The sequence below is a fragment of the Sarcophilus harrisii genome, chromosome 2 (assembly GCF_902635505.1).
Source record: "Sarcophilus harrisii chromosome 2, mSarHar1.11, whole genome shotgun sequence".
NCBI classification, from domain to species: Eukaryota; Metazoa; Chordata; class Mammalia; order Dasyuromorphia; family Dasyuridae; genus Sarcophilus; species Sarcophilus harrisii.
In genome coordinates, this window is record NC_045427.1 from 54,408,442 (window position 1) to 54,636,860 (window position 228,419).

The 228,419-nt window shown below is 40.2% G+C and overlaps 6 protein-coding genes across 16 annotated transcripts; 4 read left to right on the forward strand and 2 right to left on the reverse strand.

The window, feature by feature from the left end:
• Window positions 1-3,543: 3,543 nt before the first annotated feature.
• Window positions 3,544-10,418, reverse strand: ADAD2 (adenosine deaminase domain containing 2). 7 transcript variants are annotated; one of them, XM_031950203.1, is made up of 12 exons: window positions 10,330-10,418; window positions 9,535-9,716; window positions 7,646-7,789; window positions 6,744-6,884; window positions 6,330-6,377; window positions 5,878-6,003; window positions 5,508-5,658; window positions 5,258-5,425; window positions 4,882-5,105; window positions 4,424-4,661; window positions 4,211-4,331; window positions 3,544-4,080 (listed from the first exon to the last, which is right to left on the reverse strand). In XM_031950203.1, exons 2-12 carry the CDS (start codon window positions 9,701-9,703, stop codon window positions 3,976-3,978), a joined length of 1,635 nt encoding a protein of 544 aa, XP_031806063.1. In that variant the 5' UTR covers window positions 9,704-9,716; window positions 10,330-10,418; the 3' UTR covers window positions 3,544-3,975. The 7 variants fall into 7 exon arrangements, with proteins under 7 accessions (XP_031806063.1, XP_031806065.1, XP_003758502.1 ...); XM_031950205.1 differs by having other exon boundaries at window positions 9,535-9,719; window positions 10,330-10,407; XM_003758454.4 differs by having other exon boundaries at window positions 10,317-10,398.
• Window positions 10,419-25,204: 14,786 nt separating this feature from the next.
• TAF1C (TATA-box binding protein associated factor, RNA polymerase I subunit C) lies at window positions 25,205-37,909 on the forward strand. 3 transcript variants are annotated; one of them, XM_031950209.1, is made up of 15 exons: window positions 25,205-25,273; window positions 30,145-30,314; window positions 31,017-31,110; window positions 32,898-32,995; window positions 33,089-33,178; window positions 33,283-33,356; window positions 33,718-33,956; window positions 34,186-34,302; window positions 34,429-34,546; window positions 34,633-34,704; window positions 34,842-34,977; window positions 35,076-35,219; window positions 35,337-35,511; window positions 35,598-35,735; window positions 35,829-37,909. In XM_031950209.1, the coding sequence occupies exons 2-15, from the start codon at window positions 30,174-30,176 to the stop codon at window positions 36,983-36,985; spliced, it is 2,793 nt and encodes a 930-aa protein (XP_031806069.1). In that variant the 5' UTR covers window positions 25,205-25,273; window positions 30,145-30,173; the 3' UTR covers window positions 36,986-37,909. The 3 variants fall into 3 exon arrangements, with proteins under 3 accessions (XP_031806069.1, XP_031806070.1, XP_031806068.1); XM_031950210.1 differs by having other exon boundaries at window positions 35,601-35,735; XM_031950208.1 differs by having other exon boundaries at window positions 34,186-34,546; window positions 35,601-35,735.
• A 5,338-nt stretch (window positions 37,910-43,247) lies between these two features.
• DNAAF1 (dynein axonemal assembly factor 1) lies at window positions 43,248-80,503 on the reverse strand. The gene is made up of 13 exons (XM_031950211.1): window positions 80,423-80,503; window positions 79,977-80,087; window positions 57,135-57,270; window positions 55,989-56,080; window positions 52,911-53,132; window positions 52,628-52,794; window positions 50,847-50,968; window positions 49,826-49,992; window positions 48,058-48,387; window positions 46,825-46,925; window positions 46,267-46,329; window positions 44,909-45,269; window positions 43,248-43,815 (listed from the first exon to the last, which is right to left on the reverse strand). Exons 2-13 carry the CDS (start codon window positions 80,077-80,079, stop codon window positions 43,709-43,711), a joined length of 1,971 nt encoding a protein of 656 aa, XP_031806071.1. The 5' UTR covers window positions 80,080-80,087; window positions 80,423-80,503; the 3' UTR covers window positions 43,248-43,708.
• Window positions 80,504-80,555: 52 nt separating this feature from the next.
• HSDL1 (hydroxysteroid dehydrogenase like 1) lies at window positions 80,556-104,754 on the forward strand. 2 transcript variants are annotated; one of them, XM_031950212.1, is made up of 5 exons: window positions 80,556-80,648; window positions 98,836-99,070; window positions 100,385-100,830; window positions 101,013-101,240; window positions 103,236-104,754. In XM_031950212.1, exons 2-5 carry the CDS (start codon window positions 98,851-98,853, stop codon window positions 103,332-103,334), a joined length of 993 nt encoding a protein of 330 aa, XP_031806072.1. In that variant the 5' UTR covers window positions 80,556-80,648; window positions 98,836-98,850; the 3' UTR covers window positions 103,335-104,754. The 2 variants fall into 2 exon arrangements, with proteins under 2 accessions (XP_031806072.1, XP_031806073.1); XM_031950213.1 differs by having other exon boundaries at window positions 80,561-80,648; window positions 98,886-99,070.
• A 7,115-nt stretch (window positions 104,755-111,869) lies between these two features.
• On the forward strand, window positions 111,870-176,532 carry MBTPS1 (membrane bound transcription factor peptidase, site 1). Its single transcript, XM_003758445.4, has 23 exons — window positions 111,870-111,985; window positions 129,037-129,518; window positions 130,839-131,096; window positions 135,032-135,235; window positions 138,552-138,662; window positions 139,340-139,449; window positions 140,099-140,215; window positions 140,997-141,064; window positions 144,343-144,445; window positions 146,923-147,074; window positions 147,936-148,097; window positions 149,228-149,372; window positions 151,808-151,996; window positions 152,479-152,651; window positions 155,526-155,641; window positions 157,467-157,623; window positions 158,397-158,521; window positions 162,700-162,777; window positions 165,829-165,969; window positions 167,960-168,091; window positions 168,945-169,071; window positions 175,403-175,533; window positions 176,279-176,532. The coding sequence occupies exons 2-23, from the start codon at window positions 129,359-129,361 to the stop codon at window positions 176,473-176,475; spliced, it is 3,156 nt and encodes a 1,051-aa protein (XP_003758493.1). The 5' UTR covers window positions 111,870-111,985; window positions 129,037-129,358; the 3' UTR covers window positions 176,476-176,532.
• A 17,996-nt stretch (window positions 176,533-194,528) lies between these two features.
• SLC38A8 (solute carrier family 38 member 8) lies at window positions 194,529-223,109 on the forward strand. 2 transcript variants are annotated; one of them, XM_012540333.3, is made up of 10 exons: window positions 194,529-194,902; window positions 201,230-201,428; window positions 203,823-203,982; window positions 205,470-205,571; window positions 207,747-207,804; window positions 214,799-214,913; window positions 215,677-215,824; window positions 217,492-217,697; window positions 219,082-219,133; window positions 221,906-223,109. In XM_012540333.3, the coding sequence occupies exons 1-10, from the start codon at window positions 194,714-194,716 to the stop codon at window positions 221,997-221,999; spliced, it is 1,323 nt and encodes a 440-aa protein (XP_012395787.1). In that variant the 5' UTR covers window positions 194,529-194,713; the 3' UTR covers window positions 222,000-223,109. The 2 variants fall into 2 exon arrangements, with proteins under 2 accessions (XP_012395787.1, XP_023350840.1); XM_023495072.2 differs by lacking the exon at window positions 205,470-205,571.
• Window positions 223,110-228,419: the final 5,310 nt, after the last annotated feature.

Consider the following 228,419-nt stretch of genomic DNA (forward strand, 5'->3'; position numbering starts at 1 on the left):
TTCAGAAATCAAAGGAACATAATGTTAAGGTTGGAAAGGAATTTAAAGACGTGATCCACTGAGTGCATTTTGCAGTCCTTAAGAGTTGTAAAAGTCTTCATTCCTACATTTCTTAATTTTTGTCATGTCAGGCTTAATCACTTAGTCTAACCATCTCATTTTGTATCAGCTGAAACAAACAAGATATCTGCATCACTCATGAAGTGCTAGGAGAGGTTCGAGGATGTTTTTGATATCTAGCAGATGAATTCATTTGCTGGGAGATATGACTTGCTCTTCCATGTCTTTGTAAATACTAATCCCCCCAAAAGCAGCAGCATCACCTAAAACAAAACTTCTTGAACTGCAGTCACAAGCCCATATGGGCTCATGTAACTTATCAGTAAGTGTATGATTCCTATACCTATTTCCTATACCTTTATATCTATAAAAATTTTTTGGAAGAAAAGGTATTACAAGTGGAAAAAAAGTTTAAGAAGTTCTGACTTAGAACACCTTGTTCTTGCCTGGTGCAGAGGAAGCATAAGCTGCCCTACCTCCAGTTTCAACTGTTTCTCAAAATTAGACTTTTAGAAACTGAGGTAATAATCTCAAGCTATCATCACCTCTTTTCCCCAGGAGTGTCACACATCACAAGAGATGCCTGAAAAAAAAATAAGTATATCTTTGTAATAGGAAGGAAAGGAGGAAGGAAAGCAATTAATAGTCCCCTGGTGTTTCCTTCTTTACTGATCTCTAATTGAAATCTATTCTGTTTCACAACTAAATGGAGCCTCATCCTGAGAGCCCATGTCACTAGAGACCCAGATTTTGCCCCCAGGCGAAAATGAGGACAGAACAGAGATAATCAGGGCATTTGTTTTAAAATCTGGACTAAAAAATAGCCTGAAAACCTGTTTTGTTTGTGAGACAGTCATCAGAGTGTAAAAACAAATGGAATCAGAAGAACTTTCTCTCCCATCTGTGTCCATCCATGACAAAATGCAGTCAATGGATAGAAAACATTTTTAGCAACATTAACCCAGACCTTGGCCCCAGTGATGGCAATGTGAAATAGGGGGAAAGGTTGGTAAAAGTAGACCTATTTTCATTCCTGACACATCATGGAACCTTAAGAAATTCAACTTCCTTATTTTCTACGTGGGGAAACAAAAGCCAAAGCAAAGAAACAATTTATCCGAGGTTCCAAAGCTAAAAAGCCTCACGGCAGGATTTGAATCCAGCCCATTTTACAGATGAGAGGCTTTGGCCTCTCAATCCATCATGCTCCCATCTTATCCTACTGCCATCTTTGAGTCCAGCATACTAATTGTTGAATGGAGCCTGACTAAAACTTGCTAGCTGTGGAATCATAGGTAAATCACTTAACTGAGACAGGATTTGAACTCAGGTCTTCCTGACTCCAGGCCTAGTGTTCTACCCTCTGAGCCATCTAACTGCCCTCAGATGAAGGGATGTTGGAAGATCATGAAATCCAAACCCCTTTTCTCACAGAGGAGGAGAAATTCAGTCTAAAGAATAAGAGCGACTTGACTAGGGTCACACATTTCAATAAATTTTTGGCAGGATTCAAACTCAAACCATCAATAAGCATTCAAAGTATTTATTAAGAGCCAGGTGCTGTGCTAAGGTCTGAGAATACAAAGAGAAAGTGAAAAACAGCTCTTGGTTTCTGGGAGCTCATGCTCTAAAGGGAAATATGATTTATATAAATATCAGTACATGCAAGACATATGAACAGTGAATGCCTGCTATGTGCCAGCACTGGTTATAGAACCAAGATGGTCCCTGCCCTCAAGAAGCTTTTAGTTTAATGGAGGAAGCTGAAAAGTGAGGGGAGGAAGAAGGTGGCTAGTCCTTAGCCTACCCCAACATACAACAGTGCCCAGGAGGCAGCAATGATTATCCAAATCAGGATCAATCTCCATGATGAGATTTCAGGTGAGAGCTTATCCTGGGGGAAGCACCAGGGTCAAGGAGGCAGTGGAGCAGAGCAGCTGGCAGAAAATGGCTTAAGTAGAAGATACCTTTGAGCTGACCTCAAAAGCAGCACTGCACCACCCCCCATTTCTCCCCACCTCCAAACCCCCCACTTCCTCACTCCATTCCCCAACCCAAGGCCTAGGTGAAGAGGCCAGAAAGGTGAAGTGATCAGGAATGCCCTTTGGTTTGGGTTGAGCTGTGGAAGACTATTGCAACAGCCTCATTTTTCTTGCCTAAAGTCTGGACCAGACTTTAGGCAAGAAAAATGAGGCTGTTGCAATAGTAAGGTGAGGAGGCCTGCCCATGTGACAGCCGTGTGGGGTGAGAAGGGGAAGCTTGTGACAGATTATGTCCAGAGAAGCCTGGACTGGGCCCTAGGTTGAGTGTGTGGGTAAGTGACACAAGCTACAGAGGAGAGAGTGCCTAGCCTGAAGCCCAGAAGCCTTGTCTTTGTGAGCTTCAATCTGTCCCGAGACATTTAGTAACTGTGTGACCCTGTATGAGTCAATTAATCCTTTTTGTCTCAATTTTCTCATCTGTAAAATGGGCTGGAGAAGGAAATTGTGAACCACTCCTGAATCTCTGCCAAGAAAACCCCAAATGGGATCACCAAGAATCAGACATGAATAAAATGAGATCAGAAGCCAGATCACAGGATTACGAGAGGAAAGTACAAACCCCCAATGTAGAGTTCACAAAATTGGCTGGTGGACAAGGCAAGATGGTGCAGACTAGAACTTCCTTCATTGGTCTCCACAATCCATGATCCCCTCTGCCCCCACTTCACTGATCCAGTCCCCTGTCTGAAAGCCTGGGCAGCCAGAGCTAAGTGAAGGCAACTAGCCAGGAGCTGTCCAGAGCTCTGGATGGAGGCTCTAGGGCCCTAGGGCTCTACTTTCTAAAGGCTGTTTTCCAATGCCTAAGAATTGGAAAAGGGAGTGGGGAATCTGACGGGTCAGAGAATCAGTATCTAGGGAAAGTGGTAGGGGAGAGGGAGTCCTGCCCTGGAAAGGCAGGGACTGGACTTAGGTTCCTGAGATGTCTGTAAAATGTAAAGAAGACTGCAACTGGAGCCAGGAAGCCTGACTGAATTCCTGCTTTACATCATTCCCAAGCCCTATGATATGTGAATAATCTATGGCGGTTAGAAAGTACTTCTTTGGATACAAGGTTTACAGAAAGCTGCACTTGATGAAAAGTCAGACAGAAAGAGACCAATCACACTGCATTGTTTATTATGGTGGGTGATCTGTGATCCCAGCCCCTGCACAGAATCCTCCTCATGACATTTCTGAATGGTCTTGGGGATGACACTGCACAAAGCCACTCCCTTACTCTGGCAGCCCTGACAATCCAAGATGCCCCAGATCTGCCTTGGGTTTGCTAATATTTTCCATTTAAAATCCAGGAATACAAAGCTTCCCTTGGAAGGCAATATAAGCCATTTAACTTCTGAACTTACACTCCCTCATCCAAGATAATACCACCTCTACTAGCTCCTCAATCTCACAAGGGTATTGTGAGAATTAAAAAAGAGATAACATCATTTCTAACCACAACTGCACAGAGCAAAGAATTTATTCAGAACAAATCATAAAGCACATGGCTTCCAAGCAGGGGTCTCAAGTGATCCTACCTCACTACCACAATTTAGACCCTCTTTCTTAAATCATGCCCAGCCCAGTCCCTTAATGTCAGGGCACTTTATAATCCTTGCCATAACCCCCACCTGTTTCTCACACACACATTTTATAACACCCTACCTGTCACATATACATACATACTTTATAACTCCCCATCTGTGTCTCAGATACACACACTTTATAACCCCCACTTGTGTCACACACACTTTATAACCTCCCATCTGTCACATACAATTACACACACTTTATAACCCCCATACTTTATAATCCCTGCCATAACCCCCCACCTGGGACACACACACACACACACACACACACCCCTAAAGAACAACCCCCCATATGCCCGTGTTCAGTGACAGAACCCACCCACCAGAGGCTTGGAGGGCCAAGAACCCAAATCCTGCTGTTCCAGGTAAGTGGTCAACTCCTGACGAGCAGCTCGGTATGTCCCTGCCTGGAAAGAGCATCAGAGTAGCCCTCAGTCTCAAGGCAGAGCAAGGGTGAAGAAAAAAAAATGGGGCTTAAGGCAAGACCTCCTGCTGGAAGCACTACATGATCTGGCTAAATGAGGAGTGACCACTGACCTTGGCCACCTCATACGTGTCCAGTGCCAAGAGGTCAAATCTTCCCAGGGCTTGGGCCGCCTGGCGGAAAGCACGCAGGAGGGCAGCTTTACAGAGGCGGGAGGGAGGACCCAGGGAGTTTCTGGGTGGGAAAGAAGAGGCTCCAGGTCACCTCTGTCCATCTTGGGGCTCCACTCCCATACCCCCCCCCTCCCCAACAACACCAGGCCTTACTCTGCCCACACACGTCCTGTGGTGGTGTCCACAACTTCCAAGCTGCTATCTCCCAGGCTCCAGTTGAGGCTGAGGCCCTGGCAGTTGGAAGGTACAGAGTCCTGGGGAGCCACAGGTGGTCCCAGAAACAGGTGCAGGGGGTTACGTGCATAGGGAGGTGGCAGGCCCGGGCCTCCCTCCAGGCAGGGCCGGTCATGGATGACTCGACTCAGAGTTGAAGGGTCATGGCAGGAGTCAGCTGTGAGGAAACACAATTCTGAGGGGAAGAGGATCAGCTCTCCTCCCCACACACAATCTGCCCCCCAAAAGAGTTAAGAGTTAGAAGGGACCTTGTCATTATACACATGGGGAAATTGAGGTTTCAGGAGGGCCAGACCCCTGCCCCAAATCCAGGGCTGCCTTCCAGGACCCTCCCCCTCTCCAGCCTCCTCTTCTCTCTCCCCTCCTGGGCCTCTCACCAAGGACAAGGCTGGTTGCATAAAGTGGAGGCAGGAAATGGGCCAGCAGGCCCCCTCCCAGCCCCAGCACTGCCCATCGAGCCACTTTGTCACTGGCCGACAGCGAGCAGACCCGTGCTGCCCGGAATCCCGGGGCGAGGTAGCAGACGGGTCGCAGTTCTCCCCGGGCGTGGGCTTGAAGACGAAGGGAGGGACTGTGGAGAGAGCCCCCTGGGGAAGGGAGACTGGAGGGGGAGAAAAGGAGGAGAGATCAGGGAGAGGAACTGGCACAGACACAGCACGTCTCCAGATCTCTCCTTTCTGTCCTCCCTCTCCCACCTCGATCACAACCTTCCCATTCCATTCAGAGACCCCTAAAACCAAATGTCCAGCGTACTAGATGTCATGTGCAGCTCCTGAAGGTGTGTCACTGAGGTACAAGTGTAAGAAGATTTTGGGCTTCAAGGCAAGGGGGGGACCAGGGCCTGGTCGGGGGGTCAGCACTGAACGTTCTGCCCCTTCTGGGCCCCCACTAGCCACCAGAAGGAGCTGCCGGAAGAGGAACCTAAGAAAGATGGAGAACATGACTGAGGGTAGGGATCCCACGATCAGTGGTCTTCCCCGCAGGTCCTTTCTTTATGTCTCACCTGACCAAGGCACGGCGGGCAATGACCAAGCTGTGAGTGTCGTGGAGTCTCCGGCCCATGAATTCAATCCAGCCCCTGTAGCCGCCTGAGCCCGTACCCAAAGCAACCAGCTCATAGGTCTCCCTACAGCTGCCCCTGTCATCAGGGACCTCTGCAGGAAGAACAGGGAGAGGAGCAGCTGGGGGAGAAGGGAAGGGAGGGAGCACTGGACAGAAAAATGGGAAAGGGAGACTTGGGGGGAGATCATAAAATGAAACCCAAGGGGAAGAAGGAAAAGAAAGGCTAGAAGGAAAGAGGATTCTAGGGCTCCCTGCCTCCCCCTAAGGATGGGGTTGGTGGGCTTGAGGAACAAAGTCTCAGGCTTCCATACCCCTTTCAAGGATGACAGCTGCTATGGTCCGCTTGCAGCCCCGGTATGGGGAGTTTTCACCTATTAGGCGGTCAAAGCCTGAGCTCACCACAGCTGCACAACGCTGCTCGTGGGTCAGAATGTTTTCTAGAGGAAGGGCAGGAATATCAGTGGGACCAGAGAAAGGAGAGGAAGAACACTCAATCTTCTACCCATCCCCAATGCTGATTCTACTCCCCTTTCTTCATCCAGTATATTTTGGGGTACAGGAGCCAGGGAATTGGGACTGGCTTCTGGGACCAAGCAGAACGAGAAGGCTGGGCACAAGTCCTAACTCTCCCAAGGATGGGTTGTCTGGTAAGGGAAGCTGTGCCCCTCATTAGAGAAGCGTCCCCTGCAGACACATGGCCACTCTGACTCAAAGCCTATAAGGTAGGGTGGAATGGAAGGGAGAGTTACCAAGGAAGGCTCACCTGCAGTTAAAGAACAGAGCGGGAAGTTGTTAGGAGTTTTGAAGGGGGCTGCAAAAGAAAAAAGGGAACTGCAGAGTCTTTCTTTTGGATTACCTGGGATGCAAGTCTCTGCTCTTCCCCCCAACCATGAAAGGGGACAAGGCTGTGATGGTCCTGTAACCCAGGAAGTCTACAGCCCAGTCTCCTAATGGGCTGATGATCACCTTTCCTCCCATCTCCAGCATCTGGATCAGAGGATACCTTGTGGTGGCAACCTAGCTTCAAGATGATTGAGGTAAAAGACATCATTTACTATACATCCCTCTCATTTTACAAATCAGAAAACAGACCTCGAGAGGAGCTTTGTCCAAGGTCACAAGAGCAGGTTCAGTCTTCCTTCTCCTGTAGGAACCTTTTCCTTCTGAGGGAGATTACCTGGGTTTTCCAGCTGGGTCCTGACACAATTGAGAGCCAGGATGGCTGCTTGTCCCTTTGCTTCCTTTTTGCTGCTCCCAGTACCCTCAGGACAGGACACCTCATCCAGCACAGCACAGACAGAGAAGTGTCGGAAGGGAACTTAAGGAAGGAAAAAGTATTTTAGAAACAGAAAAGAGTCTCCAAAGCCCCACCTGTTCAGAAGGCCAATCCCCAGCTGCCTCCCTAGGCCTCTCAAACCCTTCCTTAAAATAGTTTCTACTTAAAAAAAATTAAAAATATATTTTAGCATTTATAGTTTCTATAGAAGGATCTTAAGAAACATTCCAGTCTAGTTTTCCCCCTTCCCCTTATTTGACAAAAGAGAAAATAGGTGGGCTTCCCTTAGTTTTCAGTTCTTTGCCACCACATACAAAAAAAAAAAAAGAGTTGCTATAAATATTTTTAATTTATTGGTCCATTTCCCCTTTTTGGGTGATGACCTATTAATGATATCACCAGAAAAAAAAAAGAAAAAAAATGATATCACCAGGTTTAAGGTTAAACCCACTTTAGGAATTTGGGGGCATGGCTTCAAAAATAGTTCCAGAATAGCTCAAGAAATTATGGCATAGGAATATAAAACAACAGTGCCGTAAAAGTAAAATTTAATTTTAAAAAGAGTAAACTATGTAGAGTAGTGGGATAATTTGCCTAATCTCACACATGTGCCAGAGCTGAAATTTTACAGAAGAGAATCTCCAACAAGAGAGTGATAGGAAAGAGAGGAGCATTCGTTCCCATCTTCCCAGTCAGACCTCAGGATCCCCAGGGTCAGAGGCCTGCTTCTATAACTCTTTGCCAGTCTTCTTTCATCCCATCCCAACGTTCAGCACACAATGACCTGTATCCAGTTCACTTACTTTGGACCTCACTCTCCACAAAGCGCAGAGTAAGGCCCATGCCTGTTGCATAGCGAGTCAGGAGGCTCAGGGCCTGGCCTGGAGGGGGGTCTTTGTGGCCAAGGATCAGCTCCCTCACCACCGCTGGAGGATCTGGAAGTGGCCCTAAGTGAGGACAGTACATGGAGTTATGACTATGGACTGTTAAAACCGAAATTTCGAGTGGCCTGAGAATCAGTTAGTCCAAATTCCTGCTTGATCAGAATAAGAAACTGAGGCCCAGGGGGACTGAGAGCCAGGTCACATGGCTATCAAGCAGGACTGCAGCCCAATGCTCTTTCCCCATGCATTACCTCCCTCCTAGCAAGGGAATTCCCTGACCCCTCTAACCAGTCTCCCTAAATAGGCCTTTCTTCTACTTCATTCCAACCAGTAATCATCTACCCCTCAGAGAGAGCCCCACCCCCTCCATGGCAGCCCCTTCCACCTTTGAACAGTGAAAGTCATTCATTTTCACATCAAAACAAAACCTCCTTCTCTGCCAACTATCACCAATTTCTCCCACAAAACATATGCCAATCTACTTCTCTGTGATTCCACTGTAACTTTCCAAACAAAAATGACCCTCCAAGAACAAGTTGTTTGGATGGTCACAGACACCCAATAAACACACAAATACACACACACAAATAATGCACAGGAACATTAAGTGATAAAAGAACAAAAAAATATAATTAAACAAGAGAAATATTAAGGTTCAGCTTGAGAAAACATTAAGTATTATACATGGAGGAAACAAATTGAAAATTCACCAGTGATTAGTTACAAGAATGGTAACAATACAGAAGGTAACTATTATATATGGGGGAAACAAGTTGAAAATTCTCCAGTCAGTAACTAGTTACAAGAATGGTAACAATACAGAAGGTCCATTGTGCCTATGTGTTTGCTCCTCCTAATGGAGATCAAAATCCATGGAGATAAGGAGGACTGCCTTCTAGTATCTGTAATCCTAGTCCTCAATCCAGCCACTTGATACATAATAAGGGCTTATTAATAAGATGCTTTCTACTTATTCAGAAGATATACCAAGATATGTCTACTTCTTCCATAGGACTACCATTCAAATACTTAAGAATTGCATTTATGTTTATATATAAATATGTGTGTATATACATATATACACATTATATAGGTATATACATACCTACATACACATACGCCTATATACATACCTGCCGATACACACGCCTATACATACCTGCCTATACATACATACATGCCTATACATACATGCCTATACATACACACATACCTCTATACCCATATATATACACATACCTCTATACCCATATATACACACATACCTATATACCCATATATACACACATACCTATATACCCATATATACACACATACCTATATACCCATACATACATACATACCTATATACCCATACATACATACATATACCTATACATACACATACCTATATATACATACATATACATACACACATACACACATACACAGACATACATACACAGACATACACACACAGACATATATATATATAAAGCATCTTAAGGCTTGCAAAACTTTTTACAAATATTATCTCATTAGAACCTCCCAATAGCCCTGGGAAGGTGGTGCTACTATAATCCCCATTATCATACATGAGGAAAATGAGACAGGCCGAGCTTTAAGTGGCTTCCCCAGAACTCACGTTTTCATATCTCCGAGTCCACTGCTCTAACCACAGTGCCACACAGCTGGCTGAAAACTAGTATCCCTATTCCCCTTAAATCTTTTCTTCTCCACTCTCCCTCCCCCCTCCCCCTTCCCCCATTCTTTCAAGGAGATTACTGCCCCTACTCCCATCCCCAGGGGTCCAAGGCCTCCTTCCCTACCATCCCCAGCAGCCTCGTTCCCAAGCTTCTTCTTCTTCTCTTCTCCCCTAAGGGGCTCCGCTTTGGAAGGCTGAGTCTCCGAGGACACCTGGGCAGAGCCTTCCGAGGGCCTCCAGGGAATCTGCAGAGAGGCTGCCAGGCGGGGTTTCCTGCGGGTTGCCTCATCCATGCTGGGAAAGCAGCTGCTGGGGAGCGGGGAGAAGGGGAAGGAAATGGAGAGAGGGGGTGAGGAAGGGGAGGGAGGGGAGAGACAAGCACAGGATGAGCTCAGCTCGCCCCTGCCCCTGACCTTCCCCCCGTAAGGCTTGCCTAGCGCCTCTGCACACCTAGTCCCTTTGATCCTTACACAACCACTCTGGGAAGCAGCAGGGCGCTCTGACTGCTGCTAGCTTACAGAAGAGAAATGGGGGCAGGCAGAGGTAGGTGAGGATACCTGCCCGGGGGGCAAGTGGCCCAAACCCCTTATTTTCCATCTAAGAAAACTAAGGCATCCAGAGGGAGGTGGAAGGGACTCTCAGGGACCCCGCGGGCTAATCACTGGGCGGGAAAGGGAGGCCCGGGCCAGGTCGGGCGCGGGGCCAGCGGCTAGGCCACAGTCTCGGCTAGTTCCCGCCTCCAAACTCGGGGTCCCCGCCGTCGCCAGGCGTTGGGGGAATGCCGAGCCCGCCAGCTTTACAAGGGAGAGGGATCTCCCCGCGGGGAGGGGCGGCGGCGAAGCCGTGGCTTAGGAGGAGAGGCCTCGAGGCTCGGCGATTCTCCCGCACCCCACTTCTCCTCCTCACCCCATCCCTTCACCTCACAGCCAGCGGCCTCTGCACGTGGCGCCCGTTACCCACGTGAGGCGCCCGTTACCCACGTGACGGCTCCCTGGGTTTCGGACCCCGCCTTTTTCCACGCGCTTAGGCCAATGAGAATGCAGTCAGTGGGGCCGCTTCCCGCCAATCAGAGGAACCGCTGCTTGAGGTAGTAGCCCAGGTGCTCAGCGGAGCCTGGAAAAACCTGTTAGGGGAAGTTTTTCTCTTGCTCTGGTTTGTTTGAGTCATAGACTCCCTTTGGCAATCTGGTGAAACTCACAGGCCCTTTGATTGCATTAAATAAAAGGAAACATTGTGTTGAAACCACTTGTCTCATTTTCCTCGTAGACACCAGGCTAAGAAGTCCTGGTTAGTGCGCCCTGCACTCAAGCTTGTGCAACATGGGACATCCGGGACGCGGAGAAGAGTGTTGCTGCTGTTGTTAAAGGCAACAGTTTCTCCCTTTCCACCTTCCCCTCCCCCCGCGTGAGAGTGAAACATCCTTTAAGGCCGCCTTGTAAGTGTTCTTTGGAGGACTGAGGTCTCTGCCCACCTGTGCTATGATGCAGAGAGGAAAACAGGACCTAGATTCAGATCTTAGTCTGACATGCAGTTACTAAGCTCCTATTGTGTGCTAAGCAGCAGGGATAACGTACAAAACACGGGAAAAAGCCCTGATCACCAGAATCTTGTATGTTTTAATACCACTTTATAACTCTTGTATTCTGATGGAAGTGACAACATACAAACATCTGTATGCAACAAGATAAAAAATGGGATGAGTTCACGTCTTCTCTGGTTCTAAAACTAAAATGGCACAGACCCCATCTTCAGCTGCTGAATTAAGCCCAACTTGAATGCCATTTACTTCAGAAAACTTCTTCTGCCTCATTGCAACTGAAGCTTCACTAGAACTCTGTACCTTTCTAATAATGCACTTGTCATCCAAAGCAGATTCTTATACTATAGTTGCCTTTGTTAAGATCTTATCTTCTTAATAGTAATTGCTAAGCCTCAACCCCAAAGTAACCTGCCTGTCACCTTATCCTAGGACCTTTAATAGAAATGACAGTCCTGCTCTTCTCTGTCCTAATCAGACTACATCAGACTATCATCTGTGCCTAGCACATTAACACACTAGAGAGTGTTCATCATGAGTTAGGGTATACAGAAACATACCAGATGAGGAATTAGTCCTACTTCAATGAAAATCTGCCAAGTTCAGTCAGACAAAAATTATCCCTCCATCCACAAGTATCTCTTTTTAATTTATTATATATTTTGCATTTTAATAAATTTAATATAACATAATTATAATATTTAACAAATATATATAATAAATTGAATAAAATGCAAACCTTTTCACATTTAAATTGTTAGTTTTTTTTGCACACAAACTATTAGTGATATACAAAGTAAGTACTTAATAAATGTTTTCTGAGTAAGTCATTTGATAGTTGGCAAAACTGGGATGATAAGAAAAGAGAGAAAAGATGGAGTGCTTTTTGTTCAGTTATTTCAGTCTGACTCATGATCTCATTTGGGGTTTTCTTGGCAAAAATATTAGAGTGGTTTGCCATTTCCTTCCCCACTTAAGGAAACTGAGGCAAACAGGGTAAACCTTGTTTACACAGAGAGTAAGTCTTTAAGACCAGATTTTAATTCAGGAAGATGAGTCTTCATGACTCCAAGTTGGGTACACTATTCATTAGGTCACCTATCTAGCTGAGGAGAAGTAAAAGTTGTGGAATACACGGGAGAGTTGCTGAAATATACAGGAGCCACCTGACAAGTGGCTGCTGGAGATCCAACACAGAATGGATCTCCTCTTGTGAGAGGATGATACAAGGAGATTGAGAGGCAGTTGCTGCTCTCTGACCTCTCTGAGAGGCCATTTCATTGTCTGACCTCTCTCCTCTTTCCTCTACCTCCAATTTATCTCATTCCTAGTCTGCAACACCTATGTCAGCAAAGGCTGCCTTGCAGCTCCTGCGATCTTATAATCCAACTGTGGAGGCTCTTGGAGAATTGACCTGAACAAAAAGTTATCCTAAGTAATATTCAAAGGAGGAAAGCTCAATATAAGGGAACATTTTGTAACGGTCAGAACTGACAAAAATGGAATTAACTTCATGGTTAGGTATCGAGGTCTCTATCACTGAAAATATTCAAGTAGAGGAATGGTGATCTGGAACAGATAGTTCTCAAGGGAGAAAATGAGGCTACCTAAATAACTATATTAAATAATGCTCAAAATTAGAAAAATGCAAATCAAAGTAATTCTGAGTTTCTATTCACATCCATCAGAGTGACAAATATGATTTAAAAAAAATGATAAGTATTAGAGAAGCTCTGGGCAAACAAATATGTTAATTTCAGTGTGATTGAATCACATGCCAGTGGGGTCTATGTCCATTTGAAAAATTATCATGCAACAGATAACATAAAAGAAGCCAAGTATATATATTTTGGTGATGCCATAGCTATGCCCACCCTGTGTTCTACACTCTAGAGAGCTACAAGAGTAATAAACAATTTCAGTCATCAAATGGGGTTATCTTCACACCATCAACCCAATGGCTCATGGATAGAGTTAGAACTCTGGACAGAGAGAGGAGGAACAGCTTTTCCTCAAGAGCTTTAGTAAACTTCTCTTCCAGATAGAGATTAATTAATCAGTCTACCAGTATTTATTAAGTCTTTACTATGTTCTAGACATTGTGCTAGGGCCCTAAGGACACACACATAATGAACAAACATTTATTAAACATCTACTAAGTGTAAGGCAGGCATCACACTATGCATAGAGGATACAAAAAGAGGCAAAAGACAGTTCCTGCTCTCAAGAAGTTAACAATCTAATGGAGGTTAGCATATGGAACAAGCAAATGGGAACAAGTCTAAAAAATAAAACACTCTGTGCTCTCAAGAAACTTGGAATTTCTTTTTTTCTTTATTAATTGTTTTATTTTTTCTGGTTATACATGCATGTTAACTTTTTAAATACACATTTCTTTATGAATCATATTTGGAGAGAAAAATCAGAACAAAAAGGAAAAATCAAGGCAGAGGGAAAAAAAAAACAGAAAAAAGAAGTGAACATAGCACGTGTTGATTTACAATCAATCTCCATAGTTCTTTTTCTGGATGCAGATGGAGTTTTCTATCCAAAATTTAATAGTATTGCCTTGGATCACTGAACCATTGAGAAGAACCAAGTCTCTTTCATAGTTGATCATCACACATTCTTGCTGTTATTGTGTACAATGTTTTCCTGGTGCTTCTTGTTTTGATCAATATGAGTTCATATAAATCTTTCCAGACCTTTCTAAAATTAGTCTGCTTATTGTTTCTTATAAAACAATAATAATTCCATTACATTCATATACCATAATTTATTCAGCCATTCCCCAACTGATGGGCATCCACTCAGTTTCCAGTTCCTTGCCATTACAAAAAGGGCTGCTAAATTTTTGCACATGTCAGTCCTTTTCCTCCTTTTATGATCTCTTTGGGACACAGATCCAGTAGAGATACAGCCGAATCAAAGGGTATACACAGTTTGATAGCCTTTTTGACATAGTTCAAAACTGCTCTCCAGAATGGTTGGGATCATTGCATAAATCTACCAACAATGCATTAGTGTCCCAGTTTTCCCACCTCCCCTCCAGTATTTATCATTACTTTTTCCTGTCATCTTAACCAATCCAAAAGGTATTTTGTACTTCAGAGTTATTTTAATTTGCATTTTTCTAATCAATAGTGATTTAGAGCATTTTTTCATATGATTATACATGGCTTTAATTTCATCTGAAAATTATCTGTTCATATCCTTTGACCATTTATGAATTGAGGAATGACTTTTATTTTTATACATTCAACATAGTTCTTTATATATTTTAGAAATAAGACTTTTATAAGAAACACTGGCTATAAACAATTTCCCCCAGCTTTGTATTTCCTTTTTAATCTTGTTTGTATTGGTTTTGTTTGTACAAAACCTTTTAAATTTAATATAATCAAAGCTGTCCATTTTGCAGCTCATAATATTCTCTAGTTCTTTGAACATTAATTCCTCCCTTCTCCAAAGATCTCCTAATTTCCTTATGGTATAACTTTTTATGCCCAAATCATGTATCCATTTTGACCTTATTTTGGTATGGGATATAAGATGTAGCTATACTGAGTTTCTAACATATGATTTTCCAGTTTTTCCCAGCAATTTTTGTGAAATAGTGAGTTCTTATCTCAGAAACTGGAGTTCGGGGGATTTATCAAATACTAGATTGCTAGAGTCATGAAAAGTGTTTTATAATTACAGTTCCTGAGCTTGTCTTGGCAAGTAGATACTCAAATATTTTATTTTAAATGGAATTTCTCTTTATTTCTCTTGCTGCTTTGTCAATAATACATAGAAATGCTGATAATTTGTGTAGATTTATTTTATATCCTGCAACTATACTAAAGTTGTTTCAAGAAAGTTTTTGAATGATTTTCTAGGATTCTTTAAGTATGTCATCATCTCATCTGCAAAGAGTGATGGTTTTATCTCCTCATTGTCTATTCTAATTCCTTTAATTTCTTTTTCTTTTCTTATTGCTAAAACCAACATTTCTAGTACAATATTGAATAATAGTGATAATGGGCAATATTACTGGGAATGTGTCCAGCTTCTTTCCATTACAAATAATGCTTGCTCTTGATTTTAGATAGATACTGCATGGTATTTTAAGGAAAACTCTCTTTATCTCTATGCTCTTCAATGTTTTTAATAGGATGGGTTATGTATTTTGTCAAAAGCTTTTTCTGAATCTATTGAGATTATTATATAATTTCTGTATGTTTTGTTATGGATATGGTCAATTATGGCAATAGTTTTCCTGAACCAGGCCTACATTCCTGGTATAAATCCCACTTGGTCATAGTATATTATCCTGCTGATAAGTCATCATCTCTTTGACAATATTTTATTTAAAATTTTGAATATTAGGGAGATTGGTCTATAGTTTCCTTTTTCTGTTTGGCTCTTCTTGATTTAGGTATCAGTACCATATTTGTGTCATAAAATAATTGGTAGGATTCTTTACGTATTTTTCCAAATAATCTTCATAGTATTAGAATTAATTATTCTTTAAATGTTTGGTAGAACTCACTTGTAAATCCATTTGACACTGAAGAAAGATTTTTTTCTGAGGGAGTTCATTAATGGCTTGTTCAATTTATTTTTATGGGACTGTTTAATTTACTTCTTCTGTTAATCTGGGAAATTTATATTTTTGTAAATATTCATCCATTTTGATTAGATTGTCAAATTTGCTCCCATATAATTGGGCATAATATCTCCTAACTATTGCTTTCATTTCTTTTTCATTGGTGTTAAATTCACCTGTTTCATTTTTGATGCTGGTAATTTGTTTTTTTTTTTTTTTTCTTTCCTTTTTCTAATCAAATTAACCAAAAGTTTATCTGTTTTTTTTCCCCCATAAAACCAACTCTTAGTTTTATTAATTAGTTCAATAGTTCTGCAAGTTTTGTCATATCAGTGGTCAAATTGGAATAGTACTCAAGGTAAATAATTTCATCACCATGATTCAACTATGGAATAGTATTTTAGATATTTAAAAGTATTCAGCAATATATTTGTCTTCCGTTTTGATTAGGAGCTGAACAGTGTTTAGCTAGTGCAATAGCCTCAGTTATGGATGAGTTAAACATTTTGTACTTTATTCTAATATTGGGAGGGGAGGAGGGTCGGATCATTTGCTGCTGTATCTGCTTAATTAAAAGGGGAAATGTTACACACATTAATTTGCTTTGACATCTATGGTCAACCTCAGTTCTCAAGAAGCCAATCTTGAAATATTCTTTACCTTCAAACACAAAAGAATCATGACTAAACACAACCTCTATACAGCATCAACATATTTCATACAGTACTTCATTTAATTAGATCTTCACATTACTTATCATGGCAAAGGCATGGCAAGTTAAGATCCCCCTTGTAAGCAATAACATTTAGTCCAAGTTCAAAAAACAAACAAACAAAAAATTTGTCCTCATCTAAGTTTTGGTCTTTCCTGTCACCAAGTTTTCTATGATCAAGATCTTTTCTGTTTCTTGTGCATTTTCTTTCCTTTTCTTTTTGTATTTCCTTTTTTTTTTTTTTAAACTTTTATAGTCTAACTCTGTTCTTGGAGTAAAGGGGACACTGTCCCAAACTTTCTGTGTAGCTCTGAGCCTTGGCTTTGAGCACAGGGGCCCCTTGTGTTTGAAGGGGATAGTTTTGCCTGTTTTTCCAGGAAACAGCCTAGTTTCCAAGAATTTGCTTTCTAAGTTGGGACTAGAGGCTGCCTCAATGGTCTGTTTTGCTACTGAGCTAGGACCAAGGATCTCAGTTTCTGATCTGCTATGATTAAGATACTCTCACTGGGTTTTCCAGACTCTGCCTGAGCTGGGCAGAACACTCTTTTCACCTCAGTGAGACTGACCTTTCTTGAAGTTTTTCCAGTCTATCTTGAGATGGAGAGTGATTTCATTCCATCAGATTCTGTTCCGAGGCTTGGCTTCATGAAGTTTTCAAAGGAAACTGGGAGAGCTCAAGGAGATTCCTGGATTCACTCCACTATCGTGGCTCCTCCCCCAGGGGCTTAAAGTTTCTAAAGAGGAGCTTAGAATCTAATGGACACTTTACAGATGTCTGCTAGAGCTTTGTTAAATTTTTAGGGTAAGCATTTGCAACTCCCTTATCTGCAGATGATACAAAAACAGAGCTTGATTCATTGCTTTGTTGATCATGCAGGCTTAATGAAAGTGATGGAGAAAAATGTTAATAATGAACATTAAATGCCATGAGTACATCCATTCCACTCCCACTCCACCCCCACAATACATCCCAGCTAGTTGTTAAACACCAGCACACCCCTGGGAGCTTAAATTCTAATTGGGAGGAATTTGTTCCTCTTTTGGCTCCAAGGCTCTTTATGGATCTAGAGCGATTGCCTAGAAAATACACACAACTGCCGTAAATAGTAAATCTTCAAGTTTCCCTTCTCATCTTCCCACATTTGGAATTTCCCTTTCTCATTCATGACCAACTTCATTTATTGACAATCTCCCTTTGAAATATTGTTATTTATTGAAATCTAATATAAAGGATAACTTAGCAAAAATTTTGGGAGAAATTGTCATAGGATTAACTCTTTTCCCCTTCCTAGACCCTATACTTCTTTAGGGTCAGTAAAAATAGCAAAGGAGAAATAAGGGAAGATCTGCCAGGGAGGGTCTGCTCAATCATCTGAGGAAACAAGACTGGGGCAAAAAGGCTGGAATTGGCAGTTTCTGATTTTCTGCATAATGCCTTCCTGAGTATGAGTCTGGGGCTGAGTCTGATCCCAAAGCTGGTCCTGCCTCCTTGTAGCATTATGAGTCTCCATCCTTATTTATCCGGACAGTTTCTACAGTGGTCTAAGGTCTTTAGGCTTTGCTCTGCCCCATTTAGCTGCAGTGACAGTGCTAGTACCTTATCCATGCTTCAGAGGGAAAATGTAGTCTTGATACAAAAATGTATATTTGCATTTACTTCCCTAGTCTTAGTAGTTCTTTATCCCATTCACTACCTGGAGATCTTGAAGATGCCTGTTACAGTAATATAAGTATAGAGGAGAAATTGTTTATTCAGTTTACAGAAAGTATGAGACATTGTTTATTCAATTTATAGAAAGTATGCTTGCTTGCTTATTATACTGAGTTACACATTTAATTGAAAAGGCAGCCTGGTGTAGTGATTAAAATGCTAAACATAAAAGTCCGGAGCACCTGGTTTGAACTCCTACATCGACACTAAATAACCATACGGAAGTAATTTAAGCTCTCTATTCTCTCTTCTTCGGTAAAATGTGGATTCAACAACAATTACTTAAGTAACTACTGTCTCCCTCCCTTCCCTCCCCTCCCCTCAGGTACTGTACTAGGCTCTGGGAATACAAAGATGAAACAATCCCTACCCTAAAGGGGCTTATATTCTATTGGGGGAAACAACGTGTACATAAAAACTATATACAAAGTAATTTTGTGTGGAGAGGTTGGCACAAAATCTAAAATGAAGATTAGTTGTTTACATTAGAACAGGGGTTTTAGAGAGTACAATGGACAGAGAGTGTAGACTGGGACCCAGGCACTGAAAGGATGGGACTGACATGAATGGGTACCAGTAGACAGAGTAAATAATACAAAAGGTAGATTCTGGTTAGGTAGTCCACAATTCAAAATCACAGATTTTGATACTACAATGGCCTCTGCTAAAGACTAATCAATTTGTTTCAAAGCAGCAATGGTAATATTTATTTTTTGATCAATTACAGAACAAGGAAATGAGCGAATATTAATTATGGTGAGTCCCTGGTCCTGCCTGATGGATATTGAATGAATGAATGAATGAAGAATCACTTAAGTACTTAGTAGTATCCAAGCCTTGTGCTAAGTATTAAAAATACAGACAGAAAAGTGAGACAGTCTCTGATCTAATGGAAGAGAAATAGATATGGGATAGATGAAAAGGTCCAGGGATCCTTAGGCTAAGAAGATGACAATACATTTTCTTCTGTTTCTGATATTGCAAAGGATGGAGACTATAGTGCCTGGAGAGACAGTTCATTATTCTGTGGCTCCCTTTGTATCTTCAGCACTTAGCACAGTGTCTCCAACTTAATAGGTGCTTAATAAAGACTAATGCTTGATTGTCTGACAAAGGGGTTTCTACAGAGATTGTAATTCTGAAATATTGCTACTTAGTGAGCCTAGAAGCAAAGTTGATGACCTGGAATGGAGTACTGTGATGACAAGGGCTCCTGGACACAGGGCTATGGGCTGAGGGGAAGGACTGGTGGTGGTCTGATAAAACAGACCAAATCTTCCTGGGAAGTGACTTGTTTTCACAAGTGAAATTAAGGTTAAACTGAGGTAACAAATTTCCAAGCACATTTAATACTGGAGTGAATGGCTGTTACCAATAAAAAAAGATTCTTTAGCTACTCAGTAAGCCAAAATATCCTGAATGAGGCCTGACAGATTATTTTCATGGACAAAAGGAGGAACATTCAAAAACTAGAAAGCAGCATCATAGATGGGAAAAACAATATAATCGTTACAAAATCAGAAGTATCTAGATGTGGGGGACAATATAATTGGCTGTAAATTTGGAACATAGAGCAACCACTCTTCCTTCAATCTTGTCACTATGGAAAGCTCAGTGGTGGTGTCTAATTGCATGGCTAGCTATGACACAGTGGTAACAGACCATACTTTTTTGAAGGACGGTCAGTGTTCCAAAGATAACAGACCAGACCACCTGCATCCTTCAAGGATGACAGATTTCCTTGACACAAGAATAGAATAGCGATTAGCAAGAAAACTGAAATTCTAAGCTTAAGTCAGAAAGAAAGAATATTGAACTTCCAAACTTAATTCAAAGAGAATGAAACAGGACTTGGAATTATATAAGATGTCAGTAGTGATGTAGAATTAATTCAATGACAGAAATGGAGACAATTTTAATTTGAGTTTCTCATAGTGCAATACGGGGAAGTGGCTGCTTATAGATGGGTGAGATGTGCTGAAATATTCCCCCTCTTATTCTCTTTTTTTTGTTTGTTGTTGTTGTTTTAGGCAACTGGGGTTTAGAGACTTGTCCAGGGTCACACAGATAACAAGTGGAGTATCTAAGGCCGGATTTGAATTCAGGTTCTCTGACTCCAGGATCAGGTACTCTATCCACTGCACCATTTAGTTGCCCCCTCTCCTTTTATTCTCATCCAAGTAAGCTGTGTTTCATTCTAATGTGCAGTATAGATTATTTCCTGAGGGTGCATTAAGGCAAGTCATGAGTGTCTTTGGTTAGGGATCAGTGACCAGTGTGAGTTAAGGTAGGAAGGATAGACAGATTGCAAATCCTTGACCCTGTCAAAGTGGCCAAAGTAGGAGAAATAATATTGAGAATATATACCTTTTAGAGGCAGAGAGTTGTGAAGCTACTCAGATAATATTTTGGAAAGTGTTTTTGCAAATTTAAAAGTTTCATATAAATAACAGTGTTACTGTTAAATCAATAAATCAACAAGCCTCTATTATGATTAGGCACCTGTGACCCAGTTCATTCTGTAAAGAGTTTCCATTCTATGAGGAGGAAACAGTATATACATATATAACAGAATGGGTTTTACTATTGGATGCTATTTCAATGTTCATGGGGTGGGGCACTATCCCAGCTTTTCATGTTCATGTCTAAACAATTCCTTCCTGTTTCACATCTTCTAGAAAGCCAGGTCAGGGGCTCTGCTGGTGGTCATCCTTTGCAAGGCGGAAGCTCCTCCTGATACTCTACACATTCAGCCTCATTCTCTCTCTTGAGGCTACAATCCTATATCATCATTGTCCATTGGATATGTCCCACAGATATCTCCAACATAAAATCCCAATGTGAGTTCATTATTGTCCCCCTCAAGCCATTTCTATTCCAAACTTTCCGATTTCTATTGAAGGTACCACTATTCTTTTTTACTTACCCAAGTTCTTAAGTTCTTCATATTTTTGGATTTTTCACCCTCCTTCATCCCATATATTCAATAATCACCAAAACTTGTAGTTACTACCCCAACAACACTGTCGGGATCTGTTCCAATTACTCTAAACACAGAGGTGTCACTTTAGGACTTATCATCTTTCACCTAAATGAATGCAACAGCCTCCCAACTGATCTTCCTGATTCAAATCTCTCCATATCTTATGTGAAAAGATCAAAGCTAATATTAACTCATTTCTTCTATATTGATTCTACAATGTATCTGGCTTTATGCTGTATTAAATATATAATTGGATCTGCATCCACCTGGCTTGAATTAAGATCAGGTATGGGGGAAGGGAGTGTTTTGTAGCCACTAGGCTTGAATTGAACTCAGGAATTCAGCTGAACTAGCTTAAAGTTAGTTTAGTTTAAAACATAGGTCATTATCTCTCATATCAGTATCCCCTATGATACTTTATGGATATCTGATTTTTTTTAGCTCCTCAAAAGGGCAATCCCCAAAAGATAGATCATCTGTCCTTAATGTTTTTGGTGTAGTTTAAGGGAGTTTTTCATCTTTTTGGAGGAAACAACAAATCTGTGGTTGTGGTGGCCTAGTAAACATTTCAAGATTCAAATGGGTCTCATAAAACAATTAACATTCCTTAACTATTAGAGAGATTCATGATTAGTTTATTTTACCTAAATGCTAGCCCACCTTTCTCTGTATAATCAACCAAAACTTTTCTGCCCTTCCTACTCTGACGTTACTGACTTTATTAACTTTATACACTTTATTAACAATTATGCAGGTCACTGTTAATACCAGCTTGGAGTCTATGTTTCAATCTAACTTTATTACATTTACTCACTATATCAACAAATATTGCAAATCTGATCATGTGATTCCATTATTCGATAAACGCTTTTGCCTGTCCATTACTTTAACATCAAATCATAAACTTATAAATTCCCTTTTATTTTAGCTTTTAAAATCCTGTATAAAAGTTTGGTTTTTTTTTTCACTTGTCGAAATCATTTGTCCTTTCTAAATATGACCATATAAAAATGCTGAATGTTGGAAAGAATATGGCAAAATTGGAACATTAATGCATTGTTGGTATTGTGAACTGATCTAGCCATTCTGGAGAGCAATTTGGAGCTATGCCCAAAGGGTAACCAAACTGCACATACCCTTTGATCCAGTGGTACCACCATTAGATCTGTATTCTACAAAGATCATTAAAAAGGGGAAAGAATCTACATGTGCAAAAGCAGCAGCTTTTTGAAGTGGTAAAATATTGAAAATTGAGGAGATACCTATCAACTGGGGAATGGCTGAACAAATTGTGGTATGTGAATGTAATGGAATACTATTTTTCTATAAGAAATGATGATCAGGCAGATTTCAGAAAAATCTGCACTTACCTGAACTGATGCTGAGTAAAGTGAGCTTAACAGGGAGAACATTGTATATAGTAACAAGAACTCTGTGCAATGATTCACCATGATAAACTGAGCTATTTTCAGCAATACAATGACCCAAAACAATCCCAGTGTTAAAAAAATATATAATAATTAAAATGTTGCTTATAGTCACCATTTAAAAAAAATCTTTGTAAATTAAGATGCATGCTCTCATGATATGAAAGTTCCTAATATTTAGTTCTCTTTCTTGTGCCGGAAAAGAATGAAAGCTAAGCAAAAAAAAGAGCTAAGCAAAGCGACGAGCCGCTCCTTTCTAAGGGAGGAATTTCCTGAGAGCTGGAAGGCCCAAGAGTTTGGCATCAGTCACATAATGTCCGAGATGTCTGGAACGTTAGCAATAGCTAGCCAAACCTCTTCCCATTCTACAGATGGAGAAACTGTGATATAAGGGATTAAACTATTGATCCAAGATCATTCAGGTCTTAAGTAAAAAATCAGGGATCTTTAAGAACGTTGCCCTCTGGCAACATTCAGAAAATTTCTCTTCATTTATTCTCCCTGATGAACTAGCTGAACTAAAAGGGCCATTTCAGATTACTTAGTCTAAATTTCTCCATTTTTTTTTTTTTGGTTCTATGGACTCTGGGGACAGTTTGATGTAATCTAGGAAACCTGTCTGGGAATTGTGTTTTTAATTGCATTAAATATGAAAGACACTATATAATTAAATGTTATAATTAATATAATAATATAATCACATATAAAAACCCATTATATTGAAATAAAGATATATATAATATATTATATATATTCAGGCAAATTCATGAACCTCCTGTAATCTATCCATGGACCTTTTAATAACAAATGTTGATTTATTTATATGGGGCATGAGACTCAGGTTAAGAACCCCTGATCTAATCCAATCCCTTCATTTTACAGATGAGGAAACTTAAGTCCGATGACAAAGTGATTTGTCCAAGACACTACTAACGTGAACTGTGGTATTCTTTTTCTTTAAAATAATAATATGATGGTTTTCTCTGGGAGCAGGTTTCTTGGGGAGGTTTTCTGGAGGCAGCCTTAGTTTCAGTTACAAGTAAATAATCACCAAAATGCAGCCAGGTGCTAAAAGTTCAGATCTTTTATTGCTTCCTCCAAAATAGCCCGGTTAGTTTTTCTTGGAGGCCTATCTTTCTGCTTGGTTCCAAGAGCTCCCTCCAAATGTCTCCAAATCTAAAGGTTTGTCCTTCAGCCCCCAGCCATCCAAGTGGAAAATGGAATGAATCTCTCTTGCCTCCGAGAGAGGGTTTGTGAGCTTCCTCCCAGAGCGCTCCTCTCTGACTCCTGGGAATGTTCCGAAGTAAAACTCTTGAGTGGCTCACTGAAGCTCTACTTATGCTGAGTGTAAAAGGTTGACTCTGCCTTCTGGAGGCAGGGATTAAAGGAGGTGTGAATTCACAAAGTTAAAAAGTTAACTTTTGTGCATCTCCCAAAAGTGTGAACTCCAATGAGTACTTAAATACTTCTTCTAATATGAGCTCTCTACAGGTGTGAACACAAGCATCGTTTCTATCAGTTGTACTTAGTACCGTGTTTCACTTCTGGCCCATAACATCTCCTCGTAGGATCAGATCAATCATACTGAACCAGGCTAAATTAGATCAACTCTAATGACTTAACACTGTGTAAAGACTACACAGTGAACAGAGATAGGAATCGTGAAACCTGGTTTCTGGTCAGTCGAGTAGCATTGTCAAGTGCTAACTGTTAAGAGTGCTGGGCATTGTGCCGAGCTGCCTTTACAAGAAAGGCTTTAAAAAACCCCTACTTTCGGGAGTTCACAATCTGTCCGAGTTTCCGTGTGTAGCTTCGCGAATGAATGAAGAGCGTTACTAACTGTTGGGGTTACTAAAGAGACCCTTCTCTCAAGAGGCTCATTTAGGAAAAGAGGCGGTATGAAGGTAGGGCTTTGGATTAAAGCAGTCAATAAATTAAGACCTTCTGTGTGTCGGGCTCTGTGCTAAAACCCTGGGCTTTCAATGGCAAAAAAAAAAAAAAAAGTCCCTGTCTTCAAGGGCTCACAATCTCCTGGCCGCCGCTCCCTCCCGTCCCCGCCACCTCCAGATCTAGCCTGGTCTTAGCGACTTTGGACAAATCTCTCCTCTCGAGCCGGTTTTCCCATTTGCAAAACGGGCACAATTTCTGCACAGGATGAGATAATGACTTGATGATTCTAAAGGCGCTTTGCAACAGCAAAGCGAGCAGGAACAGAAGGTGACGGAACGCTGTCGGTACAGTTTAAAAGAGTCAGAGCATCCTGCCCCGCCCACAAGGAAGCTCCTCCTCTCCAGCTCCGCGTTTCTCCCGGGGCCTCGGAATGGCCCTCGCGGGCCACCGTCCACGCGGCTGATTAAGGGGGCGGGACCAACCCTAAATTTCCTCGAGGATAATGGCGGCTCCTATTTAAGACATGGGACCAAGGAGGCCGCCATCTTTCGTAAGGCCGCCATCTTTCCCGGCGCAGGACTTCCGGTGCTTGAGTTTGAGGCTCGGACTCTGGGAGTCTTCCCGCACATGCGCAGTGAGTGACGCGTCATTCCCCCGGTTCCGCCTGGGTTCCGGTTTCGGCCCCCACGTGTCCGCTCTCGGGTGTCTTGTGAGCCCGCCGTGGGCGCCGATGGGACGGGCTGCCCTCGCGGTTCGGACTCGCGGCCGCCGTTTCCAACTTGCAGATGGAGAGGGCTGGGTGGCTCCCTTGTCTTCAGGGCCGGGGCCATTGATCCCCCCTTTACGGACCGGGAGAAAGTAGGCGAGAGGCGGAAGCGGGAGGGGCGCGGCTCAGGCCCCGCGCCCAGCTCCGAAGCCTCCCCACGATGGGGCAGTGTTCTCCAGCCGCTTCGCGGGGCAGCCTGGGCCGGGGTCTGAGCCCCGGAGCTGCCGCCGAGCCGCGGGGCGGCGGGTAAGTGCCTTCCTCCCCGCTCGGGCTTGTGTCCGGAGAGACGTGGGAGGCGCAGGGCGTCCTGGGCATCCTCCCGCGCCGCCCCCACACTGCCGCGCTCGGGCCCCTCGCCTGGCTGTAGCCCTCGCTTGGAGTTCGTTCCTTCCCCCGGGCTCCCCTGGGGAGGGACAAACCCCCTCTGGCCGCCTTTCAAAAGGGCCCTGCCTGGGAAAACTTTTTCGGGCCTTTTCCCCAGCTTGGGAGCGGGAACAAACGGTGGTTTTCCCAGTAACCTCCCCGAGGGGGTTTTTCCCCCGCTTTTCGGGGCGCCCTCCTTCCCGCCCCCCCCGGGGGGCCCCCCCTCTTTCTCAGCTGGGCCTTTGGCGCCGGCCTCCTCTTCGACCGCCTTTCCCGGCCGGCTTCTCGGTTTCTCGCTCTGGCTTCCCTCAGCAGTGTCGCCTTCCCCGTTCCGCCTGGCCCGGTTTCGGCCCACTGTTCCTCCTCAACTCCTCTCGTCCGTCTCACTCAGCTGCCTCTTGGCTTTGGCTCCAGCCTTTTCCTCTGCAATACTGTGGCTCCTCTTTTTCAGGCGGCGTCATCTTTCTCTCTTTCCCGCGTAGGCTCGGTCTTTTAGTGAGTCGCTCTCTCTCTCCGCCCCTCTTTAGCGTCTCTCCTCCTCCTGTCGGTTTGGCCCGCGTTCCCGCTCTCTCTGTCTCTCGCCTTTAGGGCGTGGGTCTACCTCCTCGGTTGGCGTCTTTTAAGCTGGGCTCGGGTGTGCTCTCTCTCTCTCTGCCGCTCTCTTTCGGGAGTCGTGGGCGAGGCTCGGCTCCTGGGCTTCTCAGGCCGCTCTCCCGTCTCGCCTCCCTCGTGGCCCTTCTCCGGCTGTCCCTCTGTCCTTGGGCTTCTCTCGTCTCCCTCCCTCTGCCTCCTGCTGCGGCATTGCCTCTCTCTCCTCTGCTGGGCTGTCTCCTCTGATCTCAGCTCGCCTCTCTTCTCTGTCTCCTCCTGTCGCGCGCTCACCCTGTCTCTCTATGTCTTCTGCGTTTCTTTCTCTCTGTTTCTACTCTCTCTCTTTCGGCGCTGTCTCTCTCTCTCTCTTCTCTTCCTCTCTCTCTGCTCTTCTCTGCGTCTCTCTCTCATCTATTCTCTCTTCTCTCTGCTCTCTCTCTCTCTCTTTTCGGCGCTGTCTCTCTCTCTCTGTCTCTCTCTGTCTTTTCGGCGCTCTCTCTCTCTCTCTCTCTCTCTCTCTCTCTCTTTCTTCTTCTCTTCCGCTGTCTCTCTCTCTTCTGTCTCTCTCTCTCTTTCTGCTCTCTCTCTCTTTTCAGGCTTCTCTCTCTCTCTGTCTCTCTCTTCTCGGCTTCTCTCTCTCTCTCTCTCTCTCTCTTTGGCTGTCTCTTCTCTTCTTCTTTCTCTCTCTCTCTCTCTCTCTCTTTTTTCGCCTCTCTCTCTCTCTTCTCTCTGTTCGTTTAGCGCTTTCTCTCTCTCTCTCTGTCTCTCTCTCTTTTCGGCGCTGTCTCTCTCTCTCTGTCTTTTCGGCGCTTTCTCTCTCTCTCTCTCTCTCTCTCTCTCTTTTCGGCGCTGTCTCTCTCTCTCTGTCTTTTCGGCGCTTTCTCTCTCTCTCTCTCTCTCTCTGTCTCTCTCTGTCTTAGGCTCTCTCTCTCTCTCTCTCTCTCTCTCTCTCTCTCTGTCTTCGCTCTCTCTCTCTGTCTCTCTCTCTTTTGTCTCTCTCTCTCTCTCTCTCTCTCTCTCTATCTATCTATCTCATTCTCTCCCTCTCTATCTCATTCTCTCTCTCTGTCTTTTCGGCGCTGTCTCCCTGTCTCTCTCTGTCTTTTCGGCGCTTTCTCTCTCTCTTTCTCTCTCTCTCTCTTTTCGGCGCTGTCTCTCTCTCTCTCTCTCTATCTCATTCTCTCTCTCTCTCTCTCTCTTCTCTCTCTCTCTATCTCATTCTCTCTCTCTCTCTTTCTCTCTCTCTCTCTTTTCGGCGCTGTCTCTCTCTCTGTCTCTCTGTCTTTTCGGCGCTTTCTCTCTCTCTCTCTCTCTCTCTCTCTCTCTCTTTTCCGCTGTCTCTCTCTGTCTTTCTCTTTTCGGCGCTGTCTCTCTCTCTCTCTCTGTCTCTCTCTCTTTTCGGCGCTGTCTCTCTCTCTCTCTGTCTCTATCTCTCTCTCTGTCTCTCTGTCTTTTCGGCGCTGTCTCTCTCTCTCTGTCTTTTCGGCGCTTTCTCTCTCTCTCTCTTTCTCTCTCTCTCTCTCTCTCTCTCTCTCTCTCTCTCTCTCTCTCTTTTCGGCGCTGTCTCTCTCTCTCTCTCTCTCTCTCTCTCTCTCTCTCTATCTCATTCTCTCTCTCTCTCTCTCTGTCTCTCTCTATCTCATTTTCTCTCTCTCTCTCTCTCTCTCTCTCTCTCTTTCTCTCTTTCTCATTTGGCAAGTCGCCTCACCCATTAACTTTATATTGGTTTTCTCTGTCTCTGTCTTTCTCTTAGAGCCGGCAAATTGTCTTCCCCGTTAGTCTCTGAGATCCTTACAAGCAGGGACTTTTACCTTGTTTTTTTTTAGGACCCCCAGTTCTTAGCCCAGTGCTTGCTTGACGTTTCATAGACACATAATAAATGCATACTTGATTCCACTTGTTTCCCCATCTCACCGATTTCTTCCGCATTAGCAGTCTCGATCACACTTGTTCTGGATAGAATGTAACCCAGGTTCTATTTAGCCCCAATCTCCCTGGATATGTCAAGAGTCTTCCCTTCTTCAGGCATGCTCCAGCCTGATTCATCTCTTAAATTGGTTGGTTCCTCCAACTTGGTCATTTATTCTCACTTCCTGACCTCTCAATTCTTCGCTGTTATTGACTTTCACCATTCCACTTCAGCTGTGCAGGGATTGGGTCACATAATATTATCATCATTCTGTGCTTCCCCCAGACTGGATCACTTAATTCCATAAACAACTTTCCATTCCACAAGAAGTTCCACTATTCAGTCATCTAACTCCTTGTGAGTGGACCACAGTTCTTTAGGTTTTCTTGGCAAAAATACTGGAGTGGTTTGCGAATTCCTTCTCCAGTGGATTATAGCAAATAGAGGAAAATGACTTGCCCAGGATTACATGGTTAGTACCTGTTTAAAAGTATATTTGAACTCGGGTTTCACTAGTTACCGAGCCATCTTCCATTCTAGGAATATAATGCTTAAGACATTGGTCTTTAAACCCATGGGAATTGGGAGCACCAAATTAGAAAGAAAAGAAACTCAAACATAGAGCCTTGGGGAACACTGCAGTTAGTGGTTATTTGATGGGTGATCCTTCAGCAAAGGATACCGAAAAGAAATGGTTAGAAAAGTAGGAGAAGAAGCAAAGGGAATAGAAGGAACGAATCTCTAGAAGATGGTAAATAGTGCCAAAGGCTGCAGAGAGGCCAAAGTGGATGAGGACTGAGAAAAAGCTGTTAAATCTGGCATTGAAGAAATTTTCAGTAATTTTGGTAAATTATTTTAGTGAAATGATGAGGCCTTAGAACTACATGGTAGAGTTAAGAAGTGAGAGGAGAGGAAATAATCCCTGAGGGTAGACGGCTCTCCAGAAGATTAGCTGAGGAGATAGGGTGATTGCAAGGATAGTAGGACCCCTAAGAATAGGTAGAGTTTTATAAGACTGAGGGAGACTCGGGAGAGTTTGTTGACAGTAGGGAAGAAGCAGAGAAATAGGCAGCAATTTAAAATTAGCTAGAATGGACTGGTAGTGGGGATCACTAAGCTGGAGAAGACAGAAGAGGATGGGATTAAAAAAAAAGAGTTGCCTTGACAAGAAGGGTTTCTTCTTCATCCAAGACTGGAGTGAAGGAGCATAGAATGAGGATAGTTGTTGAAAGAATGTGAGATGGGGAGAAGAGCTTGGGAGTATGGGAATAGCCTCAGTTTTTTCAGCCTCAATTGAAAGGGATTGGAAAAGGGCTGAGAAGCTGGAGAAAAGAAGAAAAGGTTTGGAACAGTCAACCAGGAATGGGATAGACAATCAGGAATGATTTTAAAGGATTGTCTTGCTGCATTGGGACAGCTGGTTGGCACAGTGGACAGAGTGCCAGGCCTGGAGTCTCAAGAAGACTCATCTTGCTGAATTCAAATCTGACCACAGACACTTATTAGCTATGTGATCCTGAGCAAATCATTTAACCTAGTTTGCCTCAGTTTACTCATCTGTCAAATGACCCATGACCTGGAGAAGGAAATAGCAAACTGGTTATCTTTGCCAAGAAAATCCCAAATTGGGTACATTGGACACAACTGAACTATAGTAACAAAAACGGGTCTTAAAAACCCGTTTGAGTTTAGCTGCAAAAATCTGAAGTAGACCCTGTCTGCAGAGTTTTCTAACCACTTCCTATTCTATTCAGCAGCAGGAGGAAAGCAGGCAGATGATGAGGCAGGGTTGTTGTTAATCTCCCAAGTAGAGGATGACTTTCCCCCTTGGAATATAGATAACACTTTGCACCTCTTAATGCACTTATTCAATATTTTGCATTTTAATTACCTTTATGTCATATCCTAGACTGAATTTCATGAGAGCAACAACCAGATCTTATTTAATCATTTCTCCCTCTAAGAATGGCATGGTGCACTGCCTGTGTTAGATGCTTAAGAGATAGCTGCTGAATGAATGAATATATGAATTAACTGCTTCAGGGGGTTAACAAAAATCTTCAGCATATAAGCCCAACCAGTGGACTCTTGGGACCAAGAATATTGCCAAGGACAGATTTGCCTTTGAATTTTTTTTTTATTCCCAGTAGATTACATTGTTGCCCCTTCTTCTGGAGATTTGTGGCTCCAAAAAGTTCTTTGCCAGTTCCCATTGATCAGAGAAAGAAAATGTGTCCTTATCTTTGTTTCACAGAAACTGAGATTGAAGAATTGGGCATACAGATGGATTTCCCTGACAATCTCTTTCCCACGTTCTTTCTGCCTGGTCCCCCTGGCCTGAGTGATTCCCCTGCCTCTTATCTGGCCCCTGCTTGGAGTGACTACATGCAGTTGCTGAAGCCCCCCCAGACCCAGGATCCATCGGTAGGAGCAGCCTTGGTGTCTTTTCTGGGGAACTGTTGCCTGGCCAGTTATTAGATGGCACAAACCAATTTATTCACTGCTGCTCAGATTGAGGGATGTCTCTTGACTTGGGGACACTTGAAGTCCCAGACACTTAACTTGAGGAGCCTTCCCTGTATCCCCTGGGATTATAGATTTGGTCCAGAACCTCTGAGATCTAATTTCTTTTACAAATGAGGACTCTGACTGTGAGAGGAAGTGATTAATCCAAAGTCACACAGTCAGGAAGTGGCCCACTAAGTGTCAAAGCTGACTCCAAACTCATCACTGGCTTATACCTTCCCTAGAGGAACAGGGAGGATTTAGATTTAAAAGAGCTAAAAAAGCTGTCCTTTAAGAGCTAAGTCCTGGCTTAGCCAGGAAGAGCCCGTTTTAATTCACAAGAACTGAATGGATCCCAGGTCTCTCGATTTAGAAGTACGAAGGACCTCAGAAGCCATTGAGTGCAGCCATCTCATTTTACAGATGAGGAAACTGAGACCCAGAAAGATAAGATAGTTTCTTCCAGGTCACACATGGAATAAGCATCAAAGATGGTATGGGAATCCAGGTGCTCTGATCCCAAAACCTGTGGTCTCATCACCATATCATACTCCCTCACAAAATGGAGATTAACCTTAATAATATGGGAGTGGACTAAAGGACCCTTTCCTTGTCTCTCAGATTAACCCCCAGCATGAAGCATCCTATGTGACAAAGTGGGGAAGATGGAAATCTGACACTCCTGGACCCCTGCCCTTCCTGCTCCCTGGTGCTGGTGAGGAGGCCCATTTTGCTGTTTCTTACCCAAACCTACTTGCTATTTTCTGACAACATTTCCTTAGGTTCTCTCTTCCGGGACCCCCTTTTAAAAAAAATTTATTTAGTATTTGATTTTTCTCCAATTACATTTAAAAACAATTTTTAACATTCATTTTAAAACTTTTGAGTTCCAACTTCTTTCCCTTCTTCCCTCCCCATTGAGAATGCAAGCAATTTGATATAGATTAAACATGTGTAATCATGCAAAATATTTCCATGTTATAAAAGAAAACAGACTAATCTTCCCCCCCCCCAAAAAAAAGCAAAAAACCAACACACCTCAAGGAAAAAAAATTAAAAAAAAAAAGTATGCTAGTATGCTTCAATCGCCTTTCTGACACCATCAGTTCTTTCTCTGGGTATGGATAGCATTTTTCATAAGTCCTTCAGAGTTGTCTTTGATCATTGTATTGCTGAGAATAGTTATGCTGATCCATTACAATATTGATGTTACTTTGTATACACAGTACATTTCACTTTGTATTAGTTTATGGAAGTCTTTCCATGTTTTTCTGAGAGCATCCTGCTCTTCATTTTTTTTTTTTTTTTCCATTATAGCTTTTTTATTAACAGAGCCCATGCCTGGGTAATTTTTTACAACATTATCCCTTGCACTCACTTCTGTTCTGACTTTTCCCCCTCCCTCCCTCCACCCCCTCCCCTAGATGACAGGCAGTCTCATACATGTTAAACATGTTATAGTATGTCCTAGATACAATGTATGTGTGCAGAACCGAACAGTTCTCTTGTTGCACAAGAATTGGATTCAGAAGATAAAAATAACCCGGGAAGAAAAACAAAAATACAGTTTACATTCATTTCCCAGTGTTCCTTCTCTGGGTGTAGCTGCTTCTGTCCATCATTGATCAATTGGAACTGAGTTAGATCTTCTCTTTGTCGAAGAAATTCACTTCCTTCAGAATACATCCTCATACAGTATCGTTGAAGTATATAAAGATCTTCTGGTTCTGCTCATTTCACTTAGCATGAGTTCTTGTAAGTCTCTCCAGGCCTCTCTGTATTCTTCCTGTTGGTCATTTCTTATAGAACAATAATATTTCATAACATTCATATACCACAATTTACCCAACTATTCTCCAATTGATGGGCATCCACTCAGTTTCCAGCTTCTGGCCACTACAAACAGAGCTGCCATAAACATTTTGGCACATACAGCTCCCTTTCCCTTCTTTAGTATTTCTTGGGGATATAAGCCCAGTAGTAGCACTGCTGGATCAAAGGGTATGTACCTGCTCTTCATTTCTTAAAGCACAATAGTATTCCATGATAATTACATACAGTATTTTATTCAGTCATTTCCCAGTTGACGGACATTCCCTCAATTTCTAATTTTTGCTCTTAGAAAAGAGCTGGTATTAGTATTTTTTGTAATTAGTATTTTTTAGGTCCTTTTTTGTTTATCTCTTTGGGGATATACATTTGTAGCCTGCCACCCCTACCTATTAGGACCCAGGAACCCAGCCTAAAGTTCCCTCTATGGAAACTTCATTTATCAGCAGCTGTTTGGACTGCAAGCTCTTACCTCAAAACTCAGCGTTATCAGACATACACATTTCATGGACAAGGAATTAGAAGGATTCTCCTCCAAGGTTCTTAAGATTGCCTTCTGGACATTTATCTATTTTTTTACTTCCTCTTAAACTTAATTCTCAAACTTCCCACCCAACCCAAGTCCCTTCACCAAGAACCTTGGGCTCCTTCTTTCCCTAATTTTCCTTTCAGATCCTTGGGATCCTGAACTAATGTCCCAAGATCTGCTCTTTCGGGGGAGAGTGAAGCAACCAGCTAGGGCCAAAGCCACAATAGATGTTATAGAGCAGGTAAGTGGGCAGTGGGTCTTTGAAGGATTACTCTGTGTGCTGATCTTGGTCTGTGATTAGTGATCACTGCCCTTATCTCTATCCCCTTGTCAGCTTAACCATTTCTTGTGGGATCATGGAGACATTGCCTTTGGGCCCTTAGGAATGCTGCTGCAGGAGAATTTTAACCTGGGAGAAAAAAAGGTAAGTTTGATCACTGGACAGCTGATAAAATTGGTCACTTGATGACATGGGGAGGTGACAGCCCGTTAACCAGAAGTAGGAAGTAACTAAAGCTTTCTCTTTAGAAATCCCGCAAGAACAAAATGGTGATGAATACAGAATGGTTGCTCCGGGACCTCAATGGATACCAACCCAAGGGGCAAGTGACCCATGGAAAAGAAAAGGGGAGGGGTATTAAGTGATTTTAAGATTAGGAAGAAGGGAAAGTTGGGAAGTGGGACCAAAATTTTCCCTCCACCATTAACTCCTGGTCACCTTCCAGTGCTATCTCAGTAAGTACAATGGAAGTCCTGGATTTGGAGTCAGAGGACCTGGGTTTGAGTCCCAACTCTGACATAAGTTGTATAACTCTGAGCCTCAGTTTTGTCATTTATAAAATGGGGGTAAAAATCTTTATACAACCAACTTTAAAAGATTGATGTAAGAAATGTGCTTTGATCCTTTCTGTGTCTTGGAATGGTGATCAGATATTGTTTTCAATAGACTGTTTCCTCTCCCAGGTGCCCCTGGGCCCACCTGAGTACCCGTCAGCGAAGGTTCTCTCTGCTGGGGGGCACGGTGCTGGGAGAGGAAGTAGAAAATCTGCTTGGGGGGCTGCTGCATGAGGAGCTGGAGACACGCTGGAAGAGGCTGCTCCTGGATGAAGCTTCTACAGGCGGGGCTCTTGGTTGGGTTCCAGGGGCCAAACCCCACCATGGCCAGCTGGTCTACCCTACTGGCCGAGCCCACGACCAGCTGAGTATCCTTCTGCTGGGAGGAAACTGGCTGAGGGGGAAGGGTAGGGATAAAGGAGAACTGGGAAGGAGCAACTCTGGGGCTAATGAGCTTGAAGGGAGCTGGCTAGATGTGTGGGCTGAATCTGCTCCAAATACCTAGGCTGGGGCTCCATTAAAGTAGTTTAGACGAGATGGTTTCAAAGAGCCCTTCTCGACCTTGACCCTTTAAGACTTCCTTAGCTGGCTGCTCAGACTTCCAGAAGGTAAAACTGTCTCCCACCAACGAGCCCCAGGCCCTTGGGGACCCAAGCCACATCTTGCTCCGAGGACCAGTCCGGCAGGTGGTGACTCGCACAATCCAGGGAGAAGGTGAGACCCATAAAGCCGCCTGTTTTCCACTCCTTGGCTTTCCTGATGTGGCTTCTGGTGCTCCTTGCCCCCATCCCAGCCATGAGAGTATTGCCTGCTTTCGGCTGACCCTTATCCTCTCCTCAGCTCTGGTGGCTGTCCGCTCTGACCATCACTGTGCTTTATGGAAGCTTGAACACCGAGGGCCTCCGGAGCCCCTGCAAGTGCTGGAGATGGAAAAGGAAGCTACCGGGATCAGCCTCAGGTGAGCCTGGGATACAGAGGCTCCAGTACAGGTGGAAGGGGAGGACAGGGCTCCCCACGCTGATCTCCTTCCTCCGTTCCCTGCAGCCCTCACCTCCCCGGAGAGCTGGCAGTCTGCACTCGCTCGGGAGCTGTGTGTCTGTGGAGCCCCCAGCATGGGTAATGTTTACCCCCCAGGCCAGAGCTGACCGACCTCCTCGGCCTGGCTGCCATTATCCTCAATGGGCCCGGGCATCTTGTGTGTGCTTGTCCTCCCGTTGGCCACGAAGAGTGAGATGCAGTCTCCTTTCCCCAAGGCTACAGCAAATACACAAAGACCCCGAGACCTTCGTCTTCAAGGACCCCTCTTCGTGGCGCTGGGCAGACTTCACAGCTCACCCGCGGGTGCTGACTGTCGCCGACCGCACTGGCCTCAGATTCGCGGACGCCCGGGTATTGGGGGTGTCCCCGTGAGAGGAGGCATTGGGGCATCCATTGGGGGGTGGGCTCCTGGGCACAGGGATGTGACTTGTCCGTGGCTCTGCCCTCAGGCTCCCTCTGATTGCGGTGAGCTCCTTTTCCGCGTGGGGGCTGAAGCCTCCTGTCAGCGAGGAGAGCGCGTCTTGTTGGCTCAGTACTTGGGGACACCCGATCCTCTCCCCCTGAGTCCCACCCTTCATCTCGTCTGTACCCAGGTAAGTGAAACTCCTCCCCTTCTCCCCCCCGTCGCCGACCCCCCCCCCCCCCCCCCGGGGCAGACATTGGGGGACGCCTGCAGCGTGCCCAGCTGATCCGAGTCTCGTTACCCTCAGTTCTCCCTCTACCTGCTGGATGAGCGTTTACCTCTCGTGCCATTGCTGAAGTGGAACCACGGGCTCCTGTCTCCCCCGCTGCTGGCTCAGCTCCTGCCCCCGCCCTACCCTGAAGCGCCCCTGCCCCTGCTGCTCGGAGGCCTCGGGGGCCACCTGCGGATGCTGCATCTTTCAGGTGAGATCCGGGCCAAGACCAGTGGGAGCAAGCGGCGCTGCTGGGGTGGGAGCTCGGGCTGACTCCCTGCTCTCCCCTCTGCATAGTAGGGTCCGGTCGCACCCCCCAGCTGGCGGCACCGCCGCAGTCTCTGCCTTCGCTCATTGACTCCCTCCCTGGCTTTCCAGTCCTGGAGCCCCACGGTCAGCAGCTGCTGCAGGAACGCCTCAGGGCTCCCCTTACAGGTGCGCCGCGGGGCCCGCTGTGGGAGCGGGGAGGGGCAAAGGTGTCCCGGGCAAGTGGCTCAGGCTTGGGGTCCTCTGCCCGTCTTTCCCCAGGCTTGGCTGCTGTTGTACCGCCAGGTTGCCCCAGCCCCACCATGCTGCTGTTCCAGCTCTCCGCTGCTGGAGATGTTTTTTACCAGCGCCTCTGGCTGCAGCCAGACACCAGTTCAGAAAGTGCTGGCTCTCCTTCCACTGACCACGCTGAGGACTTAGGCCTCAATTCCCACAGCCAGACCTCTGCTACCTCATCCTTGGGCACAGTTTCTGAGCCCAGCGCTGTTTCCTGGAAGCCCCGGGCTGTTGCTTGTTGCCGCCGTTGGCTGAAAACCCTGTTACAGGTTCCCCCAACCCTCCCTTCTTGGACACCCCCTACTTTCTCCCAACACCATCTCCGATGGTTGAAGGAAGAAAACAAAGGGAAGGTCCAAGAGGGCCTGCGGGCCGCCATGGCCGAAGGTCGGCTCCTGCTTCAAGGGGACCTGGCCCCACTCCCTCCCTCTGATCCACCCCCTGCACACGAGCCCTTTGGTACGGAAGACAAGTTGAGTGAACGTTTGGAAGCGTCCTGGGAAAGGAAGGGAGCCATTTGGTGGGATGGCCAACGAGATGGCAGCCGGCTGCCTAGAAAGCGGCAGTCGAGGGAGAAGAGGCGGACTCAGCTCTCTAGTTCTTTCTCTTCCGTCAGATCTACTTCTGACTTCTCTGACGTCAACAGTCCCCTTCCTCATCCTCCAAAGACTCCCAGCCCTCTCCACAGGATGTCTGAAACTTCTCAGTCTCTGGAGCTGTCTCAGGAGCTCTGGGTCAAAAATATACCCCGAGAACGGCGGCAGACACTTCGAGACTACCTTGCAGTCCTCCCTTCTCCAGACTCAGGAAACTGCTCTATCCCCCAATTCCAGAATCCTAGCAGCCAGAGCCTCTCCACTTCTGAGCCAGGGAAATGTTCAGTACCATGCTCCCAGAATCCAAGGACACAGACCCTCTTTTCTCCTCTCCCAGAGAGCTACTCTGCCTTCTACTCTCAAAATCCAAACAGTCAGAGCCTCTACTCTCAAAATCCAAACAGTCAGAGCCTCTACTCCCCTGAACCAGCGTTCAACTCTGTGTTCCACTCCCAGAATTCAAGCATCCAGAAACTGCCCTCCCGACACACTCCTTCCCTTGCAGGCTCACAGCCCCTCAGGAAGAAGCCCCGCATGGGCTTCTAAGGACTTTTTTGTGGATCTTAGGATCCTCAGAAATCCCTGAATCTCATAGGATTGTAATTTGGGACTAGAAGGGATCTAGTCCAACCTCATTTTACAGATGAGGAAACTGGGGCCCAAAAGAATTTACACAGGTGTCAAAGATCATTACCCTATTCTACCTCAATTATCAAAGTTCGTTCTATGAGCTTTTGGGGGGAATTTTCAGAAAAAGTTCAAATCTAGTCTGTTTAATGGAAAATCACCAGAAGGGACCCTACCCTTTCTATGCCCTGGTGCTGACATTTTCTACTAATTACTGAAACTATTTTACAATGGCCAGCACCAAATGGGAACTCTCTCCCTGGGGGAGACGGACCATTATATTGAGCATCCTGGTGCCCATGAACCAGTGTGTGAAGTACTTAAAAAGGGTGACCCTTAGCCTCGAGCAGAGTCTCAATTTCATCAGGGAAAATATTTGAAATAGAGACTTTGAAGACTTGAGTGTGAACGAGCCATCTTTTGCCTGCTGTCTCAGGTTTCTGCATTGGTAGCAACTTAACTTTCTAACTCAGCCTTTAAAATTGTTAGCTAACGCGCTTTTTCAAAATAATCTATGACCTTCAGACTAATGGACTCCAACTCCCCATAGTACAATTTTCAGATTTGGGCAGCTAACCAGTCCATCAATCTCTTGATGTTTAATCTGCCCATATGTACTCATCGGACCTCACCATAAACTAACAGGGAAGAGGTGAGGTATATGCAAGGAGCTATATAGAATTTAAAGAAATCACTTTGTCATGTGGAATAATTTTGTAGGGAAGTCGGTGAAGAGCCAAAAGATAAAACACAATTTTCTGGAACCCTTAAATCCAGAGGCCTTATACCTATTTATATTTTTCAGTGTCTTCCAATAAAGAGTACCAAATACTTGCTGATTAATCTCGTGTTGCAGAACTTTTTTTTTTTATAAGTGATCTGATGAAAAATTCTCAAGTAAATGCAAAATGCATAAAAATGCTTGGTACTATATAACATACAGCTAAGTGAAAATGTCAAGAGTTAAGATTAATTGCAGGAAACTGGAAAGGGCTCATCTTTGGTGATGTGTGCAACAACCAGCCTTGGTCCTGATGGACTATCTCATCGAGAAGTTGAGGATTTTGGGCTTTGAATGTTGCCTATGTATTCTATTGCTTGTTTTTTTGGTTTATGTCTTCACTGCTCTTGCTGTTCTCCTGCCATGGAGAAGGGAAGGGGAAATGTGAGAGCCCAGAACAGGGGGGAGAGCAAAGGAGATGGAATTAAATACTGACCTGATATAGGCAACTTGAAGGAGCAGCAAACTCCAAGAGTAGTAGTAATGGGAAAGGGGAGATGATTTGGGGGAATATTGGGAAATAATGTATAAAAAAGGAACCGATAAAAATTAGAAATGAAACCTAGGAACACATAAATGCAACTACATTAATATGAACTGAGATGTTTTGGTAGGAAGAGGCCCCAATAAAATCTCAAAGCTAGTAAACATTTTAGCTAGTGAAATGCCAAACCCATGTGGAAAATTACAGAATCTGAGATAACTGTGTGTAAACCGAGAAGTGGCAAATGAGATTCAAGGCAGCAAGAATAAGGTAACTCATCTTGATGTGTATTTGAGCAAGTTAAACATTTTATTTTAGGTCATGTTTCTTGAATAATAGAATTCTAGATATAGCTTAACATTTATTACAATAGATCCAAGTTCAGATCCAGCCCTGTTTGCCTCTGTTCCTCATCTGTAAACTGGTGACACATTGGAGAAAGAAATGACGAATCGGTCCATTATCTTTGTCAAGAAAATCCCATGGAGGTCATCCTAGAGCCAGACACAACTGAACAATCTAAGCATTTACTAATGCTTAATATGCCACATGTATTATTTGATCCCCACAACTATTCTGGGAGGCTCCTATCTTCACTGTGACAAAGGCTTTTAGCTGATGGAGGTGATATAGTTTAGTGTGACCCCGATGTTGGAGGAATGTTTTGTAACTTCTTGATACATCTTTTTTAGTAAAGATACCTTTATAAAAGCTTTAAAAAAAATGGTTAGTCTCTCTTTCCCAATAGAATATAAGCGCCTTTTAGAGCAGCAATTTTTTCCATTTTTGTCTTTGTATCCCCAGTGCCTAGTACTTTGCTGAGCACATGGAAGATGTTTTAATATGTACTTTTTGATTGATTTGGTAATTTCTGGCTTCTGATCAACCTATACATTCTCAATTTTTTTTTCTTATAGCAATAGTGGGTAATTGATTCTTCAACCTAATGAAGTTATTCAATCTTTAAAGAAATAAAACTTCTAAAGGGAAGAGAATCATTCAATAAAAAGTCAAGAAAATTGGCAAAATAGTTTATAGCCATTCTTTATACTATATAATACAATAAATTCTGGTTGGATGTATTCTATAATTTTATCAGTCGTAAAGTTGGGGAAAAAAATAATAAAGAGACATTGAAAAAATTTAATAAAAAAGAGAGACATTGCCAGAACTGAGTAGCAATAAACATGAGGGAGTGTTGTCCTTAGTTCCATCCTAGATTTAAGAAGCAGAGTTGGGAGAAAAGTGGTTGCAATAATCATAGTACCTCCATTTCAGGGTGTGAACATCAAAAGATTGTTTCTCTATCCTCTCCTCTCTTTTTGTGAATGGTCCAAAGAGAAGCATTTAGGGTAAGCTAGTGTAAAAAGTTCTAATAAAGGGCATGTAGATCTGCCATCTCAGTGGACTGGAACTGAGCAAAGAAAAATTTGCACAGACACCAAGAATGGCCAATATAGGACAATAAATTCTCATTAGACAAAATAGGTTATTACCAAAAATAAAATAATTCTATAAATTATAATTTACATATACGTAACATACATATAACTTACAATAGGAAAAGCAATGCTTCCAAAGAAAGAAAGAAAATAAGATGGGAAAAATAACTGCATTAAATGTATCAGAGTTTGAAGTGGCGGAGACCTGAATTGTCATTTAATCCAACCACATTAAAGATGAGGCTCATAGAAGTTAAATGACTTGCCTACAAAGTCATAGTACTAGTAGGTGGTGGTGGTGAGATTTGAACCTAGTTCCAAATCTAGTGCTCCATTCTACTCTGCCATACTACCCCTCCTGAATTTTGATATCCAGAATCTAAAAAGTACCTGATTGGAAATGCTGAATCATCATCCATCTTTGCATATTGAATTTCAATGTGTCCTTTTAAATCCAATTTCATGAAGCACAATTATAGGATCTATAAATTGAGTGTCTCAGAGGCCACGTGTGAAAAAGAATCCAATCTGCTATAGAAGTGAACAGTGTTTACCCAGCCTTCCTCTGGAGATCCCTAATGGAAAGCAATTTGCTGTCTCCTAGGGCAGTCCATTCTACTTTTGGATAACTCATCAGGAAGATTTTCCTACATATAACCCACAGAGTTCCTAGCTCTGCCCTCTGGGATCAAGCAGAGAAAGTCTGAATACAGACATGATTATCCCCCCTATTAATATCTTCCTCCTTCCCCCCACCAAAAGTCTTTTCTTTTCCAGGAGGAACATCCTCAACTTCTCCAACCAAAGCTTTTATTGTATACATCAATGTTCTTTATCCTTCTATTTATCCTCCTTTGCATGATGAATAAAAGAGGACCAAAAGGAAAAAGGCCCTCCTCTATAAAGAACATGGTATTATTCTATGGGCAGGGAGATACATTTATACATATACATAAATGCAAAATATATACAAGGTAATTTTTCTTTTTTTTGGAAGCAATTTCAATTGTCACTTGCCTAGGGTCACATATCTAGTAAGTGTCTTGAGGCTGGATTTGAACTCAGGTCTTCCTGACTCCAGTGTTCATTTCACTACACCACCTGGATGTCCTCAAATATAGTGTAATTTCAAGAAATACTATTAATGTGATCAGGAAGGGCCTCGTGTAGGAGGCTAAACTAAGCTGTTCTTTGAAGGAAACTTGGGATTTTACTAGACTAGTATAGTAGACAGTAGGGAGCCATTGGAGATTTTTTGAGTAGGAGAGAGATACCAGAATTATGTCCTAGAAGTATCAATAATGCAGCCAGTAAGTTAGTGGTATCAAATTCAAATAAAAATGGGATCCCCAAAACCCCACGTAAGGATCCCTGTGGCTGCATTATTGACTTAGAAGACCACACACACAGTTTTTCCCATCAGTTACCCAGGAACTACATTTGCTCTGATTCTAGCTGCACTCTGGAACGTGGGAGGCCCCATGTGGGGGCCCCATGTAGATGACAGTTTGAAGAACAGAAAGGACTGAAGCTGAAAGACCAGTGGTGAGGTTTTTGCGCTGGTTCAGTTGAGAAGCAATTAAGGTCTGACCTGGAAGTTGGGCGAGTGGAGAGATGGGGACTAAGTTTGGTAACTGATTGGCTGTGGAGGGGAAGAGTCAGCTGCCCTGGCACCCAGTGCTACACATTTGTTAAGTATGCCATCTATGCCAATCATTTATATAGGCGGAAGTAGGTAGAAATTGACATGAAATAGCACAGGGCCAATCAGATCCCTGGAACACTTTCCTAGGGAGTTCGAAGCTGACACAAAACCAGTGATACTGACTCTGACCATTCAACCAGTTTTTAATTCATCTAATTATTACCATTCTCTGTATTTCTTTTTTTCCACAAGATTATCAAGAGAGACTTTGTCAACTGCTTTGCTAAGCAGACCAACTTTCTATAGCATGGTCTACTCATCTAGAAATCCTATCAAAAAGGAAGTTTTAATATGACATGTCTTACAAAGTTCCTGCTGACTCTGTGATCCCAACACTCTTATGGAGGTAAATATCTCCTATCCCTCTAATTATGTCTTCTGAAACCATTGTCAGAAGCACTAGTTGAGTTCACTGATGTTTGGTTTGGAGATTTTTTTTTTTAAATTAGGACATTTGGTCTTTTCCAGTTCTGCGTTGCCTTTTTCATTTGTTATCTTCAAAAAAAAAAAAAAAAAAGTTTATTTTTACTAAGGCAATTGAAATTAAGTGACTTGCCCGGGGGTCACACAGCTAGGAAGAATTAAGTGTCTAAGTCCTCCTGACTCAGGTCCTCCTGACTCAAGTCTGTCTTATAATCTGTCTCTCCAACTACTGCTCCCACCTCCGCTGAACAAAAAAGGGAAGCCCTCATTCCTAAGTATGAATCATCTACCAGGATGTAACTCCGGTACTGAAGTTTCTTCTACTTCTACTAGCACTTTTTCCTGCTCTTTACCTGCTTAGGTTGGTAAATATTCTACTTCCCTTACCCCAGTAGAATATAAACTCCCCGAGGAAAGGGATTGTTTTTATTTTGTCTTTGTAGTCCCAGAATCTTGTATGTAGTACCCACACTTAAGGTTTGTGAAATGATTACTTCTAGGGAATAAAGTCAAATTGTTCCCATAGATTGCTGAAAAATTATTCCAACTCTCTAATCTGAGAAATGTAAATTAAAAAAAAAACTTTTAGTGTTAAATTTTTCTTCATAAAATTGATTTAGAATAGTTTAGAAAGCAATAAAATTCAGTGTTAGTGGAGAAAACAGACACACAAATGGAAGGGATAATAATCTGGTACAACTTGGCAATGTACAATGTTACAAAATGTACAGATGTCATTACATAAGCTGATCCATTGGATGTTAGAAAAATAAAGATCTAACTTTATAAAAGCATTCATAGCAGCTTTGTTTGTAATAGCAAAAAAGTTTAAACTATTGGGTCCAAAGATTAAGAAATAACTAAAAGTGACATTTATATAGACAAACACCATTTGTACCATTTAAAATGACAAATATGAAAAGTATAAAGAAATATGGAAAACTTATATAAAATGATACAAAAGTTAGCAGAATTAGAACATAATCATTTTTTCAATTATGTAAAAAATCAAAAATTAGCAGTATTTCATATATGTTCAGACAAGGAAGTGATAGTTATTTATAGTATTTGGTTAAGTTTGCATTCTCTTATTTTCCTTCCTTTTTCTTTATTTTTGTCAAAAAGATAAAAGATTTTATGATTTAGGAGATTTATTCATAATATCTTAAACACATTAGGAGCTTAATAAATATTTGTTGAATAGTGTTTTGTACAAAAGAAGTGTTAAGTTTATATCATTAATAGTTTGTTCCAAATTTATAAACAAATATTTACAGGATAAATTCGCCCTCAATGTTTGTTTAAAGGATAAACTTATATGCGAAAATAAACACAAATTCTCCAAATTGATGTTGAAATTTTTATAAAGCTCAAAAGGAAAATATAGTTATATAATATAGTAAACCTAAGTTAACCAGCAAAAAGGCACATATGAATTTCAGGATACTATAAATTTCAGGAATACTGGTTTACATACTTTACAAAAGCTTAAGTCAACATTCTAAATGTAGATCAATTCAACTTTAGCTATTACTTACAAGTACTTGTCAGAGCACAAATCCTGGTACTCTTACTTAACTAAGACTCATATCTTTTTTCCCCCACCCTCATGCTATCTATGTGGAAATAGGACTCTGTGGTGGGACAAAACCAAATAATCAGCATTATTTTTTTTTACTGGGCAATAAAGACAACTCTTAAGAGCCACAACCTCAGTGTCCTTTAGATAACTAACCTTAAAACTAGTGTACATATATACCTGTGGGAAAATAAATGCTAACTGTCCCACACTGTCCATCTTTGATATTTAATCTAGCCCAAATTCAATGTCTTCATTGCCTTCCTTCATCCCATGCACAATGAAATCTTCAGTCTCTGTCAAAAGCTGTACATTATTTTCTGAAGTATTATTTCCTGTTGAAACAAATGCAAAATGTCAGTCTTATTCCTGAACAATATGACACAATATAGCTACTGATATCTGTTTCTTCTGTTAAAAGACAAGTTAATTGTAATCCTTTAAATGTGCTGGCACAGCACAACAGGTTTGAGTGGCCTGGAAGTAAATTTCTGGAATTAGGGACTGCCCCATGGGCAGGGCTCTTGTCATATCGAGATAGCTTCATAACGGGAGATGGCTCCCTCTCTGATTGCCTATGTGTGTGACCTCACAGACCCTTTTTAAACCCACCACAGCAATAGGTCACTCTCTTCATCCTAGGGTAGCCGAGCCAAGTGGATGGTTAGCCAAGAGGGGTAAGGAGCTTAATAGTGAACACATGGGTCTCCTACAGACCATGTGTCCACTCGGGAGTTAACAGGTCAAGGCAATATGTGAGCAAGTATTATAAAGACTAAGTTTTCAGATGGATGTTCTTGAGCACGTTATTGATTATTAAACTGCAGTTCAAGAAATCGTAACCAGAGATCTCTGAAGGCCTCAGAGGAGGCAGCTGGGTAGAGTTGACACTGCAAAGGTCAGTGACCAGAGATTTTCTGATGCCTTGGGAATTAGGAGAGACTGGCAATGTAAAATATGACATATGAAGTGACAGTTTAGGATTAAGTAATAAAGTGATATTTTACAGTTTATATAAAAATTGTCCATAATTCAATAATATACATGGCATCTTTACGCATATATTTGCTGTTTAACAAAAACTTATTTAATATAAATATGATCTTGAGTAATTTATGAATGGTCACATTTATTCTTTGGAAAATATCCCATGCTGACTACTTAATCCCTCTTACCACAACACGTTGATATAATCAAGCCTCTATACTTTAAATATATTAAAAGCTTAATATATTAAGGCTACAATCCAAACCATAAGTCCAATAATATTCAACAATTTGCCAGACTTAACAGATGTCACATTGATATGCTAACAGTTTTTAATGCCAATTTAAAAAATAGTGTGGAAGTCAAACAGGAATCATTTATCATCCCTCATCATTCAGCAAGGATTAATCATGAATTTTTGATGAAACCGTCCCATGTTACCTGACAGAGAAGCTGAAGCTGAAGGGTCCTTCCCGCTCACGCTGAGAAGACTTGGTTGGTTTTCTCCACTGCAGCCTGGAGACATCGGTGACATCTCTACTGGATTTGGACAGATCTCTTGTATCAATGGCTTTGACAGCTTCGGGTGGTTACTTTTGGTTTCCGAGTCCCTGTTTGATTCTGTTTCGAATATTTCTGTAAGTGGCGTGATGGTTTTCTTGGAGGTATCTTTGGATATTTTAAATATATTACAAAGTGAATCTTGGGATGTTTTGTCCTGAATTGTGCAGCCTTCCTCCAGTTCAGGATCACTGTCATCATTTGCTTCAGAAATTATTTCAATTTTTGGAAAAGAGGTTTTCTATTAAAAGGAAAAAAATATATACAATTTGAAAGTCTATGCATATCAGGCACTAAAAATGGATGACATAATTTGGCTGTTCTCCACAATCTGTGTTTTCTATGCTACTACTAGAGCTCCAGGAAGTGTGTATGTTTTATGGGTGAAATATGGACTGAAAGCACAGCCTGAGCTCCCTTCCATATGCTCCAGGGTACTCACCTGTCAAAAACTTGCTCTGGTTCCTCACAACAACTCACCACTCCTGTCCCCCCTTCATACCTCTGCACACTTCCAGGCTGGAATGCTCTCTCCTTATGTCTCTTAGAATTCAAAGATCAGTTCAAGCATCACCTACAGGAAATCTGCCATTTTAAATTACCACTGGATATTACAGTCATTCAGGATTAGTCAGAGGCAGGATAATGGGTCTTCTGGAGTCTTAACTTTCTTCCTTTTTTTAGTGAAGGCCTCCAAAGTCTCACCTCTTCAGTTTTAAATTTAAGTAAGTTCCTTGAGGACAAAGTTTCATTTTTGTTTCTATTATTTCCTGGTGTAGCTTAGTGCTTGACAAGTACTTAACAGATGAATGGTGATTGTTTCTTTCCTTTCACAAGTGCATACATGGGTGTAAAATGTTTCTGATGGTATAATGGACTGACGATTTTGACTAATCATTATATCCCATGTGTTTCATATCACTCTCTTTACTCTTTCCACACACATGATCTTATACACATATAAGGGACTGATGGCACGTCAATTTTCTCTCAGCTTTCAGTTAAGTGGCTAATTTGAAAATATAATACATATCAAGTACAAATAGATAATTTCTCATTTTACATTATCAATACATGGTTCACAGAGCAAATATTATGAAGAAAATGTTAAATCGTTTTTAAAGATTTCACTGTTTCTACATTTGTTTTATAAAGTTTTTACTTTGTAGACTTCAAGAATTAACATATGACTCAGAACTATGGTAATAAACCAAATTCCTATCACTGATGACACTTACGTTTTCATCTGAATTTTCAGACAAGATGTCATTAATTTCTATGTCTTCTAAATCAGGCAGATCCTAAAGAATTAAATTACAAAATATGTCACTGGGGATGGGAGAAATGTAGGACAAAAAGTCCCAAGAATTTGTTAAGAGAAACCCATTCCTGAGATACCCACTATGCAAAGTGAAGTGGAAAGGCGGGTGATTAATATATGGCTTCCCTACCTTCCCCTCTCTGTTATCTGGACATTTTAAACAAAACTGTGGAATAGTCACAGATCAGAGATGGAAAAGGCTATCTTAAAAATAGAGGAAAGGAAAGGAAGCTAGAAGATGTTACATCGCTAGCTCAAATTCATCTGATGTTAGAACTGAGAACAGAATTTGCTCTTCTGATTTTTTTTTTTAATACTCCACCAACCAGCACCCTCTGATGCAGTGACACAGTCCATGGACATTTACAAAAATGGTTGGCCATTAGGGAAAGACAGACTTGGGAGCTGGGCCTTATTTGAGATAGCCGAGTAATCATAAAACAAACATTAGTCATCATAGACAACCATTACATACATCAATGTAGAGCTTGTCCTTTGCCTCCAAGTCAATGGTTTCTAATTTCTTAGATCCATCCAGTTCTGCCTTCTCTGCAGTCGGAGCTTTTAATAGCGATTCTAAGGAACAGTAAATATTGCATATATCCTGGAATTAACTTTCTAAATCGTTTTCTAGTTAATAAACAGAGGAAAACAGTTCCAAGAGTAACATGGATAAAGGAAAATGGGCCCAAGATCTGGATGAAGTGACAAAGACAAGACATTGAAGTTAGAAAGGACTACCCACATCAGAAAAAGAAACCTGAAAAAAGCTATACAAAATAGTGCAGAGAGAAAGATTCAAGAGTAGAGAATAAGACATACATCTCTCTACTTTGTATATAATCACATAGTGGGAGCCATGAGCATGGATGAACAAAGAATCTGGAAGAAAAGCTGAAGTGAACTAAATTTGCCCTGCTGCTTTGTGCAATGAACTGAAAGGTAATAATCACTAAACATGTTCAGCTGATTGTGCTGATGATCAATGTCAACCTCTTAATAAAACCTAATAAAAAAGAAAAAAGAGAAGAGGAAGAAAGGAAAGAGCTCCTCCAGGAAAGAGGCTAATAATTTATGTCCTCTGACGAGTGTATACAGTGTAATTTGCAAGTCTGGTACTGAGGCATCAAGTCTTCCTTGTGAGACCCTGTGAAGCAAACAATCTAAAATGTGACCAAAGATTTAAATTTAAATTTTAAAAGTGACTACAGACTATATGCCTTAACCTTGGAACCTGATGGATTACACAAGGCTGGTACCAAGGGCAGAGGCGATGCTGTAGTGGCAGGAAGGCCATCCTCCACCTTGGCCGATTCTGCATCGGGCCGCAGCCTTGGGGTAGGGCCCGGGCAGGCCTGGGGCAGACCTTTGTGGCAGGCTAGTCTATGGGTCCTCCAAGATCAATACTGATAGAGGGGGTGAGGAACAAGAGGACAGAGAAGGAAGAGATGAGAGGAGCGCAGCCTGGGTGGGAGCTGTCCAGCACCGTCCAGACCTGCAGGGGGGCAGGGCATGCCCACCAGGACAACTCTGGGTGAGCCCCGGTTTTGGGCCCAGAGAGGGACAAGGCCGGCTGACTGTGTACCTGGAGACAGACTCCCGCCCTGGCCCTGAATGATAACTCCAACAAGTCTTCCCTTGACTCTCAGGCCTGATGCGTTTATTATTGACATCTCTGAGCAGATATTCCATTCTCTAAATTACTCACTGGGAGTAAGGCCTAGCTCTGGCTGGTGCTCGTGGCCGCCTCTGGGCTGGCGGTCGCCGTCCTGGGCCACTCGGGGCTCCGGATGCTTTGGCTCTTTGGCTTCTGGATCTGGGCCTGGGCCGTCTTCCTGGCCGTCACCTTCCCCTTTTGTTTCCCCGGGTGCCTGAGCTCTCACTTGGGGGTCTCCAGGGAAGGCCTCATCCAGGGCCTCAAAACTCTCTCGGACAAACTTCTCCATCTTCTGCTGCACGCCATCCATGGCAGGGGACTGCGGCCCTCCTGCTGCGCTGGGATCCTCACCCATGCTGCTGTCTGACAGGGCAACCTCTCCTACACCAAACGAGAAAGGGAAGAGGAGCAGCACTTCAGGCTTATGTCCAGGGACCGTCAAGGGTGCATGCCCTCTGAAAATAGGCACCTGCCCCCCCTCCTCTCCCTACACGCCGAGGGCTGCAAAGGGCAAAGTGGGCACTGGGTTGGACGCGAGCTGTGTGACCCTGGGCAGGTGGCTGCCTCCCACTGCCTCACGTGCCTCATCGGTACCAGGCAGGACACCATGGCAGCTCCCCTCCGAGGTTGCCATGGAGTTCAAAAGGGAGAATGTGTCTGCACAAATATTTTGCAATGATGGTGACCAGCACCACCCTATTTTGCCACCTCAGCCTCCACCTAGGCCCAAGCCCTGGGGAGGAGCAGCTGGGGTGTGTGCACAGAACTCTGAGACCCAATGGAGGCAGACCCCAAGAGGGGCCCTGCTCACCGGGGAGCTGACATCCTCATCCTCCAAGGAGAGAACAGCACCAAGTAATGTGGAGTAAGTGCCCAGTTTGTGATTCAGAGTTGTCCTTGGGCACTGACTCCCACTGCAGGGGAAGGGGTCGGGGCCCAGTGGGACGTGAAGTAGGGAGCCGTGAGTGCGGACGCTGCTGGTGGTGTGGGGCCTGCTTCTCCTGAGGCCAGCCACAAGCGGCTCGGATCCAGCCAAGACCAACACCAGCTGCAGCCCAAAAATCCAGCACCCCCATGCCGAGCCGGCCAGGACCCTCTGGCCAATGACCAGGCTCAGGACTGTCTGAGGATTTTCCTCCTAACCTTGTTACTGAGTAGAACCTTTGCTGACCCAGACTTCTACTCTCATGATGAAGCATCTGACAGAAGAGGGTGTAAATGAGGAAACCATAATAGGAATGATAAAATTAATTTTTAAAAAATTGATTAGAAATATTCAGTGAGGTAATAAGTATAAATTATGAATTTAAGACCTCAAATGAATACGATTTAATTATATGATGAGTCACTTTCTAGCTCAACAAGGATGATTTTAAAAATTAATTCTTTTTTGGAGTCTCAATCAAATTTTTCTCTGCATTGGACCAAGTACTGTCTGCCAATCTGAAAATGAGCTGAGCTGAAGCAATTACAGATGGCCTACCTTAAAACAGGGCATATTAGGTTAAGGTTACCAGCCAGAGAAAAGAGGATGATTCCATTGATCTAAGGAAGTCCCAGGGTATTCCTGAGCAGTTCCTCTGTTGATGTTCATCAGTGATTTATCCAACCAATTTATCCAGGGCAATGAATAATTCAGTGACATGTCCAGGATCACACAGCCACAAGATGTTCGTGCCTGTATCAGCTCAGGTCTTTCAGAGGGGGGGGTTGTCAGACCAAGCTGCCTCTCAAGTTAAATGTCCAGAGGGGTTAAAGCAAAGCTTCCTTATCCCAATGGACCCTATTGGTGACTTTTCACCTTCTCGACCCACAATACCTTTCTCCTCCATTTCTTTCCGTTTCTTTTTCTCCATTGCTCTTCGCCTAATTGTGGCCAACGCTTCAATGCTCTCTTCAATCTTCTTCCTTTCTTTGGTCTCCCATTTCCCCCTTTCTTCCTTTTCAGCTTCACTTCCTCCCTTAACCCAGGCTTCTGCACATGCTCTGTTTGGAAAAGAAAAGGACAGAATTCCTCAGAAAAACTTAGGGGTGGGGTATTTGTGAGATTTAAAAATCTGTAATTTGAAAGAAAATTAAGATCATGTGTTTGGGGGACCAAAAGGTTGTTTTCTCATAATGAACCTACCTATAAACACTCTGCATATAGGAAAGGCAATGGGTCAAGTCCTGATATATTGATGTGGGTTCTGGAGATTCTGCCAGGGAGTGCCAGCCCAGTAAAGTATGGTGTGTATCTTAATGCTCTAAACTAAAGGAGATCCATTTAGTGAATCTGTGGTTCAAGTGAATATGTATTTGAAAACATGGAATAAAACTCTCTTTCAAAATATTCTGTATTTTGGGGCAGCTAGGTGGCACAATTGTTAGAGCACCAGCCCTGAAGTCAGGAGGACCTCAGTTGAAATCTGGCCTGACACTTGACACTTCCTAGCTGTGTGACCCTGGGCAAGTCACTTAAACCCAATTGCCTCAGGGGAAAATGTTCTATATTTCAAACTCTCCAATTCTTTGTAACAGTTTTGTCCTCAAAAAAAAAAATCTAAATTATTGAAGCTTGATGTCTGACAGTTCAAAAAATTAAAATTTACCCAAAGGGTACTGCACTTGTGATGGGGTTTGATTCCTAGTTCTAATGACTTAACAATCCATATGACTACAAGAGAGCTAGGTAACCTCACTGAGCCTCTGTTTCCTCATCTGTAAGACAGGGATAAAGCAGTCAAGCTTTTCTTCATAGGGTTGTTTAGAAGATCAAATTATATGTTTGTGAAAAATGATGTGAACTGTCAAGTGAGAGGCAAATATGGCAACATAGGAAATGCATCAATTATTTTTACCTCTCCTTTGGAAAAACGGGCCTATCATCCAGGTAGGTTAAGACTTTCAGTCGAACAATAACAGTCCTTCTGTAGTGCAGAATTTTCTTAATCACCATATTTCCCATCAAATTCAGTACTCGCTATGAGCAAAGAAGCACAATAAAATTAAGTGCTGGAAATAAAATTGATATGGAAGATAGCTCTATAGTATATGCATTCAGAAGCTGTGAATTTATGAAATTTGCACAAAAAAGTAATGTCTTCTCAAATAATTTCGGAATTGCTTTTTTTTATTGCAATTCTTCTAGTAACTGAATGGCTCTTTTCTTTGTATAGTTGTGGGCAGAAATTTTATTCATGTGCCTGTAAGTTGGAGATAATAATAGTACACCTCTGTGGGTTATTTGATAATTGTCTTTTTAGCACAGTGCCTGGCACATAGTAGGTGCTTTGTAAATGCTTATTCCCTTTCCTTTCCCTACTCTGTATGACTTTGGATATGTTAATTCCTTTCTGAAGGTCTTAGTTTTCCTGTAAAATTCATACTAGAATCTAGGTGAAGGGTTATGATTAACATAGAGTCCACTGACCCCAGTTTTTTTGTGGGAGGGAAATCTGTGAACTTTAATGGAAATGAAATGATACCTTTATTTCAATGATTGTTTTTCTTTATAATTCTATGTATTTTATGAATTTAAAAACACGTTTCATAGGTTTTAGCAAATTGCCACAAGAGGGCCAGGACTCAAAAATGGTTAAAAGCCACCCTGAATGATCTCTGAGACAAATTTATTCATGGCACTGTCCATCTCTGATAATTTAATTATTTTTGCTACTTCAATTTATTTAACTAGACTCAATCTATGTCTGATTTACTCAGTGTTTCCCTTTCCAACCAGAACCAACTTTTAAAGTCAAAAGCATTGCTTGTCAGATATAGGGGTCCTTGTCTTAGGCAAGAAAATATGTCTATCTTCTGTGAATGTCCCTGGGGAAAAAGACCCTTTCCACACCTGCTGACCAGCCTATTAGCCCTACAGAATATCTTCCTGCATTCTTCGGATTTTCACCAATATCTCTTCTATTTATAGGAGTTCTAGGCAGGTCATCAGTTATGATATAAGAAAATCCCTGTGCCTGCAATTAATTACTTAGTCATAGAGAGCACCAGTTCCAGGAATTCTCTCCAAGGGTACATCCAGCCTCTCTTTAGAGAGCTCCAATGCCCTCTGAGGCAGAGACAATTTCCTCATCAGGATGTTTTCCTTTACCTGGAGCTGAAATCTGCCTCTCCAGTCTCCTATCTCTTTTGTCTCTCTTGGTTCTCTCTCTCCTTAAATATCTCCCCAGAGGGTGGTCTACAATGGCCTCACCATCCGGGTAGCCCTCCTTTGGATATAATCCATTTTGTTACAACTCCCAGTCATAAAGCATTTTCTTCACAACAAGCCTTGAAGGTGGGTCGTGTAAAAACATCATTCCCATTTTATAGATGAGCAAATTGAGACTCAGAGGAGTTAAATGATTTGCCCAAAGTCATACAACTAATGATGTGAGATTCAATTCCTCAATGTTCTTCCTCAAATGTGGTACTTGGAACTGAACATACAGAAAAACTGCAGAAGATTTAGACTCCATTTCTAGATTCTTAGCTACTTTAAAAAGAAAAATGATTTCATTCCTTGGGTTTCCATCTCAGCACCTCAAGAGAGCCCCTAAAATTTAGAAGGGACTTAATAAATCTTGATGACTGGCTAATACATACAATGAAGGAAAACTCATTTACTAGGTTTTGTTACCAAATCAGGCATGGCTTCCAAAACAGAGAGGATATCGGGATCACTCAGCTTGTTATTGGAAAGGTCCAGCACACAAATACTTATGCAGTCCTTCAGATGCTGAATGTCTTCCACCGTTTCTAAGTGATTGTTAGCAATCTGCAGTGTGTTTAGAACCGGAAGACAAGCTGAAAGATAATTACAGCCAGATTAAATAAACTCCAAAGATTATGGAAAATTTTTACAAACAGGGAAAACAATGGACATGCTGGTAAAAATACACTTAGCACATGATGCTTCTTACACAAGTTCTCGATGGTCTTGATAAAGTTGTTACTGAGATTGAGGGAATCCAGTTTTTTCAAGGCTTCAAGATTCTCAATTTTATGAATTAAATTTAATTGCAAGTAAAGGCAACGCAATTCTGTCTGTGCCTGTAGGTTCTCAATTTTCTGTATCCCATTACATTCTAGCCAAAGACACCGTAATCCTGTATATTCTTCCAGGTTCTCAATGCAGTCAAAACCTAGAACAAATGAACATGCAGTGGAGTCAGAGCCTGGACCTTTCTTGAAATCCTATATGTAACTTGCTTTACATATATTTCCTCTCCCACTCTTAGATTGTAAACAATCCTTGAGGGAGCTTAGCACTGTGCTGATCACATGGTAGGCATTTAATGTTTACTGACTGATCAGTACACTTCAGTTCTTTATCCTGTTGTGTTCCAGCTCCTTTTCCACCATCTTGATCTTTACCCTTAAGTATCCACTGCCCCCTGGCCTCTCTCTTTTACCTGCTTGTCAATCTTAGCTCCAGATGACCAGGATTCCCAGCTATTTGATGCTCTAGGCCTGTTCTCTTACTTTTTCAACTAGAGTTGAGGGATGCAATAGTGTCCAAGAAAATTTGGGGGTGGGAATGGAATTGTAAAAGAGAGGAAAAAATGAAGGGAAAAGAGGGAAAGGATTTATAAAGTTTTTACTATGTGCCAGGCACTTTGTAAATATATTTCCCCTTCTGATCTTCCCAACATTTTTATAAGTACAATTATTATACCCATTTTACAGTCAAGGAAACTGAGGCTTAGATGGCTTGCTCAAGGTCTCCCAAGGTCAAATCCATATTTGTGTGTTTCTCACTCACAACCCAGTGCTCTGTGGTACTGTGCCACCCAGCTCTCTTTAAGGCAAAGGTCAGTCTGGTTTTGCCTAAAGCTGTAATGACTGCGCTAGCACCTAGGACATCCCAGAATCAGCCGGAGTCAGGATAAGCAAAAGTCCTCAATCTTTATTCTCGGTCCCCAAACGCAGGATTGAACAGGATGGAAGCAGATTCTCTGTGACTGCCTTCTCCCTCGTCTACCACAAAGAGAGACTCTGGCTTGTCTTACTCTACCCCCCAGTCCCTCCTACAATCCTCTGTATACACCAATCATTGAGCCAGCACAGATAGTGGAAAGGTCCATTTTCCAAGCATATGCCCATAGAGTAAGTATTATCCAATCAGAAGTTAGCCTCAAGCGCTCAGTAGTCCCGACCTCAGTGCATTCCAATACTTTCAGCCCTCTACATCAAGCTGGTCATAATAGAATGGCAAAAAATAGACATGACCACTGTGGTTCTAAGTCTATGGTTTTTGGAGCAGTCTCCAACTGCCAGAGTAAGGCTGCTGGGGTAGGGGTCTAGCTTGGGCGGCTTTTGCTCCCCTGGCTCCAGCCTCTCTGCCTGGAAGCTGGGGGCTGCTGAGGCTGGTAAGGAGAAAAGTACAGGGGACGCATGCAGGAGAGGGTCTTCAACTGGAAACTGAACTACATTCAACAAAGTGTCAGCTGAGGATTTACTACGTAGTCAGCATTGTGCTGAACAACACCATGGTGGCTCCACAAGCACAGGGTGACATTGGCTTCTAGGAAGACCTTACTTCCTGTCTTTTAAGGACAGAGGTGGATTAAATTAGTAATTTAATTTAATTAAATGATTACAGAATTAAACGATTATCAAAAATTAAATTAAATAATTGCATTAAATAATTACTGAAAATCATCAAAAACCATTTTTAGTGTTTCACTGTATAGATTTAGGAGCCAGAATATATGGTCCAGATAGTAATATAATGAAAAAAATTAGAGTGGAAAAAGCCAGAAAATGAAGAAGTCCTTAATAGACTTATTAAAGAGGGCTTCCTGAAGGAGACAGATGTCCCATGTGACTTGAACAATCAATGGGAGAAGGTTCTGATAGATTCCTGAGCTGTAGCTCATGTACATGTAAAATGTACATCGTTTTAGGAAGCTGTGTTAGTCTGGCTCTCTATGTGGGATGGACTCTGGAAGGGAGAGAAAAGGTCGAAAGAGAAATTCAGCAAATTTTCACAATAATCTTTCCTCAAGTTACTGAGTCTCTTAGAATTTGGGGTACCCTGGGCTTCCAGCTTCCAGAGAGAAGATGGCTGAAGTGTTAAACTGCATATCTCTGAGGCTCATGAGAACATGGCACGTCCCTGTCCCTAGATTATAATACCAGGGATTTGGGGAACTCTTCCTTGAATGAGACTGATACAGCTAAACTGAACTATCTCACTCCTAAAGGGAGAAAGCTCCTTTACCTTATATCATCTGTAAGGACGTGTGTGTGTGTGTGTGTGTGTGTGTGTGTGTGTGTGAGAGAAAGAGAGAGAGTGTGTGTGTCTGTGTCTGTATGTGTATGTGTGTGCGTGTGTGAGTATGTGTGTGTGTGTGCACACATTCTCCTTTGTGTATCGTCTCTGATTTCTATTAAATAAACCACTTTCTTTGCTAATTTCTATCTGTTTTCCTTGTGGAATTTGTATGTAGTGTAAAGGGGGTCAAAGCTGTGGATATGAATGAAGCTCACAGGCCTGTTTCCCGTTTCTCTCTCTCTTGATGAAACAGCCATCAAACTACAATGAATCAGATGATTGGCAATAGTCAAGAAAGCAGAGAGGTACTGTTCCAGACCGGGATTCTGCCTCTTGGGAGAGCAGAGTGGGCAAACTTCTGGCCCCAATCCTTAAGTGCTTCATTAAAAAAAAATCAGGGCTATTGTGAAAATGGAATGAGAGATCTGTAAAATGCCTCCTCCATATTAGGTACTTCATGTTTATTTTCTTCCTTCTACAAACCACTTTACAGATATTATCTCACGGACAATAATCCTGTGAAGGGGCAGAGCAGACAGTAAGAGGTTCCGTTTTTAGAGAAGCTGAGGTCCAGTGAGTATTCCATATATGAGGTCACCCAGCCAGCAAGGGACAAGCTAAGACTAGGACTCCAGGCCCGCCCCTCTCCCTAGTCCACTCCCAACTACCTTCTAGGCCCACAGGTGAACTTGTGACATCCCTCTGAAAAGAAAAGCCTTACCTTTGAAGTGTAAATAAAGCGTGTCATTCAATGCTGGAGTTATATATAATTTTTGGTCTTTGCAAAGTTTTCTAAGGAAACTTTTTGTCATTCTGAAATCATAACAAAGTAAATTAAGCTATTTTTAAAAGTCAGTTATAAAATTTATGTTAAACAATTTACAACTATCCAAAAAAGTTAAATTAAATTGTTCCTAACTCTTTTGACTCAGAAATCTTACTATTGGGGACTACATCTTAAGTATACTTTATTGACAGGAAGACTCATATATACATAAACATTCATCGCTGTGTTATTTATGACAATAAAGAGCTAGAAACAAAAAACATGGCCAAACCAAAAATAAACAAATATATGTTGAAATGAAATATGACTATACCCTAAGGGATGACAAAATAAGGAAGGACTTTGAGGAATCTGAGAAAATTTAAATGAAGATTACTAGAGGGTGAAGAAAGCAGAGCCAAAAGAATGGTCTGTTCTATGACTACAACAGTGTGAACAAGATCAATATGGAATGGTAATAGAACTCTATTCAGTTCCAATAGTCATGTACTGTACAAATTAAAGGATACATCTACTCCTTTCCTTGCTTTTTTTTTTTAAAGGTTTGGGGTTTGGGGGGCATTGTTGGGAAGTGATTGCTGCAGCAAAAGAAAATGCGACAAATTTTTAAAAAGAAAAAGGAATTCAAAATGAACAAAAGAAAGAAAAAGTCAGTGATGACACATAGACTTCAATTATTTATATGAAAGTTAGGATGCTTAATGCATAAAAAAATTGTAAAATAACTGTTTACTCTTTGCTTTTGAATGTATCCAGCAAAGATATCAAACACTTCACCAGTAACACTTTGACCAGTAACTCCTGAGTACCCCCTGAACCAGATTAAAATTAATTGGGGTATATTTAACAAAAGAAATGAAAGAAATAATAGCATATAATGTTATGTGGAACCCCAGAGATTTGAATTTGTTACCACTGCTATCTAGGATCAGTACTTGAAAAACATTTTTATTTAACACTTTTTACATAGTATTTATGATAGTTTTTAGGATAGTTCTGTCCTATGTAAGGAAATATGAACTTCTTCCACACTACATTCTTTTGTCCTAGTCTTCCACAAAAAATACCAAGAGTCATTACCTATGACAATTATCCTTTTCATTAGCTTTTTGGTTTGGGGAATGTGTTTTTGAGTTTTGATCACCACTTTGTTTCTGCTCACTTTGGTACCACTTTTCTGAAGAAGGGTCTGTCAATTTCTCCTTAGGTTTGATCTCTGAAAGAGAGAGATTTTTTTTTTTGTAAGATAAGTAAAAGTTGCATGCAATAATTTCCCCCAAAAAAGACTCCAATCATTAGCTAAAGTTAATGTTAGCATTTTAAAGTCTATTTGCAGTTAATATCAGCATTCTAACAGAAAAACAAGGAAATGTAAATATTTTCAAAGTCCAATTAATAGCATGTAAATATTGGCAAATGTTTGTGGGCTCCTCAGAAGAAAATACACACATAAACACTTTTAAGTTTTCATCATTGTTTAGGTTATCAACAAAACAAATCAAGCCTTGGGAAAAAATTAAAAATATTTTAAAAACCACAACAAATCAAATGTTGGTTTGGAGCTTTCCTGAGGTGTAAAATGTTCATACTCAACATTTAACATCAGCTCTCAGGAACTCTTATACACACCACAGAATCTGAGATTCATAATGGTGTACAGCCAAATTCACCCAGGGCTTTTGAAAGCTACTTTAGCACAACATAAACTCTAGTGGATCCCACAACCAAGCTGGGAAGACTGCTAGCAGGGAATTGGTGATGACCTTTTTATTCTATATTCCAAGAACAAAGCCAGCTATTTTTGGAGAGATTGGCCTCTGGGTGAATGTATTGACCACAAATATGCATAAAGATGGTCTGCTGAGCAGCAGCATGGTGATATAAGGAGGGCTGGGATCAGAATTGGACTAGATTAAAATCCCAGCTCTGACTCTTGCCACCTAGATGACCTTGGGCTGGCCACTTAAATGTCTCTCCTGTTAATACCTCTCAGGTCCAGCAAGCCATCTAACATTCTACAATGCCATTCAGATGGAGGAAGTTTTTGAGCTGCTTCTTAGAAGGGAAGGTTCCCAGAACAAACCATTGGTAAAACTCTGAACCCCTAAAGCAACAGCCTGGCCACTTGATTGTCATAAAGTAATAAACATTTATTGTGTTGAGCACCGGAGGATCTAAAAATAGGCAAAAACAGTAGTTCCTTGCTCTCAATGAGTGCACAGTCTAAGGTGAGAGAGAAAATATGCAAACAACTATGTACAACACTTTTCTTTCTTTTCAACACATTTATACATACATATATATATATATATGTATGTGTGTGTATGAATGTGTATAAAAGAAAGTGTATATATATATATATGTATGTGTGTGTATGAATGTGTATAAAAGAAAGTGTATATATATATATATATATATATATATATATGTATGTGTGTGTATGAATGTGTATAAAAGAAAGTGTATATATATATATATATATATGTATGTATGTTCAGAGAGAGAGAGAGACAGAGAGAGAGAGAGAGGACTTGAAGGAAGCCAGGAACCAGGATGAGGGGGGACAATGCTCAGGGATGGGGCCCCTGCTAGGAGCTGGACTGGTTTGTATGATGGTCAGGAGGCCAGTATCACCATACCACACTGGGTGGGTAAGATGACATAGTTATCAGGAAATAGTAGAGCAAGCTCTACTGCAAAGCTCTATAAACAGACCCAGAAAAAATGTACTAGATCAAATCCTGATGGAGAAATAAAAAAAAAGTCACAGAGTCACTTTCCCAGATCACGTCTGCACTGGAAAACAGAAAGAAGTCTCTGGACACTGTGCCCAGGCAATACCAGTATAAGGAAAGATTATGCACTAGGGCAAGAGGGGGTTCCAGATCCTCATAGGGCAATGAACTAATGTAAACAGCTTTGTTGCCCATAGATCCACAGGTTTGAGAAGGGGAAAGTGAGCTTTCTATTCCCTGCTCCTCCAACTCTCCACAATGTCCCTAATTCTCCAAGTAGGCAACAGGTTCAAAAACCAGCAGCAGTGATGTGGCTCAGATTCCAGGAGAAAAGTAGGGCCTCATTTCTCTTTCTAGCTCAAATTGAAACCTGAAGACAAATAATTAAGGCAAGAATCCCAGACCAAAGGAGAGCCTACAGTTTGGTCAATCTGAACCTGCAGAGGGTGATGTGGTTCTTTTCAACAATAAAGGTGATTCAGGCCAGTTCCAATGGACTTGTTTTGGAAAGAGCCATCTACGGGGTGGGAAGTAACCAACTTCCATTTCAAAGAGAAGTTTTTCCCTTTGGGGGAGGGGGGGGGGGGGGGGGGGACTGAGGATGGATCACAACATGGTATTTTCACTTTTTTGTTGTTTGCTTGCTTTTTGTTTTCTTTCTTATTCTTTTTACTTTTTAATCATTTTCTTGTGCAGCATGATATTTGTGGAAATATATATCAAAGAAGTGCACATTTTTAACATATATTGGATTACTAGTCATCTAGGGGAGGGGGAAAGGAGAAGAGAGGGAGGAAAAAATTTGAAATACAAAGTTTTGCAAGGATGAATGTTGAAAACTATGCATATGTTTTGAAAATAAAAGGGTTTAAAAAAAAAAGAAAAAAGAGAAAGTAGGGGAAGGAGGAGCCATAGGAAGTTTGAGGAGGTTTGAAAAAGTTTAGATAAGTCACTGTAGAGAGTGGGATGGTATGTAAGATTGCCTAATAGCAGTAGGGCCCAGTTGAAGTTTTGTAACATAAATTTGTAGTGGACCCAATTAAGAGTTATGTGATTTTTCTCTACCTTTGTTCAATAACATAGATATAAGACTAACGCTATTGGAATTGAATTGGTTCACCAAATAGGTGAACCTATTTTGTCAAGATAGGGAAAAAGGAGAGGGCAGCTAGTTTGAGTGGCATTAGAGTGAGTTGGGATCTCCAAGGGATTGGAGATCGTGGTGTGGACAAAAAATAGGGTTTGATAAAAGAAATCAGAGGGACATATGGGAAGAATGATTATAGTCACATGAGGGATCTGAGAATTCTCGGACATGGAGGTGATTTGTTTGAAAGTGACAAGCCCTATGTCTTAAAGAAGGGAAAGGGACCTGTATGTGCAAGAATGTTTGTGGCTGGTCTCTTTGTAGTGGCCAGAAACTGGAAACTGAATGGATGCCCATCAGTTGGGGAATGGCTGAATAAATTGTGGCATATGAATGTTGTGGAATATTCTTGTTCGGTAAAAAACGACCAGTAGGATGATTTCAGAAAGGCCTGGAGAGATTTACATTAACTGATGCTGAGTGAAATGCAGGACCAGGAGATCATTACATACATTCAACAACAATACTATATGATGATCAATTCTGATGGACGTGACCATCTCCAGCAATGAGATGAACCAAATCAGTTCCAATGGAGCAGCAATGAACTGAACCAGTTACACCCAGCGAAAGGACTCTGGGAGATGACTAAGAACCATTATATAGAATTCCCAATCCTTCTATTTTTGTCCACCTGAATTTTTTATTTCCTTCACAGGCTAATAGCACATTATTTCAAAGTCTGATTCTTTTTGTACAGCAAAATAACTGTTTAGACACATATACTTATATTGTATTTAATTTATACTTTAACATATTTAACATGTATTGGTCATCCTGCCATCTGGGGGAGGGGATGGGGGGAAGGAGGGGAAAAATTGGAACAAAAGGTTTGGCAATTGTCAATGCTGTAAAATTACCCATGCATACAACTTGTGAATAAAACGGTATAATAAAAAAAAAAAAAAAGAAAAGTAATAAGCCCGAGGTACGACCATATGTGTGAGGCTGAGGCAGAGCAGGATGAGGAGTGCTGAGGGTGTGTGAAGGGGAGCCAGGATGGATGCTGACGTTCCCTAGTATGAGGAAGGAGTTGGAAGGAGAGAAAATTATGAGAGAATATAAGACACTGAACTCACTGAGGAAGGAAGGGGAGTGGTGGATTCTGACTGGGTGGAAGATGTGGATTGGACAGACTGCCAAAGAGAGGTTATGGGTAATGAGCTCTCTCTGCCCCCCCCCCCCCGGGGTGACTGTATCAGGGAGAGAAGGAGCCCCTGCAAGATGCTGAGATATAGAAATGACAGGTGTGGATTCAGAGGGATCTGAGGCTGGGAACCTGGCTGACTAGAGTAAGGTGCTATTCTCCCTGACAATAGGGCCTTGGAAATGAAGAGCTTCCAAGTGGAGAGCCGTGAGTAACTCAGCGTGACTTGGAGAACTATGAGCTGTGTGAGGGGTGCATGGAGGGAGAGCATGTGACAGTGATGAGAAGAGTGGCAAAGAGCCACTGGAGGACTCAGGGCAAGCGCTTCCCGGAGAGGGAGAACTGTGAGTCAACATTGGTGGGACAGGGCCAAGGAGCATCCTGAGGAGGAGCTGCCTCAGAGTCTGTCCATCCTTAATCTCATCACTTTTCAAGGAGCTTTTTTAAGAGAAATGGGCCAGATTCTCAAGTATCCAGAGAGACCACGAACAGACAGGGTGAAGGGGAGGAAGGAGAAATGGAACTGGACCAGAGAGATCAGAGCCTGAACTGCTTCCATTTGTCAGAAATCACGATCTAACACTCATACATTTCAGATTGCCATTAAGGCTAAAATCAGGACATCTGCATTATGTACACCAAAACAAGGCCTTCTAGGATCCCCATTCTTTTTCTAATCTTCAATCACTCCTCTCTGCTGGCTCCTTCTTTGCTGCCTACAATCATCCTTAAAAAAAAAAAATCCTCACTTAAAAAATCATCCCTGAAAGCTCTCATTCTATGCCTATTCACCCTCCATTTCCAAGGCTAAAATCCTTGAGAAGTTAATCTTTTTTTTTATTATCAAGATGCCTCCACTTTCTTTCCCCTCACTCCTAGATCCCCTTTGATTTGACTTCCAACCACCCCAAGAACCGAAATTGCTCTTTCTGCAGTTACCAGGGCCTTTAATCACCAAACCAAATGCCTTTTCTCTCAGTCCCCATCCTTCTTGACCGCTCTGCAGCCTGTGATGCTGTTGATCATACTCCTCCTCCTTCATACCCTGCTCTCTCCTGGTTCTCCTGCTGTCTGATCGAGCTTTCTCGGTTTCCTTTGCTGCATCTACATTTGGCTTGTGCCTCCAGAGATCTGTCTCAGGTCCCCCCTTTTCCTTCTATACTATTTTACTTAGTGATCTCACCTCCCATGGATTCAATTATCTTTATGTAGATGATTCCCAGAGATCTATACCTCCAGCCCTAATGTCCCTCCTAAGCCTCAGTTCTAATCACTTGCCTCTTGGACATCTCAAACTGAATTGTCTCACACACATCTCAATGTCACTACATCCAAAGCACAGCTCATTATTTCTTTTCTTTCTGCTTCTAAATCTCCACTTCCTTATTACAGTTAAGGGCACGACCATTTTCCTGTTCATCCAGGCTTGCAGTCTAGTCTCATTCTGCTCTCATTCTTACTTGCTCCACATGTCACATTCATGAAGTTTTTTCATATTCACTATGCATCCTGTTCTGTTCCCTTAAATAGCTGCCACACTGGGGGGCTGGCCATCACTTCATACCTGGACTATTCAATAGTTTTTTGGTAATAAGACCTCCCCTGTCCCACCTTTCCTCATTCTAATCCTTAGTCCACTCAGCTTTCAAAGTGATTTTCTTAATCTTTTTCAACCACATTACTCTTCTCTCCTTCTTTTCTCCTCAATATAAATCCCTCTCTACTAAATCAACTCCAGTGGCCTCCTCTTACCTCCTAGATCAAATATAAAATCCTCTGGCATTTAAAACTCTTCATAAATAGAAGTGAGTGCAAGGGATATAATGTAAAAAATTACCCAGGCATATGTTCGGTCAATAAAAAGTTATAATTAAAAAAATTCATAAACTGACCCACAACAAGACCTTTCCACAGTCCCTTCCTTGGATGCCATGATCCAGCTATTAAGGCATCTTTTCTGTTCCACCCACATGATGCTCTTGACTCTAGGTGGAGTTACAGAACAGACGTTAAGGAAGGCTTTTCTGATTCCCCACCCAGTTTAATTACTAGTGCTTTCCTTTAACACTGCCTTCTCCTTTGCACTGCATAGATCTTGTATGTACATAGCAGTTTGCATTCGGCCAAATCCCTTCCCTTTATTAGAATGTGAACTTCTTGAGGGAAGAGACTTTTTTCATTTCTGTTTATTTCCAGGACTTAAACTCAGTGCCTGGAATATAGTAAATGTTATATTTGTTAATTTCTGATTATAAAAATACAAGTGAAGAGAACTGGCAAATATGCTTACCTCCCCCAAACTCCACTTGACAAAAGGATTTCTAGGTAAAATATAATTCTCCCTCAATTGAGGGCATTTCTTTATCTTAAGGTGCCAAAGCACATCATTTTAATGTCCAAATGGTTTATAGTGTTAAGTTTTTAGATAAATTCATCCATAATATGATGCCTTATCAACTCTCAACTGTGACTAGAAATAGAAACAAAGAACAGTCTGGGTAAGGCTATTCAATTATATTAGTCATTTTACATAACTCCCTCCTCCTTGTAGTCTTGTCCAGCAACACTGGCCTTTTCAGCTATTCCTAAACACCAGTACTCTGATTTCTCCCTGTGGGCCTGGTTCATCCCCCTCTTGGAAGGCACTTCTTTGACTTTAGTGAATTCCTCACTTCCCTTAAAGACACAAGTAAAGCACAGCCTTCTATAGAAACCTTTCCTGATCCTCCCGCTGACTACCCTGTATGTTTATTTTGTATTCATCCTGCATATGTCCATTAGGTAAGTCCGTCTATGTGTACATATTCTCTCTTCTACAGAACAGAAGCTTCTGGGGGGCAAGAGTTTCCTTTTTTGTCTTTGTTATTACTGGTGACTGGCACAATGATTGGGATATAAAAGGTGCTTAATAAATGCTTGTTGATTTAAGTCTGAAGAAAGACTTAAGAACAGAATTCAACAACAACATAAAACTTAGTTAATAGCAGGCAAACTTTTCCTTCCATCTTCCCTCCCTTCATCTTGTAGACCTCAAGGTGCTATGCAAATATAACAAAGAAAACTAAAACACTTACTACATACATAATACTGGTTACTGGACAAGCTAGAAAGTATATAGAAGGGACAGTCTCAGCCCTTGTGGAATCTGCAGTTTAATGAGATCTAAATTTCAGTACAGGTAATTATTAGCACATGCTATTACATGCTAAGTACGTTAGAGACAAAACAAGCAAATTCTACGTGAGAGCCATAGGAATGGGTCCTGATTGATTGGGAAGCTCAGGGAAGCTTTTATTAGCAAATTATAAGCACTTTGAGAGCAGAGTTCATGTTCATCTTTCTGTCTCCCACCCTGTGCAGAATGCCGAGCACATGGTGGTAGGGCAGAATATATAGGAAAGGATGATGGAAACTTTCACTTTCAGAAACATTAATGAAATCTCTTCTCTACAAGCACTGGAGCCAGGGATACAAAGAAAAATCCCTGCTCTTAAGGAGCTCAGAAGCTGGTGCTCCCAGTTTCACTCTGGCTTGGGCTTTTTCTTACAACCACTAGCCGAGGGAGATGTGTAAGTGTTGTTCTTCTGCCTCTAACTTGCCTTGTCTCACAAAGAGTGACTGTATCTGAGCTGAGGGGATGTCAGTGGCTTCCCACTCCAGCTCAGACATGAAAGCAAAGCTCCCTACCAAGCTCTGGTCCAGCCTTTGTTTCTAGACCTCTGAGACCCACCACAGGATCGCTTTTGTGAGGCTCTAACTTCTTTTAGGGCCCCAAAGGAATGAGCCATGCACTCAAAACCATCAAACCATCTGAGGAAGGAAGCCCCCTCTCTGAAGATCACCCAGTGAGGAGGGGGAACACTCCATCAGGGGCTAGTTATCCTTGTTGGGAAGCTGCTGCTGACATCAAACCTAAACGTGCCCCGCCATAACTTCCATGACCACCCCGATTCTGACTTCTGGGGCCAAGCTGAACAAAGCCACTCCTCCTTCACGACACCCTTCAGATAACTGAACATGGATATTCTCTTAAAGAGCAGCAAAAAGACTAATGGATTTACAAGCCAAGGACCCTGTTCTGAATCAAAATGCTTCTTGTTATCATTTACACTATAGTGTAAGGTCAAACTAAAGTTGATTTAGAAAATCACAAAATTACCATTACATACATTGTATTTTTATTTTGTTAAATATTTCTGGGAGGATTCTGAAAGACGGCAGAACAGGTCAGAAAACTTCAAGTCCTCTAGATTTCCTCCACAAATAGAACAAATTTGCACCTCAGGATGAACACAGACTAGGGAAAATAAAGAAGACTCAGGGCAGGGGTCCTCCTGGAACAGCTCGAGAAGATCCACCGATCCCAAGCTGGGGATTAACCAGCTTGAAGCGCAAACACCTCCAGGCTAGTTCCACAAAAACAGCAAATAGGGACCCTGGGGCTGGCTACAGGTGGCTGGAGCCTCAGCCCGAACTACAGGAACTTTCACCTCCCAGACAGCTTGGGGATGGGGGTCTGAGTGCGGCAAGACTGAGGGAACCTCGGCTGATCATCAATATGCCAGGCCTGGCTGTGCTGCAGGCAGGGACTGGCCCTGGATAGGAGGAACCAGCACACCCGTGAGTGCAGAAGCAGGGAGCAGAGACGCTGTGGGCTGGAACTCTTGGTTTGGGGTTCCTGGTCAGAGGGTACAGCTGAAGGGAAGGCAGAGGCACATCCTCCAACAACACTAATATTCTCATTAAAAATGAACAAACAAACAAAAAATGAACAGGCAAAGAAGAAAGAACAGAGAAAACTCATCAGAAGAAGACACTGAAGAAAAAAACTTTTTCTGCCTCAAAGAGTAATGCTAAATGGCTATCTGCCCAGAAAGAATTTATAGAAGAACTCAGAAAAGACTAAAAATCAAGTGAGAGAGACTGAAGAAACATTAAAAAAAATTAATTAAAACCATCCAAGATAAACAAGAAGATTATGAAAAAAAAATTAACCAACTAGGAAAGAAAATAATTCTTTAAAATTAGAATTGGGCAAGGAGAAGCCAGTGACACTTTAAGAGACTAAGAAATAACAAAAATATAAAATAATGAAAAAATACAACAAATGTGAAATATAAAAAAACAACAGATCTGAAGAACAGATCAACCAGAGAAAATGTAAGAATGATTGGACTAGAATGTGTAGAATGTGTGTGTTGTGTATATGAATATACGGGTGGTAGGGGGTGTGTGGGTATGGGGGTGTGTAGGTATGGGTGTGTGTGTGTGTGTGTGTGTGTGTGTGTATAACATATATCTGTGCTTAAATCCTGCTTGGAGGGGATGAAAGGGGAAAAAGGAATAAAGTAAATGAAGTAAGCAGCAGAGAACAAAAGAACCCACAAGGAAACAAAGATGGACATTCATGAATTTAATTTCTTTTACTATTTATTATGTATCCTTTCTTGAACTGGTAATTATATATTTTGAATCCTCCCTTAAGTTTTATTTTGCTGAGCACTTGATAATATTCTCTTTTGTTTTGTTTCCTTTTTTTGTTTTTTCAATAAAATAAAATAAAAAAGAATAATTATACTACCTGAAAGTTATGACCAAAAAAAGAATGTTGACACATAAAGCAAGAAATAATCCAAAAAATTGTCCTGGAGTGATAGAACAGGAGGGAAAAGTAGAAAAATAAAAAATCCACTGATCACCACACCTCAAAGAGAATCTATGTGGAAAACACATAGGAATATTATTGCCAAAACACACAAACAAACAAAACAATTCAAATATGCTGAAGCTACAATCAGATTTATACAGGATTTGTAAACAACCACAAAAAAAGATCAGAGATTCTGGAATAATATATACTAGCAATCAAAAGAACGAGGCTCATGGCCCAAAAGATCATATCTAACAAATTATACATAATATTGAACAAAAAAAGAATAGTTCAACAAATTTGCAGATTTTCAGGACTTTAGTTTCAACCAAACCCAAACTTAACAAAAAATTTAACATACAAGAACCAATGTCAAAGATTAATTTCAAGGAACTCAACACAAATTGTTTATGTTTTTCATATAGAAATATATACCATATTTTTAAGACTGACATCAGTAACAGCTCAAAGATTGAAAGATTGGGGCACAGTTAAGTATGATCTGATGCTAAAAAACAATATTGTCTAAGACTAAAAGTAAAAATTGCAATTATGTTATACAAATGAGGTGCAGAGGAAGAACTGGTATAGAAGAAGCAGGACTCGTAGTTCTGAAAACCTACTCACTAGAGAATGAATTAGATGCGTATTTACATATGGGTAAATGTGTATGTATATGTATGTGTATGTGTATGTATGTATAAATATATCTATGCTTAACTGTAACCTGCTTGAGAGAGATGTGAGGGATGAAAGGGGCAAAAAAAGAGTAAAGTAAAAAGTATACACACACACACACACACACACACACAACAACCTACAAGAAAGCAAAGAAAAGATGGACATTCCTGAATAGAATTTCTACTATTATATATACTTCCTTGAAATGTAAATTCATTGTTATATAATTTGAATTCTCCCTGATGTTCTTCTGGGCACATGACAATGTTTTGTTTGTTTTCTTTTCCTTTTTTTTCTATTCTGTTTTTTTATTTTGTATTTAATCCAATAAATAAATTTAAAGGGGGGGGGGGAGGCACTACATGGTACAGTGAACAGTACATCAATCCTGAAGTCAGGAGGAACTGAGTTCAAATCTGACCTTTGATAATACCAACCAGTGCAAGCTGTTTGACCCTGGACAAGTCACTTAACTCCAAATGCCTTGAAAGAATAAATAAATTTCCCCTAAATTTAATCTGATTCTGACATCACTATAGTAGTAAGTTTTGCTCTCATGGGAGTTTGACAACTGTGCTTTCAATCACTTCTCTTTTATAATTCATTATTTGTAATATGTTATAGCTTGTTCCCATCCACTATGCTTTTCTCATTTACCCTTTGGACAATTCTTCATTTCTTTGGAGATTGTAATGTTCCAAGTGTCATATTCATATGAAGAATACTTCAAGTATTCAATATTAAAGTCTCCATTATTAAAATATATGCCCTTGTTTCAGGAAGAAGGTTGAACTTATTAAAAGAACTGCAATTTCCCAACAACAATCTAGAACATTCTCTTTCTGTTCAATTTTGGGCCAAATTCACTGTTCATCTGCATTGTCTCTATGTATGGAAAAATCACACACACACACACACACACACACACAAACATCTATGTATTTATATGAATACACGAACTCTCTCATCTACCTATCTCATTTAGGTACTAGTCAACATTTCCTAGCTTGAAATCCTTATGGTGTTATCTACAAATAGATACGTCTGTAGGATCTCATTTGTGGATCTAATCCTTGAGAATGGCAACGAGCTTTGACAAGCACACGTCGTTCTGACTTATGCCTCACTTGCTATTAAATAAGATTAATGATATTCAAAGAATTCTCATAAAGGAATATTACAAAACTTTGATATATGCATGGGAGATATCTTGCTGCAAGAGTGTCTTTACAGTAGTATTTATTGAATCAATTAGTTTTTAACAAGTCAACATACATTAATTTGAATGAAATCTTGTATTCTCTACATTGTGTAATATCAATTGTGTGATGGTAAAAAATATGATTTACTGTATAACATCACTTGAGAAAACCTACTTGTTGCCTTCTGACTTGGTATATAAGCTATTGATGCTCTCTTTGTTACTTTTGGGAGGAATAAAATCCAAGATCTTTTCATTCTTTTTGGTATCCCCTCTCCTTCATACACCTTGAGAATCAATCACTCAAAAGTGTGTCATATCCAAAAGTACTTCTTCTATGTCTGGCCTAGTTCAGATGCTTTTCCCTTTGTTGAGAAACATATCTAAAACATGATGTTAAGTAAGAGTCCAGAGACAATGACTCCATTGTTGCATTGTAAAAGATTTTGGTATAAAAATCTTTGTAGATCTTTAATTTTTGTGTGTTGCCCTTCTGGTTTCATTCTTAAGCATCCTCAACATGACTTCAACTGGTCAAGTCTCTCACCTATGTTCCTTTAGACTTGTTTCTCATTCTAATGCTTCTTGTCTGTTCTAAGGCAGCACGGAACAGCATAGAGAGCACTAGCACTGAGCAGTCCCACTGAGTGAAAAGACCTACCCTCTGTAATTAAACCTCCACAGAAACCATGGGAGACACCTCCTTACTGTCTCCACAGGATATACTCTCATCTGTCTGTGAAAGTGAGGATCTAGAGAACCTTTAAGATCCTGTCTCCTCAGAAATATCCTGTGTCTAGTCTTCACAGGAAAGTGAGGTTAATTTACACCACTGGGAAAACCAGCATCTAAAACACAATTCTAATGTGTCATGCACAGAGCTAAATGAATAAAACATTAGCGCTTCAAAGACAATGGTTTCCTAACAAGGGCAGGAAAAATGCAATCTGTTTTTCAGATAAGACTCCTGCAGCACATTAGGTAGAACATCAGTAGAGAATACAAAAGTAACAATAACACATGTTCCTACAGCACTTTAAGGTTTATGAAAATGCTTTCCTCCAAACTATCCTGTAAAGTAGGTAGCACAATTATTTATTATCTCCATTACAGAGAGATTGAAGGTAATGTTCTAGGAGATTAAGAATAAGCTAGGGGACAGAATATTTTACCCTAATTCTTAGGTCTTGTCCTGGGATGAACCTTTGAGTTCCCCTTCCAATGACTTGTAGGAGGACAGCCTGGTGCAGGTGAATGAATCCCAGATCTGAAATCAGAACCCAGCGTGCAGTCCTGGCTGGGCTGCTTACTGCTCTGTGACTGAGCCAGTCGTAACCTCTGCAAGCCCCAAACTTCCACTCAAATGGGCACGATTCTAGTTGTACTAATCACTTGGGAGGCTCTTGGGAGGCAAGCTTTGTAAACAGACTATAGGATTATGTGCTCTTGTCATTTACAAATGAGCCATCACAGTTTAAACAGCCATTCTCAGCATGTGGACTTTGTAGAATGTCAGAATTTGGGGGTTGCAGAGATTCCGTGGGCATGTCATCCAATCCACACATGAAAAAGAATCCTCACAAGGCGACAGTCTAAGGGGCCGGTCAGCCTTGGGGGCAGATCTCTGGGGAGAGGAGCCTCGTTGCCTCTGGGGACAGCCTCACTGTAAGGCAGTTTTCCCCTGATGTCATGCCTAAATTCTTCCCTTGACAACCTTCCTAATTCTGTCCTCTGGGGCCCAAATAGGACAAATCTGATCCCTCTTTCACATGACAGCCTTTCAAATACTTGGAGGACAGATCCTATCTACCTCTCTTCAAACAGTTTTCTCTTATAGTTCCTTTGGTGATGAATTTAAGGTCCTTCAATTCTCATAATTTTTCTCCTCTGGATATTCTATGGTTTATCGATGTCCTTATTAAAATGTGGCACCAGAATAGTGCACGATATTCCAGGTGGGCTTTATCCATGACATAGAACAAGTAGGATTATCAACTACCTGGATAATTCTTGGACACAATGCCTCTTTTAAATCAAGCTGGGATAGTATTTTTTTTTTTTAGTCACCCTATAATGCTACGAACTAGATCTTAAGAAAATTTATTGCCTAACCAGAGACTCTCCACCCTTGTATTTCTGTGAAAATTTTCAACTTATCTTGCAAATGCCATGCAACAGAAGCAGATAATTTTTTTTAAACAGATGTAATATGCCAAGCCTTGAATCCTGTTCTTTTCCCTCTCCAGATCACTCCAATTCTTGACTTTTTCAGAATTCATGACGTGGTCATGACTTTATTTCCCTTCCTCAATCATTTCTTAGAATTGATATTATGCTTTGATACTATAACCACATGCCCTATTTCTTGGTTTGTGGGGGAGTTACCACCTCAGCAAGCTGGCACAAAGTGCAATTGTCCTTCCTTCTTTGCCTTTTAAAGCCTTCCACATCTGTGGGTTAGAATGAGAGAATTGCTAGAGATTTAGAAATGGTTGAATGACTGGATGCAAAGTCAAACTTCTGGTTTGATGTTAATGGGAATGGTAGTCTCTGATGGGGAGCCCCAGGAGATCTATCACTGACACTATGCTTTTCATGAGCTGTATCGCTGACTTCAATGAAGTCATAGATAGCACACTTGTCAAGGCAGATGAAGAGAAATCTGGAAAAATAGCTAACATCCTGGATAAATTAAGATCATAAGATACATAAAAAGGTTATAATGGTCTAAACAATTATAGGGAAAGTTCTACACATTGATTCAAAAAAGTTCTTATACCAAATTGTAAAGGGGGTTACCTCAAACCAACTGAATCAGTTTTCTCAGGAATTCAAATAAGGATAAACTAATATTATATATCAATTTTACGTGAGAAAACATAAGTTGGGATTCAAATATTCCTACCAATAAGCTCACAGAATGTTAAATCATTTAATCAAAACCCCTTACAATACACAGCTGTACAAAACCCCTGAAGCCTGTGATAGGGCAGCTTCCACCCTGTAACAGAGCCCTACTTTATTTTATTTTTTTAGAGTCTTTTCTTTTTTTACATTTTTAATCTTATTATTATAGCTTTTTATTTACAAGATATATGCATGGGTAATTTTTCAGCACTGACCCCTGCAAAACCTTTTGTTCCAATTTTTCCCCTCCTTCTCCCATCCCCTCCTCCAGATGGCAGGTTGACCAATACATGTTAAATATGTTAAAGTATAAGTTAAATACAACATAGGTATATATGTCCATATAGTTATTTTGCTAAACAAAAAGAATCGGACTTTGAAATAGTATACAAATCAAAAATGCAGGTGGACAAAAATAGAGGTATTTGGAGTTCATTGTGGTGGTTCATAGTCATCTCCCAGAGTTCTTTTGCTGGGTGCAGCTGGTTCAATTCATTACTGCAGAGCCCTATTTTAACAAAGAGTTTAAAGCTGAATAATAGGCTGAGAAAATGAACCGAAAACAAAAAAAATTTCTGGCCATTGAAAGTTACTAGGGTGACAAGGAGGAAGATCAAAACACACTCAGAAGATGGTAATAAAATCAAAGCTCCTACATCCAAATTCCTTAAGAATTGGGTTCAGGTCATGGAAGAGCTCACAAAGACTGAAAATCAAGTCAGAGAGAGAAAAAAAAATTAGGGAAAGAACAGAGAGATTCAGAAGGAAATACAAAAAACTAACGAGGAGAAGGCTTTAAAAAGCAACATTGGCCAATTGGGAAAGGAGGTACAAAAACACATTGAGAAAAGTAATTCCTTAAAAAATTGAGTGGAGCAAATGAAAGCTAATGACTTTATGAGAAAGATAGTATAAAACAAAACCAAAAAAAAAAAATAGGAAAAAAAAGTGAAATATTCTCATTGGAAAAACGATCTGGAAAATAAATCCAGAAGAGAGAACTTTAAAATTATTGGTCTACCTGAAAGTCGTGATCAAAAAATTAGCCTGGACATCATTTTTCAAGAAATTATGAAGGAGGTGGTGCAGTGGACAGAGCACCAGCTCTGAAGTCAGGAGGACCTGGGTTCAAATTTGGCCTCACACACTTAATACTTTCTGTGTGACCCTGGGCAAGTCACTTAACCCCAATTGCCCCAGCCAAAAAACAAAACAAAACCAGACAAACAATTATAAAGGAAAACTGTCCTGATATTCTAAAACCAGAAGATAAAATAAAAATTGAAAGAATCCACTGATCACTTCCTAGAAAAGATCACAAAATGAAAACTTCTCAGGATTATTGTAGCCAAATTCCAGAACTCCCAGATCAAGGAGAAAATATTGCAAGCATCTGGAAAGAAACTATTTAAATATAGCAGAGCCACAGTTAGGATAACACAAGATTTAGTATAATGTCTGGACTGGCTCCCTGGAGGGCCTCAGGATCAGTCAGAGTCCTTGGTCTTTAGGAGGAGAAATGAAGGAGGCAGGCAAGCTGCCACTTGGCTTGTCAAAGATGGATCCTGGACTCTGGAGTCTGGAGCCTGAAGTCTTCCCGGCTGAGCGTGCTGAGGCAGAAAGCCTCTGACCCTCTCCCTCAGCCCTCCAATCCTTCTCTATGATTACCTCACCACCACACATTCAGCAGGTGACAATTGTGAGAAGAGCCATCACATCACCATATCATCTAAATATATGTTTATAGAATCATTATCTCACATTGAGTAGTATTCTGCTGTCTTAGATGCAAGTACACCTTTTCAGAGTTCCAGCTCTCTACAATTTAGCAATGTCTACATTAAAGGATCAGAGGGCTTAAAATATATTCTGAAGAGCAATGGAGCAAGTATTGCAACCAAGAATCATCTACCCAGGAAAACTGAGTATAATCCTTCAGAAGAAAGGTAATTATTCAATGAAACAGGATTTTCAAGCATTTGTCACAGATGAAAAGACCAGAGCTCAAGGGAAAGTCTGACTTTCAAACACAGGACTCTGGAGAAGCATAAGGAGGTAATCAGGAAAGTGATATCATAAGGGACTTGATCTGCTCAATTCCTACATGAGAAGATGATACTTATAACTCATTAGAATGTTCTCTATGACAGAAGGAGTTATATATAGAGAGTATGGGGTGTGAGCTGAATATGAAGGGATAATATTTTTTTTAGAAAATGGTGAAATAAAGGGTGAGAGAGGAATTTATTGAGAGAAAAGGGAAAGGGAGAAGTAGAATGGTGCAAATTATCTGCTATAAGAAGTAAGAAAAAGCTTTTACAGTGGAGGGGAAGAGATGGAGGAGAGGGTGAGTGAATAAATAAGTAAGTAAATCTTACTCTCATCAGACCTGGCTCAAAGAGGAAATAACATACATACTCAATCTATCGTATCCTACAGGAAAATAGAAGGAAAATGGGGAAGGTGATAAAAGCAAAAGCATATTGGGGGGAAGGGAATGGTCAGTAGTAAAAAAACATGTTTGAGGAGGGACAGAGTGATAGGAGAGAAAGAATAAATGGGGGGAAATACAATTAGCAATAGTAATTGTAAAAAACATTTTTTCAAAGCAAGTTTCTCTAATGGAATATTATTGTTCTCTGGGAAATGATGAGCAAAATGCTCTCAGGGGAAAAAAAAAACCTGGAACAAAGTGAAATATACTGTATACAAAGTAATAGCAATGTTCTGGGAGAACTAGTGTAAATGACTGTTATGTTCAGTCATACAATCATCCACACCTATTCTGAAGGACTTATGATGAATAATCCTATCCATACCCAGAGTGGAAACTGATTTGAGTCTGAATATAGTTTGAAGCATTCTCTATTATTCTTTCTATTTTTAACTTCATTTTTCTTAAGGATTTCTATTTTTATTAGAGTGGGAGATCTATGTTTACTTTCACAACTTAACTATTATGGAAATTTTTTTTTACATAATTTCACATGTTTCTTAATTGTGGGTGAGGATAAGGGAGAGAACTGAGAACTCAAAAATCTTCAAAATATGTAAAAAATTGTTTTGAATGTAACTGGGGAAAATATTAAATAAATTGAAATATAAAAATTAAAAAATTGGGATAAGAAATGAGAGTTATGCAAGAATATTATAAAAAGATTCAATAGCTTGGTAAAAGAGGCACCAAACAAAACAAAAACAAAAACAAAAACCTGAAGAAAACAACACCTTAAAAAACAGAACTGGCCAAATAGTAAAAAAAATTACAAAAATCTACTGAAGAGAAAAATTCCTTAAAAAGTAGAAAACTGGCCAAATGAAAAGAGTACAAAAGCTCATTGTAGATAATAATTCCAAAAATTAAAATTGGTCAAGTAGAAGCTCATGACTCTATGTAATTCCAAGAGACAATAAAACAAAACCAAAAGAGTGAAAAAATAGATGAAAATGTGAAACATATGATTGGAAAAACAAATGACCTGAAAAATAATCTAGGAGAGAAATGTTTTAAGAATTATTGAACTTCCTAAAAGCCAAGATCAAGAAAAAGAACCTAAGGGGGTAGTTGGGTGGCACTATGGATAGAACACCAGCCCTGGAGTAAGGAGGAGCAGAGTTCAAATAAGGCCTCAGAAATGTAATACTAGCAGTGTGACCCTAGGCAAGTCACTTAAGCCTAATTGTCTTGCAAAAACAAAACCCCCCAAAAAAGAACAATCAAAAACATGAAAAAAGAGCAAATTTCAAGAAATTACCAAGAAAAATTACTCCCATATCTTAGATCTAGAAGATAAAATAGGAATTGAAAAAATAAGACATTTAACAAATTGAAGGACTTTCAAGGGATCCTGATGAAAAGACCAGAGCTGAGTCGGAAATTTGACTTTCAAATACAAGACTCAAAAGAAGCATAAAAGGGAAATGAGAGAGAAATCAAGGGAATCAAGAAGGTTGAAATGTTTATATTCCTACATGAAATAATTCTAAGTTTTAAGAACATCATTATTAGGGCATTTAGAATAGATACTCATAGGCAGAGGCACAGATATGAACTGATTATGACGGAAAGATATCAAAAAATTAACAGGTGAGAAAAAGAAGCATTGGGAGAAGGGAGAAGGAGAGGAAGCCTAGGGAAAAATTGTCTTATATAAAAGAGGTGTGCAAAGAACAACTTTTATAGTGGTGGGGAGGTGGTGGGAAACACTTGGACCTTACTCTTATTGGAATCCATTCAAAAAGGGAATAACACAAACTTAATTTGGATATAAAATATATTATCTTATTCCCATGGGGAAGAAGCAGGAGAACAGGAAAGGAGAAAGGAGGAGGGGCTGAGAGAAGGTAGGACAGATAAGGGAGATAATGATCAGAAGTAAGACAGACTTAAGAAGTGGGAAATAGTAAAAAGAGAGAGAAGGATAAACGGGAAAAAATAGGATGGAGATAAAAACAGTTAATTGATCAGGAGGAGGATGATTTCAGAGAGGCCTGGAGAGACTTACATGAACTAATGATAAGTGAAATAAGCAGAAAAAGGAGATCATTATACATGGCAACAACAAGATAATATGATGATCAATTCTGATGAATGAGGCTCTTTCCAACAATGAGATGATTCAGGCCAGTTCCTGTTATGGGCCAGAACTCTGTACTTGAAACAAGGATTCTTACAAGGTGCTAACTCAGTGGAATCGATAAGACAATGGTTAGGTGAGTTATAGCTCTCTAGGTTCAGTACATGTATTTAGTACTTAATATAGTTCTACAAGATTCACACCTATGATGATGTAATTAGAATAGAGCATATAAGCTGGGACAAACTCAGCCAGGGTCAGACTCAGAGAAGATAGAAAACTGGAGGTGGGAGTTCAAGCTCTCAGAGCCAAGGAGAGAGAGTCACTCCATCTCACAGCACCATGGTGGCTGGCCTGACCTCCTGCACTTCCCACACTGAGACCAAGGCCGCTCTGAAGGACCTCCAGAACGTTGGCCCAGGCTCCAGGCAAGGAGGCAATAAAGAATTTGGACTTTTAACACTTGGCTATTCTCCCGGTGATTACTTTACTGAAAGGAAGGCTGGTCTAGAGACCTCCAGAAAACCAACAAGGACACTACAAGTTCCAATGATCTTGTGATGAAGAGAACCATCTATTCCCAGAGAGAGGACTGTGGGAACTGAGTGTGGATAATAACACAGCATTTTCACTCTCTTTGATGTTGTTCACTTGCATTTTGTTTTTTTACTCATTTACTTTCCTTTTTGATTTGATTTTTCTTGTACAGCAAGAGCATTTTATAAATATGTTTACACATATTGGATTTAACATTTATTTTAACATGTATAACATATATTGGATTGCTTGACATCCAGGGGAGGGGGTGTGGAGAAGGACGGGAAAATAAGAAACACAAGGCTATGTAAGGATCAACGTTGAAAAATTATCCATGCATAAGTTTTGAAAATAAAAAGTTAAAAAAAAACACCACAGTTAATAATCATAACTGTAAATAGGAAGAACTCACCCATAAAATGAAGTGAGTAGCAGAATGGATTAAAAACCAGAATCTTTTGAATATGCTGTTTATACAAAACACACTTGAAACAGAGACATACAAAGTTAAAATAAAGGCTTGAAGCGGTAAAAACAGGGGTGGCAATCACAATCTCAGACAGAGTGAAAACAATAGCAGACATAATTAAAAGAAATTTGTAGGGAAACTCTTATTTTGCTAAAAGGTACCATAGGCAATGAAGTAATATAAAAATGAAATATATATGCACCAAATGGCGTAGCATCCATATTCTTAAAAGAAAAAATTAAATGAACTACAGGAGAAAATAGACAGTAGAACTATATTGGGGGAGGATCTGAACTTTCTCCTCTTAAAACCAGATAAATTTAACCATAAAATCAACCAGAAACAAGTTAAATGAATAGAATTTTTTAAAAAGAAAAGATGCATTTTGGAAAAAAGTCAATAGGAATAGAAAGGAGCATTTCACCTTCACAAAAACTGAATTAAGGCATAAAAACCTCACAACCAAATTCAGAAAAGCAAAAATATTAAATGCATCTTTTTCAGACCATAATGAAATAAAAATATATTCAGTTAAGGGCCATGGATACATAGATTAAAAATTGGAAACTAAATCTAATCCTAAAAAATGAGTACGTCATAGAACAAATCATAGAAACAAGAAAAAAACTTACAGAAAATGTAAAATACTAGGTAGTCTACCTGCCAAGACAAACCCAGGAATTACACGAACACAATTAAAAATTACAAATAAAGACTGATCTAAACAGAGAAAAATCAATAGCTCATGGATAGGCCAAACCAATATAATAAAAGTAATAATTCTACCTAATTTAATTTATATATCCAATCAAATTACCAAAAAGTTATTTTACATCGCTAGAAAAATTTAAAAAACAGAATTCATCTGGGAGAGCAAAAGATCAAGATTATCACAGAATTAATGAAAAATGTGAAGGAAGTTAGTTTAAGCAATAACAGATCTCAAACTATTATAAACTAGTAATCATCAAAACAATCGTACTGACTAAGAAAGTAGTAGATCAGTAGAAAAGATTAGATATATAATACATAGTAGTTAATGGCTATAATCATCTTATGTTTAATAAAAGATTTAAGATTCTAGGACAGGAACTCTGTTGAAAATTGGCGGGGAAACTGGAAAGCATTTTGGCAGAAACTCGGCATAAACCAACATCATAGAAACTAGGTACAAACCAACATCTCACTATACCAGGATCAGGTCAAAACGGGTATATGATTTAGATATAAAAGGTGATATCACGGTATATGATTTAGACATAAAAGGTGGTATCATAAGAAGGGGAGCAAGAAATACGTTACCTGTCAGATTTATGGATAAGAGAAGAATTTATGACCAAAGAAAAGAGAGAGCAAGCATTACGGGACATAAAATAGATAATTCTGATTACATAAAATAATTACATAATAATAAAAATCACATAAAAGTTTTTTGTGTGAACAAAACCAATGCAGCCAAATTAGAAGAGAAACAGGAAACTAGGGGAAACTTTTTTTTTTTTAATGGCAAATTGCTCTGATGAAGATGAATATTTGAGTGAAATGGGTCAGTTTTATAAGAATGCAATTCATTCCCCAAATGATAGTCAAAGGCTATGAACAGGTGGTTTTCAGAGAAGGAAATTCACATGAAAAAATGCTCTAAATCACTAATGATTAAAAAAATGTAAAAACTTGGCAGATATTACCTTATATATTTAACGATTAATATAAAAGGAAAATGGCAAATAATGGAGCATGTGTGGGAAAACTGGTACCTCAATACACTATTGGTAGAGTTGTCAATTGATCGGTTTAGCACCATGACCAAATGGCAATAAAATTATGCATATCCTCTGACTCAGTAATATCACTGCTAGGTCTGTATTTCAAAATAAGAAAAAGGAAAATAACTTGTTTCTACAAAAATATTTATAAGTAGTTCTTTTTGCAGTGCAAAGAACTGGAAATTGAAGGGATGCCCAACAACTGAAGAATGGCTGAACAAGTTGTGGTGGACGGTTATGATGGAATACCACTGAGTTATAAGAAATAACGAGGAGAACGCTTTAAAAACCACCAGGGAAGACTCATAGACTGACACAAAACTAGTCAAATGCAGCCACAACACTATCATATAACTAACTGTGAAAGACTCGGCTATTCTCAGCAATATAACGATTGACTCATGATAAAGATCACAAAGAGTCCAACGTGACTGAACAATCACCTATATTTGCTAGAGAAACTAAGCTTTGGATTTGGCCCCCAAGAGTGGACTGGATCGATGCGAGCCCAGAGTCTGGGGGAGGGTGCGTGTGAAGGGGATGTTTGTGGATGGAGATTAAGATTTAAATCAAATGAGAGCAGCTCCTCTCACACATACAAATTGTTGTTTGGCCTCTGAGACCCTTAATAAGCTAGTCCCTCCCACCTTTCTAATCTTCTTAGAATTACTCCCCAACACATCTTCAATCCAAGATATTGCATCTATTGACTGTTGGCGACTTCTCTGATTTGTCCCTTGTTCCTAGAATATTTCCCCTCCTCAAGTGCACCCACAGACTCTCGGGGCTCCCTTTAAGCCCCATCAAAAGTTCGCCTCTTACAAGAAGCCTTTCTCAACATCTTTTCATCCTAACGGCCGCCCTGAGGATTACTTCCTGTTCATCCTGCGTGTAACTGTCTGTGCAAGTGCGTTGCACACTGTCTCCCCGTCAGACTGAGCGGCTGGAAGCATTTTGGGTTGTTGCCTCTTTCGGGAACAACAATACGGGTTTTAAATAGCCGATGTTTTTTTTTTTGGGGGGGGGGCCGCCGTTGCACGCTTTAAACCCCCAACGTGCTGGGCCCGAGAGGCCCCGTCCCGGCACCGCCCGCTGGGGGGCTCACCTGCGCCGCTTATCAGCAGCCCCTCTCCGTTCCTGCAGTCCCCCGGCGCGCTCCCAGGCTCCGCCCCATCTTCCTGGCCCGGCGATCCCGATTCAGGATGCATGTTTAGATCTGCCAGCACATTCGGGCGCCGTGGTCAAGCCTCCTCCCCTCCCCCCTTTAACGAGCACACGCCAAAGTCTGGGCGAGTCCTCCCCCGGGAGACCCCCGTCCGTCAGAGGACAGTGTTAGAAGGCCCCGCCCACCCGCGCCCCTCCGTGCTACAGGCAGGGAGGCCGAGGCAAAGGGGAGAGAGCCACCGGCTCGAGACACCACAGCTCAAGTGTGGAGCAGGACCGGGGCGCTTCTCCCCTTCCCGGACGCCTCCCCTGGGGGGCCCGCTCCAGAGCCCTGCCCGCCCCCTCTCCCGGCGCGCTGCCGACTGAGCAGCCCTCCCCGGGCCAACCCTTTCCCTTGGGCCTCCGCCGGCAGCAGTGGCCGCGCCGCAGCTGCGCCCTAACGCTTCCCCCGTCGCCTAGACAACCGCCGCGGCCGCGCGCCCGGCCGGCCCAGTGATGCCAACGGCTCCGCCCCGCGCGGGCCGCGGTCACGTGGGGGGCGCGGCGCGGCTGGGCGTGGCGCTATCCCCGGACTGGCAGCGCCCGCGGCTGGAGGGGCCCCTTGGAACTGCAGGTAAGGCCTGCGGCGACCCCGGCCGGGGCCCCGCCCCCGCCCGAGCGGCTCCCTTCCCCCCTCGGATCCCCCGCCGCGGGGAAGCCTCCCGACCGTCCCTCGGCTCGTTCCCTCCCCGCCCGAACCCCCACCTTCTCCCGAGCGCGAACCGAACCCTCCCCGCGCCGCGTCCCCTCCCCGGCCTGAGCCCTCGCCTTCTCTGCGCGCCCCGCGCCCGAGCCCCCCTGCCGAGCGTCACGTCCCTCTCCTTCGCTGCCGCGAAGGCCCTCCGGAGCTCCGGGTCTGGGGACGCTCCCCTCCCCCCTTCTCCCGAGCCCCTCCCCCGTCCTCTCCTGCGCCGGGCCCTTCCCTGAGCCCTCCCTCTGGCGTCGGCCCCATCCTCTTCGGAGGATGCCCCCTCCCTCACCTGCTGCGCCCCGCCCCCAGCCTAGCCTCCCCATTTTCTGTGAGCCCCCTGCCCCTCTCGCGCCCCGCCCCTGAGCGATACCCCCTCCTCAGCCCCGCCCTTGCCCGAGCCCTCCTTCCCCTGCGGAGACTCCCCGCGCAGCGCCGCCCCTCCTTTCCCGCTAGGTCCAGCGCTAGCCCCCTCCCCATGGGAGGCTTCCAAATCTGACCCCTGGCATAGCGCTGAGTCCGCGCCCCGCCGCCACCCCGCTCCCTTCCCTTGTCTGTGCCAGTCTGGCCCAGCTCGTTGCGGCTTCCCGGCCTTGAGACCCCCGCGACCCCCGCCCACCGGGCCATCCCTCCAGCCGCCGGCGGCGCGGTTCTCTGGGCCGTCCCTGGGGCTGCCCCTCCCCCCCGGTTCAGGGGCCCAGGATCCACTTTGGCATGCTGGTGAGCTTCAGGTTCCGGGGCTCACCTTTGCGAGCCTCTTGTTTCTTAGTTTTTAACAAGAAGTACTTTTATATTGAGATTTTTATAGTTTAAAAATGACTTTAGGAAGGAAAAGACACTAATGCACCAGTTTGGCGTTTCTTAGGTTAAGAATTGGCAAAACTCTGCCAAAAATGTTGAGCGTGATCTCAGTGCAGGCTTATTGATGACAGATGACAAGAATAGGGAGCACGTTTCTTAATGAGACATTCCTCTATGGTACACTTAACCTCAGTTTTTTCACAACATGCCTTTTGGGAGGGGAAAGTGCTATTGTTATTTAAATTCACTTCGCAACTAGAGAACACTAGAGAGGAAGGACTCGCCTCCAAGGTTTGGTGGTGAGTCTCTGCCACTGGAATCCAGGTCTCACGCCTCTGATCCAGTCACTCTTTCCACTAGATAAATAGGCTGTGGTGTCTCAGCCTTTCCCAGTCACTGATACACCAAAATTTGGCGAAGGGAAACTAAGAAGGATCAGTGCCATACCGATTAAAAGTTGGGACACAGAGGCTGAGAAGGTGGCTTCAATGACTAGGGTTTTCTTGCAGCATACCTCATTAAGTGATATTCAGTTTATTCATTGGATACATTTATTGGCTGGCCTGTCTACAGGGAGCACTGTACTAGATGGTAAGGGAAAAAAGCCATGGCCCCCTGGCCATGAGGAACTCGTACTCTAGATGAGGCATAAAAGGCTGGAGTAAGCATCGTGATGATTATTTAATAAGGGGACTGGAATTTGAATCCCAGGCCTGCTATTGACTGGAACTGGTGAGCACGTTATTACTGCTTCCCTGCGAGCTCAGCTCCCTCTGAAAAGTGAATGGGTTGGACTAAAAAGCTTCTAAGATCTTTTAGAGCTTGAGACTATGACCCTGTGAGCTACCTCTACAGTTCCTTTTCCCTATAACCCTATAATTCTGTAAACTCAAAATAGTTGTTACAGACAACTATTATGGGGACTTCAATTTAAGGACTGGATTGATAAAGGAAGACTAAATGTAAGGCACAAGACAGGGTTTCGGGGGGGGGGGGAGAAAAGCATTCTAGAAATGGGGGCCAGGAACCTGACACATAGTACAGGATTGCTACAAGATTGGAGAATAGTAAATGTGTGCCCATTTTGGAAAAGGAAAGAACATCACCTTCAAACTACAGGCTTGTTAAAATGACTTTGATTCTTAGGAAAATACTAGAGTAGATTATTAATGAGATTATTAGGAAACATCTAGAAAAAAAGACTTGTTGCAACTTCACCAAGAATAGATCATGCCTTTTTCTTCATTGCCTTTTTTTTTTGGAAAAAACAGGATTGCTAAGCTAGTAGACAAGAATGCTGAGGATAGAAGTTATTTAAATTTTAGCAAAGCTTTTGATCAAGTTTAACATACTATTTTGTGGAGAAGATAAAGATGACCTATAAACTCATAACTAATTGGCAGGCTAGACTAATAGGATAGATATGAATAGGCTTCTGATGTAATCTCCATCTCCCAGGATTCTGTATTGAGCCTTTATTTTTTGTCATACTTATCATGACTTGGATACAGGGCATGCTTATCAGATTTGCAGAAAGTTGGGAGCTAACACATTGGATGTCAGTCAAAATCTGGAGGTCTGGACAAGCTAGAATGTTAGATTGAATTCTAATAAGTTGAAATTAAATAAGGATAAATGTAAAATCTTACATTTGGATACAAAATTTTCAGCTTTCCAAGTACAAGATGTCCTGAAAAAGATCTGAGGATATTAGTGGACTGCAAGCTCAATTAGGAGTCTGCATTGGGCTTTGCCAGCCAAAAAACCTAATTGAATGTTGGGCCGCAGTGAGTGGTTTGGCCTCCAGAATGGGAGCTGAAGGCCCTCTTGTATGTACTCCACCACTTCCAGGCCTCATCCAGAGTATTGTGTTCAGTTCTGAACCATTCAGTGTAAGAAGGACGCTAGATGGGTGTAAAGTCTGCAGAGCAGGGCCACTGGGTGGTGATGGGCCGTATGCTCATATGGGGAAGGAAGGGGAAAAGGGCATGGTAAGCTTAAAGAAGAGAAGAGGCAGTGATTGGAAGGCCGGCATGTGGAGCTGGCGAAGGAGACTGGCTCTGCTTGGCCCACGGGACAGCCATTAGTGAGGAGCAGGCAGGTGTGATGTTCGGAGAAGCTGTGGTGAGGGGGAGGGAGGGAGGGAGGCATTCCTGGCAATCTTAACATCATGTGGACACACTGAAGTGCCCCGCTTGTTGTGGGACTGACTGCCTTCCCTTCTTTTCCTCCTCTCCCCACCTCCCCCCCAGCCCTGGAGCTTATCCTTTTACATCCATTCAAGTACATTGAAAACTCACTATTTGAACATTGTTGGGGGTTCTAGTTTTTTAGGAGTTCTAAGAACCATTATTATATTTATACAGTTTCTCTTACCTTTGATTCCTTTCCCTCTGGAATAATTGTTACTCGGGCTAGTTAAGATAGACTTACCTTTTTTCTTTTGTTCTCTTGTGAGGAGTTTGAAGGATGGAGCCATCAAATTTCTTCATTTTAATCCAAGTTTTAAAAAGATTTTGAAAATATTCATTGTATTCTGCTTGACTTTTTGGCTATATATATATATATTTTTTTTTTTTACTCTTTTTGGTACAATAAATTTCTTCAGTGATTCTTCTTCCAGAACTTTGTCTCGTACAGATTTTATAGCAATTTTTTCTACTTTCTACCTTGCCCAGCTGTTAAAGAGTCAGGTAAACAACAAGTTGGAAGTAATAGAATTATAAAAAATTTGGATTTCCTACTGGTAGAATTGGTCACGATCCTTACGTTTTCTCTTGATATGATCTGAAAAATTGGGAAACTAGTTTTGTATTGCTCTCTCTGTACAGGAAAAAATAACCAGTGAAGAGTGTGATAGAAAGACTACTGAACTGCGAGTTAAGATGCCTGGTGTCTTGTATTGTAATTCATTTCTGCTCCTAACTAGTTAGGTGATCTTTGGCAGGTTATTTCTTTTCTTCAGCTGGCCTTTAGATAGCTCATCTGAGGTCAGATTTATCTTCATGCAGGCTGTGTGACTGGGCAAATCATTTATGTAAATGTATCTATGCATTTAATTGTCTAGCATTACTTTGTCCATTAATAACAATAGGTATAATAATAGCATTTACTTTTCAGGAGTAGTAGGAGGTTAAAGTGAGATAATATTTGCAAGTCTTAAGATGATATGAAAATGCTAACCACTATTAGTAGTAGTAGTAGTTATCACTTCCAAATTCTAATTCAAACAAAAATGACAGTGTTTAAGGGAACTTTGTTATCCTATGTTTTTATGAGAAAACATAATTCTAATTCCAAAGAGCAGACAAGTTTATAATTAGAAACTACTCTTATAAGATTCTCAGTAGAGCTTTTTATCCCTGAAATTCTAGTAGAAACCCACTTATATTGGTAGGACAGGATGAATGACTGTGGAAGGATGCTCAGTAGAAATAAGGAAATTATTAGGAAGAGTTAGATTGAGGGAAAAATAAAGAATTTCATGTTGGACCTTCTGTTGACTTGGAGATTCTTGGACTTTTGAGGTAGAGTTATACAGCAGGTAGTAATATAGATCTGGATGGAACTCAAGAGCTCAATGAAAACGAGGTATATAGGTTGTGGTAGTTGTCTGCAGTTAGATGATAATTGAACCTATGGGAGCAATGAGGTAATCAAGAGGGAGAATATAAAGAAAGAAAAGAAGAGGGCCTGAAAAACTCAAGCCTCAGTTATACTTGTAGACTGACAAGGAGCAGTCAGACAAGAGGTAGAAGACCCAGAAGAGAACAGTATGGTGGGAACAGTATGTGGAAGGAGGAAGAGGTAGTTAGCAGTATCAAAAAACTTGAGATGTTAAGAGTAGAGGACAGAGGAAAAAAAAATATCATTCAGTGAGGTTGGACTAGATGTTCTCTTAAGATTTCTATAAACCCAGCACTTTTTTGTGGTGGCAAGGAATTGGAAATTAAGTGGGTGTTAAGTGGGTGCGTATCAGTTAGGGAATGGCTGAATAAGTGAATGCAATGGAATATTATTGTTCTATAAAAAATGTCGAGATAAACCTTTGGTTAATTTGATTAGAAGAAGGAAAGAAGAAAACCAAATAAAAATGAAAAAGGCAAATTTACAACCAGTGAAGAGAAAATTAAAGTAATAATTAGGAGCTATTTTGCCCAATTGTGTGCCAATAAATCTGGTAATCTAAGTGAAATGGATGAATATTTATAAAAACAAAAATGTATAAAAATCTGCTCAAATTGGCAGATGAGGAAATACATTACTTAAATAGTCCCATTTTAGAAAAAGAAATTGAACAAACCATTAGTGAACTCGCTAAGGAAAAAAATCACCAAGGACAGATGGATTTGCAAGTGAATTCTACCAAACGTTAAAAAAACAATTAATTACAACACTATCCAAACTATTTTGAAAAAATTAGGAGAAGAAAGTTCTATCAGATTGTTTTTATGATATAGATATAGTGCTGTTACTTAAACTAGGAAGAGCCAAAACAGAAAAAGAAAATTATAGACCAGTTTCCTTAATGAATATTGATGCAAAAATCTTATATAAAATATTAGCAAATTATATAAAATACAGCAACTTATAACCAGGATAATACACTAATATCAAATAGGATTTATACTAGGAATGTAGGGCTGTTTCAATATCAGGAAAATTATCTGCATTGGCTATATATATAGCCAGTATATAGCATTAGCTGTATAAATAATCAAACTAACAAGTTATTATTATGTCAATAGATTAAAAAAGTTGACAAAATCCAATAAACACTAAGAGCACAGGAATAAATGGATTTTTCCTTAAAATGATAAATTACATCTACCTAAAACCACCAGCAAGCATTATATATAAAGGGGATAAACTAGAAGCATTCCAATAAAATTGGGGTAAATCAAGGTTGCCAATACCTCATTGCTCCCATAGGTTCAGTTATCATCTACCTGAAGACAACTACCATAATCTACATATCTTGTTCTCATTGAGCTCTTGAGTTCCAGATCTATATTACTATCTGGTGTATAATTCTACCTCAGAATTCCAAGAATCTCAAAGTCAACAGAAGGTCCAACATGAAATTCTTTATTTTTCCCTCAATCAAACTCCTCCTAATAATTTCCCTATTTCTATTGAGCATCCTTCCACAAGGAGCTCAAAAATATATAATATATATATATATATATATATATATATATATATAGCATAAAGACCTATATTTGAACATTATAATGAGCAGTATAATATATATAATAATTTGCCCATTATCACCACTATATCAGTATTGCATTAGAAATATTAGCTTTAGCAATAAGAGATGAAAAAGAAATTGAAGGAATTAGAGCAGATGAGGAAATAAAATTAATACTCTTTGCAGATGATATAATGGTATATTTAGAGAATTGTAGAGAAACTACTAGAAATAATTAACAACTTTTAATAAAGTTTCAGGATATTAAATCCATATAAATCATTGCCATTTCTATGTGTTAACAACAAAGTCTAGCAGCAAGAGATAGAAAGAGAAATCCCATTTAAAATAACTGGATAATATAAAGTCTTTGTGAGTTTACCCACCACGACAGAGCCAGGAACTATATGAACACAATTTCAAAACACTTTTCACACAAATAAAGTTAAAGCTAAACATTTAGAAGAATATCTCACACTTATGGGTAGGCCAAGCTAATATAATAAAAATGACAGTTCTTCCTAAATTAATCTGCTTATTCAGTGCCATGTCAATCAAACTGCCAAGAAATTACTTTATAGAGCTAGAAAAAATAATAACAAAATTTATCTGGAAGAACGAAAGGTAAAGAATTTCAAGGGAAGTAATGAAAAAAAATGCAAAGGAAAATAGCCTACCTGTACCAGACCTAAAATTATATTATAAAATAGCGGTCATCAAAACCATTTTGTATTGGCTAAGAAATAAAATAGTGGGTTAGTGGAATAGGGTAGGTTCACAAGACAACAGTAGTCAATGACTATAGTAATCTAATATCTGATAAACCCAAAGATTCCAGCTCTGAAATAAGTACTGACTATTTGACAAAACTTGCTAGGAAAATTGAAAAATAGTATGGCAGAAACTACTCATTGACCAACACCTAATACTCTATACCAAAATAAAGTTGAAAGGGTTCATGATTTAGATATAAAAGGTGATACTATAAGCCAATTAGGAGAGGAAGGGGATAATTAGCTCACAGATCTTCCTCAGAAGGGAAGAATTTATAGCCAAAGAACTAGAGAACGTTATGAAATGCAAAATGGATAATTTTGATTATATTAAATTAAAAAAATTGTACAAATGAAATAAACACAGACAAGATTAAAAGGGAAGCACTAACATGGGGAAAATTTTTTACACCCAATGTTCCTGAAAAAGACCTCAGGAAATAGAGAATTGATTCAAATTTATAAGAATACAAGCCATACCCCAGTTGATAAATGGTCAAAGGACATAAACTAGCAATTTTCAGATGAGGAAATTAAAAAACCATTTCAAGTCATGAAAAAATGCATTAAATCACTATTGACTAGAAAACTGCAAATAAAGACAACTCTGAGATACCACTTCATACCTCTCAGATTGAGTAAGATGATAGGAAAAAGATATGGGTAAGTGTTGGAGGGGATGTGGGAAAACTAAGAAATTAATACATTGTTGGTGGAATTGTAAACTGATTCATCCATTCCTGAGAGCAATTTGGAACTATACCCAAAGGGTTATCAAACTGTGTGTACCTCTTGATCCAGCAGTTTCTACTGGGCTTGTAGCACAGAGATCATAAAGGAAAGAAAGAGACCTACATGTGCAGAAATGTTTGTAGCACTGAGTGGATGCCCATCAGTTGGGGAATGGCTGAATAAGTTATGGTATATGAATGTTATGGAATATTATTGTTTTGTAAGAAATGACAAGCAGGCTGATTTTAGAAAAGCTTTGGAAAGATTTACATGAACTGATGCTAAGTGAAGTGATTAGAACCAAGAGAACACTGTATACAGCAATGATGATCAACTGTGATAGACTTTTTAAAAAAATTAATAGCTTTTTATTTTCAAAATACATACAAAGATAGTTTTCAATATTCAGCCTTGCAAAACCGTATGTTACAAATTTTTCTCCTTCCTTTCTCCTTCCCTAGACAGCAAGTAATCCAATATAGGTTAAATATGTGCAATTCTTCTAAGCATATTTTCCCATTTATCACACTGCACAAGAAAAATCAGATCAAAAAGGGAAAAAATGAAAAAAAGAACAACAAAAAGGTGAAAATACTATGTTGTGATCTACATTCAGTCTCTATGGTCATCTTTCTGGATACAGTGGCTCTCTCCACAAGTCTATTGGAATTGGCCTGAGTCACCTTGTTAAAAAGAACCAAGTCTGCATCACATAATCTTAATGTAACTATGTACAATGTTCTACTCATTTCACTTAGCATCAGTTCATGTAATTTTTCCCAAGCTTTTCTAAAATCATCCTGCTGGTCATTTGTTACAGAATAATAATATTCCATAACATTCATATACCACAATTTGAATGTTGAGTTTTTGAGTTCTGTTTTCTGAATCCCTTTTGTCTAGTTTGTTTCATTGGTCTTTTTCTAATCTTTAACCAATATAAAATGGTTTTTATAATTTCTGCTTTATAATATAGTTTGAAGTTTGGAAGTGCTATTTCCCCTTTGTCCTTATTTTCTTCATTTCTCTTGATATTACAGAACTTTTCTTTCTCAAATGAATTTCGTCATTTTAAAAATCAAATTCTTTGTGTTCCCGTGGTAATTTGATTGGAATAGCACTTAAAATTTGAATTAATTTTGGTAATATTTTCATTTTTTTATATTACCACAACCTACTACGAGTACTGAATATTTCTCCAGGTTATTCTTTATTTCTTAAGGAGTACTTTGTAATTGATTCTATAGAAGTCTTTTGAGTGATTTTGGCATGATGCTTCTGAGATATTTTATAGTCATTTGATGTGATATTTCCCTATTATTGCTTCTTATATTTTGTTATTATTTTATGGAAATGCTATTAATTTTGGAGCATGTATTTTGTAGCCTGAAAGTTTGTTGAAGCTACTAATTGTTTCATTATTTTTGCTGATTTGCTGGGGTTTTCCAAATAAACTATCATATTATAAGCAATCAGAGATTTATATATCATTTAATTCCTTTCTCTTGTCTTATAGCTACTGCTAGCATTTCCAGAACTAATCAAATAATAGGGAGAGTGAATATTCTTGCTTCCCTCTTATATTTATTGGAAAGGGTTCTAGATATTTCTAGATATATATCCCAAAGAGATCAAAGAAAAAGGGAAAGGATTTATTTGTACAGAAATATTTATAGCAGTTTTTTTTTTGGTAGTAAGGAATTGTAAACTGTATCATTTGGGGAAAGACTGAACAAGTTGTGGTATGTGATTATAATGAAATACTATGGTGCTGTAAGAAACAATGAGCAGGAGAGTTTCAAAAAAGCCTGGGAAGACTTATATGCACTGATGCAAATAGAAGTGAGCAGCACCAGGCGAGCACAGTACACTGGCAATATTTTGTGAAAGACTTAGCCACTCTGATGAAGACAACATTCCTAAACGCCAGGATACAAATTGCTATATTCCTCCATAGAGAACTGATGAACTCTTGAGTGCAGATAGAAGAATACTTTTTTCACTTTATTTTTCTTTTTTCCCACCCAAATATGGCAAATGGATAAATCTCAAGAGGTACTTGAAAAACAAGTCTTCTTACTTTTAAGGTGAGCACTTTAACCACTATGCCATAGCCACTCTGCTCAGCCCTTTTTACTGGTAGTTGTGCTCAGGCCTGGGAAGGACACTGGTAAGCTAGAAAGTGGCCAGGATGGTGAAATGCCTTAAGGCCATTCTGTTTCTGAAGCAGAGGTCCTCAAACTACGGCCCGTGGGCCAGATGCGGCAGCTGAGGACGATTATCCCCCTTACCCAGGGCTATGAAGTTTCTTTATTTAAAGGCCCACAAAACAAAGTTTTTGTTTTTACTATAGTCCGGCCCTCCAACAGTTTGAGGGGCAGTGAACTGGCCCCCTATTTAAAAAGTTTGAGGACAAGGATCTGGACGTGTTTAGCCTGGAGAAAATCTGAGGGCCATGATAACTATTTTCATCTATTTAAAGCTGTCATTTTGGAGAGAGATTTGATTTCATATGTTTAGCCCCAGGGAGAAGAAACAGGAGGAAGTGTGTTACCTCTGGAGACAGATTTGGCCCTGAGGTAAGAAAAACTTAATCAATCAGGATTATCCAGGTGGAATAAACTGTTTTAGGAAGAAAGTGTGTTCCCCTTCCCAGAGTCTTAAATCCGGGATTAATGATAAGTGATTAGGGCTGGTGTAGAGAGGAGATTCCTTCCCAGTATGCATAGTATTAAATGTGTCAAAGGTTCCTTCAGACATAGTGAAGATTATCTGACTCCTTTACATAGCTAACTATTCTTTGATAGATAAGGAAAGTTTCCATATCAGAATATAATAAAGGGTTAAATCCCTTCCAGTTGTAGACTTCTATAATTCTATGAAAATCAGGCTACTGTGACTTTGAAGGATCACGGCATTTAGCCACATCAACCTCACCACCTCAAAAACTTTTCTTTTTCTTCACTTTTCTCTCCACAGCCTCCTCTCTGAGGGAAAGAAGTGTTCTTTCTCCTTTCTGAGAATAATCTCATAACCCTATCTAGATTCTTCTGTTTTTTTCATCTCCCAGAATTGTCATCTATTATCCTTTCTTCATACTGGATTTAAATCATTGAAACTAAATGATGGCCAATTAATGAGTCTCACTCATAGATCTTAGATTAAGTGTGGAACCTTTGAAATACATTTAATGACAATGAAATGAAACTAGATCAGAAAACTGGACAAGGATTTCTTTTTTCAGTACTTACCGAGTTGTGTATTAAGTTTCACATTAATTAGAATTGGAAAGTTGGAGCTATGGCAAGAACACTCTTGAAGAACAATAGTAAAAATGAATAGTGTCATAAAAAGACCCAATGAAGAAAGTAATGGACACTACAGACATTTCAGAAAAGAAGACCTGGACCAAGAGTACTACTCCCAGGAATGCTCTTCTCCAAGTTGCTGTCTGTCTACAGATACTGAAATATAATCTGCTGTTTCGTTACCCAAATGGTTACAGTAAACTAAATTTTGATGTTACCATGAAGAGGTCAGAGATTGAAGAGAAAGATTTGAGTGTACATTTAGACACTGTCCAATCTTTGCCTAAATGTTAGTAATACTATTTACTAGGAACAATTTTGATTAAGCTCATTGTTGGTTGATCTAAAATAACTCCCTAAAACTAAAGAGAGAATCTCACGGACCTTTGGGGCCATTATATTGTCTCTTATACTAAAGTAAGCTAATTATTGTAGTAGAGTATTACACCATTGTTTACAAATATACACTGGCTTTTTCTATCTTAAAGCAACTTCTTCACCTTGATTAAAATAACTTCTCTTAATCGTCAAACTTTGCTGGGTGGAAGTTTAGTAGAATTCTTTGAATCTATTAGAACTAGGAATGTTTTTCTCTTTGATAGCTCTTATATAATTAGACCTAATTCTTTCCCCAAGATTGAGTTATTTGACATCTATATCTGGTCTTCTCATAGTTTGAATATTTTATGTTTTTAAAGGCGTTCCACTATATAAGTGTGCAAATCAGAATTGTATTCTGATTATTTTTATTTTTCTGTTTTTGCTGTGATTTTACCTTACTTGCTACTTTATATTCTTTTCAAAGAATAAGCTTTCAGTTTTGTAATTTCTGTGGGTTTTTTTGCTTCTAATTTATATACTTCCATATTCAGTTCATTTACCCCTCCCCACTCTTTTTTTCAATTTTGTTTATGTATGAGTGAAGTATACAGTTTTCCTCCTGGTGACTGCCTTCATTGTGTCCCAGAAATTTTGGTTTGTTATTTTCTATAATTTTCTCTTACATAGTTATTAATTGCTGCTATGATTTTTTTTGATCCACTCTTAAATAATAAAGATTTCATTAAGTCAAGTCTCTTTTGGGGGTTGTGTCTTTTGCTTGTGGTCCCTGAATTGATTTCTATTTTTATTGTATCTAGGTCTGTAAAAGATGTATTGACTGTTTCTTTCCTTTTACATTTCTTTGCAATATTTCTGGTCTTTTATAAACTTTGGATGCAGTAAAGAGAAATATATATTCTTTTTTTATTATTATAGCTTTTTGTTTACCAATTATATGCATGGGTAATTTTACAGCATCGACAATTGCCAAACCTTTTGTTCCAATTTTTCCCCTCCTTTCCTCCACCCTCTCCCCCAGATGGCAGGTCGACCGACCAATATATGTTAAGTATGTTAAAGTATAAATTAAATACAATATTAGTATACATGTCCAAGCAGTTATTTTGCTGTACAAAAAGAATTGGACTTTGAAATAGTGTACAATTAGCCTGTGAAGGAAATCAAAAATGCAGGTAGACAAAAATAGAGGATTGGGAATTCTATGTAGTGGTTCATAGTCATCTCCCAGAATTCTTTTGCTGGGTGTAGCTGGTTCAATTCATTACTGCTCTATTGGAACTGATTTGGTTCATCTCATTATTGAAGAGAGCCACGTCCATCAGAACTGACCATCATATAGTATTGTTGTTGAAGTATATAATGATCTCCTGGTCTTGCTCATTTCACTCAGCATTAGTTCATGTAAATCTCTCCAAGTCTCTCTAAAATTATCCTCCTGATCATTTCTTACAGAACAATAATATTCCATAATATTCATATACCACAATTTATTCAGCCATTCTCCAATTGAAGGGCATCCACTCAGTTTCCAGTTTCTGGCCACTACAAAGAGGGCTGTCATAGACATTCTTGCACATACAGGTCTCTTTCTCTTCTTTAAAATCTCTTTGGGGTTTAAGCCCAGTAGAAACACTACTGGATCAAAGGGCATACATAGTTTGATAACTTTTTGAGCATAGTTCCAAATTGCTCTCCAGAATGGCTGGATATATTCACAATTCCACCAATAATGTATCAATGTCCCTGTTTTCCCACATCCCCTCCAATATTGCACATTTTCATTCCCTGTCATTCTAGCCAATCTGACAGGTGTGTAGTGGTATCTCAGAGTTGTCTTAATTTGCAGACAAAATTCTTTTGTGTCCCAGAAAGATCCCATAAATAAATCTTTTAATTCTTCTCCAGAAATTTGTTTGGTTCCATATTTTTCCTTTGTTTATTTTTCTATTACTTATCCAATCCAAAACTACTAAAGGGATGTTGACATCTCCTGTCAATATTGAGTTACTATCTTTGTCTTCTTGCAGCTCAGATTAATGTTTTATGAATTTGGATTCTGAGGCATTTGAAACTTCGAAGTTTATTGCTAATATTGGTTCTTTGTAGTTCTTTTCAACACGATATAGTTTTCTTGTTTTTATCTCATTTTATTTTTTGAATGTTTTTGGTTTGTCTGATAGCATGACATCTCTAGCTTTTCTGAATTGTCTTGATGAATAGTAATTTCCCCCTATACTTTCAGTTTTATTTTATATTTATCTTTTTTTTTAATATATTTCTTGTCACAGATTGTAGGATTTTGTTTTCTTATCTGATCTGTCACTTTTTTATTTTATGGGACAGTTTAATTCATTCACATTTAAAGTTAGGAGTCAGATTTGCGGTTTCTTCCATCTGCCTTTATAATTTTTTAAAAAGTTAAAAGTTTTTTTCTTTTCCTGATATAAACACCATTTTATGTTCTTTCAGTTGGTTACTTTATTAATTTTTTTCTTTTTAAGGTAGTACTGTTCCCTCGGACTTGCTTCCACAGTCCTCTTCCCTGATTCCCTTTAGGATTTTGTAATTAGTTCCTTTTTCTCTCCTGCTTTTATCTGGCTATGTATTTCTTCCTTTTCTTTTTTCTTCTCATTCAAGTAGATTTCCTCTTCTTTTCCCCTTTGGCTAGTCCTGTTCATTAGTTTTTAAAATTTCATTTTTTTGGTGCCCCTTTCCAAAAAGAATTTTTCTCTCTCCATTATTCATTTTCTCTTTCTCTTTCCTCTCTTCTCTTTGATTATAACCCTCTTAATTATCTGTTCTCTTTCTTTTTTTCTGTGTTCTTCATGCAACTAAAGTGTTCTGGACATCATTTAGGTTTCCCTTTTTTGGCACTTTCTGTCACTGCCTTGTAGGGCTTATTCCATTGTACTTCATTCCCAAAACAGTGCCAGTTATGAGAATCAGAGAAGACACTGCCCCATGGTAGAGTCCTTCTCCTACCACTGGTTTATACTTTTTCTGGTTGCTACCTTTTTTCCTCCCACTCTCTAAATCTCTTTCCTGTGTTTGTACTGTACCATTCCCTCAGATGTGGTCTTCCCCCAGGGGTTCCAACTCCTTCCCTCCCTCCTTGGACAAATAGACTTTTCTAGCACCCAGTTTTCCAGACCTCATGCAGAGTAAAGATCCTCACCTCCCTCACTGAGCATCTCTCTTCACCCATGGGAGTATGCATTGGTGAAACCCCCTCCCACCTCCAAAGTAAGGCTTTCTTTCTTTCCCTTTTTGGAATCTCTGCGCCTCCTCCTTCCCTACTTTCCTGTAGACTTTTCTGAAACTAGAAAGGTCCCCTTTCCCACACTGCTATCCTTTGATTTGGCCCAGGTGTATCACACACTCTGTTCTGTCCCATTACTCCTCCTTCCCTACTTTCCTGTAGACTTTTCTGAAACTAGAAAGGTCCCCTTTCCCACACTGCTATCCTTTGATTTGGCCCAGGTGTATCACACACTCTGTTCTGTCCCATTACTCCTCTCCCCCCCCCCCCTTTTAATATACTCTTTTATATTTGAATGTAGTTCCACAAAAGAAGCATTCACCTGTAATCAAGTTTTGACCAGGTTCTCTTCACATAACGCATCCTGTCTGCTTTTTAAACTGTTAGCTTTACTGGATTTTCACCTTTACCTGTCTCCTAATGTACAATAAAAAGTTTTTCTATTGTGACCCTGATGTTGTTACTGTGTATATTTATTCACTACTCTTGTATCTCTAGTTTTTTGGGGTGTTCAAGAAGCAAATAATCTCTTCATTTCTGGTTTTCTTGCTGTATATGTTTCAAATTCTTATTCATCCATCATAATTCCTTTATGGTTAAGTTCATATTTTCATGGGCTGTATTCTGACTGCCATTGCTCTTTGGAAGACATTTTATTTCCTTCTCTCTCTCTCTCTCTCTCTCTCTCTCTCTCTCTCTCTCTCTCTCTCTCTCTTTTTGTAGTAGGCACAAAATAGTTTTGCATTACTCAAATGTCCTTTCCTTTGTAAAGGTTTTTCTTCTGATGGTTTAGAACTTCTTGTTTCTGAATTGAATTGTTAAAATTTAACCAATAAGTGTCATGGAGTTTGCTGTCTTGGATTTTGTTTTTGTTTTTGCTTTTTTCTGGAGATGATCTGAATCCTTTCAATTGGAATTTCATTTTCTGTGTTCAGAAGTTATGGGCAATTCTCTTCTATTATTTCCTTCATTATGGTGTTGAGAATTTTTGTTTTAAATTCTTTTAGGAGACCTGTGATTCTTAAGTTTTCACAGTATTGTCTTGGAGATCAATATGTTTTGCTTGCATAGTGAACCTATTTTCTTTTAATGTTATTGGTTTTTTCTAATGTTCTTCCTTTATATATCTGCATTCCCAATCTATTGTTCTTTCTTTTGTTTCTTTGGTGAGACTTCTTCTAGATTGTTCTTCACTTTATGTATCCGTGTAGCCAATCTATTCTTTCTTTTGGACTTCATTTTTTTTGCTGTGTAGGACAAATTTTACTTTCATGGTTCTCATTTGTCTTAAGTTAACTCAAGAATGATATGTTGTGCTTCATGTCTCCTCAAATTTGACAGGGTCTTCTGTCTTATCAGATGTTGGATTGTTTCTTTTTTTTGATATTTATTCATAGATGCTTGAATTTGTTACGATATTTTAATATAACCTTCTGTTGTTACTTTTTTTTCCTGATGATTTATCTATTTATATTCAAGATCTTTGAGTTTTCTTGCTGAAATCTTTGGTACTTTCATTTCTTCAGTACCCCTTTATTTTCCTAATCATTCATTTCCTGACTTCTAATTCTTCTCTTCTGGTTGTGATTGCGTCATGTATGGACCTCAAGTGTCTCAGCCTCCCCCCACATTGGGCAATTTATAGTATATGAGACTCTTAAGACGTTAGAAATGGTTCTAACGCTGGGCTGACTTTAAAGTGCTACATAAAATCCTATATGCAGTGTCCTGTCCAAGGGACCTGTCCCATTCCCTGATACCAGCAGTTCATTACTTTGCAGCACTAATACTTTCAGGTTGCAGACCCTCAGTAAGTTCTTCCTCTTGAAGGGTTGTAGCCAAGTAGGATTTCAGAGCCCAAGGAAATTTTTACAGCCTGGTACCCAGATCTCTGTGGCACTAGAAAAACAGAAGAAGACTGGTGGGAGTAGGGTTTTTTTGGTAATCCTATGTCATGTCCTTTAGTCTGCTCTTGGGAGATAGCAAAAAGATGCTGGATGAGCTTAGGATCAGTGAATGTCAGTTCCTGAATGGGGTGGGAGTATTATTTTTTAGCCTTTGGGATTTTAAGTGTCCTAGACCTTTGAAACAGCTGAAGTTGTTTTATCTTTGAAGCATAATTTTTGTTTTGGAAAGATTTGAGAGAACAGAGAGATAGAAAAATGTCTAGTCTGTCATTTTGTTCCTCACATGACCTGGAATATCAACACTTGTAGTGTTCTGGTTGGTTTTCTGGAGGTCTCTGGACCAGTCTTCATTTCAGCAGAATAATCACCACAAGAATAGCCAGAGATAAAGGCCAAATATCTTTATTGTCTCCTTCACAGCCTGTCTCCTTCCTGAGGCCTGGGCTAGCTTTCTTGAGGTCCTCCGGAATGTGTCTTGGTTTCTGTGGAGGAAATGGGAGGGACCACCATGATGGTCTCTATCTTGAAGTCTGTCTCAGTCCGGGAGCTTGCTCCAGCCTCCAGTCCTCTGTCTTCCCTGAGTCTGTTCCGGTCCCCCTCTAGGTCTGACTCTGACCTTCTTAAATACTCTATTACAATTAAATCCATTCATCATACTGAGTATAAGCCAATCATATCACTATGGAACCATTATTTGTTTTAAGATTAATTCAGTCATGTTGAACTAGAGAACTATTAAGCACCATGCTAAACTAGATAACCATTGTATTATTAATTCCACTGAGTTAACACCTTGTTGTAGGACTTAAATCAGTCATACAGAGTTTCAGCCCTCTACAAACACTATAATATTTTATCAGAAAATTATTATTCCATTAAGGTGTTAAATTTTAAGTATGATTTTAATTATGCTTTTGTTCTGAAATTTATTTTCCTTTCATGGCTTTTCAAATGTAGATTTACAAATGTACTTTTGGAGAGTATTGAATTATGGATCATTGGTTTCAAAGCTTGAAGAGATCTCAAAATCTAGTGTTACCCTTTTATTTTAGAAATAAATTGAAGCTCAGAAAGCTTAAGTGATTTACCTCAAGTCACACAGGTAGATGTGGATCTGAGATTAGCACTCCTTGACTCCAGATCTACCACTTTTGGATGAGGGGTAGGAGTGGGAATGAAAAGAGTGCTAGATTTTAATCTAGGATCCTCATCTTTGCTCTGAGATTTACTTGGTGACCTTAAGCAAACCTGTCAACTTTTCTTGTTTGCTCTATAAAATGGGGTCAGTAGGAGTTGTACCATGCTTTCCTAGCGTTCTTCCCTGTTAAAAGAAGAATAATGCCATTTCATCAAGTAAATCAAAATTATACTGAGTTTGCATAGTTTTTCTAATAAGGATAACCGCACCTTTCTTCCTCCTCATGTTAAATTCCAGAGCAAGGATTTATCCCTTTATTCACTGTTTTGGAGAGAAGAGGTGCTGCAGTAAGCTTCACACTTTCAATCTTAAGTAACTTTTTAAATACTTTTACCTCTTTAGAAAGAAAAATATTTTGAAGACTAATTATGAAGTAATCAGACCCTAAATGAACTAGGTACATATTGCAAAATCATTTTTACTTTCATGCTGAAGAATTACAGTCTCATTTTCCCATGAAGTAGATGTCTTTCTAATTTGAAACATACATGGTAAATTAATTAATTAGACAGAGGTGCTCTTCTTATTATCAATAATTTTTATTTCTTTCTTTTTTCAGGGTTCTCTGGTGGCCATGGCTGCTGTTGACAGTTTCTACCTCTTATACAGGGAGATTGCCCGGTCTTGCAATTGCTACATGGAAGCTTTAGCTTTGGTTGGAGCCTGGTATACTGCCAGAAAAAGCATCACCATCATATGTGACTTTTACAGCTTGATCAGACTGCATTTCATCCCTAGATTGGTGAGCAGAGCAGATCTCATTAAACAATATGGAAGATGGGCAGTTGTCAGTGGTAAGAAATTAAATTATTAGTGCTTTGACTTCCATTTAAAATCTAAGTTGCCATTTTATATCTTAATTTTAAATTAGAGGTTTTTTTAAAGTATGGCATAATGGGTAGAGAGCTGACCTTAAAGGCAGGAAAATATAAATTCAAATTCTGTTTGTGATATATTGTTGTGTGACCCAAGGCAAATGGCTTACTCTCTCAGATTTCTAGAGAATTTTGATACAGCAAAATGCAGAGAGAGAAGGTATCACTCTCATTGGTAAAGGGAATTTGCTTACCTAGGAGTTCTCTATACCAGAGGTATCAAATTCATTCACAAGTGGCCAGAGCCAGATTAAAATATAATTGGAAAATGTTAAAGCCTCTACAATATAGATAGCATTGATTTGTGATTTTCTAAATCAATTTGATCTGTTTCTATTTTGAGTTTGAAACTATTGCCCTAGGCCAAAGAGGTCATAGGTTAGGTTCTTTTCTTTATCTTATTTAGAAGTCTATTTTGAACTAATTTTGTACCTTAACAGGAAAATACTGTTTAAAAAGTCATGTGTATTTACATGCATATTTTTTCTCTTTTGTGTATTCCTCTTCCACTCCCTTTTTAGAAAAATAAGGTTGTTGTTTTTTTTAATAAAGATTTTAATGGAATGTAAAATCTGGAAAGGACCTCATCAGATCCTGTCTCATTATCTCATTTTATAACTGAGCACATTGAGCTTAGAAAAAGAAAAGAACTTACTTATGTTTACCTAGCTGCTTGCTGATCGCAGAACCTGAATCAGAATGGGATGGAGGGGGGGAAGGAGATGTCCTTAGTCCTTATTTTAATTTTATTTTAAATAATATTTCCCACAATATTATGCAGTTTCTCACATAATTCTTCCTCTTTTAATTTAACTCCTTTCATTCTCCAACACGATTATTGGCTACTGCCTCAGTTTATGAAATTTTGGGTTTGGGGAGTCATTTTGTTGCAACATGGGAAAGATCCTTTTTATGATACACACAATCAAGTATGAGTTATTGAAGTTTTTAAAAAATTGAACACATGGAAATACCCAATGTTACCCAGTCAGTTAAAGTTTAAATTTAAATAGATTTTATCAAAAACTTTGCAGGTAAGCATTTAACAATCATTTCTTTATATATTAATATGTTATCACTTTATAGTATAATGTGTGATAAGATTTCAAGCCTTCTATCTTTTTTCCTCCATAATTCTCTTTATCTTTGCTTGTTGGTTTCAAAGCCAGATGCTGCACACCATAAGATAAAGACACTGAGATGTTGTATTTCCTTTTCCGTTTTCTGACACAGGTGCCACAGATGGTATTGGAAAAGCCTATGCTGAAGAATTAGCAAGCCGAGGTCTCAATATTGTCCTCATCAGCCAGAATGAAGAAAAGCTGCACAAGCTTTCCAAAACCTTAGCTGAGACCTACAAAGTTGAGACAGAGATCATAGTTGCAGACTTCTCCAATGGCCGTGGAATTTACTTACTTATTAGAGAGGCTTTACAGGACAGAGACATTGGTATCTTGGTGAATAATGTTGGAGTATTTTATCCCTACCCACAGTATTTTACTCAAGTCTCTGAAGAAAAACTGTGGGACATTATTGACGTCAACATTGCAGCTGCCAGCTTGATGGTCCATATAGTATTGCCAGGGATGGTGGCAAGGAGGAAGGGGGCGATTGTGAACATCTCTTCTGGCTCTTGCTGCAAACCCACACCCCAGATGACCGCGTACTCGGCGTCAAAGGTGATGGTCACTGTGGGCTGGAAAGAGAGCCCTAGCATAAAATATATTGTAATCATGTGATTGGTGATTGCGAACCCTCTTGTTATCCTTCTGACTGTAGCTATGAGTACTCTTAGCTACTCTTTTCCTAATGAAAAACAAGAAATAAATGTTTTCTTTTTTTTTCCTTTCTTTTTAAACAGGCTTACTTAGACCACTTCAGCAGAGCATTGCAATATGAATATGCTTCTAAAGGAATTTTTGTACAGAGTTTAATTCCATTCTCTGTAGCTACAAATGTGAAAGCATGCAGGAGCTTTCTGCATGGCTGCTCTTGGTTGGTGCCATCACCAAAAGTATACGCACATCATGCAATTGCTACTCTTGGAATCTCGAAAAGGACCACAGGATACTGGTTTCATTCAATTCAGGTAAAAATAAAGGGAACTTTATTTCATGTAAATCAGCATAACCTTTGTTTTTTTGAATGACTCATAAAATTTTTCTTAAATTTAAATGAAAGCTAATGTTGAGACACAGAAAGCTCTAATTGATTCTTACATTGACTTCTCTAGCATGTTTTGTTGTTACAGAAACTTCCTTCTGCAATATTTGCATTAAGATTGGTGAAAATTAAAATGGAGATAAGATTTTAAAAATAAAAAGAGCTTCTGTGCATAAATGCAAATAACAGAAGAAAACACATCTTAATTTGATAACCATATTGTCATGTAGAAGTGCTCTTTAGCTATATGCCAGGGTTCCTGACAGTTCCTGACAGTTCCTATAAATCTGAAAATATTTTGAATATAGGCCTAGTGATGGATTGACTAAATGTCAGTCATCTTAAGGAGAGCCTACCTATGTCTTCAGGGCCTTATCACTAGTTTGTCCACAAGGTGCGTGAATTTATTTGACATTTAGGGTGTCATCATTATAGTGTGTTAGCCTGATCTTTACTCTCTTAGCTGTTGAGGTAAAAGTGGAGAAATAATTCTCACCTGTACGACTGATATAAAGGGAATCTGGAACAATTATCACCACATTGACCTTAATGAACTATTAATATTGGGTTGGAAAGCATTTCTTCTTATACTTGAAAAAAACATTAGTTTTATCCATTGAGCTATTACTTTTTTACCTCAGAACACAACACAAGTTTGGCAGGAAAAGAGCAGCCTTCTTAAGTCTAGTTTTCCATCTGTGATATTTAATAAAATATGCCAGACACATTCTAGCATAGAGTTGATATAAAACAATTTAATAAATATTTTTTCCAGGGTTAATTGTCATAAAAATTAGGAAATGGTGCTACTACTATGTATTAGTAGTTGAAGCTAAAAGCATGCTTTAGTTAGGACAAGCTGGCAGAGCAGGATGGAGAGGTTTTTATCCAATTTTAAACTTGTATGTATTTTCATCTACTTGGTCCTAGATATTTGTAGCCATTCCAAAAGATAGATCCAGTATAAAAAGTTGTGCATATTCTATTTTTCATCAGTGGGATGAGTACTAAGCTTTTTACTTTAGTATTTAATGATTTTGAGGATTCATAGTTTCATCAAGTGAGTTAGATCTCTACTCATGTAGTTGGCCACTTTTCTATGCCTGTGGTTCTCAAAAGATGTGCCATAAAATTTTGGAATTTTTGTTAATTCAGATAAAAGAAAATTTATAAATATTTTTCTTTAATATCATTTTAATTACCCTATCTATATAATATGGTAAATGGAGCATTTGAAAAACACAGTTTTCCTATTATACATAATGCATGTAACTCAAAACATGTCAAATCCTGAAATGATAAAGAATTCAACAAAAATGGCCTCTCTTATTAAAGAGAAATGTTGCATGCACACATCTTACGATTTTGCAGTAGTGGTGGCAGTGCAAATATTCAATGTATCTGATTTCCTCATAATTCAAGAAGACTATGGGGAGCAAAAATAAATTTACAAACCACTTCTTAATTATTTTAATGGATTGCTCTTGTCCCTAATTTGTAATGACCAAATTTTTAATGAAGAGTATCTCTGTATTTAGCTTAGTGAGCTGGTCCTAAGAAGATAGCCACTTCTTAGGTATAATCTTGATAATTCAGGGTCATCAGTATATCATAATAAAGCATCAAAGTAGGATGTTAATGAAAGATTAAATTTTTCAAATAAATGAAATTGAGATTCTAGATAGTGATGACTCTTAATATCCATCAGTATATGCAAAGAAATACAGGATTGAATCAGTATTTTCTGGAAATGTTCTCTGTTTTACAATATTTTATTTGATTAGTGTTTTTAAGTGTTTGGACCTGGTAAGAACTGATGAATATTCTGAAGTCTTATTAATTGGTACTTTTAGTAATAATCGTAATTTGGGGGGGGGGGAGGTTAGTATTGTTAGTAACTTTTTCTCCTTTTTCTTTTTAGTTTCTTTTTGCACAGTATATGCCAGAATGGCTCTGGGCTTGGGGAGCAAATATTATCAACAATTCCTTGCGTCATGAGGCCTTATCCCATAGATTGTGAACCTGGATATGTCATCTTAGGAAGTCTTGCCAAATTATGTGAATCTACAGTATTCAGAGCTTTGGAAGAACAACACTTCATTTTAATTGTGTATTTGCTCTTAACTATTTTGCTGGCACCTTATTGTTGCATCATTGATAAAGCAGACATGGTACTTTTAAAAAATACTGGGGAAGCTGCCTGAAGGCGTTGGCACAGGGTTAATATTGAATGTGATGAGAACTGATTTAGGAAGCCTAGAGTTGGGTATTCCTTTTTTTTATGTAAGCTACAGGAAAAACTATGTCAGTGAGTCAGTGTTGTGCTATGAACCAAGATGAACTGAAATTGAAATGTTCACAATTTGAATATTTGGGTCTTTTCATTTTAAATCTTATTGTTTTAAGAGTGGTCATGTGTTTTGTTAAAGAATTGTAATTTCTTGTCTAAAAATAACTGGAAAAGGTGTGTTTAAAGAACTATTTTGAAGCTTAAAATGGCTGGTGTTTGTAGCTGTAGAAATCCAACTACCTATGTGTATTGTATTATATAGATCTTGTCATTTGAATTTCTTCTGATAAAATTGCTGCTTTTCATTTAAAAACAGAATTGTATTAGCTGTTTGAAAATTGATCATATTTAGAAAATGGTGAGATCTAAATGAGCAACTTTATATATAACTAATGGGCAAATCAGTTAAAGATATATGTAAAATGGCTTTGAGCGGGAGTTTCATGGATTTTTAAAACCATTTAAACCATCACAAAAGAAAAGCTTCTCTAATTTTGGTGACCCTGTATAAGTCTAAAAGTATAAGTTACTACTTTCTGTCAAGTTCTTACCTACTTTGGAACTAACATTTTGCCAGAGCTGCAAATACATTATAAAGTATTTCGAGCATTTCTTTAATTTATACAATTCTTTTGGATAATATAATGATTTTCAGTGTTTTGTGGTTTGTTTTTTTTTTTTACTGAAATCTTGTCCTTTAGAAAAAAATTATTTCACAATTTTCTATGTGATAATCAATTCCAATAGCACTTATTGGTATAAACAAAATTGTTTGCTGAGGTAGTTAAAATGTGGAGTAATTATGTACTATGTATTTTATCTGATGAAATCATAACAGATTTAGAAATGTAATCCTAGTTTGTGCAATGAATGTAATGAATAAAATGAAAATTGTGTTGGAGTAAAATGACTAAAACTGCTTAGACAGGGTTAGTTCTGAAATATGTGTGTGACATTTTTGGTTTAGATCATAGTATCCTGTTTGAAAACTCTTGTTGTGAAAACCATTCAGTGCTGTCCAAACTGTGAAACTTTATTCAAATGTAAAGTATTGTTATTATTTACGTGTTGATAATTCTGCATTTAATTTTGTGAGTCAGTGAAGATATATTGCGTATTCATAAGCCTGGTAAAATTATTTAAGAATCATGACTTTGGTGGAATTGTTTTCTCATGAAATAATATGCCTTTATCAGCACCCATCAGTATATATGCATATCTGTAAATGAAAGGTCCTAGCCCTGCTGTACAGGATAATGATTGTTACTGGGACACTTGGATTGGAACCTTGCCTCTTACTTTTATGGAGAGTGTCCTTGGATAGATTAACCTTTCTGTGTTCTATCTGGTCCATAAATTGTAGAGAAGGTGCCATCCTGCATCCATAGTGGGGGATTCTTCATCTAAGCAGTCCCTTTGGCTATTCATACATATGGATGTATCCCTTCCAAAGAGCTGCTTTGGACCACTGTCACCTGACACTGAACTCCCCCCCTCCTTAATTCTTATAGTCCAGGTCCTAAATTATCCCCTGTTCTTCCTCTGAGGCCCAGTTCTTCTGTTAGTTCACCAATTATATTATCTATGTTCAGCTTTGTCTTTTTCTAGAGGCCCTAGGTAAAGGAGGAGAAAGGGGGGAACAAGATCTTTTTACTTAATTACTACAAGCAAAAAGCATCAAGTATTTGTTTATTTACAGCTACCATGTGTGTGTTGCTGTATTAGGGGCTGGGGATATCGAAGCAAAAACATGAAAGCCAGTGTCCTCAAGGAATTTACATTTTATTAGAAAAGATAACATGTCCACATGAAGAGTTTCCTAAAAGTCTTTGGAGTTTTTCATTTTCATATTTTTGGAACATCCCATAAGTATGTCCAAAAGAAATACAAGGTTTTTTTTTTTTTTTTTTTTTTTTTTTTTTTTTTTTTTTTTTTTGGTGGGAGAAGATTTTAAGGGTTAAGTGAGGAATATCTTCCAAGGGTGGACAGCCTAGTAGAAGGAACCGGAACTGGAATGTTGTATGTAAAGATGGGAAAGGCAATCAGAGGGTCCATGGAGGAAAATGTTCTATAATAAGCTTGTAAAGGTAGGCTTGAAACAATTTCTGAAGGACTTTAGGTGTCAAACAGAAATTTGTACTTGATCCTAGAGATTAAATAGGGAGCCATTGGAGTTGAGGAGTGACATGACTGGGTGAAAGATGGATTGGAGAGGGGCGAGAATGGAGGCTGAGAGATCAGTTATAAGGCTACTGCAGTGATTCAAACTAATAATGATATGCATTTGAAGCAGGTGCAGAGAGAATGAGAAATTGGGACTGGAGCAACAGGAGTGTTGAGAAACGAAGAGGGAGGGGGAGGTGATAATCAGATATTTGGGGCTATTTTGAGCTTTGAGTCACAGTCATTTTGAAATACTAGTAGTGCAATACTAGAGATCAGGAGAGATAATGGCTGGCCATATGTGATCTGAATAGACATGATAATGCATAGATACTGAAGAGATCAGAAAAAGATATTATAGAGAAGAGGACCAAGGACAAGAGTTTTGGGTTGTACAAGTAAGAGGCAGGATGAAGATACAGCAGAGTGAAAAGAGAATCAGGTAGGCAGGAGGGGACACTATCTTAATATGGGGGCTAAGCTGTTAGAAGTGGATATGAATGTAGACAGCTTTTTCTAGGTAGCTGGTTAAGAAAGGGAGCAGGTATGAAAGGATTGGGTAGGGCATTTGTAAGTATGATTGAAGATCTTATCATGTTTATACATATCAGGAAATGAATGATAGGCATTTAAGGGCTTGCCATGTGCCATGAGCTGCCAGCTGTCTAGAATATAAATACAAATTGAAACAGTTCTCTCAAACTCTTAGCTTTACTTATTTTTGAGATCATCCGGGCTCACAATCTTGACCTTGGCTTTGCTTCTTCCTTGACTTGACCAAATTTTTAGTCCTTTCTCAAGTCCAGAATTCCCCCTCCTACTCTCTGAGCTGAGGATCTTGCTTTATATTTAATTTTTTGGCAAATGGTCTTTTGCCAAGAGTTCCCTCTTCTTCCATCCTTCTCATCTGACATCACTTGGATGCCCTTTGCCAGTCTCCATTCCCTTACATTAGAGGAAGCCCCTATCCTGCCCAAGGTTCACCCTCTGTGCAAGTGACCCCATTCTATGCAGTCTGCTCTAGCAGGTTGTTGCTTCTCCCTCTGCAATTCTCATGTTCAGTTTTCCCCTGTTGACTGGCTTTTTCCTTGCTGCCTATAAACACACCCATGCCTTCCCTGTCATCAAAGCACTCATCCTTGATTCATCCATCTCTGACAGCTATCCTCCCATCTCTTTTCTTCCTGTCATGGCTAGACTCAGAAAACCATCCTTAGTTTCCTTCCATCTTCCTTTTTTAAAACAAAGCAATACAAAAAAAGCTTGGCTTGTAGTTTTACCACTGAATGGAAACTACCAGCTCCAGAATTTAACAGGGATCTCTGAATGATCAAATCCATTGGACTTGATCCACTTCTCATCCTTGATTTCTTTGCAACCTTTAAGACTGTTGGTAATCATTAGTTCTAGATACTTATTTCTAAGCTTTGGGGACATTGCCTTGATATTCCTGCTTACCTGTCCAACTGCTGTTTCCTTTGCTGGAACTTTGTCAGTTGTGCCTAATAACTGGGAGACCCCTGGTGATATCTTTTTAAACTTCTATGAAGTTTTGTTTGGTGATCTTTCCATAGATTTAATTATTCTTTCTGAACTACTGCGGTAGCCTTCTGGTTGATCTTCCTGCTTCTCTCCATTCGAGTGCATTCTCCACTCATGTATCAAGTTATGTTTTCAAACATCAAACTCCTGCCTCTTGCCCAGTGCCTTCCTATTGCATCCAAGAGCAAATAGAAAATCCTCCATTTGGCTTCTCTTAAAAAAATTTATTTAATACACATTATGATTCATGTTGGGAGAGAAATATCAGAACAAGAGGGAAAAACCATGGGAGAGAAAAAAAGTGAACATAACATGCTGATTTACATTCACTCTCCATAGTTCTTTGGATGCAGATAACATTTTGGGGGGGGTTGCTCTGGATCACCAAACTGCTGAGAACCAAGTCTTTCATAGTTGATCATTACATAATCTTGCTGTTATTGTGTATAGTGTAATCCTGTTCTGCTTGTTTCACTCAGCATCAGTTCATGTAAATCTTTCCAGACCTTATCAGCTTGTTCATTGTTTCTTATAGGACAATAATAATCCATTATTTTCATATATCACAACCTGTTCAGCCATTCCCCAACTGAGGGTATCCACTCCTTTTCCAGTTCTTTGCCATCACTGAGCTGCTACCAACATTTTTGCATATGTAAGTCTTCCTATCCTTAGTTCTAGTATGTCCACTCTGAAATCATTTCCTTTAACCAGTCTATATCTCATGTGCAATTGTTTTGCATATTATCCCTTCCATTAGCTTCTTGAAAGTGGGGACATTTTTTCTTCCTTTCTTTTTATCTTGTGGGACATAACACCGTGCCTGGAAGAGTAGGTGCTTAATAAACACTTATTGACTTTACTTCCTCACATAAAACGAGCATCCAAATCTTCTCCACCAGGAATCAAATCTCAGGACTAGCATCCTGGTTCAGGTCTTCCATCACTTCTCACCTGAACTACTTCCAAAGCCTCCTCATTGGGCACTCTTTCCCACTCCTCAGACCAGTCAGTCAATCCTCCACACAACTGCTCATGATTTTCCTAAAGTTCAAGTGTGACACTGCCACTACTGGCAAATCAATGCCATTCATTAATTTTCTATTGCCTCTGTAGTCAGATATCAATTCTGGCTTTTAAAGCTTTTCACAAGCTGTCACCAACCTTTCTTGAACTCTATAAAGTCCATACAAGGCACTATCCTCTCTCCAGGTCTTTGTCCAATTATTCCTGTACATATCTCATCTGTACAGTTTTCTGCAAATTGTTTTTTTTTTTTTTTTTTTTTTTTTTTTTAGAAAGGATCTTTGAGATCTTACAATTTATTCTCTTAGGTTTCCTCTTTGGGAAACATTTGCTCTAAGATAACCTTACCCTTACAGAACAGAGTCTGATCCTTTGCCTCTGAACCATTGCTCCTTTCTTCCATTCTTCTATCAAAGAGTAAGTATAGCCTCACTAACAATTAAGCAGAGATGTCCAAAAGTAGAATGGGATTCTGCAAATTGTTGATTGCAAACTCCTTAAGGGCACTTCCTAAGGGTTTGCTGACCTGACTTGACAATGCTGTTCCTTTTCTCTGTGCCTTTGTGTTGGCCCTCTCCCATATCTGGAATGCCCTTTCTCCTTCTCCTTACGCCTGATTTCCTTCAAGTTCTCTTCTCTATGAACATTTCGCTAACCACCATGCACATTTGCTTATGTTAACTCCTTGAGAGGAATTGTTTATTTTTTTCATTCTAAACACAGTGCCCTGAGACATTTAAGCATTTTATAAATGCTTGTTGGTTGATAATTAGAGAATCTACTAGTGTGTGGTTGTGTGTGGGTAGCCCTGTAGAGGATTTTGGTCTGAGAAATCCTAGGAATCATAGGGCACTATGATTTTTTTTTAATAGTCTTGACTTAATTACTTGTCTGTTTTTAAAAAGCATTTACACACTATATAAATGTTATTCTCTTCTGAAGGGATGCAGAGATTCCAACTGCAGGATGATGGGGTGAGAAGCAGAAGCATCTGTCCCTAAAGTGAATTCTAAAATTGATCAGATTAACCCACACCTTGTCTCAAACTCTGGGCCCATATATTAATAATACATGTTATCATGTGTCAGGTGCTGTGCTAAGTGCTTTATAATTATTATGTCATTTGATCTTCATAACAATCCTGGGATAAGTACTATTACTATCTCCTTATTACAGATAAGGAAACTGAGGCATACAAAAGTAAAGTGAGTGGTCCAGCATCACACAGCTAATGACTGAGACCATATTTGAATTCAGGTTTTCCTGACTACAAGGTGAGTGTTCTTTCACTGTGCCCCTCAGCATAGACAATACAGTTCAAGAAATCATAAAAGAAAATTGCCTATATATTTTAGAACTATTTACAAGTATATATATATATATATATATCTCAAAACCAAAATCCAGAGCGCCCAGATCAAAGAAAAAATACTTCAAGTAGCCAGAAGTAAATAATTCAAGTACCAAGTAGCCAAAGTCAGGATTCGTACATGATTTAACAGCCCCCACTATAATAGATTAGAGAAGTTGTAATGCAACATTCCAGAAGCAAAGCATAGAGGCTTAAAACCAAGAATAACTTACTGAAGTGGGAAAAAATAATCCTCAAGGTGAAAAATTGGTCAAATGAACACTCCCAGAGGAGGAAATAAAAGAGTTAATAATATAAAAGAAGCCTTGAAGGCAATCTTTGTTGTCTAACCCACACCCATCAATTGGAATGGGGACACTAATGGTAACTTCAAGCCAAAGCAAGCAATTACTGTCAAGGATAAAATTGATGTAATTTGGAAGTGTCATTTAAAATAAAAAGCAAATGTTTAATTTTTGTAGATCGTATAGAAAGCAAGGGCAAGAAACTGCAGGGAGTCTAAAAAATTAAGTAACAAGATGCAGCTCCAACCCTAATAACATCTTATCAAACCTAATTTCCTTTTATAATCTTTTTTATTCACATACTATTTTGCATTATACCTATTTCTGTCTCTCTATTAAACTGCAAACTCCCTGAGGAGAGGGATACACTACGCCTTCTGTGTCAAGCACAGAAGACCCTCAACCTGGCAAACAGGTCATAAATGTTTGTCAAACTTATTGTTAGGTCGCTTTAGTCAAGTCTGACAGAAAACTGTACGGGAATTGGGAGTCAGAAAACTTGGATTCTAATCCCAGCTCCCTTTCTTATAGGTCCTTTAACTGGGCTCATGTCTAAGCCTCAATTTTTCTTCTCTGTAATTGAGAATAAGGATCCTTTGTAATCAATCACACATCAGGAGCTTAAATTAAAGGCACGGTTAAAGCACTGGAGATATAAAGAGGTAAAAGACTCTCTTGACTTTTAAGAAGCTTACAATCCTAATGGAGAGACAAGAGCAAGCCATAGATAGACAGGATAAATAGGACATAAAAGAAGAAAAGCACTCAAATTAAGGATTAGGGAAGTCTTTCTGCAGAAGGTGGGATTTTTAGCTGGGACTTCTAAGGAAATGGGAGATCAGTAATTCTGTGCAGAGGAAGAAGAGCATTCAGGCACGGATTTTCCAGGGAAAATTTCCAGGACCAAGAGATGGGATGTCTCGTAACAACCAGGAGGACGATGCCGCTAGTTCAGAGTATAAAATGCCTGGTAATTGCGTTTGAGAAGACTGCAAAGGTGGGAATAGATCCCTCAGGTTCTGAAGAATTCACGAGGTTTAGGATATGGGGACAGTTCTGCACCTTTGAAGAAAAATACTTTGCTCACTTTTAGTACAGTTGGCGTCCTTCGTAATCTCGTTTGTTAAGGCCTTTAAAAACATCATTGTGAGAATGGGATGTAGGCTTCACCATTCGGAATCGGGTCAGAAATAAAGACCGACCTGAACAATGACCAAAAAAAGGTAGGAAGCTCTCATCCAGTCATGCGCTTGGTGCAAGTGACCCAGAAACGCTGCGCAGATGTGCGTGTGATTAATGGCTGGCGCAGCGAATTACTGGGAAATAATGGGGAAATGAAGAAAAGCTTCAGCCTGCTTCGTTCTGCCCATTTTCTGAGATAACAATTAGTCATTAATGGTACGCAAGGCATTGCAAAGCGCCTCGGCTATAGCATTTAGCGGGGTTTTAGAAGTTGCGGATTATTCGTGATGAGGCAGTTTCCAACTTGCGGATTCAGATTCTGTTCACTTAGCTAAAAAACGTAAGCCTCCGCAGCACGCGGAGCCCCGCAGAGCCCCGCAGAGCCCCGCAGAGCCCCCCGCAGAGCGAAGGCGCGGGCAGGACGGACAAGGGGCACGCAGCAAACGCGAACGCGTCCGCCGGACCCCGTGCCAGCCCCGCCCACAGCTTGGTTTTTGAATCCTCTCTTCCCGGGCTGCATCTCTAAGCACCGCGAGACCTTTCCCTCCTTCCGGGACTCACGCACAAGACGGTGCGCTCTGGGCGGGGCCAGACGGCTGCCGCTCGCTCAGCCCGCTGTTTCCCAGCTTCCCCGGTCGTGCCGTGCGTCTCGCGAGACTTGGTAGTAAACACTTTCTCCCTACTCCCCCACCCCCCATGGAGGGCAGAGGTGTGTGCGCCGTCGCCGCCTCCGCCGCTGCAGCCGTTCCGTTACCCCCGGGTCGGGGGCACGGTGCTTAAAGGGGCCGCTCAGCCGCCGGCCAGGGAAGCAGGTACGTCCGACTTCCCGGGCTCCGGAGCCCAGGGCCTCCCGGCGGCGCCGCCTCCGGGGCTCCCGCGGCTGAGGCCCGCGTGGTCCCGGCTGGAGCGGCCCGTACCGGGGGCTCGGGGGAGGGGCGGCCGGGAAGGACTTCCCCCTCCGTCAGGGCGGGCGGTAGGGCCAGGAGTGCGGAGGGGTGAGGGGAGGCTCCGAGCGTGGTCAGGGTCTCCGCCGCGGTCCGGCCGCGGGAACCGGACAAGCATCCTGCTTTGGGCGGCCTCGCCTTTCTCCTCCGCAAAATGGGAACGTAACGGTGCCTGCCTTCCAGCGCTGTGGGGAAGATGAAGGCAGAGGCTGGGAGGCGCGCGCCGAGCCCCAGTGCCCGTGGATGCGGGTTTCCTCAGGCCGGCGGTTATCGTTGTACCGTCGTTCACCGCTGTTCTCCCGCCGCTGTGTGGCCGGGGCTGGGCCCCTACCCCCTCTGAGGGGCCCGGAAAGGGGCTGCTCACAGCCTGGGGGGGAGGGGGTCCCGGGGGAGGGCACGGCCACGCTCGGGCCGAGCCGGAAGCCGGAGTTCTCGCCCGACCTCTTGCGGGCTCTGGGAAGGTCTGGGTTTGCCGCCTGCGGCACCCCTCGCTTGTCGGGCGGGTCGCGCCACCCCGGCGTGCCTCAGTTTCCTCCCCTGTAAAATGGCGCCTCCTTCCCAGCGTGGTGTGGCGGACAGCGCCTCTGACAACGCAAAGGGCTTTGCGCGCTACCCTCGCTGTCTGCCGCGGCCGCAGCGCACGCGCGGGGCGCCCCGCTCCGGCTGTCCCTGCTCCCTCGGCCGGGGGCTGCCCCTGCTCCCTCGGCCGGGGGCTGCCCCTGCTCCCTCGGCCGGGGGCTGCCCCTGCTCCCTCGGCCGGGGGCTGCCCCCGGCCACTGAATGCGGCCCGCCGGGGGCTGGTGGCGCTGCAGCGGCTTTCCTCGGGCCTTCACGAGCCTCCCCAGCCGTCCCCCGCCCGCAGCTTCTCAGCGCGCTTCCCCTTGGAGGCGGGGCATCGAGAGAGCGAGGGGTCCTGAGCGAGGGCCGCGGGGGTTGGGGGCGAGCCGCTATCCTTGTGTCTGGGGGCAGCTGAAGCGGCTTTGTCGCAGACTCTTCTTCCTTTGGAGCCGCCTGAGAGGCCGGTGCGGGCTTGGGACGTGTGTGTGCGCGCGCGCATGTTAAACTCTAGGTGCAGAACCCTGGCTCTGGGGAGGCAGAGTTTGGGTATAACTCAGGCATTACAGAGGGGAAAGGCGACGTGCTCTTGGAGCGCATCAGTTATGCGGGAAACAGGATCTCAGTTGAATGTTGAGGCGCGAATAAGAATTCTCTTCATTTTCCCCTATGGCGCCTAGTATAGAGTGTAGCCCACAGTAGGGTCTTTTAACTAGTCCCCCCACCCCCAGGCAGTTGGGGTTAAGTGCCTTGCCCAGGGTCACACAGCGAGGAAGTGTTAAGTGTCCCAGGCAGAGTTGATCCCGGAGCTTCCCGACTTCAGGACTGGCGCTCTACGTACTGCGCCAACTAGCTGCCCGGCCCCGGTCTGCTGCTCCTGCTTTGGTAACCGAAAGTCAGGTGGTGAGTGCTCTGGAGAAGCACCCCCGAAGTCTGGAGCCTGGTGCTCAGGTGGGTTTTGATGAAAGGATCATCAGTCAGTAAATAGGGAGCCCTGATTAAGTGCCAGAACCAAACTTAGCTCAGTGTACGGCAAGACGCAAAAACTGTCCTTAAGTTGAAGGAGTTAACGGTCTTATGAGGGAGACAACCTGCAGTGTATATGCTAGAGAATGAGGAAATAATTAGCAGAGGGAAGGTGTCCTAAAGAAGGTAGGTTTTAGTTGGGACTGAAAGGAAACCTGGAAGGTCAGGAGTTTGAGGGGGGAGAGTGTTTCAGGCATGGGGGACATCCAGAGAGAATATCTAAAGCAAGCAGATGGAGAGTTTTGCCCTCCAGGCCAGTGCCATTAGATTGCAGAAGAGGCTTTGGGACAGGGCTAGATCCTGAGGGTCCTTGAAAGCCAAGCAGAGCATTTTATACTTGCTCCTGGAGTCAAGAGGCAGCTGCTGAGGATCATTCACTTGAGTGGCTGAGGAGGATGGATTGCAGAGGGAAGAGATATGAGGCAGGTAGGCGTCCCAGCAGCCGTAGTTCCGTGTGTGGCGATGAGACCCACACTGGCAAGGTGGCAGTCAGAGGATGTTGTCATTTTCTACAAGAGTAGGGAGGGTTTGGGGGAAAATAACAAGTTCTGTTTTAGACATGTTTGGTTTAAGATGTCTTTCAGACATCTACTAATACAGACTTTAGGCTCATAAATGTGGAGTAAGAACAGCAAACTCTGACCCTTGACCTTAGGGGAAAAAACAAAAGTGATAATTGTAGGTGTGTTATCTGTTGGGTGGTGGTATCAGATTTTAAGAGTGATTTCAGTTGTACTCTGTTCTTTATTATTTAACATAGTAGCTGTCTTTTCTATGAATATTTTTTAGTTCTTCGTTTTTTTTTTTTCAGATTCAAAATGAGATCTTGGGGTTTTAAAATCTAGTTGGACTTAAATGTGGTGTGTTAGGTTACTATATCTACATTTAATTTCTACTTTAGTAAAGACAGGTTGGAAGCAAAGTGGATAGAGGTGCTAGTCATCACGAAGTCTATCTTTCTGAATTCAGATTTAGCTTTAGCTTTTGACTGGATGACCTTAACTTGGTTAAGTGATTGGAGAAACATGACCGACACAATACAATAGAACTTCTTGAAGCTGATTCTCAGATGTGTTTTGATGAAACAATCAGTAAATATGAAGCCCTGATTACATTCCAGAACCAAACTAAGACCAGTGTACAGCAAGAGGCAAAAAACTGTCCTTAAGCTGAAGGAGTTAAGTTTTACGAGGGAGACAACATGCAATGTATATGCTAGACAACAAGCAAACTCTATGCTAGAGAATGAAGGAATAATTAGCAGAGGGAAGGCTTCCTAAAGAAGGTAGGATTTTAGTTGGAACTGAAAAGAAATCCAAATCACTTAACTTGGTTTGCCTCAATTTTGCATTTTTAAAATGAGCTGGTGAAGGAAATGGCAACCCGCTCCAGTATCTCTTCTAAGAAGATTAATGAAGAGTCAGACTTGACTAAAGTGACCTAACAATAAGTTTGACAAACATTTATGACCTGTTTGCCAGGTTGAGGCTGTGCTTGACACAGAAGGCGTAGTGTATCCCTCTCCTCAGAGAGTTTGCAGTTTAATAGGGAGACAGAAATAGGTATAATGCAAAATAGTATGTGAATAAAAAAGAGATTATAAAAGAAAATTAGGTTTGATAAGATGTTATTAGGGTTGGAGCTGCATCTTGTTACTTAATTTTTTAGACTCCCTGCAGTTTCTTGCCCTTGCTTTCTATATGATCTACAAAAATTAAACATTTGCTTTTTATTTTAAATGACACTTCCAAATTACATCAATTTTATCCTTGACAGTAATTGCTTGCTTTGGCTTGAAGTTACCATTAGTGTCCCCATTCCAATTGATGGGTGTGGGTTAGACAACAAAGATTGCCTTCAAGGCTTCTTTTATATTATTAACTCTTCTATTTCCTCCTCTGGGAGTGTTCATTTGATCAATTTTTCACCTTGAGGATTATTTTTTTCCCACTTCAGTAAGTTATTCTTGGTTTTAAGCCTCTATGCTTTGCTTCTGGAATGTTGCATTACAACTTCTCTAATCTATTATAGTGGGGGCTATTAAATCATGTATGAATCCTGACTTTGGCTACTTGGTACTTGAATTATTTACTTCTGGCTACTTGAAGTATTTTTTCTTTAATCTGGACGCTCTGGATTTTGGTTTTGATATATATACTTGTAAGTTTTCAATTTGGGATTTCTTTCAGGAAGAGGTGACATGACAAAAAGATTCTTTCTGTTTCTACTTTACCTTATAGTTCTAAAATATATAGACAATTTTCTTGTATGATTTCTTGAACTGTATTGTCTATGCTGAGGGGCACAGTGAAAGAACACTCACCTTGTAGTCAGGAAAATTTGAATTCAAATATGGTCTTAGTCATTAACTGTGTGATGCTGGACCACTCACTTACCTTTGTTTGCCTCAGTTTCTTTATGTGTAATAAGGAGATAGTAATAGTACTTATCCCAAGATTGTTATGAAGATCAAATGACATAATAATTATAAAGCACTTAGCACAGTACCTGACACACGATAACATATATTATTAAGTTGGAGGCTTTTATTTTTTTAATCATTGCTTTCAGGTAGTCCAACAACTCTTAAATCATTTTTCCTTAATAGGTTTTTTTCTAGTTCCTTACATTTTTGTCTATTTTTTCCTCCCTCAGGCTTTTGAGTTTATTATTTGTTTTTTCAAGGCTTCTATTTGGTCCACTAAGTTTTCTAGGAGTTTGTTGTTTAGGCCAGGTTTTTTACTTCTTATGTCAAGTTATTAATTCCTTTTCTAAATTCGTTGTACCTTATTCCTTGAATATTCTCACTTAATTTATGGAAACATTTTAGAATTTTTAAGAAATATTTTTGCATTGTTTCTTCCAGGAATTTTGTTTTAACATGTAACTAAACTTATATTTTTCTTTGAGACTTTGCTTGTAGATATTTTGGAATAGTTGTCCTGAATTTGTTTTCGCTGTTATCATTATAGCCCATGGTGTAATTTTTCTTCAAGTATTGAGCATTGTATTATTCCAGGATCTCAGGGACAGCTTAGCTCAGCTCAGGCTGGGGACCTATAAGTTTCAGTGCTTTCAGAGTGGTGTAATTCAGAAGAAAGGTCTGATCACTCCTTCTCTTCTCTGAGCTCTGCAAATTTCGGTTTTGGCCTGAGCATCACACTTACAGGCATGCCCTTTTGAAATTCCAGTAGATTGCTGCTGGACTCAGCCATTGTCAGCCAGCTGGAAAGCTCCATGAGTTTAGTGTGATAGGTATTGTGGGCTTCCCTTTGGTTTGGAATTCCTGTGGTGGTTATTCTTCTCCAGGCTTCAAACCGGTCTGGAAGCTGGACGTGAGACCCTGATCTGTGTGATCTGTTCTTAATCACACAGCTGCTGCTAGCTTCTGGAACTTGTTCCTTGCTTGGTGCTAATATTTGTAAATTCATATCATCCAACTTGTACTGTTCTCTTACTGCATAGAGAAAATCCTTTTATTTTTCCTTAATTGATTTCCTTTCTCCATAGAATCTCTTCCAAATTTTCTCTTTTCAAGACTCCCACATCTTTACTTTCTCTCTTAGCTGAGGACCATTGACGTTGGGGATCCCATGTTAAAAACCCCTGACCTAGATTATTGCAGTTGGCTTTCTAATTGTTTTGCCTTGCCCTCCCTCTTATTCCAGGACACCTTCTGTAATGCTGCCAAAATAATTTTCCTTCATTGGAATCTTATTATCATGTCATCCCCTATTCAGTAAATCTCAGTGGCTCTGTATTACCTGTTGGATCGTTATGTACGAGATTGATTTAGCTTTTCAAGCTCTTTGGGATTTGGCCCCATTTATTTGTCCTTTGTACATAATTCCCCTTCCTACACCCAGACAGACCTCCTCTCAACCCTGGCTGTAGCTCCCCCATGCCTAGAATGCACTCTATCCTCATCCTCATAGAATTTCTCTCTTTTCTTTAAGACAACTCAAATACCCTCCTGACAAAGTTCTTTCCTCACATGAGCTTCTTTGTAGTTGACTACTTTGATACAAATAAATACAATATTTATATTCCTTCTTTCTGCACTTATAAATGTATCTTCCCTCTTAGAGTTGAAGCATCTTGAGAGTTAGCATTGCTTTATTCTTTATATATTTATTAGTTGTGTGAGAATAAGATGATTTTTAAGTTTTAGCCTAGTTATGATTGGTGTTATATTTTAAGCATGCGATGATTTTTATATATTAATAGTTTACACAATTTAAAAAAAAATCAAAAGAATTATCCCCCAAACTATCTGGCTTCTGCTTCTCAGCCTAAAAAAAAATCTCAGTAAGATCTTCTTTATCCATCATGAAGTAGAACATCTCATTGATGAGCATTTTGAAGTATGTTACCTCTACTTCACTAAATTCCCTTCTTGAATAATTTTCTTAAAGTGGGAATTTTTAAGCTCATTAATATTAAATTATGACCAGAAGTTTACATTCCTGGCTGTACTCTTTTGCTGTGCCAACTTTAAATCCTTTTTTCATTTCTCTTTTAAATCTGGGGAAGCTAAGACAAATGTTTGTTCAGGAGTGAATGCGTGAATGGAAAAGAATGTATTAAGCCCTATGGGGCCACTACTGTGCTATTTAATTTGTGACATCTTAATAATCCATGTTTACCCATATAACTATACTAGTGATATTTCTGCTATGAGGATAGTATTATGTAGAGAAATAAAACTTCTAAAAGAAGAGCTTAGATCTGGTAATATCTTCCCCCCCTCTGAGGCAATTGGGGTAAGTGATTGGCCCAGGGTCACACAGGTAGGAAGTGTTAAGAGTCTGAGGCCACATTTGAGCTCAGATCCTCCTGATTTCAGAGCTGGTGCTCTTATTGATCAGTTTTGGTGAACAAGTGATTGCATATTCACCAACTCCCATTAAAGAGAATAGCTAAAAGTTTACAGGTTTCGTTTACACACATATGAGACATAACCTCAGAAGGAGTATAATTTCTAATAAATAGTTTGTTAAAAACTTTGTGGTATACTGGTAATTTAAAGTTATGTCCTATATGTAGTCATCATTTTCTCTTAAATATGTAATATTTAAAGTGATGTGATTTGGTGTAGTGTCTTTATTCCCTATAAAGATATATCTCTAATTTTATAACATTAATGTTATAATAAAAAGACAAATTTTGATTTCTAGGAATTTGCTTTTCAGTCTAATTTTGTAGAGCCCAAACTAGTCTTTAAATTATTTGTTGTATACAAAAATATTGATAATGGCTCTTTTTACTAGAATTGGCAATTTAGGGGCATCAGGGAATAGTTGATTATGGTATCCATATGTAATGTATTATTACATCATAAGAGATGATAAAAAGGATGAATTCAGAAAAACTTGGGAAGACTTGTGGGAACTGATACAATGTGAAGTGAGCAGAACCAAGGAAACAGTTTATACAATAATAAGATAAAGTAAAATTATCGAAAGACTTCAGAATTCTGATTTGAAATTCAGTGACTATAATTCTAGAGGACTATTGTTTAAATGTATTCCCCACCTTGTAACAGGGGGCTGAGGGACTTAAAGTGCAGAATAAGACTTAACATTTTTATAATGATAATGTAAAATTTTGTTTTGCTTGATTATGCATATTTACTATAAGGACTTTATTTTATTTTTCAGTCTTGCCAAAGGGAGAGGAAGGAAGAAAGAAATAGACAGGAAGGCCAGAAAGGGCCTCCTAATTCAATTTCTTCTCCTCCTTCCCTCCCTCCCTTCCTTCCTTCCTTCCTTCCTTCCTTTCTTCCTTTCTTCCTTCCTTCCTTTCCTCCTTCCTCCCTTCCTCCCTTCCTCCCTTTCTCCCTTTTTATTTTACAGTGTGCATGGACAGGAACATTTTGTTTGGTATAATACTAAGTTTGGAATACCAAAAAAAAAAAAAAATTAAAACCAAAGAACACATTATTGAAGAGTTTATAGAAGGTAACTTTAATCATTTGTTTCTCCTTACATTAAATATTTCATGAATCTGAGATTTCATCTGTACAGATTTATATACTTCTTTCCTCTAAACAAATTGGCAGCTCTTCTACACCTTAGTAAATGGTCTGAATCTCTTGGGCAACAAAACTCAACATTGATTGGGATTAAAATGTAATTGGAAATGTTTAATAGAATGAAAATGCAATGCAGCATGATGTTAATTTGTATTTTTCTGAGACAGTGTCTGGCCTACAGGGATCTATTTCTATGTGAATTTGATAACTACTGGATTTTTAATTACAAAAAGAATAATTACCATTCTATAGCTCTGTAAGATTTTTCAGAACACTTTAAATATATCTCATTTGATCTTCACAACAACCTTATAAAGTATTGGTCTCCTTTTACAAATGAGTAAATTTTAAGGCCAAGTAAGATAGACATGATTTGCCATGACATTTTTGTTTCTAAGGATCTGTTTAAATATCTTTATCTATTGATTTTTGTGCACAAATTGTTCCCTTACCAGGGATCTGTTTTGTAGAATTTTTTAAACCACCTTATGGAATTATTTCCAGTGCTTGATTTCTAATTGTTCTTTACTCCCATTTGACTCAAAGAATTAGACCAATCCATTTTTGATGGCTTTCTCAAAATAAGACGTTTCTTAATTCTCGACCTCCCCCATTGTACATTTTTCCCCCTGAAAGGGTATACAATTCTTGTCTCTTCGCGTTCTTATTTTGGCCTTGGGTAACCACAAAAACCTAAGTTCCTATTCTCATCTCCCAATAATTATGGGCCATGACATCATTGATATCCCAGCACAAGTAAGGCTTCAGTGAACTTTCCTAGACCATTATCAGATTCAACCAATCTGAGCAAAAAGGAAAACACTTCCTGGTGCTTAATTTCCAAAAGGAACCACAGGTTCTTTATATTTTTAGTTAATCTCTTTCTGTATAGGAATCAGAAACCCACAACATGCTTTTCTCTTACTTTAGAGACAGTTGGGACAGGCTAGCAAGGGGTGTAGCAGATGTAGTATCTTGGGACTTGGAATGCTGCTGTCTCCAGGGCTTTTTCTGCTTATACAGATGAGTTTCCCTACCTCCTTAATTTGGAGAGCAGTGGTTATTTATTTGGCAAGGCAGTCAGGGTTAAGTGACTTGGCCAGGATCATACAGCTAGTATCAAGTGTCTTAAGATTGGATTTGAACTCAGCTCCTTACTTAGGGCTAGTGTTCTTTCCACTGTGACACCTAGCTACCCCTAGCACTGGTTATTTAAGAATTTTTCTTTTCTTTCTTTTTTCTTTTTTCTCTTTTCTTTTCTTTTCTTTTCTTTTCTTTTTTTCTTTTCCTTTCTTTTCTTTTCTTTTTTTTTTTTTTTTTTTTTTTGATTGCTGCATCCTTTCTTTTCCTTTTAATGTCCTTTTCTTAGTCCTCATCCTTCTGGACCTTTCTGTAGGCTTTGACACTATAGCTATCAGAGGGGCTAGCATTGGACAGATTGACAGGCCACCAAGCTCCTGTTGCTGCCCAAACCAGATTAAAATATAATTGGGGATTTTTTTGTAGTGGCAAGAAATTGGAAACTGAGTGGATGCCCATTAGTTGGAGAATGGCTGAATAAATTATGGTATATGAGTGTTATGGAATATTATTGTTCTGTAAGAAACGATCAGCAGGATAATTTCAGAGAGTTCTGGAGAGACTTAAGTGAACTGATGTCGAGTGAAATGAGCAGGACCAGGAGATCATTATACCCGGAAACAAGAAGATTATACAGTGATCAACTCTGATGGAAGTGGCTTTGATTGAGGCCAGCTCCAATGATCTTGTGATGAAGAGAGCCATCTGCACCCAGAGAGAGGACTGTGAGAACTGGGTGTGGATCAAAACATAGCATTCTCATTCTCTCTATTGTTGTTTGCTTGCATTTTGTTTTTTTTCTCATTTTTTTTTTTCCTTTTTGATCTAATTTTTCAGGTGCAGCAGGGTAATTGTATAAATGTGCATACATATATTAGATTTAACGATATATTTTAACATGTTTAACAAATATTGGATTAATTGCCATCTAGGGAGGGGATGGGGGTAAGGAAGGAAATTTGGAACACAAGGTTTTACAAGGGTCAGTGTTGAAAAATTATCCATGCATATGTTTTTTAAAAAAAGTTTTAATAAAAAGTGTATTGACACAACAAAAAAATATAATTTGGAAATATTTAACAAAATAAATATCATTGAACTTTTTAGTAGGTGGTTTTCTAAGTCGGTATACCATGCAAGGATCCTTAGTTACAATTTAGTGCTTGTTTCTGTCTGAATTTTTAACATCTCTCTTAAATGTCATCTGTTGGCCTCTTCTCCTTGATACTCTCTTCTTGCCCTGATTGTATGTCTCTAATCTATCTTGGTTTTCTTCCTCCGGACTGCCTGGCCTCTCCTCCTCAGCCTCCTTTGCTGGATCTTTGTCCCAATCACTGCTGCTAATCCCAGGGTCCCACAGAGCTCTCTTATGGTTCATGGCTTCAGCTTCTAGACTGCTCCACCTGGGGATCCCATCAGCTCTGGTGGGTTCAGTTTTTGTGTTTGTGTTGATGATTCAGATCTATTCCAACATCCCTAAGCATTCTCATGACCTCTGCTTTCACGTTTCCATCACAAATGCTGTTGGACATCTAGAATTGAATGTCCCTCAGATATCTTAACCACATCATGTCCAAAACTGCACTCTTTATCTTCCCCTTCCTCCTTAACTTCCCTATCACTGTCCAAGGGTACCACCGTTCTCCTCCTCACCCAGGCATTCAAGCTTAGCTCTCATCCCCTGCTTCCCAGGCCAGTCTGTTGACCAGATCCTTTTGATTTTACATCCTCACCCCCTCACTACTGGTTGGTCTTCCTGATTCTTGTCTCTTTCCACCTCAGTGCAGTCTTTGCTCATTTGATTGATCACCCACAGGTGTGAACATGTCCTTCCCTACTCCACCAATGACTCCCCATTACCTCCATGATCAGAGATAAAGTCCTCTCTTTACTTTTCACAGACCTTCCTAACCTAGTCCCATCCTCATTTTCCAGTCTTCCTACATAACAGTCCCCTTCACATGCTGTGATCTCTGCTGTTCCTTGTACAAGACTCCCTATCTCTCAGGTCACTGATTGTCCTTCCTGCCTGGAAAGCTTCACTTCGTTATCTCTGGGCTTCCTTCAGCTGCCTACTCAAACCCCAACTTGTGTACCAAGCCTGTCCCAGTCTCTCTCAGGGCTGGTGTCTTCCCTTGATTGTTGATTGTCATTTTATCCCATCAGTACCCTGTCCACACCTCTGTTTCAGGGTGAGCTCTGAGAGCTGGACCTGTGCTTTTCCCAGGTTTGTATCCCCAGGGCTCAGCACAGTGTAGGTGCTTTCTGATTTTTTTCCTTCTCTTTGGAGTAGAAGACTGTCACACTCTTCTCTTGTGTTACAAGAGATCATCAGCCAGTACTCTTTGTGTGTGTTCTTGGGATGGTCTTCCAATTTTGTCTCGTCCTGAATTCATTCTGAATGCTTTCTTTTAAACTTTTTGTTTCTCTTTTTAATGATTTTTGAAATTTCCTACTGTTGTCTTCTGATCTTGATGAGAGAATCCACAGGATTCTCCCTTCTGATAATGTTGGTTCGTGTTGTATTATTTGCTGTAGTATTTATTCAAGTTTTGCTTTCTTTTCGAGGCTTTGTGCATTTTATCTTCTGTCTTTATCTTTCTGTTGCCTACATGCTCATAAGCATGGTTTTTATTCTGGCTTTCTCTTTTTATCTTGCCTTTGGGTTTCCTTACTTTCTTGACTTTCTTGACCTTCTTTTCCACTGTCCTGAGAGGTTTTAGGGGTCACTGGGCTGCCTTGAATAAATTCTTTTTATTTTTTTATTATAATAACTTTTTATTGACAGAACCCATGCCAGAATAATTTTTTACAACATTATCCCTTGCACCCAATTCTGTTCCAATTTTTCACCTCTCCCTCCACCCCCTCTCCTAGATGGCAAGCAGTCCTATATATGTTGAATATGTCGCAGTATATCCTAGATACAATATATGTGTGCAGAACCAAACAGTTCTCTTGTTGCACAGGAAGAATTGGATTCAGAAGGTAAAAATAATCTGAGAAGAAAAACAAAAATGCAAACAGTTTACATTCATTTCCCAGTGTTCTTTCTTTGGGTGTAGTTGCTTCTGTCCATCCTTGATCATTTGAAACTGAATTAGGTCTCTTTGTCAAAGAAATCCACTTCCATCAGAGTACATCTTCATACACTATCATTGTTGACGGATACAATGATCTCCTGGTTCTGCTCATTTCACTCAGCATCAGTTCATGTAAGTCTCACCAATCCTCTCTGTATTCATCCTGCTGGTCATTTCTTACAGAACAATAATATTCCATAACATTCATATACCACAATTTACCCAACCATTCTCCAATTGATGGGCATCCATTCATTTTCCAGTTTCTAGCCACTACAAACAGGGCTGCCACAAACATTTTGGCACATACAGGTCCCTTTCCCTTCTTTAGTATCTCTTTGGGGTATAAGCCCAGTAGTAGCACTGCTGGGTCAAAGGGTATGCACAGTTTGATAACTTTTTGGGGATAATTCCAGATTGCTCTCCAGAATGGTTGGGTTTGTTCACAACTCCACCAACAATGCATCAGTGCCCCAGTTTTCCCGCATCCCCTCCAACATTTGTCGTTTTTTTCCTGTCATCTTATCCAGTTTGACAGGTGTGTAGTGGTATCTCAGAGTTGTCTTATTTGCATTTCTCTGATTAATAGTGATTTGGAACACTCTTTCATATGAGTGGTAATAGTTTCAATTTCATCATCTGAAAATTGTCTGTTCATATCCTTTGACCATTTATCAATTGGAGAATGGCTTGGTTTCTTATAAATTAGAGTCAATTCTCTATATATTTTGGAAATGAGACTTTCATCAGAATCTTTAACTGTGAAGATGTTTTCCCAGTTAGTTGCTTCTCTTCTAATTATAATCTTGTTTGCATTAGTTTTGTTTGTACAAAAGCTTTTTAATTTGATGTAATAAAAATTTTCTATTTTGTGATCAATAATGGTCTCTAGTTCGTCTTTGGTTACAAATTTCTTCCTCCTCCACAGGTCTGAGAGATAAACTATCCTGTGTTCCTCTAATTTATTTATAATCTCGTTCTTTATGCCTAAATCATGGACCCATTTTGATCTTATCTTGGTGTACGGTGTTAAGTGTGGATCCATGCTTAATTTCTGCCATACTAGTTTCCAGTTATCCCAGCAGTTTTTGTCAAATAATGAATTCTTATCCCAAAAGTTGGGATCTTTGGGTTTGTCATACACTAGATTGCTATAGTTGATTATTCTTCTTGTGAACCTAACCTGTTCCATTGATCAACTAATCTATTTCTTAGCCAATACCAAACGGTTTTGGTGACTGCTGCTTTATAATATAGTTTTAGATCAGGTACAGCTAGGTCACCTTGAATAAATTCTTGAGGGAAGTGGGAGATGATTATCCATAGGGATGTCCAGTTCTTTTTCCATTATGCTTCATGCTCTGTTTGACTTTGAACAACTGTGTAACTAACTTTGGTTTGCTCATAGGGTAGGTCTTTTGCCCTCCCCCAAACCTTTCCTTCCCTTCTTAATCTTTCATATCTGGATGGGATAATTAGCTGCTGTTACTTTAAGATTAGGAAAGTTTGGGTAAAGGGAGGTAGGAGGGATCCTTGCCCTGAAATCTGAGTTGCACGGAGTTGGTTTGGTATAGGAATGCTAAGTAAGAGATATTACATTATTGTCAAAGAATTCTCTTTTTCTCCCTCTCTCTCCCTTCTCTTTCCCTCCTTCCTTTTCCTTCTTCCCCTTTTCCTCCCCTTGTGTCTCTGTCTCTCTCTTTCTCTTCTCCTTTTCACAATCAAATCCCCTTCCTTGTCTCCAGTTCACGTCCCATCCTTATCATTCCACCTTCTGACCCCATTATTCAGTTTAAATTATTTTCTCCAAGTTCAGGAAAGATCTCTTAATACATAAACCCAGGGTCCCCTCCTCCCATCCCCAGGCACTGTCCATTTGGACCTAAGGGATCCATGCTGGAGGAGCAACCACATCTTCCTTTTATCATTTCCCTACCTCCAATCCCCCTTGGGTCTGTGGGGCTGGAAGACTAGCATGGCTGTTCACAGAACTTGACAGGAATATTAGCTAATTCCTCTGGGGAGGGGGAAGACTACTAGGCCTTCCTATCTGGACAGCTCCCTACCTAAAGTCCTTTGAATCTTATCTTCTTTACTACTATGATGCCCTTCAGACCCTCTAGTACTGCTGCTATCTGAGTGCTGACGCACCATAAGGACTCCAGCCTTTTCTAGATTCCATATAATGCTGCATTAACTTCCCCACTTGTTTGTTCTATCATTCATTTATTCAGTAATTATTTAGTTAAGTACACCTACTGTATGCAATGCTATAGGCACTGGGGAGATGCAAATATAATTAAGCCATGGTACCTTCCCTTATGGAACTAACTAGCATTCTACTTTCTTTCCCCACAGGAGTAATTGTTCTTTTACATTTCTGTGCCATCTCTGCCATGAGAAATGATCTTGGTCATGGCTCCAAGCTGTTTTTTCATATCGTTTCTGAAACCAAACTCATTCCTGTGTATAGCAGTTTTAAGCAGGTTGAATTTTTGGTGGTTTATTGGGAGTTACCACCAGTGGGCCTTGGATAGATTTTGAAATAAACCAAGTTTACCTTATTGTCCTCAATTAACTTTCTGAGCTCCTACCTCTTTAATTTCTTGTCCTTGGTTTTCAGACTTAGAAATGAAGTACTGTGGTTGTTAGAACCAGTTACTTTGGTGCCCTAAATTGGCCTCTCTCGATTAGGGCTTTGGTCTCTGAAATTGCCCTTCTCCTACTCTTCATAGCTATTGTTAGGTATCTGTACAGTCTGATTAAAGTAGTTTATACTGTAGTGTAGATAATTTGAAAGAGTGCCAAAATTCAGAGGATCTGGAATCTGTGATTTAGGGCAGGGGCCTTAAGCTAAGAAGTTAAGTGAAAATGAAATGAAAAATTTGAAGTTTGAAGTGACATAAAAATGAGAAGTTTGCCCTGTTAATTCAAAACACATTTATTAACCACCTACAGCATCTACTTATTAAGCCACCTATGTGGCCTTGAACTTTAAAAAGAGGAGCTTTTTCATCTTTAATGGATCACTGGTAATTATGGAAGAGGATTCTGAGCAAGAAGACTTGTTTTTTTGACTTTGTCTCTTCACAGCTCTTCAGAAGGAAGAAGAGAGAATGGAAGAAAAAGGGGAAAAGAGAGGAAGGAAGAGAGAAGGAAAGGCTTACCTTAGTCTGTGCCAGGAGCAGGACTCAGCAATTTTTCTGCACCACGTCTATATTTAGATTCTGCTTAGATTGGACTAGATCAGTAGATGTAAAACTCAAGGCTCATATTGAGAAGGAACCATAAATTAACATCATCTATGTTATATTGTATTTTATTTATTTTTTAAACATTTGGGAGTTAAAGTAACACTGTATTGAAAGGTATTGTACTGTGCTCAGAAATCATCTTATTGCTCTTTCAACTTTTCCATGTCCTGTCATTTTACATTTGCCAGTGAGGTTGAAAGTTTGATGATCTCTGTGATTCCTTCCAGCATTTTATGTTTTACAATATTTTATAATTTTAGGTTTGTAGTTTCAAGGGCTTTTTTCCTCAACTAGGTATTTTCTCTACCTTTAAGGTATATTGTTACCAGGTAGAAGTAGATATCTTTAGTTCATTTCCATGATCTCAGATGCAGACCACAACCAATTTCTAGTATTGTTTTATTTTTCATTTCAAAAAGTAAAATTTCCCCTCTTTCCCAAGTATTTTCTTGGGAATCTACAAAAAATAACAATTCTCTTAGAGACACATTTGAGCCCACAATTTCCACTTAAAAATAACAACATTATAACAGTGTTTTAAACAATATATTTTTTGATGTATATGTTTTTATATCATTCCTTTCTTGATTTTACCATACTTCTTTAATGAAACCCAAATGGTCCCTTATGGTGCGTATGACTTTCTGCACCCATGTTTCTCTTCTCTTCTGCCAAAGAAGAAGTACATTTCGTCATCTTAAGTAGCAAATTTAAATGTATATGTATGTTCGATGAGTATTCTTTGAACTTGTATTCCTAGTACCTAGCACAATTCCTGGTGACAGTAGGTGTTTGACAAATTTAGATGAGTTTGCCTATTCCTTTACTTCCTCAATAGATCCAGTCAATTTAAGCTGTCCAACATGGCTTGTACTGCTGCCTGAAATTTCTTCATGTTTGAAGCTTAGTGTAATTAAAAAGAAATTCTTCCAAGTTCTTGCCTTTTACTACCTTAAAAACTTAGCTCAAATGCCATTGTAGTCATCCCCGTTTCCCTGACCAGAATTAATCCTTTCTCTGAATTTGATCTTGTACCTCTTTTGTTTTACTTTTCAATTACCTCTTTTATTATCGTTATTTATTTACTATTTTGTAGTTACAAAATATTAGATCTTGTATGTACCTTTATTCACCTCCTAGATTATAAATTCCAAGAAGGTTATAAGGATTGTGTCTTTCCCTCTCTCCCCCACATTTCCTACATACCCTATCTATCTATATGTGTGCATATACATAGCTGTGTATACACATATATTACATGTGTGTATTTTAAATGAATGAGTGAAAGAAATTTTCTGTAAACTTGGAGAAAATGTTTAATAATTCTGGATAAAGGCAAAGGAATTAGAAAAAAAAAAAAAAGTAAGACATTTCTAAGGAAAGTGCTAAGTATATTCCAGTTTCTAAGGAATCTATTTTAAAAGTCCCTCCCCCCTCCCCCCCCAATACAATTTAGGAAATTTTACCAGACATTCCTGGGAGATGACTGCAACTTCTAGGAAAAGCAATGCCAATTGGAAAAACTCAGGTTAGGAGGGAGATGGAACAGTGTGAAGTGACAGATTGCTAAAAGTTAGGATTTCAAGAGTACTTCTTCACTGGCTAAGCTGTAAGTTTGAAATTTTCAGTGTTTGATTGAGTTGTCACTAGGGACATCTCTGTGAGCATGATTGAGACATGAAGTTGTCCTGAAGTGTTTGGTATAAAGACAAGACACCACAGAGAGCAGGAGCAGGGAGGAGTCTCAGTTCTTATTCTATTGGTTTCCCTTTTCTTATTTATAAAATGGAGTTCAACATCCCATGATCTCTAAGGTCTGTCTCTAGTTTCCATCTACATTTATGTCAGATATTAGTAAAGCATATGTGCTTTGTTTTCATTTTGTAGGTTGGCTTGTGAACCTGTTGATAATTCCTTTTTGGACTTTGCTTCCTCAGTACAAATGGAACTCAGGACTCAGTTGTCACAATCAGAGTGAGCAAAGGCTACATTGAAGATGGAGAAGAAGAGAAGAAAGAAATGAATGCCTTTTTTCAGGCTAAACCCCAAAAGACCATGGAATTCAACTTTTATTTATGTTGGACAAGACTGTAAGACAGCTGACCAGCAATGTTTCAACTTTTGGCTGAAACAAAAATGAACTAATAGACAAGAAGAAAAAAACGTGATTTGAATTTACGGCATTTTAAGACCACATTCTCTCCTGACCATGAAGTTTGTAAACATCTGGCTGCTTCTTGTGATTTTACTCTGTGGGAAGAGGCACTGGGCTAGTGGGCTGGAAAACTCATCCCATGAGACCCCTTTATGCTCTGGGTGCTCCCAACTTTCTCTGAAGGTGGAGTTTTCTTCAACAGTTGTGGAACATGGTAATAATGTGACATCGTTGAGTTTGGAATAGGATTTTTTGATAGGTTTTGTCTTGACATTATCTGGATTTCCTCCTCTACTTCTCCTCAGAGAGAACCCTCTCTTATAAAATTTAAAAAAGAGAGAGAGAAAATAGTTGAGCAGAACAAAGCAGTGAACAAAGGCTCCTTCCTATCCAGTGTTGGGTACCATTTCCTCCCAGGGGCAGACATAGGGCCCTTCTCACATTTCTTCTCTTGGTCAGGGGTCACTTTCCCACATCCCATTTCACTTATTGTTCTTCCTCATATGTTGTAGCCATTGTATATGCTGCCGTCCTCCTACTTCTTCTCCTGCCATCCTTTTCCACAGAGCTCTGCTTCTCTAAGTTCCTCAGGCACTGTTTCTCGTAGCATGTTAATATTCTCTTATATTCATGTAACACAACTCGTTATCACATTACCCTGATGAGCAAGTGAATCATATCTTTAATTTGACTAAACATTTGAATTGTAATTTATTTTTTTTGCCAGCAAACTACTATTTACTTTAGTATTAAGTTTTACTACTTAAAGAGATGTTAATTGGGTTATATATGTAGAACTTTGATATGAATGAAGTCTTTTGTTTTTTTCCAATATAGTTTGCTCATCTTAAACAAATTCTTAATTATTGCTCTGAACTTTGATCCCATGAAAGGTTCCTTTTTGACAGGAATAATATTTGTGTGTTGATTTTAAGAAGACCAGAAGGGAGGCTAGAGAAGTGAGCAGAGTCCTGGCCCTCAAAGACAAATGATTTTGTAATCTGGGTTCTGTTATTGATTGTGGGATCTTGCACGGGTCATTTCTCTCTGAGCTTTCTTTTATCACACCAAGGCAGTGAATTAGGTGATCTTTGAAATTTCTTTCTGTTCTCTAGCTTTGAAATTTTGTGTTTCTGTTCCATATAACCTGGGTAGGAATTTGCCAGTTTCTCAATGAAAAAATTTTGAAACTTTTCTTCTCAGGATATTTAAACCCTTGATCTCTATTTCTGCATTAAAAACAGACAAACAAACAAACAAAAACCATACACATGCCTTATCTTAAATGAAATAATGTATAAGTTGTGAGTAAGTTACTGCTCCAGCCAAAACAGTTTAAATTGGAACTTTACCAATTATTGTCCAGTACATAAAAGTTAGATTTATGATATTTTTCTTGGGTTTGGAGTGCAAAAGATTGCTTTAGAGTGGGATCTTTTGATAGTAAGAAACATAAAAATGAATGTTTGGGTTCCATAAAATATGTTCTGCATTTGATGATATAAAGTATTTTGTTTGTGGTGGTTACTTTCAGAGTATATTGTGGCATTCAATGGATACTTTACAGCCAAAGCTAGAAATAAGTTTATTTCGAGTGCACTCAAAAGCAGCAAAATAGAAAATTGGAGGATTATACCTCGGAACAATCCATCCAGCGACTATCCCAGTGACTTTGAAGTGATACAGATAAAAGAAAAACAGAAAACTGGAGTGCTGACTCTAGAAGATCACCCCAATATCAAACGAGTGACCCCCCAACGCAGAGTCTTTCGTTCTCTCAAGTACACTGAGCGTGAGTATGAATAATGTGGGCTGTTATTTCTTTAAGCTTTACCAGGACCTAAAAGGGGGGAGCTGGGGGGGGGGGAAGGGGGGAGAGGAGGTGCATTAGTATTTAAAGACATACAGATCAATTGTTATAAGGCTGACTGAGGAAAGCCAAAGGGATCATTTGTTTTTGTAGCACATAACATAGTTACCTCCACAGAAGTCTTTTGGTCACAGGACTTGGAGCATAGATATGATACCATCAAGTCCATTGGACCAAGAACTATGCCCAAGATCCAGATCCATGATCTCTCCTCTGAATCCCTAGCCTTGGTAAATTTGGAGAGACTTTGGGTTTGTCCAACCAACAAGTGAATCTTTTTTTTGCCAATAAGTCCAAGCTGTGAACCCCATATGCTTAGGTGTGGAGATCTTTGTGATTTAGGTAGATGGGAGAGAATCTCCAAACCAAAATGGATCCTTGACATGGCAAAGAAGAGTTACTTTGGCCTTAGACTAGGGTATAAGCCATTCTTAGAAATGTCCTTTTGCAATTTTCAATTAGCATATGTTATATTTTTTATTCTTTATAAAGCACTGTCTGAAAAGCATTCTTGCTTTGTGCTTCCCCTCTCCCTTCGGGAATGCCTGACCATGCATAAGTCTGCCTTCCCTAGGGATAGTCAAGTAACCTGTCTATATTTGTGCAGGGTGTGGATGAACAGAAGAGAGACCTGGCCTCCCATCCTGCTTCTCTGACATTGACTGGCTGGAGGATCTTAGGCAGATAACCGATCACCTCAACAGTTCCTTTTCTGTAAATGAGAGGGTGGTTATATAGCAGCTTAAAGGGATCACTATATAGGAGACATTTGCAAACCTTAAACAGAGTGGTACCTGTTTGGTATTAAGATTATCTCTGAGTGTTAGCCAGTTTTATTTCCAGTGATGTGAGCTGATTTATTACTTCTTGTGGACCAGCAAAATAAATTTCATATGGATAGATTTTGCCTTAATATTTTTCATATTTTAAAAATAGTTTTCTCCAGAGCAATTGGGAAACATTAATCACAGTAATCCAGAGAAGTGGACTAGTAGTTTTTTTGGCCCTTCTCCTTACTTGCTGGTTGTTCATGATTTAAAAGAAAAAAGGTGGGGGGGAGCTCATGAAATCCTTTATTTTCACATTGCTTATCAAATGTTAGACTGGATGACCTTTGAAAGTCTTTGCTGTTTTTTAAACAGATGCAGGGAATAAGGTTCAGATAATCCTGGATCTGGTAACTTGTTTATTAAGAAAGATCAAGGTAGCAGTCAGCTTGTGGCTAGCATGGGGAAGAGAGTTTGTATGATTTGAGGCCAGTCATTTCATGTCTTGGGACCTCAGTTTCCTCATTTGTAAAAAAAAAAAAAAAAAAAAAAAAGTACATGGGACTAAATAGTTTTTAAGAACCCTGTCAGCTTGAATAGGCTGAGTTTCTGACTGAATTTTTATAGAACACAGGTCTTAGGCTTTTTCGGGGCCTATGTAGTCTCACTGTCTTATTTTATTTTGATTAATTTTTCAAAGAATGACTAAAAACAAAAATCAAAACTTAACTAGAACTATATAATTAGATACATTAGTTTTCTCTTCTCCCAAACTAGTTAACTGGAATGTTAGGAGTCTTAATTTTAGCACCAGGAATCAACATAGGAGGTATTGTGCTATAAAATTGCAGCTTGTGTGTGTAAATAATTATTCACTTAATGGAAAATGACACGAGTATGTATCATTTTTTCATTGTTGGCTTACCTTAATTGGCTGACACTGGAAAGAGCTGAAATAAAATTATAGTAATTAACTTTAGAAATGGAATACCTGTAATTATTCTAGTTTTGCTGGGTTTTTAGCTGATTTGAATTTTTTATTTGCTCATGTTTTAACTTTTAAAACTTAAGAAACTGGAAACTTCTGTGATATTAATTAGCCAAGTGCATTTACTATTGTGAGGGGTAGCATGAAGACAGCCCATATAAAAGATGAAAATTTATTTTATTTTTAAAGAATTTCTACAAATGGTTGTCTCTAGGATTTTTTAAAAAATGAGATAATATAGAGAAAGGTTCTTCTTCTCTAGTCTGGCAAAGTAGCAGTAATCCATCAAGCATTTCTTAAGCACTTACTCCATACTCGATATTACACAAAGAGCATCAGCCAGGTAGGCCTGAAGGTGAAGGTAAGAAGAGGAAGGTGCAGGCTTTGAGGCCTGAAGATGTGAGTTCAAGTCTTGCTTTTCCACTAGTCATATAGCTGGCTTAAGTTATGTAATCTGTTGGACATTCAGGTTTTACTTCTATAAAATGAATCAACTATATTTAAGGGTTATTGGGAGCAAAATGTTTTGACTATAAAGTCATTCATAAATGTATGCTGTTTCATTATGGTAATAATATATAAGTAATTTTCTCCTAACATTTTAATTTCTCTCAAGTTCAGGGAGGATAAAAGTTGCTAGATTTAGAATTATATTTTTCTTCAGTTTCAATATCTGGGTTAATTTTCCTTTTTATCATTACTGTATATCCATCATTCCTTTTCTTAACCCTTTTTTGGAAGCTTATGGGAGTAGGCATAATTATCTATTGTGAAGAGAACCCTTTTCTCACCTATTCCTCTAAAGCTGGTTTTCAAAGTTAATTACATGCTCAAAAATGTTTTTAAAATAGATTTTTTTCCCCCTCCCTCTGGTTTAACTACTTTCATTATTAAGGTATTAATTAAAAAGGTAAAGTGTTCTTTTATTTAACAAGAAAAAAAACATGCTTATGGATTTTTTTTTAAACAAATAATTCTGTTACCTCCCTATCTGCGTGCAAAGTCACTTAAAGCCTTTTACAAAGTGTCTCCAGCCTGTCTTTCTAGGCTTATTAGTTATTGTCCCCTTCATTTTCTCTACAGTCTAGCCAAACTAACCTCTTTCCCACCAGTGGCCTTTGAATAGGCTACATCCAGGCTTAGAATGCATCCTCTCCCATCTTGTCCTAATAAAACTCAACTCCAAGGCCTGCTGTCAATTCTTCCTGTCCCATTTCACCCTTAATCCCCACTTCCCATTACTTTGCATTTAGGGACTAAGAATAGATCTTTGATTTTATTGGTATGCATTGGGCATAGTTGTCAGCCCAGGGCACTGACCCAATCCAGATTAAAATATAATTGGGAAGTATGTAACAAAATAGACAGTGAAGTCTAGATAACATACTTTAAAACTAAATCAACACGAGCTGTAGGGATCCTCATGTGTAAACTAATGGCTTCTGTTGTGATTTCAGTTTGATGTCACAATTACATGGCAAGCGGCTGGGGGGCTGGGAGGATGCCTCTGCCTTTTAGAGGGTTACCTAGAACTCTGGGGTGAATGACTAGCCTGGGTCACGGAGCCAGTATGTGTCCAAGGGAGACAGTTCTTTTGGGCTGTGGAGCATGCTGCCTCTCCTGCCCTTTGTGTGTCCAGTAAATGTTTTGTACAGACTTAAATAGGAGTTCTTTAAGGACAGAATTGTCTCATTCTTGTCATTGTACCTATAGTGCCCTGCACAACATATGCATGTAGTAGGTGTTTCATAAGTGCTATCAGTTGAACCCAGTTAAATGTTAGCACCTGTGACAGTGAATATTGAATGTCTAGTGATTCCCAAGATGTGTTGTCAGTAAAACAATTCCCAGGGCATTGTCAGCTTCTCATCTAACTAGCAGGATTCAAGCGTAGGAAATTCTCCCACCTTAGGACTGATGGTGGTCTGGGAAAGGCTTCTGGCTTCTCTTCTGAGCAAGTTATCTGTCCCAGGACGGTCAGTCACTCACCATTATTCCTTCTACTTACTGTTCTAAAGCAATAAAAGAAAAAACAAATTTTCATTGTCTTCCTGAAAGTGTTTTTTTCCCTTTTGTTCTGACATTTTCTTGTCGGTGCCCAGCTGACCCCTCGGTGCCCTGCAATGAGACCAGATGGATACAGAAGTGGCAGTCATCACGTCCCCTCAGGAGAGCAAGTCTCTCCTTGGGTTCTGGATTCTGGCATGCCACGGGGAGGCACTCCAGCAGGCGCTTGTTGAGAGCCATCCCCCGGCAGGTGGCCCAGACCCTCCAGGCTGATGTCCTCTGGCAGATGGGATATACAGGTGAGTGGTGTGCATGGAGTGCTGTCAGTGAGGGCTCTGCCACTGACTCCTGCCTCTCAATTGAGATCTCTGCAGCACTGGAGCTCAGCCACATTTCTCTTTGACATGATCGTTGGCTTCTCTGAAAAGGACTGCTCTGGTTCTGGTCAGGCTTCTTCATGAACACTGTTGTTTTCCAGGGTCCTTCTCTCTCTGCCTCCTCCCCTTACACCTTCTCAATGTATAGCTAAGTTCTAAATCTGCGACACCAGCGCAGTCCCTTCTAGGCCATCAGGATATATATATTCAGTTGGATATTTGCTGAAACTTAAAATTCATTTGGTAAAGGTAGAAAATCCAGTCTTTATCTCTAAATCTTCTCTATTCCAGATTTCTCATTCTTGACCATGCCATTATACTGTCTTCTTAGAAATCTCAGGATAAGATTGAGTGACTTTTAGTTCCCAACAAAGGGAGTTATGGAGTCCAGATTATTTCTCCACAGCCCAATTCTTTTCTCCAAATATTCAAACAAGAACTGTTCACTGACATTTGAAACTCCCTAATCAGAATCTTGTTCCAATAGGGCAGAATGCTCTTCTGGTTACAGGGTGTACAAAGGCAAATAAGCAGTTAACAAGGCACAAAGAATCTGGTAGGGGAGTTATGGCCTGTGATACAAATAAGTGTCATTCCCAGTTAGAATGGGATAAGCATATAGGAAAAGTACTGGGAGAGATTTGGAGGAGGTGAGATTGGTTGTGGCTGTCAGGTCCCAGGGAAGTGAAGAGACAGTAACACAGATTCACTGAGAAGATAGTGCCTGAGCTGGGCCAAATCATTCTTTCATTTAGCCTTTACAGTGGTTCTTTATAGTGAGAGGGCAGACGATATTTTTATTTTCCATTGCTTAGCTTTTAAGAGAGGCGTGGGAAGAATAAAGCCAACTAAATATTTTTGATATCAGTGTAAAAGAGTAAGCTTTATTAGGATGGGTAGTTATCTTCAGTTTTTCTTGGGTTAACTGTTTGAATGAGGGTAGCCAAGAAAGATAATAAACTTGGAGGGTGATAATTTCTCCATTGTGAAGGCGTCTTGCCTACTGCTAATTTTTCAAAAATGTGTATATTTATTTTTAGGATCAGTTGTTTTTAAGACAACCTGATATATTGTAATTTTAACTTAGAAAACAAGCCTGTTGATAATTATTTGCATTGCAAAAGTAATCTTTGCTTTAATATTAAATATTCCAGGGTTCTTTTAAATAGTAACAACTTCATGTCTTAGCAGATATGGTTCATTTGACAATTTAATTTACATCCAGATGTTCAGAAGCATGTATTACATAGAACCAGAGATGCCCTTTTGTTTTCATAGCATCTCCAGTGGAGGGGTGTGAAATGCCTGCCCTTCCTTGTCCTATTATGTTAGTGATACTGTGAGAATTGGCAAGATACTTCTTGACAGGGGTGGGAAGTTTGGCTGTCTTATGGTTTGTTTGGTTTTTTTTTTCTCCTTCAATAGTTTTTGACTCAGACTGTGTTGATGTAAGGCTAAAACAATTTTTTTTTTTTTTTAAATAAGTAAAAATGTCACATTCTTAATAATTCAGCATGGTGTAATAGAAAGATTGATTGCCTGGGACCCACCTTTGCCAGTGACTAACTGAGTTACTTTGGGCAGATCACTTAGCTTCACTATAAAATAATCTTCTCATACCTACAATAGGAATAATTTTGTCTGCCTACCAGGACTCTTGTGAGGATCAAATGAAAGAGGATGTATCTTAGTATAGTATATATACAATTTTTTGCTAAGTGGTAAGAATTAATTTCCATCTTCTGATATTCCTGTTAAAATTGCATATCCTGTTACATAATTCTTCAGTACAGACTTAAGCTTGTCTTTTGTGGCAGTATAGTATAGAGCAAGTACCTGAGAAAATCATAAAGTGCCATACAAACAATGAGGGCTTGTGATAGTTATAAAGATCATACTAGCAGGGATAATACTTTCATTATTTATAGATTGACTAGTAAATAGACAAGGAGTTCTCAGTTGTGAAAGTATCATGTTAGGAGATTTCCCATTCAAAAAAATTTCATTGCCTCTCTTCTTATCAGGAAGATAGTATTAATGTCAATTTATTGTTAGACCGTGACAATTCTAAGGCAACAGATCATAACCTAGTTAGTCACAGCTATGAAAAGTAGCCTTCTTCATCATAACTTTTTTTCTGGATTACTTTGAGGGTAGAAACTACTTCCCCTTTTCCTATCAACCTATTAATGCTTCCTTGGTGCTTTCCTCCTGTTAGAAACAGCATGATATGCCTGACAAAGACAAGGGGCAGTATCCATCACCATTTATATATCAGTGAAATCTAGCTGATTTGAAAACGTCAGGGTAGAAAGGAAGAGGAAGGAAGTAGCAGAAGGACCAGTTTTATTGTGGTGTAGAAAGGAACAGTTCCAATGCTTTGTGTGAATAACAGACTTTTAGGCAAATTGAAATAAGCTTTTTTTTTTTTTTTTTTTTTTTAAAGCATCTTTTGGTTCCTTTTCTTTTTCCTTTCTTGCTCCTTTGCTATCTTTCAGCCATTTGGGTGCTCCCATTCCATTCTAAGGGGACTTTGTGATACTAGGTGGGATCTTCTGTGTGTACCCTATTGATCACTGACTTTGTGGGTTCCTCTGAGACAAGATGGTTTTGCTGCTGTGAAACTGGGCACATTATAACTTTTCCCATACCCAAGGATGGGAGTTTTCCTCTATAATAGATTCTTACTCTTGAATACCCAAAAGGATTATGTTGTCCAGGATCTGTGATTGCTGACATGTATATCTCTAGCACAGGGGAGAATTCTGTATCAGAGAGATTCAGTGACTACTAACTATGGACACATCATTCATTGCCGACAAACCCTCTATGTGTAAAATGTGCCCAGCGTTAGGGCCTCAAAACTGCGTTGTCATAGATGAACATAGTCTCCATGGTCACAGGCTCTACCATCCCCAAATGAGGGGTGATGAAGAGAGCATCCACAGGCACAGAAGCTAAAGGTACTCATCTAGTACTTATCAACAGTGTTCATCACTGTGTCCTTACCCACAGTCTCTTTGAGCAGCAGAATTGTGTAAGAAAGTTCTTTAAAATACCACCAGTCCCATTTTCTTTGCTTCCTTCATCAAATAACCTGCAACTACAACCCTGGTGTTCCATTTTCCTCAGTAATTTAATTTCTATTATATTTTTTGTCTCATTTAATCACTATTTCATATAGATGGCCAAGATGCACATTTATCTAAATATGATCTTGTTTTATTTCTGGAATTAGGAGCTAGTGTAAGAGTTGCTGTTTTTGATACTGGATTGAGTGAAAAACATCCCCACTTCAAAAATGTCAAGGAAAGAACCAACTGGACTAATGAGAGAACGTTAGATGATGGTATGTGACTGACTAGCCTTCTAAAAATAGTTCAGGGAGGATGTTTTCAGATAGTGTTTCACCTTTCTCCTTCCCCACTCCCAACCGCAATTCTTTGCTAAGTGGTAAGAATTAATTTCCATCTTATATTCCTGTTAAAATTGTATATCCTGCTATATAATTCTTCAGTACAGACTTAAGCTTCTCTTTTGTGGCAGCTGAAATTTCCCAAATGGAGGGCAGCGGGGTCTTGAGGAAGAAGGTGGGAACTCTGTGTAAGACTTTAGAAATTTTTTCAAGAATCCTAGAAATGAATAGTTGTTAACATATATTCTTCAGTGTTGTAATAGTACACTTCACAAATTAAATTTAATTTCTAATGTCAGACAACATGGCATTTTGTATAAAGTTATAGAGTTGGAGTAGGAAGCCAGGTGTGTGACCCTAGGCAATATGCTTAACTTTCTTAGTGCCTCAAGTCATTGGCATCTGGTGGAAAGAGTTCACCACCTTGAGGAACTCAAAGTTACACCCACCCTTCCATCCCTCCTCAGGCATCATCCTCCTCTCCATCTGATAAGATTTATAATAAATGGAATGAAAATTTAAAAAAAAATGAATAGTTGTTCAGGGCTAGAGTTTTGGGAGCAAATAAACAGCTGTGTTTAAATGTGATTCATTTCTCTTTGTGGCAACAGGTTTGGGCCATGGTACCTTTGTAGCAGGTGTGATAGCCAGCATGAGGGAATGCCAGGGATTTGCTCCTGATGCAGAGTTACATATTTTCAGGGTCTTCACCAATAATCAGGTGAGTATTTTGAGATGTAAAATAGATTGAATTGATTTAAATCAAACTGACACCTCACTATTCAGGAAAAATTAAATCTAATGTCTTCTGTTTTTAAAGGTAAATTTGTCTTACTTGCTGAAATTCTCATCTATATTCTTAACAACTTAGATTTACATTATAAAGTGAAGAGTATGGATTATAAAGCAATAATTCTGTTGTTCCCTCTAAGTAAGTAATTTTGTAGTCACAATTGAAAATTGAGTTATTAATATAGATATTAGTAAGATACTTCATTTGGTTTAGAAAGAAATAATTTCCATCAAATTTAATAGCTAAAGTCATGAACATTTTCACAATTAGTATTACTACCTTTATCATATTTTCCAGTTTGCAATTGTTTTTTACTATTTCAAGAAGGGAGTGGAGCCAAAATCATATAACCTAAGAACACCTCTATTTTCATAATAAATTAATGGGAAAAATGACTTGCTTATGAAATTAACTTTTAGGAATTTGCTTTATTCCAGAAAGGGAAAATATTTTAAAATAGGTAAAGTTAGATGGTTTTGTATCATGTTTCTGAGGTGTCCGAGGTTTTGCACTTTTTATAAAACTTTGTGAGAAGCCTTGCTGAAATATTAAAACAGATTATTTTTCAATTGACTAGGTTTCTTATACATCTTGGTTTTTGGATGCTTTCAACTATGCTATCTTAAAGAAAATTGATGTGCTAAATCTCAGTATTGGTGGCCCAGACTTCATGGATCATCCTTTTGTTGACAAGGTTTGTAGAAAAACTATAGACAATATAAATTGTATTTGGACAATGATTCCTGCTGGACTACCCCTGGGTTTGAATAATTCATTTCTGGAGCAGCGTGTGGTTTTCAACAGATTGTTCTTAAGACTTTGTGAGGAAGCATCATGAATTTAATATATTCTATATCTTAGACGTAGGGAAAATAATCATTCAAGAACAGTGCACAGCATCTTATAATACTCTTTCTTCCTTGAAAAACATTCCCAGTGCATTTTCCTGAATTTATATCTGGAGAGATGGCCTTAACCTCCTGGGAAAGGCACACCCATTGTACTTGGGACCTTCTAGAAGAATTCCATTTGTGTGCTTGCTGTTCTTCTTCCTTGCTAAATGACAAGAGGCAAGTCAGCCCTGTTCTCCAAGGCTTGTCTTGTTTATCCTTCAGCTGAGAGTAGTCATAGATAATTTGATTCTGTGCCTTAGAAAATGATGGAGGAAGCACTAAAGATAGAAGCTGTTGTTTTATTGTTCAGTTCCCATTGGAAAAGGCTTCTATGTGATTGTATTTTGTAGGTACACTACCATGCAAACAACCAATATGATCCTGTAATTGGCTTGTTTTTGTTCTCTCTAGTCACTTACCTCTCCATAGCCACAAAATTCTGCATATTTTGGGAGAAAGTTTGAGAAAATTCTATTCTTAGAGAAGTTTCTTCAGGAGTATTTTTCTCTGGACAATTTTATGGTCATTTAGAAAAGTATAGTTCAGTTCTCAGTGCTTTTTTTTTTTCCCCTGGTTTTTTAGGTATGGGAATTGACAGCTAACAATGTAATCATGGTTTCTGCTATTGGCAATGATGGGCCACTCTATGGGTAAGTAGCTTAACAAGTAGAATGATGATTTCTCTGAAATCATTGTTGCTGATGTTTTGTCTTTGTAGATAATGATGATTTATGTTGTTAAATCACTTACTCAAAGTCAGAGGTTTCTGCTTAGTAGAAAGGATTTCTCCTCTTTCTTATTTCCATTTGATTCAATATTTGCTTGTTTTGGAAGCATACCAGAGGTAGACAAGAGTGGGTTGATTTGGCTTAAACCCTAGTTGTCCCTGAAACAATTCCTATGGTTTGGCGCAGTTTCCTTCACCTTAGGAGGTCTCAGTTTATTCAGAGGTAACATGAATTATGGGTTGGAGTACCTGATTTTTAAGGTGCCTTACAGCTCAAGTCTTATAAGGTACATGTACAGTCATATTTCAAGGGGTTTATAAACCTTTTAAGAAGATTCTTTTGCATGCCATTCAAAGAGAGATGCTCCACATAATGAATTATTTTTCTCTCTAACAAGTTGATGTGAGGTCTCAGTCTAAAGCTGTCTAGCTGTGTCAAGAGGAAAGGTTGGTTGGTTGGGAAAAGAGGGTGCTAGTTGATCAGTGTGAGCTGAGAAGACAAGAACAGTCTGGACTGCAATGAGGAGAGAAGGGAGATGGAAATGGAAGCTGTGAGGGTCATTCTGAATAGAATAACCGCCACAATTGGTAACTTCAGGGCCGGAGAAACTTGGTTTATAACAAATGAGCAGTTTGATTTGGCTGGGCTAGAGTGAAGTCTGAAAAACAAGAAAGGAGCAAGGCACTTACAAAGTGTTTTTAGTTACATTATATTCATTGCTGAGGCAGATAGTCCTAAATAAGCTCTTCTTTGTAGAAAGACCTAAAGAACCCTTTCTTTGAATGTTTCAAATCGTCTTCCACTAAAAATCATGCATTTCCTTCATGTTTTTATGATACTCTAAATACCTTGGAAACATAACTGCAGTGGATCTCCCAACCTCTGCTTTGCCCCTAAATCTTTCTTTCTGTTCTTAGCTTACTGTTAGGAGTACCTTGAACTTGTTTGGTTAAGTATAGTTTCTGAATAGGCTGTAAAGTGACAACCTAGGTCTGCATCCTTAGTTTCATGGTAGTGGTGGGGAAAAGGGAATGAGAGAAATATTAAGACCTTTTTTTCCCTTAGTTCCTTCTTTAATCAAACTAGGTTGCAGCTGGGCTTGCTATGGGAAGTGCCTACAAAAGGGTCCTTACCAAACATATCTTTTACTTATCTACCCCATCTTTCGGAATTGCTCTTCCTCCTGGCCTGTCTTTCTCTCCTCTCTTGTTTGTTCATATTCTCTCCACATTAACTCTTCTTCAGCTGTTCCAGATTACACTGATATCACCTTTCCCTGAATTCTGATTTATATTGCTGATGTAACACAGTTTTTACTTCCAGCATATGCAGTTTGATCAGTGTGGGTATCTCTTCTCATGTAAATTGTAATTCCTTTCCACTCTTTTCTTTGTGAATTGATCCATCTGGAAAAATTGTCACCTGCTTGTCTGCTTTTTAGTGACAAGTTGCTTCAAACTTAGCTAGGCTGCTGGACCCCTTCCTGAAGGCTCTTTCATTTGATCATAGGGTCTGCCAGAGCTTGTTTCACTTGTGTATCCTTCATATGGGGAGATCTTCCTTCCATGAAGATCCATGGTGAACTTTAATGGAAGACTATTCCATTTAATCCTTTATTAAGTTCGTTTGTTTTTCATGTATCTTATTGTTGAGTTAAGAGTGGGCCAAAAAACTCCTTAATGACAAAGTTCATCTCTAATATCTTTTGGGCAGATGGCAAGTACTCCCTGAGTACTTTGGGTAGTATGGTACTGGCAGTTAAGTGCTGTAATAGGTAGAACATTGGGCATTAAGTCTGGAAGAATTGCCTTCACATCTAGCCTCTGACATTACTAGATGTGGGCAAGTTTCTATACCTCTGTCTGCCTCAGTTTTCCCATGTGTTAATGGAAATAATAATAGCACCTGCCACCCAGAATTGTTGTAAGGTAAAATTAGATAACATTTGCAAAGTGCATTGAAAACCTCAAAGCACTATACAAATCTGTTTTATGTGTATAGGAAATTATTATTAATTATCATTATTATGGTGGTTACTACTAAGGGTAAATAGCTCTGGTAAAGACCTGTTGGCATGTTTAACAATAAGTAGTTAAGTAGGCTCTTCTATGTGAAGATTCTTTGTAGGTTTATTTTGAGAAATATTCCACATTGACTTAAAATACTTTCTTAAAATAATATCAGAAGTGCAAGCGTAATTTTTGTGTCATATAAATTCAGTTTTGGGTTTTTGTCATTGTTATGAAAGTACTTTTTTCATAGCAAGTAATAGAAATGAAAATTTATTGTTCAGTTCACAATTTTCTCCCTCTATTGTCTCAGTTATTAGACTGTTAGAGCCAAGTATTGGGTACTTTTATTTCATTCAGTTCCATAGTTTAAGGTTTTGTTGTATTAGTTTGTTTGGGTGCCAGTATATAATGTAAATTTAATATGAAAAAGATTATGTGACTGATTTATGAAATGTTTGCTCTGTTTAGTAGCTCAGGATGGCTTAAAAATGGATAATCAATGATCTTTAGCCTCATAGTTTGCTGTGAAACATGTTGTCAAAACATGGGACAGCATTTTAAGTGTGACGTTAATCATATTAAAATTAAAAAAAAAAAACTTCCCATTAATTGGGAAGTATTTAACAAAAATAAAAATACAGTAAAACACAAAGGAGACATTTTAAAACAAAGTCATTGTATAACCTGCAGGGATCTTTATATGTGGAATTATGGCCCCTTTTCTGTTTGAATTTGGCACCTTTACTGTGGAATGAACCTCATGATATGAGCACTCTTCTCTGTTCTTGCCATGAAGAAAAGAGGAGTGAAAGTTAGTTGCAAAGTGAAGAATGCACATGAGGCTGTTAGCAGATGATGCAGACAGTGTTAGGTGCTGAATCATCTTCAGAGGGTGGGGGCGCATGGGGTTCAGCTTCCCCAAAGGGGCAGAACTTGGCCTGGCCTGGTAGGGAGAGGCAGAAGGTGAGGGCAGGAAGGAAGACATTCTAGATGATATTAAAAGCAAAATCCAGAAGGGGAATATCGGTGATGGGCTCAGGAGATAAAAGGAGTTGTTCCTCAGCAGCTCTCTGTCACAGAATGAATATGGTGAAACCTTAGACATTGTGGATGGGAACTTGCTGTTACTGAGATTATTCATTGTTATTTTTGTCTCTCCTCCTTACTTGTTTTTGTGCCTCGATTTAGCACTCTCAATAACCCTGCTGATCAGATGGATGTGATAGGAGTAGGCGGAATTGACTTTGAAGATAATATAGCTCGCTTTTCTTCTAGGGGAATGACTACCTGGGTAAGCCTTTTTTTTATTTTGAGTCTCATTTGAAAAACTATTCATTTTGTTTGAGAGCCTCAGAGCTTGTTGATAGGTTTAAATAGACAAGTAAGAGGCAGGTCCCATATTCCAGAGCAACAGATAGACCATTTTTTCCCAATTGGAAGACAAAGGGGTACTGGTGTCTGCTAGAGAGAAGACAGCAAGCTTGTGGGCTTGACTCATTGATGAACTCTTGGACTGAAAGTGGAGTAGTTTCTTTACCATTGGATGGAATGGTATAACATTGCTCTGCAAATGCTAGTTCAAAGATTTAAAAAAAAAATTTGTAAAATAGTTAAATATAAGCAGAAGGCCATTTGAATCTTGGGGTAGTTCACAGAACTAACATGTAACATATTAAACATCAAAAGTTTGTCATTGTCTTAGAGTAGTTTGAGAAATATTCACCATCTGTAAAGGAGCTCATTCAGGCCATGTTTCATTCAGTGTACATTTATCAAGAATTTGGTGGGATTGGGGGGAATGGAGGGACCTGTGTGGAGCAGTATGCTAAGCCCTAGGAGAAATAGATAAGTGAGACAGGGTCTGTTGTGAGATGGGATCTGTTTCCTTGAGCTTATAATTTAGCATAGGTAGTAAATAAAATTCTCTACACAGATCCTTCTGATTAAAAATTTGAACATAATTAGGAAAAACATTGATGGACTAGTGCATAGAGAGCGTGGACCCTGGACTTAGGATCTTCCCCTGACTCAATTTGGAAGAGTCACTGAATCTCTCATTACCTCCAAGCAAACTCTTTAAGGGTAACATATGAGTTGTTATTCCACATCTGTAGAAATTTCCATACTTCGGAGTTCTTCATACCAATGAAATTACAGGGTCAGACTACCCCCTTCCCCTCCTCTCAATACACACATACCCATATTGCAAAAGAAAAATGCCAAGAAGTTTGCAGCCAAAAGGGCAAATTTGAAGTACCATTACCCATGAGTTATGGATGTTCTGCATACTGGCCCATCACTTTGGACAAGGTCCAGAGCTGCTCTTGGCTTTGTTTTCCTTACCTATAAAATTAAGGATCTGGAATAGGGGACTTTGAAGCTCCTTTTCTGGTTCTTAATCCATGCTCTGGTATCTGATTGGTGAGTAATCGTTTCCAGCTGAGGGGAGTTTGGAGCAGTCTTCTTGTTGGAAGTGACCTTGTGACCTGTGGATTGTCAATAGGCAGATATACAAGGGAGAGAGTTGTGCTAATCCAGCTTGAGGAATACTTGTATATGAAAGGGTGTCAGGAAGGTACTAGGATCTGTGTGGAATGACATGGTTGGAATACTCAGGTATATGAGGGACAGTAGCATGAAATGGCACTGCAAAAATAGGTTGAAGACAGATTATGGAGGGCTTTGAATGCCATACTTAGAGTTTGAACCTTTTCCTGGTGGCCATGGGAAACCTTTGGAGGGTTTTGTACAGGGGAATGATGTAGCTGGGAATTCTCAAAATATTGTCACTTAATAAACAGTGCCCTTCTTTTGGCTTTAAGGAAGCCAGAATATTAGTAGAAGTGCATATCTGTGACTCAAAAGTTTCATGTGGTTAGGACTCTAGAGTTAAAATAACCTGCTTTGAAACAAATGGAATCCTAGAATTTAAATTGAAAAGAACTTCAGCAGTCATTTAGTTTAACTTGTAACACAAAGAATATTTAAGACTCCTTTAAAGAGGTTATTTAGTCTCTGCTTGAGCATTTTTGATGATGCCGACAAGTTTCCTTGATTTATTTAAGGTGCCTATCTCATTGTTAGACCAGTTTTTTGGGTTACACAGATCTTCCTTAAATGAAGCCCAAATCTGTGTCCTGGTAATATTAATGGGAATAGTCCTCAGAAGTAGAAATTTGCCTAATAGTTAAGGACAGTCATCCTACTAGTAAATAAGGCTACAGTTCAAAATATATTTAGTGTCTATTTTCCAATTTATTTTGGAGGATCATAGGTATATCATATAGTCTTTCCATAACTAGTCTTCACATTGTCTTTCTATAAAATCTTTGTTGGAAATACATCTTTATTTGCTTTAAAATATATATATATATATAATTTGGGATCTTTCTGGGGGTATTTTGAGTGAATATTTTTAATAGTAATTGACTCTAATAATGGAATTTTTGCTTTTTAAAAAATGTGTTCTGATCTTGACTTAAAAGCATTTGTACCAATAACATTTATAAAGTAATGTTGAATAATTGAGAAAAATAGCTTTCTTTTCATGAAATATAGTAACAAAATAGTCATGAATATAGTTTTGTAACATACACAACAGGGAAATTTTATGCTAAGGCTTGCCTATTTCTGAAGTTAATCATACAGCATTTGAGCATACTTTTCAAACAATCCATATTTACATTCAGATTTTCATGAGCTATAATTTTATATATAGATATCCCATTTTATAGGTGAATGAGAATTTTTTTTTTTTTAATTTCACAGGAACTCCCAGGAGGTTATGGTCGTGTGAAACCAGATATTGTCACTTATGGTTCTGGAGTGAGAGGCTCTGGTGTAAAGGGTGGATGCCGATCTCTCTCAGGAACCAGTGTTGCCTCCCCAGTGGTAGCGGGTGCTGTCACTCTGCTAGTGAGGTGAATATTTAGTACTAGGATCAAACTTCAGAATATTTAGAAGTAGGATCAAACTTCCTCCTGAGTGAGGAGTGTTCTGAGAATGATTCAGCATTAACAACAACAAAAAAGCTAGGTGCCCACAGACCGAAGTGAATGTAGTAAGTATGTCAAGAAGGATGTACGTTAGGCCAAGAATGACATTAAGACTTTCTCCTTCCCTACCGTTCTTGGAGTTTTGTTTCCCAATCTATCAAGATTGGTTAGATTAGCCGTCAGTGAAGAGACATTTGAGCAAACAGGAGGTTTGGTTATAAGTTTGTAGTTCACACCCATTTCTGAGATATGGGAATGTCTCAGGAGTTCCTGTTAGATGTATACATTTGTAAGGTTTTCTTTTTTTTTTTTTGTTTTAGAGACTTTTACGGCCTTGTAGAATCATAAGTTTTTAAACCATAGCTAGCAAACTTCTCTTCTCCATACAAGGCTATTTAGGTAATGTTTATAGCTGTGAAAGGATAAAAGATAAAGTTCCCCTTCCTGCCATTTGATTCTGAATCCCCAAAAAGCTGAGTCATTGATATTATCCGGTTAGAGCATTTAGCTGTTCAGACATTTGGATGAGGTTCTGGTCTTTGTATTGGTTGTACTACACTTAAGTCCTTTCACAGTGAACAGGGAGTGGCCAGGCATTCCCAAGACTCTGGGCACACACCCCTTAGACTTGGTGCCCATGTTAATGTCACTGCCCAAGAAACCTCCTTGAGACTCTTAAGGCATCTCGATTGTGAATCACAGATTTGCGCCATTGGATTGGGTGGGACCAGGCTGATTGTGGTTGTTCCGCTGAGACACAATGTGAGCAAATGTGTGGTTTTTCAGTACTGTTCAGAAGCGTGAAATGGTGAATCCCGCGAGTATGAAGCAGGCCTTGATTGCATCGGCACGACGACTTCCTGGGGTCAATATGTTTGAGCAGGGACATGGCAAACTGGACCTACTGAGAGCCTATCAGATCCTCAATAGTTACAAACCTCAAGCAAGGTTGGTCCCCCTCTTTCTGAAACTTACTGTATGTGGATGACAGATCCTGTGTCTTCTTGTGTTATGTACACACACACACACACAGTATTTATGATCAAATGACATCTTAGATACTCAGGAAACTTTGGAGCTGATAATTAAAAGGCAGTGGATAACAAGCAAGTTTTATTGTATATTGTATAGGAATGAGTAGTTTTGGTTTAATTTTTGAAGTTTAAGTGGGTTAAAAATTGTGATTTTTTTAAAAAAACTTAAATGCTGCTATTTTAATTAGATCCTTTTGTGGGGAATACAAAACACTGTTTATAAACCCTTTTTTTATTTAGAGCAATTACCTTTACTGGAATAGTTTAGCTTAAGAATGTTTCTAATCAAATTTGAGAGAGTAGTTGTAACATTTTGCAAAAGGTTCAGATATTTCCAAAAATTTGTGAGGTACTTCTTTGATTCTATTGTAGCGAAGTTGAGGTCACCTCATGGTTGCCTTTTTAGTCATATGGGTTAAATTTCACTGATGCTATTTAGAAATAATGAAAATGAGTCAATAATTTATTCTGAATGTTAGAAAGGAAGGGCAAGGGGTAGCTGAATGGCCCAGTAGATAGAACTCCAGCCCTGAAGTCAGGAAGACTTGAATTCAAATGTGACTTCAAATGTGTTCACTTTCCTTTTTGTGTTTTTTTTTTTTTTTTAATCTCTTAATAGTCATTGAGCATTTATTAGGCACTTAGTGTGTGCCAGGCACTAAGTACCTGGGATACAAAGAAAGTCCTTGCCCTTCAGGAGCTGAGTTTTGAAGGGAGAGGAAACTAGGAAGTATAGGCAAGGCTCCAGGGTGCACTATGGAGGCAGAAGACCCAGCTTCGGGTTCCCTGCTAACACATCCTGACAGATTGTGTTACCACATTACCAGCATTGCTAGTCTGCCACAGTGGAGGAAATGTCCAACCCAGGAGTTCTAATTACCACCTAGATCCTCCCTGATCCCCATTCTCCCCAATCAAAAATCACTGACCTCAAATTATTGTTTGTTTGTTACCCATAATTAATAAATTATTAATTACCTAAAAACTATGTCTCTTGGATTTCTCGTTTGTCTCAAATCTAAATAGTGGTTTGTTTGTTTTCAGTCTCAGTCCCAGCTACATAGACCTGACTGAGTGTCCGTACATGTGGCCTTATTGCTCCCAGCCCATCTACTATGGAGGGATGCCAACTATAGTCAATGTGACCATCCTTAATGGCATGGGTGTCACTGGCAGGATTGTAGACAAGGTAAGCCCCTTTTTGTCTGCTTTGACTGTATTCTTAAAGACTGTGCCAGCTGTGTTCAAGCACATTTGCACCTGGTAGAGAGGACTCTTTGTCACATGAAGACCAGCTTAAGTCTGAGCTTATTAGGAACAGAATGACTGAAGGGTTATGAAATGGAAGCCATAACAGCTTTTGAAGATCATCTTTTAATTCATAAAGACATTGTGTGAGAAATCCCACACCATGAAATTACAGGTCCTTAACTAATCTCAGAACAGTAAAAAGCATGTCGGAAAAATGAAATTAGTCTTGGGGAAGAAAATATTCATCCAGTCACACAAGCATCACATATCATTGCAGCAAGATAAGCTCCATCAGGATATTTCACTTGGACATAAAAGGTCACCATCATAAACAGATCAGAGAAGCAAGGGAAAGTAATTGATGATCATTCCAGGGAATAGCAAGGAATATTGCAGAAGATTAAAACGGACAATTTTGGTTTGAAATTTGGTTAGAAGGCTTTCCCACAAACAAAACCAATGTAGCTTAAGTTAGAAGGGAGTCAGTTGACTGAGGGAATCTTTACAATGAATTTTTCTGATTAAGGTCTCATTCATTTTCAAGATAAAAATCAATTCATGATAGGAATAAAAGCCATTCATCAATTGATAAATGGTTAAATACTTTGAACAGGCAGTTTTAAAAAAGAAGATATTCAAGATATCCACAAGTATATTAAAAAATGCTCCAAAACACTAATAGAGAAATAAAACTTAAAGCAACAATAAGGTTCAACCTCTTGCCCATCAGATCGTCAAAGATGACAGAAACATAAAATGACAAATGGAGAGGCCATGGGAAAGTGGGCCTGCAAATGCCTCTGTTGGTGGAACTGTTCATTGCTTCAGCCATTCTGGGAAGCAGTTTGCAACTGTACATATCCTTTGACCTGGCAATGTTTTTTCTAAGATTATTACCCTAAAGATATCAAAGACTGTAGAAAAGAATTTGTGTGTACAAAAATATTTGAAGCGGTTCTTTTTTTGTAGTGACAAAAAGCAGGGCCCATCACTTAGGAAGAGCTACACAAACTATAGTATATGAGTATGTTGTAATATTATTGTGATATAAGAAATGGTAAAAGGACAATTTCAGAGAAAGCTGGAAAGATTTGTATGAATTGGGAGAGTGAAGTGAGCAGAATCCAGAGAACAATTTATATAATAGTTTTTATGTAACAATTTCTTTATAAAGGCAAACATCTTTGAAAGATTTAAGTGCTCTAATGCTACAAATCTATCACAATTCTGAAGGATTCATGGTGAATTTTGTTACTCACCTCCCGACATAGAGGGGATGGACTCAGGTTGTAGAACAAGATATGCATTTTTTTCGACATGGCCAATGTAGAAATTTCTTTTTCTTGCCTATTCAGATGTTTCAAGGGTTTTCCTCCCCTTTTCCCCCCCACCTCCTGCTCCCCTTCCTTTTTTCTTTCCAAGGGGGAATGGGCTGGGGAGGTGAGAGGGAGAGAGAGAGAACAAATATGTTGGGAAAGAAAAGTTTTTTAATTTTTTTTAAGAAGGAAAAATATATTGCCACGTTAAAATTATTCCATCTTTTCCTAAGTTATTTCCCTCGTGTACTTTCTTTGCTGTTTCCCCTTAGTTTTGGGGGGGAATCAAAGAGCAATTTGTTAAACTGATACAGAAGCCCTTTCTTTCTAGGTGGTGCCTTGGGGAGAGCAGTAGTTCTAAAGTCAGGGAGATCTAAGTGCAGATCAAGCCTCATACATTTACTTGTTGTGTGACCTTGGATGAGTCACTTAAATGTTGATTGCTTCAGCTTCCTACCTCCCGGGGTTATTGTGAGGAGCAAATGAGAGACTATGAAGTTTTTCACAAAGTTTCTGGCACACAGTTGACTCGCTCTTTCCTTTTTTTCCTAAGAATTAGCTCATACCAGACTTTATTTTTTTGAGAGGGTTACTAGACTAGAAGATTCATAATTAATAGAGTAGAATGTTAATAAATCCTTATTTTCTTCATTCTTAAACAATTGGAGCTTCCCCTCTCCTCTTTAGAAAGAAAAAAATCAGAGTAGTTCTTTATTTCTTGAAGAATTTTTCCCTGTGCTATCTGAAGGTAGCCAGTAGCTAGTCTTGAGACCTTTCTGGTCGGGAGTGTGCCATATAATACTGCTGGGACCACAAGCTGTTTCAGTATGAGATTGCCACCAACTCCTATAGGAATAGATCCTGTGTCACCAATTCTCAGTTTCTCTTAATTTTTAAAAGTAAGATTCCCCTCTCTGTCTTCCCCTCTTCCCCCAAAAAGAAGAAAAATCTGAGGGTGGATTTTTTAGTTAGGTTAGGAATTTGGGTTCATTTCGTCCATCTCTATATAAATGTTGGAACATCACCTTAACCAGTCTTCTTTCTCTTGTGTCTCTAGCCCGATTGGCAGCCCTATTTACCACAGAATGGGGATAACATTGAAGTTGCCTTTGCCTACTCCTCTGTGTTGTGGCCCTGGTCGGGGTATCTAGCCATCTCGATTTCTGTAACAAAGAAAGCAGCCTCCTGGGAAGGCATTGCCCAGGGTCACGTCATGATAACCGTATCTTCCCCTGCAGACAATGAAGTAAGTTTTGGACACTTAAGTAGTTCACTACTTATCCCTCTTGGGTTTTTTATATTTTTCTGATTGAAAGTGGCAAGACAGTTTGTGTTTAAGTAGTAGATTTAAAATGGAATAGACATAACTAGGTTTGTAGACCGTAGCATTTGAGACTTGAAGTTTCTCAAGCCTAGAAAATTTTCCATAGCTTTAGAAAAATAAATTGACAAGTGGTAAGCTGCCTTATTTCAGCCCATCTCTAATGGTGATAGGGCTACAGATATGTTAAATTAAACATAAATGTCAAGCCCCAAATGCAAAAGTGTTTTCCATTGAATTGACTAAAGCATTGAATTGACCCAAGGTGGTTTGAAAACTGTCTTCAAAATTTTGGGGATAAATTGGAAGATCACAGTGAGATTCCATTAAGTTATAACTGTCATAACTAGTAAAGTTTCATTCTCTCTTCTTGGAAAAGGCTGTCTTAGGCTTCTTTCTCTTTTCAGTCTAAAAATGGTGCAGAACAGACATCAACTGTGAAGCTCCCAATTAAGGTGAAGATCATTCCTACTCCTCCTCGAAGCAAGAGAGTCCTCTGGGATCAGTATCACAATCTTCGCTATCCACCAGGATACTTCCCCAGGGATAATTTGAGAATGAAAAATGACCCCTTGGATTGGTAGGCATCTGCCAAGTACAGATTGAGGGTCTTGGTGACTCCAGACCTGTAATAAGTGTTATTTTCAGTAGTTGCTACTCTGATTTTAGGAGGTGACATTTCTGGGCTATCCCTCTGGCTGGGACTGACATGTATTGGGGGATAAGAGGTGTCACCCAGGATGATAGATAAGATTTCTTTTGTTAGCACTTGTGCTGTTGTGAAAGTGGAATCCTCGGCTGACAGTAGGAGAGACGAAATTGGTGTTATTTTCTACCACTTAAAATATACTCATGCAATTTAGATGAATACGTATCATCAACCTGCAACTCTTTGTTCTTTCAAAACAAAAAATAGGGGAAAAGACAGGCAGAAAAAGAAGGAAAAGGAAAGGCGAGAGAAGGGAAGGAGATAGAAGGGAGAGTTAAGAAGAAAAGAGACAAAGGAGAGAGAGAAGGCAGAATGTGTATTTTGTTAGAAAAACATTTTTATGCAGTTTGAGAAACAAAAGGTTCTGAATGACAGAAGATCTTTGAGTATATACAGTGAATCTGATATTAATGTCCCCAGGAATCAACAAATATAAAATTGTGTCCCATTGATAATTCTGATATCAGTTTTATGATTTTTTTTTTTTTTTAGCTTACTAAGCATTTGCTTTAAAAAAAAAAAAAATGTCCTTTAAACAAAAGAGAATGCACAAGTCCCGTTATCAATAAGTAGGACCTTAGTTTAATAATGGAGACTTCAGATGGGAATGAAGGTGTCCCCACATGCACAATCTTACCCCTTTGTTGCTCTTTGAGAGCAGAGATGAAGGGAGCATGGGTGATCAGAGCAGGGCGGCCAGGTTTTTCTTAGATCTTACTAAATAGTAATTTAATGATGATGGTGACTTAACTGTCCAAAAATAAACCTTGATTTTCCCTGTAAACACAAAAAGTGACTGAAGAACTTAAGACTTTCATATAACGGGTTGAAAGCTGCTTTAGTTTCTATTTTTCTCTCTTGATGACAGATTATAAATGATACCTCCCTGTTTTCAAAGAAAGAAGAATGCCAAAATGTAGTTGTCATTTTAATGGCAAATTAACTTTAAGTGCAATTCCATCGACTCTAGATGGAAAGATTATGACCTATTATCCTTGAGCTGATGAAAAAGATCTCGTTTTTAGAGTTTTGATGGCATGCTTCTACTTTTGTTTTTGTTTTTTTAATCCTCATATTCATAATTGTCAAAACCCCCCCAAAAAAGGATTCCATCTATAAGGAAATCTCTAAGTCAAACACACTGAAGGTTTCTGGAATTTGGAGCTTCCTTCGCCACAGCTGTTCCTCTTCTGTGGATCGTTTGGTTTTCTTGCTTTGCAGTCTTAGGAAATCCGTGCCTTAACTGAGGAATCGGTCTTTTCTACAAAGGGCGGCCTTGTAACCATTCCCTGAATCAGGGTATGGTTAAAGAGAGGAGGAATTTATTTTATTTTATTTTAATTTTTTATTTAATAGCCTTTTATTTACAGGTTATATGCATGGGTAACTTTTTACAGTATTAACAATTGCCAAACCTCTTGTTCTAATTTTTCCCCTCTCCCCCCCCCCCCCCCCAGATGGCAGGATGACCAGTAGATGTTAAATACATTAAAATATAAATTAGATACACAATAAGTATACATGACCAAAACGTTATTTTGCTGTACAAAAAGAATCAGACTTTGAAATATTGTACAATTAGCTTGTGAAGGAAATCAAAAATGCAGGTGGGCATAAATATAGGGATTGGGAATTCAATGTAATGGTTTTTAGTCATCTCCCAGAGTTCTTTCTCTGGGCGTAGCTGGTTCAGTTCATTACTGCTCCATTGGAAATGACTTGGTTGATCTCATTGCTGAGGATGACCAGGTCCATCAGAACTGGTCATCATATAATATTGTTGTTGAAGTATATAATGATCTCCTGGTCCTGCTCATTTCACTCAGCATCAGTTCGTGTAAGTCTCTCCAGGCCTTTCTGAAATCATCCTGTTGGTCATTTCTTACAGAACAGTAATATTCCATAATTTTCATATACCACAATTTATTCAGCCATTCTCCAACTGATGGACATCCATTCAGTTTCCAGTTTCTAGCCACTACAAAAAGGGCTGCCACAAACATTCGTGCACATACAGGTCCCTTTCCCTTCTTTATAATCTCTTTGGGATATAAGCCCAGTAGTAACACTGCTGGATCAAAGGGTATGCACAGTTTGATAACTTTTTGAGCATAGTTCCAAACTACTCAAGGAGAGGAGGAATTATGGCCTGGAGAGGCCAAGGAAGCTGCTTCCTCTCCCTTTGCTGAGGGCATTTGGAAAGCTTTGATCAGACGTTGTTTGACAGTGACAGTTCTAATGTCTTCTGGCCCCGGGGCCTGGGGATAGAGGCCTGAGTAGAGCTCTTCCCGGGCTCTCCCTTCAGGAGGGTGCTCAGGCTGCCCAGCTCTTCTTCACCCTATATTCCTGCATCATGCAGGTAGCCAGGCTCTGTCTGCTTCAGAAGGTCCTGGAAGCCCACCATTTCTGGAATCATATTTTTCTGTTAATCCTCTGTATCTAGCCCAGAGAAACGGCACTATAAGGAGATTTAGAGGGGGACATGGTCTCTGACTTCAGATATTTGAAGAATTATCATGTGGAATTAGAGGCTAGGTTTCTTCTGTTTGGCTCCTTGGTGGGAGGTAGGGGAGAGAATTAGAGGGGGCACGTTTTACAAAGACCTCCTGAACTATCAAAGCTATGTCAAAATAGAATAGATTGCCTTGTGAGAGGTAGTTATATTCTATTTATACTAAGGCACATGATAGTTATTTGATTCTCTATGGATGGTTTGCTCAAAGGCTGTTGCTTTATTTTCTGCAGGAATGGGGACCATATACACACCAACTTCAGGGACATGTACCAGCATCTGAGAAGTATGGGTTACTTTGTAGAAGTTCTCGGCTCACCTTTCACATGTTTTGATGCCAGTCAGTATGGTGAGAATGAACAAGTCTTTTTGTTCTCATTTTCATTCTGCCTCATTTTAAAGTTTGTTAAATTTCTTAAGCGTTAAAATAGGTAAACTAAAAGCGAGCTATGATAATTCATACAGGATGCTTAAATGAATTATTTCACTTGTCCCCTCACAACACACCTATGAGATAGGTGGTACGTTTCATTATTCCCCTTATGCAGGTCATACTATCAGTGAAGAAATGGAAAGCTTAAAAAAATGAAGGTTCTTGCATGTGATTAATCAGTACCCATCTGTGGACTCTGGCCAGGTTTGTCCTCCAGAATTCCCATGATCTCTTAATTGCCAAACCTAATGATTTTTTCTCCATCCTCCTCCTTAACTCACTGTAAACTTCAACACTGTCTCTGATCTCCTGCATCCTCTCTGCTTTCTGGATTGTAGGAACACGTTTCTCTCTTAGTTCTCCTCCTACCTGTCTGACTGCTTCTTCGAATGGAAGCTACCAGCCAACGGGCCCTCTAGGGCTCTGTCATGAGCCTTCTGCTCTTTTCGCTACATCCATTCTCTATTCAGCTCAGGGCAGTTATTGTCTCTATAGATGATTCCCAGACCTTTCTCTCCAGACCTAGTCTATGTCTAGTCTAGTTCCAGTCTTCCCTATTGGCTGCATTTGATGCAGGTTTGAAATAGATATCCTGTGAAATACTTTTGAACATTTTATATCCAAAACAAAACCCATTCTCTTTTCTCTGAGCTAATCTGTTATTTCCTAGGGCACCATCACTCTCACTTACTCAGATTTGCATCATTAATACCATCCTTGACCTTTTATTCTCACCCTGTATTTGCACTCACTTGTTCAGTCTTGCCATTCACACACACACACACACACACACACACACACCCCTCGCCACATCTTTTATATATACCCCCTTCTCTCCACTCACGCAATCTCCATCCTGGTCAGACATGTATCACTTCTTCCCTGGTCTGTTGAAGTAGCCTTCAAGGTGGTCTGCCTCAAGGCTCTCTTCAACACAATTGTTCTTCCACTCATTTCTGAAGTTCAGGTCTGAACAAGTAATCCTCTTCCTCTGCTCAGGAACCTCCAGTGCCTCCCCATTATCTCTGGTATAAAATATAAAATTGTTCATTTGATTTTTATAGGCTGCCTTTTCCCTGCCTTTCCATTATTTTGACCCCAAATTCTAAGCCTTACTGACTTGAATTAATATTCTCATCCACAGTACTCCATTATCTCTCATGCTTTTTCACAGACTTCTTCCCAATACTTGGGATATTCTCTCTTCTGAGCTCCACTTCTTGGGATTTCCAGAACCACCTGACCCCTTTCCCCACTGTGTCTAACCTGGCACATGGTTAGCATTTAATAAATGTTTTTTGGAAGGTTGATTAATTGTAACTGTTAAGTTCATAGCCCTTCATGACCCTACCCAGCTGCTTGTCCACTACTTCAAATAGACTGTACCATAACTTGTTCTTTTGTAACAGAGTATTCATTGAACCATTCTTCAGAAATGTTTAAAAAAAAAACCCTAACAATTTTTGATCCTTTAATTTTCCTTTTTAAAGTTGCATTAAGCAGAAAGATGACCAGATGAGAACTATAAATAAACTGGGAGTTTGGACCTGATAAGTCTTTATTATATTTCTGAAACTATTGCATCCTGGGATAATTCAGCATTTTACCAACATTTATTAAATGCAGAATATGTGCAAGGCATTGTGCTAGAATTAGTGTATCCAAAGATAGAAATAAAAATAGTCTTTATTCTCAAGAGGTTTTTAAATTCTGCTCTGATTTGAAAATGTTGTTTATTCAGGGACGCTGCTGATGGTCGACAGTGAAGAAGAATACTTCCCAGAGGAAATCAGCAAACTGAGGAGGGATGTTGACAATGGTCTTTCACTTATAGTGTTCAGTGACTGGTACAACACATCAGTGATGAGAAAAGTCAAATTTTATGATGAAAATACAAGGTATTGCTGTGAGGTGGCACTTGGAAAGCAGGCTTGACACTTGGCATTCGTTTTAACTTGGGAGAATTTATTAATATAATCATAGAGAAGCAATTATTCATGCTGTTGATGACCTCTTTTAGGGACTCTCCTTTAGCAAAGATAGTTACTAATGTGCCGACCTTTGTGTCTTCTTGAATATTACGTTTCAGATTAATTTTTCTGAAGTTTTTTAAAGCAATGCTCATAGAGATGCTTTGTCATCATTTGTAATTGATCATTTGCCGATTCCTAACACTTCTCAATTTGTCTGTTCCTGTTTCTCTTTATTGGTTCATGACTTAAAATTTTCACTGTGTTCTAGGAGTTGCTTTTAAAGAGTCCCTACTGTAGCACATTCATTTGTAATTACATACCTTATGCAACATACAGAATCACTTCCTTATTTATCTCTTTTCTGATTCTGGATTTTTATATATATATATATATATATATATTTTTTTTTTTTTTTTAATATATAAAGAACATGACTGCTGTACCTTTCTAGTAAGTTTGAATTTTTCTTTCTAGGCTAAGTATACTTAGAAAATTAAAAATGTACTCAACATTCAATTACATCTTCATTAAAGGTTTATGTTTTAGCAACTGGTTTTGGTTGAATTCTTATTGGTTAATTTTGTATGTTTTGAATTTGGGACAGGAGAAAATCATTTCTATAAAGAAGTGATCAAATGCAGGCAAGAGTATTTTGAGTTCTGTATATAATGATGGATTGTGCCTTCTTACCTTTACAGACAGTGGTGGATGCCAGATACGGGAGGAGCAAATATTCCAGCTTTAAATGAACTTCTTTCTGTCTGGGGCATGGGGTTCAGTGATGGCTTGTATGAAGGGGATTTTACCTTGGCCAACCATGACAGTAAGGCTTTTTTGTTTTGTTTTGTTTTAGAATGGGGCATGTTATTTCATATAAAGAGTAAGAATTAAAGAAATGTGATATCATTGAACTGATATCCATGATCTGATAATTTTCATATATAAATATGATGTCTAAGTACAATAGAGTCTACTGAGGGGACTATTGAAAAATTCAAAGTTAATGCCATGTAGGATATACTGGTTATGGTGTGTGTATCAGCAAACAGTTCTCTTTTGCCCTCCCTTAAATTGTTGCTTTGAATTGACAAGGTATTTGGAAATCTCCTAAACTATATACCCGAGTCACAAAATTCTTTTCATGGTAGTTGCTCTCAAAATTATAAATCTCAAATCTTTCCAAGTACACGCAAAGGTGGTTTTCAGCATTCACTTCTGCGAAAATTTGTGTTTATTCCCCACCTCCCCCCAAGACATCAAGAAGTCAGCAAATTGTAAGTTTCTAAAATTTATGAAAAAATATTAGTAGTAAGAACTTTAAAAAAGAATCCCAGAGCATTTCACTTTATCTTTTTTATTGGTTTCCCCTCAGCCTTTTGTGGAAAACTTTGGAGTTCAAGGTCCTGAGTTCTTACTGTTATGCGACCCTAGACAAAGCATTTTATCTTTGGGTCTCAGTTTTTTCATCTGCAAATGGATTTCTCTTGAATTGAAGGTTCCTTCCTCCTCTAAACCTTGCACTCATCATTTCAGCAGTGCGAGCACTGCATTCAGAGATCATAGTCCTCCCATATCTAAGCAGTTTCATAAATTGCTGTGACCAAGATGTTCATCACTTGGTGTCCAGTGTCCTTTTAAGGAAATGTTTCCTGACTCGAGCAGTTCTGTAGAGAGGTCTTTGCCAGGTTCCTTCCTAAATCATTTTAGCTTGACAGCCATGCTGGGGCATGGTGAAGTCCTTGGTCTGAGAAGGCCCGTGCTGTCCCAGGCTTCTGTAGCCCCAAAGGGGGGGGGGGGGGTGTCAGACTCCACCTTCAGGCCCCCATTGAGCAAAGCCACTTAGAAGAGGAGGCTCAGGGAGAGTTTGAAAGGCCCTCTCACGGAGCTGGGGTGGGGGTGGGGTGGATCTTCTTGGCCCCAGAGAGGAACTAGGGCCAGAGGAGAGGGCGGCTGGTGCTCACAGCCATCCCTGCCCCCTCAGAGAGGGGCTGCTCTGAGTCCTGGCCCTCCAGGAAGGGTGGCGTGAGCTGAGGAGAGGCAGTAATGACACCTGGCCAGTCAGCAGAGCCTTCTGGGTGTGGGCTGGGCTGAGCACCCCTGGGAACCTCTGAGAGCTGCTGCCTGCAAACAGGGCTGGGGAGGCTGTCAGCAGGAGGGTGCTGGCTCCTTGGGGGAGGCAGGCTTTCCTTCTCCTCCCCCTCTGCTACTTCACCCAGGACGTCATGCGCTCCTTAGATTTAACTGTTGTCCAAATTGCTGAATGAGTGATTCTCCCCTCTGCCTTTCATTTCCCCACCTCTCTGCCAGCCTCAGATCTCACCCCTCCAGCTGTTTTTCCAATGTCTACATTCAGAATTGGATGTCCAGTAGATATCTGAAACTCAACATATCTGAGGCTGAATTCATCTTTCCCCTGGAATCTTCCCCCTTCCTGACTTTGCTGATAGTGTTGAGGCAACACCATCCTTCCAAGGCCAGGCTTGCACATTTTAGGTATAACCCGTATGTCTTCATGGCCCTTCATATCCTCCCTTCCCCTCTCCTTCATCCAATCCATTGTCGGTACCTGTTTGCTGATTTCTCCTTTGCAGTATTTCTCAAATAAACTACTTTCTTTCCTCTAAACTGTTTTCTACTCTGAGGTAGGTCTTCATCATCCCACTTGGAGGATTGCAATAGCTGCTGGGGGTCAGCCTCCCGTAGGTCTCTCCCCATTCCAGCCCATCCTCCATTCAGCCAACAAAGGAATTTTTCTGAATACAAGTCTGATCATGTGACCCATCTACTCAATAAGCTCCAGTGTTGCCTTGTCAGCTCTAGAACCAAATACAGAATCCTCTGTTTGATGTTCACATACCCCTCCTACCTTGCCAGTCTTCCTGTACCTTACTCCCTGCCATGCCTGCTGAGCCAGTGGCACTGGCCTCCCAACTCTCCCATGAGCAAGACATTCCAGCTCTTTGGTGGTTTGGACATTTTACTTGGCTGTCCCTCCTCTTCCTCCTCATCTCTATCTACTAGTTTCCCTTAAATCCCAACTAAAATGTCATCTCCCATAGAGAACTTTCCCAACTCCTCTTAGTTTCTTTTAATTATTTACTGTTTATCCTTTCTTATTTGTACATATTCATTGTTTCCTACATTAGATTTTGAGCTCCTTGAGGACAGGGGCTATTTTTACCTCTTTTTGTGTTCTGAGCATTTAAGTATACTGTTGTTGACTGTGGCTGGCTTGGAAGCCTCAGAGGCAGGAAGGCCATGAAGTGGAGGTAGGAAAAAAAAGAGGAAATTCTCAAAGTTGGGAATATCTTATCCAAGGAACAGCAGAGAGGCCAGAGTCACTGCATTGTGGAGTACCAGGAGAGAAACAAGATGGAAGAATCAGTCGCTGCATTGTGGAGTACCTGGAGAGAAACAAAATGGAAGAATCAGTCGCTGCATTGTGCAGTACCAGGAGAGAAACAAGATGGAAGAATCAGTCGCTGCATTGTGGAGTACCTGGAGAGAAACAAGGTGGAAGAATCATTCGCTGCATTGTGGAGTACCTGGAGAGAAACAAGGTGGAAGAATCAGTCGCTGCATTGTGGAGTACCTGGAGAGAAACAAGGTGGAAGAATCAGTCGCTGCATTGTGGAGTACCTGGAGAGAAACAAGATGGAAGAATCATTCGCTGCATTGTGGAGTACCTGGAGAGAAACAAGGTGGAAGAATCAGTCGCTGCATTGTGGAGTACCGGGAGAGAAACAAGATGGAAGAATCAGTCGCTGCATTGTGGAGTACCGGGAGAGAAACAAGATGGAAGAATCAATCGCTGCGTTGTGGAGTACCTGGAGAGAAACAAGGTGGAAGAATCAGTCGCTGCATTGTGGAGTACCTGGAGAGAAACAAGGTGAAAGAATATTGCGAAGATAAAAGAGTCAGTTATCAAGGACTTTCCAAGCCAAATAAGATTTTTATTTTGGATTCTGGACAAAATGTTAGTGGAGGATGAGAAGGAAAGAGGCACATGATCAGAGCTATGCTTTTAGAAGATCGCTTGGGTTGCTGAGGGGAACATAGCCTGGAGTGGGGGAAGCTTCAGCCCATTGGCCTTAGGCTTTAGCTGGATTCCAGCTGTGAGGTGATGAGGTCTTGCACCAGGGTGGGTAGCAGTATCCGAGGAGAGAAGGGGCTCTAAATTAGGGATGGTTTTAAGGTAGAATTGACTGAATATGGGGAAAGAGAGGTCAGAGTAGAGAATAATGCCCAGTTTTTAAGCCTGTGGATGATTGGCACCATGATGATTCCTGCAGCAAGAATAGGGATAGAGGAGAGGGGTTAAGGAGGATGAATTCTCTTTTGGCCTTGTTGAGTTTCAGGTGTCTATGAGACATACTGTTAGAGATGTGAGCCTGGGGGTCAGGCGGGAGATAAACCTAGACACAGAGTCTGCACAGAGGTGATCAAAAAATCCATGAGAGCTGATGAGATCATCTGAAATCTGAGAGAGGAGAGAAGAGAGCCCAGGACAGAGTTTTGGGGACTCCATGGTTACTGGGAAAGACCTGTATGAAAATTGAGGAGACATTCTTTCTATCTTAGATTTTGTACCTCTATAAAGTAATTTACATTTCTGATTCATAAGATATAATTCGGGGGGGGGGGGGGAATTGCACATAAACTCTGAGATAAACTAAACAATCACTAATTTTATTTGCATTTTAAAAATATTTTAATTATTATTTTAAAATTAATAATATTTAAGTAATTATAATTTAATATTATTTAAGAAATTATTATATAAGATTTCCCAAAAAGTAGAAATAAACACAATAACAGTATAATTTATACTTTTAATTATGCAAAATTTTAAAATATTTTTACTTTTTTATGTTTCATATTGGTTATAGAAATAATGACATTTTAGTTTCTGGTCCTTTTTGGTCTCTAGTTGGATTAATTATTTGTTTAAAAAACAGTCATTTATGATGTTCTTTCAAAAATCTATCAATTGTTTTTCAGTGTATTATGCATCAGGGTGCAGTATTGCCAAGTTCCCAGAAGATGGCATTGTGATCACACAGACCTTCAAGGACCAAGGTAGAGGATGCTGTGAGGATGCTGTTCATTGTTTTTTCTATGCATTCACTTCTTCATTCTTTCATCCATTCGCCAATTATTTTTAAGCCCCTATAATGGATGTGAGTGAGGTGCAGTGTCCTGGGCTACGTGCTGCAAGGAATTCCTCCTTGTCCTTCTCTTCCTGAAGCTTGCATCTGAAAATATATGGAGAATGAGCCAGTATATCCCAAGTATTATATGGTCACCTCAGATGCATAATCAGTGTGGTCGAACACTTAGAGGAGATGAGGGATGAAGGGAGGAGACGTGGTTCAGTAGAGAAAGGCCAGGCATTGGGATTTGGGCTGTGTGTGGAATCCTGCTTTGGCAGTCTTTACCTGTGGGACAAATCTCACAATTGCTCTGGGCCTCAGTTTCCTCATGTGTGAAATGGGATCTTTTCATGCTCCAAATCTCTGACCTTATGATGGGGAGTGCTTGTTGGGCTTTTGTGGGAAAGCATTGCTAAGTTCTCCTTGTGTGGACTTTGCTTAATGTGAGCAGGAACATCTCTGTGCTCCAGGGGCTTGCGTTCTAACAAAAGGAGACATACAGAAGGGTTCAGCTCCACACAGAGGGGAAGGCTGGCTGATCTCTTGGGAGGCAGAGTAGAGGAAAAGGCCAAGCACCTAAGGGCTGAGAGGTAGGACCATCCCGATGCAGCCCTCGTCAGCCCAGGCCGGCCCTGCTGCGGAGCCTGTTGCTGAGGCAGCCTGCCTCAAGTCTCTCCCTACTTTGTTCTACCCTGCAGTCAGGCAGACCACAGATCGGTGATAATGTCACCCCTCTACTGAACACCTTTGTTGGCCCTCCAGAGGGCTCTGTTTGGCATCCAGAGTCCTTTAAGACTTGCCTCTCCTGGCTTTCTGTTCTTATATTTTTCTTTCCAGAAACTTCTCTTCAACCCAGTGACACCAGTCTCCTGGCTGTTGAATAAGACTCCACCTCTCTGTTTCAGGTGTTTTACTTAAATTGTTAGTATTGATGAAAATCTGTCATCTTGCTGTTAATAGTAGTCACTTTTCAAGACACAAAAACAGTAGCTAATTCCTCCTCCAGAAAAAAAAACAGCAAGTATTTATTAGGTGCTTACTGTATTCTCCCTTTATGCCCATCCCCATCTTTCTTTTTCATTTTCTTTTTTTCTTCTGAAGCAATTGGGGTTAAGTTACTTGCTCAGGGTCGGTCACACAGGAAGTGTTAAGTGTGTAAGGCCAGACTTGAACTTGGTCCTCCTGACTTCAGGGCTGGTGCTCTATCCACTGTGCCACCAACTACCCCTGACCCCATCTTTCTTGCAAGCATCTTACAAATTAGAAGTAGTGAGTTCTTTACTTCAGATAGTAAGGAACCTTATATGATCAAGAAAATCTGAAAAAGAATGGGAAATATGTGTCTTTTTGGTCACTATCACAAGACAAAACAAGGGTGGAGGGCTTTTAGTTAACTTCTTATAGTTAAGCAAGTGAACTTGGAATCTGCAGCTCACAAGTCTGATATGATACTGTCAAATTGGTTAGTACTGATTGGAACAGAGTAGGGGTTCAAGTGAATTACTTCTCATGACATGCAAGTGCTTACTTATATTGTTCATATTGATGAAAAGGCTTTAGACTTAAAACCTATCACCTTGCTGTCAATGATAGTCACTTCAAGATACAAAAACAATAGCTTCTGTCTGCATTTATTACGTGTCTGCTGTGTTCTATGCATAAATGAGGCTGCAAAGATAAAAATGAAACAATCCTGGACTCAAATAGTTTACTGTCTATCAGAGGAGACATCTGCAGTCAGGGTTATATTCACATTTAAATATTTTTGGTAGAAGAAAATATAGCTTAAATAGAGTTTTGAAGGAAAGAAGGGATTCTGAGAAGGGAAGATGAAGTAAGAGAACATTCCACATTTAAGGAAGAGTCACAAAGTTATAGAAATGGGAGATGATGCATTCCATATAAGCAACAGCAAGTATGATCCAGCATGGTAGGCCCATGGAGCGGAGCATGTGGCAGGCAGGGATGGGTAAGGGGGTTGGCAAGGGAGGAAGAGAATACTCATTACGAAGCCTCTAAATGCCCAGAGACTCTGCATTTGGTTCTGTGGGTAATGAGGTGCTGATGAAGGTGATTTGGGGCTTGGCAGTTGTGTGGAAGACAAGGAGACCCCGGAAAAGGCTCGAGGGAGGCTGGGGTGTGTGTGAGAGATGTGGCAGTGGAGGATAGGGGAGTGGGCATATAGGAGTGTGGCGAGGCAGGTGTGTTCTCCCTCGCCCCAGCCCCACTCGAGTTGAACGGCCACTAGGAGAGGTACTTAAAATGTAGAACAGGCTGTGTGGCATAGCTGTTCCCAAGGCTTAGCCTCTGTGGGCCTGGGCCCCTCATAAGCTGTGTCATTGGGGGATGAGTACCCTCCTTTTTGAGGGGTTGATAGAATAAGAACACTTGCTCCTGTTGGATTGCCAAGATGGATAGTGCACCCTAGGCTGGCAGGTCAGAGGTGGCAGGGCCTGTGTCCCATCTGAATTTTGCCTCTCCCTCAGCCCCAGGCTCAGCAGGCAGTCAACAAGTGAATTTTAGACTTTGGTACCCTATGAGGTGGTGTCCAGATTTATGGTGGGTGGCAGTATTTTTTTAGATTGGATTATAATTTTAAATCATCTGAATTGCTACTAATAAATCCATTGGCAGCATGCAAAATGACAGTATTAAGGTCTTTTTAACCAGCAAAAGTAGGTGAGTCCTAGGTAGGAACCAAATCTCCACCATCAGTTTAAGGGAAAAGAAGTCAGTATAAACTTAAAATTCCTTGCTATTGGAGGCACTAACTTTTTTTGCTGAAATTCAGTTCAGCACTTCTGTTTGCGTATCAGATTTTTCTGTGACATTCCCAATATGAATGAGCTCTTAAGTGACAAGTAGCAATTACAAAAGAATTCATTTCCTTACAAAAATGGTTGTTAACATCCTCACTGTCTTTAACTTTTGCTTTTTTTGACTCTGCTAAATTACTGTTTTTTCCTTATTGCCTCAGGTCTGGAGGTTTTAAAGCAGGAGACAGCAGTTGTTGAAAATGTCCCTATTTTGGGACTTTATCAGATCCCTTCAGAGAGTGGAGGTCGCATAGTTCTATATGGAGACTCTAACTGCTTGGATGATAGTCATCGACAAAAGGGTGAGAGCTGCTTTATTGTCTCTGAAAAGACACTGGAATTTAGTGACTTTGGTGTCCAGGTGGAACCTCCCCCCAGAGGGAGCCTTGGCGAACCTTCCCCTGACTCCTTATGGGCCACCTTGGACCTCCATGCCCATATTATCTCAGGCGTCCCTCAAGGAATAGTGGTCCTTTGGTGGCGCGGCCTGTAGACACCCATTCCCCTGGTCCTGCTTTTCCTAAAGGCCTGGAGAAGCTGCCCTCGGGAGGCCAAGGACAAACTCATTTTGCCTCTTATTCTATAGGCATGTTCTGTTCTCATATAGCCTGGGGAGATGGGGTGGCCCCTGTGCCGTGGCATCTTGCAGGATAGGCAGAGCACTGGGCAGGCAGATCTCTTGAAGTGGGAGTCACGAGGCATGGGACATGTTCAAGATGGGACTGGAACACTGTGGCTTTGAAGCAGATCATTAACATCTCTGTAGAAAGTGATGGTCATGTTTGCCCTGCTGACCACTGCATAGAGTTGTGAGAAAATTGCTCTCTACTACTATATAAATATTAAAATCCAAGTCTTTTGGTTCACTTGTGGTCACCAGAAAAGAGATTTACACTATGCTCACTTTTGTCCCTGTCCAAAAATAGTTTTATGAGTGCAGAAGCCATATATGTATCAAAGTAAACATTCTCAACATTAAACAGAAAGCATCCAAAGGAAAAATTACTTCCTTTTTGACTTGTATTATAAATAAATAAAAGCTCTGTCTTACCCCTGGCATAGAGCAGTCTTAATGTGATTGAATATGTTTGGCATGAATAGGAATCTCTAAAGAGACTGGACTGTTTTAAAAATCAAAAGTGGGAGTTAAAGTGACACTTGGATTAAAAGATTAATTTCTTATTTCTGCAGTTTTTCTTCAGAAATTGAGATCCCCTGAAAGAATTTCTAAAAAATTTTAGATGCCTGAGAAGATAGTGCTTGGCTTTCCAGTTTCAGCTTTTACAAACTCATTTTGGGCCCTCTTGAATCCAGTGAGCACATGATCACAAGTGCTCTTTAAGAAGAGAAAAGCATTGGTGATCTATTTCCCTATTTCTCTGACATACTTGAGGTCAAAGCCAGTTTGTTATTCACAGTTTTTGGAAATGAACACATAAAAAAAGGAATGGATGGAAGTAGTAATTATAGGCAGTTACAGCAGAGCTTCTTTACTTTCTGGAGAAATTAAACTTGTCTCTGATTAAAACAAGGGTTTTTAAAGACCCTTTTCTGTCATAGAACTTTAGACTAGCTGGCAATACATAGGAAAAGACCTCACATGGGGCCTCTATCTGGAGAAAATCAGTAGTTTTTCCCAAACATTTTCCATTTCATGGCCTGTAATTAGAATTTTAAAAAGTCAAACAGAATGAAGAAGGAAGGTGGATGGATGTTAAAGTAGTCATGATGCAAAAGCATGCTGGTGGTAGTAGCTTGGGACAAATTTCCAAGAGGCTGATGAATATTTTCTTCTCACATGTACTGACTTGGATTTGACTTGTCATATCCCCTATTTCCAAATGTGTATTTTAGTCACAGTAAATATTCACTAAATATAAAGGTAATTGTCACCTGAAAAGGGTCTTTGATGATACAGGCAAAGTTTACTTTGGAATAGCACCAAAAAACTAATCTATAGTCGGTTCTTTGTGTCTGTGCATCAGTGGTCCACAAGTGACTTTTCATTAAAATGAACATCCAGTACTTGTATTTATGTTTATGTTTGGGTATCATTGGCCTTGTATGCTTTGATATTTACATCATTTGTATTTGAATTGTTTTTGTTTGTCCAGACCACCTTTTCTGTGGTTTATTTCCAATCAGGAGAGCAGAGATTATGTTTTGCTATATTCCTCAGCATTTCTCCCTCTTATCCCCATATTTCTAATATTTTTAATAGTCTTTTTTTTTGGGGGGGGGGGCCTAACCCCTTTCTTAACAGTTTTTATAATTCTTACTGTTAACCCACAGATTGCTTTTGGCTTCTGGATTCTCTCCTTCAGTTTACTTCTTTTGGAGTGATATCTCCAAGTCTCAGTCATTCTGAAAATAGGAATCACCCTCCAAATGGAGTAGGTTCTGTTCTTCCAGAAAGAATGGAAGGTGAGTGAATTCATGTGGCTTCTCGAAGGAAGATAATTGGATTAGATTTAACTGGGGATTCCACAGTGGATATTTTGACCAGTTTATGAAGCTGATCTAATAGTTGATCCACCTGATTGCATAGTATTCAACAAGGGCTCGATTGTAAGTGCCTAAAAATTTGAACAGACTGAATTTGTTTGTCATCATTTGTTTTAAAAGTAGTTCATGAATTTTTTTAATTTACAATTTTATTAGTATGGTAATTAATCAAAGAACTATGGGAAAATCACATGGACTGGGAAACCCCTTAAAAACAACTACCTATCATGATGAGTATCTATAGTTCTTAGCAAATGTTTACTCACAAAAAAGATAATGTACACAGCAAGGCCATAGAAAAAACACTAATAATTTTGGTAGTTTGTGGGCTCATTCTTCTCTCAACATGTAAATCAATCTTTTTTCATAAAGAACTGCCCATATTCTTGAAGGTTCCACAGGCTTCCTGGTTATGATAGTATCTACTACATCAATATATAATATATATATATATATATATATATATATATATATATATATATATATATATATATATATATATTTTTTTTTTTTTTTAATTAAAGCTTTTTATTTTCAAAACATATGTGTGGACAATTTTTCAACATTAGCCTTTGCAAAACCTTGTGTTCCAGTCCCCCCCTCCCCCCACCTTTCCCTATGCCTTCTCCTAGATGGCAAGTAATATGTTAAACATGGTAGAAATAATATACATATTTTTAAAACTGGAAAAATATTTTTGCCTTTCCATTTTAATAGCAATAATTCTGTGTGTGTGTGTGTGTGTGTGTGTACACATGTGTATGTCCCACAGGAAACCATCTGCATCGTTATTCAAAAGTACTGGAGGCCCATTTAGGAGATCCAAAACCTCGAGCTCTTCCTGCCTGCCCTCACCTGTCTTGGGCCAAACCCCAGCCTCTAAATGAAACCGCCCCCAGGTACGTGTTTCTTCCATTGAACTTTACTTCACTTTTTGGAGTTTGTTCCAGATATTTAAGAGTCTTCCTCTTTGTATAGAGTGGGCTTTTATTCTGCATTCTGCTAGGCAGACAAAAGCTCTTAAAAAACATATGTTCTATTTGGATCATGATGGCAGCATGAACATGCTGAGTAGTAAAGACAAACTAGGAGCCAAATAATACAAAATCATTTCCATTTTAGGGAAAAGGTAAGGAAGGAACTCTTGCTTAAAGAGGAACATTTGAAGCGATCATGAACAGAAACCAGGAATTTTGAGGAGTGAATATGAGGTCCAGGGACAAAAGGGGGTTGGCAGAAAGCTCTGGCAGAGGCACAAGCATACAAGGGAGGATAATTATGTAAAGGGGACAGAAAATGCCCTGAAATAAGCCGAGCAGGAAGGAGATTTGGTACTAATATGGAACCAGAAAGATGGTTGGAGACAAGATTGTGAAGGGACCAGAGCAGTTTATTTTACAGGTAATAGTCATTGAAACCTCTTGTGCAGGAAAGAAATTTGGTAAAATTTAAGAATTGGCAGCTGTGGGAAGGACTTTAAACATTCCCATTTATTTATTCTCTCTTAGTCTTAGTTTCTGATTATATCGTGTCATGATTCATGTAAGTCAGTGTCCTGATAATGACCCTCTAAAATAGATCTCTTAGCAGAAAAAAAGTTCAGAGGGGGCACAAGCAGGCAATGAAGTTCTGTTGCTATGTTATTAACTTTAATGCACAGCAGAAAAAGCTAACATGATACAAGCAAAAGTTAAGGTTTTCATATAAAATTTTATCTTTTTGTTTATTGAAGCGTTCTTGTTTTTTGAGCCTTAAAGTTTATAATAAAAAAGAAGAAAATTAAAATCATAAGATAAATGTTATTTTGCCTTTTTGGGGGGCATAAGATAGAATTTTTTAAAAATCTAGTTACAGCATGTTTTTAAAACTCGTGATTCAATTAGCATCCCTTTAACAACGCTGCCTGCTTCCATTTTGAAGTCATATTCCTTTGGTAGATTGAAGTTTAAGAAAACACGAAGCACTTTGTTAAATACATGTGAGTAGCATTGTCCATCAGTATGTTAGATCATTGACTTTAAGACTGGACAATCTTGTCTCATTTATAGATGTGGAAGCTGCTCTGGGCCTTGGCTCCATTATATGGGTCAGACCCTGAGCTCTGCCCTGGCTCTCTTCTTCACAGTTGGATGCACATTTTGAATATTCAGCTGGGGGGGGGAGGAGAGGAATACATGTAAAGGTTGCCAAATATTAATTGGGATTAGAAGAATGTTATCTTGTGGATTTGATAGAAAAGACAATTGAGTTTGAAAGGTAGTGTATTAATGCTTAAAATCCAAAATAAGTTCTTCCAGATAACCGTCAATAGAGCTGTGTTGGAGCAGAGCTTGGGGAGTAGCCAGGAGGAGAGCAAAGGTATAGATATCCTGGGGTCGGGGAAGGCCTGGCCACAAGCGAAGGAAAGCTTGTCTTTGTGCTTCGAATTATTGGGCCTGGGCTGAGCCCACAACTCCCTCTTGGAAACTGCCCCCTGCCAGGCCCTGAGCACTGCCCTGGGCCTTTGGGTGTGTCATTACAAAGTTGGGGGAACAATTTTAGAAGTGATTGGGATGCACATTGTTCCAGTATAGCTGACTGTTCTGTACGTGCACATGCGCACATATACGCACACACGCACACGCACCCATTTTTTGGAAAGCTGGCTTGAGTTGGTCCTGCTTCTTCTCGCCCTAGGCACAAGGCATTTCAGGCCTGCTACCCTGCTTGGAAGGTGCCCCGGGACTGCTCCCTAAGGCTTCTTCCCTTCTCTGTCTTTCCCTTTTCCCCTCCAGCTTGCCCCCCCTCACAACTTCTGTCTCTTCTTCCTTTATCCTTAGCCCAACCTCTTTGGAAGGGCCACCTCCTACCTGGGTACCTTGGCCATTTCAACCTAATAGGGACTCCTAATGACTTAGAAAATGAACACAAGTAACTGGGGCTCCATGGTACCCACAGGTTATCCCTGGGCCCTTGGGTGGGGGCCTTGTGATGCCTAAGCGGTCCAGATCCCCTAGAAGTGACTCGGGGAAGGAACTGTGCCTTTAGCCGGCCTCAGAGAGTGCTCATGAGAAGCGTGGCTGGCAAGGAGCGAGACCGGCCTGCCGGCTTCGCAGCCGTGCCTCAGACCCACCCCGGCGCTGTCACAGGAGCCAGGGCTCTCCTGCCTTCTGCACAGGCCCCTGCTGCTTGGTCTTCCCTGATGGCGGCCTTGAAAGAGAAGCCAGCTGGTGGCCAAGGAGTGGGGCAGCGTGGCCCGCTAGGCCCTCCCTCTCTGGGCCCTCCCTCTCTGGGCCCAGGAGTTGCTTTAAACCCAGACCTTGGTTTTGTAGCCTTACTGTAGCTGACCCCGGAGGATCCTTCTTCTGTCCTTTAGAGACATCATCTGTGCAGGTCTCAGCAGCCCCGTGGTCTCCATTCAGGAATCCACACTTTGCTCCTCAGTAATTTAAATCTTTAGTTAGGGTACTTTTGATAGCAGATATTTGTAAAAATTTGAAAAATCACATTATCCTCAGAACAGTTGTTCTCTTGCCAAAGTTTTCATAACTTGGTGCTTTTCATTTCCAGTTCAATATCCTATCCTGTTGCATAGTCTCATTTTCCTCTCCTTACTACCTCTTGTCTCATTCATTTAAAGCCTGAACCAAGAAGACCTCATGGTGTAGTGGAGACAGCTCTGGTCTTGGGCTCCGAATTCAAGGTTTTGTGCTGCTGCTTCCTTCCTGGATGCCCTTTTCTCCTGTGAAATAAGGGGACTTAAGGGTCTTTCCAGATCTGATTCTGGAGTATGAGGCCTTCCCATGTGGTTGGCATGAAACAATACTGCTACTTCCTTCTAAACTCATAGATCATTAAAATTTCCAGAACTTTTCTATAAGAACAATCGTAAAGCCATTTTATTTTCCCCTCCTCCTTTATTTCACCAGTAGGTTTTTAAATGAATTCTTATTAGAATTAGTCCAACTCCTGTTGAGATCTTTTTTGGCTCCTTTGCTTTTCAAGGCATTGGCTCTTACCTTCACATCCTGTCAGATCCATATTTGGTAAGCCACTCCAATCTAGTACCCAGGTTCCTGAAAATCCATGCAATATTGCTAGTTTTCAGATGGATTTCAATCCATCACATGACCAGAAAAGTAGAAGAGGCCTTAGGAACCAACAGGTTCAACCCCCTGACTTTACAGATAAGGAAACTGAGACACCAAGTAGATAAGTGACTTGTTTAGGATCACACTAATGAGGATCTGAGTTGAGATTTAAGAACCTGGATCTTTCTGATGATTCCATGTGCCACTCAGAGAATAATAATTCAGCATCCATTGACTAGCCTTGCCAAGGATGATAATTGCTGCATTTTCATTTGAAGTCCTCAGACTGTCAAGGTCATATAAAAAATAAGTATGGATCAAAGATTTCAATGCAAATCTCCAGTAATCTTTCTGACTACCACTCAGTTGTACGTTACGTTGTAATTAGTGTGGACATCTATTCTCAGTCCAGCTGGCCCAGCCCAGAAATACCTTGCATTTCTTTTAGGGCTCACTGAAGTAAGAGAACCAGAAAAACCACTTTCTTATAAGTGGTTTTCAAAAAAGACTTTCTTATAAGTTGTCAGTCCTTTGTTAACAACAAAAGCCTGGATGTCGTTAACAACAATGTTAACGACAAAATCCAAAAACTTGGATTAATATGTGCAGGGTTTTTTATACACCATATTTCTTATTGGAACCTTATGAGAGTCTTTTGAGATAGGTAGAGCAATATCCCTAGTTGACAGAGGATTATTAGATTAGTAGATTCAGCAGGCATTGAATTTTAGCAGAGCACTTGGCAAAGTCCTTTCATGCTTTTCTTGTGGAAAAGTTCTGGGGTGTGAGCTAGACAACAATACAGTTAGGTGAATTGAGAGCTAGTTGAATGGCCACAAACCCAAAGAATAGTTATGTTGACTCGGTGTCAAGGTCTCTGGTGGAAAAACTTAAAAGAAATCTGTGTTTGACCCAATGTCATAAGACATTTTATCAGTATTTAAATGAAAACAGCAGAGGTGGTGTGCTTATCAAATGTGGACATGACACAATATGGAAAAGTAATAGCCAGCACATTGGAAGATAAAGGATCTAAAAAGATCTGGACAGGACTTGGACTGATTCTAATAAGAGTCCATTTTTAAAAACCCACTGGTTGAATGAAGGAGAAAGGAAATAGCATTTGATGATTTTTCTTATAGAAAAATTCTGGAAATTTTAATGGTCTGCTAGTTGAGAAGGAAGTAGCAGTGTTGCTTCATGTCAGCCAAAAGAGTAAATGCCATCAGCATTAAGAGAAGCCTCGTTTCCAAGATTAGATCATCTCATTATACCCTGCGCTGGTCAGACAGTCAAGATGCTATTCCCCTGGTAACACAGCTAAGACATGGTATAGAGCTGCGTTTCTGACTGCAGGTCCATTTCCCTTTCCATTGCATCACTGCTGCACTTCTTCAATTGTCCTCAGTGCAATCGGTTATGTTTTGCATTATTATTCACAAGAACCAAATGCTTTATTTTTGTAATATTTCCTAATCTAGTATTTTGTGTGACCATATTTTAAAACACTCACAGGTTAGCTTCAGCTCTACATCTGCCACCTTTCTTCATGGTGTGTGATCTGTTGTCAGCCCATCAGGTTATTAGGAGAACCTGTACTAATAACTGAATCCACCATAGAGAATTCCTTTGCCTACAAATAGCATTACTAAATAAATGAATTCCAGAATGTAAGCTAATCAGAATTTCAAGCATTTTAATTTGCAACCAATTACACGGATTATTTCATATAAATAGCCCATAACCAATCCCAAATTTAATAAGATTGGACCTTTAAAATTCAAGTTGATTACAGCTGAAATAGTCATCAAAAAATTTTTTTTTTATCAAATACCAGACCTGTGCCAGGCTCTGTACAACCTAGTTACCTAAACTAGAAAGGGTTTCTAATGCTTGATAGCATGTTGAAGCATTCTCTTCCCTAGTAATCCAAGGAGTTCCTCTGTCTTGGCTTGTGTTCTGCTTACATGGACGTACAGGTTTGCCTGGTTTTAGGTTGTCCTCTATCTTAATTGGACAAACCTTTTCATTTTCATCTAGAACCAGGGTAAAGGTGACGGGCAACCTGAACTTTGTATCTCAGCTGCAAATTAGTAACAAGTAAACCCTAGGAAAAAAAGAGACTTGTCTGTCCTGTTTGTCTTTTTCTTTCCCCACTTTGGATTGTGTGATCTGCAGCTTTTCCAATTGTCTTCTCCCCTTCTGCCTTAAGGCCCTGACCTGTACTCTGTGGACCCTCCATCTTTTACTGTCTTGCCCCTTTGGGTCAGAATGCCTCAACAGTGATCACTTCCTTTCCTCATTAGAAGAGGAGGGCTTTGGTGGAGATCATTTCTCAAGTACAAGTTCTACAATGACATGAGCCCTGTTTTTTGATGCTAAGAGAGGTCATATAATTAGCTGGGCTTACACAGTCCTGCTGCTTTGACCCCAGTTCTTTGTCCAGTCTTTGAGTGTTAAAACTGCATTGGATCAGCAGCTTTCAACAGTTTTTCAATTCATACATCCAGGCTTTTCTAAGGCCCTACTGTGCAGAAGACATTGGAGGTACAAAGACAAGCATGAAAGAGCTTCCCCCTCCCCCTCCTCAACAAGGTTGCATTTTATGCACACAGATAACTAGGAACAAAGTTTTCACATAGTAATTTTGGAAGAGGACAATAGCAACAGGGACATAAAGCAAGAGATAGCACTGAGCTTTCAAGAAAGCTAAATAAGTTGTGTGTGTGTGTGTGTGTACTGGGGGGGGGGGGGCTGTATCTTATTTTAGGGGTAGGAGAGATCCCCAGAAGTTTGGCAGCTGGAGGCTGGAGATCAAAGAGATAAGAAGGGATAAATGAGGGTCCAGGGATTAACATTATCCTGGGGCATGGGCAGAAAAGGTGCTAGGAACCTAGAGTGCTGAGCTTTTGTGTTCTGACCCTGCCTGGCGGTGTATCCTCAGGCAGACTGCTCCCCTTCTTGGAGCATCCGTTTTCTCCTCTGGGTAAGTTCTACTGCCTCCTTTAGATTATTATGAGGAAAGTGATCTGTAGATATGGGAGGTTACTATTAGGATGGGAGCTAGCTGGATCAAATTTATGTTCACAGTGACTGAGATTTTGGCTAAAATTTCCTGAGCCAACTAAATGCTTCTTGTTTTTTAAATTGTTTTCCTCAGTAATCTCTGGAAACATCAGAAGTTACTATCGATTGACCTAGACAAAATGGCTTTACCCAGCTTTCGAACCAATCGGCCCCAAGTTAGACCTTTGTCTCCTGGAGAAAGTGGGGCCTGGGACATTCCAGGAGGTGAGTCTTTAAGTATTTAGACATAATTATAGCAAGTGATGACAAAAAAAGAACAACTTCTCTCTTCCTTGAGAAGCTCTTGATTCAGTTTGAAAGTGGACTTTCATTTTATTGTGTAGGGCAGGTTCTGCCATTGGCAAGTGGAGTCTTGCCCCTGCCTCAGTTTTCCTAAAGTGAAGGTTCCAGATCAGCGGTGAAAGTGCTATTTTACAGTAAGCTCTCCCTGGAGAGGCCTGGAGCCCCAAGTCCTAGGAGTTCCAGAAGAACCTGGAATATAGGTGTGCAGCTCTAAGGAGAGGAGTCTACTTCCTGTCTAGACCCACTCCTTGGAACTGTTCGAGGGTTCTCTTCAACCGTTCCAAGTGCTACACTATGACTGGGGGTGGGGGAAGGGAACTGCAGAGCAGGAGACACTGAGGAGAAGAGGTCCCAGATCTTTGACATGGGCCTGAGCCAGTTGCAGTTTCCAGCAGGGATCAGGGGTCTCCCCTTAATGTGAAGAACTTTGGTGAGCCAGAAGGGTGCCTCCTGAAACATGTGACAATTCCTCCAACAGTGAAACTACAGCTGGGGAGAAGCCAGAATTTCTTTGAATCATTCTCTGTTGCTGTCATACATGTTCAGGACATAATCCAGGCATTAAAATGAATCTTTACCGAGTTAATTGTGTGAGAGTGTTAAAGAAACAAAATGTCCCAGTGTGTGTGCCCTTTATTATCCTGTTAATGTAACCTGTGTTCTTCAGGGATAATGCCCGGCCGTTATAATCAGGACGTGGGACAGACGATTCCGATGTTTGCCTTCCTGGGTGCCATGGTAGTTCTGGCTTTCTTTGTGGTGCAGATCAACAAAGCTAAAAGCAGACCCAAGAGAAGGAAGCCAAGAGTCAAGCGCCCCCAGCTCATGCAGCAGGTCCATCCACCAAAGACCCCTTCAGTGTGATGTCCAGGTAGCTGACCCCTATCGCCAAAGAGGGCCCTCTGGAATGGCCTGAGGGGACGTCAGATGGCTCTTGGTGATGGCAGCCATCTAAAAGTGATCTCATTTTTTCATTAAATGTTGCCCATCCCAAATGGGCCTGGCCCGCATGTGGTGGGGGAGGCTCAACTCTCATGAAACACCATCTTGTTGCCCTTGGCCCCTGGCAGAATGGACTCCTCCAGATGGCCATGCAGAGAAGCTCCATGGAAGAGCATCTGGATGTACCACGCCAAAGACTTGAAGACTTTCAGAAGGCTGTTGGCTGTTTTTAACTTGAGAGGAAAAAAAGACTTTTGAAACAGACAGAAAAAAATCCTGACCAAATGGAGATGTTTGTTAAAGGCTATTTTCTATATTTATTGTTGGAAAAAGTCACTTTAGGAACTTTTCGGTATTTGGAAACAAAACTATTTTTTTGGCAATGGAATGCAATTTTTAAAATATTATATCATGAGGAGTAATAAGCTCCATCCATCTTTATGATGCAAAAGAGACAGACTGAGACTGGAAGGAAACTAGCACAAATCTGTGAGACATAGACCTTCACTTTATTTTTATAAATACCAACTGCCATGATTTTTTGTAATTTTGGATCTTGATTTCACCATTGTTGGTGAAGGAAATTTTCAATAAATATGCATTATCTATAAGAAGCTGAAAACATTGCCTCGAGCCTCTTTTTCCACCCCCATCATCTGCTTTACAGACAGCTAGCTGAGCAGAATTCTGAAGCAGCCTTTCTAACTCTTGATCCCAGTGAATCTTCCCCCTCAGCTTTTCACCAAATGAATAATTAATTTGTTTTTTCCTATCTCAGCTGACCACTTATCTGCCTTCCTATCTGAGTAGACAAGGTGGAGAGAAAGGAGGGACCTGGACTAGTGGCCACATAGGATTCTCGATGGGGATGGGTCATAGGGACCAGAAAGCTTGGGAAGGTGATAGGAGGGAGAGAGCGGCCGGGTCCCCAAACAGGGACAGTGAGGTGGCAAGTCACGCAGCGGCTCTCCCCACTCAGCTGTGGCTGTGGTTTCAGGAGTCGTAGAGCCAGACTGGACCATGTCTCTAGCCCCTTCTCCTGTTCAGAGCCACAGCTGGCTCCAGAGGAACCTGGATCTCTCTGTGCGTGTGCACCTGTGTGTGTGCGGCTTCCATGTGTAAAGATGTAGGGATGCTCAGGAAGCAGTGGTTAAGGCAGGTGGGCCACTAGTGTCCATGAGGGTTTTGAAGAGCGCCCCACTGCTGGGGAGCCCCACATTTAGTCTTGGGAAGGTGTAAGTCCTACAATGCACTGAACCTGGGTGTCGAGACAGGGAGCCCCAGTCCTGGCTTTGCCACTAACTAGTAGGGGGGTGAATGAGCTTGGGGAGTCCATTCCCTTTCTGTCTGCCTCATTTCCCCATCAGATGACAGGACTGCACCGGATACTCTTAAGGTTTCTTCCAGTTCTAGATGCTCTGATCCTGTGACTGATCGCAAGGACATGCTCCTTCATAACAAGTTGCAGAAATGGTATTTCACCACATTGTTCACTTTGCCCATGAAATGGGAAGGTCAAAGCCCTCATTGGCCATTTTGATTCAGAGCAGCTGAATGTGTTCTATCTTGAAGGCCCAGCCAGGAGTGATGACTTGACATCAATTAATCCCTGAGTGAGGAGAGGGTAGACAGAGGGCTTGGGCAATCCTGATTCAGGAAGGTCTTTCTAAGGCCCTTCTGAATCATGGGGAGACCAATTAGTAAGATGAGGGCAAGTTAATGAGCAAAGCTTTGGCCAGCCAGTGGGTCCAGTTCCTTTCCTCACAACAAACCTGTGAAATTAGAATTAGGGCATTTTACAGATGAAGAAACGGGCTCGCAGGGGGCCTAGATCCAGCTCCAGAATTCACTGTCTACATAACAGCCTACCCACTCAGTTGGATTTTAACAAGGTCTCTTGTCTCTGATTGATACTCATTCTCATTGTCAGTGTGCAGAGATGGACTGGGTAATCCCCGGAGTGTGGACTGTGAGAACTGGTAAGCCCACAGTCTGAAGAGGGTCAGCTTGATTTGGGTCAGAGAATAAAGTTCCATACCCCGCAAGACGCGCTCTCTCTAAGATTGAGGCGAGAGCTCTGACTGCATAGACCCAGACAGTGTTTCCTTGTGGTTGTTTCACCTTTCCTTATACACATGATTGTCTGTGTTGGTGGGAAACAAGTTAGTGGTTCTGTAGAAGCCTAGTCACACCATAGTAAGAGCCCTAATACTAATAGATGCCGGTGTGGTACTCAGGAGACCTAGGTTTGAGCTCTAGGATTGTCACTCACTTCATGGGTAACAAATCCCATCCCATCCCTGTCCTTTTCTGTAAAATCAGAACATTGGACCGAATCTCAGTCAATAAGCAGCTATTTTTTCTTAAAGTCCCTTCCAAGTCTTAGATTCTAAATCCTCTTCTTACCCACTTTTTTCTTTAATAGGAGAAAGATTAATGACACTATTGACTAAAGATACTATAGGAAGATGCAAATTGTCAAAATGATTTCATTTTCTAACCAAAGGTAAACTTACTTTCCTTTTTATTCCCTGCTGATTCAGTAGGAAACAGTTTTAGAGAAAACAGTTAAATGTCTTGATTTGCAAATGTTTAAATTGTTATTGATGATCCTCTTTAAGTGTCTTACTTGTGGGTAATCTTAGCCCATCATGGACATCTCACAATGATGTGTAAAATTTTGCTCGGATATCCATGTCTCAGGTCAGCTTTGATCCATTAGTTTTCTGAGTGCTCTGTGGGAACCAAAGGGGTTAGATTTGCTGTTAAACTGAGCCAGATCTGACTTGGAGTGTGGGTCATTTATTAACTAACTGTAGTCTTGGGGCAAAGCATTCTGTTTCGCCATCTTTTTGCCATCAAGAAAGAACCTCAGAAATTATTTAATCTCATCTCTTCCTTTGACCTATGAGGTCAGACACATTGCAGTAAATAATAGAGTGAGGATTTCATAGATCTCTTGCTGGCCCAAACTCAAGACCCTATAAGCTTTGCCCCAGGATACTGATTTTCCCATCAGTGGCAAAGGTAAACAAGCAATGACCTGACCCAGCTCTTCCTAGGTGACAAAGTTTTCAAAATAAATCAAATGGTAGCATAAATTCTAAAATAAAGTTCTACCTATAAAATGGGAAACTATTATTTATTCCATGACCTTGTTATGATTAGGTCCTAATTATATGTGGATCTCCTTGTTGAAACTAACTCACAATGTCTCCTCTCTGTATACCTGGGATAGATGGGAGGGAAGTTGCATCTGATGTCGCATTTTAAGACCCTTTTAAGACCTTTTTTTCCCCTGGATTAGAGAAGAGCAATTAGTAATCTTTTTCCCCTCTCTCTGGACTCATAAGCTTAGTTCCACTCATGTTTCCAGGGCCAAGCCTGATATTTTGGATAAAAAAGAAGAAATCATATATTCCAATCTCACCTGTCAAACTAACTTTTGTTCTATATGAAGAAGGCTGCTTTTCCCTAGAGTCTGGACTGTGAGAGCTATTAAGTCCATAAGCCATCTATTTCCAGTGGGCACAATTTCCTACAGACTCTAAGACTTGCACAATGAATAAAGGTGGACATCACATCTTTTTTTTGCCTAAAATTTTATGTACTTCCTTTAGAACTTGGCTCTAGAATTTTCATTTCCAGACAGTTTGTTGGAAGCAGGAGAAAAAAAAAATGCCTTTAAAAATCAGAGAATTCTTGTTAACCAGTTACTAGAAGCCTGAGGATGGTGACTTCTTCCATTCTCCCAGAGTTTCCCAACCTTTCCTTTGTGACACACACACTTGAGGTTCCTGTGTTTTCTCACACTGTGGGCTGAGGTTAGGAGAAGCCAAAAAAAAAAAAAAGAAATTATCCAAAGAATAAGAATAGAGTCAGGTTGAAGATGACAGAACCAAGAAGTGAGTGAGTAGAATATGAGTGGTGGAAGTGCCTTTGATAGCTCAAGATTGAACCCAGCCAATAAGGATTTATTCTGCTCCCTTGAAAGCAAGTTTGCAGGTTGCTGAAGATGTTTGGTTGTTTGATCATAATACCCTCAAAGGGTTGTCTTGGAGGAGGGGACAGAACCTTCAAAAGTTAGACACATTTCAAAAATCTGACTTGCCACACGTGTCCATGTATAGAATCCCATAGAATAATTTTTTCAATCAAAAAATAAATTCAAAATTAAAGGTAAATTGTTTTCTGGTGCATAAGGCTGCTCCAGACTACCAGAGGAGCTAGTGAAAATTTCAAAAAACTTATCCTAAGGTTACATGACTCAAGTGAAGACTGATAGGTAGCTATTGCAGTGCATAGAGCTTTGGACTTTTGTAAGAATTTTTACATATATAGGTCCTTTTCTATTTTTCTCTTATGATCTTTGCGATAAAAAACCTTATAATCTTTTGGGATACAAATTATGCACCCATTTTGACCTTATTCTCAAAGCTGGAGTTTTTGAGTTTATCAAATATTACGTTACTATGGTCATCAACTATTATGTATTGTGTATCAAATTTATTCCACTGATCTACCACTCTATTTTTTAGCTATTACTAGATAGTTTTGATGGTATGACACTGAATAAATAAATAAATTTGTTTAAGCATAATTGTCGTTTTTATCATATTGACATGAACAATTGATATTTTTCCAGTTTTTTAGATCTGACTTTATTTGTGTAAAAAGTTTTGTAATTGTATTCATATATTTCCTGGGTTTGTCTTGGCAGGAAGACTGCCAGATATTTTATATTGTTTACAATTATTTTATATAGAATTTCTCTATCTCTTGTTGCTAGACTTTATTGGTCATATGAAGATGATTTCTGCAGGTCTAACTTATATTCTACAACTTTACTAAAGTTGTTAATTATTTCAAGGGTTTTTTTTTTCATTGATTCTCTAGGGTTCTTTATACCATTGTATCATCTGCAAAGAGTGATAGTTTTGTTTCCTCATTGCTTACTTTAATTCCTTTGATTTCGTTTTCTTACTGCTGTAGCTAACATTTCTAGTAGTATATTTAAAGGCAGTGATAATAACGGGCATCCTTCACCCCTTATTTGGAAAGCTTTTAGCTTATCCCCATTAAAGATAATGCTTACTAGTGGTTTTAGATAGATACTGCTTATCATTTTAAGGAACACTCCCTGTGTGCTGTAAAGTTTTTTAATAAGAATGAGTGCTGTGTTTTGTCAAAAACTTTTTCAGTCTCTAATTATGTGGTTTCTGTTGGTTTTGTTTTTAGTATAGTCAGTTATGTATTAATTTTCCTAATACTGAACCAACCTGCATTCCTGTAATAAATAAATCCAATCTGGTCATAGTATATAATCCTAATGATAGATTGCTATAATGTACCTTGCTAATATTTTGTTAAAAATTTTTATATCAATATTCATTAGGGAAATTGTTCTATAATTTTCTTTCTCTCTTTTTGCTCCTCCTGATTTAGGTATCAGCACCATATTTGTGTCATAAGAGAAGTTTGATAGGTTTCCTTACTCATCTATTTTTGCTTTTTTCCAAATAGTTTATATTGTATTGAAATTCATTGTTTTTTAAATGTCTGGTAGAATTCACTTGTGAATCCATCTGGCCCTGGGGATTTTTTCCTAGGAAGTTCATTAATGACTCATTCAGTTTCTTTTTCTAAGATGACGTTATTTAGGCATTCTATTTCCTGATCTGTTAATCTAGATAATTTATATTTTCATAAATATTCACTCACAATGAATATTCATTCATAACATTTCTCTCAGATTGTCAGATTTATTTGCATATAAGTGAGCAAAATATTTCCTAATGATTGCTTTAATTTCTTCATCATTGATGGTGATTTCATCCTTTTCATTTTTGAATCTGGGTATTTGGATCTCTTTCTTTTTTTAAATCATATTAACCAATGACTTATCTATCTAATTGGTGTGTTTTTTGTTTTCATAAAACCAGTTCTTATTTATTAGCTCAATAGTGGGGTCTTTTCTTTTTTTTTCTTTTTTACTTTCAATCTTATTAATCTCACCTTTGATTTTCAGGATTTCCAATTTGGTAACTCAATTGGAAATTTTTAATTTGATCTTTTTCCACTTTTTTTATTTGTTGCTTTTTTTTCCCTTCTCATTTTCCACCCATTTTATTGAGAAGAATTTAGAGAAATAAAGTTTCCCTTAAGTGCTGCTTTGGCTGCGTCTCATAAATTTTGGTGTGTTGTCTCATTATTGTCATCTTTTTAATGAAATTATTGTTTCCATGATTTGTTCTTTGACCTAGTGATTCTTTAAGATTAGATGATTTAGTTTCCAATTAATTTTCAATTTGTGACCTACTATATGTTAAAAACAAATGAAGGGACTTCTGGCCAAGATGGCGGAGAGGACACACACATCTACTTAAGCTCCGTCTTTTCTGTCAGAATAATTTATCTCATGACCAGCCTCGGAATTAGTGCTTGACTGAAAAAAACCACAGATAATAACCAAGAGAAGATACCCTCGAAATTGCCAGAAAAGGTCTGTTTTTGCTTGTACATGAAGATGGTTAGATTGGGCACAGGCTGAAGGCAGGCAGTGGCAGCGAGAGCACAGCAGCCAGCTCACAGCTGAGCAGACTGGAGGGGGGTGGGGTGTGATCTCAGCCCCATTTCTTTGGGGAGAGCTTTACTACAGTGTTGGCTACTTTGCCCTGGCAGCAAGCCAGTAGACAAGCAGAGAAGCTAAAAACACAGGGGATGAAGACTATAAGCCCAAACAGGTAGAGTCTCTCAGGACCTGACCATACCCACGCAGTGTCTCAGCACGCTCTCAGAGTCTCAGAGCACAGGCACAGTGCAGCTATTGCTGTCCTGCTAGAGCCTTACTGCTGCCCCCCCCCCGGTAATACCATCCAGCCTCCCCCCAAAAAAATAAGCAGACTGCATTTGTTTTTCTTGTTAGTTTGTTTTCTTTGATTCTTCTTTGACAAAATGAGCAAAAAATTAAAATGGTCTCTAACTATTGATAGCTTCTATGTGGATAGATAGCAGACTTTAAACCCCGAGGAGGCTAAAAACAGACTGTCTCCAGATAAATCCTCAAAGGCAGGGGATATGATCTGATCCTCAAGGCACAAGACTCTCAGAAGAAATTAAAAAGGTGCTCACAAAAGAGCTAGAAGAAAAATGGGAAAAGGAAAGGGAAGCTTGGCAGGAGGATCTGGATAAGTCATCCCACTCATTTAATGATAGAGTGGATAAAGAAATCAAATCCTTGAAAAACAGAATTAGTGAGTTGGGAAAAGAAAATAGCTCTCTAAAAAATAAAATTGGTGAAATGGAAAAAAATTCCATAGAACAAAACAACTCACTTAAAAACTCAGTTGGACAATTAGAAAAAGATATTTAGAAAGTGAGTGAAGAAAATAACTCATTAAAAATCAGAATCAAACAAATGGAAATGAATTACTTGAGGAGATACTAAGAATCAAAACCAAAAAAAAAAAAAAAGAGAGAGAAGAAACAATGGAAAAAATGTCTAATACCTTCTTGGGAAAACAACAGACCTGGAAAATTAGGAGAGAGAACCTGAGAATTATTGGACTTCTTGAAAAATATGATGAAAAATAGAGCCTGGACACTATTTTCCAGGAAATCATCAAAGAGAACTGCCTAGATGTTATAGAAACAGGGTAAAATAGAAATGGAAAGAATTCATCGATCACCTACTGAAAGGGATCCTAAAATCAAAACACCAAGCAATATAGTGGCCAAATGCCAGAACTATCAGACAAAGGAAAAAATACTGCAAGCTGCTAGAAAAAATCAATTCATATATAGAGGAGCCATAATAAGGATTACTCAGGATCTAGCAGCATCCACATTAAAGGATCAAAAGGCTTTAATATGATATTCCACAAGGCTAAGGAACTTAGTATCCAAACAAAAATAATTTACCCAGCCAAAATGAACATCTTTTTCCAGGGAAGAAGATGGACATTCAACAAAATAAGTGAATTTCATCTATTTTTGATGAAAAAACAAAAAGTTTGATCTACAAATATAGAACTCAAGAGAAACCTAAAAAGGTAAAAAGAAATCTTGGGATCTATATTTCTGCTATAAAAATACATAAAGAACACATGTATACTTTGTTCTAGAGACGAGAGGTTGAAAGGAAATTGTACCCAGAAAAGGGTAAAGTGGGGGTACTACATCTCATGAAGAGGCACAGGAAACCTATTATATCTGAGAGAAGGAATGGAGGGGGATGAACATAGTGTTTATCTTACTGCCATCATAATTGGCTTAAAGAGAAAAATATTAAACATATTCAATTTATGGTGAAACTTTTCCCACCTTATTGAAAAGTAGGAGGGGAAAAGTGAAAAAGGAAGGAGTAAGCTAAGCAGAAGGGAATACAGAAATTGTGAGGAAAAGGAGTAAGATAGGGGAAGGAACTCTAAAGTGGGGGGAGGGATACTAAAAAGGGAGGCCATGTGAGAAGCAAGTGGTGTTCACAAGTTTAATACTGGGGAGGGGGGTAAAGGGGAAGGAAAGGAGAAAAGCATAAACAGGGGTTAACAGGATTGCAAGTAATACAGAGTTACTAATTTTAACCATAAATGTGAATGGGGTAAACCTCCATAAAGAGGAAGCAGTTAGCAAACTGGATTAAAAGCCAGAATCCTACAATATGTTGTTTACAGGAAACACACTTGAAGCAGGGCAATACATACAGAGTAAAAGTAAAAGGTTGGAGCAGAACCTACTTCAAGTGAAACACTTCAAGTGAAGTCAAAAAAGCTTGATCTCAGATCAAGCAAAAGCAAAAATTGATCTGATTAAAAGAGATAAGGAAGGGCACTATATCTTGCTAAAGGGTAGCATAGATAATGAAGCAATATCAATATTAAAAGTATGCACCAAGTGTGTAGCATCTAAATTCTTAAAAGAGAAATTAAGAGAGCTGCAAGAAGAAATAGACAGCAAAACTATAGTGGAAGATCTCAACCTTGCACTCTCAGAAATAGAAAATCAAACCATAAAATAAATAAGAAATCAAAGAGGTGAATAGAATACTAAAAAGTTAGATATGATAGATCTCTGGAGAAAACTAAATGGAAACAGAAAAGAGTATACTTTCTTCTCAGCAGTTCATAGAACCTATACAAAAATTGACCATATATTAGGACATAAAAACCTCAAACTCAAATGCGGTAAGGCAGAAATAGTAAATGCATCCTTTTCAGACCACGATGCAATGAAAATTACATTCAATAAAAAGCCAGGGGAAAATAGACCAAAAAATAATTGAAACTAAATAATTTCATACTAAGGAATGATTGGGTGAAACAGCAAATCATAGACATAATTTCTTCACCCAAGAAAATGACAATAATGAGACATCATACCAAAATGTGTGGGATGCAGCCAAAGCAGTAATAAGGGGAAATTTTATATCTCTACAGGCCTACTTGCATAAAATAGAGAAAGAAAAGGTCAATGAACTGAGCTTGCAACTAAAAATGCTAAGAAAGGAACAAATTAAAAACCCCCAGTCAAACACTAAACTTGAAATTCTAAAAATAAAAGGAGAGATTAATAAAATTGAAAGTAAAAAAAAAAACTATTGAATTAATTAATAAAACTAAGAGTTGGTTCTATGAAAAAACCAACAAAAGAGATAAACCCTTAGTAAATCTGATTAAAAAAAGGAAAAAGGAAAATCAAATTGTTAGTCTTAAAAATGAAAAGGGAGAACTTGCCACTATGAAGAGGAAATTAGAGCAATAATTAGGAATTACTTTGCCCAACTTTATGCTAATAAATTCGATAACTTAAATGAAATGGAAGAATACCTTCAAAAATATAGCTTGCCCAGATTAATTAATAAGTCCCATCTTAGAAAAATAGCTATTATATATAGAATAATAGAACAAGCTATTAATCAACTCCCTAAGAAAAAATCCCCAGGACCAAATGAATTTACATGTGAATTCTACCAAACATTTAAAGAACAATTAACTGCGATGCTATATAAACTATTTGGAAAAAAATATAGATTGAAGGAATCCTACCAAATTCCTTTTATGACACAGACATGGTACCTAAACCAGGTAGGTTGAAAACAGAGAAAGAAAATTATAACCCAATCTCCCTAATGAATACTGCTGCTAAAATCTTAAATAAAATATTAGCAAAAGATTACAGAAAATCATTCCCAGGATAATACACTATGTCCAAGTAGGATTTATACCAGGAATGCAGGGCTGGTTCAATATTAGGAAAACTATTAGCATAATTGACTATATCAATAACCAAACTAACAAAAACATATGATCATCTCAATAGATACAAAAGTTTGATAAAATCCAACATCCATTCCAAAAACACTTGAGAGTATGGGAATAAATGGACTTTTTCTTAAAATAGTCAGGAGCAATATTTAAAAACCATCAGTAACATCATATGCAATGGGGAAAACTGAACCCCAGTAAGATTGAGGAAGCAAGATTCCCCATCACCATTATTATTCAATATTGATTGGGCAAACCTCAACAATAAGAGTTGGGAAAAGAGATTAAAGGAATCAGAATAGGGTGAGGAAACCAAACTATCACTCTTGCAGATATATGATGGATACTTAGAGAACCCCGAGACTTTAAAAAAGTATTAGAAATAATCCATAACCTTAGCAAAGTTGCATTATAAAATAAATCCCCATAAACCAGCATTTTATACATCACCAACAAAATCCAACAGCAAGAGATAAAAAGAGAAATTCCATTCAGAATAACTGTTGACAGCATAAAAATATTTGGGAATCTATCTACCAAAGGAAATAGAATTATAGAGCAAAATTACAAAAACTTTCCAAAAAAATAAAATCAGACTTAAATAATTGAAAAAATATTAAGTGCTCCTGGATAGGTTGGAAAATAAAAAGATGACAATCCCTAAACTATTTATTTAATGTATACCAATCAGATTCCAAGAAAATATTTTAATGATCTAGAAAAAAATAAACAAAATTATATGGGAATAATAAAAGGTCGAGAATTCAAAAGAATTAAGAAAAAAAAATCAAATGAAGGTGGCCTAGTTAAATTTGACTAAAACTATATTATAGTAGCAGTCACCAAAACCATTTGGTATTGGCTAAGAAATAGATTAGGATCAGGGAACAGGTTAGGTTCAAAGACAGAATAGTCAACTATAACAATCTATGTTTGACAAAACCAAAGATCCTAACTTTTGGGATAAGAATTTATTATTTGACAAAACTGCTGGGATAATGGAAATTAGTATGGCAGAAATTAGGCATGGACCCAAAACTTAACAACGGGAACCAAGATAAGACAAAATCCATGAAACATAAAAAACAGATTATAAATAAATTGGGAACATAGGATAGTTTATCCTCAGACTTGAAGGAGGAAGAAATTTTGACTAAAGACAAAGTAGAGACCATTATTGATCACAAAATAGAAAATTTTGATTACAAAAATTAAAAAACCTTCGTACAAACAAAACTAATGCAAACAAGATTAGAAGGGAAGCAACAAACTGGGAAAACATCTTCACAGTTAAAGGTTCTGATAAAGGCCTCATTTCCAAAATATATAGAGAGCTGACTCTAATTTATTTATTTTTTTATTTTTTTATTAAATAACTTTTATTGACAGAACCCATGCCAGGGTAATTTTTTACAACATTATCCCTTGCACTCACTTCTGTTCCGATTTTTCCCTCCCTCCTCCACCCTCTCCCCAAGATGGAAGAGTCCTTGGCACAGTGTAGGCCAAAATGTTTGTAAAGGCCCGTTTATAGTTTGGGAAACTGAAAACAAAATGGATGCCCATCAATTGGAGAATGGTTGGGAAATTGTGGTATATGAATGTTATGGAATATTATTGTTCTGTAAGAAATGATCAGCAGGATGAATACAGAAAGGTTTGGAGATCTACATGAACTGGATGTAATGAAATGAGCAGAACCAGGAGATCATTATATACCCAACAACGAACTGTAGAAGATTACCTGATGGAAGTGGATTTCTTTGACAAAGAGACCTAATTCAGTTTCAATTGATCAAGGACAGAAGCAACACACCCAAAGAAAGAACACTGGGAAATGAATGTAAACTGTTTGGATTTTTGTTTTTCTTTCTCAGATTATTTTACCTTCTGAACCAATTTCTCCGGCCAAGAGAATGTTTACTGCACAGATACATTGTATCTAGGATATATTTAGGACATATTCAACATATATAGACTGCTTGCCATCTAGGGGGGGTGGAGGGTGGGAGGAAAACGAAAGAAGGGAGGCAAGGGATAATGTTGTAAAAAAATTACCCTGGCATGGGTTCTGTCAATACAAAGTTATTATAATAAAAATAAAAATAAAAAAATTAAAATTAAAGAAAAAGAATTATTATATTTTTTAAAAAATTTTTAAAAGAATGTAATGGAACACTATTGTTCTATAAAAATTGATGAAAAGAAGAATTTCAGAAAAATCTGATATACATGAATTGTTGCCGAATAAATTGAGCAGAACCAGTAAAATATTGTACACAATAACAGCAACATTGTATGATGATCAACCATCATAGATTTAGCTCTTCTCAGCAATTCAGTGATCCAAAACAATTCCAGAAGACTTATGATGGAAAATACCATCCACATCCAGAGAAAGAATTATGGAGTATTCTATTTTCGCTATAATGTAACAAATGTTTTCTTTCACTTTTTTTCCTTTTGTTCTGATTCTTCTTTCTCAACATGACTAATTTGAAAATATGTTTAACATGATTGTACATGTATAACCTACATCGGATTGCTTGCTGTCTTGGGAAGGGGGAGGGAAGGCAAAAAAATTGGAACTCAAAATCTTAAAAAAATGAATGTTGAGAACTATCTTTACATGTTAAAAAAATACCTTAAATACTAAAAAATTGGATGCTTTATCAATTGTATATATGTTTAATATTGAAATTATTTTATTGTCTGCTTTACCTTTTAGCAAGATACAGTTTCCTTATCTCTATTAATTAGGTTTATTTTTGCTTTTACTTTGAGTGAGATCTGTATTGCTACTCCTGAATGTTTGTTTGTTTTTTTTTAAACTTTGGCTGAAGCATACTAGATTTTGTTGCAATCCCTTAATTTTTATTCTCTGTCTCTGCTTCAAGTGTGATTTTTTGCTAAATAATATATTGTTGAATTCTAATTTTTGATCTACTCTAAATTCACTTCTCATTCACATTGACAGTTACTACTTCTTGTGTGTTTCCCTCCATCCTATTCTTCCTCCTGTTTGTCCTCTCTCTCCTTTCACCCTTTCCCTCCTCACCAGTGTTTTGCTTCTATCTCCTCTCCTTATCTGCCCTCCCTTCTGTCAGTATTTACCCACCCTTCCTTTTAATCTCCTCCCCTGTTACTTCCCTGTGGGGTAAGATACATTTCTATGTTCAAGTGATGGTTTATATTATTCCTTTTTTCCTCCAATACTGATGAGAAGGTTTAAATGACGTCCATCATCCACCTTTCCATCTTCTCCTCCACTATAATATGTCTTTTGTGCCTCTTCAGTGCAATAATTTGCCCCATTCTACCTCTCCTTTCCTCCTTCTGCACCTAGTGTACTCCTCTTTCTCATCTCTTAGTTTTTTTTAATATAATTTTCTCAAATTATACCTGAACCTTCTATATTCCTTCTAGCTGTACTATTAATGATAAAATTTTTTAAGAATTACAAGTATCATATTCCCGTGTAAGGATATAAACCAGTTTATCTCTATTGAATCCCTTCTGTTTTCTTTTCCTTTTTACCTGCTTGTGCCTCACTTGGATTTTGATGTTGGAGATCAAATTTTTGGTTCAGTTCTGAGCTTTTCCTTGTGAAAGCTTGATATTTCATTGAATGACTATTTTGCCTTTTGGTTCTAGGATATCAGGGCAGTTTTCTTTGATAATTTCTTTAAAGATGCTGTCCAAGTTCTCTTTTTGCTTGTGGCTTTCAAGCAGTCCATTGATTCTGATATTGCTTCTCCTGGATCCATTTTTCAGGTCAGTTGTTTTGCCCATGAGATATTTTAAATTTTCTTCTATTTTTTTCATTCTTTTGAGTTTGTTTGATTGATTCTTGATATCTCATGGAGTCATTAGTTTCCACTTACCCAATTCTAACTTTTAATAGTTCTTTTTCTCAATTAGCTTTTGTACTTTCTTTTCCATTTGGCCACTCTTTCCCAAACTTCAAGGTATTATAAAAATGCTAGCTATTATTATTCTATTGGATTGTGAGCTCTGTGAATACAGGAACTTTTGGGAGGGGGGTTGTCTCTATAAGTCCACAGTACCTGGCACAGAGTTGACATTTAAATAAATGCCTGTTGACTGGCGACTAAACCTTAACACACCATCTTTGTTGCTGGCCCCCAATAGCACAATGGAAAGGATGCTGTATCTATAGCCAGGGAACTTGGATTTTAATCTGAATTCAGCCCCTTGCTACTTAGGTGATCCAAAGGAATTCTTCTACCTCTTCGAGTTTCCTTCTCCTTGTCTGTAAAATGAGTAGAGTTAACTAGACGACCTCTAAGGTCCCTTGCAGTTCTACCTCTGTGACCTTATAGTGCAATTCATCTTATTTTTTTTACTTCCTTCTCCATCCATCCATCCATCCTCTCCCTGATCCTGAGCATATGGAGATCTCAGTGATCAGCAAGGGTATGGTATTTGGGTTTAAAGGAGAGATTTGGTGGTGCATTTGGTGGCCAAAAGGGAGACCCTTCTGACTTGTACCTAAAGCCTCTGATTTATCTCTTGGGAGTTGGATCATGGAAAGGGACCACAAAATCATGCAAACAAAAAGGCAACTGTGGTATTCTGGAAAGAGAAAGAGTCTTGGGATCAGAAGACTTCAGAAGTACATTGGAAAGTACAAGGATTCTGGAATCAGAAAACATGAGTTTCAAGTCCTACATCTGTGGCTCACTATCTGTATGACTGGACAAGTTGCCTCTTCCTGGGTCCATTTCCTCATCTGTAAAATGAAAGGATTGGACTAGTTGACCACTGAAGTGCCCTCCCAGTTCTAGCTCTAGACCCATGACCAAATCTAGCCTGACTGAGAGTCTTTCCCCTCTTCTCAAGTGCTGTCTGAATGGTGGGTTATTGAGAGGCTGGAACCCTGAGTCTGCTTGCTGCTGATTCACCCCCTTGCTTAGACTGGGGCTCAGCAGGTTTGCTCTCTGAGGAAAGGGCACAACCTCCCCCCGTCTAAATGCCAAAGAGCAGGGATATCAAAGCTCCTGTCAAAAATTAAGAGATTTTCCCATTGACTGGAATTTCACAGCCCAATGGCCAATTTCTAAGTCATGCAAGCTAATGACTCCTGAATCCCTCTGTGTGATAGCTGAATTCCAGCTAATGACCAGCTAAGGGGCAGGGACTGGGAAGTGGCCCCAAGCACTCGAGGGGCTGAGAGATAATGAAGATGACAGCTACAATCAACTGCCCCTCAAGCCAAGTCTCTGTTTTCACTCTGTGATCAGGAGGTCAGATATCTGGGAAAACAGAAAATAAGTTAGGATCCATTATTTAGCTCTGAAGACAAGATTAATGCAAAATAAGATTAGTGGGCAAAGGACCAGAGAGTAATTCTCACACTGAGGTACAGCAGGAACAGGAAGCCCAGGAGTCAGAAGACAGAACCCCTGCTCTCTGGATTTCCACACCCACATCTGGACAGAGGTTCTGCTGGCCAGTCTCAGTTCCAATGGATCCTGGGAGATGAGCCAGTAAGGCAGTGGGTTAGTTGGTCAGTGGTTCGGTGAGAGTTTATCAACACTGGTTCTTGGAGAGCTTTGTAAAAGGACTTGGATGACTCTCTCTTAAGGAGTTCAGAAGTAGTAAAAGTCAAGGTCATAAACAACTGGGAAGAAGAAGGTAGGAAAGCCTTGTGGTGTTACCTGAACTATCATAAAGTAACCTAGTGAACTAGGTCTGTATCCCAAAGAGATCATAAAAGAGGGAGAAGAGCCTACATGTGTAAAAATGCTTGTAGCAGTTCTTTTTGTAGTGGCAATGAACTGGAAGTTGATTAGATACCCATCAATTGGGAATGGCTGAGCAAATTATGGTGTGTGAATGTAATGAAAAATTATTGTTTTATAAGAAATGATGAACAGGCTGATTTCAGAAAAGCTTGGAAAGACTTACATGAACTGATGCTGAGTGAAGTGAGCAGAAGCAGGAGATCTTTGTTCACAGTAACAGCAAGATTATGTGATGATCAATTATGATCAACTTAACTTCTCAGCAACGCAGTGATACAAGATGATTTCAATAGATTGGAAAATGCCATCTGCATCCAGAAAAAGAAAGGTGGAGAATGAATATGGCTCGCAGGATAGTATTTTCACCTTTGCTTGTTTGTTTTTTCTTTCTTGTGTTTTTTTTCCCTTTTGGTCTGATTTTCTTGTACAATATGGCAAATATGGAAATATGTCTAAAAGTATTATACAAGTATAATCTATATCAGATTGCTAGTTGTCTTGGGGAGGGAGGAGATAAGGAAGGGAGAGAGAAAAAAATTGAAACAATATCTTACAAAAATGTTGAAAACTATCTTTTCATATATTTGGAAAAATCAAATACTATTGAGGGGGAGGAGGGGAAGGAAGCTAGTGATTCCAAAAGACAGAGATGAACGAGAACATTCCAGTTACAGGTGATCACCTTTGAGAGCCACGGAAACTGGAGGCGGAAATGCCAGGTATGAGGAACAGCAAGCAGATGTTCTCCCTCTGTGTACCTATGTGTAGGTATATCTGTATGTCTCTGTCTATCACCCATATGGCTACATGTCTCTATATCTGTGTGTTTATGGATCTCTATGCCTCTAAATGTCTACATGTCTCTCTCGATAGCTATGTCTGTCTGTACATCTCACTTTTTCTCTCTCTCCAGATCTATCTATAGCAGAGGCTCTCTCTGTGTGTACATAGATATATCTATATGTCTATGTATATCCCTATATATCATCTATATGGTTATAGGTATCTATATGTATATAGATACATTCTCTCTCTCAACTCTGTTCTAGATAGTTATGAAGAGAGAGAGGGAAAGAGACAGAGGGAGGGAGGGAGGGAGGGCAGAAAGGGGGAGACAGAGACAGTGAGAGCACCTCTGCTCTCTGCCATCTGTCTACCTTTCATCCTTCCCGGGTTGGACTTCTGGTTCTCCAGGTTCTTCTCCTAGGGCAATATGGAGGGGACAGAGGGTTGGTAATGGTTTGTACCATTTAATTCCGGGGGCTGGGAGTCTTAAGCTTCTGCAGCTCTATGAGTTCCTAGATGGGGGAAAAAGCCAAATTAATCAAAGAGGTCTTTTCCAATTACCGTCCAAAGCCAGTCAGGGTTCATGGACAAGGGGTTGAATCCTCTTTCCTCAGACTTTCCTATTGGCTCCAAGGCTGTAATCCCCTTTAACGCTCCCAAGAGCAAAACAAGCTAAAAAACTATTTTCTGTGAGCAATCCCGTAAGTGGATGGGTTGGGAAACACAGACACTCACACACACTCACACTCATATACACACACACACTCATACACACACACTCACACTCACACACACACATACACGCACTTTCACACACTCACTCACACCCTTTCTCCCCACTCAGGAGGATGGAAGGAGGCCTTGGGTGAGCCACATGCTTGGAATAGAGGAGAAGAGAGGCCGTGTGATGGGTTGGGATTTGAGGGCTGCACCTGAAGGCTCCTATAAGAACATGGAAGTGCATCTGGGGATGGATCGGCCATCACTGCTGAGCTAGGGAGCCGAGGGGCAGGTGTGTGGAGATATGAGATAGAAGAGGAAGGAGAAAGGTGATAGGAGGGGGCAGGGGAGTCAGGGTAGAGCTGAGGGGGTGGAAATTGGGTGATGAGGAAAGGGGCAGAAGAAGGAAAGGTGCTGGGCTGAGAGCAGGGTGGAGTCTCTGTGAGACTCTGAGTGGCTCAGTGGTTGGGGGAAATGAAAGTGTGTTAACTGACTCCAAGTGGAGCTGGACAGAGAAACATTTTCCCGGAGCCAGCTCTGAATTGACTCTTGGAGGAGGAGATCCACTGGAGCAAGAAGAGGGAGAGTTTTGAAAACTGAACTTCCTCCCTTCCTTTTTCAAATATGGAAGAAGTAAACAGAGAAAAGACGGGTCTGTTGGCCAAGCCCTCACTGGAAGCCAGGACACGGAGCTTATCCTCCATCGGGGCTGTTTTTATTCTGCTGAAATCAGCCCTGGGAGCCGGACTCCTAAACTTTTCATGGGCTTTCAGTCAAGCAGGCGGCATCGGCCCAGCCTTACTCATGGAGCTGGTAAGTGCCCGGGAACCTCATGTGAATTCCTAGGGAAGAGGGGGAAGAAATCGGTCGAAGGGGGTTTCTTTTGGGAGGGGGGAAGAGGTTTGCAGCTCAAATAACTTCAAGCCAACTCAGCAAATGGGTATAAAATCGGTGTTATTTGATGAAATATTTTCTTTCCTTTCCCCTCTGATTTCACTGTGTGGACGCCCTTCTTCATCACTTCAGGTTGCTGATTATTCAGAGTCTTAGAGACTGGCCTGGGAGTACTGAGAGGCTGTGACTGGTCCATGAGGGCAGTAGAGTAAAGAGGAGCCCAGGGCCTGAGCTCAGAGGGCCTGGTGCAAATAGGTTACTTAACCTCACTAGTCCTCAGCCATTTCGTCTATTGAATGAGGGACTCAGACACTCTTAAGAGCCTTCAGAATTCTCAGTCTGAAACCACAATCTCTGGTCTTCTTGGCTCCAACGCTGGTCCTCTCTACCCACTACATCCTGCTGCGCCTCCTTGACCACAAAACGGGAAATCCTGTTTTAAGACAAGATTTAAAAATAAATAAGCCATACCAAGGGATCAAAGCTCCTTCAAGGCTTACAAGAAGAATCTCCTCTCTCTCTCTCTCTCTCTCTCTCTCTCTCTCTCCTCTTCTACCCTTCATTTTCTTCCTCCCCCCCTTTTTTTTGCTTGAGGCAATTGAGATTAAGTGACTTGCCCAGGGTCACACAACTAAGGAAGTGTTAAGTGTCTGAGGCCAGAATTGAACTAGGGTCCTCCTGACTTCAGGGTTGATGCTCTATCCACTGAGTCACCCAGCTGCCCTTCTTTCTTTTTCTTCTTCTTACTCCTCCTCCTCATCTTCTTCCTTCTGTTCCCTCCCTTTGCCTCTGTGTCTGTCTCTCCTTTTCTCTCTGTCTCTCTGTGTCTCTGCCTCCTCTGTCTCTCTGTGTGTGTCTGTCTCTCTTGATTTGTGTCTCTCTTCTCTATTTCTGTCTTTCTGATTTCTCTGTGTGTCTGTCTCTCCAATTGTATGTCTCTGTCTTTCTCCTTATCTCTCTGTCTCTGTCTCTCTCTCCCCTCACAAGAACTGGCTCTATCTCTGTCTACTCTCTTTTTGATCTAGCCTTCTTCCATATTAATACTCTTCACATCCCGTTCCAACTAAACACCTTCACTTATTCTCGTTCTGCCCTCCTCCCATTTCTTTGCTCATGCTCGCCCTGGTACTAAAAACGAGTTCTTCCCTTTTTTCTCTATTTTCCTTTTTGTCAGGTTTTCTGTTCTCTTCTTCAAAATCTGACTCAGATCTCACCCCTCCCCTTCCTGGGAAAGGGAAATCTGTTTCCCCCTCTTTGAATTTCTCATAACCCCTTTGATTGTTCTCCCCTTTGTCCCTATCACATTCTACCTTATTATATAGTCATTTGTGTACATGCTGAGTCATTACAAACTATTTAAGCTGGAAGGAATCTTGAATCTCCACATTTACAGTGAGAGAGAGAGAGAGAGAGAGAGAGAGAGAGAGACAGAGACAGAGACAGAAACAGACAGAGTTAGAAAAGTAAGGAGAGAGACAGAGGCATACAACTGGAAAGACAGAAACAGAGAGAGAGAAAGAGAGAAGGGGGGAAAAGAAAAAGAAAAGAAAAGGTGGGAGAGGGAGAAAGAGACAGAGAAATATGAAGAAAGAAAAATACAGAGACACACAAGAAAGATAGAGACAAAAGCACAGAGAGGGAAAGAGGGAGAGGGAGAGAGACAAAGAGACAGAGAAAGAGAGGTGGGGACAGAGGGAGGGAGGGAGAGGGAGACACAGAGAGAATAACAAAGAAAAAGAGAGAGGAGAGACAGACAGATAATGAATAAAGCAAAGCTACCCAGTGACTTAGTGATGGATCTGGGACTAGAAGCTGCATCTGCTAATTCCCAGAGTTGTATTTTTCCTTTTGTTTTTATTTTGGCCAAGTTCAGATAAAGTAAAAATGGTCACTTCTCTGCTCCTACCTCTCAGAACTACTTTCCCTGTGACCATCCACACACATGCACATGCACTGGGTCTCCCTGTCTTGTCCGCACTGGCCACCCCTGATCCCAGTACTCATCAGTATGGAAGATTTAACTTGTCTGTTTTCCTGTTCCTTTCTGGTTTGCTCTTCCTTAGTTGGGGGGCCTTCCACTTAGTTCTTGCTCCTGATTGACTTTTACCCCATTACAGCTCAGAATTCCCAGATTTAAACAATTCGCAGACCTTAGCCTCCTCAGTAGCAGGAAGACCACGTGGGTTCCTCCCTGGCTGGCTTTCCCCTGGTTTTTAGAGCAGGTGCCTTTAGCAGGTACCTCACGTGGCTGAGAAGAAGCAAAGTCACAATTGCCACAAGTCTTCTGTGAGTGTGTTGTTACTGAAATGGACAGTTCATGAGACTTCTCTGTTGACCTTATCTCCAAGACTTGGTGACTTTGCATCCTTTAGATTTCTTTTTGTATCTTCTTGCCTCTTGAGGACAGATCATGTTCTTTGCCATCTTGTATTCTCCAATGTTTTGCACACAGTAGGTGCTTTTAGGCTGGCTGCTCATTGATACTCAACAAACCAGTCTAAAACTGGGAGCAACTGAGCGTGACTATGATGACATAATTGTAAAGGACTATAGTTTTGACTGGAGAGGACAGAATTAGCTGCAAATAGAAGCTATCTAGAAGCAGGGAGGAAACATTTTCTGCCAAGGAGAACTGTTCCAAAATGGAAATGATTGCCTTGAGAGGGGTGGGCTTCTGCCCTTCCAGGCCTTCACGGAAGCTAGATAACCCCTTGTAGTCCATGACAGCAGAGATTCCTTTCTAATATGAGCTGGTGTAGGATGGCAACTGAGATCCTTTCCAGCTCTCAAATTCTAGGACTTTTCTTTCTCTGGGGAAAAACAATATTATCTTATAACGAATTGACCATTCCCGTGTATCCATTTTTTCTCCTCAATTAGATTTTTAAGCTCCTTTAGGACAGGATTTCACATTTATTTATATTTATCTGGATAAAACATATAAATATTCCTTCTAATTCAGGGATATTTACATGATAGTGAATAAACAATATTGGAGGTCTTGCAGTTTTATATTTTTTCTCCTTGAGGAAAATAGACATTTCCTTTGCTATTATTTGATTGAAAATATAAAGTTTATTGAGTTTATGGAAGTGTGATTTTTTATTTTTCTTAAGGCTTTGTTCCCCCACTGTTTTATCCAACAGTTGTTGGATAAAAATTTTTTCTCTTTAAACTCTTTGGATGAGCTAATGGCATCAGAGAAGATTGGAAATGAAAGTCTTCATTGACTCAGACTACTGAGAAGAGTGCTGAGTAAAAAGTCAAGTCATAGTAATGTGATTTGGGAAAGGGATTGATTCCAATCTTCTTTTTGTAATAATTGATTCTTGAATGGATCAAAGAAACTGAAGTTCAGAGAAAGTATATGACTTTCCCAAAATCATTCAGTCAGGATTTACATGTGGGGTCTTCTCATTTCAAAACTCTTTACTCTAAGTCCCCTCAAAAAAGCAAGAGGCTCCATGGTGTGACGAAAGATTCCCTCCACTCTTCACTTGAGTTGGAGGATCTGGCTAAGTTAATCAGAATCTTGACTAAGCTACCTATTATCTGAATGATCTTGAAGAAAAAAATCACTTTAACCTCAGTTTCTTCAATTGCAAAATTAGGAAGCTGGACTAGATTAAAGATTTCTAACCTGAGGTCTATGGGCCTTGTCAATCCATGGGCAAATTTTTTGGGGGGTGGTCCACAAATTTAGATGGAAAGAAATTACCTCTTTGAGTTTGGTTTGGTTTGGTTTGGTTTTTACTAATTTCTAACTGAAATTGAGCATTTCCAACTGAAATTGAGCATTTCCTTCAGTTATTTTTATTATTTTTTTCCTTCAATTATTTTAAAACATGATTCGAAGAAAGGGTCCATGAGCTTCAGCAGTCTTCCAGAGGAGTAAAGGATACAGCTTAGATTTTCTGGATCAGATGATCTTTAAGATCTAGAACTATGATCCTAAGTCTTAAAAAATAAAAAAGATAATTATGTGTCTGTTAGAGTTTATTAAACACCTACTATATGTTAAGACCTACCAAAGGGGACAATGACAAAAATGGTTAAGAATTCCTGTTCCGTCTGAATCAAACAGCTCATTTTGTACATGAGGAAGCCAAATACGAAAGGGGAAGTTCTCTTAAGGACTTTATAGTCAAGCTGGGCGGCAAGAAAACTATACTATTGGAAAGGAGGAAGTACAACCAGATCATTGACCTTCTGTCTTTTTCCTTAGATATCTTCATTGATAATGTACATCTTGAATACAAACCCCTCTAGCCACTGTAACCCCTGAGTCATGGCCCTCTTCTGCTTTTATTTTAAAATCTGAATCTTTGAGGTTCTCTTTGCCTTTAATTTCTATAATTGTCTAAATTAAAAGAATTTTAGAGATCATTCAGACTAACCCACTCATTTTACAGAGGAAAAAACTGAGATCTAGAGATGGGAACCAGCTGGGCCCTAACATTGCAAGCCCAGGGCTCGAATCCAGGTCCTCTGACCCCCAGATTCAGTGTTCTTTCTCTGACATATGGCTGAGTGGGAACAGATGCTATTTCTGAGGAGTGAATGGATTCTGGGATGTGTTTCAAGAAAGACCATGTGGCTGAACTGAGTTTTATCAATCCAGCTCTCTCTTAATCAGAGTACTTAAGCCTCTGGCAATAAGGAGAGAAATAACTCACATTTATATGGTGCCCTAAAGTTCTCCTAAAAATGTTTTAATCTTTTTTTTTAAAGTCACTGAGACTTCTCCTTTGTAACAAATATGTATAATTAAAATAAATCACTGCATTGGCTGTGTGTGAGAATGTTTTTCACTGAGCACATTTATGGTCTATTAACCAGGGTAGCTGGGTGACACTGCAGAGGATAGAATGCTGGGCTTGGAGTCAGGAAGTCTCACCTTTATGAGTTCAACTCTGGTCTCACACACTTACTAGCTGTGTGACTTATAAGTCACCTAACTCTGTTTTCCTCAATTCTCTCATTTGTCAAGTGAGCTGGAGAAGGAAATGGCAAACCACTCCAAAATCTTTGACCTCAAATGAGGTCACAATTAAATGACTGAACAGCAATTCTTTGCCAACACATAGGAAGAGGTTCACTTCCCTATAAAGTTCTCTGAAGCTGCAGTGGCTCACTGAATTGAGTAAATCACAAAGGAAGGGACCTTCTAGTTCATCCAGTCCAATTCCCTAATTTAACATGTGAGGGAACTGAAGCCCTGAGAGATTAAATGATCACTCATGTTCACACAGCTCCTAAGTGTTTGAGGCAAGATTCAAACTCAGATTTTCCTGAGATCTACCCACCGAACTATTCTCCTATTTATTTCACTCTGTATCAATTCACATGGCTTTCTCAAAGAATCCCCTGAATTCTACATGCACATAATTGCTTATGGTGCTTTAACAGCCCATTATATTCATGTACCACAATTTGTTGCTATTCACCAACAGATGCACCAGATCTCATGGTGTCTTTCCCCTTTCCCTTCCCCTTTCCTTCTAGTATCAGTCCTAACCCCACTGTGCTCCTGATGCTACTTCTGCTCCTTATAACTAACTCTTTTAGGATGCTCAGTCCCTTCCAGGATTTAGTCTGCCAGCCAAGGGCATGGTCCAATCTCAGGAAAGGGTGTTTCCTTCCACCTGATAAATGGCAGATAAATCCACCAGAGAACTTGCCCTTTCCATCATTGGTTATTAAAGCCCTTTCTGGGCTCTCCCAACTCCACTTCATATTTTACAATCCCGATGTCGGTTGTTTCCCATCATTTTGCCTGTAACCCCTTCCTCTAAGTAAACATACCTTTTATCAAAGAGAAGGGCCATTGTGAATTCTCCACCTGACCGGACTCCGTTATCTGGTGTCTACATCAGCCCCGTTGGGTCAAGAGCCTTTGATTTAGAAGGTTTCAGATTGTATCCGTTTCTAAATTCTGCAGTCTCCCATAGGGATAAGATGATGATCTTTGGACCCTGGTTTAAGAACCACAATAGAGTTCTAAATCCTGCAATCCTCCTCCAGGGGTAAGGGGAGGGTAGAGAGACTTATTTAGTATGTCCCGTGGAGAATGAGTTTGGATTGGAGTGCACAAAGGGCAAAGCCCCTGAGCATCCCTGCTTTTGCCCAGCGTGGATCATCAGGAAAGCCTCTGCCATCTTCCCTGCCTGTGTCCTTGATGAGGATGGCTGCCAGTCCCCGCTCTGCTTTACTGATGGGTCTTTTTTTTTTTTTTTTTTTTGACAGGTATCTCTAGTCTTCCTCATTAGCGGCCTGGTCATCCTGGCTTACGCCGCCTCCATCAGCGGCCAGTCCACCTATCAGGGTGTGGTCAGAGTGCTCTGTGGATCGGCCATTGGGAAGCTCTGCGAAATCTGCTTCATCGTGGATATGTTCATGATTTCTGTGGCCTTCCTGAAGGTTGTGGGGGATCAGATGGACAAATGTAAGCACCTTCCCTTTAGGTGGAGAACTTATCGCCTCCTAACCCTCTCCAACGTTGACGAGCTTTCCTCTTTTGGACTGTGGCTCCAGGTCTACAAAAGCATTTTCTCTGTGAGCTAGGTAGACTCAGAGAGGGAAGGAGGTCCAATTAGGGTCGTGGAGCCAATGAACTGAAGAGCTGGAATGTTTATTGGTTTAATTTCATGACAACCCCTTCCTCACCTGCCAGAAACACTATCATAATTAACCACTAAACTCAAATTAAATTAAAATTTAATTCTGTCCTGTCACGGATCCCCTGTAAACTTCAAGGCTCTCATGTCAGGTCTGTTGGAAAACTGGGCTGGGGAATGTCATGTCAGCAGCTGGACATCTCTTTTCCTTCAGCGTCCTAGAGAAATGCACATTTTCTTGGCTGATGCTAATTAAAAAAAAAAAAAAACTCAAGTGAATTTTCATTCCAATTCTCATTCTGCCCTAAGGAATACTGTTTGTATTATCTTTTTAAAAAAAATTTACAATTTTATTGATGCAGCTAGGTAGTGCAGTGGATAGACTGGACTTGGATTCAGGAAAGCCTGAGATACTTAGTAGTTGTGTGACTGTGGGCTTACCTTAACCTCCAGCTGTCTCAGTTTCTTTATCTGTAAAATGGGGATGATAATAATAGCACCTACTTTCTCTAGATGGTGAAGAGATGGAATGCTGGACCTGGATTTGGGAAGATTTGAGTTCAAATCTAGCTTCAGACACTGTGTGACTCTGGAAAAGTCACTTTACCCTGTTTAACTCAGTTTCCTCATCTGTCAAATGAGCTGGAAAAGGAATTGGCAAACCACCTTCATATCTTTGCCAAGAAAACTCCAGTTGGGGTCACAAAGAGTAGAACATGATTGAAACAACTGAAAAACAACAAAAAGAATTTCCTAGGATGTTGTAAGGATTAAATGAGATAAGTTGTCCCAAAAGCCTTAGTGCAGTTTCAAACTATTAAAGCTTAAAGCTCTAGGGCATAATTTGTAGAGCACTTTGCAAGCTTAAAGCATGATAATAATGTTAGCTGTTGATGCCTTTTATTTTTACATCACTCACTTCTGGATATATTCCTCTTCCCCAAACCAGTGAGTCTTCCCTTGTAAAAAAAAAAATAAAACAGTTTTGAAAAACCAAGAGATGCAACTGTCTCCTCCAGGCATTGAGAGTCTCCCACCCTCCTAAGGAAAGGAAGGAGAGTTTGCATTGTTCTTAAGTGTCTTGCTTTGTATGGTTTTACCTAGGTGGATGTTTATATGTGTTTTTATTAAAAAGTCTGAGACTAGACCTCCTCAAGTGTAAAGAATAGGCAGGGATGTCTGAGTACATGATGATGATGATGATGATGATGATACTGCTAACACATCAATAGCTCACATTTTTGCAGCACTTCAAGGCTTAAAAAACTTTCTCCAATAACAACCCTATGAGATAGGGAGGGCAAGTACTGCTACCCCATTTTACAGATGAAGAAACTGAGGCACAATCCATTACGTAGTAATTGGCAAATCCAGGACTTGAATCCAGATCTTCTGACTAAATGGCAGTTTTGACAACTAGCCTCTGTACCAAAAGTCAGCTTGCAGAAGTCGGGGGAGTTCTTTCCCTGGACTCCTGGGAATCTCAGCTGAAGATCCTTCATCTTACTGTTTTTTTCTTTTTTTTAATCAAAGTTTTTTATTTTCAAAACATATGAATGGATAATTTTCATCATTCACCTTTGCCAAACCTTGTGTTCCAGATTTTTTCCTCCCTTCCCCCCACTTCCTCCCCTAGATGGCAAGTAATTCATTATATGTTAAAAAGCAATTCTTCTATACATATTTCCACAGTTATGCTGCACAAGAAATATCAGGTCAAAAAGGAAAAATGAGAAAGGAAACACAATGCAAACAATAAACAAAAACAAGATTAAAAATACTGTGTTGTGATCCACATTCAGTCCCCACAGTCCTCTCTCTGGGCACAGGTGGCTCTCTCCATCATAGACCATTGGAACTGGCCTGAATCACCTCATTGTTGAGAAGAGCCATGTCCATCAGACTTGATCATCATATAAATCCTGTTGCCATGCACACTGATCTCCTGTTCTGCTCACTTCACTTAGCTTTAGTTCCCTTCATCTTACTGTTGACAGCATCCCTGCTGCTCTCCCAGGGATCTGCAGTGGCCCAAGTATGATTGGATTGTGGTTCGAGGACCTGGGTTGGACCCCCAACTCTGCTACAGAAACCTGTGTGACTTCAGGCAAGGGGACCTTTTCGGGTGTTGCTTCCCCACTGAAAAATGAAGAAATTGAATCGCGTGGTCTCTGAGGTGCTTTTTAGCTCCATGATCTGATTTTCCTTTCTGTTCCCTCCAGTGTGTGACTTCTTCTTGCCAAATGAAACCCTCAGTGGGAGTGTCTCGGCTGTCCCCCAGCCCTGGTATATAGATCAACGCTTCACGCTGTCCATCCTCTGCATCCTCATCATTTTCCCTCTCTCTGCTCCTCAGGAAATCAGCTTCCAGAAATATACAAGGTACATCCACGTTTAGGGGTCGCTCCCTGAGAAGAGTGAGGACATGCTAAGTTCGGAGGTCTGGGGATTTTTCCCATGCATTAGGGATGGGACAGAGGTGTCAGTGATTATATTTCTCTCCTTTTAATTTTAGAATTTCCAATTTAGTATTTGATTGGGGGTTTTTAATTTGGTCTTTTTTTAGTTTTTTTAGTTGCAAGCCCAATTCATTAATCTTTTCTTTCTCTGTTTTATTCAAGTAAGCCTCTAAGGATATAAAATTCCCTCTTATTACCGCTTTGGCTGCATCCCACAAATTTTGGTATGACGTCTCATCATTGTCATTATCTTGAGTGAAATTATTAATTGTATCTATAATTTGCTGCTTCACCCAATCATTCTTTAAGATGAGATTGTTTAGTTTCCAATTACTTTTTGGTCTATTTCCCCCTAACTTTTTGTTGAATGTAGTCTTTATTGCATCATGATCTGAAAAGAAAGCATTTACTATTTCTGCTTTCTTGCATTTAATTTTGAGGTCTTTATGTCCTAATATATGGTCAATTTTTGAATAGGTTTCCATGAACTGCTGAGAAGAAAGTATATTCCTTTCTATCTCCATTCAATTTTTTCCAAAGATCTAACATACCTAATTTTTCTAATATTCTATTTACTTCTTTAATTTCTTTCTTATTTGTTTTGTGGTTTGATTTGTCTAATTCTGAGAGTGCAAGGTTGAGATGATTATATTTCTCTAATAAACACACATCCTTTGGGGGATGGTTCGGATCTATGATTTCAGTAGTATAGGAAACTCTCACTGTGGAAAGTCTCTCCACCAATGCAGATCAATAACTTGCCTGTAACTTAGAATCCTTTTTTTTTTTTTTTTTTAATAACTTCTTATTGACAGAACCCATGCCTGGGTAATTTTTACAACATTATCCCTTGCGCGCACTTCTGTTCCAACTTTTCCCTTCCCTCCCTCCATCCCCTCCCCTAGAAGGCAGGCAGTCTTTTACATGTTAAAATATGTGTAACTTAGAATCCTAAATAGTTTGGCTGGGGAAACTGAGAGTTCTGAGTGAGTTGTCCATGGTCGCACAGGCTGGATGAATCAAAGGCAGCAAGTCCGGTCCTCTTTTTATCATAATAAACTATTTTTCCCACATGGAAATAAAAAATCAGACTTAGTGCTGAAGGGGTGGGGGAAGTTCCCGGTGTCTCTCCATTCCCTTCTCAAATTTGGTTTTCAGGTCGGTTTTATCCAAGAGGAGGGAGGGCAGGACCTCTGAGTCGTGTGTAAATTGCTGGCCTTGTCTCTGGCTCAGCCACTACCATGGCAGCCAGGAAGCCAGCCAGGTACGGCCCGTTTGGCTGGGCTTCTTGTTTCTCATTCATTCATGTTAACCTGATTACAAGCCAAGTGAGCCCAGACTCAGCTCAGTGGGAGAATCCAACTAAGCCGTGTGTGTGTGTGTGTGTGTGTGTGTGTGTGTGTGTGTTAGCATCCTAGGTACGCTGGCTGCCTCCTATCTGAGCCTCGTCATTGTGGTGAAGTATTACCTGAAGCCTGACAGCCTCCCTCCTGAGCCCCGTCTGTCCCCCAGGTGGGTGTGGGGAAGCTCTGGTTCCCGGGCTGGGCCCCTTTCCAGCATAGCCCCCCAGGCCTCTGTACTGGGATGGATGAGAATGAATGGGCGTCCACATGACTGAGAAAAGCATCATATCCAAATACAGTCAGTGACAGGAGCCCTTATGGGTTAAGACCTAATGAAAAGGGCCTGGTTGGGCTTAGGGCATAAAAAATGAAAGACCCATCTTTGGGGTCATAGCAAAGGTAGAGGAAAGTCCGTGGGTTCTGTAACCTTGCTTGGCAAATACAGAGTTAACCGTCCTGGGTTGGGAGGCAGCCTAAGGGTTCTAGTCACCAAGCATTTATTAGGTGCCTACTGTATGACAGGTTCTCTGCTAAGCACAGGGGATACAAAGAAAGGCAAGAACAGCTCCTGCTCTCAAGAAGTTCTCAGTCTAATGGTGGAGGCAACGTGCAAAGAACAAAGAGAGAGAGAGAGAGAGAGAGAGAGAGAGAGAGAGAAATTGGAAATAAGCACTAAGACGAAGGAGGGTCAGAAGAGGCTTCTCTGTGGAACTGCAGTTGGGTTGAAGGAAGCTAGGAGCTGGAGATGAGAAGGAGGAGAGCCCCAGCCATGAGAGAGCATCAGGGAGACAGCCTGTAGTCAGGAGGGAGGAGTGTTTAGTGGGAGGAACGTTACTGAAGTGAAAAGAAAGCAAGGGATATAAGGAGGAAGGAAACTGGAAGGGTGGGAGGGGGCCTGGTTATGAGGGGCTTTAAAAGTCGGGGATTTTATATTTGATTCTGGAGACAATAGGGAACCCCTAGAATTGATATGATCAAACTTGAGTTTTTTTGGATTCCATTTTAATTGTGTCCAACTCTTTGGGATCCCATCTGGAGTTTTCTTGACAAAGATCCTGGACTGGTTTTTTGCCATTTCTTCCTCCAGATCATTTTATAGACAAAGAAACAGAGTAAAGTGACTTGTCCAGAGTGAGTGAGGCTGTATTTGAACTCAGGTCCTTCAGACTCAGCGTTCTATGTCATACTTATCTGCCCCAAAATCCATTCGATAGTTGAGTAGAAGACAGGTTAGAGCTGATGGATATTTAAGGCAGAGACCCCCTCTCCAAGGAAGCCATTGAAGTAGTCTAAGATTGAGGTGATGAAGGTCTGCTCTAAGGTCGTGTCAGGGGAGTGAAATAGATAAGATACATGATAAAGGCAGAAGTAACTGACTGAATCACAGGGAGGGTAAAAGTGTGAGGGGCTGAGGATGATCGCTGGGTTTCAAGCTTGGGTTGACTGGAAGGATGGAGGGCCCTCAGTAATAAGGAGATTAGAAGGCGGGGAGCACGGGAGGATGTGATGATGAGTTAAGTTTTGTAAATGTTGAGTAAGATATTTATAAGTTGTCCAGTTCAAGGTTGTCCAATAGACAGAGAAGTAAGAGTGACAGTCAGGAGAAAGGTAAAGGCTGACTCAAATACATAAGCGATGATGATTGAAACCCTGGGAGCTGGAGAGAAAAGAGAAGAGAGTCCAGGATGGAGTTTTGTATGACCTGGATGAAGAACAATGAAAGGAGAGGGAGAAGGAAGGGGGAATGGACTGGGACTCAGGGTTTGTAGCTCTTGGGAGGAGTTGGTAGGTACAATTAAATGGTTTCTTGGGAGTCACACAGAGGATCATTTCAGAAACCACTGGAGTCCATCCGTTTCTCTTGGTGGCACCAGATAGAGCTGAAATGTCAGTAAGAGCCGTACATCAGCAATGGCACTGAGAGTTGATTTCCAAAATCTCTGGGTATTCATTGCAGCCAGGAGCTAGGGAAATGGCGGGTAAATGCCCCAAACTGCAGTCAAAATCCCACCAAGTTTCTCAAGTACACCTGCTTCTTCAGCTCCCTGCCCTGTTCTGTGCCTTCCTTTGCTCATGGCAAACAAAGTGATAAAGGTGTAAATTCCTCTTCTCCCCTTCCCTCCATCCTAGAGAGGAACTGGCAGGATTGTATCCCATTTATCCCTCTGGGCTGAGAGCAGGCAGTGATCAAAGGCACTTCCTGTCTTTTCCAAAGCCTGATGTTTATCTTGTGAGATTAAAAGCAGAATGTTTCCTGATATCCATTTGTACTTTCCCTACCTCAAATGTTAACTGGGATTCCAGTTTTTCTTTTTATTAAACACCTGGTTTCATCTATTTACAGGCCTTCCTCCTGGCTTGCTGTATTTAATGTATTCCCCACCATCTGCTTTGGATTTCAGGTAATTTTAATTTGAGTATAGAAAGAAAAAAGCTTTAATTTTTTTTCCCTTTTTCTCTCATGGGTTGCCATGGTTAAAGAATTTGTCACCCAGTGGCCAATCTTTTGCTAATGAGCCTTTTCAGACTCAAGCAGGCTGGGCACTGGAGGAAAGATAAATCCTTTTGTCTAGAATTGATTCTAAAACTTTCCTTTTTGGGGGTAGAACCATCCAATCAATGAATAAGCATTTTTAAGTACCTCTTCTGAGTCAGGCACTGTATTTGACAAAAATAATCTGCTCCTACCCTCAAGAATTTTCTATTTGATCAGGGGAAATTGATTGTATATAATTAAAACACATAAAGTCATTACAGAAAAACTCTGGGGAGTGGGAATATAGGGGGAGAAGACATCAAGGCAGTTAAGGGGATCTTAGAGATTATGGAAGGCATGGGAGGATGGCCATTGCAAAGCCGTGGACAGACCTAGGGAAGAATGTACCCACTTCATAAAATAGGACATATAATAAGATTAGAAATGTACGGTTGGGGCCAGGTTATGAAAAGCTTCAAATGTTCCAAAAGAGACTCTATATTTGAGACTGAAGGTAATGGGGAGCTTAGTGAGTAGAGGGTGAGTTGACATGGTCAGATATAAACTTTAGGAAAATTACTTTGTTAGCTCTGTGGAAGAGGGATTAAATGGAAAGAGATTTATCAGGGACTTGCAATATGCCCGCAGGTAGATTGCACAAGGCAGTCTGCATTATGCCTTTCAGAATCCAGGGTCATGTTGACACGGTGATGAAACACTGGAGTTGGACTTGGATGATATAAAAGATAGCCTCCAGGAAATGAATGAGCAAAGCAGAAAGGGAGATGGGATAGTCATATGGTATCAGCTAGGGACAATCTGAGTAGTTCCTGTAAGAGGCAGCAAATAATTTGGGTGGGAATTCAACAGGTGGAGAGGGAAAAGGGAAAAGCTCCAGGGATGATCCGACTATAGTCAGAGCAATGGGAAAATCTTAGGAAGTTAATGAGTTTGGGGACTGGAAGTAGTTCAGTGTGGTTGAGAATAAACTGTTGGAGGGGAGCAACTTTAAACAAGGTAGAGAGTCAGGGCGCTGGCTGTGCCATTATTGGGCATTTATCTACTATTTCCCAATCTTGTTGCAGTTTCTAGATGCTAGAGGGCTTTGAATTCCAGGCTGAGGAATTTGAATCTGGCTCGGGAGGAGATCGAGAAGCAAGTGACCCATAGTTCTTCTGAGGGCTTCCCTTCCCTTCTCCACTGGGAAACGAGAGAGAGAGAGAGAGAGAGAGAGAGAGGAGAGAGAGAGAGAGAGAAAATGGAGAAATGGAGAATGTAGGTCTCTCAGAAAGTTAGATATTCTGGGGATACCAACTACTAACCCAAGGGACTTTTCTCTACACTTCTAAATATCTTTAGAAGTTAAGCCCTCACTGAGATAGTGACCATTCCTGCTGACTGCTTCTCTCCCCTCCCTTTCCAGTATTGACTACTTTTACCTGGTACTACCTGATGGGGGAGTCAGAATACCCCTCACTCCCCACCACTATTTCCATATTCTTCCCTGCCACCATCACTCAACACATTCTCCTCCTTTAGATTCTGGAGGATGATACAGCTAGGACCTTCTCCTTTCTTAATGAATTCAGTGTCTGACTTGCAGTCTTTCTCTCATTTGGGGATTTCGGCATATATTTAAATATCTCTCAAATTTCCTAATGTCCCAGATCCCTGATCTACTCAAGACCCAAAGCCTGTGCTTCCACAACACATCAACTGCACAGAAATAGTCGTGCCATAATGATCTTGGTATCACCCCCAGACTTTCTACTAATACATTCATGAACTCTGAAATTCCTTCATTGGCTCATAATCTTTTATCATTCCATCTTTCCCTATGTCTTATGATCCCTCACTCCTTTCTTCTTCTGCACTGGGCCATTAATCCCTCTGCCATCACCAGGATATCACCCCTACACTGGCTACATTCTTCTCCCTTCTATATCTGATTTATATTTGAGATGAGGAGAGGAGCAGAGGGAGTTCTCAGCAAATGGCCTGAATTTTTCCAGTGCCCTATGAGAAAAGGGCCTTGACTGGAAGAGTTAAGCCTGAAAGTTGAGAGCCTGAAAGAGGAATGAAATGACTTGTACAACCACTGTGAAAAGTGAGATGGTGAATCAGTTAACATGAAAGAATTCTTTCTTTGCTGTAGGGGGGACCCAGTTGAGATTAAATAATAGAATTGTAGTGAACTTAGTCAACAGTTTCATGATTTTTTTTTCCAGCTTTCTTTGCAGCATATGAATAGGAGCAAAGAAAATAAGTGATAAGAATAATCCAGTTTGGGTCTTGGCAAGCACGATTGAACAAAGAGGCCTAAGATTCAAGAATAGATGGTAATGTGTTCTACATATATTGGACTACTTGCCATCTAGGGGAAGGGGGAAGCAGGGAGAAAATTGGAACACAAGGTTTTGCAAGGGTCAATGTTGAAAAATTATCCATGCATATGTTTTGAAAATAAAACACTTTAATTAAAAAAAAGAATAGATGGTAATATATACCTCATCTCAAATTATTCAGAGATCTTTCTTCATGGCTCCTTTTTTGCTCTGGTCTTGGACAAGAAATAACTCTCCTTGCCAAAGGCAATCCCTCTCTATGTAACCTTGATCCCATTCCCTCTGGACTTCTCCAGCAGGCTGCCTCCTTTATCACCCTCCCTTCAAGTTTCCTTCCCCACTTTATTATTTTTCCCTGCTGTTTACAAAGGAAAAGGGATGACTTCTGTCATCTGTTTCCTTAAAAACAAAAACAAAAATCCTCATTTGATCCAGCCATCCTTTATCTCTCCTACCCTTCACAACTAAATTATCAACCATCAACACTAGGTGTCTCCTCTTCCACTCCTTTCTCTTTTTAAAATCCTCTGCAATCTGGATTCTGGATCTCATCATTTAATTGAAACTGCCCTTTCCAAAAGTACCAGGGATTTCTTAATTTCCAAGTCTAATGGCCTTTTCTCAATTCTCATCCTTCAACTTTTCTATAGCATTCGATATGGCTGATCACCCTTTTCTAAATACTTTCTCTTCTCTCTGTTTTCCTGGCTCTGTTATCTGTCCCACTCCTCCTTCTCAGTTTCCTTTTACAGTTCTTTGTCCACGCCTCACCCATAAAATTTGGGCATCCATAAATACAACATAAACAAAACAGATCTTGTTATCTTTTCCATCCCTACCCTCAAATCCTCCCTTCTTCCTACCTTCCCCATTACTATTAAGGGTACCAGCATCTTCCCAGTCACCCAAGCTCATATCTTCAGAGTCATTTTCAACTCTTCTCCCTTATTTCTTCCTATTATTTTACTTTGTTGCTGTGTCTACTTTTGCAACATATTTAGGATAGGTATCCCTTCCTTTCCATTTACACAGCCACAACCTTAATTCAAAACCTTATTATCTTTCACCTGAACTATTGCAATAACTTTCTACCTGGTCTTTCTCCCTTCAGTCTCTCCCTATTCCAATCCATCATCCATTCAGCTGTCAAGGTGATTTTTCTATAGCAGCAGTCTAACAATGTCACCACTCAATTACCTCCAGGATCAAATATAAATCCCTCTATTTGGCATCTAAAGTGGTTCATGATCTGACACCCTCCTACTTTGCCAGTCTTTTTATGGCTTACTATCCTCTAGACACCTTTATATTCCAGCAGTATTGACCTATTTGCAATTCCTTGAAAATAACATTTACCTCTCCATGCCTTCCTAATAGCTGTCCCTCCTTACCCAGAACTCTGTCTCCCTCAACAGCTTTTGGCTCTCATGGCCTCCTTTAGGACCCAATTCAAATTCCACTTATTCTGGAAACCCTCACCTCAACTCTTGGATCTCATGGCTTCCTTTAGGACCCAATTCAAATCCCACTTATTCTGGAAACCCTCATCTTCAGCTCTTGGTTCTGATGGTTTCCTTTAAGACCCAATTCAAATCCCACTTATTCTGTAAACCTGTATCTCACCCTCCTAACTGTGTAAAGCCCTCCCTATTCAGATTCCCTTCTCTCCACTTTCTTTATATATTGCATGTACCTAATTGTCTATTTTCATCTTTCTCCATTAGAAAGTAAGCTTCTTTAGAACAGGGTCTAAAGTTTGCCATTTTTATATTCCCATTATTTAGCCCATAGTAAGTATTTAATAAATGGCTGTTGATTTGACTCAGTGACTTCTCAACCTCAGTGCTGACCTAGTGGTAGCAGCTCCAGTTTCTGCTCTTCTCATCTCTACTTAACACCAGTTATAGACGCCAATATGATTATAGTGAAAGAATGGTGGATTTGCTGTTAAGAGAGATGTGGAAAGAAAGAAGTGCTAAAGTTAGAAGGATCTGTGTTCAAATCCCACTTCTGATGCTTCCATATGACCTTAAGATAATTTCTTATCTTTGGACTTATTTCTCATCTGTAAAATGAGGTGATTGAGCTAGATGGCCCTTGTGTTTTCTTGCAATTTCGAATCTATGATAATAATGTGTATGTGAGAAAGAGAAATAGAGACAAAGATTGTTTATCTGTCTCCTCCTTTGTCTGCATTTCCTCTAGGAAACCTTTAGATCTTCTAATACGGTGATCAGCACTCCTTTCATTTTCTTCCTTCAAGGAAGATGTTTATTTTTCACCCTTTCTCATTTTAATAGGATATTTTACAAAAATGCCAAAAAGCTCCCAATTGAACATTTTCCCCCTGCTACATTAAAAACAAGTCTTGGGAGACTGAATGTGGATCAAAGCATAGTATTTTCTCTTTTGTTTGTTTGCTTGCTTTTTCTTTCTCCCTTTTGTTCTGATTTTTTTTTGCACAACATGACAAATATGGAAATATGTTTAAAAGCGTCTTTGACCTATATCAGATTACTTGCTGTCTTGGGGAGAGAGGAGGTAAGGGAGAAATGGAGAAAAACTGAAACATAAAGGCTTATAAAATAAATGTTGAAAGCTATCTTTACATCTATTTGGAAAAATAAAATACTATTGGGGGGAAGCAAGTTTTGGGGCAGTTGGGTGGTGCAGTGGATAGAACACCAGCTCTGGAGTCAGGAGGACCTGAGTTCAAATGTGACCACAGAAACTTAGTAGATTGGGCAAGTCACTAAATCATGATTGCCTTTCCTTCCCCCATCTCCTCAAACTCACCCCAAAAAATGGAGCAAGTCTTTGGGGTTGGGAGCAGGGTGTGGGGAAGGAGACATTTGGGGGCTATTTCCCCTTCTTCCCCATGACTGAGAGGACTCCTTTGCCCTGTTATTTCTTTCTGATGAGGATCTTGGGGGTCAAAGCTTTATCTCTAAAGCAGCCCCTTTTCTTTCCTCTTCACCCTTGCTTCCTAGTCGTTACCATCTGTAAGTCGTTGAAAGTCAGCTACCAGATTTTCCCCTTCTCTGCTTTTATCCCTTATTTTTCTCCAGAATCTAGAGGATGTTTTTGCTGTCAACGGCTTTCCGTAACAAGCCCTCCCCATCCCTGCAATGCTCACTCACAGCACCGGGGAGGGTACCGGGAGGCTGGTCTGCCCAAGGTGGTTGCCCAGATTGCCACAAGGGGGAGCCCCGATCCCCCTTTTGCTAGGCTTCCCCTCCGGTCTCTCCTAGCAACGGTGGCCAGGGCTGCTGTTGCCAGGCACCGTTGGATGTGGGGAGAGAGGTGCTGAGATGGACTCCAGCCTCCCCATCCCCCCCCCCCCCGGGGATGACGGGCATAGAATGGGTCCTCCATGCTCTCGTGCGGGAGAAAAAGGATGGAGGTCCTCAACGGGATCTGAGGCGAGGAGAGGAAGCGCAGGGGAGGTGCTAGGTCGGAGGCAGAAGCCCCGGGGCTGGAGGGATTGTTGGAGAAGAAGGTGGAGTTGGGGGATAGGGACTTTATGGAATGGCATGGGAAGAGTGCTGGGGAAGAACCAGAAGACGTGCATTTGAATTGTTCTGTGGAAGAGAGAAAAGAGAGGGAGGGGAAGAGAGAAAAAAGGAAGAAAGAGAGAGAAGGAAGAAGGAAGAAAAGGAAAAGAAGGAAGAAAGAAAGAGGAGGAAAGAAGGAACAAAAGGAGGGAGAAAGAAAAGGAGGGAGGGGAAGAAAAAGGAAGGAAGGGAAGAGGGAGGAGGCAGGAAGAAAGGGAAGAAGGGAAATAGAGAAAAAATGGAAAAGAGGAAGAATGAAGCAAGGGAAGGAGGGAAATAGAGAGAGGAAGAAAGGAAAAAAGGAAAGGGAAAGGAGAAAGGAAAGAGGGAAAGAGAAGAAGAGAGAGATAGGAAGGATGAAAGGAAGGAAGGAAAAGAGGGAGAGAGAACAAAGAAGGAAAGAAAAGGAAAGATGGAGGGAGGAAGGAAAGGAGGGAGAGAGGGAGTAGGAAGGAAACAAGTACTTATTAATCTCTGACAAGGAGCCAAGACTCAGTTTTCTCCCAATAAGGTGAGGGGTTTGGATTCAATGACGTCTAAGGTTCCTTCCAGCTCTAGCTAGGTCTCTGACTGGTGGGGGAGAGGAGAAGGGATTGAGAGACCCAAGGCCAGGAGACAGATTCACAGGCTCATAAATACTTCATAAGTCCTTGTGGACTGACTGACCCAAGAATAGTTTTCATCTGACCACAGGCTGAGCACGGGCAGCCCACACACAGGCCATTGGGCATCGCCAGGGAAAGCGAGGCTACAAAAGCTTTAGGGGAAGCTAAGAATGCCCTGTTTCTGAATTCTTGTCTCAGGGTAGAGACCCTAGGCTTGAAGTTGTGCTTCTATTCTGTGCTTGATTCAGGGGTCTGTGTCTCAATGAGGGCTGTGAATACCATGGCCTGTTCTCACACTTGGAAAGGGCTGGAGCCCCCATGGATGGGTGGGCAGTCATGGAGATGTTCAATGGGCAGAGCCCCTGTGGGTGGGTGGGCGGGCATGGGGGTGCTCAGTGACTTGCTCTGTTTTTCAGTGCCACGAAGCCAGCATATCTATCTACAGTAGCATGTACAACCAAAACCTCTCCCATTGGACCGTGGTGTCTGTGGCTGCCATGCTGGCCTGCTGCCTCATTTATTCCCTGACAGGTAAAGGCCCACCTGGAGTTGGAGAAACAGCCCTTTCCTCCTCAACTTTTGATACTGGGGAGGGGGCCCTGAGACCACTGCTCCCACAGCGTGGCTATTATTGTCTGAGACCTCGGGGCACTCCTCTGAGTCTGTTTCCTCATCTGTAAAATGGGTATAATAAAACTGAAATGACAGGATACAAGCACTGGCCCCACCTTTGCTAGGCTTTTGTGAGTCCAGTCTTGGCCTTTTGGTCCGGACCTGTGACCCTGTCAGGGAGAGAACTCCCCTCCTTCAGGGGTAACTGGTCCGTGGCTGGAGCTGCCCAACAATGCTGTCACTGAGCACCGGGACACGGGCTGCTCGGCCCAAGGAAAAACGTTGCCCCAAGTCTCCAGGAAATCTGACTTTTAGGACTCTAAGACTGACCCCTGAGAGGACCCCTTCCCCTAGTGAGAAGTCCTCCCCCTAGCCCCGTGTGCCAGCCCTCTCTCCCAATTTAGGGTCACAGAAGGCTCGGACTCTCTTTCAGCCCTTAACCCTCTTCCTAGCTCTCTATTAAATCAGCCGCTGTGGACGGATCTGAGGCTCAGGAACTTTAATTTCAGAAGAGACGCTTCTGAGCTCCCATCAGACCTTGTGACTTAGAAAAACATCTTCCCGGATGCTGAGGGATTTATCTCAGACCGGGGCAGGCAGGTCCTATCTGCAAACTCTAAGCCCCGAGTAAGGGAGGATTTCTCTAATCTTTCCTGATGTGAAATCCCCTGAAACTTTGCAGGGCTCTACGGCTTTCTGACTTTTGGAGATAATGTTTCTGCTGATGTGCTGATGTCCTACCCAGGCAATGACACCATGGTCATCGTGGCCCGCTTCCTGTTCGGGGTCTCTATTGTGACGGTCTACCCCATTGCTCTCCTCCTGGGCAGGTGACAGAATTTGTTCCTTACTCGGATTAGGGCAAAGGAGCCATCTTTATTTACCCCCTGGGATCCAGCTACTCAGGGCACCCTGCTTTGGATTATTAGTTTAAAGGATTTCAGCCAGCCAGAATCCCTATTACCAAAATATATATATATATATATTATTGAACACCTACTATGTGCACTTATAGCCTGTATCATAGAGCTTAATGGTGAATTATATGTTAGAATCCATATGCATGCAATGGATTTCAGCCAGCCAGGATCCCTATTGCTTATATATATATATATAATTGAACACCTACTATGTGCACCTATAGTCTGTATCATAGAGGTTAATGTTGAATTATATGTTAGAATCCATGTGCAGCAATGGATTTCAGCCAGACAGGATTCCTATTGCCAAACAAAATTAATTGAACACCTACTGTGTGCACCTATAGCCTGTATCACAGAGCTTACTGATGAATTATATGTTAGAATCCTAATGCATGCAATGGAGAGGACAACTGAATCTCGGCTCTGTCTTAGATCAGTTATTCTATCTTAGCTAAGACACTTACCGTACATTTTTAAAAACTCTTCACAAAGCACATATTATGTAATTGTGTCTGAGGGGGGAAAGGTGATGGTTTGCAGGTGAATTAGAAGAGGCTTCTTGGGAAAGGTGGCCTTTGAGCTGGGTTTTAAAGGATGAGTTAGGAATTTAAAGGGCAAAGAAGGGGGAAGGAAGGTATCCCAGGCATTGGGGCAGGATTAGTAAAAGCTGAAACATCGCAAGCCATATGCAAGGAGGTGATTGAAATTGGCTTAAACGTAGAATATATGGAGAAAAGAATAATAGGAAAGCCTCTTCCCATCTGTAAAATGGGGCTAATAATTTTTGCCAGTCCACATCTTGGGTTTGCTCTAGGGCAAGTGCTTTGTGACTTGAAAAGGAGTAAATCGTTGGGGACTATTAGTATTTCCCTCCTCTCATTTCCCCAATGAGCTTACTCTCCTTAAAGTCATGAACTATTGTTTCTATTTTTTCTTTCCTCTAAAGCACTTAGCATGGAAAGCTGCTGTCCACTGTAGCTTCCTTATAAATATTTGACTTTGGTTCAAGTCAGAGTACTTGTTTGGGAATCTTAAAATCAATTAAGAATTTATTAAGTAACTTTTATGTGCCAGCTAAGGAGGAAAAAAAACTAAACAATTCCTGATCTCAATATGTATATGAAATCCATATGGAGACAGAGGAAATACAAACTGAAACACAGGATCATTGATTTAAAGCTGGGGGACCTTAGAGATGTCTCCTTTAATCTAACATCCTCAGGTCACAAAGCTTCTGAATTTGAACCCAGGACATCCTAAAATCAATTCCAGGTCCCAGTGCCTCGATCTGAGGTAGTTATGGAAGGAGGGCAACAGCAAATGCTCAGGCTACCTGGGAGAAAAGGGATGAAGTAGAAGTCCTTTAGGAGACCATGGAAAGAGTCAGATTTCATAAGGAAGGGGAAAGCCTTCAGGGACCACCAGTGCCAGAGGTTGGAACATCCAAGAACTGGGAAGCTTCTTTAGGTTCAGTTACTAGATTGTGATTTCTTCAAGGGCAGGACTTGTCTTCTTCCTTAATTTATCTCTATCCTTTAGAAGGCACTTAATATTTACTGATTGATTTCTCCCAGGTCAGTGATCCAGGACTGCTGGCTGAGCTGCTCCAGTATCTGGGGCTGTGGAGGGTCCGCGGACCCTTCAGGAACCTGGGTCCGAATGCTGCTGACGGGCCTGTGGGTAGCCGCCACACTTCTGTTGGCTCTGTTTGTCCCAGACATCGGGGAAGTCATCATGATCACTGGGAGTATCAGTGCCTTCTTCATCTTCATATTCCCGGGTGAGCTCCCTCCCTTTCCAAAGGCTTTGTCTCTATTCTGGCTTTGCTTCTGAAGACTCAGGTCTCTGGGGAGAGGGGAGGAACCTGGAGGCTGACTCTGAGAAATCTTCCTCAAAGCTAAACGATGTCCAGCTCCTGCCTACTGCTTCTCCAAGTCATGTTGAGACTTCTAGGGAAGGAACTGGAACTCTATTTTTATAAATCATGAAATAAGATTGTGATAAAAGCTCCTGGGGCCATAGCGGATTGCCACCACAATCCATCAGCACAGAGAGTAAAGAGTTGACCAGCTTTTTAATGTATATTGATGGTAAATCAATAATAGAGGCCAAAAGCTTTCGGTAAATATGAAATATAAGTTAAGACATTGAATTGGAGAAGTCTGCTATTGTATATCATCATTAGAGATAGAAACAGATACTGTGACAAGGGTTGGGCTTGGCTAGCAAACTATATAGAGCCTGAAATTAGAGAAATGTCCTAAAGAAATAGTGTAGTCTCAGAACTGGAAAGGACCCCATGCTGCTCTCCCAACCCAAGATCATATTTTCCTATCAGCTCCAGAAGAGGAAGGAAGGTTAGTTAAATCTAGTGAATAGATAGTAGATAAGTAATAGATCCACAAATAGTGAATAGACAAATTTAGGGAAAGATAGATAGCTGGATAGATAGATAGATAATAGATTTATTGATTGATCTAATACTTGGTAAAAGTACTTGTCATTTAAAGCCCTTCACAATCTGGTTCCAAATTTTCTTCCCAGACTGATTTAGCATCACTTCCCCATTGTACGTATCCACGTCAGCCAAACCTGTCTACTTGCTAGTACCCTATCTGTGCCCTCCATACTTTTGCACAGAACACTTTTCCCAGGGGCTTATGACAAACAGTCAGATGGCTTCTCAGTGAACTGCTAGAAAAGATTGTAGGAGAAAAGGAGTCGGAGTGGGAGAGGGAATCAGGAAGTCGGAAATGTCTGGGAATGAAATTTGGCCTTTTATTACACATTCACCATCTGCGGGTGGTAGCAGGAGATTGCTTTTGGATTTTAACTAGTTGTTTAAAGTAACCTTATTCTTATAAGCATTTTGTATTTCCATGACTCCTAAATTTAGACGCACTAATTTGGGCTCTTGAAACAAGATTAATTAGCTGCAGTATTAAGGCCTCAGAATCATAGAATTATAAAGCTAGAAGGAAACTTAGAAATAGTTCAATTTTCTCATTTGAAAGAGGAGGGAGGTTGAAGTCAGGAGAGGTTGATAAAGGTCACACTGGAGGGTGGTAGATGGTCGAGCAGACAATAAAGTGCCCGCTTTGAGAAGTCTCATGGAGTGTTGAAAGATCTGACATCTGAGCCGCGTGTTTGGGTTTCGTTGGCAGGCCTGTGTCTCATTTGTGCAGTGGACCTGGAGAACCTGGGGCCAAAAATCAGGTGAGCTAAGTTTGTCCTCCCACATTGTAATGACTTCGATAATAGATTGAATTTTAGATCTTAGAGAAGCTATCACCCTAAACCTTCTCTTTTAACAGATTAGGACACTGAGGGAAATCACTTGCTCATCTTATTCTTGCCCCTGAGCAATCACACATGGCCTGGTCCACACCTGGAAGGCATTTTCTCTTGATGTGAAAAATTTTTCTCCGCTTTCAAAGCTTAATTTAACCATCATCTCCTCCACAAAGCTTTCCATAAGTCCCCTCCTTTTCTTCCCTTCCCCCAACTAAGTTTCTCTCCTTCAAATATTTCTAGAGCATTTTTCTGGGGTTTCTCCTTTTGTCCCCATTATACCCTATTTTGTATTCTACTTATCTGTCTACATATGGTATTTGTTCATAGTTTTAGAACTGGAAAAGACCTTAGAATTTTATCGCATCCAAGCCCTTCCCTTTAATGATTAGGGTGGATGAAAGGACTTGCTCAGGGTGGTTCAGCTAGTCTGAGGTAGGATTTGAATTCAGCTCTTTATTCTTTGTTCCATCTACCAGCCTCTAAGAGTGGCTCCCCTAATAGAAGAGAAGGGACTCAAGGAAAGGGACTGCTTCATATTTCCCACAGTTCCAAACATAGACAGTAAACATTCAATAAAGGTTTGAATTGGTCTGTGTGACATGTATATGAGAGATGACACAAGATTTAACCTTGAATCACAGGAGGTCCCACCTTCTTAAACTACATGAAATTGGCAGAGCCAGTCTGCAAAGAGGTCTGCAGAGAGCCAGGTCCAAGCTTGTTAGGAGGAAGACCTTCCAATCATCAGAGCTGCCCCCAAGTCCAAAGGGCTTCTTTAGGGGATGGTGGGTTTCCTCCTCAATGGGGGCCTTTACACAAAAGTATGCTGAATTCAAACCCCGCATCATACCCTTGCATAAGTCACTTAATCCTTTTTGCCTCAGTTTCCTCATCTGTAAAATGATCTGCAATCACTCCAGTATCTTTGCCAAAAAAAACCCAAATTGGATCACGAAGAGTCAGACAAGACTGACTACTCGTTCTTAGGACTTCACTCGATGCCTCTGAGGTCTCTCCGTTCTGAGATTCTATGGATCAGCCCTTGGAACCTGCTGTCAGTAATTAGGGTCTGAACTTTTCTTTCTTGAGCAGTGATCCTAATAGATTGTAGAAACTGCGCACTGATCTGTTTGGGGATTGGGCAGGGTGTACAAATGAGATCAGTCACCCCCCTAAGCTCCTTAACTTAAACAGAAGAACAGGGAAAAAGTGGAAATGTTCCTCCTTCTCCTTTTCCCCCTTTCCTCTTTTTCCTCCTCCTTTTTCTCCTTCTCTTCCTCTTCCTCTTCCTTCATTGCTCTCATCTCTCAAAGGCTCTTTAATTTAAAATGGAAAGGATGCCTCCTTTGGCAACCTGGTTGAGGTCTAACTCTATTTACTACACAAAGTTTCTTAGTTAAGTCACTAGATTACTTTTCTAGGTCTCAATTTCCTTACCTGTAAAATGAGAGAGTTGAACTAGATGCTCTTTGAGGAACCTTCTAGCATTAACATCCTATCAGGCTATGAGGTCTTTTTCTACCAGGTTTTCATGATGCTTAAATTTTTTTTAAAAATCACATTTTATATACCCAGCACATAAATATTTTTCCTCAATAGTGTGCCATTTTTCCAATTATATGTAAAGATATTTTTCAACATTACAAGTTTTTAAGTTCCAATTTTTTTTCTCCTTCCTCCTCTTATTTCTTCTTTCCCCAAGACACCAAGCAGTGTGATATAGGTTATACAAGGACATATTTTCATATTTATCATGTTGTGAAAGAAAAATTAGAACAAAAGGAAAAAACCATGAGAAAGAAAGGAAAACAAACAAATGAAAGAAAAAGTAAAAATAGTATGCTTTGATCCACATTCAATCTCGATAGTTTTTCTCTGGATGCAGATGGGATTTTCCATTCTGAGGCTCTTGGAATTTTCAGGTCACTAAATTGCTGAGAAGACCTAATTCTATCACAGTTGCTTATCACATAATCTTCCAGCACATAAATATTGTAGCACCATAGATTTAGGGATGGAGGAGACCTGAGAGGTCATTCCCTTCTTTGCATTGTTGAAGAAGCTCAGACCAGGGAAGGCAAATTGCACAGATAGTGAAAATCAGACCTGGGATTTGAACTCAGATCTTCTGACTACTAGACCAGTAGTTTTCCTGTTCCACCACCATACCTGCCAAGAAAATCTGATAAGCAGGTTATTATTGCCTCTTATTGCTACTATGAGTCCTTCTTCCTCCAAAAGGACATTGCATGTAACAGACCATCCAGTCCCACCTCATTCTGAGAAAACTGAGACACAAGGAAAAAAGCTGACCACAGGTAGCAGGAGCAGGGAATTCCAAGGCAGAGCTTGACCCCAAAACCAGGCTCTTTCCACATCTTCCTATTCTCTCTTTCGAGGCGTGAGCAGAAAAAAACAAAAGGAGCTGAGCTTCAAACCAATTCCCCTCCTCCCTTAACCCTGACAGTTGCTTTGGTGATTTTGGAAAGAAAATAAAATAGGCTGAAGGCCCCGGTGCTTATTGCCTGCAATTTAATTTTTCATGGACTTGATGCTCTCATCACGCTGAGTACTTGAGAAATGTCTGCCTTTGTTCCCCGTGCATTAAAATAACTTTTTTAGTCCTTATTGTTTCTATGAAAATTTCAGGAAAATTGAATGATTCTTTTTTTGTTTTCCTTCTTCAATCCTTAGATCCTGCTTGATCTTCTGGGGAGTGGTCTCCATCTTAGCCGGTGCCTTTATCTTTGGGCAGAGTACCAGTTCAGCCATCTTGGATCTGTTCTGAGTCTTTGGCTGGATGTGAATGTGGAGGCAGGAAAAAGCCGAGCGGAAGGGATCCCTCTTGGACTGAGACAGACTTAGCCCTGGGCACCTTCTCTTGGGTTCCCTATACTTAAAAGTGGGCGTGTGTGTGCACATGTATATATACACAGGCATAACGCATACATACACACATACATAAATACACCTGTGGTTCCTAGATCCCCTCTCTCTGCACCTTGCCTCAGACACCTGATGTTCATTGGCTATTTTCTGGTTTTCTTCTTAAGCAGAATGATGCTCCTGGGCAGCCCCGCTTTTTACCTTGACAGAACATCCCAATTTGTAACCTTAGGGATATTTATCGTATAGGAAAAGTAGTATTTGTTTTTTATCACCCTTTTATGGAAAAAGATATTATATATACATATATACATGTATAAAAACTATATACGTGTGTGTATATATATTTATATATATATATATATATATATATATATATACACACATAAAACCATCCTAACCATATGTCTCTATATACGTATACACACATACAATGTCCCTGAAAACCAGGGAGTTAAAGGAGGGCAATGAGGCTTCCTTCTTTTACTTGTGACCAGTTAATTCGCATTTAGTAAGTGTCTACTATGAGTTAGGTACAGAGAATGCAGAGACAAAACTACCCAATCCTTAAGGAACTTACATTTTATTGTAGAATAGGGAGAAAGATAATGTTTATGTAAATGTTTATAAACAAAATAAATAAAAGGTAATTTCAAGGGAAGCACCAATAGTTTAGGGGACAAGACAAGACCTTCCATAGAAGATGGCACTTGAGGTTGGATCCAGGTTGTAAAGGGCTTTAAAAGCCAAGCAGAAGTATTTGCATTTGATTCTAAAGGTAACTAGAAGCCACAAGAATTTATTGAGTAGGAAAGGGAAGTGATCAGACTTATGCTTTAGGAATGTGACTTGAACAACTATGTGAAGGATGTATTGGAGAGGGAAAGAGATTGGAGGCAGAGAATCTAATTAGAAGGCTATTGAAATGGTTGGGATAGAACAGTCTCTCTCCATCTCCCTCTCCTGTCTTCCCTTCCTCCTTCTCTCTCTCTCTCCCTCTTCCCTTCCCTCCTTCTCTTTGTCTCTCTGTTTCTATCTGTCTCCCTCTGTCTTTTCCTCCTCCTCCCTCCCCTCCCTCCTTCCTTCTCTCTTTCCCTCCCTTCTTCCTTTCCTCCCTCCCCCTCTCTGTTTCTCTGTCTATGTCTGTCTGTCTCTCCCTCCCTCACCTTCCTCCTCCCTCCTTCCCCCTCCTCTCTCTTTCTCCCTCCTTCCCTCCCTCCCTTCCTCTCTCCCTTTCTCCCCCTTTCCTCTCTCTCCTTTGCTTTCTTTCTCTCTTTCTCTGTGTCTGTGTAGGAGAAGAAAAAGGGAAGGTGACTGAGTGGAGGGAAGGAAAGTGCATATAAACACTTGTGATGATAGAACCGAAGTGATTTGTCAATTTATTGCATTTGGGGGAGAATGGAGAGGGATAAAAAGAAGATGATTCCAAGGTTAAGAACCTGGAAGACCAGAAGAATGGTGGGGTCCTTGAAAGAAAGAAGGAAGATGGAAGAGGAATGGATCTGGGAGGAAAGAATAATGAGTTTCGGATCTGATGCGTTTGAGATGCCTGCGGCTCCTCCAGTTTGACATATCCAGTGATGAAGAAGGGAAGGTGAGGAGAAGAGCAGTGCTGGTGTGTAGAGCTGGGAGTCACACAGTAAGATAAGGGAATCCATGAGAGTTGTAAAGTAAGAAATATAGAGAGATAAAAAGGCCCCCGACAGAGCAGCCAGAGTTAGAGAGCAGGATGTGGATGATCTAGCAAAGGAGACTAAGGAGCCATTGAACAGCTCAGAGGAAAGCCAAGGAGAGCAAAACCTCAAAAACCCAGACAGGAGAGAGCATCCAGCAGAGGGTGGTTCACAGTGTTCGATAAATGGAAATGTGTTTTTGAGCACTGGGACACAAAGACAAAAGCAAAGGCAGTTCCTGTCCTCAAGGAGCTTATTTCCTGGAAGGAGACACCACATATTGTTGGTGATTGATGATCAAGGAGGGAAGTTTTGTTTGGAAAATTAGTATACAGTAGGTGCTTAATAGATGTTTATTGACTGTCTGATCAGACTGATAAAGCAAGGTGAGAAAATTGGCACACGCTTTTCCAGGAGCATTAGCAGTACTGATTTGATTATTGTTCCAGAAAGGGAAAGGGAAGGAAGCTTGGTTGGGCAGTGGGTAGAATCCTGGACCTGGAGTGAGGAAAATCCATCTTCTTTAGCTCGAATCCAGCCTCAGAGACCTACTGTGTGACCTTGGGCATGTTTACCCCTGTTTGCTTCAGTTCCTTATGTGAGCTAGAGAAGAAAATGGCAGCCCACCCCAACATCTTTGGGAAGAAAACCCAAATGGGGCCGTGAAGAATTGGACACAAATGAAATGATTAAACAACAGTGATGGGGGCGGGGAGGGGTAGGAAACAATGGCTGGCCCTCTTCTGAAATAGCGGACTCTCGTTAATTCAGATATTGAGACCCGTAGTCTGGAGAGCTTGGAACAAACAAACAAAAATAAGCCCCTGGGGAATGGTCTTTGCTCCCGGCGTGCAGGCAGTTGGAGAAAAGATGGCCAGGGGTGTGTTACAGAGAGGTCGTGAAGAATGAGGATGGAGAACAAGTGGCAATTGAGAAATCATTGGTAACTATGGAGAGAGCAATTTTAGCTGAATGATGAGGTCAGAAGCTAGATTGCAAAGTGCTGTAATGGGAGTGAGAGGAGAAGCAGCAGCAATGAGAATAGACAGCAATTTTTCCTAAGAGTTGAGTCAGGAAGGGAATAAAGATACAGCAAAGTCTCTCGGGGATATTAGGGTCAAGTAGGGCAGAGGAATGAGTCAATAGATGGGAAGATATTAAAAATGAGAGAGAAATGGAATAATTGCAGGAGCAATGAGCCAGGGCAACACGAGGAGGTAAGATCAAGGGTCCCCGTGTTGGTACTGGCAAGGGCTGCCTGCTTCTTTCTCTGATACAAGGAGTCAGGAGATGGGGGTACAGATGTCCACTGGCAAGGTGACAATACTTAGAACTGGAAGATCTTAAATTGGAAGGCACCTCAGAGGCCCAGGGTCCAACCCACCCTTTTAACAAATGAGAAGCTGAGACTTGCCCAGCGTCACAGCCGAGCGGAGATCGGAATCCACGTCCCTTCCCACCGGGTCCAGCTGTACCACCTTAGCCGAGTCTTGTCCAGCATTTTCAAACCGTGGATTTAGATGAAAGGCAAAGGCCGGTGCTTGTCAGACTTGCAGCTGGCACATGAACATGGTGGATGACAGAATCAGGATCCAAAAGGTGGTGAAAGTAATGAGCTAAATCAGGAGGGTGAAATGGAACAAAGAAATGTCAAATCTTACACTTAAATCTGAGAAAAACAAGCTAGGGCATAAATATAGGATGGGGAGCCCTGGATGAGCAGGATTTCTTAGTGAGTGAGAATGGCTGCACCGGTCAGTAAGGGGCACTGGGGGCCATGCAGACAGAGAGCCAGGGGGATTTGGGTTCCAGAGCATCCGGCCGTGGGACCTGGGCAGGTTACTGTGCTCCCTGCTACTCTCTCAGCTCTAAAACGTGGAGAGAAGGTGTGTGACTTGCCTGAGAGAGGGGTCTTCTTCCCCCAGGAGTTTCCTAGACCAGAGAAATCACTGGTGCAAAACCTTTCCCTAATGATAATATTCTTTAAGATTTTCAATACACTCTGTTTACTTTCAGCAGAGCCAGGAGGTATGGTGGATTTTACAGATAAAGAAACTGATACAAAAATGACTTGTCCATGGTCACAGGTGTTCAGATTTGTGTCTAGAATCCAGGTTTCTGACCCTAAAATCACTGGGCTGATCTGCTTCTGGGAGGGCAGACAGGCTATAATTTCAGAGGGCCGAGCTAGCATCAGGAAGGCAGGTCTTGACCTAGGGAAGGAAACTCTCAATGGGGCCATCGAACACTGAACAGGCAAGCGAATTCATCACCACAAGTGTTCAAGTAGAATTGGGGGACCCTTTGCGAAAGGGGGTATTCCTATATTTGGATTGGGGGGAGTTCAAGACCCAAAATCCCTCCACGCGAAAGGAGATGTGACAAAGAATGACAGAGAATTTGCTTAATTGGAAAACTCCATCTGTCCCCAGCCACTGAAGCAAAACCCCCAAGTGCTCCTTGATTTGAAAAGGGACTCAGAGATCCCATTAAAAATGCATTTGATCTCAAACCCAGCTTTGTTCATCCTCCCACATTGCTCATTATCCTTTCTTCACCAAGTGTTGGCTCAGACTCGGTGCCATCTCGAGCATTAACTCGGGGCTTGGGTCAGAAGAAGTGCCTTCCGTCTGCGGCGTACTGATAGAGAAACAGGGACCTTGGGCTGTTATGGGCTGCCTAGACCCCGACCCTGACGCCCAGCAGGGCTTCTCACGGGGGTCGCCTGCGCCCGTCCGCCTTTTACTTTGCCCTGACGCCGATAGAATGGCAGCTTCAAAGTCTGCCCATCACACACCCCTGTCTGGCCTTAGTCACAAATGGGGCAACGGAGGCTTGGGAGGATGAGTGGTCTGCATGGGATGGGGCGCAGATGGCCGGCAAATGTCTGATGGGAGTCCGTCATCCTGACTCCAAAGTCAGCCAGTACCTTCCCCTCGAGGATTAAGATTCACCAGTTGTTTACATATCGTCTTTCTCATTTGAATGTGATCTCCTTGAGAGCAGCAACTGAGCTTTCTTCCCTTTCTAGAACTTAGGATAGTGACTGTATATAGTAGGTACTTAATATGTATTGACAGATTCTCTGCTTAGCATAGTGACTGCACATAGTAGGTATTTAAATGCTTGTTGACTGATTCTCTACTTAGCACAGTGACAGGCCCATAGTAGGTACTTAATAAATGTTTGTTGATTGATTCTCTACTTAGCATAGTGGCTGTACATAGTAGGTACTTAAATGCTTGTTGACTGATTCTCTACTTAGCACAGTGACTGTACATAGTAGGTACTTAAATGCTTGTTGATTGATTCTCTACTTAGCATAGTGGCTGCACATAGTAGGTACTTAAATGCTTGTTGACTGATTCTCTACTTAGCACAGTGACAGGCCCATAGTAGGTACTTAATAAATGCTTGTTGATTGATTCTCTATTCTCTATGTTACACTGCCTTCACTGTCATATGTTGCCCTGCTGGAAAGCATGGTGCTGAAAGTTGTAGGTCATTTTTTTTCCTGGCTTGGCCCCAGTTTTTTGGAATACGGTTCCTGAAGAAGAAATTATTCAGTAGGTGAAAGCTAGACAGGCTTTTTTGTGGTTGGTGCTATTTGTAGGAAGATGGGATTGAGAGCCATCAGGACATAGTATTTAGAGCCATAAAATGTTAGAGCTACAAGGAATATTCGATACCTAGAGTACCAAAGAAATTATAACTTAGGGTGTTTTTTTCTTCATCTAAAACACCCTTTAAATTTTTTTTTATTAAAGCTTTTTATTTTTCAAAACATACATGTGGACAATTCTTCAACATTAGCAAAACCTCATATTCCAATTTCCCCCCTTTCCCCACGCCCTCCCCTAGATGGCAAATAGTCCAATATATGTTAAACATGGTTAACTCCAATGTATGCATACGTATTTATACAATTATTGTTCTGCACAAGAAAAATCAAATCAAACCAGTTAAAAAAAAAAAAAGCATTTAGGGTTAGGGTTCTGCATTGTTATGTTCAAGTCACTCACGTCCCAGAGCCTCAGTTTTTTTAATCTGTAAAATGGGTGTTTTACAGTTCCAATTGTTCAGTGATGAACAGTGAGCCATAACAATGCAGAACCTAAATCTCTGATGGCCTTTTGGGGTTCCCCTGGCTTTAGGGGTCTACCACTTAGCTGCTACAACTCTTTCACGTTAGGAATCCCAACTGAAGCTCAGTGGGCTGGCTGTTCAAGGTACAAGGGTGGATCCAGATGCCAGAGGCCTTTTATCTTCAAAAGACCAGAGCCCTGCGGACACCTGGTTTGAAGTAATTCAACAGTCAGAATTAGGAGAAGCTCCTCCTTGCCAGGCCCTGGACAAGTGTTTGAGTCGATAGCCTTTATTAAACATCTGCTGGAGCCAGGAACTCTTCCAGGTGCTGAGGAAACAAGGAGGAACAAACAGCAGTCCCAGCTTTCAAGGGCTTATGTTCCTTCTGGGGAAAGGGTCCGTTTTATAAAAGGAATATAGGAGAGAACTGCAGGGAGAGGGGGAAGCATCTCTTCAGGATATGTGTAGTATTTAGTCTTTAATTATTTTTTTCAGTGAACGTTTATTGTTTCTCCTTCCCATTAATTCTCCCCATTCCCCAAATCCTTGTAATAAATATTTAT

What these genes read in the sequence shown, in the direction of transcription:
- ADAD2 (XM_031950202.1), bottom strand. An exon ending in GAACGAGGCTGCTGGGGATG is followed by an intron (nt 7,790 to 9,534) that starts GTAGGGAAGGAG and finishes GTCCTCACTTAG; the next exon opens with GGCCACTTCCAGATCCTCCA. An exon ending in TGCAACCAGCCTTGTCCTTG is followed by an intron (nt 4,662 to 4,881) that starts GTGAGAGGCCCA and finishes GTTTCCTCACAG; the next exon opens with CTGACTCCTGCCATGACCCT.
- TAF1C (XM_031950208.1), top strand. Translation starts at nt 30,174, where the DNA reads ATGGATTTCCCTGACAATCTCTTTCCCACGTTCTTTCTGCCTGGTCCC. An exon ending in AATGGATACCAACCCAAGGG is followed by an intron (nt 33,357 to 33,717) that starts GCAAGTGACCCA and finishes TTCCTCTCCCAG; the next exon opens with GTGCCCCTGGGCCCACCTGA. An exon ending in CCTCAGGGCTCCCCTTACAG is followed by an intron (nt 35,736 to 35,828) that starts GTGCGCCGCGGG and finishes GTCTTTCCCCAG; the next exon opens with GCTTGGCTGCTGTTGTACCG.
- DNAAF1 (XM_031950211.1), bottom strand. Translation starts at nt 80,079, where the DNA reads ATGCATCCTGAATCGGGATCGCCGGGCCAGGAAGATGGGGCGGAGCCT. An exon ending in CAAGACCATCGAGAACTTGT is followed by an intron (nt 52,795 to 52,910) that starts GTAAGAAGCATC and finishes ATTATCTTTCAG; the next exon opens with CTTGTCTTCCGGTTCTAAAC. An exon ending in CTGAAAATTCAGATGAAAAC is followed by an intron (nt 45,270 to 46,266) that starts GTAAGTGTCATC and finishes TCCTTTTAATAG; the next exon opens with AAAACCTCTTTTCCAAAAAT.
- HSDL1 (XM_031950212.1), top strand. Translation starts at nt 98,851, where the DNA reads ATGGCTGCTGTTGACAGTTTCTACCTCTTATACAGGGAGATTGCCCGG. An exon ending in CCGCGTACTCGGCGTCAAAG is followed by an intron (nt 100,831 to 101,012) that starts GTGATGGTCACT and finishes CTTTTTAAACAG; the next exon opens with GCTTACTTAGACCACTTCAG. An exon ending in ACTGGTTTCATTCAATTCAG is followed by an intron (nt 101,241 to 103,235) that starts GTAAAAATAAAG and finishes TTTTCTTTTTAG; the next exon opens with TTTCTTTTTGCACAGTATAT.
- MBTPS1 (XM_003758445.4), top strand. Translation starts at nt 129,359, where the DNA reads ATGAAGTTTGTAAACATCTGGCTGCTTCTTGTGATTTTACTCTGTGGG. An exon ending in GGGTCTTCACCAATAATCAG is followed by an intron (nt 139,450 to 140,098) that starts GTGAGTATTTTG and finishes TCAATTGACTAG; the next exon opens with GTTTCTTATACATCTTGGTT. An exon ending in TTTTGATGCCAGTCAGTATG is followed by an intron (nt 155,642 to 157,466) that starts GTGAGAATGAAC and finishes TTGTTTATTCAG; the next exon opens with GGACGCTGCTGATGGTCGAC.
- SLC38A8 (XM_012540333.3), top strand. Translation starts at nt 194,714, where the DNA reads ATGGAAGAAGTAAACAGAGAAAAGACGGGTCTGTTGGCCAAGCCCTCA. An exon ending in GAGCCCCGTCTGTCCCCCAG is followed by an intron (nt 205,572 to 207,746) that starts GTGGGTGTGGGG and finishes ATCTATTTACAG; the next exon opens with GCCTTCCTCCTGGCTTGCTG. An exon ending in CCATCTGCTTTGGATTTCAG is followed by an intron (nt 207,805 to 214,798) that starts GTAATTTTAATT and finishes TCTGTTTTTCAG; the next exon opens with TGCCACGAAGCCAGCATATC.